General features: G+C 35.0%; 6 protein-coding genes and 1 long non-coding RNA gene across 12 annotated transcripts; 3 read left to right on the top strand and 4 right to left on the bottom strand.

Moving 5' to 3' along the window:
• Nucleotides 1-10,345: 10,345 nt before the first annotated feature.
• LOC136990026 (uncharacterized) lies at nt 10,346-53,878 on the bottom strand. Of its 5 annotated transcripts, none has more exons than XM_067288352.1 (5): nt 53,860-53,878; nt 17,827-18,775; nt 12,913-13,460; nt 10,876-11,323; nt 10,346-10,790 (listed from the first exon to the last, which is right to left on the bottom strand). In XM_067288352.1, the coding sequence occupies exons 2-5, from the start codon at nt 18,496-18,498 to the stop codon at nt 10,551-10,553; spliced, it is 1,908 nt and encodes a 635-aa protein (XP_067144453.1). In that variant the 5' UTR covers nt 18,499-18,775; nt 53,860-53,878; the 3' UTR covers nt 10,346-10,550. The 5 variants fall into 5 exon arrangements, with proteins under 5 accessions (XP_067144453.1, XP_067144452.1, XP_067144451.1 ...); XM_067288351.1 differs by lacking the exon at nt 53,860-53,878 and adding an exon at nt 52,092-52,112; XM_067288350.1 differs by lacking the exon at nt 53,860-53,878 and adding an exon at nt 48,604-48,701.
• An 11,854-nt stretch (nt 53,879-65,732) lies between these two features.
• On the top strand, nt 65,733-67,045 carry LOC136990001 (uncharacterized). The gene is made up of 2 exons (XR_010882991.1): nt 65,733-65,814; nt 66,034-67,045. It is a non-coding gene; the product is annotated as an uncharacterized lncRNA (long non-coding RNA).
• A 1,298-nt stretch (nt 67,046-68,343) lies between these two features.
• On the bottom strand, nt 68,344-82,357 carry Trmt112 (tRNA methyltransferase subunit 11-2). Of its 2 annotated transcripts, none has more exons than XM_067288325.1 (4): nt 82,209-82,357; nt 82,036-82,143; nt 71,722-71,814; nt 68,344-68,470 (listed from the first exon to the last, which is right to left on the bottom strand). In XM_067288325.1, the coding sequence occupies exons 1-4, from the start codon at nt 82,284-82,286 to the stop codon at nt 68,369-68,371; spliced, it is 381 nt and encodes a 126-aa protein (XP_067144426.1). In that variant the 5' UTR covers nt 82,287-82,357; the 3' UTR covers nt 68,344-68,368. The 2 variants fall into 2 exon arrangements, with proteins under 2 accessions (XP_067144426.1, XP_067144427.1); XM_067288326.1 differs by having other exon boundaries at nt 82,042-82,143; nt 82,209-82,356.
• Nucleotides 82,358-99,854: 17,497 nt separating this feature from the next.
• On the top strand, nt 99,855-115,983 carry LOC136990035 (phytanoyl-CoA dioxygenase domain-containing protein 1-like). The gene is made up of 11 exons (XM_067288369.1): nt 99,855-99,959; nt 100,795-100,935; nt 101,006-101,081; nt 101,140-101,187; nt 101,255-101,310; nt 101,580-101,642; nt 101,717-101,738; nt 101,812-101,937; nt 102,055-102,168; nt 103,722-103,848; nt 115,772-115,983. The coding sequence occupies exons 1-11, from the start codon at nt 99,933-99,935 to the stop codon at nt 115,824-115,826; spliced, it is 855 nt and encodes a 284-aa protein (XP_067144470.1). The 5' UTR covers nt 99,855-99,932; the 3' UTR covers nt 115,827-115,983.
• Nucleotides 115,920-134,419, bottom strand: Polr1H (RNA polymerase I subunit RpI12). The gene is made up of 4 exons (XM_067288375.1): nt 134,284-134,419; nt 126,338-126,441; nt 116,108-116,217; nt 115,920-116,030 (listed from the first exon to the last, which is right to left on the bottom strand). Exons 1-4 carry the CDS (start codon nt 134,405-134,407, stop codon nt 116,006-116,008), a joined length of 363 nt encoding a protein of 120 aa, XP_067144476.1. The 5' UTR covers nt 134,408-134,419; the 3' UTR covers nt 115,920-116,005.
• Nucleotides 134,420-153,911: 19,492 nt separating this feature from the next.
• LOC136990020 (phytanoyl-CoA dioxygenase domain-containing protein 1-like) lies at nt 153,912-157,949 on the bottom strand. The gene is made up of 11 exons (XM_067288342.1): nt 157,770-157,949; nt 157,218-157,355; nt 157,061-157,136; nt 156,945-156,992; nt 156,790-156,845; nt 154,969-155,031; nt 154,873-154,894; nt 154,662-154,790; nt 154,481-154,594; nt 154,268-154,394; nt 153,912-153,986 (listed from the first exon to the last, which is right to left on the bottom strand). Exons 1-11 carry the CDS (start codon nt 157,794-157,796, stop codon nt 153,929-153,931), a joined length of 858 nt encoding a protein of 285 aa, XP_067144443.1. The 5' UTR covers nt 157,797-157,949; the 3' UTR covers nt 153,912-153,928.
• Nucleotides 157,950-169,323: 11,374 nt separating this feature from the next.
• hep (hemipterous) lies at nt 169,324-243,499 on the top strand. Its single transcript, XM_067288361.1, has 10 exons — nt 169,324-169,715; nt 197,710-197,806; nt 204,321-204,390; nt 212,466-212,579; nt 212,748-212,975; nt 213,051-213,230; nt 218,878-218,958; nt 225,629-225,771; nt 241,887-241,932; nt 243,144-243,499. Exons 1-10 carry the CDS (start codon nt 169,562-169,564, stop codon nt 243,258-243,260), a joined length of 1,230 nt encoding a protein of 409 aa, XP_067144462.1. The 5' UTR covers nt 169,324-169,561; the 3' UTR covers nt 243,261-243,499.
• Nucleotides 243,500-243,793: the final 294 nt, after the last annotated feature.

Raw genomic sequence — 243,793 nt, forward strand, 5'->3', positions numbered from 1 at the left:
ATATCTAAACTATCAACAAAGAATTTTGATAAATTGAATAATATTTTGACCGATGTCAATTTTTGAATTAGGTGATCGAGTTAAGCCTAACACACGACTATATCACATTAAAAATTAAAAATAAAATTCATGTGTGAAAATCTAACAAAACTATCTGTTAAATCTTAAAGATGACATTCTAATGAGTAAAACAAAATAAAACAGTTGTCAATTAGTCGATTTTAAACCCAAAAATAAGCATTTTTTAATAGAGCCATAAAACAATTAACGTTTATTGACTCTCGCGAAAGGGGGTAACGCGAAATCTATTTAAAAAATTTTTAGCAGTAGTACTGAATTTCTACTGACTTCACACGAATGAGTGAACTTTCTTCCCCATTTGAAAAGAAACCCGATGATTATCGGTGAAACGTCAGATAACTTACAGCGAGTTGAAATTTGATATGTTTATTATTTTGTGATTTTTTCATCAAATTACGTAAAAATAAATATTGAAAAGACAATTTCGTCAATACAGAAGTAATTTATACTACTAGATAGAAAACAAAGCGTAGAATTTAACGAAAAAATTGTAGTTCCTCTACGCGATAGAAAAAATTTATTAATCTTCAAAATAAAAACGTACGTTGATGGGCCTAGTTATTTGGCTGTAATTTTGGAAAATTACAATGAATAATTGCTGGTTTTGTATTAAATTTGTCCCGGCATCGATGCGTTTGGACACATTTAATTTGTATGAAAAAAGATCGCTTATACCCTAGTTCCCGTTTGAATTATTATTTTTATTGTTATTTTAAGCAAACTATTATTACTGTACTAATTGCTCATTGAAGCATTTGTCTTTTTATATAAACGTTAGTAAAATATTAAAAGACGCAAGAATAACAAGGCCTAAGTACAATACGTGCGTTACAATGGCGTGCCGTGACATTCGATGATAGGGAAGCTGTGTAGGGAAGTAGGGAAGAAGCCGACTTCCGGGCAATCAGTCGGTGATGGTCTAAGGTCCATTCTTATTCGTTTGTTCGATTATCTAGTAAAAACCGTAGACTTCTCTAAATGAACTTTTAATTAATAGATTATCTAACGCACTTAATAAATAAGCGAGTTCGATATAATTACCTCTGTTATATTAGATTTAATAGATTCCCTACGCCCTCTAAATGCCAATTCTTGCTTCGATAACATCTACTAATTTAGATACAATATGTCGATTAGCCGTAACTTTGTTATGATTTTCAATATTTATTTTATATTGTTTACTAATGTTAAATTCTATTCAATTTTGGGGATACTATAGATTACCACCTATGGAATTTCGGGTCTTTGAGTATATATCTACGATACCCTACTTTTGGACCGGAGACGAAAAATAATAAAGTTATCATACTTTTTCCAGCGATCGCGCGATGATAGAGAGTCGCGTCGCTCTCTCCGCTAAGTCGGCCTCGCTATCGCGATCGGGAGTCGCGTCGCTTGCCGTTAAAATTGCCTTTAGTAGACGTTTTTCCCTTTTTTTACTTTGTTCAAGAACTACCGTGAATCAATAACTAGTGACGTTTAGCACGTGGCGGCCTGCCGGCGGCTCCCCTCCGGGAGGTCAGTCGGGAGCACGAACAGTGGGAACGGCCTAAGTAACGGCCATAAGTAACATTAACCGAAATGGCGATCGCGCGACGATTGGAAGTCGCGTCGCTCTCTTCGCTCTCGTATCGTGTGTTTAACCCTCCTGGAGATGACCGTAGTCCGACGTCGTGGTTTGCAGACTTTACCGCAAGATGGCAGTACTAGCAACTATAGCGCCGTCTTCGTGACAGCATTAAAAAAGTATGATAACTTTTTTTATTTTTCGTCTCCGGTCCAAAAATAGGGTACCGTTGAACTCGTCTCGGTCCCCTGAGTTCAAATATATAATCAAAGTCCTGAAATTCCATAGGTGGTAATCTATAGTACACCCCTATTTTGATGTCAAATTGCTTCAATTTTACGAAAGAATCGATGTGACATTTACAATTCGTGTCTTTTGCCAGCTTTACTCGAATTATTTAAATGGCCAAAGCCATTCTCATTCCACGCACTAATTTCTAAAACAATTTTTGCATTTTTACGAATCCACAAAGTCATTTTATGGTGAAAATGTCCAACAAATTTTTTTGTTTACGTATTTGTATTTAATTCAGGCATTGGTCTTTCTCTCTTAATAATGTTTTCTTTTTCATTATATGGTCTCGAGCCGAAACTTTTTTAAAGTAAATTTTAAATATCACAATTACATTCTAAATCGCTAGCCACGATATAAGGGCTAAAATTAAAAATAAAGTTATAAAAACTTACTTGTTAAAATAAAATGTCTGATGGAAGTTCAATTATACATACCTGGTACAAAATATTCAATTGTATGAATACACTTTTGAAGAAAATTAGAATTAAATATAGTTTTGTGAAGAAACGTGCTGTACATAAAAATAACATAAAATATTCTTTACTTTTTAAATATTAAAACAATCCACTTAGTTAAAATTGTTCCCTACCAGTGGCTCACGGATGGAACCGGAGACGATCTTGGTAGGTGTGCAGTGCGTGCATGCGTGCCAAATCCCGAGGGTGCCGATACCGGTTAATGTCAAATGCCTCTTTTGTCGTATTACTAATATACCTCAAAGGACGCGACAGGGTTGTTGTAATTTCTCACCATAGCTGTAAAAATCTAAATTTGTTAAACTTAATAGTCATTTTTTTCTAACTAATTCGTCTTAGGACCAGGTGTCCGCGGAAATTTCCAAAATTTACAACTTTTCGGTCCATCTCGTTGAACTGGAAGAATTTCTGTCTTTATTACGTCTAATATTACGTAGAAATCAGCCCCCACTGTACGCGGATAGAGATTGGTTGGGTTAAGCTTTTGTTTAAGTAAAATTCCGGCTCTTTCGGCGGGGTTTTATTTATGTCTCCAATTCCCTAATTGCTTAATTATTTAACTACTACTTAAGTATCAGATAGAAATAAGTCGAAACCTGTTACTTTGTACTCGAATATCCGTAGTTTTGGGAAAAAAGTGGAAAGACAAATTTTTATGACAACGGATACATAAATCGTAAAATTAAGGAAAATAAATTCTAGAGCTTTTTCTGTACCTCGTGCATCTCTCTTATTTATTAAATTTGGTTGTAAATGATGCTGCCAAAGTAATAGTTAATTTTTTTAACATTGTACAAGAATTGTACACGTTTTTTTCTACACCCCCTTATAGATTAGACATACAAAATCGTAATATCAACCGGTTTAACATTGAAATCCGTAAGTAATATAAGACGGGAGAGCGGAATAAAAATATCAAATATTTTAATGGATTTTTTAAACTCCCGTCAACTATAAAGAACTATCGTAAAAACATGCCAGTAAATTTCTATCCGTTGGGTTAAGTTATAAATCTACTCGTGATTCACATACTGAGGCGAGGGCGGCCAAATATCTAGCAGGCAGGCGGATAACAGCCCAGAACCGGTCCTGGATAGAATCGTTGGAAGCGTTATAGGTGTGTAGTTTCCACCAGCTAAACCGGGTGAGGTTGGTGCTCTGCAAAGCGCATGCGCGAATGAGTATTATCTGGCTGTTTGGAAGCTGATAATACTGCGCTTCCATTCCGCCATCAAGATTTGAATATACAATAGCGATCTTATCGTTTTTTTTCACACGTAGTATAGAAATTTGTAATAAGATACATAACGAGGTTATAATAAAATATTAATTTTGATTATATGAAAATAATCGCGCAATATGTATTTATTTTTTAGAAAATACAAGGGTAGTGGCGCTTCCACCGCTTCCAATGTCGGCACGCCACTGCATCGGCTATTTAAAGCCGATGCAAAGCGGCTGAAAAATTAAGGCGACATTGCACGTCGACGACGATTATCCGGGTCGAAAGAGCCTTTAGCTTTGTCAAAGAAAAAATTGACTGAGGAATAAAAAAATAACAAGACAGAAAATTTGATTCGTCATCACAGCGTAAGAAGCATCCATTTGAAATATCGATTTCGCTGCTATTACTTCTACATTGCAATTAATAATTAACTCTTTTCGTATTATTTCGCACTTTCGCATCAAAGTTGCGTTTTTTCGGGTCGAATATGCATAATTTGATCTCCGTAAAGCATTTTAGTGTTTATAATTATAATTAAACGGTATTTAACACCAAAAGAAGAGTCGTGTTATATTAAGAAGTAAATGTTGTTTATAAAAATTTGTACATTTAAGCTTACGAATTAAATAAAATTTCGTGTGTTCTTTTAAAGTTTGTTATTCAATTTTTTTTTCGTAAACTTCAATTAGAGATAATTTTTACAAAGATAATCGTGGGATAGTTTTGTCACACCGACGTAGACCAAGTTACTGTACGAGAGCACTCTATGTATGGCTTTATTTTTTAAAATACTGATTATACAGTATTTTTTAAAAAAATACAAGTTTCTTCTAAACGTATTTAAATATTCAGTACCACGTAAGTTGAACATATACAGTAGACCACCCCCTATAATACGGTAGCTACGTTCCGTGTTGTACGAGTCACTTAAATACACGAGCCAATCACAGCCCGGCACGTGTGCAGTTTAGGGGCTACGGCTGTTTGAAAGGTTTTCTACCATAAAATTAACCGATTCTAGATTAATTTTGGGATACTATAGATTACCACCTATGGAATTTCGGGAGTTTGAGTATATATCTGAACTGCGGGGACCGAGTAGAGTTTAACGATACCCTACTTTTGGACCGGAGACAAAAATAAGAACGTTATCATAGTTTTTTAATGCTTTCGTGCAGACAGCACCGTAGTTGCTAGTGCTGCCATCTTGCGGTAAATTCTGCAAACAAATTTTAAAAAAAGCACTCTGAAAGGCAAGAAATTGCACCAACAGTCGAACGCCACTTCCTTTTTTTTTCTTTTGTTCGAGAACTACCGTGAATCAATAACAGTGACGTTAAACAATCGGCGGTCGACGGCCGGATGGCCGAGCGGTAAAGGTGGCAGCCTACCGCTCTGGGGACCCGGGATCGAATCCGAACGGGTCGAATAATCCCCAGGAATTTTTCGGGGGGTGGTCCGTTCGGATATGTCGGGCCCCGTCCCTCACCACCCGGTCGCCCCATTGTGGGCCTGGCCGAACCCATAATGGGCTACTAAAAGAGGCCCTCTTAGTGCCCACAGGGCGGAAAGAGTTAAAAAAAAAAAAAAAAAAAAAAAACAATCGGCGGCCTGCCGGCGTCTCCCCTCCCGGGGTAGTCGTCAGGAGCACGAACAGTCGAACGCCAGTTTCTTTTTTTCTTTTTATTCAAGCATCGCGACTCCCGATCGCGATAGCGCGGTCGGCTCGTAGTACTAGCCGACCGCGAGCGATAGCGAGACAGAGGAGTCGTAGCCCCCCCGAGGTCGACGAGCGCGAGGGTGTGCAAAAAAGAACTAGTGGATCAACATCTGCCTTTGTTGAAGGTATATATGGCCGACTTTGCCGAACTGCCTGTTAAACACGCGATAGGCTTAGCGGAGAGAGCGACGCGACTCGCGATCATCGCGCGATCGCCGAAAAAAGTATGATAACTTTCTTATTTTTTGCTTCCGGCCCAAAAGTAGGGTACCGTTGAACTCGTCTCGGTCCTCTGAGTTCAAATATATACTCAAAGTCCCGAAATTCCATAGATGGTAATCTATAGTACTCCCATATAAATTATGCTATAAACAAAAAATTGTAGGATTACTTACCGAGTGCGCACCGTTCGACGACGCCATTGCTTAAGCTTGTTTTGTTCGCAAAGCGGCTTGTCCAATGGCGGGCGCGCGTTTCCCGATAAGTTATTTTTCTGCGAAAAATTGGCTGAACTTTGGAGACATCGTTAATAACAATATAATTTTTATGGCCGTTGAATAATAAATGTTTTTTAGTATGTCCGGTGCTCGTTTAAACTCGACGGTTTGTACAATGTCCGCCATTGGTCCAGATTCCACCAATCTTGTCGCGACACGAGTCGGCGATGACGTTTTACCGTGTTATACGAACACGATCGCAATTTTTTCGCCGTGTTATACGAATCCGTGTTATATGAACCCGTGTTATAGGGGGTCTACTGTACAATAATAAAAACATCCTACACAGCTACAAGTACCCTGGTATATGATATTTAAGCCCTGCATTAAAAACATTATCACCCCACTGGCTTACCCCATAACATCAAAATTCCACAAACGAGTCATAGTTTCCATTGCTGGAGTCTATATTGATGGCTTAGAAATCAAAAGGGATGAAATGATATCTTTAAGTGATAAGTTAGAAATCAGAAGTTAGAAGTGAATTTTTAAAAGATAAAATTGTTCCAGTGTGCGAGAAACCGAGGGGGCTAGCAGTGGGCTAAACCTCACTTATCGGCAGCTCTTGTCGAGAATGGCTGTAGGAGGGCAAGTTGTAGAGTGAGTTGCCGCAAGTAATGTGACAAGGTGTCCGTACTCAAAGGAAGAGACAGGTTTAACAACAACACGACAACACACATTTATTATCTCTAACCTAAGGTTACATGCGGCTAAATATGACCATATACGATAGAAATATACAAAGATAAAATATGCAAAAAGCGCGACGAGTAGACAGGCAGATCGTCGCGAATATTCTTGGGACGAATATTACTAAAGTAGTCTTGTAAATATTACTTATAAACTATTCGGCAGAGAGAGAGAGTTTACAATAATCGGTTCATTCTAATCGAATAGCTCTGGAAATGCATAGCTCCCAGTGCGTGGATTATGGGTGGATTATGCGGTGGATGTGTAGACACCGGCTGGTCGAGCCGAGTCGGAGGTGGCCTGTCTCAGGTATTGGCGGAGATGGGCCGAAGGTGATCGTTGAGGTGTTTGACGGGACTGGTCCTAAGTCTATGGCCGTCGACGTCTTCTGTGGACGGCTGCTGTATCGTATGGCCGCTGTCGATGTTTGCCCTTGATGTCCGTCTTCGGGTAAGGCGTTCTTTAATGTCCGCCCTCCTGTATGGCGGTAGACGTCCGTTGCGTATGTCCGCTCTGTCGATGCCCGCTCCGAGGGTCGCATTCAGCCCCTTTTTATATTCGTTCGAACGAAAGCTGATTTACACCCCAGGAGGTGTTTGTAAGTTTGACTCATCGTTATTGATATAAACTGTCCTCGATCGACTATTCTGCCTTCTAGGCGAGTTATCACTTCCAACACCGGATGGTGGAGTCGGAAGGTCAAGCTTCGTGTAAAATAATCGTTGTTCTTTCTGCGAGTCATCGATTTAGAAACAGGTGGACATATTTAGTTCGGACTTCTCTGCAAGGTGATCTCTTGTCTACCCTGTATCGAGGGACTGCTTTATGGCACGATAATTGGTTAAAGAGGACGTCCTACGAATATGGACACACGTAATTGAACCCTCGGTGGGAGGGGAGGAATTTTCCCGGACACCTGGAACGTCTTGTTGTAAGAGGAGAAGATCACCTCATTACTACGTCGTAATAAAAGGGAAAACAAAAGGGTCATCCTCGTGACCTCTCCGGAGAAGAACTCGGAGAAAGAAGGGAAAATGAATTAACATCTTAGCGTGAAAATTGACGATAGAGCGGCAAATCTCACACAGTGTTAGATCAATGAAAGTTAAATAAATAAACAAACATACAGTATATACTTTAATATCCAGTTCATTAGCAACATTCACATAAATTATCCAAAATTTTCTTATAGTTATGAATTTAATGAAAGTGGTCAACTTTCTTGCCGATTCAAGCAAATATCTTGTTCCGCACCTTGCAAGAATGTGTGGTGTAAAAATGAACAACTTTTCTGTTATCGCAACTGGGTTAGGTTAGGTTAAATTAGATTAGGGTTTGTTAGCTTTAGTCCTCTGGTTAGGTTCGTCCTAGGTTATGGTAGGTTAGCTTAGTGAGAAAGTTAATGTTTAAAATAAAATAAACTGGGGTCTCGCCCGTTCGTCTCGTCTAGTTTGTCGTCGTGTTCGTTTCCTTTTCGCGCTGTCTGTCTAACCGTTAATTAGTATTAAGATTCGCCATCGCGTCCAGTTTTATTCGTGTTAAGTAGATATAAGTCTTCCTACTAACAGCCACTCGGTACTAACTTCTACGCTTAGCTATTCGTGGCGGCACTCAAATATTGGTGTTCGCTACATTCGGGTTTTCTTTTAGACCCTTCGGGGGGACTACGGCCTTGCAGCGTAAAAACCGTAGGCCAACATCAAACATAGAGGGTACTGCAGCCATATATGCCGTTCAGAGGATCCTACCTTTCTCTACCGCTTGTCTACTCTCCCTCTTCGTTCCCCACCCCTCTCCCTTACCCTCTTTTCTGCCGGCTAAACACTTCGTGTACAGCCGATGTCTTTCTCGCGTGTATGTATGTATAGCAATTCTGTGCCTGACGGTTTCGCATCAAATTTGCTAAAAGTCCACCGATTCCAAATTCACGTGGCCTCGTCTCTAAAAACAGACGATCTAAAACCGAATCGACGATCGCATATTACTAAAAACTTAAAAAATAAAACTGAAATAACTAAAAACAATACAAAACGCTTTAAAAATACACACGTGCCAACACAACTGTCGCCGATTAGCCTCCCAAACCGTATCATCTAGTAACTACGGGTTTCTTAGGTAGCCTACCAATACAACGAGAGAGTGGCCATGTAAGTAACGCTTTTCTATTAACAATTTTATCATACGGAAGAAGCAATCGAGTTTCTTTAATATACGGTAAAACCTGTGTAAACCGGACTCGTTCGGTACCGAATATTTTTTCCGATTTGGCAGGTTTTCGTTTTCAGCGGTTTGTTTTTTTTCATAGAAAAATCGACGTGTTCCGAAGAATATATTTTCTGTTCGTGCAGGTTTCTCTTTTATTCGGGCTCCGTTTTGGACAGCTTTAACTGTATTAATTCGGGCCAATTTAGAAATTCTTTTCATTCGCTGAAAATCAAATCACTCGGATTAGTTATACGCGTGAATTGTGGCACGTTCAAAATTGAGAAATTTATGTCAAACTTTGAATTCATTACACAAAAGAAACACGAAAATCTCGTAACAGTGTTTTACTTTCTCGGCTCTGTTATATGTAACGGAGGGAAAGTATGGCAATCGACAAGATTTTTTCATTTTTGGACTCGGGGATCCCCGAAACGCCCAGAAATACAAAAAGTTCGGGAGTTTTTTCTGTATATGTGCGTGTTAGCGTGTGGAGGGGTGTGATTTTTTTCATCCTCTTTCAAGCTTAATATAATTCTGTGCTTGTCGAGAAATTCTGAAATTTTGGAAAGAGGTTTGTGTATTACGGGCACCGATGCTACCCTATATTAAATTTCGGTAGTTAAAGGTCGACGGGGTGGGGAGATAGAGAGGGTCGCGAGTCGTATCTCGAGTGGGGTCGATTTAATGATTTTACTCGTTATTAGCATTTACTGTGTTTTTTTTTTAAATAAAACTCATCTCTACCCGAAAACTAAGTTTTTTGTCATTTTATAATAATTAAAAATATAAAAAGTTATTAATAAAATATCACAACAGATGGCGCCATACACGCAGTTTTAAACATTGCCGGGAAAGTTAAGTGACCTATTGTATTAAAATATTCTAACACCCTTTGTATACCGTATTTCAATTTTAGATTATTTCGACTATTTGAGATAAACTAACACACAGCAGAAAGAATAGCTATAAAAACTGCTACGAATATACGTTGCGGTATAATCAGAATTATGGGATTGGTCGGAGTTATTTTGTCGATTTATTCGTAATGCGATTGCCATCGCGTTCGGTTTGGTTTCGTTCGAATACGGTAACGCGAATAAATGGGTGATTTGCCGAGAAAGAGATACTTCTGGGAGGACTCGCCGAGAGAAATTGGCCCCTATTTACGCGTTAAAAACGCGAAGAAAGTGCGGAAAACACGTTGGCCGGGAGCGAACAACTTCGGTAGTTGTATCCACTCGGCACTTTATTTTCAGTTTCCTCTATATTCAAAATTTACGGGGTTTAAATCGTGGTTAACTATCCGATACTGCCTCCGGAGTAATCGATCTGCGACCGAATACCGCGTTTACCGCGTTTGTACGGTGCGCGCCGACTATTCTTTTGCGTTGTTTCTAACAAATCATTTAAAAAATTTCAGTAATTTGCCGCTAGGGCATAAAAATGGGTTTCTTCTTTCTCTCTCTCTTAATATGCCACTATCAATATATATTTTCGTAGGAAATAATTTATATTGTACAGTTAATTGTAGTTATCTTATTTCAAATATATTGTAGAAAAATAAATATAATCGTAATCGTGATTAGACTATAAAAATAAAAATAAATGTATTTTTAAACATCGATAAACTTTAATTTTGACTGTCGTGTGAAATCGTAACAATATATAACAAACGCGACAATGAACAATGTGATGAGTGGATCTCGGGATGAGGAGAGGAATGTTTGTATCGGATCTATTACTTATCTAAATGGTGTCGTATAAATGCTTTATATTATATTTTTAAAATATGTCACTAGGTAAATTCACTTTTGCAATAGCAGAATTTCCTCATTTCCCTGTCTTGAATACAAGACGATTGATTTCCGTATTGGTTAAGTCTGCTGACGTCCCCCACCACTCGAAATTTCTTCGACCAGGCCGTTTTTTGCATAAGAGCTTCCACCACCGCATCGCTCGGCGCCAACGAAACTAATAGTCTCATTTTTAATTCGTATCCTTCTTTTTGAACGAGGTGTTTCCACGGTAAAATTACCTAAACATAAATAACCTCGATGAGATTATGCGCTTGAGAAAAATTCGACTGAAAGAAACGAAGGCACAACGGCATCAATACTTACGGACGCTTGTAAAGGTTTTACCAACGAAAGCTTTTCGCAAAATAATTTCAAATCGTCCAATAATTGATTTAAGTGTTCGACTAGAACGACAGACGCTTCTAAACATCTCGGGTCGTCGGCTGATATTACGGCTTCGCTTTGGCACACGCAATGATTTTCTGCGATTCCAGCCGTTTCGCAAGTCCTATTTACGGGGATCTCCATCCTCCACGCGCTGTATCCTCTGCTATTCCACACATGTGTCGGGGGGCTTTCCTCGTAGGTTGACTTAACGACGTCCATTAACATGGAGTGCACGTCCAACCACGTCGTTAGACGATCGGAATTTAATTTCAAGTATTTTCTTAAATGGGGGAATCGTTCTTCCAAAGCCGATGGAATACTTATAGAAAATAAGGGCATACGTTCTTCGATGCGACCGATCGAAGTTGTTAAAACTTTCCCGTATCTGAAACAAATAAAAAGTCTTATTACATCTCTCAAAACTCTAACAACGGTTAATGATGAGTTCGTATTGAGAAAACATTCTTAACCTGACATAACGATGGTATTTATAATAGAGCAGCGATAACTATAGTATTTTAACTACGTAGGCCACGTGCGGCTCTCGTGGCGATAAAGTTCGGCCATTCTTGCTATATTATAATAAATAAAGAAGGAGAGAAGAGGGTTGTTTATCGGTGGCGGATGCGGAAGAACCCGGAGAGGAAGCTAACACACGAATAAGTATAACACCCGCGCGACGATCCGATAAACCATATTTGTCGCGGTAAATGTTCTTAAAAACGACGTTTTGAAATTCGAACGAATAAATTTTAACATTTTTTTCTGTCCACTCCGTAATCCCCCCCGGATCCGTCCGCCTCCGCTCTTTATTATCCGGCTAAAAACGAGTATTACATTTAACAATAATAGGAAGATTTATATTAATAATTAAAATTTTCTAATAAAATGCTCGGTGAGTCTTATAAATACTAAACCCCGTTTATTACATTTAATAACAATTAGATTATTCAATGTTATCAATTAATTTGTTGCAAAAAGGACCGAGGGCGGGATTTGTCCACCCGTCGCTACGACGCGTTTTGCACGCGCCCGAAGAGACTAAATTATATTTTTGGCCGCTTTTTTGGCCATTCGGGTAGGGCCATCCCCGCTAAATATCACTACGACGAGTTTACGCACGGACCGACAGCGTTTAAAAAATGTTATCAATAGTCAGCTCTATAATAGAATTTTTGTTACAAAAATTGCACATATCTTTCTTAAACGTAACGAAGAAATATTTATTACGTATCTTCACACACCGAAGTAACACTAGACCGACTTAAAGTTCGGTTCTTGGCTTCTCTATCATCCGTGTAAATAATTTTTTCCCGAAGGCACTTTTATCGTATAAACAAATTATATTTATCGAATCGCTTTAATTTGCTGCACTTCTCCGGGCTCGAAGTGTTGGGATGGCCCGAAAAGGAAGTCTGTATTCCGAACGAGTGGGAAGCTCTTTCTGTAGATTAAATTCTGCGAAACGAATCTTCTCTTTCCGAAATTGACAATCTGATCTATTGTTAATATGCAATGTACACACGATGATTTGCATAAAACTAATTTATTGTAATATTTGTGAGAGTTAATAAATTGTTTACGAGTCATTTTGATTCTCGAAACTTCAAAGTTATAGATTCGGCGCATCGTTAATTTCTCGCAACCACCCTCGGACTAACATCGGCTCGAGTTAACGAAATATAGCATCGGGGAGAAAATTACCCGACGGCGTGGTAACTGTGTCCCCGATACTATATTTCTTCGGCGTGTTTCCGCGGTACTTTCGATAATTTTTAAGGCGTTTAAAAACCCGAAAAACTTAAACGGTTTACCTAAATGTATTGCCTATTTCGTGCCGAACGTAAAAAAATGTCGGCCCAATATTAATCAAAGTTTCCGTTCAAAATTTGCTCGAAATGACAGGATTTTAGCCAAAGTTACCCCAACTCGCGGTACCGTCGTAACGGTTTTATAAATAATTAAAGTACTTACCTATTGCCGTGGTCGCCCATAACAATTACCACCGTATTCCGAAAATGTCCGTTTTCGTTCAATTGTCTGAGCAAATTGTAGACGTCCCCATCCAAATATTGAGCGTTATTGAAATTCGTATGGGTAACGGCAATGTAAAAGGAGAAGAGAAAATACAGTTCTTGGCTATATTTTTCTATAAATTCTTTCATCCAATTGAATAAAATTGTGTACGTGGGAATATTTCCCAGACAATAGGAGGAACTTTTCTTCCGAAGAGACGATTCGGATAAAGCCAACCATAACGGTCGTGGGTAATAATCGGTGGGTTTACGAAGACAGCCTTTAGATAAATAATTTAAAATGGTATATTCTGGCTCGTCTTCGGTTAGTGCCGTTACGTACCCTTCTTTTTTGAAATTCTTCCATATAAACGGCCAGCGGTCGTAGGGTCCGGTGCTCTCGTTACCGGGCAGTTCCTGCGGTACCATTCGAACTTTCCTTCCAGTTAACAGAGCGATCATGTTTGGGAAACTGTTATCCGCCACCTTAGTCAGGCCTTTCAATATCTTAAAGCGGAAAAGAAATTAAAAGTAAATGTAAACATCGTATTTACGTTTATCGTTCTAAATATTCAAAACGCGTACGTAAAAAGATCCGTCTAATCGACTATAGAGTTTATAGCGGTTGCGGATTGGCATAAAAGAAGAACGTGTTCCTAGTCGAGTAAAAAGATATTAATTATAAAATATTTGCGGTTTGGACTATCGTAAGCAATAATGATTCGGGATTGTCGACAAATGGCGCAGCTCTAATACTCTTTTGGTGGAAAGATTGTCAAAACGGGTTCGGGTACAACCAAACAGCTGGGAATTGCTTCGTTCGCTAAGCGCGTTAAAACTTCTTAAAGCATCGCCGAATTCGATTTTCGAAATTCCGAGTCGTCCTAATAGAAGAGTTCGAACGGACTGCGAGGCGACGAGCCGTTTCGAGGATTTCTGCAAACGAGCGTGCCCAACCGAAGAGGTGACGGTCATTTTATAAATAAACTAGCAGGTAGGCCCGGCGCTGCTCGGGAAAAGATTAAGATTATTTCGTTATAGTCACAGTAGAAAAAGAGTCATTTCATCGACCAACTAAGTATTTCTAAAGAAAGGTCGAGAAAAACCCAACTAATCTGTTTAAATTTGAAAATCCAATATGCTCTAACATAGTACTCTTTTTCTTTTCTTTTCTCCAGCGCCCGTAAATCTTGCACGTCGCTCTCTCTCGTCATCCACTGTTACTTAACACTTTGGCACTTAAATTTGGTACCCTGTGTACCGAATTTCGACTTTCAACTCCTAACCGTTTGGGCTCTGCGCCGATTATTATTATTATCATCATCAACTCGTCTCGATTATATATATAGATAAATAAGATAAAGAGAATGGAGGTATATCTTTGGAAAAATGACGGTGACCAATTTCAAAATACAAATATAACACTGGTTTATTTCGAAATTATAATTACCAATGGATGAAGTTGTTTAATCACGAAACGGGCCAACAGATGGCGATGTGTCTAATCGAGTACCGAGGGCGCGCGTAGGTGACGAGCGACGACAGTCCGTTTCGTACGCGGTAAAACGAAACTTGCCACCTACGGACGTTCGTAGCGCGTGTGATAAACGTACAGCCACCAACGGAGCGAAAAAATTTAGTACAAACAACGAACGAAATCTGGCCGATTACCCGTTACGTGCCGGAAGAGTTAGGAAGGAAACAAACCGTGATTACATACAGCCGACATTCCACAAAATCAGAATCTAACCCGACCTTTGACATTCTCCGAAGAGCGTGAAAAAACTCGGCGTAGATTTACCATTCAAAAGTCAAAATAAGGGATAGTCCCACGGGTCTCTCGCACCCGACGAAGCCAGCTCGACGTAAGGGCTACTTAAAAATTACGTAATGCGGTTACGCTGCGTTACGGGGGTGGGGAATATTTACAAAATCGTTACTTAATTCTAGACAGTCTTAGTTTGTTAAATATGCAGGGGTTAAGTTGCCGGTAGTTTTTCGTTTTCGTCTCCGAGGTATTGCGTAATAATGTGTATTATTTGTATACGACACCGCTTTGTACGCGTTTATTTGTAATTAGTTAGGTCGAGGCCGAAGTTTTAAAGGCGAAAACGTGTACGTCGGACGTTCGGCGCCGCTTTCCCGTAAGCCTAGACGTTTGACAATGACGTTCGGAAAGTCGGTGAAATCGTTCTCGACATTCCAAACGCCATTGTCAAACTTCTAGGTTTACGGGAAAGCGGCGCCGAACGTCCGACGTACACGTTTTCGCCTTTAAAACTTCGACCTCCACCTCGCTATTAATTAATTAACGTAACGTTCGGTACACCGCACTGTGTATCATTACTTAGTACAATTGAAGATACGCATTACGTAATTTTGGGGACGAGTACGTACGACGGCGTTACGAGGGTGGAATGATAGTCGAAGAAGTATAAAAATACTTTTACGTAATTTACGGACGTTCCCCTAATCTCGAAAAACAAGAGTGTAGAATAGTGCTTTTTTACGAACAGCTCCAGGTCTGTAGGTAGTTCGCGGCGAAGATTTAAGGAGATACGGACCATTTCGAATAAAAAACGGCTTTTTGTTATATGTAATCAATTTAATAAACCGTTGGGTATATAACAACGATCGATCGACACGTGTGTTGTCATTTAGCAATTTAGTCGATTGTTAAATCTCGCTTTTAAAAATCGAAGGGAAAAGTGCTATCTCGTTAAAATATAATAATGTGGTACATACATCGTATTTTCACCACCAACGTCGAACGTAATCGATAACATTAGTAATAATAGGAGTAATTATAATTTTCTCACCAAAATGTATTACACTTTCACTATTGTCGGGATAATACCACAATTATCTATAAATAGATTATACAATTAGCCATAAAAATACAACTAAACTAAATGAAACGAATAAAATGTATTTATTTCACTTTTTCCATCCCGATTTTATTTTAATGCCGAGTTCTAAAATAAGCGAGGAAACAGGAAAAGTTTTTATCTTACACTTCGATAAACACGCCGGAGTACCGTCAATTACGTAATCTGCGGCATTCCAGTAAGCGGATTGCATATTATAATGCAATTTAAAAGAAATAAAAATGTAGCGTATAAACGTCTAAAGTTGTTCTCGATGTTGCGTAAAGTAAACACCAAACGGCAACTGAAAATATTAAATCAAATCATATTTATGCGCAGATATTTTCCTAATACAGTTTTCGCCAGCTTTTAAAGATTACGCAGAAAACAAGCGCCGTCACTCCGACTGAACCTATTGGGCTTTTACGATTTACCTAACGCGGTTCGATCGGACACTAAAAATGCAAGACCCGACCTCTTTTCGCACACACGGAACTAGATTTACATAACTTATCACTACTTGAAAATAGAAAAGCTGGCGCAACTTCCGTTCTCGTGATTATTTTGCGGAGCATTCGAAAATCTGAAGCGAATATCGTACCAATTGGCCAGAATACGAATTATTTTCCGTAAAAAATAGCTGGAATCTTTTCGTCGTCGATCATCGGCCAAAGTGTTAATTTGATCGAAACAAAACCGATTGGGAAAATAATCGGGAGCGATTCAATTCTTTTCGTAATCGGCATTAGTTTGCTCGGTCCGCATTGCCCAATCGATCGTAACGATGGATAGAGGCAAATAAGAATAAAAACGAAGGCTCGACCTACTTTGCCACCGGAATTTCTATATCTAGAACTCGATTAACAGAAAAGAAAACGTGTAAAGTACACAAAATGAATCGGCGATTATAAAGAAATTTTATATATTTTGTGTTAATATTTTATATTCGTACTTCACTTTAACGATGCTACTTATTACATTTTGTTCCTTCGAACGAAACGTAAACTGTAGTGGCAACATTGACGATATCGAGTGAGTTAGGGCGTCGCTATTACGGGTGCGGGGGACCTCTGACGAGTTACCGAGTTCTTCGGTGTCGAATCGACTGTCTGCCAATCCTTATATGTACTGTACCTGTACAGTACAATAGAACACACGCTTGCGTTAGACGTTCGAGTCCGTGTTTCCTTTGAAGGAACGAACGGCGGAGCCCGCAGGCTACGAAAAAGGAAGGGCGCAAGCTGTAAAATGGGCATCGTCCGTACATTAATAAAATACACAGTTTATATATATACACAATTAATTCCTCGATGCTACCGCGTGTATCAAAATCGCGTTAATCGAATACAGTGGTACCCTGGTACTCGACCGAACGAACAATCACGGCCCCGTAGAAGAAATTTTCGGTTAATAACAAATACTTAGGCTGCGAGTTGAAAAAATTGCAGACTATAAGTTCCCAGTGTCTGTCCCTCTTTCCTCGATGGCAAGAATGCAGTTGGACAGATAAAATCCGAGAACGGAGATGAAAAGCTTAGGGACGGGAGGCCCCGATTAACTATATACGAACTCGACGTTATTTCAATTTAAAATTTCCCCCCGGAAGGAGTTAGGTGACCGGTACGACTCTATCGCTAACGGGGAAAGTACGACGTACAGGGGCAAGACACTATCAATTTCGGGTAGAAAGCGTTAAATAAATTAAAAATGTGATTAAAAATTGTCGTCCGACATCGTGACGACGTTACAATGAATAACTGCGCGTTTTATTTCGATTTTGTCGTCGGTAAAAACGTTTTGTGTGATAAAAATAAAACGAAACGTCGGGAATTAAGAAAAGGGCAACCGGTCGACGGACACCCCCGAAACCGAATACGATACTGTACTATTAAGAAAAAGTTTGTTTAAATCTCAATTAAGCAGAAAATAATTACGTGTGTGTTTTAAGGACGAAAAACTATCAAAATTAGTTAATTTATATGTTTGCGATTAATAATTATACGTACCTCAACTTTCATGACATCGGTGAGGTAAGAGTAGGTCTTTGGCATATGGCGAATCATATTCAATCTGGACATGGATTCAATTACAAATATAAACACCTGCGGTTTATATTTCTTCGTATTGACTAGTTTTACCGCTGGCTTTTTGGGAATGTAAGAATGATAGTTCTGATAAATAGCTTTCTCCTTATAACTGCAACTGACGTTAATATATTCCCTTTCGTTACTAATTTTCTCGGAAACATTCAAAATCTTTTCTGGGTCGTATACGACGTGATCGTCGTCGTTAGGCTTTCTTCTTAAAGTAGAATAATTACAATACAGCAGATTCTCGTCTATGTGATGAGCGGCGACGGCCGATCGATTCAGACGAAGAACCCCTTCGTAGTCTACGTACGTCAATTCCGGTTGAGTGAATTTACATTTCAGGGGCTCTTTTTTGACGACGTATTGCATTACCGAACTGTCGAATGCGTTTGGCATGGGAATCTGGCACGAAGTGGAGGAGGCCATACTTTGAAGAGTAATGTAGTGAGTGTGAAAAAATTGCCATTCCACTATATGTATGTAGGCAGGCCACAGTAACACAGTAAAAACAATTAATACAGTTAATGTCGAAACGAATCGAAAAGGAGATTGCTTGATCATTTTCGAAATCGATTTCCACGCAAGCATTTTGTGAGGCTGTGGACATAAAATCGTCTTCTTTCTCTAGCAAAATGGTCGTCTTTCCAAAATTACTTCGACCGTTTCGATTTCGAGCAATCCGATTCTAGATGCCTGCACCTAGACCCCTGAGAAATATTGTACCATACGGATGAGAGATTCGTCAGCAATAGAAAAGTACGCCTGTCTCGCTGCTCCCGCACTCTAAGTTAATCTTCTCGCAGCGGATATTTCTAATTTCTTTATTCATACCGTTGTTAGTATTTACACCCCTTGACCGAATGTTCTGAAAAAATTAATTAAAAATATATTATTGTAATTAAATTAGTTTCCGATTTTTAATCAAACATTGGTCAAAAAAATTACAGGAGCGCGTGACTACTGTCATTGAGACGTACAAAATTCTTCAACATCCCATCGATTCCCGCAGAGATGCGCAGTTGTTTAGCCGTTGGTGGAGGTCGTCGTGCGCTACAAAGTCAGCGAAACAATCTAAAAACGCCTCTGTTCCGCTTGCTCGGCAAGTGCAATAAATGCAAATACGACAACAGTTGGGAAAAATGCGTAATTTTTCACCTATTACTCTATCTTTTATAACAATAACATCCGAAATTCAGAAACGTTCGTTCTACGTGACTTTCTGCGCAACATACCTCGCTCCCTTATAATTGTTCTGACCAGTGCAGTTAGCAATTTATAAATACCATATTCATTTTACCACAACTAAATTAAATTATACAAGAACATTTGAATTTATTACGATAAATTCAAATAGCCTGGTATAATTTTATCTTTTGACGCACATTTGATATTTCATAGTTATAATTATTAATTTTAATTTAGCCTTTTCAAAATAAGGCCTATTTGATTACAACTTTTAATACACGGGGTGTCCAAAAGTGTTGACTTAACCGTATAAAACACCGACACAAGCGGCGTTCCAATATCTCGACACTCGATACGAAAGAGGGAAAATTACTTTAAAATTAAGCTTACTATCGTTTTCTTGTAAAATGTCCACCAGTTTAGTATATCACACGTCCATCTTCTCGTTCGAAAACTTAGAATCGAATCCGAAATGGCGGGTCGTGTTGGTAACACGGCCTAACAGGTTTCGTCCTCTCCTACATTACCGTTTATCAACCGGTTTTCGTTTAATATCGGCGAGTCAAAACTTTTGCATCACCCAGTATACAGCGTTATAATATATTTATGTAAAAATTGAACCCGTAAAAATAACAATAACTTTATAAAATATCGCTATTTTAACTAATTTCTCCTGGAGTTATCCGTTTCGCCTGCGTCAAGTACGAAATACCTATTAAAGTAATAAACTTATAATTATCCTTTAAATCGAAGATCGATTAAGCAAATTTAAGAATTAGAAATGTTTAATATTGCGATCGTTGCATTCGGTTAACATTTCTAATTCTTAAATTCTCTTAATCGAACTGCTTCTTCTTCGTTAGAAACTTATTCTTGATTTTAGTGCAAAAATAAGGAAACAGTTTCACGAAAAATCGTATCGTAACAGAGTTAAAATCCTAGTAATTTACGGTATATATAGGGCCTATTGTATAAATCTTACCCGGTTGATAGTTGCCAGGTGCGTAGCGAAACTTCTGTTTAAAAGTCTATAAGAAAATTTCCAAACAGTTGTTTTAGAGTTAGTCGGTGTTTATGTTACGGCACTCGCGATAAACGAAACTTGCGTGTGGTGCTAACACGAAACGGCATAATTACATCAATAATATTAATTGTTTGTTTGTTTTGTTAAATTACGGCAACGCAACACTTGGTCCATATGTCTTCCGGGAGGACCCTATTCGGGCGTTACGGAGGTGGAGAAAACCCGAAAAACTCCACGTGGCCAGCCGGGCGCCAACCCACGAGGAACGGAACCGCTTGACCACTGGTGGGGTGATTAACACTCGAACGATCGCCATACTTGGCACGTGCTATACTGTATTACTAAGACATTACGCGACTTTATCGTATGGCAACAGAATTGAAGCGGAACCGGAAGCGAAGAAGCGATTCCTGCATTTGTTAGGCTCAGTAGAGGCGATTCTTGTACAGTAGTCCTACAGGTGAACTTTGCACTCGTCGCCACAAAGAGGCCATCCTCATACCTGCAGGCCACAGGATACACGATCCTTGCACTGGCCAGGTACGGAGAGACGATTCAAGAGCAAAGCAATTGATGGCGATTACTTTGTTCTTGGATATTTGCTTTGTTCGTTTTTCGAATCTATTTTCCGTTAGGCGCACGTAATACTATCTTTATTTTTGAACCCTAGGCGTAAATCCCGTTAGGTGCTCTGGTCGCATCGGAGACCACGGACATTCTCGTTGTAATACCTTTGTATATCGAAAACGAAATCGTGGTCTCCTATTTTTACTTTCCTGGTTCTGTTATAGACAAGAGAGGAAAAGTATGGCGATCGGTCAAAAAATGACCCTGCTCGAGATTTTTCCCAGTGGCGTGCGGTGACATTTGATGATAGGGATATCTGTATCGGCCCCGGATAGAGTCGTTGGAGCGTTATACGATACTTTGGTGCGTAGCATCTGCGCGAGGTTGGTGCCCTGTAAAGCGCACGCGCGAATGCCTGTAATCTGGCCGCTTTACACCATTCAAATATTTTGGTCGTAGAAGCTGTTCCCTATTCGACAATACGGCGCTTCCATCGGGAATATGCGTATGCGGATTTATATTTGAATACACAATAGCAATCTTATCATCGTTTTCATACGTAGTATAGAAATTTGGGAAGTTGTATAGATTACTCCCTATGGAATTTCGGGACTTTGAGTACACATCTGAACTCGGGGGACCGAGACGAGTTCGACGATACCCTACTTTTGGACCGGAGACTAAAAATAAGAAAGTTATCATATTTACGATTTCTTGCCTTTCACAATGCATTCTACGCCATTTTAGCGTTTTCCACTAGGTGGCGCTGCTTGTAGTTCAGTATAAGTTTTCTTTTTTTCTTTTGTTCAAGAACTGCCGTGAATCAATAACTAGTGATGTTAAACACTGGGCGGCTCCCCTCCGGGAGGAGTCTGTCGGGAACGCGAACAGTCGAACGCCTAGTGGAAAACTCTAAAATGGCATAGAATGCACTGTGAAAGGCAAGAAATCGTAAATATGATAACTTTCTTATTTTTCGTCTCTGGTATACTCAAAGTCCCGAAATTCCGCAGGGAGTAATCTATACAACAGCCGAAATTTGTAACAAGATATATACGATGCGGTTACAATAAAATATTAATTTTAAGTAATTGAAAGTAGGTTAAAATATGAAAATAATCGCGCGATATGTATTTATATTTTAGAAAATACGAGGGAAGCGGCGCTTCCACAGCTTCCTTGGACGGCACGCCACTGATTTTTACATTTTTGTCGTAGAAGACCTTGAAACAGCGAGAAATGCCAACCGTTCAGAGTTTTTTTTTCTGTATGTATGGATGTTAATGCGTATGCTTGTGTGTGACACGATTTTGTGTTGTAAATCTCGACAAAAGCTTGCAAGAAAATTATGAAAATCATTTCGAATATATTCATTTTGCTAAAAATTAAATTTGTGTAGTGTTAATGTTACTAAAATTTATCTTTTAATTGTCTTAAAACAATTATTTTGAATCAAATGTAATAATCTTTCATTTCAAAAACCTTTGTAAGTGTTGCGAAGTTTACCAGGTTCCTTCTAGTTTTCTACACGTCGTCTGTGTGTTTGATTAAATTCAAGCACTGCGCGTATACAGAATGCTACGAGATAATTTAGCCCACCAAATGGATAAAACTCTTAAATACGTCGGTGGCGGGTTGGCGCCCGGCCATTATGCTAGCCAGGTAGAGTTTACTGGGTTTTCTTCACGTGCATAACACAAATAGGGACCGGTTTCCCCCATATAAAACCCCCGGGAAGCATCGCCCGTGTCTCGCGTGGCCTCAAACCTAGTTCAATAATTCATAATTCAATTAAACAGTTACTTCCATCGATGGATTTTCTTTTATTAAAAATATTAATACAAGAAATAAATTTGATCTATATCTAATTGTTTATGTAGAGTAAACTATTTGTTTTGTGGAGTAAACATTCCTTGAATTACCGCTAACTTAAAATAAGTTGTTGTAGCCATGTAGCTAGCTTAAAATTTAAAAACAAAAAAAGCATTGTCCATTCCAGTTATTTACTTAGTGTAAAAACAAACAAATTAAATATTAATAAAATAACGTAAAAGATAAAAATTAATTCAAAAACAAAACCGATGGAGTCAGATAAAATCTTTCTTTTTCTTATTTGTACTATATACGTTAGTACACGGAAAATTAATCTCCACTCTTCTCTGACGTACGGAGGCTAGAAATTTTACAGCACTCTGATCTGTTTACTTAAAAACAAATCCGAATGAAATTAAAAATTAAAAATTGTAAGGCAAACAGGTAAATCTCGAGAGAGAGAAAATTTTTATTATTCATACGGTTGCCTTGCAATTTTTAATTTTTAATTTTATTCGGATTTGTTTTTAAGTAAACAGATCAGAGTACTGTAAAATTTCTAGCCTCCGTACGTCAGAAAAGAGTGGAGATTAATTTTCCGTGTACTAACGTATATAGTACAAATAAGAAAAAGAAACAAGTTAAATTCTGTTAAAAATCGATTTGGAATTATGGATTAAATAATTAGAGGAAAAACGCTTTTATTGGTCATGTTTCACGAAATTAGGAATGGAGGGTGGTTGGGTGTGTCCATCCCATAATATACATTACGATTAGACTGCGCTGTAGTGATGTGTGTACATCACTACAGTGCATTTACACACACACACATCGCGATTAAATTCTACATTTGGCTATGTTTATAGGGTTCGGAGTGGAGCGATGGGGTGGGACCATCGAAAATATAATTTTAAAATGCATTGTCATCGGATTTATGTATGTTCTCGAGTTGTGGCCTTCTATACTAGTTACAAGTGGATGAAATTTGAGTTGCAAGATTTGGGGACACGATACGAGGCAAGTTAAATTAAAGAGTTTAATGATAATTGAAAATAATAACATTTAACGAAATTAAAGCAGTCATTCGAGGGCCGGTAAACGCGCTGTTCGTGTAGAATAACTAAACATTAATTAAATCAGTTTATTAAATTATTATCCCGATATTTTTTTCAGGTACGCGTGCAGAATTCAACGTATCCAATGTTCCAACGTGTCCAAATTTATTCAAATTACTATTTAAGGCCATACGATAACGATTAATAACATTGCCTGTCTAGTTGTAACGAATTTTTAAAATTATAATCAGATTCGAATTCTTTACCAGTACGGTAAAATCATATGGAAATACAGTATATAAACACTAGTAGACAAAACTGACACTTCCCCGGCAAAAAGTAAGAACGACAAACATTAAAATGGTAACTATATTAAGCTGCGGTTACTTTAACCTCCCATTGTCTGTTTATCACCCCTAGAAAACCCTCGAGTACCTGTATGCTTGCAAAGAACGAGATACTCGGATGGTACGAAATGGCGCAATTTCATCGGTCACGTACACAGAAACTGTTTTTCGACAGATAATAGTTGTTGATTTCCACCCGACGAGGGAATAATTCGAGGCACGAAACTTTTTCTAATGTTAACTCTAACGTACAGTACCATTCGCGACTAAACATAAAACGGTAATCGGTCAACCGATCGAATTTCGCGATAGCGGACCAAATATTTAAACTCGGGGAGTTAAAGTTAATTCCAAGCAAAAGCAGTCGCCGACCTCTTCCTGGACGACAGGACAGTGCCCGAAAAGTTTCAACGCTCGAATCGTAGCGAAATACATAAATAACGAACTCGATTACTTTCTCTGTATATTAGGATGACACCCATCACCGGTATCCGTGCATTCGGGAGACAAACCAATTTTTCGACGTTTCGACGTCCCCCGACTCCAAAAATGTAAAAATTTGGGGGAGGGGGTCATTTGTCGACCGATCCGCCAAGAGCGATAAAAGTAAAAATAATAAAATAAATCCAGGTTAAATAAAACGGCTTAACTGGAATGACGTCAATTTAAAACTAAAAACAATTTGAATGCATTTTAAAAAACGCGAGTTTTTTCTGGATCTACCCACACCACATGCATCGCTGGCGTATTTATACACACATTTACAATGTTTATAGAAAACATTGTTAAAATTCGATATCGGGCAAGCGCCGAAAGTTTCGGCCTTCTATTTTAACTAAGAGTGGACGAAATTAGACGATACAGAGCGAGTTAATTAATTATTTAAAGAAATATAATAATATAACTAGCGTTCATATAAATTATAAGCGTTATTTTATGTGGTAAAACTCATTTAAAAAATAATAACGTTAATTTTCTTACCAGTTAAAATGGGTTTTGAATATCGTATCCGACAGTCGGCCTGCGGTTTCGATAGATCTACGACGGTCAGAGCACAGAAACATCGACAATGTAAAATTAATGGACGATGCGCGAAAGAAACTATTAGTTTCTACGTAGTAATTACAAAATACACTTTTGTCAAGTGTAATAACGTGTATAAATGTCAGTAGCCGCATACCGGTTTAACTAGATCTACTCGTTACATAAATAATTAATGTATATAAAAATATTGTTTATAATAATTTTGTACGATTCCGACGTATACATTACATAAACATTTTAATCTATTTTTATGATAAATACAAAAATATTGATCTTCCGCTTCACATTCATTTCAGGATTTTCGCTCTGACGCACAATTATAATTAATTTATCCGGATATATCCGGATAAATTATAACACTAGAGAATAATTTTGTTTTCGATTTGACGAATTCTAAACACAGTCTCCGTTACACAACAAAGTATTTGACCAAGTTTCGCTTCCCTCGCTGTTATAATACGGGAAAGTATTGTAATGCCTCACATTCGTCCCTCGGAGTTTTTGGAATCTCGACGTTTTCAGACCCCCGAACCCAAAAAAGTAAAATAAAATAATACCCGAGATGTGTGTGTTTTGGTGTCTATTTCGTATATTATCTCGGGATGAAATAAAGATTTTTTTCCATAATTCTACATAGTAATTTATACATAAGGGGCATTGATCGTGTATCGTATCTCGTGTGGGGTCGGACTTAATGAAAATTTTACTCGCTCTTGGCAATTTACAGTATTTTTAAATCTCGTCCGTACTCTCAAAATTAAGATGTTTTGCTTTTTATAATAATAAAGTTATTTTTTAAAAATCTTGTAACAGACGGAGCCACACTTCGTACTAATGTGTCTTAGTGTTTCTTAAATATAAGTACTTTTCTCTGGAAAAGTTACGCAACTCGTTGCTGGATTTTTTAAATATACTGCTTGACAACAAAGGTTACAGCGATAGTTTTTATGAAATACCACCCGTGGCAACACCACCACTCGAATCGGCCCGCAGCGGCACCGTTGTGCCTATACAATTAGCATAAAAGTTTTGTTCTCAAAGTCACGTGTACGATCGAGATTCGAAAACGGTAATGCCATATTTCATTGTAATATTTTCGTCTTGGTTTTGTTGGCCCGTTCCTTTCCTTAGCGAGGAATGCCTGCCATTTTACGTCAATAAAGATACCGTAGTGCCTCTACTCACGCGTGGTGTACAGTTCTTCCTCGACCAGTGTCCGCTGCTAATTATGCCACGAAATGCTACTCTTCCCCGGCAATCGTCGAGCAACGTAATATACAAAAGAACGAGTGTCATTTCTCTGTTTTTTGGATACTTTTACGCATATTTGAGCATATTTCTTTTATTGTAAGCTCGTGGTCATCATCTTTGCGACCGTTTAAATCATCTTCGAATGATTCGGTGCTTTTATTAATCCTCCTTAATACATCCCTAGGATGAAAAGAAGTAATTTTCGGGATTGTCAGGAATTCGTTATATATATAACGTAGTTAAGTACTTTATTAAAAAAAACTTGTATAAAAGTTTAATTTATTCCGGAATTACATTTATTAAATAGATTCGATTGCAAACCTGAAGATAAAGAAAAAATGAAAGTTAATGGGGTGTACTGTAGTTGCGAAACGTACCACGTGGTTTTCGACATTTGAGAAAAAAGGCCGAGCGAAAACGATGGAACGGTTAATATTGGCAAGTATCATTTAAACAATCATAAATTTGCCGGAAAAACAATTTTAATTGGTGTGGCGCCATCTGTTACGATACTTTATTTTGAAAACTTTATATTATTAATTACAGTAGACCCCCATGTAACACGGTAAAAGAACCAGACAGATTGTCACGGCCGACTCGTGTCTCGACAGGATTGGTCGAATCTGGACCAATGGCGGACATTGTACAAACCGTCGAGTTTAAACGAGCAGCGGACCTACTAAAAACAATTATTATTCAACGGCCGTAAAGTTATATTTCTATTAACGATGTCTCCGAAGTTCGGCCAATTTTTCGCAGAAAAATAACTTATCGGGAAACGCGTCCGCCGTTCGACCAGCCGCTCCGCCACGAAAACAAGCTTAAGCAATGGCCTGGTCGAACGGTGCGCACTCGGTAAGTAATCCTACAATTCTTTCTTTATAACATAGTTTATATGGATTATTCCCAAAAAATTATACGTCATTTGGAAATGTTCGAGTCAAATTAGTCTAGAGTCGATTAATTTTATGGGAGAAAACCTTTCGAACGGCCGTACCCCCTAAACTGCACGAGAGCCGGGCTGTGAACCGCTCACGTATTTGTAAAATCTGACTGACTCGTACAAGACGGAATTCGTATAACACGGAACGTATCTACCGTGTTATGGGAGTCTACTGTATTACGAAATGGCAAAAAGCTTTAAGTCCGACCCCGACCACCTGTAACCAGCAAATTTTAGCAGCGATAGCGAACCCTCCCTGCAAAATCTCAGAAATTTTCGACAAAAGTCACGGGAGTTAAGCTTCGAAGTAGGTGCTGGCATACAGAAAAACCCCGCTTTTTTGTTTTTATTTTTGGCGTCTGAAAGTGCCAAAAGCGTGAAAATCTTGACCGCCATACTCTCCCTCTGTTATATATAACGGCCGGTAAAGTAAAAATTCAATAGGCCTATTTAATAAATTCGTTAAATTATCCGAAATAATTTATAACACAATTATCGAATTCGGCTCGATCACGGCAGTGTGCATAGAGTCACATCGAAAGTATTGTCGAACTGTGTCAGCGAATAAATTAACATTTACTACGTGTAAATAAATTACGGGTTACGCTTAATTTATGCGACTTTTATGAAAAATAAATTTAGAATAAGCAGAATAAATGCCACGATTATTTTATTATTAAATCTAAAAATAAATCCAATGGCCACTTCCGACTGGGTAAACGAATTCGGAATTGTATCAAATTAAATAACTGGGTTATACATTATTAAAATGATCGCGATCTTAAGAATATAAAGCAAGTAAAATATCAAAACAGGAACTGGAAAAGGACGAAAGCGATAGTTTCGCATTAATCATCCTGTAGGAAGTAAATAGTATACTATTAGTAGTGCCATTAAAATATTAGAAAATGTACAGCGAAACCTGCGTAAACCGGACACGCGGGTTTCCGTTTGAACACCAAAAAATCGCTCCGTTCCGAAGGATTTTTTCCTTCGGACAGGTTTTTCGCTTTAATCGGGTTCCGTTTTCGACAGGTTTTTCTGTATAGACTTTATAAGCCTTGCGTGTTAAAAAGTCAGCGTATGTTAAAGCCCAAGCTGTAAAAATAATGACATATAACATGCGGATAATAATAATGACGTAAAACGGGTGGATTTTCTTGCTTTTGAATCGGAAATATGCGGAAGCCCTCTTCTCTCTCTCTTACCGAGGCTAATTATATTCCAGAAATACGAGTTTTTTGAAGCCCAAGCACCACGTTACTCGGGAGTTTCATCATTTCTCTTCGTATTCACTTATTTACATGTATTAAACGTAAAATGATTCTTTACGTAAATAGCACTATTATAAAGAGTTAAAGCCACCTCCGCATGCTTAACCTCCTTCCTTCTTACACCATTTACGTAACAGCTTTAAAATGACGAGCAAAATAGAAATAACGTCATACAAAACTTAAATGAAACAGAAACGCTCGACATTAATTATTATGCCAATTAAAATCATCAATAATCAATATTTTCTGTGCTTTTCTAACGTTTAACGTATCGTCGATGGACCGAATTGGGGTAAAATAGTAAAAACTACGAGTTGTGTGGCGCCATTCGATACGAGGTTTTATTTCAAAATTAATTTTTATTTTATCTATGACAATTAAAACACCTAATTTTTAGAGAAATAGAATAAATATAAACCTGCAGCACGGATGAAACGTTTAAAACTGCGTGTGTAGCGCCATCTTTTACGATATTTTATTTTAAAAAACTATTTTTAATTATTATAAAACGGCAAAAAGCTTAATTTTGAGTATAGGGACGAGTTTTATTTTTAAAAAGTTATAAATGCTAATAACGAATAAATTCGTCAAGTCCGACCTCCGACCCCCTTTATCTCGCACCCCTTTAACCACCAAAATCTTATAGCATCGATGCCTCTAATAAACAAACCTCCCCGCAAAATTTCAGAAATTTTCGAAAAAAAGCACAGGAGTTATTAAGCTTCAAACAGGGTGAACGTTTCGTTCTCCTTCCTTCCCTGCCACAAACACAGAAACCTACACACACACTAACATCCCTACATACAGAAAAATCCTCCGAATGTTCTTTTTCTGCATTTCTCGACGTTTGAAGGTCCCGAGCCCAAAAATCTAAAAATCTCGGAAGGTCATTTTTTGACCCACGGCCATACTTTCCCTCTGTTATATATAGCAGAGCCGGGGAAGTAATTAAGTAGATCGTAGGTTGGCCGGTTTCCTATAAAAATCCTCCCGGGAGGCACTTGTCTCGGCACACGATCCGTACGTCGCATTGCCTAATTCTATCAATCCAGTGGTTTCGGTAACGGTGTAGACCAGGGGTGGCCAACCCGTGGCACGTAAGAGAAATCATCCGGCACGTAATGTATCGTACGATTTCTGTCCTTTTCAATCGTCCTTTTTTCCATCAGAATTTTTACACTTATTCGAATTAAAGCGTATTCGTTTAATTTCTTTAAATATCATTACTCGAAGTCCAAGACTTTGGCACGCATTAACATCTTTAAAGCTAAGTATGCTTACAATAAGGCACGCGGACTCGAAAAGGTTGGCCAACGACGCCCAGAGTTGGCGAGAAGCGGGCCGAATTGCATATAAGTTGCGGGTACGGGGACCACAGACATTTCGTATATTCCATATAGACTAAAAGTAGACTTACTTCCGCATGTTTGGGCGCCACCGACGCAGATTAATTCGTCCTAAGTTGGAATTACGCAAGCGAAATTTTACTCTCGTTTCCATTCCAGTTTAGGAATAAAATATATTTATAATTTGATGCGCTAGAGCGGCTAGACGATTGAAACAAAACAACCAGCAATTTAATACAAATATAAATTTAAAATAGGCTTTAATTTAAAACGTTAGGAAAAACAGCCGAAGCGAATTTGTCATCGCAGTCGCAGTCGGGATAAACAAACAAAACGAAAACCTGCCTAAACGGGAAAATCCTCGGCAACGAAGCGATTTTCTGCTTAAAACGGAAACTGGAAAAAGAATTGGCTACCGTGAAATTCCGCTTTCGCAGGTTTTATTGTATAATAAAGGTAATCTTAATATATTTTAAAAAATTAAAAAGGGGGGATGGTTGGGTGTAGCCACTCTACCGCATCCATCACTACGCGTACGCCGCGTTACGATTAAATTCTACATTTGGCTATTTTTATCGGGTTTCGCTCCCCTACAACACCGTTAAAATCAACTTAGCTCTATGCTGAAAATTTCAGCCTTCCGTTTTAATCGGAAGTGGAGGAAATTTGATTGGCAAGATCCGACCGAGCCAGTTTAATAACGACACTTAAAACGTAGCGAAGAAGAAATAGAAGGCAATGTATATAATGCCCGGAGTTGGTAAACATCCACTCCATTTCCTACCACGATGACCCAACGCAACTTTAATCGTACGAAAGCAATTTATCGTTTAAGGCAGACTGCAACTTCTTCGCTAATGCGCACGATCGGCAGCAAATGGCGTTAAAAATTCAATGCCTTTTCTACCGGAAGGTCCTTTACGAAAACGAGAGTAGATAGAAGCCAACAGTTTTTGCATTCGAATCCTTCTATTAACGCGCGGTTCGGAATTTGGAAAATCCAATTGGTAGAAAATTAAAAATAACTTAAATCGTCGCCGTGAAGTCAGCGACAGAGATATATATTTTTATCTAACTGGCAAAATAAAAACAGGTTCTACCGGATTATTATCGTGTCGACAATAAACGAAACGCAATTAGCCAGTTGCAAGAAATAGCGTAGACGCAACTGTAATCTGCCGGCCGATTAAACATATTTTATCCCCACGGAATAATTTGTAACCATCCCCGTAATGCGCTTAAGGAATAAAATCGATCACGCGACATTTAAAAAATAACTCGACCCATTTAATTTTGTAAAATAACAATTAATAATCTCACTTTCAATAAGCGTATTGTCATAGGCGATAAAATTGAAAAATGTACATTTTTAGTACATCAATCGCTACTACACAAAAAATTGGGTTATTTTTATTTTTATCCGCTAACGTAAGCGATTCTGGATAACGCTTATCGTCCGGACGGTAGGGCCTAGATATTTTCCATCGAGTGTTTAAACCAGATTTGATATTTGGAAAAATCTCTCCGGCGTTTCCTTTTATACAACGTAAATTATCTGCTTCTTCGAACGGCCGAGGACCAAATGATTTATATCCGAGATTAGATTTTATTTTCCGAACACCCCCATCCGGCATACCTATACCCGAATTGGCAGATTGAATATCGTTAAACACCGTGTTCGCTGCGAAGCAGCAATTTACGTTACAGTAAGTTATGTATAATTAGCAGATATATATTTTTCTTCTTACTCTATACTTGCTCGGCACTTACTCGGTATATAACACTGGTCCTTCGAATTTATCGAGAAAATCTAGTTTCATTTTTACAGTATGCTAAACTCCATTATTAACGCTTTATATCGGTCGTTTTCTTTATTAAAACTCCAAGTTTTTCTCAAAAACCAGATAACTTTAATATAATGATGGCAATAGGTGCTTTCTAAGCGGGTCAACGACTGCCGCGTTCGTTAATAGTTTTCTGTTCCGTAATTGGTTAATAAGTTCATTACGTAAGCGGGATCTTGTCACGCGAAAATGAAAACCGGGCAAACCGTGGAAATACGGAACACACGGTCTATCAGTTAACTTAAAAAATCGTTTTATCGATTGCTATTATATTATTATATTTAAAAAATTATATGTTACATTATAGTCCAATACAGAAAATACAGTATAATGGTTTTACTAATCTGTTTTAATGTAATTATAATTATTCGCTTTATTTCTAATCTTAAATACTAAATGAAAAGTTTACAGAATTTTTTGGTCCCCGTTTAGCTTATTTACGTATTAAGCACTTCAGCGGCGTGCCGTCATCGGAAGCGGTGGAAGCGCCGCTTTCCTCGTATTTTCTAAAATAGAAATTCATATTGGGCGATTATTTTCATATTTGAACGTACTTTGAATTAATTAAAATTAATATTTTGTTATAGCCACATTTTGTATCTTATTACAAATTTCTATACTCGGGGTGAAAACACGATAAGATCGTTATTGTATATTCGAATATCGGTGGCGGAACGGAAGCGCCGTATTGTCCAAACTGCCAGATTATAGGCATTGGCGCATGCGCTTTACAGAGCACCGACTCGACCCGGTTTAGCCGGTGGAAGCTACACACGTATAACGCTTCCAACGACTCTATCCCTTCGCCACCGGGTAGGGAGCTAAGTGAATTGTTTAAGATTTTCAAAGTAAAGAGTATTCGATGTTATTTTTACGTACGTTTCTTTGCAAGGTTATATTTAATTATAATTTTCTCTTAATTATACCGTAATTATATTGACAGATTTTCAGACGTAAAATCTTCAGAGTTTTTATCACTTTTACATACATGTTAATCATTTTAATATTACGGAAAACAATCTTTCCGAGCGTGTTTTAATTCTTTAAATTAAGTAAATTTTATGGGAAATTTTTTGATTTATTGAAATTACGTAGCGAATCGCAATATTTATATTCGTGTCCGGACTGTGTCGACTTAGACATAAAGAGTATTATAATTAATGACGATCCCAACAAAGAGGTACCAAAAGAATTTTGTGATTTAATAGCATTAATTTTTACGGTACCATCTACCGGTGGGTCTGCCGAGCGCAGCTTTTCGACCGCGAAGCAATGTACGAATATACACTGGCCAGGAACACTCGGTCGCTAGCGTTGCTTTCGAATACGTCGATGGAGTCGACGACCGGCGACTTTTACGATAAAGTAATTAACGACTTGGCGGAAAAAATCGCCGAATAGAGTTAGTTTATAAAAAATTATAAAAACAAGTTTTTCTACCATTGTTTGTATCGTATCAATTTGTATTATGTATGTATTATTTGTATTTTACAACTAAAATACATAAATTGTTTTTATTCCAGTGAAACCGTGTTTTTATTTACGTTGTTTTATATTGACACGACGGAGTGACGTTTTTCAAAACGCTTGGCACATATTTTTGAAAAACGTCACTCCATTGTGTCAATATAAAACGACGTAAATTGCTTATTTTTGACGTTTCCAGTATTTTTTAAAACTTTTATGGAAATGTGAGGTTCCGGACGGGTCTGACCCGTCACGAAAGACGCGAAAAAACGGTTAATTTAGAGAAAAATTGATTAGTTTAAAAAACCATAGGTAAAAGTCGTTTGTAGTCGGACACCCGTTGTTTATATCAAACTGCCGGGCAGAAACCGTAAATCGCGGAAGGAAATCGTCCTACGATCGGTGGAAGATGGAATTCGTCTTCGATTTTGACTTTTCTCGCGCTCCGGGTGAGAGTCTCGTTACGCTTGGTAACCGGGGACCGACCACTCGGAGCGTGACCAGAGAATTAACCATTCGACACTTTTGGCGCTGCGAGCGAGGTAAAAGCAATTTTCTTGGCATAAGCGCGCGTACGAAAGTGGCCGTAACTGTCGAATGCTTCGGTTATTCTTTAGGAATTTCGCCGTCGTAAGAATTTACGCCGAGAACCATTGACCAGAGCCGTAACTAGGATTTTGGACGCCTACGGCCAAGAATAAAAATGGCGCCTTTTTAATTTTTGTTATTAAAAAATAATTATCTAATGACATCGAATATATTTTTCAACTATACGCGGTATATAATTTAAAATATATCTTTACAAATAACCCTTTTTTGACTATCACGGATTTCACTTTGTTACACGGGCGAATGACTCCAACGTATGTACTGCCGCTTATCAACGTCGTTACGAAGTTAATAATATCACCTCTAAATGTCAAAATGAAATAAGTATTTAACCCTTTATTAGTACGTTACTGGTAACAAAACAAAAATAATAATTACTTAGTAATAAACATAAAAAATAAGAGTTTATAATTAACGTATCAGATTGACGAACGTTGACAATATTAACTAATATCTTTCGAACAACAGTGACAGAATGAACTCGAACACCGTGAACTTTTCTCGCCTTCGGATTGGCAAATTCCTCTATAGCGTCCTCAAAATCGGTTTCTTTAATAATATCACTTTCTACAGATAATAAACTTAAACTACTCGATCTGTCTCGGGACATGGTAACAGTTCTTAATGATTTTTAATTTACCGAAGCGACAGTCGCGGGCAGAGTAAGCATTGGCCTTAACGCGATACCGGTGTCGGGATAAGACTCGACCACTCTCTCTAGTATTTGCAAATGGTGTAAACATATCGAATTTTTAAATATAGTTTTTGCTCGACTTTGAAAGCGTCCAATCGCGCTATATACAACGCGACAGTCGGCTGCAGCTTTTTAAAATCTACTGATGGCGCGGTAACCGAATCTTTTCCATTTAAAAGATCAAAAATCGATGGTATCCAAGGCGTATTTTTAAATCGATCGCCAAGTTGGGATAGAATGTAGTCGACAACTTCGTAAAACAAACGTTTTAATTCGTCCCGACTCGAAAGTACACTTCCTTCTTCCGCGTTTTCGCTTCGTCTCGGGTATCGAATCGATTCCCAACTCTTCGCATTTTTGTTCGCATTCCAACACGATAATATCGTACCGATTATTTCTAAAATGTTGAAAAAAGATACTAGTCCATTTAATAATTCGGAAGAGCGAAAAATGTCTCGCCATTTATCCCGTAACTGGTTATTCGCAACATTTATTTTGGCTAAAATATCTTCCCACATAATTAACAAAATAAAATTGTATGATTCGATACGTCCAATAATAATTCTAGCTGTAGCCACACCATCTTTAAATGAACAATATTTCTTTAAGGACTTCTATAACTGCGTTAATTTGATATTTTAAATGACTCGCGGCTGTTGTATAGAACTCCCCGTGCAATTTCCGGACTTTGAGTATACCTCTGAACTCGGGGAACCGAGGCGAGTTCGACCATACCCTACTTTAGGACCGGAGACCAAAAATAAGAATGTGTCGTATTTACGATTTCTTGCCTTTAACGATGCATTCTACCGGGGTGCCGTCGAACTCGTCTCGGCCCCGAGTTCAGATATATACTAAAAGTCCCGAAATTCCGTGGGGAGTAATCTATACAACTTCCGTCTACCGAACGTGATTTAGAGCACCGTCTCGTGTCGCTATGTCCTTCGAGTGTTGTCTTTAGTAACGTTGTACGGTAGACCCCCTACAACACGGTAGATGCGTTCGGCGTTATACGAATCCGTGTTCTACGAGTCACTTAAATACACGATCCGATCGCAGCCCGGCAGGTGGGCAGTTTAGGGGCTACGGCCGTTCGAAAGGTTTTCTTCCATAAAATTAATCGACTCTAGACTAATTTGAGTTAATATTTCCAAATCACGTATAATTTTTTGGGAATAATCCACATAAACTATGCTATAAACGAAAAATTATAGGATTACTTACCGAGTGTGCGCAGTTCGACCACGCCATTGCTTAAGCTTGATTTAGTGACGGAGCGGCTGGTCGAACGGCGAATTTTTCGCAAAAAACTAACTTAACTTTGGAGACATCGTTAATAAAAATATAATTTTTATGGCCGTTGAATAATAAATGTTTTTTAGTAGGTCCGGTGCTCGTTTAAACTCGACGGTTTGTACAATGTCCGCTATTGGTCCAGATTCCACCAATCCTGTCGCGACACGAGTCGGCGATGACGTTTTACCGTGTTATACGAACCCGATCGCAATTTTTTAGCCGTGTTATACGAATCCGTGTTATATGAACCCGTGCTATAGGGGAGTCTACTGTAATTTTTTCCCATCTTCGGGTAGAAGAAGCAAAAAATTAAACAATTTCTGGATTATTCCAAAAAATGAAACCATCTCCACGGTGGTGCTTGCTGCGCGCCCTCCAATTAAATTAAGCGAATGCGCGGCACAAGCAACAAATTCGGCAAGATCGTTTAATCGCGCTATATGCGCTGGCGTGCCATTATTTCAATATATTCCGGCCACGTTTGCTCCGTTACGGTATCCTCGTCCTCTTATGTTTTTGGAATCCAAACCATCAGTTTTTAACTTATCCAGACTTCGATTGCGAGTCCTTGTCCCGTTTTACATTTTGATAGTACAAAATCAACACCTCTCTCTTCGATAGTTACCACTTCATTTTCAATTTTGACATATCCGATAATCTGGCATACTTGTTCTTTATGAGATGTATCGGGAATACTATCAATTATTATGCTAAAATATTTTGCTCTCTTTATGTTACAATTTTGTTTCGAACTTTAGATGCTAGTGAAGAAATCGATTCGTTTCGCATTTTTGCACTTAAATACGACACTTGGCCTTTTGTTCCTTCATTAATAGTGCAATGCGCGTGCAACGTAAACGCCGAACATATCGTAACAATATAGATAAATACGTGCGGTCGTATCTACCGCAGAGATGTTCTCGGAAGTAAACTATTGTTGATAAATACCATATTCATATTTGAATATTTCAGTTTTGTTATAATTGTTAACAAGTTGAAATAATAAATGGAAAGAGGAAAATTTAAATAATAGTTTTATAGTTAATAAAAGAAGAAGACCAAAGATGCGTAGGAAAGAAGACTCGAACCAGAGGGGACTTGAGACAGATGAAGCCCTTGATAGGGAAAAATAGAAGAAACGCCGACCCCATATAAACACGGAAAAAGGCGAGGATAAAGAGAGAAAGAATTTATATATTTCAATAACAATAAAAATGGCGGTTTATTTTTGAAATATATGTTCGTAGAAATTACAGATCATAAATACTATATAAATAAATAGAAATATAAAAGTTTTTTTGTGTTATTAATTTCGAATACATATTATTCCGAAACCTTTTCGTTGGCGCCTTTATTAAATCGGCGCCTATGGCGGGGGCCACATTGGCCATACCCTAGTTACGGCTCCGATTACATAATATAGATCACTTTACGATCTATGTTATGGATTGTAAAGTGACACAAGACCAGATACGGAAAGCTTAGGCGCAGAAGGCCTCCATTAACTATATACGAACTTCCGATTTGGGCCGCGAGTCACGTTATTTCGATTCAAACATTTTCCCCGGAAAGGAGTTAGATAGACGACCGGCACGACTCCATCGCTAACGGAAAAGTACGGTGTACGGGGTCCAGACACTACAGTACTAATTTGAGGTGGGGAGCATATATTTTAAATTAAACAAATTTAAAATATGATTAAAGATTGCAGCCGCCATTGTGACCGTGTCGTAATAAATAATTGTTCGTTTGTTTAGGTGGGCAATCTGCCGAGGGTGAATGTCTGTCGGGAGGTCTTTTACGGGAAACCAGTCCCTATTCGAGTGAAGAAAACCCAAAAACTGCGCTCGGCCAGTGCTTTGGCCAGGCGCGAACCCACGAACCAACTACCGGTGTTCAACGGCCGAAGATCTTCGCGAAACGAGCTATCAGAATTTACATACAAATTCACATTATTATCGTATAAACCAAAATCGCACGAAGACGAAATGTCTCGGCTGCGGGCACTAAGAAGGTCTGTTTTTAGCAAGTCCGTTATAGGTTTGGCTGGGCCAACAATGGGACCCGAAATATCCGGACGGACCACCTTCCGAAAAATTCCCGGGTCTCCCAGAGCGTTAGGCCATCCGCCCGTCAAAACATCGCGTTATTCTCAGAAAATTGTTTTTACGAAGATTTATAACCTAGTTAAATGATTTTCATTCTTTCACATTATTACTTTGTATAATCGCCGAATTAAAATCTGCAAGTGTAATATATAGAATAAGCCCTGGATTTAACGGACCAATTGGGGGAAGAGTGTCTTCTATTGCTGAAAGTAACGTTAGATCGAATGCATTTTATATGTAATATAAACATATATTAATACTGAACTGACAACACGTAGGGAGTATTAAAATGCTGCTGTAATGTATAACTACAAGTAAAATATGATTATAATGTACTGTACGTCATTTATTCTCGTCGACTGGACTTATTTTAACGTGCTTCGTTGGCGAATCGAATAAAGAAAAGGTTCCAGTTATTTTCTTCAGGAAAATTTTTTGGTCCGTTAAATCGAGAACTCGCTGTATTTTTCATTCCGTATCTAAGAACGATTAACTTTTACATGTAAAATTTAGGAATTTTATTTAATCGCCGAATAAATCACATTTAGGCTACACACGATCAACTCGTCGAAAATAATTTTACTTAAATGATAATAAAACCGGACCCAATCTCTTTCAACCCCCTCTTAATGCTCTCGAGATTAAAAGCGTAATATTGACCTACATCTTTGTATCAGTTTTATTCGCCAAGATTAATTTTTGATTGTATCGTGTACAACACAGCCGGGCGCGCGCACAAAAAAATCAAACAATCTCTCTTTCCAAACTATTTCTCGTCGCTCCTCCCCGAGCAGAGATTTGCATATAATATTATAAGTAAGTTAATTACAGCCACGCGTAGATAATAAAATCGCTAGAACAACACAACTAATATAAAACAAATACGGGCTGCGATTTTTAATCGTCTTTTAATTTAACCATTTTTGTGACTTTCGGTCTCCACCGGAAGTTTGTATATAGTTAATCGGGCCCCGACCCCTAACTGCTCTCGATTTTCATCTATCTAGCTCTGTTGTCCAGATTAACTATAAACCCGGGAAACTGCGGGTGGCCAACACTATCCGCGTTTAGTGGTTCTATTTACTCGGTCACTAGTGTGCGCACATATATAAAATACTTACATAAATATATTAAACTAGTTAAGTAACGCTGTATCAGCGTGTAGTCGGAACGAAGCCGCTCGCACCTTTATTTTCTAGATTATGAGGGAAAAAAGAAACAAAGAATCATTCGTTCTCATCAATATATTTGATTTCTATCGGATCATTTAAAGGTACAAATATAAGGTCAGAATAAGCCATTAATTAATTGCTATGCCAACGTCTCACGAAATTCTGTCTTATCACTATGGGCCTCGGACTTACAGATTGACTCGTAGCCATCTTCGTTGTAACTCTAAAAATACTGTCAACTATTTTTTTCACTCGACTCAATGTAACAGGTAAGACCGATAGCTGTTTCTTTTTTCCCTAAATGTATTTTGATTTTTGGAAGAGTCGATCCCTGTGATTTACGTATAGTCATCGAGTACGCTAAGGTAAGGGGAAACTGTCTACGAGAGGGCAATACACTGCCATCGTTCGAAGAGCGTGTTATGGGGATTATCATAGACATGAAACATATCATGAAACATTATCATAGACGAATGGTCCCAGATAGCTATCGAATTCCTCTAAAATAAACAGAGGAAGAGCCGGAGGGCGAGCGTATATAATGTAGCGTGTAGTTCCTAGCGAACCATTGAGGAGACCTCCTCGCACCCGTAAGTCGACTCTCGGCACGATTCTGGCATTAACTGACAGATTCACGTACTTGGAGAGACCGAGAGCCGAGTCATCTTTGGACGAAGGCGGGGCAATATCTGGAGTGTTTTCGGATGATATATAAGCGAGAGGGCATCCAGTCGACTGCGTGTAGTCTTCGTTGCTTCGTTTAACTCGCTCGTTTGTCGGATATAGCTCTACTGCCGTTTGGAACCGATCGAATTCGTCTCTGGATAAATAGGCTCGATTTCTTGTCGTCGGAATGTTCAGACCTGTATCAGAGAAATCACCCGAAGCTAGATGTTGTAAGACATCCGTGAAGTAACTATCTGCGCTATTTTCTCTATGAGAATTACTAAGTTCAATGAACTTCTCGAAAGAATCAAATGCGAATGTAATGTAATGTCCCAACAAGGTCCCTATCTTGTTGGGACACATTGTAAAAATACACTCGAGTACAGAGGAGTATCTTTAACGGGAGGAAGCTGACGAAAATTACCAAACAAATAGGTAAAGAATCCACCAAACGGCTCGTCTTTCTCGGGGTTTATCTCCCTCGATCTTCTCTCGATCACGTAAAGCGTTCTTGCACCAATCATTGACATTTCATCGATGACGACGAATTTGAGCGACTTCGTCTCAATCCGGAATCTCTGCGCAGCTTCTCCATTAAAATCGATATTTCGTACTAACGATAGGAAGACGAAGGAGAAAACGAATCGTAAAGCCATGGATATTGATCGCCGCTGCTCCACGTTTTAAAAAGACTTGTTTAAATTTATTATTCTATACAGATTCTTTACATTTGTTGTTGTGTATCTCGTTAGCGATAACATTTACCTTTCAAAATGACCGTTTTGATGCTTGTCGTATTTTCCGACCACTAGATGACGCTTCTACGCGTGCCTGCAGCGAGCGACTAACACTCGACTTCGCGCATTCCTTGTCAACACTATAACTCTAGAACGAGTCGTCCGATCTCGATGAAATTTTCTAGGACGACTCGTCATCACTCAGGAATGAACCGATTAAAATTTCAACTCTCAAAAATGAGCCATACTGAAGAAAAACGCCATCTTGGTTTTGAGCCCTATTTCCAGTTCTACAAAAATGGATCATTTTTGAGAGTTGAAATTTTAATCGGTTCGTCCTTGAGCGATGTTGAGTCTTCCTAGAAAATTTCATCGAGATCGGCCGACTCGTTCTAGAGTTATAGTGTTGACAAGGAATGCGTGAAGTCGTGTATTAGTCGTCACTTCGTTCCGACAATAAGCTCTGTAGTATATAGATACTGTAATATTAAAACAAATTGTTAAATAACAACTAACGAAAATGCGCGTAATATACTTTTATAAAAATTCCCTATTTAAAATCGGAAGTTAGAGAAAACGAATCGCATTTCCGTATAAACTTGTGAAATCGAATTGCGTAACGAATTTATTAATAGCAACCGACTGTCATCGATGGTGGAATGATTTAAGTCGAAGCATTACGTAAAGTATTTTCGTCTTCCTTTTCTTTAAAGTATTACTACACGCGGTGCAATGCCTTCTTCTGTCGTATTACCCTATCAATTACCAAACACGGGCAATAAATTATTTCCGAGTATTATTACAATGTCCCTTACAACCCCTTTTAATCGAAATAAATATAAGAATTCTCAAGGTTATTCCTAGTATTGTGTCTTCGACTTCTCTAATACACGTCATCTATATTCTTTAGAATACAATACGAAACCTCGAAAGGAACTAATCATTTTAAATATTTTTTACGATTAAAAAACACGCTTTTGGACACCCGGACGGGGTCGGGTGGACTATCCTACGTCAATACCGCGCACTCGCGTGGATCTTTGGCTTATCGGGTGGTAGGATTTTGGGGGACTCGTCCCTAAAATAATAAAATGCGTTGTCGTCAAAGGTTTTTGTATACAGCGACGCAACTGGCGGGAGAAGGACTTTGCGGAAAACCGGCCCCTATTCGTAAAACCAATTTTCTACGCACTTAATTATTTTTAAACTTAGATTAAATACTTTTTAAGTTAGGAGATTTTAATACGAATTTGCAAATTTAACTCTGACGGAAATGAAATTTTCTCATTAAAAATGAATGAGGAATTAAATATTTCTACGGAATTTCTGGGAAAAACCGAGAGCGAATTATGCGGGTGGGCTGCTACAATGCGTGGAGAATAATACAGTAAAACCTGTCCCGGACGGAACCTGCCCAAACGAAGCGCGCGCCTGTATCCTTATTTCTCGTAATCGTTCTAAAATACGCTCGCGCTTAAAACTACGTCTTCGTATAAATTATGATTTTTTTAAATTTGGTGCATTACGCGCGGGACTAAATCAATTTTGCAAATTCGAATTTTTATATTACTTTTGAAATTCTTTCGTCATTTTACAAAATGAATGGCGTATAAAGCTTAAACTTTAAGTTAGGCCTAATAAAAATAGAGAATTTATTCTTTTTACTCTGTTTTATGGAAGAATCTTCCAATTGCGGACGAATCGTCGTCGATTTTAGGAATATGCGGATTTATACGTCGTACGAAAAAATATTTTAGCCTGGGATGTCCCGTAAAAAGAACGTGGTATGCGCGTCGTAGCGTCGTAGTTTTCTGTCAGAGACTACACGCGCTCGACACGTACAGTACTTACGGACGTATAATACTGCGCATCGCGATATAGTACTCGAGCTACAACGGACGTCGCGTACAATAGAGGAGAGTGCAAAGGCCACGCAACCCTTTCTTTGTTTCGCCTTTAGTTTTTAACCGCTTTTCTACTAAATAAGAAAATACTACAATATCGCTACCGTCCGTCCCGTCTGCGATTTTTTAACATACTACCATTATAAAAAAGTGATGTCTAGCAAACGTCGACCGGCTGGCGTACGGTACGTTATACGCCGGTGTACTTTTGTTTCGTTTTGTTTACGGCATCGAGGCACGCGGGCAATCTGCCGAGAGAAGATGGGATGCCTCTCGGGGGGCTTTCTACGGGAACCGGCCCCTATTTAAGTGTTACTAACGTCCAGAAAACTGCTCGCCAACCCGCAACTAACCACCGATACGGGTGATGGGCGCGGGCTGGTGTGTCTCCGGCCTTACGACGATAAGCGCGAGTGGCCGAGAGCCTTATTTACTATAGAATTTTAATCTAGTGGCTCTTTCGAAAAGCTTGCTAAATAGCATTTAACATAATTTAACGGCGATTATTGTCAGGTGTAAAGTTGTATGGTTAATAATAGCCTATAATCGGGAAGCCGGTGGCGGTATAATACAGTATTGTCATCACGCTTCTCGTATCTAGTGCTTGTGACTGGATGGCGTTGCCTCGTTCCATTTTACTCTTATAAAACCATCTTCTCACTTCCTGGCTATTCGATGTATTAAATTAATATAGCCTATATATATTTTATTTTTATTAACACGCGGAATCATTTTTCTCTGTAAGTATCGATGAACACGATTAGTCTATTTGCGAGAGCGCTCGGACAAATTCCCAGCAGTTTTGCATTAATCGCTTTTTACAGAAACATTTTCGAGACATTTGCCAAAAATTCTCGAAAACGGAAGCGTACGCGACGTTTAATTCTTTTACTAATCCGAGATAAACATATAAAAGTAAAATCGTACGATTAGTGTGAGATACATTTGATCGCATTAAGCTATTGTGCCGAGGGCGTAGACGTCGTTTCGAAAATGCCGGCGGTTATCCGGCGGTTATCCGTCGTTTTGCAATTTTACAATTCGATTTTACGAAAAATATAAGAGCCGTTGCTGTAACTCTATGGCCAGGCAAGGGGAGGATTTGTATAGAAAACTCGCCCGTTTAAACTGTATTTAAGTGTTAGGCACGTGAAGAAAACCCGGTAAACTTCACGCGCGAACCCACGTTGGGTGTTCGGTGGTTTCGGCTATAACTTTACGCAATTATTAAATTTATGTTGTATGTTTAGCGTGTATATATATAACTTCTGCCGTGTATAACTACAAAATGTATTTATTTCTATCTCGTCGATCGTAACTATTAAACACGACTTCGGCTAGTGTTGCCCTTCCAATCCGCCGACAATTTCTCTCGATCGTTCGTAAGAATTTAACAGTTTGAACTAGTAAATGGTTGATTAAAATTCTAATGTAAATTAATTTTTCTTACTTTTTTTACAATATTACAATATATTAATTAAATATCGAAAGTTTCAACCGATTGTAGCAGTACTCGGAAGTCGAGTGTTTGCTTACACAATACAGTTTTGTAGGGGTGCAGTATCTAAAATCGAATTATTCTATTAAAACATAAAATACACTTAATTCAACTAACAATAGTCAATCAAATACATTAAATATTTATATCTTTCCGGTTGATTAATCCGACTGCAATGACCTCGGATGCTTTTTTTCCCTTTCTTTGCTAGACTTTAGTTCTAGAGTAGTATCGATGACTGGATAAAAGAATCGTCGATACTACTCCACCGTTGTTAAGGTTTGTGTGGACTTAGAATTTGGCTAGGTGAAATGCAACCAACTAATGATAAACTGATCTCAAATAAATTATCGCCTCGCTTTTCCGCAACTTCCAGTGCAATTTATGTCACCGTGGCTGTAGTTTTCTTCGTTTAACTCGACAAATTCGTAGTTAGAATACTTCGAGGTTTAATGGGATAAAACAACACGGGCAGGATGCGTCGAGGGGAATGCCTACCGTAGGATTTTGTGTGAGAAATTGGCCTTTAGTTAAGTTTGACACAGTAGTGGGACTCGGATCCCTTACCTTTAAAAAGAAATGAACAAAAACAAACGAAATAAGTAGAGGGAAAAGCTTTGAATGCGACAGAGGCACCTATACAATCAATATATAATAGGCAAGAGTTTACTCTTCGTCCGCAGCGCTAGTGCTCGGGCTCGGGAAACTCCGAGTGGCTAGCTAGCCCCTACACGAGGCAACTACCGATTTTCAGAGATTTCTATCCACCGAGCCACTGGTGGACGCCATTTGTAAAAAAGAAACTTAACAGTCATTAACGGAACAGCACTGGTCTTAGAGCTTCGCGAAATACATCTCATTTATTGTTCATTCGGATAATCTAAAAGATACGCTTTAATTTAATGAAATTTAGCTCGGGATGCAAAACTTTTAGATTAAATAAATTAATTTAGACAGAGACGAATCAAATAGTTTGTTATTAATAAAAAGTTTCTTTGACCAATTTAGAACCAAATTTTACTGTATTTGATGATAAATAAATAAAGGAAAGCCTATTTAAATGAGTTACATTAAGATATTTGGAATTAACCGCCAGAGCGCTAAATTCAGTTTTAGAGAATACAGTTACCGCCATAATGAAGTACGTACTGTACTGTACGTAAGTCTCTATTACTGTACTGCGCAGCACAAACACTGCAGTGTACAGCGAATAAACAGTCGATTGTACAGTAGTGTACTTAGAAGATCGGGTATTAATTGTGGATTGTAAATGAATTTTTCAATGCTGTTAGGCGGTTATCCGTCGGATAATAAAATTTCTACCGTATGTTGACTAAAAGATGGCCTAAACAGTTATTTCGACAACTGCGTCAGACGTTCGGGGCCGATCACACGCTCGCGCCTCAGCTCCTTCTCTCGACGGCTTTACAGCATTGTAACCTACAGCCGCTACCTTTTCGTACTATTTCCTGTACTTTTAATTACAGTTTTATGTTTTATAAAGGGTTTTAATTCCAAATAAATACGTGGCGTATCCAGGAATTTGAGAAGACCAAGGCACGCGCCCTCTTTTTCGGAGAATGTCACCGTTATCTTAGAATTACCAGATCTTACGTGATTGAAGCCGCGAGATTCGAGTTATTATATTTATTTATTTATTTCGAAAACGTTTTGCACGTGCCAAACCGATTTACACTTTAACCGAATTACTAGCAACGTTCTTCCTTAAATGATATTAATACGTGTCCTTAAAACGAGTTTCTTAATCAAATAATTTCAAAATAAAATTAGAAAATCCCAATAATTCGGAAATTACGTAATGCGATTGAAAAACCGGAAGGGCGGCAACGCCGACTCGAAAAATAAATAGAGACGAGAATTACGCGCCGTCGAGGCAACTTTTTCGCTCACCGACCAGCTGCTAAATTTCATCCTTACCACGTAAATGCTGTACATATTTTATTCGGCATTAAGCGAATAATTTTACTCGGAATTCTGGACTTTCCTCGCACGCTGTTCTTCGCATACGGCTAAGCCATGGCCCGGGGAATGCCTGTCGGCGGGATATTCTACGGGAATGCGAAGAAAGCCCGTCGGCGCGAAGTTAACTCACGAGGTATAAGTGCACTCCCAGTGTTAAGTGGTTTTATCCACCGGGAAACTGGTGGGCCCCTTCGACCGAATTAAATTACCAGCGGTTGTAGGGCTTTTCTCACGCTAATTTGCCATACGAGCCCAAGATTCTCGTGTAGATTTAAATAAAGTCTAAGGTATACGTACGAAGAACTTATAAATATTAATAAATATATAAAGTGACGAGTAATTGACTTTATAAAGATATTTAAAGAAAATGTTCTTACAAAGTTTAGTTAAATACGATTGGGCCGATAATTTTGCAATCGGAATAAAGCGAGATAACCCCAAAACGACGATTGTATACGTTAAAGCTACGCCGGAACCCGTGTAAACCGGAATGGCAACGAACGTTTTTCTCGTTTAGGCAGGTTTTACTCTACGTTATAAATTTTACTGTTAAGTGCCAATTTACGTTTTATAAATTGAATTTTTAAATTCAGTTTATAAAAAGAAAAAGAAAATCCTACTTTTGAAACCAATGTCGTTTACGATATATTTTTTTAACATTAAACGGCAAAGAAAAATCACCGTACATGTAAGGAAAGTTCCTAAAATAAAAACTCAATAAAACATTTCTTTTTAAAAATATATAGAGAGAGTATTATAAACGAATATATCTCATGCTGAACGCATTTATGCTCGTGTCGTATGCACCGAATAACGCAAAGGCGTAATAAAATTAATATAAAACCTGTCCCAAACGGAACCCGAAAAAATGCAAATTCTTTGGGAACGCAACCATTTTCTGTGTTTAAAATGGAAATCTGCCAAACCGGAAAGTATATTGGTTACCGGACTGGTACTACCGTATCAGTCTGGTTTACACAGATTTCGCATTATTTATTTCTATTGTATTAATTATTTAACAAAAGCAAGTAAATGCCGCTTATACTTCTGGTTACAGTAAAACCTGTGTAAACCGCATTCGTACGGTATCGAATATATTTTCCCGGTTTGCAAGATTTCCGATTCGAACAGGTCTTTGCTTTTTACACAGAAAATCGTTTCTTTCCTAAGAATTTTTTCCGGTTTATTAAGATTCCATTTTGGACAGGTTTCGTTACTGTATATATGTTAGGTAAAGGGTTCTATACTGTTCGACGTCTCCGCATCACTCTTGGACACCCTAGAAAAAAATACTGTCGGGGTTTCCACCCCTCTTAAACTCGAGCAACGCCAGACACGCGCAGTTAGTATTTTATAAAACAATTGGTCACGTGACAATCTCGTACTTATTGTTGGAACCATTCCATAAAAATGTAGGAAATTTTAACTAAATGCTCACCCAATTTTTTTCTAATCTTCTGAACAATTTTATTATCAACTTTGTAATTTAATGTTAAGAATCATCGTATTGTATTCGCGTTACAAGCAATATTTTTGTCTCAATCATTATTTACGAATAATTTCATGCCTCCGCTCAATTATTCGGCAAAAATAAGAAAATACTGCTTATTCTACTACATTATATAAATTGTGCTGTATATACAGTAAAAACCTGTCCAAATCGAAAAAATGTTCGGTACCGTACGACTCCGGTTTACACAGGTTTCGCTGTATTTATTTATATTATATTAATTAATTAACAAAAACAAAGTACTGCTTATACTTCACGTTGTAATAAAACCTGTGTAAACCGGAACAGTACAGTATCGAATATTTTCTCCGTTTAGTCAAGATTCTGTTTTGGTTCCCGTTCCGATTCTTAATTATTAACACGTCAATAAAGCGTTTAAAAGTTTTATTTTTAACGCTAGGAACGTGATAAGTTTAATTGTAATTTCTAGATTCCGAAGACAGATTTGAATAGATTAAAATGACCCCTCTGCGGATAAAATTCGCAGTTTTTGCATCACGTGTTCCGCATTGCTTAGCCAATTAAAGTAGTTTACTACCGAGGAAAAAAAAAAAGGAATTCTACGAGTACACGGGTGGCTGTGTTTACTTATATTTTGCACACTAAAAACAACGAAAAATGAAATACTGCCAGACAATCCCAATATTTTTTTCCACTTTTTGTTTCGAACAGGTTTTTTAATACCGAAGGATTTTTTCCGGTTTTCCGTTTTAAACAGGTTACACTATACTGGGAAAAACACAATTAAAATTAAGATAAAAGGTATTTTGAGGTACGTTAAAGAGATAAACTGGATTTTTGGCACGACTTTCCTCGTTTCGTAGGACACTACCTTAAGAACGGGTACAGAATTGATACACACAATATTAGGTTTACGTGAATTATTTCACTGTCATCTTTTTTTTTTAATAAATTAAACAGGGTGCCGACTAATTAATTTTAGTCGACAACATAATAAAAATAGCAAATATTCAGAAGAAATTAGGGCAGACATCTTTTTTTACGTTAACGCCCTTATTCGGGCGAGCAATTATTCGGAATGGATGTCAAAAACACAAGTAAAAAATCCCTCGGGGTGGAATAGTTACTATTATATATTAACTAAATGGTTAACAATAAAAATTTATGCGTGTCTAACTCCGATTTAGTGTGGCCGTGACGTCGCGGGATAAAAATAACCGCTAAACAAAGTGTGTTTTGTTAGCGGATTATACAAACTTTTCGCGGATTTTTTAAACATTTTTAATAAGGCACGTGTATCGGGATCCACACAAGAAATAAAAGAAAAACACTAGCGAGCATAACAATCACGTTTAGACAGCGCAGTTAAACTGGAATAAAACTTAAACGAACTTACTGTAATTGGACACGGCATCCTACGCCTCAAACACTAATTCTTCGAGTTAAAATTACACTTTGACCTCGACAAAAGTTACAGCACTTTACAGCAGACACCCATTGACAACACTGACGTCATTAGTATCACTATCCAAATATTGTAGGCATGCGCATCGTACATCGTAATTGGTTAGATTTCACTTAGGCTTATTAACGCACCTTTGGAGTCGTCGAGTCGGAGGAGGAAGAGCGATTTAAATGTTATTTGAAAATTACGCTTTTAAAATTGATTTTTTCTTTTTTAAAATCAACTCGACGCGCAACTAAATATAGATTATTTGTAGATCAATAAATTATCGATCGGAATTACGTTCAAGATTTAGCCGTTACATAACTCGATAAAAATCGATCACACGACGTTATTTCTAGTCGTCGGCTGTTTACTTCGAGGACTACAGTAAAACCTGTCTAAAACGGCCTGCCGAAACGGGACGGTGCGACACGGGCTTCCATGTATTCTCTCGGTCTTTTCTAGCACGAATTTAAGAAAGAGGAAAAGAAAATCGAAGCGCTTTTATAAATTATAAACAAACCTTTCTTTATTATTAACGACAGTAGGCAAACTTTTCGATTCATTGTTAATTCATCGGAGTAGGTTATTTCGTTTAAGATTAAGTTTTATTCTAATTTGTTAATTGTATTCAGTTTTCTAATTCAATTTCTTTATTAAATACGGTTTTTTTTCTACGCAGGAAGCTTGTTGTAGTTGTACTGGCAATTTTCCAGCATGTTTTAGTACAAACCTTTCTTTCTCTGTGACGTAGACGAGGTTTTTCAATTTCCAGGATAAACATAGATCCAAAAACAAAGAAGGTACACCAAACAAAATTCTACGAACATAATAATTGTTTTTTTGTAATGTCTTTTAATTCACCGACAATAGAGGGGTCTTTCTATAGGTATGTGGGGGGAGCACGACTTTCTTCACCCAAGCTTAATACAACGAAACCTGCGTAAATCGGACTGGTACGGTTTAGCAGGTTTCCGTTTTGAACAGGTTTTTTTTACACAGTAAGCACTACCTTCCTATTTTCCCCTTTATGCAGGTTTTCGTGTCATTACTTTGGTCAAAAATTTCTGAAATTTTGCAGGGAAGTTTGTGGGTTAGGGGATTGACGTACCGTAGTTAAAGGTCAAGGGGTAGGAGATAGGGGTAATCGCGTAAGTGGGGTCTGAGTAAGATTTTACTCGTTATTAGCATTTACAATTTCTTGTAAGACTAATCTATCTCCAGAACACGAAGCTTTTTGCTATTTTAAAATAATAATATTAAAAGTTTTTATATAAAATATCGCAACAGATAGCGCCACACAGAATTTTAACTCTTGCCGGGAAAGTTACGCAACTCGCTGCTGGCAATTCTTTTTTCTGGTTTCAATTACATTCTCGGAGAGAATCATTAATAAAATATATCTGCCATATTTTTCATCGAATGATTTCCAACTCGTCGCTGCTAATCGATGTTTATAGTAACAAATTAAAATAATATTTACACCAATTCCTATCTTAAATTATTTCACGGTTCAAGGCAGCGAGTTTGTTTTTCCAGATAATTTCTGCATTAAAATATGCCAACTCGTTGAAAATTTTTTAAAAAATAAGTTTATTTTATATATTTCTGTCTGAATTATTGGTATAGTAAAACCTGCCAAAAGGAAAAATATTCCGTTATGTAGTTCGAGCCATTTCGGATTACGCGGGTTTCACTGTACATACGAAAGATTATAGCCGAAAAATTTGATTGCGTCAGGTCGTACAACACATTAGTAAGCGTATAAAAGAATAAATTCTGCTAGCAGATGCTTATTTTTTGGGCACTTTTGACACAAGGAGGCAATTCTCGCCTCGTAATTAATAAAACAAAAACACGATTACGCGAAAGAATCCTCTAAACCGTGGCCAAATTACATTATATAAATAAATAATTTAAATATTTCGTAATTCATAAAAATTCCGCCCATGAATATTTTCTAACGAAGCTGTCAAACCGATCGTTTCTCGCCACGAATAATGTAAAGTAATATAGTAACTGGTGCAAATTCTTATTATTAAGAACGTAATTACAGCCAAACTAAACCAGCCAAATTACGAATATTTACACACTTTTATCAATGTATAGGCCTATATGAATTTAGTCGCGAAATCTTCCGACGGCAGGCTGAAAGGAAGCTTATCTTTAGCACCACTCCGAGACCATTCGTAGCCGAACTTCAAAAATTTGCACGTTTCTCTCCAAAATATTTTTATTTTGGTATTTAAATTATAAATTAAATTTCACTGCGCTTAAATTTACAACTTTAAGGCTAGGCCATTTCTAGTCGCGCGATTTTTCACTGGCAAAAATAAAACTCGTTGTTTCCAACACAAGTGCACAACGCGAGTGGAGGACTAGCCTAATACGGATTTGGCAGGTTTCCGTTTTAAACAGGTTTTTTTTTAAACAAAAAACGCTCCGTTTTGCAGATTTTTTTTCCGTTTTGGACAGGTCTTACTTACGTATTGTTACTTACAGTACATATTATACTGTATATACGGACGTCCGCAGAAATTTTTCCAGCGGGGGGCAAAGCTTGGAAATAAATAATTACATCAATAAATTTTTATTTAATTATCCAATTTTGGGTGTCGTTTCACAAGTAGATTATGTAATACAGTGTTGCATCGAAGCGCCCCGTGGTGTAGGGTGTGAAGTTTTACGATTATTTGTGGAATTTTTTTACTCGATCGTGGGACGCTTGCCCCTCTGCAGACTCCCACCGTATTGTATAATATATCTAATTATCATTAATTTTTCGACAATTAGAAATGATGTTAAAAATCTAAATTTACTTACATAAAAAAGTGCATTTTATTCCCTTCCACGTATAAATTTTAAAAGTTTTTAAAGTTTAGATTTGGAATTTCTTAATGAACTTTTGGGAAAATCTTTAAAATTATAAGCAAAAACCTTACGATACGAGCATAAAAGCAGCTTGCGCTCTTATATAAACGCGAATTTTATGAATATTTTAAACGCACAATTCACTTCAAATTTAATTCGATGGTGTAAATAAATAGCGAGATAAAAGAATAATGTACTTAATTTAATAAACTTCCCATTACTTTTATAAACATATTTAAATAATCCGTAATTATACACACGTTATATTTTCGCCTATGTTAATTAGATATGTGTAAGTTACAATTAAATGGAATATATTATTTTTACACGGGTTTAACCTTATATAAGTGTTTGAGAACACAGAAAACTACCATTTAAATGCCATAAATTATAAATAATTTTTTAAAATTTAAAATTAAACTTAAAAAACAGCAATCTGGAAGTAACCCGTTGTGTTTAGTGTTAAACCCAAGTATTCTTGCCAATAAAAGTAATTAAACGAACCTTGTTTATTTATATTATACGTGAGGCGATTAAACGATAACACACGAACATCATTAACTCACCTTTGGTAGAAAGTAACGGTGACAGTTCATGGCATCGCCACCTATTCCCACAACGACACTTACACGCAGCGTTAGTGATTGAATACGACGCCATCTATCGTAGGATGGCCAACTTAGCCAAACAACCCATAAATAACGGACCCCCGAGCGGCCGTTACTCCCGTCGACGTTTTTAACAAATTTTAAATTGTCAAATGTTATTATTCTACATTTAAAACTTTCAACACACTACGGGGGAGGCGTATCCGCGGGCGCGCTTACGGTGATGCAGCGCCCTCGTGACACCAAAACCGTCAGTTACGTTACTCTAAAATAATAATAAATATGATAAAGTAATGTAGGGTAATTGAGTAACGTGCTGCGAACTACGGAGGCTCCCCGAATCTGCTGGAATAGCACCTATATTCTCAAAACCCTAGATACGCCATACCAACTCGACATTTAAACAGCAGTTATACTCGTATCGCGTTTGTTTCCGGGATCAAATGTTATATTTATTGTGTAATATAGTATAAATCAATATGCTCGTCCATTCAAGTTCAAATATCTAGTTTTATATTATTAAAAAAGCTTACACGTTTAATATTCGTTCTAGATTTTTATAAGTTCTAAAACTAGAATTTAATATACATCGATATCGTGTATATTTATTTCGGAATACTTAATTTAATTTCTCTGACGTCACACAACTAGCGATCACTTCTTCTGGATTTCGGGAATGGTACAGTACTTGGAGGCAGATTGGGTGAAAACTCAGGCACGTGCCCCTGGTTTTCGGAGGAGGTTACTCAATTACCTTAGAATTACTCAGTTACTCGATAATGCATTATCACGTTTATTATTGTAATAAAATGATTGCTTGGGTTTCGTGGCGGTGCTGCAACGTAGGGTCGCCAAGAGTTGTATGGGCCCTACGGACAGAGTCAGTGGCTTTTGCCTCTTAGCGGGCCCCTTTAATCTTCTGTTTTTGAACACGTGGAATACGTACTCTTAAAGATTTTCTTCTCTGTTAGTAAATAACGTTAGTTTCGTAGGAATAGGAATGACTAAATATCCCCCGGACGGGAAAAATTCCCAACTTCCCCGTCTCCGAGGCCCTAGACGTGCCGCGTGTTTAATTGTTTAATAGCAGTAGAGTATTAGAAGATGGCTTTATTAACAGTAACTGTTTGTCTGTCACCGATACGCGTGACGTACCAGCTGGCAAATTAGTTTTTCTCTTTCCTGCGAAAACCGGACTGGTACCGTACAGTTTCCCTTCAGGCAGGTTTCCGTTTTGAACAAGTTACACTGTATTATGCCATAAAGATGATCGAATGATTTTACTAGTGTAGAACAATTCCAATAAATGAAACTGGAACATTTAATTTTTTTCAAAAATTGCGTGCTGTAAATGTAAGAAACAATTCAGAACATTTACATTATTTTAGCGTGTTCCAGATTAAAGCTGTCAATGTGTTTATGGGATGTGTAAAGATCGATTGTTCTGGAATAATGTTAGCAAGGGTGTGCCCATTTCTCTAAGAAAAATTATTACGTTAGCAGATTGTAACAGGTTCGCGTAATAAAAATTCATTGGAGAATTTAGATACATATCTAAATAACTAATTAAGAACTGCAAATACCACGGGAACGGGCTATTAATAAATTTTGTAAATATTAAATAGTCTCTTGGCAAAGTTTAACGGATACATGATGTGATTAGTTACGGGCGTTTCATTTCATTCGAGGGTAATAAAAATGATAAAAAAACTTTTGTGATATTTACCTGAGTTTTACGTGTATAAATAGCAGGCCCTCGAACCGAAGTGATTTCTTATAATGATCTGGAACTCGTGGTTTATTGTTAGCTGGACACAAACCACACATAAAACATCTCTACTAAATTTAGTGTTTGTGTCGATGGCAGTAAGCCATAAAATCCACGTGATTCGAACACGTGATTATATTTCTCGTGTATCGTGTTTGACCCAAGGTGATTCTTTAGAAAGTTTGTTTCCTGTCAGCTGACAAAAAAATAAAAATCTAAACGTCCCACAATAATTTCGTTACACTAAAATAAATTCAAAGGAATAATGTATTGTTGCTTATCGGAAATAAGCTTTCAATACACAGTTCCCAGTGTAGTTCAATACAGAATTCCGTACGCACTTACATAGGGCCTATATTTAAATTAACGTAGAAATTTCCACTTAAAATTGAACGTAAAATATTTATATTAATTAAACCGATGTTTAAGGGTAATTTTATTGTATAATACACTTTCTGTTCTATAATTTTCTATCTTTTTATGTAAGATATATTCCTGTTTGCTTTAGTGAAGAGACAGTTTACATGTAACAGTGGATACAACTTGTAAACAATTGCTCTTATTATTGTTTTAAAGCCAATAAATCATCGTATATATTCTATATATTCGACTATACACTTGAATTAATTGAAAAAAATACATTTAAATATGATTAATAAATATTAATTAACATGTTATTTTTGTTTTGTTTCTTTATTTCTCGATCTCTAGCCTTACATAAATAAGTCTTTATTGTAAAATTAACAAAAAATGAATAAATTTTCCTCTTATGTAACTTAATTAAAGGGAAAAATTTACAATTCCCTCTAATACACATCAATCTCACTAGAGATAAGGAAAGTATTGTTAACTCTATTCAAGTATAGGAAAAAATATTCAAAATAATTTAAAACCTGACAGACAAAAATAAAGTTTTTACGACATTTTAATTAACACTACTTTCATTTTACAACAGACGTATCTCCGTAAAAAAACATTCGGCAAAGAGTTGCGTAACTTTCCCCGGCAATAAAAAAATTAAAAAATTGTGTATGGCGCCATCTGTTATGATATTTTAAAAACTTTTTATGTAATTAGTTATTTTAACATCACAAATTTTCAGGGTAGAAAGGAAGTTTATTTAAAAACAAACAACAAAATTGTAAATGCTAATAACAAGTAAAATCTTCATTAAATCCGACCCCATTCGAGATGCGACACTTGATTCCACCTATCTCCCCACCCCATCGACCTCTAACTACCAAAATTTAATACCATCAATCCTTCTAATATACAAATCTCCTTGCAAAATTTCAGGAACTTTCGACAAAAGACACAGGAGTTATTAAGCTTCGAACAGAGTGAACAAAATCATGCCACACACATACACGCACACTAACATCCGTGCATACAGAAACCCTCCCCCATTCTTTCGAATGTTTCGACGTTTGAAGATCTCAGTCCAAAAATGCAAAAATCTTGGAGGGGGGGTCATTTTTTGACCTATCGTCACACTTTCCCTCTGTTATAGAGTGAAACCTGTGTAAAGCGGTGCGTGCTGCATCGAATATTTTTTCCGCTTTGAACAGGTTTTTTAACACAGAAAGTCGCTGCTTTCTTAAGAAATTTCCCCGTTTTAGGCAGGTTTTACTATATATTACAGCCGGGAAATTAAAGTAGATTGCATTCAAATTGACTATTCTAACAGATTAATATCAAATCGGGACATCCTACAGATAATATATATCTATTTAAATTATATACTACAAAAGAGGAACGCACTTGTGTTATATAAATCAGTACAATGGAAGAAAATTCAATAACCCTTTAACAGATTTAAATTTTATTGTTTTAAATCCAAATTACGTTAATTGGGTTGCTCCTGTACTGTGTTATTAACTAATTCCGTAAATTACAATAATTAGGAAATAATAACAATAACTTAATGATACTAATCTGCTTTTAATGTTTGTTAAAATGAGAATAATTGCAATAAAATTTAAATTATCACGTGCTGCATATAGGCCCTACTACTTATTTAAAATGTCACCGTGTCACTTAACTCACTTAAGTTTATAAATAAACTTGATCAATATCAAATTTATATAATATTAAAACGAAAAAGCGCATGCGGTGAAACCTGTTTAAAACGGAAACCTTCCTAAACAGAAAAATTCCTCGGGATGGGGCGATTTTGTATGTTTAAAAAAAACAGTTCGGTACGGAAACTTGCCAAACAGGAAAAATACAATAAAACCTGTGTAAGCCGGGCTCGTACGGTACTTAATATTTTTCCGGTTTGGCAGGTTTCCGTTTTGAACAGATTTTTTTTAAACATAAAATGGCTTCGTTCTTAAGAATTATTCCTGTTTAGGAAGGCTTCCGTTTTGGACAGGTTTTACTGTATTTCTTTTGGTTTTTATGTAGTAAATTAAAAAATAAGGTCCTTAATAATTTTAATTGTTAATTAGTTACAGAAACACCAACAGCCTAATTTTATATAAAAATAACCTTAATAGAGCGGAAACCTGTCTAAATTCTTAGCAACGCCGCTGTTCTAAACGGAAAAAATATTCGGTTCTGGCGACTCCTGCTTCTCTGTATAGTATTTGAATTAATATAATGTAATAAATGTTTAATGTTTTTTTACTCGCTTAAAATTCTAGTTTTATTGATCAAAATGCAAAACGTTTCTAATTAATGGTCTGCAGCTTCCTTAATCTCGAGAAGGGAGTTAGATACAAGACAGTGGCTGGAGGTGCCGATTAACTATACGAACTTCCGGTCTAGACGGAAATCACGTGATTCTTTAAAATAAAAATATCATTAAAAATTGCGAAACATTTTCAGATTTTTATTGATATTGCGCCACTTTTACAAAACTGCAAATGGTCTAAAAGAGATGAATTCTTCTTACCAACTCTTTTATCACTCATACAATAAAACCTTAATAAAACGAAAACCTTCCTAAACGTGGAAAATTCTTAGGAATGAAGCGATTTTGTGTTTTAAAAAACCTGTTCAAAACGGAAATATACCAAACAGGAAGTAATATTCGGTACCGTACGTCCGGCTTACACGGGTTTTACCGTAATTGATCCCATTGCCGGTTATCCAGTCCATATTGGCCAAACGGCCAGCCGTGCAGTCCCGTCTCAAATAAAAAAATTCGCATTTAAGTTAAAACTTCAATACCGGATCCGGAAATCCAAGAGGGACTGCAGAAAGGAAACAACGTAGAGTGAAACACGTGTAAGCCGGACTCGTACGGCACCGAATATTTTTTCAGACTGGCAGGTTTCCGTTTTAAACAAGTTTTTAACGCAAAAAGTCGCCGCTTTCCTGTGAATTTTTCCCGATTAGGTAGGTTTCCGTTTGGACAGATTTTTACTGTGTTAAATAACAATAAATGAAAATGATTATTATATTAGTACTACAGCCGAATATTTAACTCAAAACAGTCACGTCTGGTCGTTCTTGGCTTACTAATGAATGTATGTGTAATTTAATTAATGATAAAGTATAATTAAATTATCTTCTATCACGAGCTTACTCGGATTGTATTAATTAGAAGTTCATTTGACAAAAAGTTAATTTACTACCTTCGTAATTTTATTAGCCAATTAATGGTTACAATTTCGAATTTTTTTACGGTATTCTATATTTTACGTGTAAACATTTACACGGGCAAATGCCTACAAAATAACTAAACCAGTTGTCATTTTCTCATAACTTTTGGCCTTAAAAAATGTTATTATTATTTTATTTTATTAAAACTACAGCTTTAAAATAAAAATATATCACACATAATGGTTACAATATTGATCTAAAAAACCAGGGGCTCCCAGAGGAGGGAAAAAGGAGCAAATTGCCCTCTGTCCCGATGAATTGAGTACTTTGTGTACTTTAATACAATTTCATTTATTGTTAATATTATTTAATTTGGTCATCCACATGTTCGGGTATAAGCCTGTTCGGGTGTATTGTGCATGCTGGGTATACAGGTACTGTACGCCATATTCTATGTTCTTCGATTAATATACTGTATTTTATTCTGTGCTATGACAGTTAATGCCATGTCCTATGTTCTTCAGTTAATGCATTTTATTCTATGTGTTACGACAATTAGACAGCAATTCTAATATATCGTTGAACTTTGGATACACCACGAAGGAACTACGGTCAGTGATATTCAGTATGCAATTGTTAATAAAACGAGGAATTCATTTACATGATTTTGCATATTTCAAGCACCAATGAACGTCAAGAAGTATCATTAGCGATGTATTTCTATAGTTTCCAACAATAGCAGTAATGTTTCGCTTGATGTGATACGCCGTTCATATTTAATTGTTTACATTGATAACACGTTTATAAACAGTAGAAATAAAACTGAAAGCAATGTTTTTTTCTTACTGTTTCTATTTTTCTGCATCAGAATATTGAAATTTATAATACAATAGAAGTCGTAGTAATAAACTATTGCAAATTGAGTTGTCATTCAGCTTCTATTAAAAAACAATAATAAATTATTCTTTAAATTTCTCTATTAAATTCTCTTCCCGGTTAACAGGAAGGCAAGAAATATTTTCTAAAAAATCTAGCAACGAGTTGCGTAACTTTCCCGACAAGAGTTAAAAATTGTGTACGGCGCCATCTGTTATCAGATTTTTCTAAAGAAACTTTTTATATTATTAATTAGTATAAAATGACAAAAGGCTTAATTTTGAGGTTAAGATGAGTTTCATAAAATATTGTAATGCTAATAACGAGTAAAATAGTCATTAAGTCCGACTCTACTCCAGATATGACACGTGCCCCCCTTTATTTCCCCACTCCTCGACCTTTCACCACTAAAATTTAATAGCACCAATCTCCTAATATTTTTCTTTCTTTCTTTTTTTGCATTATTCGACGTTTCAAGGTCCCCTCAGTCCAAAAATGTAAAAAATCTTGGGGAGGATATTTTTGACCGATAACCATACTTTCCCTCTGTTATATATAACAACCGAAAAGTAATAAAACCCGGGTGCTTGTGTGAGTGTCACGTGTCACTAACTCGTTCAGGAGATGGTCTTAATGAACGAGTTGGTGCCGTATGATAAAAGCATACCAATGTGTCCGAAGTGGAAAATCTTCGACAGTTGTACTTTGCCTGGCTGACATATTGTTTGGAGACACGGGCGATGACAAGACAATAGATTGAGGATAGCAGAGAGAAAAATCAAGAGAATTGTGTTAAGGATAATCAAAATACAGTACTCGGACTCGTTAATCGGAACCCCGGTAATCGGAACGATTTTCAGTCGGACTGTGTCGTGCCGAATCGAACGTTTTTGATACTAAATTTTCTTCTAAAGTATAATTTTTATGTTTTTATATTCTTCAATATATTTATTTTGTTTGTACAAAATGAAGAAATAATTTTTAACGATACGATAGCCTCGATTATTATTATAAAAATTTTCGTTAGGCTTAAAATCGACGAAAATTCAACACGAAGCGACACGCAACGGAGAAAAATTTGAACATCGGACAGGTTAATATATTTATTCGTACATAATCGGTAATCGGAACAAATCACTAATCTGATCAACCCCAGTCCCCAATTGATTCCGATTTTCGGTTCTCTACTGTATATCAGATGAAAACTGAAGAAGTAAGAAAACGAACTAGGATTAGAGATATCATGTAATGGGTTAGAGAAATAAAAATAAGGTTGAGCTGAGCGTACGATAAGAGTTACAAGTCGATGGACAAAGAGAATAACAGAATGGACCCCCAAGATCAGGTAGAAGAATGAGATGGAGAGACGAAATACAATAGAGGCGGGATGAACTGGATGCAAAAAATTCTGGATAGAAGTCATTGGAGAGGACTATCTCCTGTAGTGGACAATAAGGGATGATGATGATGACATTTTCAATACGTTCGTATTGCAACTCACATAACTTGAGACTAGGAACCCTTTTTTTTTTTTTTAACTCTTTCCACCCTGTGGGCACTAAGAGGGCCTCTTTTAGTAGGCCCATTATGGGTTCGGCCAGGCCCACAATGGGGCGACCGGGTGGTGAGGGATGGGGCCCGACATATCCGAACGGACCACCCCCCGAAAAATTCCTGGGGATTATTCGACCCGTTCGGATTCGATCCCGGGTCCCCCAGAGCGGTAGGCTGCCACCTTTACCGCTCGGCCATCCGGCCGTCGAGTAGGAACCCTTGTCGATAAATTCATTTAAAATTCAGACATAGAAGAAACACAAAGTCTTCGCAATCGTCCTTTGTAATTTTTAAATTGTGCCGCCACCAGAGAGAAATTTTAGACAATTTTAGCATATCGCGGCGGAGAAGAACCTCAAAATAAGGTCGGATCCACCGCGTGACAGTGTTGTTCCCGAGTTGTTGGGACGATTGTGGGGGTCCCGTGTTTCTTCTAACGTGTGAATTTTAAATGTTTCTTTTGTCTTAAAATCAATGTATTTTAAATAAATATAATCACGATTAAATAAATTGAATTAATTTGTAAACCTTAAACTCTGAATCATAAAGCTCTTTGTCTGCCCTTTTGTATTGATGCAATATTGTTTTCTATAATTTTTAAATACGTTTACTTTGTTTTAATTAAGCTGGGTCTATAGTGTTATTAAATAAATAGATATTTCTAGATTAAATGTATTTAAGATAAGAAATTTTCACGTTCGCTTACAGTTAATTATTAAATTTGAGTAGTCAAATTTAAATATCTCGACGATATTTGGTTTGATGGAATTAACTAGTGCAACACGTGAGCGATCTGTCGCAGAGGTGCCTCCGGGAAGACTTTCTATGGTAAACTGAGCCCTACTTATGTAAGAAAAGAAAGAAGTGTTATACACGTGAAGAAAGTCTGGAAAAATCCACTCGATCAGCTGGTTGACAAGGCACGAACTCGACCGACTACCAGTGTTCGGTAGTTTTATCCACTCGGCCACGACGATGAGCGTGTTCAAAATCTCAGGCAACTTCCGGTTGCTGCCAGCAAGCTGCAAGCTACCAAACAAGATGACAGCCACCACGAGGCTGATTGGGTTGGACATTTTGAACTTAATCGATTTGTTGAACCCCGAATAAATTAAAATTCGGTTAATACATTAATAGAATATTTTAATATTTAAATATATAAAATTACTTGTCCTGACTGACTGACTGAGTGACTGATTGATTCAACGTCGCCCAGAGCAAACCGCCGAACCTAGAGGTGAAATTTTGTATAAAGGTACGTCACGAAAACGCACACTAAGAAGGGACTTTTCGAAATTCCCCTCCGGGGAAGAGGGAGAGGATTAAGGCTTAACCCGAAGAACGGTTCTACTGTACTATTTTAGATGCGATTTTTTGATTTTTTAGATGCGTTTAGTCTTCATTAAGTACTTAGGTTTATTAAATTTATAACGTTTCAGACATTGTTATAAATATTTTTGGATATAATATACCAGACATGGGCAAATGCGGCTCTTTTTGAGTTACACGTGGCTCTTACCGAAAGTGTTCATTTCTGTTTTTTATTATTATTTTTACAATTTTATTTTTATAATTTTGTGAAAATATGATTGTTAAAAAAGTTCAATATTTGTTTTATATTATATAATAAAATCGCGCGCCTTACCATACTATCCGCCACGACAGTACAGAACAGCGGCTCTTACGCATTTTGCAAAACCTACATTCGGCTCCCACTGAACTCTTGCTTGCCCACCCCTGTACTATACTATAGTATACTATAGATTAGGCCGCGACTCCACTAGCCGTAAAAGGGCCGTAAAACCCCTCACCGTAAAAGCTTTTAATCACGTGACCATGATATTTTACGCCTGAGCAGGTCGTAAAACCAACGTAAAAGCGAGTTGAACAGTGCTCAACTCGCTTTTACGTTGGTTTTACGACCTGCTCAGGCGTAAAATATCATGGTCACGTGATTAAAAGCTTTTACGGTGAGGGGTTTTACGGCCCTTTTACGGTTAGTGGAGTCGCAGCCTTACTCCCTATGGAATTTCGCGATTTTGAGTATGTATCTGAACTGAGGGGACCGACACGAGTTCAATTGTACCCTACTTTTGGACCGGAGACGAAAAATAAGAAAGATCATACTTTTTAAGTTATCATACTTATTTACTGCTATTATGCAGACCAGCGCCGGATTAAGCCTCTAGCGGGCCCTAGACAAAATTTAAATTGGGGCCCCATTTAAATAAGTTGCTTCTAAACAAATCTTATATAATGTGACATTAGCGTAGCTAGCATAGGTGACACCCGGTGCGGATATCGTGGTGTCACCCCAAGTCACACCGTAGTGTCACCCTTTTTAACTCTTTTATAAAACACTATTGAATTGTAATATCTTCGCACTCGAGCAACTTGAACGCTATATCGAATATGCGATGTCGCGACGTATAAGTTTAGATTTAGAAAATAAATCATACCCATCCATACATCAGTACTACCACGAGAGGCAGCCCTAGGAATATTTCTAGATGGTGCGAGAGCTCTCTTGGCGTACATCACTTCTGACGCACGGGTGGCTGTAGACCTTTTTTTTTTTTAGGTAATGGCTACTAGTAGGAATTGTTAAACAGCCTTTTCTGTCCTGTCGAATTTCTTAAATAATTTTTAACTCGTTTTGAAACAGAGAAATCTTCTGCACTGAAGCCGGGCCCCTCCGAATTACGGGCCCTAGACATTTGTCTACTTTGCCTATTCGATAATCCGGCCCTGATGCAGACGGCACCGTAAGTTGCTAGTGCCGCCATCTTGCGGCAAAATCTGCAAACCATTAAAAAAAGCATTCTGAAAAAAAAGAAATTGCACGAACAGTCGTACGCTACTTCTTTTTCTTCTTTTGTTCAAGAACTACCGTGAATCAATAACCGGTGACGTTAAGCACTGGGTGGCCTGCCGGCGGTCCCCCTCCGGGAGGTCTGTCGATCAGTCGAACGTCACCTAGGGTGCGTTCTTTAATAGCGGTCGTTCTGCGTGGCCGCTAGTACGGGAGTGCGCTCCTGTTTCTAGGGATTTAGGAACGACGGTGAAAGAAAGATGGCGGCGCCCGCACTATCGATAGTATGGTGATGGAGGAGTCTATAATTCTAAAATAAGAGCTTTTGAAGGCAAAAGAAGGGTCCCAATTGTAAAATTTAACCATAAAATGGATTATTTGTTGAAAGAGCATTCAAAATAGCCACGAAAAAAATTAGGATGCCGGCTACCATTCGAAAAAACTTCGAAAAGACACATCACCGCGTGCACTAACTCGCGCTTTCACGACTTCTAAATTTTCATTCATAAAACCACATAATGGACCCCGAAACGAAACTATCTGGCCATGGATAACGCCATTTTGCTTTCCACCGTAAACTACTGCTACGAACGGCCGTTTTTGCCGTTTGACGGCGCGCACTCCCACCGGAATTTAGGAACGCGTTCCGCTGGAATTTTTAAACGGATGTCGCTGGCGCGGAGTTACGCGGAGGAATAAAAGAACGCACCCCTAGTGGAAAACTCTAAAATGGAGTAGAATGCATTGTGAAAGGCAAGAAATCGTAAATATGATAACTTTTTTAATTTTCGTCTCCGGTCCAAAAGTAGGGTACCGTTGAACTCGTCTCGGTCCCCTCAGTTGCGATATATACTCAAAGTCCCGAAATTCTACAGATAGTAATCTATAGTACAGCCATATTTTTATATATTTCGATTTTTTAACCAAATGTTCGAACCGTTTTAAATTGGAATTTGTTATTGCATATTGGTTCGATCATAGAACCATTGTAAACATACCAGAAAATTGATCAAATTGAAAACATTCGTTTGATTCTGGACAATTCTCATCATTCTTATCGGTAGGAGTTTTTTTTTTGTAACTCTTTCCGCCCTGTGGGCACTAAGAGGGCCTCTTTTGGTAGGCCCATTATGGGTTCGGCCAGGCCCACAATGGGGCGGCCGAGTGGTGAGGGACGGGGACCGACATATCCAGACGGACCACCCCCCGAAAAATTCCTGGGGATTTTTTCGACCCGTCCGGATTCGATCCCGGGTCCCCCAGGGCGGCAGGCTGCTAACCTTGACCGCTCGGCCATCCGGCCGCTTAGCGGTAGGAGTTATGTAACAATTACTATGGTTGTTGAAATACTGAATATAAATTGTGTTTGCTTGCAAATTCCGCGCGGGCGAAGTCGCGATTAACAGCTAGTACTAGTATATTTACGTAAGACATCATATAATTTGTTTCAGTTGTTAAAGTATAATCTTACGATTGATTTAGTTATTTAAAACTCCTACGGAAATTGAAAAAATCATCATCTCTTTCTCTTTTTTTCATTAAGTTCAAAAATAAATTTAACGTAACGTTGAAGTGCCCATCATTCGCCATTTTTCTTGTTTTTCTCTTCCGATATCTCTGGCAACAAGCGTTTTTCTCATTGGATTATGCTGAGATTTTGAATATGCCCAATATTTACATCGATAATGTTTTTGGTAGTAAGATATAAAATACGCGTTACAACAGAAGTAACAAGCGGCTTATTAATAGCGAGGTTGAGACCGAAGTTTTAAACGCGAAAACGTGTACGTCGGACGTTCGGGGCCGCTTTCCGTAAGCCTAGAAGTTTGACAATGGCGTTTGGAAAATCGGTGGAATCGCGCTGGACATTCCAAGAGCCATTGTCTAACTTCTAGGCTTGCAGGAAGGCGGCGCCGAACGTCCGACGTACACGTTTTCGCGTTTAAAACTTCGGCTCAATCTCGCTAATATTTAATGCAATTTACTGTCAATTAAAGAATACGACCGATAAATTTTAAAGTATACTAATAACTAGTTATAAGTAATAAGTGGTATACAGTACAAAGGGAAAATAATGATAAAACTTGAGAAATTGAGGTGCAAATTTTCTTTCAAAGGGATTAAAAAAGTGATGGATTTTTCTGAAAAGTGAAAAAATGCTAAAATCGTAGTCATTTTATTGCGCATGAAAGTATACATAAAACACGTAACGCTAGACAAAATGATAGAAAATTCGAATCAGTCACTTTCATAGTTTACAAACAGAAAATCATTGCACTAGCAAATACATTCGCTCTTCGTTGGCCATGATCGGACAGCGTGAGGAAAGTAAATCTTTGAAATGCAAACACGATCTCAACTTGGACAAACGTAAGAGAAGCTAAGAACTATAAAAACTTCAGCTTTTGCAACTAAACACTCACGAATTATACAGCATTTCCTTAATATCCGGAATTTTGTTAAGGGAGTATTAGTTTCTCTAAAGCAGTGGTTCGTAACCTTTTTATACTCGCGGCCCACCAAATATTTCACGATTTTTTGTCACCCCCATTTTTCTAATAATAATTTATATTTGTTAAATTATCTATAATAAATTGATTTTTTATTATTGCTTTATTTTTTATATAGTAAATGTAAATCATAACTTTTCTATTTAAATAACATTCAAACTTCACAATTAAACACGAAAACTCATTGATTTTTAAGAAAAAATAAAATAAGAAACGTCGATAAATCGATGCTAAAACTAAACTAAAACGGCCACAACTTGTGGTAAAGATTTTGCATATCTTTTCCTAATTATTTTTAAAATTCCAAGCATTAATAGTTTCTTAGAATTGCTTTGGAACAAAAGAAGTCAATACTGCGGTGTAAGTAGTATATTTGCATTTATTTCTTTTGTAGGGGAAGGGAGGGCAAGATGGAAACTACTTACCCACCCCGAACCGCGCGACGAAGCACCGGAATCTCCACGCACACAGAGACACCCGGATATCTTGTATTTACGACGGTGACTCAGACCGGTCGGTGCCACCGAGTGACGTGTGCAAGTATTTCTTATTTCGCAGCAGATTATTACGCAATCTTTGGACTTTTGCAGTGTTATTATTTATACCTACAAAGTAAGTATTACTATTTTGTTTTTATACAAAGTACCCATTAGGGATAGATTGCACGAATTGATATTTAAAGAGGAAAAAATTCAAGGATTTTTAAAGCGTTAATATTATTATTGGCAATGGGCATATGGGCAAGATGGAATAGTTTCCATGTTGCCCGCGCGCAATTATTTTGATTTGTTTTCAATTTATCTAACTAATTGAGGATGTAATTGTTTTTAGATGGTGAACGAGTATATAAGAAAGAGCAACAGAGGTTCTTGCACTGAAGAAACAATGCGGATGGCGATGGGTGAAGGTTTTGTGTATTATGTGGAGAACCATATGTGGAACCGCCCACAGAGGACTAGGTACAGTGTCCAGTGTGTTGTGGTTGGGCACACGAACTATGTACAGACACAAAAAATGGATGTTTTTTGTGTGTCAATTGTAAAATGTAGGGATATCCTATGTATTCCATCTTGCCCTCACCCCGAAGACAAGATGGAATTTTTGACGTTTTTACTTCGTGATTCCTAACAGATTTTATACTTAATATTAATTATTTTTAATTACACAGTTTTTTAACCATCTAAGATCTCTGTGGAGACTGATTAAAATAAAAGCTTTATATTATGTTGTTTTACATCATAAAGTTAAACCTTCCATCCAGCTCTCCCTTCCCCTACTTACAAAGTTGCATGTAGGAAGAAATAGAAAAAACTAAATAGGAAAACTTTATCTTTGTTATTTCACTTTTCAATACGATATTCGGTTATACATCAATTTTCTTTTTATTGTATTCCGAAGGAAATTTTGCATAATTTGGCGGCCCTCCGGCGAACTTTTTATGGACCCCCAGGGGGCCGCGGCCCCCCTGTCAAGAATCACTGCTCTAAAGCAAATCCATCTAACCGGTTTTTGGTGTTTAAAAATCTCCAACGGCTTTCAAGTTTAGGAGCTGAACTGCACAGGAACTTTTATGAGTGAACCGCACCAATATTACATATACATGTTAATTACAAATAGAAAAATAAAGAAAATACGCAATTTAATTGCAAACGGGAGAAAAGGAGAGATCTGATATGACTAAACAATCGTAAACTTAATAAAGAACTATCCTGTGATTCTTTGAAACGGTTGTCTGTGCAAATAACGAAAAGGGAGAGCGCCTCAATTTCCCAACTTAAACGATGATTAAAAATACTTGTCCTATAAAATGGCAACCATCGTGCAATTGGCGAATAAAACATAGTCCATTCGGAAGTTTTTCGTATAAAAATTTTTAATTGACAGGGCATTATATGTACAGTACTTAATTCTTTTTGTTCGTTTAAACAAATACTTCGTATAATTCTAATCGTGTTAAATTTGTTAGTTAATAACAACATAGGAGAATCTTTGTATTACGATCACAATGTTTTTGAGGCATGCTAATTCTGACAAATTCCGTTTAATGTAATCAGGGTTTCGGTTAGTTGTCGTCATCAGATAAATAGCTGGTTTTAAGGCTGAGTAGAACTTCTTTTGTAATTCACACGAGCTCTTGTAGACGGCGTTAAAAATTTAATGCTTTTACCGAGAGAAAATTCTGGAAAACGGAAATAGAACTGAACATATTTTTGCATTACAATCCTAGTTAATCCCGTTAACTTACGGTTCAAATTTTCAAAAATCGAATTCGTTCATTTTCTACAATTAAAAATTCATAGAATATTAACGAATTCGATCGTTATAAGCCCGTGATTACAATAAGATTCTATTGTATATTGTCTTTACGTGCTTTGTTTCAAGTATAAAATATCAAATTTACATAATTTGCTCTACTTAAATTTCTTCCATTTTGAAAGAATTATGTATTATTTAACTGCGTGCACGTCATCTAGTGAGAAAGAGCACCATAACACTTCACTAATTCCCGAATGAGAATGAGATTTCACTCGGACAAATTACATTTATTACCGGCGTGGAAGGCATTTCAGAATTTTCCGTCCTCTTATATTCTTTGATTTCTACAAAACAGTTACTGTATTTGGTTTAACAAATGATTTCCTTCATTTGCGTGTCAAAATTAAATTAATCCGATACTATGATTATATTACTTTAAATTCGCATGCTATTTTATGGAAATTATGGCAGAAGTTTTTTTATATGTACAGTACAGTACAGTACATTTTCCATCTTAAAGCATTATTTGTTTAAAGATGGAAAATGAAAGAACTGTTAAACACACCAATACAAACAAACGTATATACCTGTAAATTATATACAATATTCTAGATTTAAAATTACTGTAGAGTTATTACAAAACATACTTAAATGAGTTTGATCGCAAGTATTTTTGTACAGGAATAAATTTATTACATAGTAATTTATGTACAATTAATGACATTAAAATTGATGATATCCAGATATAATTTATCATTAATGAAAATAGTAACACGAACTGAAGTTTTCGGTTTTGAAAGCTACACAATATATTAAAAGATTCAATAGATTCGTGTCTGAATTAATATCTAACGTGAAAAGAATGGCAAAAAATGAGACGAAACGTTATAATTTAAAATACGTAACTTATTTAAACTTCGTCTTCGTTTAATAACATATTTGGTATTCCGTCAGTAATGGGAAACTTTCTGCCGGTTTCTGGGCACAGAAGATCGCCAGATATTACGTCAACCTAAAATAAATTACATTTTCGATATTAAATATTGCAAGTAGTTATTAATTATAGCTTCTCTAAAAGTTGTTCGTACCAGTCATAACTTAAATTTCCGACATATTTGAAAATTTAAGGCCTGACTAGTATGAATAATAATTTGGCTGCATTCCAAATATTCAACCAGCTAGAAAGCTGCAGCAAATAATTATAATTTTGAATATGAAATTTACATAAACATTTTTGAAATATTTCATTTGTAGTTTGATAAACACAAATAATTATGCCAGACACGGGCAAATGCGGCTCTTGCCAAAAGTGTTCGTTTCTGTTTTTTATTATTATTTTTACAATTTTATTTTTATAAATTTGTGAAAATATGTTTATTAAAAAAATTCAATATTTGTTTTATATTATATAATAAAATCGCGCGCCTTACCATACTGTTCGCCATGACGGTGCAGAACTGCGGCTCCCGTGCATTTTGCAAAACCTACGTTTCGGCTCCCACTGAACTCTTGCTTGCCCACCCCTGAATTATGCCATTTCAAATTGAAAGTTCAAAAAGAAAAATTTCAATATATATTTTGTATTTTCCAAGTAAAGATTGACAATTTCATTTTTTTCTTTACCGTAATCTTAAGTTACTTGTATAATTTTCATTCAAATTCCTTTTGCAAAAAGATATGTTTCCAAGATTTACATTTTTCTCTCTTAAGGATGCATTAAAATAATAATTACCAGTAGACAAACTTGAATTCCTGCTTTTGATATCTGTGGAAACAGTAGTGTGTTTCGTAAAACTATCGGTTGAAAAGCTGTTTTATATTTATTCACTAATTCGGTAGCGGCATTTTCGCGGAATGACCGGCATGCCGGTTAAACTGCGACTAAAATATAAATTTAATCGGGTCTAACAAAACTAGTTGTTAATTACATGTTAAAGAAAACATTCTTCCAAGTACAATAAAATAACAACATTGTAATTTGACTGACTTTAAATCAGAATGAGAGCTGTCGTTTACAAGACTAAAACAATTAATGTGTACCTAGGTAGTCCAAGATGGCGGCTTGTCTCGGTGGGGATGCACGTTCTAACCTAACCTATTCTAATAAATTACCATAATTATTAGAATAGGTTGGGTTAGGTTAGGTTAGAACGTGCATCCCCACTGTTCCCCGTCTTCTGATTGCTAGGATCGAAGACGAGCTGCCATCTTGGACTACCTAGGTACACATTAACCCACAAGATGCTTCCCCAAGTTGAGGACTGGCGTTCAAATGGTGACTTTGTTTATGCACGACTCTGCTCCTTGCCACAAAACTAAAAACAGTCACAAAATAACTGGCAGATAAACAAATTGAGGTTTTGAAATGGCTTGGAAACTCCCCAGACCTTAATCCTATAGAAAACCATTGGGAGCTGCAGTGAAAAAGTTTTAAATACAGTTTTCTCTACAATATTGCAATTTCTGCAACACCTAATGATGAAAATGTCCACACAGACCCCAGGTTCCCGGGAAGTGGGGTCCGAGAACGAGAAAGACAGACTCCACAGGAGATTATACAATTGGCAAGAAGTCTTTCAAAAACTGTAGTCCAAAACACAGAACATCTGTAAGCAAGCAATAACACTATCTACTGCAAAGTGGAAACATTGGACATATCACTTAGTTCTCGTATGCCATACATACGAGGGCTGTTCGGAAAGTTCGCGGCCTTGCCTATATGCGGCGCTGCGATCAATTTAATTTTTGGCAGAAATAATTTGGCCATCTTTGCTAAAGATACGATACCAATTTCCTCTTGATTTGTCGTAAAGTTTTGCCACGACAGCTTGGCAGATAGTCAGTGTGCACGTGCTTTGTCAAAAATGGAGAAAACGGAGACTCGTGCGGTCATAAAATACCTGACGAAAAAAGAGTCGACCCCATCTCAAATCAAAGCCGACATGGATGAAGTTTTGGGAGAGTCTGCTCCTTCGTACACCACTGTGAAAAAATGAACAGCCCTTTTTAAATCTGGCAGAGAGAGAAAGTGGAAGATGACCCTCGCAGCGGACGGCCGTCAACTGCCGTCACTGAAGAAAATATCGACAAAGTCCACGATTTGGTATTAGCAGATCGCCGTTTGAAAACGCGTGAGATAGCTGAGACAACAGGCATCTCTGTCGACCGAGTGCACCACATCCTAACTGAAAATTTGGGTATGACAAAGGTCTCGGCAAAATGGGTGCAGCATCTGCTGACCGCAGAGCAAAAACGTGTTTGCACTTTGATGTCAAAGGAGTGTTTGGACTTCTACCAGAAAGACCCACAGGATTTCTTGCGTCGGTTTGCGACTACTGACGGAACGTGGATCCACTACTACACTTCTGAAACAAGAGAACAGTCAATACAATGAAAACACCACAGTTCGCCGCCACCAAAGGAGTCAAAGACAGTTCCATCAGCAGGGAAAGTGGTGGCCTCGGTTATGCCTTTATGCCTTTAGCATAACCGAGGCCACCACTTTCCCCGCATCTTTATTGACTACCTAGAAACAGGAAAGACCATCAATGCTGTCTATTACTGTGAACTTTTGGAAAAACTGAAGAAAGAAATGGAAGAAAAGAGGCCACACTTGAAGAAGAAAAGGGTTCTGTTCCACCACGATAATGCACCTGCACATTCTGCCAGAATCACTGAACAAAAGAGAAACGAACTTCGCTTCCAATTAATTCCACACGTACTCACCTGATTTAGCCTCCAGTGACTTCCACCTTTTTCCAAACCAAAGACTTTCTTGGCTGGAAAGAGATTCCACTCAAATGATGAAGTCATCTCTGAAGTGAACGAGTATTTTACACACCTTGACAAATCAACCTACTGTGATGGCATAAAAAAACTAAAACATCGCTGGAATAAGTGCATTGCTAACAAAGGAGACTACATTGAAAAATAAAAAAATTTTATTATTATTTTGTTTGTTGTTCTATTTGAGGCCGCAAACTTTCCGAACAGCCCTCGTATAACATCATTACAAATTTCTCACTGCACAGGAAGTTTTTGGACATGCTTTAGATATTACTACCACTATCTCTGAATTTTTCATGCAAACAACCATTTTTTTAAAAAAACACACACATACAGTTAACACATAATCATCATAATTATTCATAAACACTATCTTTGTATAATTTTAAATTATACAAAGATAGAGTTTAATAATTATATATATATATATATCTATATATATATATATATAAAGTTGAAGTAAACTGAATCACTTACTTCTAATAAAATATGATGAACCTTCCGTAGAAAATTTTCATCTGCTTCGTAATTTGGCACCAAAACTTTTGGTAAGTCATTTAAGCAATCAATCTGTAAACAAATAATAGTTACTTTAAAATAGCAGTTCCCAACTTATTTTTATTGCAAAACCCTTTTCACCTTAGCAAAAAATGTTGAAACCTTGACAATTTTTAATCATTATAGATAAAACAGCAAATAGAAACACCAAAAACAATTTATTGGAAAAAAAAAGACAGATTAACAATGGTAAGGGTTAAACTACTTTTTTCAATATTTTAAACAGCACTAGTGCCTGGATTTGTACCTTTGTATTTGCCCTTTGTCTTTTCGTGACTAGAAACATTTGAAGTATTTGCTACATTTTTCTTCAAAAGTCTTCTTCAACCAGCATTCCATGATTTTTTATTTTGGGATATACACAATACTAAAAGTACTATAAATTTATACAATTCCCACCATATTTTTATATGAAAAATATTTCAAATATCACAAAATGATTGCAGTGCAAAACTAATAATCTTTGACTGGTATATCCACTTGTACTCCATATAATTCACTCACATCAACCTTTGAAAAACCAGTGATAATTTAATTGAAAACAAACGTTTTCGACCGTGTAACTCGGTCTTCTTCAGGTTATAACTATTGAGATTCGTTGCAATTTCTAAAATCTTTTAGAACGTTTTCAAACTTTTGTGTAAAAAAAACCATTGTGCGCGTGCGTTGCCATGGAAGCGTGCGTGTTGCTGACATACGTAGCAAGCATGGTGCAAACGAAATAATATAATGTAATTATATTATATATATAAACAAAGGGACGGAAATGTACGTTAAATAGAGCTGTGGGGATCTTCCCCTTCGTAACAAAACTTCCAAGCTTGAGAAATGTTACTCGCATCTTTAGAATTGATGCAGTTTGTGCGCAATCCGGCTTTGTATATCTCCAGAGTTTCCAGGGATCGTAAATGTTCCAATCGGTGGGAGAGTTTAATCAATTCTGCGTTTTGCAGATCAGCTCTTATGCCCGGGGTCGAGGCATACGTGGATAGGGCAGTGGTGTCTCTGTTGTGCTCAATATCGTACTTGTGTTTGCGTAGACGCTTGTCGAGAGTGCGTTTCGTGTAACCGATGTAGACAAGCTCTCTTTGAAACCTGTCATCCCATAATGGAACAGAGTATACCCCTGGTGCCATTCTTTTATCTATGTTGTCCTTGGAATTGCGCAGGAGGTCATATATAGTATTACGCCTCTTGTAAGCAATCTTTTTGTTGGTATATGTGGCAATTTCCCTGTAAATGGAGTCTAGGTGGTGGTTATATTCAACAACCGCAAGAGCCTGAGTGTTATTCTAGTTGTTAGTGCATGTGTTAGTGTTGTCAGTAGGATGCGTTTGTGTATAATAGGCAGACGCAAGGTTATGAATTAATGTTCGGCTATACCCGTGCCGTGTGGCTATGTTCTGGATGCGCTTTAATTCAGATAAGGTGTCATCGATTTTGGAGTGGTGCTTGAACGCTCTTTTCGTAACAGCCCGAAAGGCAGCTACCTTGTATGAGAAGGGGTTTTCTGAAACGGCCGGGATGAATAACGGAGTGTAGCATGGCTTTTAATGGACCTTAGTAGATATTCTGTTGCCATCTAATTGCATATGGATATCCAAGAAGTTTGCATTTGAGTTGCTTATTTGGTCCAGCTTGATGTGGAGTCCATAGGGATTATTATTCATTGCATCAATGAAAATGCTTATATTGGGCTTAGTTTTCCATAAAACTAAGCTACAAGCACGTGTGAAAAGGTTTACACAAATTCCTTTAGCCAGAGAGTTGAACATAAACAGGGCAGTGATGCCTTCCCCTGATATCCCCAGGCTATTTGTGTTTGCCAAAACTCACAAGGATACACCTTCCTTAAGACCGGTCCTTGACAAGGCAAGATCCCCACTAGAGAACTGGACACGGCTGTACACAAGCATATAATTCACACCTTGGATAATTATCCTTGGATAGTCAGGAACCCACAAGAATTATTAGATGTATTGAGACCCCTTAACGTAACTGACTGGGCATATATCACTGTTCTCGATTTTGTTTCATTCTACCAGTCTATAAAAATCCAGCCGTGCTTTTGCGAGATTAGGGACTTCTTACTAACGTCACATGGAATGCACCGTAAACTAGTCTTGAAACTAGCCTACATTCTATGCTACACTTCCTTTTTCTATTTCAACAACAAAATGTACCTTCAGAAACACGGTGTTCTGATGGGCAGCCCATTATCGGGCGATTTATGTGAGTTAGTGATTAGAAAACTTGAACATAGAATCATACCCCTCTTTCGTTCCAACATACATATATATGAGAGGTATGTTGATGATATCTTTATTTTATGGAAAACTAAGCCCAATATAAGCATTTTCATTGATGCAATGAATAATAACCCCTATGGACTCCACATCATGCTGGACCAAATAAGCAACTCAAATGCAAACTTCTTGGATATCCATATGCAATTAGATGGCAACAGAATATCTACTAAGGTCCATTAAAAGCCATGCTACACTCCGTTATTCATCCCGGCCGTTTCAGAAAACCCCTTCTCATACAAGGTAGCTGCCTTTCGGGCTGTTACGAAAAGAGCGTTCAAGCACCACTCCAAAATCGATGACACCTTATCTGAATTAAAGCGCATCCAGAACATAGCCACACGGCACGGGTATAGCCGAACATTAATTCATAACCTTGCGTCTGCCTATTATACACAAACGCATCCTACTGACAACACTAACACATGCACTAACAACTAGAATAACACTCAGGCTCTTGCGGTTGTTGAATATAACCACCACCTAGACTCCATTTACAGGGAAATTGCCACATATACCAACAAAAAGATTGCTTACAAGAGGCGTAATACTATATATGACCTCCTGCGCAATTCCAAGGACAACATAGATAAAAGAATGGCACCAGGGGTATACTCTGTTCCATTATGGGATGACAGGTTTCAAAGAGAGCTTGTCTACATCGGTTACACGAAACGCACTCTCGACAAGCGTCTACGCAAACACAAGTACGATATTGAGCACAACAGAGACACCACTGCCCTATCCACGTATGCCTCGACCCCGGGCATAAGCGCTGATCTGCAAAACGCAGAATTGATTAAACTCTCCCACCGATTGGAACATTTACGATCCCTGGAAACTCTGGAGATATACAAAGCCGGATTGCGCACAAACTGCATCAATTCTAAAGATGCGAGTAACATTTCTCAAGCTTGGAAGTTTTGTTACGAAGGGGAAGATCCCCACAGCTCTATTTAACGTGCATTTCCGTCCCTTTGTTTATATATATAATATAATTACATTATATTATTTCGTTTGCACCATGCTTGCTACGTATGTCAGCAACACGCACGCTTCCATGGCAACGCACGCGCACAATGGTTTTTTTTACACAAAAGTTTGAAAACGTTCTAAAAGATTTTAGAAATTGCAACGAATCTCAATAGTTATAACCTGAAGAAGACCGAGTTACACGGTCGAAAACGTTTGTTTTCAATTAAATTATCACTGGTTTTTCAAAGGTTGATGTGAGTGAATTGTATACTTCACCAGTATTTATACAAGTGGATGATTAATTTGCCACACATAGTTGTGCTACAACACACTGTAGATGATGGAACATTAATTAACAATTGTATTATTATTTATATGTTGAATATGTTTTAAGTTTATTTTTTTAATGATTTTATAGCTTTAGGTTAAGTTTTACCATATTTATGGTTTTCATTGTCTTGTCAAACAGTATATTGTAATTTCAATTTGTTCCATTACCAATAAATCTGTTGCCACCATTTATATAGTCATAAATCACTAACATGTGTATAGGATGTCATAGTGTTGCCACCCGTCCGGTTTTTAATTAATTGTCCGGGTTAACAATTAATTTTTTCTGGGATTTCGTAGAAATTGTGAAATTATGATGAAACAAAGTACTAGCAAATATTTTTATAAATTTACTTTATTTTAACAGTGAAAGACTTCACACACGCACCAAAAGTCAAATCGCCATCTTATGTCGACGTACACTTGCAACCTGTTGACCTTTATTTTTTCTGCTTCTCAGCTCTTTAAAGCTAAGTTATTTCATTTCTTAATTTAATTTGCTCCTACACAAGTCCCTAACTGGTTTAGTACTGGCGTGCACGTTATTCTTCGCATGGTAAAATAACATCGTGCATGCGTCGGGGACTTCTGTTCTAACAAACCTGACCTGCCGTCCGGGTCAGCAATTTTGAAAACGTGGCAACACTAGGATGTCATAAGAGGACCGATCATAGACTATAACAATTACACCTCACATCCCAAATCTGCATTTGGTACACTCGTATACATCACTAGACTCGACGAATTTTATTGCGGAACCTCAAACTTTATTGACAAGTTGGAAACCCTGCCTTAAAGTATTGTATATAAGTTTTAGAACTTATATCATTTGAATTATCAAATTATAGAAATGTTTATGCTTGATAATTACAACTTAATTATTAAAATTAATATCCATTTGAATTTATTCAAAGAAATAAAAAATATCTTGTAATGTCTTTTATCAATACATCTATTTTTTGAATGATAATATGTATTAATAGTAGATCTATTATTACAAGGAGAAATTCTGAAAGAATACAGCAATACAGATGCTAAATGAATGAGCAAAAGAAAAAGAATTTGTTAAACTAAACTGTAAATCATCTTTACAACCCCTATTTCCAATAATGGTTGCTCTACATTCTATTTGACAAACAATAAAGTGTTACTGTATTAAACATTCTATTTTTTGAATGATACACATGCAATATATTATAATATAATATATAATATATTATTATCTATATCTATATTCTATATTTATATATATATTAAAAGCAAAATGTTCTATCACTGTCAACAGAAATTGAAACTAACACTATATACAGACTCAAATCTGCCTGGATGAAATATAATCAAATCAATAAAGACAGACAACAAGTACTTTGCCCACACTTTCAGAAATATTCTTTCAATTGATTTGATTTCAATTTTAACTTAAATTAATTTTTTAATTTTGATTTTATTTTCAGTTTAAAGATCAGGGTTTTAATTATTATTTTATTATTCTTAGTTATAATTAACTGGCCAACTCAGGCGTGGCCAACAGTTTTTGTCCCCGGGCCGAATTGGAAAGAGAACATTTTTCACAAGCCGAACGAAATATTAAAATTAAAAAATGTTAAATACAAAAACGATTTATTTAAGTAAATAAATGTTTAAATATATCAGTACAGTGGACCCTCGTTATAGCGCTGCTCACTATGCCGTGCACTCGGTTATAGCACGGGCGATGTTCGCAACGCGATTAACTCAAACACATTTATACAGGCCGTGCGGCGTTAGTGAGTAGTGCATTTTATTGTTACTGCGTATTGAGTAATTGTGTATGTATTGAGTTCCTGCATGTATTTTGAATAGTGTTTAATTATTGTATGCATGATGAGTAAAAGAAAAACTTACAGTGTGAAAGAAAAGCTTGACATTATGCTAAAGTAAAGAGCAGAGTTTCGAAAGCAAACATAAGAGAATACGACATACCTGAAGGAACTGTAAGGGGTTGGATGGCAGAGGAGACAAAACTGAAATCATTTGTTGATAAGCTTGACCAAGATGCCGGGCTTACTCGAAAAAAGACAAGACTTGGAAAAGATCAAAATGTTGACGATTGCCTCTATGCATGGTTTGTACAAAAAAAGAAGAGAAGGTATTCCTGTATCTAGAACTGCTTTAAAGTTCAGGCTGAAAAATTCCATGTAAGCTTAAAAGCAGACGAAGATTTTAAGGCTTCTGATGGTTGGTTGTGGCATTGGCAAAAACGACATGGCATCTTCCAAATTTCCATTTATGGTGAAGCAAAGTCTAGTGATATTGAAGGCGCTACAGAATTTTCCAAACAGTTCACAATTTCCATTAAGAAAGAAGGGTATACTGATGCACAAGTTTATAACTGTGATGAGACTGCATTATATAACAATGTTGCCAAGTAAAACCTTAGATCTAAAAAGTAACCCACAAAAGGCAGGATTAAAACTAAGCAAGGAAATGATAACAGCTTTATTGTGTGTAAATAAAGCTGGTAATCAGATGTTGATGCCACTCATAGATAAAAGTCAAAACCCACAATGTTTCAAGTCAGTCAATATAAACTCTCTGCCAGTTGTTTATAAAAACAGCATAAATGCTTTGATGACTCCTAACATATTTCATGACTGGTTTCACAATTCCTTTGTTCCATCTGTGTGAAAATTTCTGAGAGGATTGAATGTAGATCCAAAAGCTTTGCTTCTCTTAGATAATTGCCCAGCTCATCCACCAGCTGATAACCTCGTGTCCGACGATGGTAAAATAAAAGTAATGTATCTTCCAAAAAATACTACTGCTCTTATACAACCCTTAGACCAAGGCATTATTAGTGCTTTCAAAACAAATTACCGAAGAGAAATGATGAAGTCATTATTAGCATCAGACATTGACGTCAACATATTTTTTTAAAAAAATGGATCTCAAAGACGTGTCCTACAGTATTGGACTTGCCTGGCAGGCAATCACATCAGAGATAATTAGAAACTGTTGGAAAAAATTAAATGAATCTAATAATCAAGTTGATCTCAACCAAACCACAACACATTCAGATTCAGCTTCAGATAATATCTTCACCGAGGCTGAAACTTCTCGTATCCGGGAAATATTGAATGAGCCAGAAATAACTAAAGATTCTTTGACTGATTAGTTAGATGTGGACACTAGAGAAGATATTTGTCAGAATATAACTGATAAAATGATTATCGAATCCATTTGCGGTGACGAAGATGTCAAGAAGAAACAGAAGACGATGAAAGTGCCAGTGAACTAGCTGATATACCACCACCAACCAAAGAAGCAATAACAGCCATGGAAACTGTTATAAAATGGGCTGAATCACAAGAAAATATTAACAGTGTCAGATTGTTGCAATTAGCATCTTTCAAAAGGGAAATGATACAGAAGTTATCAAAACGCAAACAAAACTTACTCACTTTTTTAAGTGATGTTTTGTAATTGAATTGATGTCGAATACATAGATTTTAGTCAAGTTATAGATAGTGTTTGTTTTTACATACAGTACTGTATTTTCAAGCGTACTTTATGTACGTAAATAAAATAATACATATACAGTATGTACTGTACTTAGTTATACATCTTAATATGTTGTGTGAATTTTAATAAAGCACTTGATAAATAAATTGGTTTTTTTATTAAAATACATAATATGTATGTAGTTGATGGGATGTTTCAGTATATAGCTCAAATCGTTTTGAGTAAATTTAGTGTGTCGCCACCACGTCGCTCAGTATAACGCGATTCATCTTATAATGCGGGTGTTGTTTCCCGCCCAACATGCGCATTATATTGGGGGTCCACTGTATTATATTTCTGTCAAAGTACATGAATTACTAAGTTAAAGTGAATATTACCTGTATATCTTGAATTACTGTCTAACACATTATTTTATGATAAATATTAATATTTTAAATTTATCTTTTTTTTTTTAAATTTTATTTTGGCACTATCACACAGATGAGTACAAAAGTTGTAAATCCACAATGGAATTTTTTTTAAAAATAAAGAAGTATCGCAAATCCATTCGACCAATTATTGGAAGTTAATATTGAAAGATAATATTGCTAATATTGAAAGATTAATCGTGGGCCGCATAAATTCATTAAGCGGGCCGTATGTTGGCCATGCCTGGGCTAACTAGTATTAATATAATAATATATATTATGTTATATTAATAAATTTTTGTTATTTAATTTGAGTTAAGTACCTTTATATCACACGAATGTCAATTAATGTAATTTTTATTAATTTCATTTAAATTCAATTGTGATATGTACCAGAAAAACAATAGATCTTACTCCCATGAGTATTGAAATATAACTTGAATAACTATGTCATTGATAATTTATGTTGAGATTCTAACGACGCAAGGTGATCTCTGCACCACTACCTTCCGAATCGGCAGTCCCGTCGTCGACCGGTTGGGCCGGCAACTTTCGTTAACAAATGAAGTACAGAAAGTTGAACATCGGTGTCCAGCTCTGCCAAGTAGCTTGTGCAGAAATCAAGTTATCAAATGGCATTCAAAATTTTATTTGTAAACCAAATTATTTGTAAGCTGAGGTTTGACTGTACTGATATGATCACCCTGCAAACAACCATTGATATGTGAAGCATCAGCAACATAACAGAAATATTATGATTTTAGGATGGTCACTTCAATGGGAAATATCAAAATTTGGTCTTCCAATTCAGTTATTACATTGTCATCCCTGTCTGCTTTGATGTCATTTTAGGAATTAAGAATTTAGGAATGTCCTGACTACTATCGTCTGGTTCAAACTCACCTTCTTTCCAAAAGAGATGGTCAATTTTCCTAATTAAGCTCTCTACTCCCACATGTAATATTCAACAATATAATTTTAGTTCATAAAATGTTCCTATATAAACTTTTGATTAGAAAAAGCTGTCCAACTTTAGATAATTTGAGAATGTAGTATTTTAGTTAAACTCCTTACTCTCACTCTAAATTATATTACTCTCTACAGTGCAGTACTTCAAAATGTTTCCCCAAGTGTTTCAATCTGGAATTTATTTTTAACAGCACCTTTATTACCTGGGGTTTATTCAAAGACTGGGTTTTAATGGAGAAAATATAATGTACATTACTTTTTACAAATTTTTATTTTGTTTTTACAATGATGAAAAAAATTTTCAAGAATTACCAAGAAATGAATATTAGCGAGGTCGAGGCCGAAGTTTTAAACACGAAAACCGCGGACGTTCCGCGCCGCTTTCACGTAAGCCTAGAAGTTTGACAACGGTGTTTGGAAAGTCGGTGGAATCACGCTCGACATTCCAAAGGCCATTGTCAAACTTCTAGGCTTACGGGAAAGCGGCGCCGAACGTCCGCGGTTGCATTTAAAACTTCGGCCTCGACCATACTATTGATTAGTAAAACACTTCCAAAAACCTTAAAAATTGCATTAATCACTTTAATCTCAAATGTTAAGTTTATTCTGAAGTAGTTCAATTAAATACAGCCAAAAACATTACATGTTAGTGATTAATATAAATTTTAAGGTATTTTTGGAGTGTTTTACTTTCAAGAATTTTTAAATAATTGAATTTACTAAATAATTAAACAACAGTAAAATTTTCTCTATATGCATGCAGATTAATTTGATTATAGACTTTTTCGGGAAGCCTCGGCCAGTATCATACAGCTCAATTGCATTTTAACACAGACAACAACTTATAAATAAAAATACGTCGAATATAAAGACATCCCAAATTCAAATAATCCAACTTTATCACAAATCGATAGCGGCATTAAACGGTACGAACGGTCCGAACGATCCGTCGGGACCTTAACAAAGCCATAGACCACATCCACGGGAGCTAAAAAGTCAAAGAAACCATACCTCCGCACGCAATCCTTTACAAGAAATAGTCCCCCCAAAATCAGCCTACTTCCAAAGAGCAATCGGGAGTCACAATGCAAGCTCTGCCAAGATTACCGCTTTTAACAATTTAGCCCAGGCGACCGCGACGGCTTCGAGTAGTCCACTCCACCGTTCGCCGAGCACGGTTTTAGGAGGAGGCCGGGTTCTTCCCGTCCACGTGCCGAGGCGAGTAATAACCGGCCCCAAAGCGCGCGAATTTAGGCAGAGCACCGGTCGAGGCAAGCGAATCGGTTCGAGGTAAAAACTATTTTCGGTCGGTAGAAATTAACGTGCCCGTTATTTACGTTACGGGCGCCGGTCACGCCCGCGACGAAACTCGCTCGAAAAGACGGCAACCGGAACCGCCGCCGTCGGGGTTCGACGTTCGGAGACAAATATCTCGCAAAGGGTAACACGCAGACATACGACACCTTCGACTTTTCCTCCCACGGATACGGTCTACGACTCCATTAAGGTCCGAACGGAGTCATTCGGATCTGCAATTTTACGTACGTAGGATTTAAAACAAAGATTTTTTAACAGTTAATTTACAATAAAGTAAACGACTTTTAACACAAAATGATTTCATCAAAAATAAGGTAAAAGCTTATTCAATTTGACTACAATTGAACGGCGAAAATATATCTAAAATGCAGGTTTATTTTCGCGAGATTTAAAATAATGAGTATAGCAGAAATTTACAGCATAATTACCCTTACGTTTTCTGCTGCTTGACACAGAGAATCCCAATCCAATTTCGGAATCATTCGACATACAAATTCCGGATTAAAATCTACTTTTGTTTTACTTATTTTGTGAGCCTGAAATAAACAAAAGAAAACTCATTACGTACACATCAGTTATATATTTTTCTACTCTTACTCACCACAATTCCCAGTGGATATCCGACATTAACGCCCTTAATGCATTTTGAAGTCATAAAATTATGAGTTAACAATTTCATTCTTCTTATTTCGGCAAATCTTTTCGAAAGAGCACGTTCTCCCGCAGCAAAAATACAAAGGACAGTACGCCGCCCGGTGTTGCCAATCGAAACGGAAGAATAACGCAAACGGTACTTTAAATTTTCTGTTTTGATAAATCCTGTAGTTTAACACATTTTTATTATACTAATTTTTAATTTTTGCATAATTTTATAAGCTGAGTTCTTCGACGGGCGCGGTTAAGACGTCAGACTTACCGCTCTGTAACGCCCGAATAGGGGCCAGTTACCCTTAAAGCCCTGGTCACACTATGCGATTTCCAGCCGCGCGGGCGACTGCAACCGCGACGGCTGTTCCCGTTAACTAGTAATCCCCCTCGAAAACCGGCGCGACTGCAACCACAGCTAGAAACAAGAAGTTTGTTCTACTCGCGACGGTTGCAAACGCGCATCCAATCAGAAAACGTCTTTGTGCCACGTCATACTTTGTGTTGTATATTTGTCAACATATCTTGATTATAACATTTGTATTAACTGAGTTTCAGTACATTTAAATGCTATATTTGATGTAAATCAAATCCGAATTCATAAAAGTTATTGTTAGATTTATTTTAAAAAGTTTGATTACTTTTAATAATATACAATTGAATAAAATAAATGCTGATATAAAAGAAAAAAATATATCGATTATAAATGAATTAAATCATTCAAGCTTTCTTCTAAACAACACTTATTCTCAAGTATTCACTTTTATAAGATTGATAAATAGCATCCAAAACTTCTGGGATAATGACTGATATCGAATTATGGCCCACTCTAAATTGATATGCCAAACTACGAAATGTTTCGCCTAAATTATATATAAGTATAAATTATATTCATATGGATATATCCCCTATAACCTTCGGCATCCGAAAACCTTAATTTATTCATCAGCTGGTGAAAGCACGATTGTTTAGCCCGTTGATTTTCATTTCGCCAAGTTTTAACCCAGCACGAACGTTTTTTCTTATTTTTCTTTTCGTATATTCTCGCCAGCTCTAACAAAATTATCGCCTTTTTTCTTTTATTCATTCCAGAAAAGGAACTGCTTGCTATTTTAATAAGAAAAGTAGCTAAAATTCCGTAAATACTCTGAAGTAGAACGTAAAATGTCGGTGAACTCACGAAAGTAGACAAAAACAAGCTACAGTAATTTTATTGGTTTATTATAGGGTCACGTGTTCCGAGTTGCAACGTCAACGAATAATGTGGGACCACGAGAAGACGCGCGCGACTCGCGCTTGTTGCAGTCGCGGTCGCCTGCGCGGCTGGAAATCGCATAGTGTGACCAGGGCTTAAAAGACCTCCCGGAAGACATTATTCCTCGCGTAACGACCATCACAAACGCTTACGACTACTATATCACGTGACAATTTCGTCACCCTTTACTACGGGCGATGTAGCCTAGAAGCAGATACAATACAACACAATACCGCTCTGGGAGAACCGGGATCGAATACGAGCCAGCAACTCCAGGAATTCATCGAGGGCTGTGTGTCCCGTACCATCCAGCCGTCCCCACTGTGGACCCGGCCGAACTACGATAAATATTTTTTTCGAAAAAAAAGGTCCTCTCGGTGTCCACAGAGAACGTTTTTTTGGAAACCGAGGATTCTTTGTACCTATTCGGTTCCTGTTTAGGCACTCACGTAAACGTGACTGACGAGTTCGTGCCGCCGTCTTACCGGAGGTGGTTCCGCACTGGCGCGATATGAAAATATAAGCATTTTGGTTTAATGAAGACAGTTGGCGGTGATATAAAATGAATTTTAACTGAAATTTATTTACGTCAGAAAAAAATATATCTTTTAAAAATTATCAATGAGAATAATAACCTTTACTATTTGCACAAAGATTCTACGTTGAACTGCTTAATTACTGTCATCACTGCTCATTATCAATCTCCCGGTGATACTCGATCATTCGTCGTCTTCATCTTCTTATTTCCACTTATATAGAGATTTTATTTCTGTTTCATTAATCTCCGCTTATTTACTAAACGACATTTTCCACTTACAAGGACAAAAATTTTATATCCATTAGTTACGTGATTGGTTTAATTCACTCTTCAATTGGAAATTGTAACCAGTGAAAAATGGCGTTGACGGGTGTCGACTTTTTCTTTCTCTTAGTTGTCTTGTCTGTCAAGCGAACTTCCTTAGATAGAAGAGCAGCGGCGTGCCGTCATCGGAAGCGGTGGAAGCGCCGCTTTCCTCGTATTTTCTAAAATAGAAATTCATATTGGGCGATTATTTTCATATTTGAACGTACTTTGAATTAATTAAAATTAATATTTTGTTATAGCCACATTTTGTATCTTATTACAAATTTCTATACTCGGGGTGAAAACACGATAAGATCGTTATTGTATATTCGAATATCGGTGGCGGAACGGAAGCGCCGTATTGTCCAAACTGCCAGATTATAGGCATTGGCGCATGCGCTTTACAGAGCACCGACTCGACCCGGTTTAGCCGGTGGAAGCTACACACGTATAACGCTTCCAACGACTCTATCCCTTCGCCACCGGGTAGGGAGCTAAGTGAATTGTTTAAGATTTTCAAAGTAAAGAGTATTCGATGTTATTTTTACGTACGTTTCTTTGCAAGGTTATATTTAATTATAATTTTCTCTTAATTATACCGTAATTATATTGACAGATTTTCAGACGTAAAATCTTCAGAGTTTTTATCACTTTTACATACATGTTAATCATTTTAATATTACGGAAAACAATCTTTCCGAGCGTGTTTTAATTCTTTAAATTAAGTAAATTTTATGGGAAATTTTTTGATTTATTGAAATTACGTAGCGAATCGCAATATTTATATTCGTGTCCGGACTGTGTCGACTTAGACATAAAGAGTATTATAATTAATGACGATCCCAACAAAGAGGTACCAAAAGAATTTTGTGATTTAATAGCATTAATTTTTACGGTACCATCTACCGGTGGGTCTGCCGAGCGCAGCTTTTCGACCGCGAAGCAATGTACGAATATACACTGGCCAGGAACACTCGGTCGCTAGCGTTGCTTTCGAATACGTCGATGGAGTCGACGACCGGCGACTTTTACGATAAAGTAATTAACGACTTGGCGGAAAAAATCGCCGAATAGAGTTAGTTTATAAAAAATTATAAAAACAAGTTTTTCTACCATTGTTTGTATCGTATCAATTTGTATTATGTATGTATTATTTGTATTTTACAACTAAAATACATAAATTGTTTTTATTCCAGTGAAACCGTGTTTTTATTTACGTTGTTTTATATTGACACGACGGAGTGACGTTTTTCAAAACGCTTGGCACATATTTTTGAAAAACGTCACTCCATTGTGTCAATATAAAACGACGTAAATTGCTTATTTTTGACGTTTCCAGTATTTTTTAAAACTTTTATGGAAATGTGAGGTTCCGGACGGGTCTGACCCGTCACGAAAGACGCGAAAAAACGGTTAATTTAGAGAAAAATTGATTAGTTTAAAAAGCCATAGGTAAAAGTCGTTTGTAGTCGGACACCCGTTGTTTATATCAAACTGCCGGGCAGAAACCGTAAATCGCGGAAGGAAATCGTCCTACGATCGGTGGAAGATGGAATTCGTCTTCGATTTTGACTTTTCTCGCGCTCCGGGTGAGAGTCTCGTTACGCTTGGTAACCGGGGACCGACCACTCGGGAAGCGTGATCGAGGGAGAAGGACCAATCAAATGGACGAAAGAAAGAACGGAGATCGATATAATCTCCGACAATCGGGGACACCCGGCACTCGGTTAACGTTCCGAATAACCAAAACGCCGCGTGTCGACGTGCAAAAAAAGCAGTTTCTCGTCTATTGTGTCAACCCGTAACCCGCGCCACTTCGGACTTAGACCGTGTCCCCGACGCCAACGGACGAAGTCTCCCCGCGCCTTACAGACTCGTCGACGTCGATGTCCCGGGGCCACCTTCGATCGACCATCGAAGTACCGCATCCACGCCCGGGACGTCCGAACGGTTGATTGTCCTAAAGCAAACTATTTTGTACATAGTGCGTTTATTTTATGTTAAAATAAACGGTTTTGGTCAGATACTTGTCGTCTTTCTCTTCCGCCACCACGCACGTACGAATGGACCCTAGAGCCTAGACCATCACTGACGCGCAATTAACTGATTGCCCCTGGAAGTCGGCTTCTTACAGAAACACGGCTTCCTTTCATCAAATGTCACGGCACGCCACTGTAGAAGAGTATAAAGTATTAAAATCACTCGAGTTTGATTACCATGATTTTATTGAAAAAATTACTGTACTGTATAAATTTTTAGACGACCCGAAATGTCTCTCTATTCACTTCATAATAAAGTAGTGTACTGTACAGTATAATATATTAATTTTGCGTCGTTTATGTCGATTCCTCTGGGAACGCAGTCCTGTCGTAAAATTAGGCCAGCCAGTACAATGAATATTGATATCATTGACGTATGGCCAGGAACACACATGCGTAAAATTCAGCGTAAAAGCTAGCATAAAACAGAAAACGTTAAAAATTTTCTGAAATTTTGGCTGAGACAGAACTGAAAATAGAGTAGAGCCCGTCTCTACTTTTTACGCCAAAATGCCTCCAATAAACAGAAGTCTTTTTTGTGACGTCAAAGTAAACACGTGCTTTTTATTCTAACAATGTCGGCAATGAGGGTTAACCCTACAATTGTGACGGTCTCGAAAAAACGAAAAATAAATGAAATAGAGGAATTTATCAAATCTGTTCGCCCACGTCAGTGTCATGTATAAAGACACTGTATTTAAACAACGTTTATGGATGCAAAATTTCAAATAACAGTAGGTCTAGTAGAATCGATATTTAGGTCTAGTATTTAGATAACACGTTCTTTATTTGAATTCGGAACACAAGTGTATCAATTTAAATTTTCTATATTATAGCAGAGGAAGCGGAGAAAAAATGGAAGGTACAAAGAGATAGATATATGAGAGGAAAAAATTAATAAAATTAGCACCGTTGATGGCAATGGTGTTTCCTATTCGGCCAGAATTTTTACGTGTGTGTTCTGGCATAAAAGCGTAAAACAGAAACTGAACCGAAAGCTGATTTCTGATTCAGTTTTCTACCGCACAATTTTACGCATGTGTGTTCTTGGCCTATTTTATTGTTACAGTACAGTATTTAACTGAGAAAGAAATCATACTTGTGATGAGTCATACGTAGTTTTGCTACGTTAAGTTGAAAGGACTTTCCTAAATTTGTCTGTCAGAGTTGTCAGAAACATTAGAAAGTGAAAGTTAAAATAAGATTTTCAGCCTTATTTTAACATTATCAAACATTAGAGAGGTTGAGGCGCAAGTACGTACAAACGTTAAACTTGTACGGCAAGCACAGTGGCGTAGCGAACATAACTGGCGCCCGACACTTTATTGGCGCCCCCTCCCCCTCCAGAAACACGTACAGTTTCTCTTGGACACCATCTCGGCGCCCCTCTGCGAGTGGCGCCCGGTGCATGATACACCCCCTTGCACTCCCCTCGCTACGCCACTGGGCAAACAGAAGTACACGTTTGACGTTTTAAGTCCAAGTAAAAGACCTCGCGGCGCTCACGTGACTCAGTGAACGTCGGGAATGACTCACGGGAAATTTGTTGAAAAATGGCGGATATATTTAACATGGAGGGTTACCAGCGAAGGTAAATACACAAATTAAACTGTTTAAAAGTATTTATAGGATGTTTAATAACACTAAATAATTATTTTTAACACTCCTACCGTACCATCGGACGATAGGGCTACCTCGTACTTTTGTCGAGGGAAATAGTGGCTCATGTAAATTCGGAAAATAATTTTTAAAAAATTTACAAACGTATTACGCTTTGATGGTAGAAGATGCCGTGGAAGAACAAACCTACCTTAAGATAAGCTATTACGAAGACAAATATATGCGATATCTATAGGCACTTGGCATCACTCGCTAAAAGATTGAATAATTAAATAATTTCTGGATTAAAATCGTCTGTTTCTTTACATTATTATTCGTAAATGCTTAAATAACCATTATTTTAACCACAAAGACAAAAAAATGAAGTTTAGGCCGATCGGCTACTCTCCATTCTAGACGTAGCCATCGCCATTATCGACCTACAGAATTGCCAGATGGCGGCACTCGTCCGTCCGCCGTTCACGTTTTGGGCCGAATACGTACGCCTCTAGCTCTCTATTAACAAATATGTAATGCATTATAAATCGTACTCGTTTCGTACGCTTAAATCTTAGTTTTTCCAAATTTTTGCCACTCTAGAATTTTTAGTCCACCTCTCGAATGGTTAAAGCGTGCCACCAGCGATTAAAAATGATTAACAGAGTGCGCCGCTGATCATTTTTAATCGGCGCACATCTCCGCAACCACAGATTAGTGTGTCTTCAACCATGTTGCTAGGCTAAAACCATTAATATGAAAACGTACCTAAAGTTTTTAATTTAAAAATATGTGAGGTTAGCCGACTGGGTGTCTTACGACTATCGTGTGGGAGTGGGAAAAACTCTCAGAAACAGGCTTTCCATCTTTTAACCCGTTTATATTACAAAAAATTTCGACGTAACCAGTGCCATCTTTAGATGGCACTGGTTACGTCGAAATTTTTTGTAGGCGGCCCAGTCGGCTAACCTCACATATTTTTAAATTAAAAACTTTAGGTACGTTTTCATATATTCCCCTAAATTTCGGCATAACCAGTGCCATCTAAAGATGGCACTGGTTATGCCGAAATTTAGGGGAGGTCCTACGGGGTCGTAGGAGCCCCTGAATCCGAAAGTCATAAAGTAACAAAGAAAACAATTAGGTTACTTGAAATGAAGAAATTATTAATAACTAGCAGGTAGGCCCGGCGTTGCTCGGGCAAAAGTAACGGTAGCGAAGATTAAGATTATTACGTTATAGTTAACCTTACCCGTTTTCACAGAATGCAAGAATTGGGTCCCCCTGTTTCTAGACTAATTAGAGAATTGTTAGATGGGTCTAAAAATATGTTCGATTTCCCACAAAAATGAAAAAAAACCGCATCTGCGTCTTGCGCGTCGCTTTCTCTTAACAATTTTATTGTTACATAACACTGCCATTGTTGATGGAAGTGTTAAGATTTAATCCTGTCCCACTCCCCCGTGGGAAGGAATTTCGAAAAATCCCTTCTTAGTGTGCATCCTCGTGACGTACCCTAACTGTGTACCAAATTCCAACTTTCAACTCCTAACCGCTTGGAATCTACACTGATTATTATAATTATTATGTTGGGTTAAGTGAGATATACTCGGTTAACACCGGTGGCTGTGTACTATGCCGGACCAAGATCAAGGCATAGTAACCAAAACAGAAATTAAAGAAGGTATCAATGTGTGTGTCTGTATTCAGGAATTTTCTCACAATATGACATGTATTCAATATAGTGGCCTTCTGTAGTGTGATGTATGTGTTTCTATTCAATGCCCAGGCTTTTGTGTAGTGTGTGTGATATGACACCTGTAGTGGAGAGAACAACAGGTACAATAAGCACCCTATCCATCCTCCACAGATGCCTTATTTTCTGGGCGAGTTCTGTGTACTTGCTAATTTTTTCAGTGCATGCGTTTTGTATATTGTGAGTGTTTGGAATGGATATGTCTATAATGTATGTGATTTTATTGTGTTTGTCAATGAGTGTGATGTCTGGTCTGTTGTGGTAAATTGTTTTATCTGTGATTATGGCTCTGTCGTAGTACATTTTGTGCGTGTCGTTTTCCAATACTGTCTGTGGAACAGTGGCGTGCCGTCATTGGAAGCGATGGAAGCGCCGATTCCACCTTCCAATGACCTTCCCTTGTATTTTATAAAATATACATTTTCATATTTTAACGTACTTTGCATTAATTAAAATTAACATTTTATTATAACTGCATTATGTATCTTTTACAAATTTCTATACTATTGATACATGTGAAAAAAACGATAAGATTGCTATTGTATACTCGAATAATTCGGTGGCGGAAGGAATGTCGAAACCGGGTCAGTCTCCAATCAGCCAGATTATATAGGCATTAGCACATGCGGTTTACAGTGCACCAACCTCACCCGGTTTAGCTCACCCGGCTAAACCGGGTAAGCGACACACTCGTAAAGAGTACAGCTTTATATCCCGGAGCGGTTGTGGGCTGTTAGCCACCTGCCTGTCAACTTCCAAGCAGCCAGATTATAGGCATTGGCGCATGCGCTTTACAGAGCACCAACGTCACCCGGTTTAGCTGGTGGATGCTTCACACATAAAGCTTCTAACTTTATATCCCGGACCGGTTGTGGGCTGTTTAGCCGCCTGCCTACTAGATATTCGGCCGCTCTCGCCCGATTACGTGAATCACGAGTAGACTAGATCAACGGCGGGCAACCCCGGCCCGCGGGCCAGCTACGGCTCGCGAAAAGTTTCTATCCGGCCCGCGAGATCTTTAATAGATTATTAAATTGGAAAAATAACTAATTAATAGTTAATTTTCCAATTCTTTGTAATTTTCGAAAACGATAAGAGAAATAAATGTAGTATAAACTTTTTATTTATTTATTTCATATTTGCAGACTAAAAAAATTACGAGTCACAAAAAGGCGTCAATTAACTACTACGGCCCGCGGAAAAACGTAAAATTTATTCTGGCCCGTGTTATAAAAAAGGTTGCCCACCCTAGACTAGATTTATAACTTAACCCAACCGATAGGAGTTTACTGGCACGTTTTTACGATAGTTCTGTATAGTTGACGGGAGTTTAAAAAATTCATTAAAATAGATGGGACATACTATAATCGTAATATCACCGGTTAACATCGAAACCCGTAAGTAATATAAGATGGGAGAGCGGAATAAATATATCAAATATTTTAATGAATTTTTTTATTCGCCCGATTATGTGAATCATAAGTACATTTATAACTTAACCCAACCGATAGGAGTTTACTGGCACGTTTTTACGATAGTTCTGTATAGTTGACGGGAGTTTAAAAAAATTCATTAAAATATTTGATATATTTATTCCGCTCTCCCATCTTATATTACTTACGGGTTTCGATGTTAACCGGTGATATTACGATTATAGTATGTCCCATCTGTAAGGGAATGCAGAAAAAACGTGTACAATTCTTGTATAATGTTAAAAAATTAACTGTTACTTTGGCATCATTATTTACAACCAAATTTAATGAATGAGACGTACAATGGTACAAAAAAAGCTCTAGAATTTATTTTCCTTAAATGTACGATCTAAGTATCGGTTGTCATAAAAATTTCTTTCCACTTTTTTCCCGAGACTACAGATATTCGAGTACAAAGTAACTGGTTTCGAGTTATTTCTACTAAGAAGTAGTTAAATAATTAAGAGATTAGGGAATGGTGACATAAGTAAAACCCTGCTGACTTAAACAAAAGCTTAACCGAAGCAATTACTAGCTCAGTACAGTGGGGAACTGATTTCCGTGTACACCTGGTACTAAAAACGAATGACTATTAAGTTTAACATATTTACATCTATGGTGAGAAACGTTTAAAATTTACAACGGCCCTGTCGCGTCCTTTGAGATATACTAGTGATGCGACAAAAGAGGCATTTGACATTGACCGGTATCGGCACCCTCGGGATTTGTCACGCATGCATTCACTGTACACTTACCAAAATCGTCTCCGTTTCCATTCGTGAGCCACTCGCAGGGAGCAATTTTAACTCAGTGGATTGTTTAAATATTTAAAAATAAACAATATTTTATGTTATTTTTATATACGTTTCTTCGCAAAAGTATATTCATACAATTGAATATTTTGTACCAGGTATGTATAATTGTATATCCATCACAAATTTTATTTTACTAAGTAAGTTTTAATAATTTTATTTTTAATTTTAGCCCTTATATCATGGCTAGCGATTTAAACTCTAATTGTGATATTGAAAATTGACTTAAAAACAGTTTTGGCTCAAGACAATATAATGAAAAAGAAGCCATTATTAAAAGAGAAAGACCAACGCCTAAATTAAATATAAGTACTTCGACAAAAAAATTTGTTCGACATTTTCACGATAAAATTTATCAAGACGTAAAATGGCTTTGTGGATGCATAAAAATGCAAAAATTGTTTTGTTGGCCTCGCCTATTATTTTCAAATGAAATTAGTGTGTGGAATAAGAATGGCTTTGACGATTTAAATAATTTGAGTAAAGCTAGAAAAAGACACGAAAATCGTAAATGTCACATCGATTCTTTCGTAAAATTGAAGCAATTTGGAAATCAAAATAGAATAGAATTTAACATTAGTAAACAATATAAAATTAATATTGAAAATTATAACAAGATAGTTACGGCTAATAGATATATTGTATCTAAATTAATAGATATTACATGCTTTTTAGCAAAGCAAGAATTGGCATTTAGAGGGCATAGGGAATGTATTGAATCTAATAACAGAGGTAATTATATCGAACTCGTTTCTTTATTAAGTACGTCAGATAATCAATTAAAAATGCATTTAGAGAACTCTACAGTTTTTACTGGCTTATCGAACAAAATTCAAAATGAGCTCGTTAATTCGTTAGGAAACGTTTTATTGCAAGAAATTAAAAAAGAAATTGAAAACGCAAAATTTGTTGCTATAATTGTAGACGAAACAACGGACATTAGCCACAGAGCCCAGATGTCGACTGTATTTCGTTACGTGAAAGAAAACGGTAACGTCGAAGAAAGATTTGTGGGCTTTACTGATGGGAGTGAGAACAGAGACGCAAATTCGTTATTCACTCACATTAAGAGTTACTTAGACGAATTTCGATGCACTAAAAAATTAGTGGCACAAACATACGACGGTGCTGCCGTAATGGCCGGACAACGTAATGGTGTCCGAGCTAAAATTAAATAAATATCCAAACACGCTATTTTCGTACAGTGTTACGCTCACAGATTGAACCTAGTTTTCTCTCAATCTGTTGGATATATAAAAGAATGTAAAATATTTTTTCAAACTATGACAGGATTTTCTTCATTTTTTTCTAAATCTTCTAAAAGATCTCACGCCTTAGATCTAGAAGTCAATAAGCGTTTTCCTTCAGCCACACCTATTAGATGGAATTACAATAGCAGGATTGTAAACTGCGTTATGGAGTATAAAGAAGAATTAAAACTTTTGTTGTTGAATATGGTTGAAAGTCCAGAACAATGGGATTCTGATACTACAATTGCCGCAAGAGGATTATACCATTATTTAATAGATTTTGATTTTCACTTTTTATTACTAGTTTTTCATCAAATATTTGCACATTCAGATATCCTTTTTGATATATTACAAAAAAAAATTTTAATATAGCATATTGTATTACTAGAATAAATCACTTTATTGATTTTTTACGACAGAAAAGAAATGATTTTGATTTGATTTGGGACGCTTTGAAAAAAGATGAAACTTTTTTAGAAATTCAACCAAAAAGAGGAATGAGACGTACTGATACTGAGTCTAAAAAGGATTTATATAGACGTCTGTTTTATGAAATAATGGATACATTGATACAAAATTGTATTGACAGATTTGCCGACATAAAATCTCTAGAATTTTTATCACTTTTAGATTTTAATAATTTTAAATATTATGAAAAACAATTTCCCGAAGAGAGTTTTAATGCTTTACGTAAATTTTATGGAGAATTTTTTAATTTATGTAAATTACGTAGTGAATTGCAATATTTATATTCGTGTCCGGACTATATTGGCAAGTCACTCTTAGACATAAAAAATATTATAATTAATGATGACCTAAACGAAGACGTACTAATAGAATTATATGGTTTAATATCATTAATTTTTACAATACCATCTACCAGTGCGTCTGTTGAGCGTAGTTTTTCAACAATGAAGCGAATTCATACATTCGCCAGGAACACTCGGTCGGAGGAAAGATTGTCGTCGCTAGCGTTGCTTTCTATAGAAAAAGAACTTTTAAATACGTTGATGGAATCGACGACGAGTGACTTTTATGATAAAGTAATTAACGACTTTGCGGGAAAACATCGCCGAATAGAGTTAATTTATAGAAAATGAAAAAAAGAAACAAGTTTTTCTATAATTGTATTATGTATGTATTATTTGTATTTTAGAATTAAAGTACATAAATTGTTTATTTTTGTCATTCGCACGTACGAATGGACCCTAGACCATCACTGACGCGCAAGTAACTGATTGCCCCTGAAAGTCGGCTTCTTACAGAAACACAGCTTCCCTATCATCAAATGTCACGGCACGCCACTGCTGTGGAATGTATTTGTAGTATGGTTCGTGGATGTCTACTAATTTGTGTTTCTTTGCAAGCTCTTGGTGTATTATATTTGCTACTTGATTATGTCTGTGTAAATAATCTGCCTGTGTCAAGAGCTTGCAACCAATGTTGTATGGTGATGTGTTGTATAGTTTCTGGCATGATGTGACATTTTCTGCATGTGTCATTTGTGAGTGTTGCATCTTTGAGTATGTGTTTTCTGTAGTTTTTAGTATTTGTGACCTGTATGGCGATCATGAATCCTTCCGTCTCCCCAAAGAGGCATCCCCGAGCTAACCAGCTGTTTGACGCAGTTTTGTCAACAAAATCCTGGGCCAGATCGTAAGGATGCCTGCCATGGAGTGTTTTTCGAGCCCACGATTACTTAATGGTGTCTATGCTTTGTGTTGTGTTGTGTTGTGTCCATATGATGTGAGTGTAAGTTTAATGGTGTGTTATTCGAGTCTGCTAGAGTTATTGCTGTATGTAATTGTGATGTTTCTTGTTTTTTGTAGAAAAACTCTCGCAGTGACTGTATTTGTTTGTAGTGAAGGTTAACTATGTCATTATTATTATTATTATTATTATTATCAACTCGTCTCGATTATATATATAGATACTATTGAAATTACTCCTCCAACACGTAGTGTGAAGTGTTGAGTACAGGGTAAAAAATCCCACTGGCTAAAAAAAAAAGAAAAAAAAGGGTCAACAGATTTTCTGGGATATGTTAAAAGGGTGATAGCACGATATCCGTAACCGGTTTCGCCCGTGCTAGCTACACCAGCGACCGCTAGGTCTGTATTCTAGTATTGATTCTGTTTCTTCATGGAGGCCCCCAACATTCTTCTGGCCCGGGGCCCCTTACGTTCTAAAGACGGCACTGGATGTAACACAGCTCGGGGACCGAGTTAAAAGTTCACACGAAAGTCCGACGTTCGGCGGGAAAATGTTCTTTATGTCCCTCGTTGACGCACCGTACGTTGCGATCGACAGCCCCGGGGCGTGCGGCACAGATTCGGGAGAAAAGGTGAACCTCGGCGAGTACGGATGAAAGAAACCACAGGGCGAAAGTTAGGGTGTACTATAGATTACTACCTATGGAATTTCAGGACTTTGATTATATATTTGAACTCAGGGGACCGAGACGAGTTCAACGGTACCCTATTTTTGGACCGGAAACAAAAAATGAAAAAGTTATCATACTTTTTAAGTTACCATACTTTTTTGATGCTCTCATGCAGACGGCACCGTAGTTGCTAGTACTTCCATCTTGCGGTAAAGTCTGCAAACCGTGACGTCGGACTACGGTCATCTCCCGGCGGGTTAAACACACGATACGAGAGCGGAGAGAGCGACGCGACTTCCGATCATCGCGCAATCGCCGGAAAAAAGTGTGATAACTTTTTTATTTTTCGTCTCCGGTCCAAAAGTAGAGTATTGTTAAACTCGTCTCGGTCCCCTCAGTTCAGATCCCCTTACTTTTGGATCGGAGACGAAAAATAAGAAAGTTTTCATATTTACCATTTCGGTTAATGTTACTTATGGCAGCGAACGTGGCGGCCGTTCCGACTGTTCGTGCTCTCGACTGACCTCCCGGAAGGGAGCCGCCGGCAGGCCGCCGTGTGCTAAACGTCACTAGTTATTGATTCACGGTAGTTCTTGAACAAAAGAAAAAACAGGAGGTAGCGTTTGACTGTTCGTGCAATTTCTTACTTTTCACGGAACTTTTTTTAATGGTTTGCAGACTTTACAGCAAGATCGCCATCTTGCTGTAAGGTCTGCAAACTAACAACTACGGTGTCGTCTGCTTAATTTTCTGTTTTCTACGCAGCAATTTTCAAAATGAATTTCCTTAGGCTAGCATTAGAAGTAGTCAAAGATAAGGAAACATGTAGGCCTATCGAGTGGTTACAAGATCAAAGTCTCCTTCGTAAAGCAAAAAAGTGTAATAGATGCAGAGAGTGGATGAAATTAGAAGTGTTGATAATGGAGATAATGGCATAAAATGCATTTTAACGACAAGCGACGCGACTCCCAATCGCGACAGCGAGGCCAACTTAGCGGAGAGAGCGACGCGACTCCCGATCATCGCGCGATCGCCGAAAAAAAATATGATAACTTTCTTATTTTTCGTCTCCGGTCCAAAAGTAGGGTATCGTTGAACTCGTCTCGGTCCCCTGAGTTCAGATATATACCCAAACACCCGAAATTCCATAGGTGGTAATCTATAGTATCCCCGAAAGTTATTTATTCCCGGGTTGACGGAAAACCTGCCGATGATCTCTCCGTAAAGCACCAATTTACGGAACGACCCAAGAACGTTACGTTTTTGATCCGCGCGGTTTTATAAGATTAACCATTCCGATAGGTCGATGCCGACTCGCCTCCGTTCTCCAATTGGTCCCCTCGTTACGAAACGTAACGAGACCGGAATGAGTCGACACCGACCGACAATTTTCTACAGGCGTGTCCTTTTATGGACATGGAATTTTCTATTTTGCCCTTTCTTTTCTCTCGGTTTCTTACAACATAGAATTGTAATTTTTTTCTTTTACACAAAACCAAACTTCTGTATGTGTGATCCCGGCCACTTCGGGAGCCGTACAAATAAATAAATTAGAGAACAATTAAAATGTACTTAATTAAAAATAAAACTTTAAAAAAAAATTCGTGTTCGTTCTGTGATAATTATGAAATATATCGTCGAATCCGAAATACAATACTTATTACATAATCAGGCTATTAATAATGTATAATTGGTGTTTGGCACTAAAGGCATCGGCCTACCACGCCGAGTTTATTTGCCTAGCATTAAACACAAATTTCTTTCCGTTAAAATTTAATTAATTAAGTTATAAAATACATAATAAGTTTTCGTCGGATAGATTCTAAACAACGAATAATACGTGTTGTTTTATAATTACTGTATTGTTGAATACATCTATTAACGATGAATTTGAGAAACCTCGGAAGACTGAAGCGTAAAGGTAATTTGAAATTATATTTGGAATATTTTTATCAAACTAATAAATGAATTAAAATCTTTAGTTAGCTTTGTCGAATTCGAAGAAGCGCAGTGAAATTTCGGTTCTAAGTTATCGAAGATGAATCGTACACCGCAATCGAACTAAGAAGATTCTGACCGTGGTGGAAGAAGGCGACGCTTTCCTTGTATATTAACTCGTAGTCCAGTATTCGTCTCCGCGTGTTGGCATAATATTTAAATGAATGCGGGCGATTTGTTGATCGATTATTCAAATGTATTTGAAAAGCGCCGCTCGCACCGAAAAACATTCGGAGCCGCTACTGCCCCTCAACCCTCAAAGATTAGTACGAGGGCTGTATCGAAAGTAATGCAAAAGTAGGCATAACCTTTTTAATAACCGAGAGAGGGTCGTTTAAATTACACGTGTTTTGTAGAGTAATCCTTCTTCCTTGCAAGTAGATGATGGATTCCGGGCAGAAACAACCTGCCGCTATCGAGTTCTGCCCCTATTTTCGTCGAAATTTCAAATAATTTTCACATTATAACAATCCGTAGTATTTGTCATCGGCAAAAAATGTTGCCGCGATTGAATCGCTAACCGTAACTTACCTGATGTAAACAATTCACCGTAACGTAGAGGTCGCGGAAAATTACCTCGGGGTCGCACTGTTAAAATGTTCGAATACCATTGTCCTAAACGATTTCACATTGGTGCAAAATGAGTGCGCCAGAAAGAAGCAAAACACGATTTCCACCACGAATGCAATTAAAGTATTATTATTATAGCAAAATATACTTCTTTTAATTAACGCCTAAGTGTCTGTACAAAAAAGTATCACGCAGTATCTTGTAACAGAATAGATAAATATGACTGTTCTTGCAGCATAATTTTATAAGAATGGATTAGTAGACTTCTATAAATGAGTAAGATTGCGGTAATAGATTTTCGGTACCTTTGACTCAAGATATCACCCTACCATAAATTAGCTAGTCCTATCGATAGTGTTACCACCCGTCCGGTTTTCACCCGGACAGTCCCGGTGAACTATTCATTTTGTCCGGGAATTTCGTAGAAATTGTGAAATTACGACGAAACAAAGTTCTTGTAAATATTGTTATAAATTTACACCATTTGAACAACGAAAGACCTCACACTCACCGAAACTCATCTGCCATTCCGCCATGTTACTCTGTTTATGCCGACGTGTGACGCGCAACCTGCCTCTCGACCTTTTTTTTTTAAATTCCTACTATTAGTTCACACTCTCCCTATATATATTTATATATCTTGTTCAAATTTTCAATCGTTAATAAAATACTTTTTATTCATCCACTCGAGTTCAAATACATTTTTTTAAACTTGTAGTGGATGACACTCGATGTTAACACAGTTTTTTCAAATATTAATTCATTAATTAATTTGATTTAAACTGTGGCGCCCGTCGGCAATATGCCGATTCCGACCGATAGAGGGCGCGAGGAGAAAAAAGCGAACTTGGTAATTATTTAATAAAAAGTAACTAAAATAAAATTTTTCTTTGTTCACCTAAGTAGGAATTGACTTTAAAAAATTGTTTTTTATATTATCATCTCGTTTTGCTCGTATGTTACTCCTACGCGAGTCCCTAGTCCCTAACTGTAACCGATTAGAACCAGCACGATCGTTATTCTTCGCATTGTAAAATGACACTGCGCATGCGCTTGTTCCAACAAACCCGACCTGCCGTCCGGGTCGGCGATTTTGACATTACCTATCGATGAAAATGAGATTGCAATTTGAGTTTTGTATTTTATAATAGTAATAAACATTATAAATGTATGAGTTAGGGTGAGTGAAACTCTACCACGTGTCATTCGTACGCAGAGTTATACTCGTTCCAACTCTAGGCGGAATTCTCCGAGTGGTGAGTTCTGGGTTGTCATTCGTCGACAAAAGACGAAAGGCTAGCGAATTTAACAACGGAAAGCGCGTGTTGTACAGAAAAGAAATATCGTACAATCCTTTACATTCCCCCCTCGATATACAGTAAATTCTGGATTTAACGGACATCTCGGAAGAAAGGATCGGTCCTCTATTGCCGAAAGTCCGTTGAATAGGAATGTACTGTATCTTAAACGCGTATATTTATAAATCGAGGACTCGCTGTAATTGTATATTGTTATAGTAAATAAAGTGGACAGTATTTCCCACTTACTTCGGATTCGATCGATCGAATCAGACGTTAAAGCTGTTGTCGCGAGTCGTCTTACTTTATTCATTCTATCAATCAATTAGCCGATCGGCTTAGAACGACGACGAGTTCAAGGTCTCGTTCGGGTCAAAGATTAAAATGCTGACGAAACGTCGGGCAAGATGGCGACTTCCGAACAAATCGAAAAGGTTGGTGAAGCATTCAGTTATTTCTCTAACGCGAATTAATTCGTCAATATTAATACACGAATGTGTTTATTTCGTAAAATAAAAATATACGTACAGTACGTACGTTCAGTATGTTTGTCTGACCGTCTTCTACGATCCTACCGATTTTTCTCGTTTCGTAACTGTAAAATTAAGTTTTGTTACAAAACTTAATAGGAGTACTTGCAGAATTTTAAATAAATAGCAGTTTTAATAAATTGGAGAAAACACGGTGTATTTATATTTACATTAAAAAAAGCAGTTTAGAACTCGAAGACGGACATAAATAAATAAATTTTAACATATTAAAACAAAATGCTTTTATCGGTCGTTTTCCGAGATTGGGGTGGGGCGTTTCATCCCACCATATAAATTACTACGGTGCATTTACTCGAACACTCGGTTAGGTTTATCCGCTTTCGAGAAGTGGGGGATTGCCAGAGATCTAAAATATCATCAAAATGCATTGTCTCGGGATTTAGTTTCATCCTTCTGCCTTAATTACGAGCGAACGAAATTCGAGTGGCTAGATTCGAGGTCGCGATACGTAGCGAGTTAAATAAAAGCGTTTAAAATAAAAACTGCTTCGTCCTCCATCTTTGTCCCGGCATCCGGCTCGGCTTCCTTCCCCTCGTCGGCAAATTCCGCCGAATCCACCGAAAGAAACATACGGTATTCTCGCGCAAATAAGAGCGTGCTCCTATACGCGAACAACATTTGTTTTGGCGTTTCTGAAACTTTGCAGTTTCAAAACTACGAGCAGCCCAAGATTGTGGCAACGTGGCAATAAATAATTGCTGGTTAATTTTTCTTTCAGTTTAATGAAAATGGTTACTTAGTTATTCCCGAATTTTTAAATTCCGAGGAAATTCAGTTATTGAAATCGGAATGTTCGAAACTTATAAACGAAATGAATCCGTCGGAAGACAAATCTGTATTTATCTCTGGAAGAAATCAGGTTTGCAAAATAGTTTCGGTGGGTCTATATAATTTTGAAAAACTGTATAAAATACTAATTTTTATTATAGAAAGGCGAGGAATATTTTTTAACCTCCGGAGATAAAATTAGATATTTCTTCGAAGAAGATGCTATAAACGAAAAAGGTGATTAAATTTTCTCTGTTGTAAATAAATAATGTTGCTAAATAAATCAATTTTTCAGGAGAATTTACTGTATCCAAAGAAGATTCTCTAAATAAAATTGGGCACGGTACGAAATTTAAGATATTCGAGTAATAAAAATATTTCCAGCGATTAACTATAAAATATATTTTCAGCGTTACACTGGTGGAATGATGTTTTCAAAAAAATTACTTTCGGCCAAAAAGTAAAAGTAAATATTTCGAAATATATTTCGTGTAAATAATAAAAATGTTTATTTTATACTAAAGAAAGGCTTGCGAAGTTGAAACGAATAATTCACGCGTGTCCGAAACTCGGGGACGACCGCGTTCGTCTACAAATGTCGTTCCTTTTTAAGTTTGGACGTATCGTGTGTGTAAAATAGTTCCTACGTAAACCTTTTAAATACAATTAAGGATTGAAGAGAATCTTATCTAAACTATGACCATGTTAATTTAACAATTATTACTACTTTTTTAGAACTTAATTAGGAATTTTGGATTTATCGATCCTTTAGTAGTACAGAGCATGTATATATTCAAGGTATATTTTCTTAATTTTACTAACTTTGCAAAATTGAATTTATAATACAATGCAATAATACTTTATATTTGAAGAATCCTAAAGTAGGAGGCAAAGGTAAACAGAATTGTAATTTATTCGATTTTAATACTATATGCTACTATATTATATATCTTTGAATTTCTTTTAGTTGAATGTCATCAGGACGCTACCTATTTATATACCGACCCAGTTAAATTATTAGGTCTTTGGTTTCCATTAGAAGATACTACTTTAGAAAATGGATGTCTTTGGTTCCTACCCGGATCTCATAAAGGTTTGCTAAATTTATAAATTAATGGGATTTCGGCAAAACCGGAATAAAATTACGACCGTTTTAGATCCCGGCATTAGTTTTACCGTCGAGATATTAAAAAAGGCGATTCTTTAATAGGTGAAGTGTATCAGAGATATATTTGCAATTCTACGACCGGTGCTTCTTTAATTTCCGCTTCGACGGCACCCATTTACACTGAAGACGAATTTGTTCCGGCCGTAGTCTCGAAAGGTTTATATTTTTAAATTATGTATTAAAAATATACATTAATAATTGAAAAACTTTTATAAATTTTTAATTAACCGAAGTTTAATCTTGTTCAAAAAGTTAATTTTTCCGTATGGCATTGTATAGATTCTAAATATTTTTCGAGGTGGAAAATAACGACGCAAAGATATAGTACTATTTTTTAAAACTTTTTGCCCCGTCGATACTAAGAGGACGTTTCGGCAAGTCCCTTATGGGTTTGGCCGGCCCGCAATGAGGCGACGGGACTTGACGTATCTGGACCAAAAATCCCCGGAGTGTTTTGACCTGTCCAATTCGATCCCGATTCCCTAGAGCAGTAGGCAGCTACCTTAACCACTTAGCTACCTGACTGAAAATATAGTACTATTTAAGTTGTTTTCTTCTTGTATTATAGTAAATATTTTCTCAAAATTTCATATATATGTATATATAAACAATATCGGAAAGTACTCGGCAAAACGCCAAACGTAACGTACAAATAACACCTTATCCTTGCCGAAAAAATATTTATTTCGAAAACAAACGTTTTCGGCCCGATTTACGGGCCGTCGTCGGGTTCCGGGCGAAATTGGAACTAAAGCATTCGAAAATTAAATTCAACAAAAAATTAAAAATAATCACGGGAACAAGATAGAAATAAGTATATAAGAATTAATATAACATCTCTAATAAAATTAGATATATTATATTGATAATGAATAACGAATAATACGAATAACGTTACGAAGTTGCGGACAAGAAATGTTCCGGAATGCTTATAAAAAGGGCCCCGAATTTATATAAAATCCTCGGAAACGACAGAGATAGCGTAAGGTCGGAAGAAAGAGCGGGAGTTTATAGAATTCCACACGAGAATACCCAATCGGATATTAAAAAAGATTATATCGGAATAACCACCAGAACTTTCGGACTTAGACTCAAACATAAATATAATATCAGAAAAGGATCCAATGCAACAATTCTGTCCCAAATGGCACAAACACAAGACTCGTAGTCAAATGGAACGATGCAGCCGTGGTAAAACCTACATATTCCCCATCTTTGGCGACGACGGCGGAAAAAATTCAGATTTATAGGAGTAAACTACACGAAGGATGTTTGAATGCGAGGGACGAAGAAAGTCTTCCCTCTGCATGCAAGTTTATGATTAAAAAATCTACTAAGAACTCTGACCAATTAAATTAGTAATTTTACTAGAGATGTTATATTAATTCTTATATACTTATCATCGTCTTCTTCCCGTGATTATTTTTAATTTTTGTTGAATTTTATTTTATATTTTATATTATTCCGTTAATTATTTAATTTTTGAATTTTGTATTCTTTTTGGAATGCTTTAGTTCCAATTTCGCCCAGAACCCGACGACGGCCCGTAAATCGGGCCGAAAAGTTCGAAACGTTTGTTTTCGAAATAAATATTTTTTCGGCAAGGATAAGGTGTTATTTGTATGTTATGTTTATATATTATATATATATATATAAACTTAAAATACGGTATATGTAGTTTAACTGGAAGATTTAATAATTATTTATAGGATCCTGTGTTTTAATACACGGAAAAGTTATTCATAAAAGTGAAAAAAATTTGTCGTCGAAACCTCGACCGGCCTATACTTTCCATATAATTGAAAATCATAACACAATTTATAGCAAAGATAATTGGTATGTATTACATCTTAAATTTATAATTATTTCTAAAACATGCTGTAATAAATGTTTCAGTTTTATTCATTATTTTGCAAATTATTAGAATGTTTCAGACAATCAAATATTCCTAAGGCAGGGTTTAATCCCTCCCACTTGGAAACGATTTAAAAAAATTACATTGTATATAATTTATATTTATTTAGTATCCATTCAGTTCCTGCTTAGTCTACTGTATTGTGTTACCCTATATACCTATATTATAAAATTTAAAAAACCACATTATAATTTTTAAGCTTCTCTTAAAAATCTGGTGCACAATCCTGCCTCCAGGTCAACTGGCAATTAATATAACATAAGTAACTGACTGAATAGCTTTTACTCCAGATTAATAAACATACTAACACCAGACTATCCTCTTTAAAAAATTATTCTTTGCAAACAATTATTGTATAGAAAAGTGATATCCAGATAAAAATGCATTGAACATGCACACTCAATTAGTTGATATAGCAAGTTGACTCAATCATTAGTTGACTCAATATATATATATATATATATTAATATAATTTTGTCACATAATTTTGACTCACCCTGTATTATATCCTTGAAAAATGATAAGTATTATATTAGTAGAAAGGTTAGTATCGTTAGATCACAAAACAAATTCCATAAAGTAAACAAACCTAATAACCTAATCTGACTAGCAATGTTATAATTTAGTTGTCAATGCTATTATTCATTTGCATTTATATATATCTATATATATAATCGAGACGAATTGATAATAATAATAATAATAATAATAATAATAATAACTCTCCCGTGGTCACCACCTGGTCGTGGTGGGAGAGCCCAGTAATTTTACTGATCCATAGGGCAATGCAGGCTGGAGCACAAGCTCCTGGTAGGGACACCCATGCCAGTAAGGTCTATGGGGAGAAATGAAGCTAAGAGTGACCACACACCCACATTCTGTGGAGATACGTATTATGGTAGTAACCAGATCCAAATGTGATACCGGCTCGGACGTCGCCCGGGTTAACGAGGTCCGCGTTCGTGGGTTAGGCAGAGGCTCACGTTCGAAAAATAGGCCACGGTCTCCCCTGGTTACCGGTGGCGAAAGCAGCACCGGCCCAAGCATGGCTACTGCAATGCCCTCGACAGATGTGAGGAACCAACCCAGCCTTGGTGTTTCTGTGGCAATGCATCCACAGACCACAAAGGCTGGAAAACCACGCCAACGGATGAAATGGACGGTAGAAATGAACGAGTTTATCATCCGTACTTACTACACGATCACAAAACTCGAAACAAACATGACAGCATACAGACAACAACTACACCATAGATTCACACAACAGTATCCTCATCTCACTGTCACCGAACAAAGGGTTGTTGATCAAAAAAGAACAATTATACACAACAACCTTATTCCACAAACAACACTTGAACTTATCAACAACAGGTTGCTGATCAAATACATCGACAGACAGAAACATCTAACATTAATGAAGATCATGTAACCTGTCAGGATAATCCAGTAACAAGCATTGATAATAGCACATACAACAATTAGCACTAATGATACTACAGACACTTCCTCATCCATCACTGATAACATAGACATGGATTTAGTTAATACGCTCTCACTTATATTTCAGGAAACACTCACTAAATATACAGGCACGGATCCCACACAAAGACCACGAATACCAAAAATCAACACGTTGAAGGAAGTAGGAAAAACACTAAATTATGTAAACACTCGCTTACTACCACACTACATTCATTCAATTTCTACACTCGCAGACATTCATACATTAGTTTATGCTGGGGCAGTCACAGTAGTGACACACCATGGACTGAAAGTACAATCACAGACAAATACACAGAAAACACAATTCTATCACAAGCCTGCCTGGCAGAGAAGAATAGAAACACAAATAAATGACATTAGACAGCAATTAGACATTAGACAGCAATTGACAAAGCAGCAATATAGCCCAATATAACTGGGCAATCATTTGACTTTAATATATAACTATCGAGTTTTAGATGTTGACATTTGGAAATAAACTAACAATGACAGTTTTCTAGGTAAACTGTTGTTCAAGAAAATATAATTAAGATGTAAATTGATTATAACCTATTTACATCACTTTTGTACAGTCTGATAATGGCTGAAACATACTATAATTTAAAGTTACAAAATTCTATGACTAGTTTTAATATAGTTTTGCATACATATTACAAAACAATGCATTTGGGTTTTCAAATTTGTAAATATACTATAAGAAACTTTCATATATGAAAACTAGTGATATGAAGTTTATAATCAGATTAACTTTAGAGTATTGATTGTTTATATATATTGATCAACCAATACATATACTGTATATATACTGGTTGATGAAACTAATTTTTTTAAGAACATCTTTTAAATATTATATCAATTAATTATTACGTTTTATTACTAGAATGGATCAAGTAAAATATTTCAGAGATAAATGTCAAAAATAGAAGCTGGAAAAAGAAAAGCAACTGCATATGCATAGTATAAACAATGACTGTGTCCAGCAGATTCAACAGTTCTGGAACCATTGAATACTTTTCTGCTGAACGTCCTCTACGGTAGTGCTGTTTCGGAACATGTTTGGTGTTTTGATTTCACATTTAGTAGCATCTTTCACTTACGCTACCTATCATTAGCTGCAACTGACTAACAATGACTGCTTCCTATTCCAATGCATACATCACTCATTGTTCAGCAGATCAACTATGTAACAGCTACTGATTGAAATACCTTTGCTCAGTTACAACTGTTGACTCTGCTGAACACAGTCAATGTAAACTGCAAAGTATAGGCTGACACAATACACTAAAAACAACATAACACCCAAATTAAGGAAACAGCTCAAAAACATTTTCAAGAAAATAAAAACACACACAAAACATGAACATCACAACACACGCATTACAGAATACATTGATACACTAAAACAAAAACTTGCTGCCAAAGCACGTAGACTCAAACGATACAAAACATGTACACTACGAAAACAACAAAATAAATTATTTACAAACAATGAAAAACTCTTTTACAGACAAATTAATAACAAAGCAAACACTGATACACAGCACAGTGGCACACCAACAGAAGAAGAACTCGCAACATATTGGTCTTCTCTTTGGTCCAGTGCTGTCACGCACAATGCTGAAGCAGGCTGGATTGAGGAGGAGAACAAAAACTTACACAACATACCAACTATGCCCTGTGTTGAAATAAGCATACGTGATTTCCAATACACTGTTAACAGAACACACAACTGGAAGATACCTGGTGTAGACAACATTCACAATTTCTGGTACAAAAAGTTCACATCACTGCACCAGGAACTAGCTAAACACCTAACACACATCATCATCAATCCACAAGACATGCCAAATTTTCTTACTCAGGGCATCACCTACATGAAACCTAAAAACAACAATACCACAGACCCCACACAATACAGACCAATTACATGTCTTCCAACACTCTACAAATTATTGACATCCTGTATTGCAAACAAAATATACAAACATGTTGAAGAACACGACATTCTAACAGAACAACAAAAAGGTTGCCGTAGAAATCACAAGGGATGCAAAGAACAGTTACTCATAGATTCAGTCATTCTACGGCAAGCACACAAACAACACAGAAACATACACATGGCATATATAGACTACAGAAAAGCATTCGACAGTGTTCCACACAGTTGGCTGCTACATATTCTACACATGTACAAAATACATCCATCACTCATTGCATTCTTTCAAAACACTATGCAGCACTGGAGAACAACACTACATCTCAGGGTTAGTAACACTTCCATACAAACAAACCAAATTTTTATTAGGCGAGGAATTTTTCAAGGAGATTCCTTGAGTCCTCTCTGGTTCTGCCTAGCCTTGAACCCATTATCCAACATGTTAAACAACACGCAATATGGTTACAATATCAGGCATGAAAAAACAACACAGTATACACTGTCACATCTCATGTACATGGATGACATAAAACTTTATGCATCCACACAAAAACAACTTCATCAACTCCTACAAATCACACATTCATACACCAAGGACATACAAATGGAATTTGGCCTAGATAAATGCAAAACACTTCACATAGAAAAAGGAATCCTGAAGAAAGAAGATTTTGCACTTGGAAATGGAGACGTTATTGAATCCATGGAAGAGGGCGAGTTCTATAAGTATTTAGGATTCCAACAAGCCAAACTAACAGAACATACACAAATAAAGCAAAGATTAATTAAAGAATACCAAAGTAGGTTAAATGCTATTCTCAGAACACAGTTAAATGCAAAACACACAGTTAAAGCAATAAACACATATGTCATTCCAGTACTCCCTTATTCTTTTGGAGTTATACATTGGACTCACACAGATCTTGAGCAACTCAAAAGGAAAACAAGAACAACACTTACTAAGCATAAACAACATCATCCTAAATCTGCCACAGAAAGATTAACCCTTCCACGTAAAGATGGCGGACGTGGCCTGATTGACATAGTTAACCTTCACTACAAACAAATACAGTCACTGCGAGAGTTTTTCTATAAAAAACAAGAAACATCACAATTACATAAAGCAGTAACTCTAGCAGACTCGAATAACACACCAGTAAACTTACACTCACATCATATGGACACAACACAACATATAAAAAGCATAGACACCATTAAGCAATCGTGGGCTCGAAAGGCACTCCATGGCAAGCATCCTTATGATCTGGCCCAGGATTTTGTTGACAAAACTGCGTCAAACAGCTGGTTAGCTCGGGGATTCCTCTTTGGGGAGACGGAAGGATTCATGATCGCCATACAGGATCAGGTCATAAATACTAAAAACTACAGAAAACACATACTCAAAGATACAACACTCACAAATGACACATGCAGAAAAATGTCACATCATGCCAGAAACTATACAACACATCACCTCTGGTTGCAAGCTCTTGGCACAGACAGATTATTTACACAGACATAATCAAGTAGCAAATATAATACACCAAGAGCTTGCAAAGAAACACAAATTAGTAGACATCCACGAACCATACTACGAATACATTCCACAGACAGTATTGGAAAACAACACGCACAAAATGTACTACGACAGAGCCATAATCACAGATAAAACAATTTACCACAACAGACCAGACATCACACTCATTGACAAACACAATAAAATCACATACATTATAGACATATCCATTCCAAACACTCACTTTTTCAAAACGCATGCACTGAAAATATTAGCAAGTACACAGAACTTGCCCAGGAAATAAGGCATCTGTGGAGGATGGATAGAGTGCTTATTGTACCTGTTGTTCTCTCCTCTACAGGTGTCATACCACACACACTACACAAAAGCCTGGGCACATTACAATTGAATAGAAACACATACATCACACTACAGAAGGCCACTATATTGAATACATGTCATATTGTGAGAAAGTTCCTAAATACAGACGCACACACTGATACACTTCTTTAATTTTTGTTTTGGTTACTATGCCTTGACTTTGGTCCGGCATAGTACACAGCCACCGGTGTTAACCGAGTATATCTCACTTAACCCAACATAATAATAATCAGCGCAGAGCCAAAACGGTCAGGGGTTGAAAGTTGAAATTTGGTACACAGTTAGGGTACGTCACGAGAATGCACACTAAGAAGGGATTTTTCGAAATACCTCCCCACGGGGAGAGGGACAGGATTAAGTCTTAACACTTCCATCGAGAATGGAAGTGTTACGTAACAATAAAATTGTTAAGAGAAAGCGACGCGCAAGACGCAGATGCGGTTTTTTTTCATTTTTGTGGGAAATCGAACATGTTTTTAGACCCATCTAAAAATTCTCTAATTAGTTTGGAAACGGGGATCCAATTCTTGCATTCTGTGAAAACGGGTAAGGTTGACTATAACGTAATAATCTTAATCTTCGCTATCGTTACTTTTGCCCGAGCAACGCCGGGCCTACCTGCTAGTATATATATAAAAATGCAAATGAATAATGTACTGTATATAATGTAGCATTGCACTATAGCATTGACAACTAAAATATAACATTGCTAGTCAGATTAGGTTATTAGGTTTATTTACTTTATGGAATTTGTTTTGTGATCTAATGATACTAACCTTTCTACTAATATAATACAGGGTGAGTCAAAATTATGTAAACAATCTTAATTTTTAATTAAATATTATTAATGAAACATCTTAATTTTGTTTCGTTTTATCTTGATCGAACGTTCCCAAAGCGTTGGATTGGTCACGATGGACCATTGTTATGGCCTCCCCAATCTCCGGATCTCACACCCTGTGACTGGTTATGGGGTATGATAAAGGAGCGCATGTATGGTACAAAAGTGAAAGACGTCAAAGACCTCGAAGACAGAATAATAGGTGCAATATCCAACATTTCCCCAGAAATGTGTGCTCTGGCACTAAATTGTACTGTTGAACGTTGGTTTGAGTGCATTAATCGTGCTGGTGGTCAGGTTGAGACTCTGTATAATGCAAACTTTGAGTAAATGCTTTCCCTTAAATAGTGTTCACATAATTTTGACTCACCCTATATTATAATTTAAGCTTTTCATTTAAAATGTTTAAGAAATTAGATACTATGCATAGGCCACACTATTGGCATTCAAAAGCCATTTAACAACTCACAAATTATACTTTACCCACTGATGGTATATAACAGTAATCCCAATTAAGGGAAAAAGAATGCTTCAACTAACAATCGTTCTTAATAAGTGATAGTTACTAATAACAATTATTATTGTGAAACAATGAAGGGTGTTTTTTCTAATAATTAATATAAACACTAAAATAGTGTAGTTGAGATTACAGGATGATCTCAATTTATTTGTTAACCACTTACTATTGAGACCTTAGTGGACAATTATTGCTTTTAAAAAGATGTTTTATTCAATAACATACTTATTTTTACATTATGCATTTTGGCCTTTTTCAGTTGTACTATAAATTAAAATGCATAAAAGTTACAATTATATTTATAAATTATTCTAAGGGATATTTTTTACAAAATTTTGATATTACTTACAGTTACATGGTTTACATAAGAAAAACTTATGACAACAAATTTTTCATTAATAATGTCTACAGTTCTATTATTTATTAGGCTACTTCAAAATAAACATTTATTTTAGCTTTTTACATAAATATTTTTAAAAAATATTTATATCTTTTTGGAGCTGGAATCACAGATTGCAATACTGCTTTTATTTCAAACAATACTGTCACCATTTGTATGGCAATAGATTGAAACTATCTCCTTTTCAAATTATTGGAGTTAATCCAACCAAAATCAAAACCTTTAAATACCAGTAACATAACTTTAACGAAAACTTTAAGGTTTTGTTTATGGTTGTATGGCAATAGTATCTTTCCAAAACTCAAACAGGCCAGATTTGCATGCATATGCATTTTTATTCCTTAAATGTTGTGATATTGAAATCTCGATATAAACGTGAATTTGGGCCAAGTAAATCAAATTAATTTTGTCCAATAATGCATATAAAATAAGTGTTTATCATCTTTACTGCAGAATTTGCAGATTTAATCATTTTCATGACCAAATAAGTGCTTTATAAACTTTATAGCTCATCTGCATTATTTCAAGTCCTATTTTTTTTTTATTATGATCTATAGTCTGCTTCTGCTAACTGTGCAGTAAACCTTTTGTGAGTGTACAATACATACACAATCAAAAACCTTTAAACTCAAGTAGCACAAAATTTTTATGAAAACAAATGTTTTCGACCTTACCCAAGATCAGCTTCAGGTTTTTAACCAATGAAATTCCAAAACAGAATGTGTAGAACATATTTGAAAAATTATTTTAAAAATATGGAACACCAAACATATATTAAAAATTTGAATGGTAGACACTACAAAAAATAATAAAAAATATAACTGAGAGATTCCGGGGAGGTAAGAGGGAGTCGTACCTTTCTTTCTGGCAACTCACTTGTCAAGGATGGCTGTTACGTTGACGGCACGTTACGCATTACGCGAGTGGAGGAGGAGGAAGGATGGGGTCGACGATAAGGCGAAGCCGACAGTCAAGAATGACACCATTTTATAACAAAACAAGATTTATTAAAATCAAAACGAACAAAACTACACTTCTACCCTCATATACAAAAGGGGGTCCGCAGAGAGAAAGTTTACAAATATTTGTTCATACCTCTATAAATTCCGTAATAGACGGAGTCCGGTGAATGGAGTCGGAGTCTGGACACTGGCACTTAAAAACTTAGAAACTTTTTGAGTTCGGTCGACGGCGCAGTGCACGTCGTACTGGAGAGACGATCGAAGAGCCCTTTAGGGGGGAAAGGAAGCGTCTTTTATAGGTTTTTGATGAGAAAACCGGTCACGTGATCGACAACGGATTGCAATTAGGGCCATAGGTGTTCCCGGGATTCAAAACAAACGACGAGCTCGGACGCTAACCGTAAATTATCGTGCAAGTCGATCTACCGGCTGCGAGGGAATAATGTCTTATTGACAGATAGGGGACGATAGTTGCCAGTCTAGGGTCAACATTTTTTTGGTTATGGAATTTTGTTGATTGAGCAGTTGTATATCAGGAGTGAAATAATTTAGAAATGTAGGGGTTTAACTTCCAGATTTCACATAACTATCCATATACAATAACTTTTTATGATGTAAATAATGGCTCCGATAAACTAATATATGCTAGCGTTGCCCAGTTTTCATAAACGTACCTCCACGCATAGGATACGGTGTTGCTTTCTTTAGAGTTAATACATTTGCCAGTCAGGCTGGCCTTGTAAATTTCCAAGGCTTCCAGGTTCTGAATATGGGCAATCTGAAAGGATCAAAAATGTTTTTCACAAAAATTTTGTTACTGGAGTTTGAAGGTTCTTGATTGTATGTGATTCATTCCAGTTATTTGGTAAGAAGATAGTTTAACATACAGTACGTGTGAGAAATTTCATTCTTCCATCCAATTACAGTTCATATGGTTTAAATTTAAAACATTTGAATTTCATCCAACATGCATTCTTTTAAAGTCTCATAAATGAAGATGGAAATCTCTCATTTTTCAAATTTTCAAATTAATTGGATTAAAATTATTGTAAATGTTATACTTATTAATTTATAAATCTTTCAATAAATTATGTAAATAATTTTTGTTGAGTAAAGTAGTCAAATTTCCACAAATGGAGCAGGCATAGAAAAGATTCCTTCATATCAAGTTCAGTTCAACCAACAATATGGATAAAACAGCAAAACCTAATGCTGAAATTACAGGAGTTTGGATGCTAGAAATTAAAACAGATTGAAAATTCTTTATCATAATGTATGTAACAAATCATTTTCTGCTAAAAAAGCAGTTTCGAGTGTCTCAGCACCATTGATATGTCCTTATATCAGTGAAACATGAAGTCTCAAAACTGGCCAAAACAGTAATTGATCGCTGGTAAATCCTAGTTACACTAAAACTAACTTTAGTAGAAATTATATCATCAGTTGAAAATGAAACATTACCACTAACTTCAATACTAAATCTGTAATTAATGTAGTTAATAACCTAATAAGAACACTTATTCATCGCTCATCATTTGTACAGGGAAATAAACAAAATCCAGTAGAGTTGCCTAACTTTTCCCGCAACATCTGTTGTGATATTTTATTTAAAAACTTTTTTAATTATTATAAAATGGCAAAAAGCTCAATTTTGAGGGTAGGGACAGGTTTAAAAACAATCGTAAGTGCTAATAAGTAAAATCCATTAAGTCTGACGTCTATTGGATATCACAACCCCCTCTATCTCCCCACCCCAACCTTTACTTACCAAACTTTAATAGCGTCGATTCCCACAATACACAACATCCTTGCAAAATTTCAGAAATTTTCGACAAAAAGCACAGCAGTTATTAAGTTTCAAAGACGGTAAACAAAATTGTGCCCCCCACACTAATATCCATACATACAAAAAACTCCCAATTTTTTTTTTTTTTTTTTTTGGTTTTGCATTTCTCAACATTTCAAGGTCCTGAGTCCAAAAATTTAAAAATCTTGGGGTGGTCATTTTTTTGACTGATCACTATACTTTTCCTCTGTTATATATAACAGAGCCAGGAAAGTAAACATGTATGACTACTTTAGACCAGTGACATAACTATAGGACAAGGGAAACTATGTTAACCCAGTCATCCCCAAGTATCTTGTAAATAGTTTCATACGTAGAAATCAATAATGATTGCTTAGTTATCATACAAAATTATAAAATTTTATTGGACTTGTAATTTTATTTGTAATTGACATGATAGAATAATATTTCATTTAGGAAGTGAGCTAATATATTTTGTGATAAGGAATTTGAAAATTATAATGTCTTCTACCATCATGTTTATTCCCTCTCACTTAAAATGTGTGACATAATAAATATTAGTAAGAGTTGATCACAGACAGAAGTAAAGTATGTATTTCAACTTACAAATTTTAGTTTATATTACTGCCTTTTTATAATACATAATGAATATTTCATGTAATTTAATTTGCATATAGCAGTGCATATATCTGACATTTTTACATGCATATATTGCAATTTTAAATGCATATAAATCTTAAGTCATTTTGCCTAGAGGTGCCATCTCTTGATAAATTTAATAATTAGCATTTAATTTAAAAAGTTATTTATAATCTAAATATATAAAATTACTTGTCCTGACTGACTGACTCATTCATCATCACCAAGAGCAAACCGCTGAACCTAGAGGTGAAATTTGGTACACAGTTAGGGTACGTCACGGAATGCACACTAAGAAGGGATTTTTCGAAATTCCCCTGCGGGGGGAGAGGGAGAGCATTAACCCGAAGAACAGCTTCTACTGTACTATTTTAGATGCGATTTTTTGTTTTCAACTACATTTAGTCTTCATTGAGTACTTAGGTGTATTAAATTGATAACATTTCAGACGTTGTTATAAAAATTTATATATATTTCAAATTTTTAGTGAAATGTTTGAACCATTTTAAATTCGAATATGTTATTGCATATTGGTTCAATTATAGAATGATTGTAAACATTCCAGAAAATTGATCAAACTGAAAGTAGTTCGTTTGATTCTCAGCGGTAGGTGTTATACAGGGTGGGCCAACAAAAACGAAACGGTAGAGTTAACAGATAACACATTATGGCCTTAATTTTATGATAAATTTTCTTTTTCCTTGCACGATTTCCGAAATGTCCCCCTCGAGAATAAAATCGACCCGTCCGAGCGATTTGCTTAAATACAAATCAGACTATCCAAAAACTCTGCCGTTTTGTTTTCGTTGGCCCACCCTGTATAACAATTACTATGGTTGTTGAAATACTGAATATAAATGGAATTTTCTTGCAAAATCCACGCAGGCGAAGTCGCGGGTAACAGCTACTTTATTTATGTTTATTAAATTTATCAAGCGATAGTGCCCAATGCCTACCTTTCGGCAAAATTACTTAAGATTCAATTAATAATAGTAGCCATATTATAGCCCAATATAATCCAGCAGGTTGTTTGGCTTTAATCAAAAATCAGGTTATTTGGATGTTTATATTTGTAATTTATTTTCTTTTTATTTTATAAAAAAGTAATTCAAATTAAACAGATACTAAATATCAGTAATATAAAGCAACAATACCTAAATATTTTTTATTTGGTTAAAAATAATCATAATTCCTCCAGTATTTCCAATTTTTTTTATAAGTATCAGGTTTCCATTAATCCATCAATTATATTATATTTGAAACATAATTTATTAATAAATTATTATATTGTAATTTATGTAAGCTTTCAAAGTATTATAATAATGTTTTTTAATTTTTTCAGGTTACAACCTACAAACAATTTAGCATTTCCATCACTATACAAAACAAATGTTTAAATTGATTAAGATGTTCCTGTTTAATCAGAATGTTACATCATTTATTTACAAATATTAATGTAAAAGTTTGCATTATATAAAATTTCTAAAAAATCAAATTTGAAACTGTTTTATTAAAAAACATATAAATTACAATAAATAAATTTTGTTTGCAAAATCAACAGATTGTATTAGTTTGATCATGAATTTTCTGTCTCTTGAAATCTGAAAAAATTTTAACAACAGCTTATGTATAGAATTAATTTAAACTAATAATAAATTCATAAACATTAAAAACTTACTTGCAATTTGGACAAGAATAAAATACAGTTTGTCCTTCGTCTGCAGATCTCGTTTGTAAAGTTGCATAAGTCATTCCTTCGTGCCCACATTTTGAACATTTCCGATCAACCTATATAAAATTCACATTAATAATAGGAAATTTGTGATAATTTTTAGCAACTAGATAACTCAAAATCTTAAAATTTTTAAACTAGAATTTACATAACAAAATTGAAAAATAATATTGACATTTTTATTTTTTTAGTGAAAATTAAAATTGTGTAGCCTCCAGTCTTCATAATTTAATTCTAATCTTTCCAATGCTGGAAATCAATCTTCAATTTAATTGTTTAATAACACAGACAAATCTAGACATATTGCACTTGTAAAGCATCAATGAATAATTGTGGGTATATCTATCCCATAAATATTATATATTTTTCGGTGTCTGCGAATTATCGACATTATTCGCAATGCAAACATTTTTATTATTACAAAGTCACAATTTTCAAACTCAAATTGAAAGTTGTCTGTAGAACTCATTACTATATATAATTCTTCTTGTTTGAACTAATTCAATTTAGCATCACATTCAATTTTGTGTCAACTTCAGACGTGATCAAATGGATGTTAGACCAAGCTTGACTGTAGTATTTAGTAATATTCAGTTTATTGGCTTTTAGCTTTCATTTTAACCTTAGGATAAATATAATGTTGGGAGAAATTAATTAGAACAAGTAAAACGGCAAGGCCATTTTTGAGACGAGACTATGTCTCGGAGACTCGCTACTAAGCGGGATCGTTTCGATGCTCGTGGCGGGTCTCGTTCTCGTTCTCCAATTTTCTTTGGTATTGCTGGTTTTGAGGCTGATCGTTCAAACTTCGCCGGCCACGACCACGAGGTCGTCCACGAGGCATTTCCAATAAAATTAACCTATCCGATGTCAAAATTGCGTGTTGCAACGGAGAGAAATTTTTTTGTCCGTGCCTAACAAAATCTTCCCATTTTTGAAAATAATAATCGTGGTTATTGTATCGTCCAAAATTGTTTTTTTTTTTTTATTTTGCACAAACAAAATAAATATATTAATAAATGTAAAAACAGAAAAAAAATTATATTTTGGAAGTTAGTTTTAATACAGGTTATGGGTTACAGTTGGGCAGAAGCTACACGGCTATATCACCCCGACAGTTTAGCAGATGGAACAGCGGCGCTCCCTAATGATGACGGACTGAAGTATACACGATAGTGATGACTATAGACTTGTTGTTGACGCTGTTTATTAGATGATAGATGGAATGGTGATGCTCCCTAATAACGATAGTGTTTTGAGTACGGTAGAGCATCGTTTATCCGAATCAATTGGGGACTGGGGTTGTTCGGATAACCGATTATGTACGAAAAAATATTTTAATCTATCCGATGTTGAAATTTTTCTCCGCTGCATGTCGCTTCGCATTGAATTTTCATCGATGTTAAGCCTAACATAAATTTTTTAAAATAATAATTGTGGCTATTGTATCGTTAAAAATTATTTCTTTATTTTGTACAAACAAAATATATTGAAAAACAAAAAATATTTTGGAAGTTAATCTAATATTAAAAACGCTTGAATGTAGAAATGAGTTACATACAAAGTAGGCCTACAGTTTAAGAAAAAAAAGTCCAAAATTGTCTTTTGCTTAGCAGCTGAGAGTCGCTTTTTTGCCACTAAATCATGTACACGTCTTAAAGACAGCAATTGGATAGCATTACATTCTTCTTGCTGTTCTAACCATTTCAAAGCTGTCTCAAGGCAATGAAAAGCTTCCTCACTGGATGGTCCTTTTTCAGCACGGTCAGCGTTGTTAGGCTCTTCCTAATCATTGCAAGAGTCTTGGTTGTCAATGACACTGGAAATGATTTCATCGTCTGACAATATTTGATAGCCAGGGTCATTGACATCACACTTGAGCCAGTCTTGAATGATTTCCTTGTCTCATTCTTCAAATCCAGAGCATTCTTTAATCAGGTCAAACAGTTATGATACAAATTGGCTCTTCAGGTACAGTGATAGACTCATCTGATGGTAGGAGCTTATTCCAAGCTGTTGCTAATGTAGTGTCCTTGACAGTAGCCCAAGCTTCTGCTGCCATGTACAGTACAGTACATAGCATCCTTTAAGTTAATTTCAGCGTACACTTACTGAAATGTTTTTTTACATTTTTCCCCGATTATAACCATACCCAGCAATGCCTTCCTGTAATATCGTTTGAAGCTTTCAACGACCCCTTGGTCCATTGGTTGGAGGATTCAAGTAACATTGGGAGCAAGTAAACAACTTTAAACTTTCCATTTTCTCTTTCCAGTGAAATGTTTGATAACGCCCCAAGTCATTCCTCAATCAACAACAAAACATTTCCAGAATTTCCAGTTTTAAGCTGATGCCTTTTGACTTCAGGGATAAATACAGTGTCATACCATTCTATAAAAATGCTTGTATCCATCCATGAATTCTTTTGATTTTTGTAGGTCACCAGCAATTTTTTTATTCCTTTAAAGCACTGCGGATTTTTAGATTTTTCTACGATTAGCAAAGGCAGCCTGTGCATTCCGGTAACATTTCCACATACCATAACAGTGATGCGTAATTTGCTTACCTTAAAACCAGGTGCTGACATTTCATTCTTAGAAACTAGGGTTTTTGTTGGCATCTTTTCCAATACAAGCCAGTTTCGTCTGCATTGTAGACATTGGTTTTTTGTAGTCCTCCTTATCAACCATGTTCTTAAAAGACTCTTTCAAACGTTCAGCACACAGTTTTTTTGCCCTGGATGTCCAATTCCCTAATTCCATGCCTAGATTTGAAATGCTTAAGCCAGCTGGTAGTTGCTTTAAAATCAACATTACCCCCTAGTTTCTTGTTCATTTCAAGAGCTTTTTTGCAAATCAAAGGCCCAGTTATTGGTTGTCCTAGGCTATATACCTGCAAGAAACATGTGTAAACCGCAGTGTCCAAATCCTGGTTGTCTGCCATTCTCATCGTTTTTCTGTGCAAGCTTCCGCCTTCACTGTCAAGTACACTTGCAAATTTTTCAATGGCGTTGCTGTTCTTTTTAATGTCCGATATTGTGGCATTTCCAACTCCATATTTCCGAGCTAAGCTTGATCCACTAGCACCACACTTCAACTAATCTATTATTTATTGGAAACGCTGAGAACAACGTGTTTGCATTTAGTCGCCATTGTGAACATTAAAACAACTACAGAACGATCTGTTACAAGTAAAAAATTCACGGATCCAAAATTAACGTCCCCAACGAAAATGGATTTCAATTAAGCACGACACACGTCCCGACACACAATCCTCAGAAAAACACTACATAAAAATGCCAGTGCTGCCAGCTAAAACATACATACCAACAAAAAAAATATAGCAGCTCAAGCTATAGCCAAATGGAGTAGCCGAAGACGTAGTCAAAGATTGCAGCGCCACAGCACTAGCGAAAATTTAAATTTGCTGACTGGAACACTTTTGGTTAACCGACATTTCGGTTGACTGGTTTTCGGATAAACGATGCTCTACTGTATTTGTTGAAGAAGGATTTTAATACACCTAAACTTGTTTTATTTTTAATGTTCACAAGGCAGTCACACTAATCTTATTGATGCCGTTGTCTTGAGAGTTCGAAGTTGTCAAAAAGTAGATTTCTGATCCCCTGAAAGATGACACATTCATCCACTCTGTGTAGGGAGGTATCAGATTTGGAGGAGCAGTGGGGACATTTGTCTTGACTGGAAAGATTCTGTTTGTGCAGGAAATGGTTGGTGAAAAGACAGTTGGTGCGAGCTTTGTTAATGAGAATGGAGGTATACTTGTTCTGATCTTTGTAACTGGGGTTGGATACATTTTCCAGCCATGGATAGGCTTCCCTTTTGGGATATGCTATCCAGAGCTGGTTCATTTTTTCTTTTATTTCATATTTGCTGATGGAGAGGAAGTCTTCTGGGGAGCTGACATCTGTATTGATGGTGGAGATGGGATTGCTCTTGGTAAGTTTGTCTGCTTTTTTGTTGATGGAGATACCTGCATGCCTGGAAGTCCAAGTGTAGAAGATACTGAGGGTATGGCTTTGATTAGAGGAGAAGGCGGCGAGGATGTTAGTAATGATAGTATGAGGGGGTTTTGTTCAGAGAGTTTGTGCTTTCCAAGATAGACTTGCCATCTGCACAGATGATGGTCAGTTTATTAAGATTAACCACATGGGAGGTAACTTGAAGGATAGCATAGCCCTCGACCATGAAGACGCTCATATCAGGGTGGAGGGTGTAATGAGCAGAGATGTTATTCGTTATATTGATGTAAGCCGAGAAGATAGACTCATTATTCTTGGAGCCATCAGTAGGTATAAGCACTTCACATTTCTGTTGTTGAATCCAATTGTTGAAATTGGCCTGTAGAATCTCAGGGCTGTTGGAAAGATAGACTGTACAGATGAGAGGATTCTTGATGTCTTGGAGTGGATGTTGTACTAGATGCAGCTATCTTGAGTAATATTGTGATGAATCCAGGCATGAGCTGTTTGGATTAGAGGGATTTTTATGAGAGATGCCTGCGTCAGAGTGGATGAAGTGTAATATCCCACTAAAAAGTGGGTCAAAGTTATTTTTCTTAGAGTATGTGCTGAACTGTTTGATGATGTGATGGTGGAACCTGACATTGATGTAGGGTTTGTTAGCAGTGTGAAGGATGGTGATTTTGTTGGTGGAGTAGGGTAGGCCAAGACAAAGCTTGAGATATTGGTTCTGAATGGTTTGTAGAGTTTTGATTTGATGCTTCATCAGATGAATGATGCCAGGAATTATTCAGCAAGACTACCAATGGAGCTTTCAGCTATGGTGATGAGGTCATTATCTTTTGGCCAGAAAAATATTTCGTAATTGAAACATGTAATAATATCATTTGTCTTATTTGTCATAGTAAAATTGCCATGTAAAATTGTGAATTTTCAGAATTTATTAAAAAGAAAAGAAGAATTTCTTGTGAAATTTGAAAAACATAGTAAATTATGTGAAGTTTGAAGTTTTGTTAAAAAATTTAAAAACAAGATTTTCTGACTTCAGAAAATAAAAACTGAATTAAAATTGTTTAGTGATCCATTTTCATTTAATTATATGGAAACAGCAACTGAATACCAGCTAGAATTCATTGGTTTTCAAAGCAGAAAATCTTCGAAAACTTATTGTGGAGAACATTCCATTCCTGAATTTTATAAAAAAGTTCACTCTTTCAATGAATTTGATAAAATTGTCAATTTGTCCAGAAAACTGTAATGCTTGTGGGGTAGTACATACTGCTGTGCACGAAAAAAAATTGTTTGTAAACAATTTTTTTTTCATGCATGAAGAACATCAAACCTGCTGAAAGATATAGGTTGAGTGATTCCCATTTAATTAACATTCTTAGAATTAAGACTAGTACCACAAAATCCACGGCCAGATGGGTCAAGGTTGCAGCCTACCGTTCTGGGGACCTGGGATCAAATCCAGATGGCTCAAAAAATCCGCAGGAATTTTTTTGTGGGGTGGTTCATTCAGATCTGTCCCACACCACCTGGCTGCCCCATTGTGGGCCTGTCCAAACCCATAATGGGCTTGCTGTAAGAGGTTCTCTTAGTGCCCACAGGACAGAAAGAATTAAAAAAAAAAAAAAAGATATTAACAATATTATAAAATAAATACAGTAGAGACTCGTAAATCGGAACCCCGGTAATCGGCACGATTTTCAGTCGGACTGTGTCGTGCTAAATCAAACATTTTTGATACTAAATTAACTTCTAAAGTATAATTTTCATGTTTTTATATTCTTCAATATATTTATTTTGTTTGTACAAAATGCAGAAATAATTTTTAACAATACGATAGCCTCGATTATTATTATAAAAATTTTCATTAGGCTTAAAATCGGCGAAAATTCAACACGAAGCGACACGCAACGGAGAAAAATTTGAACATCAAACAGGTTAATATATTTTTTCGTACATAATCCGTAATCGGAACAAATCCCTAATCTGAACAACCCCAGTCCCCAACTGATTCAGATTTTCGGTTCACTACTGTAATGTCAAAAATAGCATCAAATTTATTTTTGTTTTGTGCGAATATAATTTCTTTTTTTACTGTCAACAATACAGTATTTTTGGTAATTATATATATCTGTTATCAAAATTAGATATTCATATTTTGAACTTTTTAAAAGGATATATTTATATTAATTACCCTGTGGCCCACTAAATTTGGCCCATAAAGAAAAAAAATTGGACAACCCTAGTGTAGTGAATATCGACTGACTGCTGTAACTACTGTAGACTAAGATTAAGAAAACAAATTCCCTGCTCCAAAGAGCTGATAAGTACAAGCCATTAAGCAAGAAGTGACTGTACAAATTTCTCACTGTACAGCAACTTTTTGGACTTCCTGTATTAGCCATCATTTTCAATTAACTGATTTATTTATTTTTTATCTTATCACAATGAAAAAACAAAATTACATTAAATTAAAAGGAATGCAGAATGCAGACATTCAATATATTTCATAATAAAAACTGTACAAAAAACCATTCCAATAAAATCCATCTTCAGAAACGAAGCAGTAACAAATATGTCAACTCTAATAACCTTAAATAGCTTCACAAAGTATAGTTATCCACAAACGTTTTCGGTCCCTTGGGACCTTCTTCAGGTGGGATCCGAGTAGAGAGTGACCCTAAGTTCTAAACTCCCGTTACGGATGCATTCCAACCCCCCCACACCAGATGTGTACTATAAACAAACAGTTCCTCCCCGAGTTCCTCGATAACATCAACCTATATAAAAGGTACATTGATGACATCTGCATCATCTGGAAGACGAAACCGGACATCGACAAGTTCGTGCGTTGTATGAATGACAACCCATACGGTCTTTTGATCGAGTTAGAGCAAATGAGCAACGAAGCAGCTCATTTTTTGGACATTAATATTACCTTTAACAGTGGGGGTTACGACACTAATGTATACTGGAAACCGAATGCTATCCCAATATACATCCCGGCCGACTCCAATGATCTGTATAGCTACAAACTGGCGGCCTTCAGAGCACTTACTAGAAGAGCCCACACGCACTGTAATAAGGAGAGGGACAAGCGGAAGGAGATAAGGAGAATAGCGGAAATAGCTGAAAACCATGGCTATAACAAGAAGCTTATACTTAGAATAGATGACAAACAGCAACGCAACCCCGTAAACCGGTTTGATGCAGTTCCGGAGAATAATCGGCGGCAAGGTGCGTCTCCCCGTCCTATTAGTATTACATACGAACGGCATCTGCACTCCTTATACCGTGAGATTGGCGCATGTACTAATACAAAAATAGCCTATAAGTGTAAGCTGGACGTTTTCACCTTGCTTAGGAACGGGAAAGATCCAGTGGATGTTGATAAAGTGCCGGGTGTATATAGAATTCCACTCCAAGACGATAGATTCGATAGGGATCTGGTGTATATCGGTTCCACAAAAAGATCCCTCGGGCAATGCATCCGAGAGCATAATACGGATATCGAGAAGAAAAAGACCAATACTGCCTTAGCCGTATGTGCCAGTGAAAACGGCATTACGCCCGGGCTGCAGCACGCGACCTTGATACGGAGAACCAAGCAGGTACACCACATTAAGTATTTGGAAGCACTAGAGATCTTTAAAGCGGATTGCCTAGGCCTTTCTATCAACTTTAAGGATGAAAAGCAACTTTCGAAGGCGTGGCAAGCAATGTACGACCCGGCGTTGTAGCCGCCGACGCATGCGCAACGATGTTTGTTTATAGTACACATCTGGTGTGGGGGTTGGAATACATCCGTAATGGGAGTTTAGAACGTAGGGTCTCTCTACTCGGATCCCACCTGAAGAAGGTCCTAAAGGACCGAAAACGTTTGTGGATAACTATACTTTGCAAAGCTATTTAAGGTTATTAGAGTTGACCTATATGTACAAAAAACAATTGAACTAAACTATAGCAATGTAATAAAAATAAAGAATACAATAAATTGCTAAATCGATAAATTCAGACATTGTAAATGAATACCGACACTGTCATAAATAATCGGGCTATAATTTGAAAATAATAATTATGAATTATAAGTGAATTTGGCACTAGAGGGAGATGTTAGGCACCATCTGGTATTAAAATTAATAATTATAATATTTAATTAATTAATTTAGACTAAACTGGAAGAAAAGAATCGGCCCAAAGCGGGATTCGAACCCGCAACAACCTTATTTCTGGCAGTCTGGGTGTTCATTTGCTATGCATCAGATTTCAGTTGCTGTTTATATTCATAAATCAAGACATTTTTATTGTTTTCATTTTTAAAACAAAAAGAAATTATGAAGAATAATAAATAAATATTGAAGTTTACTCATTTTAAAATCTTATTGGAAACATTTCAAATTTTAAAAGCTTTTGGAATGGATGCTACAGTTTATGTTTAAATTTATCAATTTCATCAATACCAATTTGTTGAATATAAAGTGATTATAAAATTTAAATTCTGGAATAATGTTTATTTTATTTTTACAGCATAGTTTTTATATTAAATCATTTCTAATGCTACTAAATTTTTTTTTGTACAAAATGACACATTGAAAATGTGTTAAACATTACTCCAAATTATTCTTAAATTCCATAAATGCTAGTCACATTTTTTTCACTCTTAACTCTTTCAATCCTGCAGACATTGCAAGTATTTTTCCATTATCCCCATGGGTTCTGCCAGCCCACAGTGGAATGGCAGGGTGGTGACAAACAAGTTCCAACATAATCAGAACAGATCACCCTTCCGAATTGCTGACCAGATTCAATTTTTGGTTCTAAAGAGCATTAAGCTGATGTCTTAACTGCCTCTGCCATTTGGCCATTCCTGGCTACATATTGTAAATTATAAGAAATGAAATTGCTTCTTCTGAAAACCAAAGTTTATTTTTCATAAACATTTTCAGTCTATCTTAGTCTAGTATCAGCTTGTACAGTAGACAGAAATATTCATGTTTTTCATGAACTATAGAGGGTGCTGTATTTTTACAAAATGGCTACTTTATCTGGGTCAAGATCATATCTGGGACACCTGTAACTAGTCGACATAAAATTAATCATATATTACAGTCCGACATAAGGATATATGCTACTTGTAGCTGTTTATCAAGAAATTTATAGAACAATTATTGCTAGCGGGACATGTCATTACATACAATATTATAGAAACAAATGAGCGAGATTGTTCTATACAATTGTGCTCTTTGTGTTAAAAAGTATTAGCTTTGGCATCTGTCCAATTAGGGCCATATTTACAAGCAAGCTTTGTTACCTTTTTGCTTAGGGCCTCAAGTTTCAAGGGGCCTCAAAAATTTTTACAAAAAAAAATTGAAGTTAAATTTTCTAATAAAATTTCTTTTACAAACCAACAAAATATGCTTTAAATCTACACAAAATAAAAAGTAGTTAATATGTTTATGTTAATTCTCTTCTTTTTATGATTGACTTCTAAAAATGTGATGGGTTGGTAAGGGTGCAGCATTCAGCTTAGGGCCTCAAAATGCTTAAATCCAACCCTGTATCCCACACAAAATTACTGCATTTTAAACATTAAGGAAAAAAATTTTTTAAATTGACAGCGTAACTTGTTCATATAAAGCCGAACAATCGGGAAACATTTTGCCAATTCTTAATAGTCTTTCCGTCGGTTATATTTATGAGCTCTGCATTCGGATTTCCAAATAATCATGTTTTTTATGTGGGAATAGATGAAAATTTATATTGGGCTCCTGTATGGCTTTGAAATTACAAATTGGAATGTAAAAGAAAACTTTATTTTTTCTATTGCTATTCATCTTTACCGTTGACAATACACAAGAATGATTCAAATGACCTAGATAAAATAGTTCTGTTTTTAAACACCAGAGGGTGAGCATCTGGTGAAAAATGCGAATAATACTAAACTCCATCTCAACACCGGAAAATAATAATAACTACCTCTTAATGTGAATAATGTACAAACATTTGAAATGTAGATCATCAATTCTGAACATATGAATCAAACAATGTATAAACTTTCAATAAAATTTACAAATGTCTATGAAGCTTAAATTCCACAAATACAAAGAAATTTACAAATGAAAATTAGATTAATTTTGATCAATTATAGATATATTTTACATAAAATTTTTGAATTCTAAACATACCAATGGGCCACATGCTTTATCTTCAACAATTTTCCTGCTGTTTTTCAAAGCTTTCTCACGATCATTAAATATAACCTCAGATGTCATTGTGAGACCATCAAATTCTATATAAATACAGAATTATTAAATTCAAATTCTTAATTACTGATAAGAAAGATTAAAATATTCTAATTTAAATCAGTCTATAATTATTACTAATGGTATGAATAAAATTAAATTAAAAATGGAAGTAGGCTTCCTGCTTTACAACTTATAAACAAATTTTATATCCTTTGTAAAAATCAAAGGATATAAAATTTTCTATTATTGTTTATGAAGTGATAATACTAGATATCACTTTGAGTTGTTCACTATTATCAAATATTTAGGTCAACGGACATATATGACCTATTGCAAAAATAGAACCCAATTCAAGCTCTGAACGAGACAGTTGGGATTTTATCAGAGCTGTAGAGCATATCCATAGGAGCAAAAATGTCAAAGGAATCCATACAGGTATACCTTGACTTACATCGTTTTGAGTTACGTCGTTTGTCAAAAAAGTATACAGAAAAATAAAAATCAAGTTTAAGTCATTTTATTCGACTTTACATCCGTCCGCCACAAATATTGAAGTCGTAATATCACTAGAAAAGCATTAAAAGCACATATAATCATATTAAAATATGTACATTTACAGTAAATGTTAATATAAGCATCATAAATCCTAGAGAATGAAACAAGAAAACATCTGTGTTTCTGTGTAGTCTTCTTATTTAGCGGTCTTTAAGTGCTCATTATTGGCGTTTTCCACGATAGTTCCAATATCCATCATTTGGCGTCGTTGTCAGCGCCACTCGATATTGGTAAAACCTTAACCTTAAAAAAATCATCTTATTTTATAATGTCTTAGAGAAACTACATTCACAAATAAAGAGTCCGCGATATATTGTAAAATATATCGCAGACTCTTTATTTGTGAATGTAGTTTCTCTAAGACATCACCAAATTGTAAACATGTACAGTACGTGTATTCGTAAATTTAGATTACTTTTTTCTGTACTATATTAAAAACTAAAATTTATTTGTTCGTAAGCTTAAAATGGATTCTTATTAATCATATATTATTAAAAATGCATTTATAAATAAAATGCAGAACTGGGAATGATAATTTGTGGTTTAGCCTAGTGGCAAGTAAATTTGACTTACGTCGCATCTTCTGGAACCAATTACCGACGTAAGGTGAGATATACCTGTACTTCTACATGCAACTCTTTGCAAGTTACAGCCCCCCAAAATTGGGTGGTACGAGATCCCAAGTCACGTTGCTCCGCTAGACCATTGCATTTAACTATTCAGCCCATGCCACTATGCCAGCTTTGAGTAGGCCACTCGACCGTCGGTGGAGTACTTGACGTTATATAGCTTTAGGGGAAGCGGGGGCCTGCCCCACCTAGGTGCCAAGGCGCAAGCAATAGCAAGCACTGAAGCATACAACTACACGCAAAGCATTGGGCAAACCTTGACGACGTAAAGCATGGAGAATAGGCGGTATACTGATGCTCATGAAAAACCTCTGGAGGCAAATATCTCACAAAGGGTCACACGGTTCCTTTCTAGTATTTTACTCATACAGAGAGGGTTCACAATTCTGGGTGGAAACTCCTCATTCAGAGTTCACATCTTACCATCACACACTCTTAGTGAGAATACTCTCATTCACACAGGTTACCTTCTTTTTACTGGTGCTTACGAGATAAAAAAGGCTATTGCATTCTGAACTTTTCGCTTCGAAAAGAGGATCGTTTAGTGTTGCTAAATTTTGTCTCTAGGTGGCATCTTAACACTCCTATTCAGAGAGACGGATGCATACCAGCTAAGACAGTATTCCCTGGCTAAAGTGTTGTCAAATCCATTGAAATTTAAAATAACGATTATATATTTTGTTTATAAATGTTAATTGACAAAACAGTAGCATTCATAGTTATTTTTTATACCACATTATTTCTTTTATTGTAAAAGAAACTTCGATCCTTTTCACAACATGGTTTATTGCTGTGTGCCATTGTGTAAAAGCAGCGGATGTACAAAAGGTGTTGCTTTCCATGAGTTCCCCTCTGAAGCACAGTTGAAAACACAATGGCTCTTAAGTATAAAAACAGAGGGTGAGAAAAAAGGCAGTTCTTCGATTCCTTCTGAAAGATCTAGAGTTTGTAGTCGACATTTTTGCCCCACAAATTATAGTGTTAGCACAACACTAAAAAGGCTTTTATCTGGCTCTGTGCCATCAGTTTTTGAGGAGTATCCAGTAAGATTGAAAAAAAAAGAAGCCTGAACCCAGAAAATTGCCCAAAAAGAGATGTACACAGTCTACAACTGGATATTTAACTAGTGTGGAAAATAGTATTGATCAGGAAGCGGATGATACAAATAAAAACAGAACAGCCAACATTGTTGTTCGAGTTCACATTCCTGTTTGCTCATTCCCAAGTAAAGGAGGATGCACATATGCGGCGCGGCAAAGAAAAGCGGTGTTGCAAACGCATCTTCGCCGCGCGGCAGTACAACCACAGAAGCGGCAATCCGTTTACATTTCAGCGCATTCGTTCAGTATTCAAGATGGCGAACGATACCGAAACTGCCGCTATCCACGTGTTTACAAATTTTGTTTCGTACGGCTTGTTTTATTTAGCTAGAAGATTTTGTCGAAGATTCGAATGAAGATTTTGGATTAGAGATATCATATTGGCAAGAATCTTGCCGAGATATTTTGTTGGATCGATAAAGAACTGATGTACAAAATAGGCTTATTCTTTGATTAAGATCTCTTGAAAAAGAATACTATTTCGAGTAAGATTCGGTTGTTTTGTTCTTTGAATTAAATAATATATGATTACTGTATCTGTGTAGAATTTGTGTTAAATTTATTATTCTTTCCTCTTTATTCTGATGTTAGTTATCTCGGTTAACCACGTCGAACTTTCTACCATTAAAACACCACATGATTGTATTTTCTTACGTGACTGCCAGACGAATTGTTATTGGCTAATAGAAACGCATCTTGGCGGCTGCTGCCGCAAAAGGTAGAATTTGACCAACTTTTGCAGAACGAGAAAAGCAGCATGAAAGAGACCTCTGTGGTGAAAAAAATTGACGTTATTCCATCGCTTTTCCTTGCAGTGCCGCATATGTGCATCCGACTTAAGAGAATAAGAACTACACTGAGAAATTTAAAAAGGAAATGTTCAAGGCTTACAAAACAAATTTCAAAGCTCAAATCAACTGTAGAAGCACAAAAACATTTATTAAAAGAAAGATTAAGGAAAACTCCTCTGGAAAAGAAATTTCAGGAAATTGTATCTGAAGCTACATTTAAGCATTCATTAAAAGTAAATTTTTTAATTGAACAAGTTAACAGTTATGGTAAGAAAAAGGGACACTATGAAAAGACCACTGTAAAGATTTGTGCATTACTGCAAAGGAAATCCTCCAAGGCCTACAAGTATTTGAGACAAATTGGTATTTTGCATGTCCCTCATCCAGCAACCTTGAAAAGATACATTGGTTATGCCAGTAGAGAAACTGGTGTTACTTCACTGATTAAATGTCGACTTGCAGCAGAGTTCAAAGGATTAAAGACTGATGCTGAGAAGTTGGGGTCCCTTATCATTGATCAGATGGCTATAAAACCTAAATTAATTTATGATAGAAAATGGGATGTATTTTTAGGCCAACCAAATATGGACATGAATCTGATAGGACTTAAAAACAAATTAGCAAATAAATTGCTGTGCTTCCTTTTCCTTGGCCTAACAACACCTTATCGGATACCTGTAGCCTTCTACTTTGCTTCAAACATAACTGCATTTGACTTTAAAAATTTAACTCTTGAAAGTTATCACAGCAGTAGAAGAGGAAGGGTTTATAGTCAAGCGTGTGGTCACTGACAACTATTCTGTTAACACTTTGATGTTCCAACTTTTGAGTGGTGATGAATGCGGGCCATGTATCAGCCATTCGAATAACAAAACCCGTAAACTCTTCCTGGCATTTGATCAGTGTCATGTAATAAAGAACGTGAGGTCACAATTTCTGACCAAGACCTTCAGTGTAAATGACAACAAAATATCAGCAAACCACCTGAAACGTTTGTATGACAACTAGAAGACATTACCAGGATTAGTTAAACCTGTTTGATTCTTAACCAGAAAGCATTTATTTCCAACCAGCTTTGAAAAAATGAACGTTTTACAAGCAGTTCAAATTTTTTCAATTGAATTGGTTGCTGCCCTGCTTTATTGGTCCACTTTCTCAGGAAGCAATTGAATTGGTTCCTGAGAAAGTGGACCATAAAGCAGGATTACAGGAAACAATAACTTCATGAAGATCATGAGGAAGTGGTTTGAACTTCATGATATTTGTAATCAAACTCAGTACATCTATTCCAGAAATCAAAACAAGTGTCCTTTTTATTCCTTAGACGACGAAAGACTGCAGTGGCTCCAAAACGATTTTCTTCACTATATTGAACAAATTCAGTCCTCACTGGAGAAAGAGAAAAAATTTAGTGATGAAACATACCACACTCTGTGGTTCACAACCATGTGTCCACTGTGTGTGACACCTTCTTCAGGAAGGTTTCCATTATGTCCTTTCCAGGAATTTTTCAAGTGATGATGTGGAATCACTATTCAGCCATGTACTCCAGTTAGGTGGTTACAATGATATGATGGATGTAAGATCCAGTATGTTTGCTATAGAAACAATGCTTAAAATGGGTTTAATTAAAGCTTCCATTAGTGCTAATGTGGAACAAGAGAACCACCATTGTCAACTGGATCATCTCTAATTTCATTGCCAGCAAAAGAAACTGCTTATAGTTCTTCTTGCTCAGAAAACGACTTTGCATTGCCTGACCAAATAATGGAAATTCTGTCCAGGTTTTATAACCCACAAGGTTAGTATCATTCCTTTTTTTTATTTTACCTTGTTTTAACTATAAACATTTGGAAGCTACTGTTTATTTTTTATCTTTTAATTACATGAAATCTGCTTGTATAAATGACACATCTTTAGAACTAAGTGAAAAGTACACTTCAGTTTCCTACAGAAGTCTTCAATTTTATAGAATTTTGTTTTTATTTTTTCCTTCAGCTGTTCAACCCACAATGAAAAAAGCAGCAGTGGCTATGATTGCAGGATACATTGTGAAAGTGGCAGAGGAATCAACAAGCTGCTTTGACTGTCTGCAAAAACTTTCAAGACCAAAAAGCTGTTCTCCAGTTTTGAGACTAATTTTTCATCAAGACCATAGTAGTTTAAAATACCAGTTTTGGACATTATTTCCAATTTTGTTTTTGAAGCATTAAAGTATGTATGTTTAAAACAAAAAGGTATCGAAAAAGAAATTGTGAGGATATTAATTCCGCATTTTCAAAATTTACTTTGAAGTAAGGATTGTGACTCGTCGACCTTTGTTAGAATTCTTTTAGAGAAGTATATAAATCCACTACTTGATAATTTTGGGAAAGCTATGAGCGAGAAACTCCAGCCAGTAAAGATATTACCTAATAAGCCACTGAGCAGAAAGGTTTTGTGAGTGTAGAAACTACCCAGTTGTTTTATTGGCTTTAAAACTTTGTGTAAACTTTTTAATCACATTATATTTATTAACCCAGACTGCATCTAATGAATATATATATGATATAGTCCACATGTTTATCTTTTATGCACTTACACGGTATGTTATGAGAGTTTAGTAAAAGTCTATTAATATATTTGTGTGAAAATCTCTTTCCATAAATATTTATAAAATTATTGTTTATTAGTAATTATTCTTTTTTTCATGCATTCTAAATCCCAGATATGATTTCTTAAATTATTGATTTTTAATTAATGAGATAAATTTTTTTAGATTATTTCACTACCCAAGAAATGCATAGTTACTCTTATTTTTCTACAAATCATAAGCTTTTATGTGATATAACATGTAACTGAAACCAAGTATTACATCACATAATAAGATTTTTTTCTATTAAAAATCAAATGTAAGACACTTGAAAATTTATATAAATTTATAAAAAATATAAATATAAAACAAGAATATGATAAATACAATTAAAGAAATTTACAAATTTTGTTTTTTGAAAGATTAGATGATAAGATCACAGGCAATGCTTCTTTCAAGTCAATACAGAAAAACGTGTTTAAAATACCCCTCTTTTCTATCTTTATGTCAGCAATATAAAAAAAAATACAAAATATGATTTTATCAATCGATCATTTATAAGAAAGCATCTGTCATTTAAAACTAATTAGCACTATGCCTTCTGCTTTTTCAATTTAATCATGTCATAATATTATGATAATATATCACACGATTCTTAAAATAATATTTTAAAAATGTAAATAAATAATTAGTATACAGAACAAATAAACCGGGCGAAAGAAGGAAAGAAGGATATATCCCGCTTATCCGTATCCTCTTAAGTCGTTCAGAGTACGAGAAATCGCTTCTTTAACAAAATGATTTAAACAAGCCGCTTTACGTGGGAAGGAACGAGGGAATAATCTTTAAAATTTATATCCCAAACTTATTAACGAAGAAAGAATGTCGAGGATAAGTCGATATACGCGATACCATCCATTTGTTCGTAATAAATTAACTCCGTGCCTTTCGTTTCGCTTATATTTTTTTAATTCGACAATAATAAAAACAAAAAGACGACAAAGTCCACGCCCCCATTCGCTTTCCGGCCGCGGTATATTTACGCCGATTGCGTTCGGCCACGTGATTCGAAACACGCTCCCGGCAACCGAGGATTATATACTACATAATTAATTAATATAGTCCTCGTAGACGCGACGTTTCGCTTTACGGAGATTAAGTATAAAAAACGGGAGCACCGGACGACGGGTACGATATCGTTTCGTAAAGTAACTTTCTCGAGGGAGTAATATTTCCCTTTGCCCGCGTTCTCCGTAAACGAGCGGATTGCGAATGCATTTAGTAAACTCCATCCGACGAACAAAGCGATAATACAAATACGTCTCGCTAACCTCGTACGGCTTTGCGGGTAAAAACTCGTAACGTATCGCTAACGTTTTCGATCCACTTCGTAGGATCTTCTTCGGGCGTCCCATAAATATTTTCCGATTTTATTCTAACGGAACGCCCGAAGAAGATCCCGCGGAGCGGGTCGAAAACGATAGCGACGCGTCACGAGTTTTTACCCGCAAAGCCGTACGAGGTCGGCGCGACGTATTTGCATCCGGTACGTAATCCCGTCGCACATTTTCTCTCGTATAAATCGGAACAAACGCACGCGAGAGTTACTCGTAAGCAACAATACATACGAGGCACCAAGCTTTTTCCACCCGTCGCAACGCTCGGGCTCCGGGGCACCCCCGCCGGCCACCGCGAGAAACCGTTTCGTCCTCCCACGCATTCTGGAAACGCAACGGCCTCTCTCGTCTCGCAAGCAACGTTTTTACCTAGGTCTCGTACGTAGACCGGACGCGGCCGGCGACGCAGGAGAGGTCGTAGCGTCGTAAAATATAACCTCAAACGGTAATTTTTCGTTATAAATCGAGATCAACAACGAAAACTTTTTATCCTCCGTTTAATGTTATTAGCTAATTATTGTTATTGAAAATTGCAAGTCCCAACGCGATCATAATAAGCATATTCCACTGTATTTATCTACAGCAAGATTCTAGCTTCGAATGTACTGTACAATGCAATGGGAAGTCTTATGTAATAAATAATAATAATAATTAATAACTACATTGGAAACGAAACAGAAAATAGCAAAGCAGGAGGGAGAAATACCATATATAATTAGCAGGTATTAGTGTCTCGCTCAGATAATCACGTTATTCTCATAAAATGTGAGTAATTAGACATTTTAAAACTTGGGATTAAATTTCGGTAATAAGCAGGATAGCATCAGAAATGACTAACTTACCTTTTACATCAATACTAAATCGACAGACGTAACAAGTTACAGTATTTTCTGTGCCAGGAAGTGGCAGGATAGTGCCACATTCGGGACAAAAATCAATGTTACCGGTAAAACTACTCGAAGTCATCCTTCTTTTTCGTTCGATTGCTTGCTTGCCGCCCTCTGGCGGTGAAGTTAGGCGCTCCGTGTAGATAATTTTCCAGGTGAGTCGAGTTGGTTCGAGAAACAGATGGCTATCTCGAGTCGAATAACTCGGAAGGTCTAGGAGAAACGTTTGCCAAAATCAGTACGCATGTCGGGGATTGTGGGCACGAGGGGGTGTGGAGCCGTCGGTGGTTCGGGATACCGCGAACGAGCAACGTCGAAAGAGGTGGACGAATAAACTGTTCGTCGACCGTTGGCAGACAAAAAGAGATTTTATAGCAAACTTATTACGGATTCGGCCAGGCATGCAATGAGACGGCCGGGGACCAAAATACCCGAGAGGCCTGCCCCGAAGAATTCCCGGAGTTTTTCGATCCCGAGTCCCTCGGAGTGGCAGCTGCCTCCGTAGCCACTCGAATCCTTAGCCTAAGCACTAAGGATCGGTGAAGTCGAAAGTTTGTATCCTACTCGAGCCAGTGAGCCACAAACATCTCATTCGGCTGGTGAAACGGATGTTTTCTTTCTTTATTTTATTCTTTCTCGCCGCAGACACTAAAAAGACAACGCCCGTCGCGAGTTCGGCTCGGCCGAGTTAAATACTGTGTAAAAGAAGAATCAACGGAGAAAATAATAAAGGATACGTGTTAATTTTTAAAATATTTATAAAATTGAAAGTTTTGGTAATTTTCGAAGGTAAGATATCGGGCCGCGACCACCTTTGCGGAGACCTCGTATTATTGTATCGTGTTTTTGTATTTTACATTTTATTGTTTTTATAATATAATTTAATATTGCGGTTATTTGATATTATTTAGATTTGTCTACTCTGCTTATTTTACCGAGAATTGTTTTATGTCGCTATTGTCCAAAAGACCTCGCCATTCTATTTAATAAAGAATAAGGAGTGAATAAATAAAACCAGTAAGTATCGAAACTTCGTGTATTACGTATTAAATATTATTTTACTGTTACAGTTAAATTTTCTCTTCATTAGTATTACAAACAGAATTTTGTAAATTATATATAAATTATTTATTTATGCCTTATTATGCACAGTGAGTTATATATATTTCGAAATAGAAATAAGAAACTTTCCCAGAATTTGGGACAAAGGTGACTACTACAAATCAGAAGTTTACCGGCTGTCTATTACTGTATTCTTATCCTTCAAAACTTTTGCAACTTTTAATTGTTTTGTTTAAATTTAAAAATTATTTTTATTAGATTAGTAAAATGAATGAATTTGTAAACGACAATCGCCTCGATTTAAGATTTTATTACAAACTTCGTAGTTTTATATATATACAGGCCGTCATTCTACAGAACCTGCCATCGAAATTGTGTCGTATCGGTCAAAAAACGATCCCCGGATTTTTACATCGTTGGACGAGGGGATTTTGAATCATTGAGAAACGCAAAAAAGCCGGGGAGATTTTCTGCGCGTGTGAATGTCAAATGTCCGTGTGTGAGGAAACACGATTTTTACCTCTCACTTTTAATTACTTCTATGCCTTTTGTCGAAAATTTCTGAAATACTGCAGGGAGATTTGTGCGTTAACGGGTAATTTTTAAAGAAATTTTCAGGCAAACGGACCAGTCGTTTGGAAAGCATTAAGGGAGCGAGGGTCGTATCTCAAAAAGTATCCGTCTTATTAAATTTTTTTACTCGTACAAAGTTTTAATTTACCAAATAATAAATGCATTTTTTCAAAATTTTTTATTAAAATTAATAATGAAAAAGTTATTTTTTAAAATACAATCTAATAACAGATAGCAAAATTTAAAATTGTGTGTCGCGCCGGGTGTTTTTTAACCAAAATATTTGTCAAGGAATTATTCCAGCATTTTGTAATTTAGAAAACGAATCGTTGAAATCAAATTAGAACAATTATTAATGAGACGTCGACGAAGATAAATCGGATTCCACGATTTTCTATTCGGTCGAAGCATTTCTGGAAAATATAAAAATGATTTTAACTTTTACATTGGCGAGAAGCTAGGAAAAATACACCGGTATTCCCAGCTCGTACCGAGGCAAATGGCTGCTGGCAACCGGGTTTGGGAATCGCTAATTGCTACGGTGAAGGGACCGTCAAAAGTTGCCGTTCCGAGTTGGATTGCGGACATCGTCCGCATCACGCATTTATAATGTACGTATCCGTATTTCCATTTAATAAGGTACATTTCTTTAAAATTGTTGAAATTAGAGCGATTTCTAAATGCCTACTTACTTGGTAGAATGGAACTAATATACTTAATTTAAATTTTGTAGAATCCACCGATACTCGCATTGACAATAGGATAAATTCTCGGGCTGTATATTTTTCCGGGCCGAGAAACCCGATAAACTGCCCAAATTGTAAATCTACTATATACAGCCGAAAAAATGGGCATTTTCTTTTCTTCCGTCGCGGTATGCCAAAAATGGCCACTAGGGGTGCCCCTAACTATTATTTAAATTAACAAGATAACTTATTTTATATTTTTACAGTATAATACTCTGTATGTTATTATTTTTATATGTAATCTAGTGTGTCCCGATGCCCGCATCGGGCCTTTCCACTCGTACCAGTATAAATACAATTAATTTATCGAGTAAATAATTTCCTCGAAAATTTATAGATTTGAATTTTGTCATTCGATCCTACTGATCTTTAGAACTAAGCAGACAAACATGAACAGTAACAAAAAAACTTTATTAAAAAGGTGAGAACTGTCACCGACATCCTCGGCCAACATCCAGGCAAAAACCCGCCAACTTTCGCGCCTCTTTTTCACGTTGCCAGCCAACATCTCGTTGGCAATGTTGCCAGGCAGTGTTCGGGATCTCTGGCGCTGGCGGCCACAGCTACTCCCCCACCAGTGTCTGCGACACGAAACGAGCGGGAAAGGTTACATGTCGGCCAGAGCGTGTGGTAGTTTGTCGCGTTGGGGCTGGATTGTCTGTGGTACGTTTAGTTGGCACTGGTCTTGGCATTGGAGACGTTGGGGGTAACTGGTCCGACTCACTCGCTGCGAGAATAAAAGCCGGTTTCAGTCGATCAATAGAAACTACAGTTTCTTTTCCCTTTATGCATAGAGTGAATGTCTTGCTACCACGTGACACGACTTCGTAGGGTCCATCGTATGGAGGCTGCAAGGGCTTCCGTACAGCATCATTGCGAAGAAATACGTGGGAACATGACTGCAGTTCTTTGTGGATAAATGGGTTGCGGTAGGAGTGGTGCACCACAGGCACTGGTTTTAAGTTTGCCATCATCGTCCTGAGTTTTTCGACGAAAGAACATGGATTGACGTCCTGAGAACCTGGGACGAAAAACTCTCCAGGCAGTCGGAGGCTGGTGCCATAGAGCATCTCAGCCGCGGTAGTATTGGTGTCTTCACGAAACGCAGTTCGCAATCCTAACAAGACTGTAGGTAGCACTTCCGTCCATCTTTCAGTAGAGTGACACTTGATGGCAGTTTTAAGTGAACGATGAAAGCGTTCAACAATGCCATTTGCAATTGGATGGTATGCTGTTGTTCTAACTCTTTGGGTACCAAAAAGTTGAGTGAGGGATTTAAATAAGCCAGATTCGAATTGCCGTCCTTGATCAGATGTTATTTGGGCAGGCACTCCAAAGCGAGATATCCAGCCTGAGTACAGGGCTGAAGCTACTGTTTCAGCTGCTATATCTGGCAACGGGATTGCTTCAGGCCAACGAGAAAATCTATCGATGATTGTGAGGCAATATGTTGAGCCGTTGGAAGGTGGCAATGGACCAACAATGTCAATATGAATATTTAAAAATCTAGCGTCTGGAACAGGAAAGGTTCCCAAAGGGCTAGCGACATGTCTCTGGATCTTCGACCGTTGACAAGAAATGCAGGTGCGAGACCATGTCTGGCAGTCTTTACTGATGGATGGCCAAACAAATTTTGCTTTTACCAATCTTGTTGAGCTCCTTACACCTGGATGGGACAGGTTATGGACAGTGTTGAAAGCAGTGCGACGATAACTAGGCGGAATGTATGGACGAATGCGACCTGTCGATACATCACAGTAAATTTCGACATCACTATCAGGAAGTTTAAACTTCTTAAGTACAAGTGATGAGTCACTTGAAGTCAGGAGAGACTGGAGCTCAGGATCTTGCTGTTGGTCTTTTGCAATTTTGCTATAATCTATAGATGGGCTACTAATTGATTCAATACGGAAAGAGCATCAGCTAAAACGTTATCGATCCCTTTTATGTGTCTGATGTCTGTTGAGAATTGTCCTATAAAATCAAGATGTCTCAACTGACGGGGTGTTCACTTATCGTGTCGTTGCTGGAAGGCAAACGTTAATGGTTTATGGTCTGTGTAAATGGTGAACTGTCGTGCTTCCAGCATAAACCGGAAATGTTTCACAGCCAAATACACAGCCAGAAGTTCTCGGTCATATGCAGAATACTGACGCTGAGAAAAGAAAGGGGAAAAGAACGCCAGTGGCTGGAGACCTTGTGCTGTAACTTGATGAAGGGCAGCGCCCACAGCAGAATCGGATGCATCGACGTGAAGTGCAAGGGTAGCACTTGGTGAAGGATGATGTAGTAAGGTGGCATCTGCTAATTGTGACTTACATGACTCAAATGCCTGAATCGAATTGTCAGTCCATTTAATCTCGCGCTGGTCATTTTTCTTTGCTCCTTTAAGTAGGTCGTGTAAAGGAGCTTGGTGATGGGCCGCATGGGGTAGGAACCTACGATAGAAGTTCAAGATGCCTAAGAACCTTCTCAGTTGTTTGAGAGTCTGTGGTCGCTTCTGTTGAGTTATGGCAGATACACGTTCTGGAAGTGGCATAACGCCGTGGGAAGACACCATATATCCTAAGAATGATACATGTGGGGCAGCAAAAGTACACTTGGATGCATTGATTTGCAGACCGTACTTGTCAAGGCGTTGAAACACTTGCTGCATGTGCATCTTATGTTCCTCCCACGAAGTGCTAGCAATGAGGATGTCATCTAGGTATGAAAAACAAAAGTTTAAGCCTTTCAGAACTTCGTGCATGAATCGTTGGAATGATTGGGCTGCGTTGCAGAGACCAAAAGGGAGGAAAACGAATTCAAATAGCCCAAATGGCGTTGTAATGGCTGTCTTTGGCACATCATCTGGGTTAACTGGTATATGATGGAAGGCTCTAACCAAATCGATCTTGGAAAATATTCGGGCTCCGTGTAGACTTTGACCAAAATCGTGGATGTGTGGCACTGGATAGTGATCGGGAACAGTTATCCTATTCAGGGCACGATAGTCTCCAGTAGGTCTCCAATCGTTACGGCCCTTCGGCACCATATGGAGGGGAGAAGCCCAGTTGGACTTTGATGGTCTGCATATACCTAACTCCATCATGTGCTGGAATTTTTGCTTTGCTACTTGCAGCTGAGCCGGATGCAATCTACGGGGTTTGGCAAATACGGGTGGACCGTGTGTCTCGATATAATGCATTGTGTTGTGCCTGACTTTATCTGAAAACGGTCGAGGACGAGTGAGATGTGGAAAGTCCTTGAGGATATCCTGCATTGGGGAATTGCTGATTATAGTTTTGACCGAAGTAGGTGGTCCTGTATAATATCTTCCTCGTGTAGTAAGGGAAGTCAGGGGGTCGACCAATAATCTGTTTCTGATGTCGAGAATGAGTCCAAAGTTGGCCAAAAAGTCTGCACCGATTATAGGCTTCTGCACATCAGCTATGGTAAATTCCCATCTGAAAGAACGTCTTAAGTTGAGGTCAAGTTCTAGCACCTTTGTTCCATACGTCGAGATTTTAGAGTCGTTGGCAGCATACAATTCAACCTTTGTAGGCTGATTCTTAGTGCGATTGGGAATGATCGATAAATCTGCTCCAGAATCAATTAAGAAATTTAGGCCAGTTTTGTTGTCATACACAAACAGACGGCTATATTTAGGAGCCAGGCTGGACCCACAGGCCGTTACTGCGGCTGGCTGCGCTCGTTTCCCTGATCAGCAGTTCGGTCGAAGGAACACGGCGAACGACATTTCCTAGCAGCTGATCCAAACTTATCATGGTAGTAACAATATCCCTGACGATTGAGGCTTCTTCCTCGAGGGCATGAACTAATGCGATACCTCGAATTCGGGTCAAGTCGGTTTCTCTCTCTACTACGATAACAGGGACGAGTAGTACGCGATACATTAAGTTCTGCAACCTTCGTTGTAAGTTCTAAAATCTGCATTTCAAGATTTTTGATTATGGGATTGTCGGCTTCTAAGTTGATGCTGGCCAGTTGGGTTGGTTCTGTAAGTTCAGCAACCTTGTCAGCAAGGATGGCTAGCTTGTCTAGTTCATCACCGCTAACAGCCAGAACTGTCTGAATATTTTTGGGGAGACGTTGGAGCCACAAGTTTCTAAGAAATTCTTCGGTAATCTTGCCCGCTGAAAGCTCCCTCATTTTACGGAGTAAAACGCTGGGTTTCTGATCCCCTAACGCCAGATCTTCAAGCAGAATTTTAGCCTCTTTAGCAGCGGAGTTCTGAAAAATTTCGAGGAGTCGATCTTTGAGTTTAGTAAACGGAGCCTCGGCTGGACGGTCAAATACTAAGTCACTGACGTTAGATAGAATCTCCGCGTCCAGGGAATTGATTAAATAGTTGTACTTAGTGTTCTCACTTGTAATCCGATTAATGGCAAAAGCTGCGTCTAGCTGCACAAAAAATAATTTGATGTTGGTTTTAGTGAAGATAGGCATTTTTGCCTGTACACGTCCGATTTCCAACTCGTTCTGTTCCGCCATTTCGGGCGCCTAACTATGCGGGTACAAGGAAAGCGGGATAGTCTTTGATTAGGCTTAGCCCGAGTCACGTACTCTTAGTCGTCTTATTGAATTTACGATTCAGAAACTGATCATACCTGCATGTCCTGTTAAAAATGTTCCTTCATAGACACAGAGTTGTTCGCTATCCAATTCAGTCGAAAGTCCAGGTAGTTCGTTAATCGCATCACGTTCGGGTCACCACTTTGTCATTCGATCCTACTGATCTTTAGAACTAAGCAGACAAACACGAACAGTAACAAAAAAACTTTATTAAAAAGGTGAGAACTGTCACCGACATCCTCGGCCAACATCCAGGCAAAAACCCGCCAACTTTCGCGCCTCTTTTTTCACGTTGCCAGCCAACATCTCGTTGGCAAGTGTTGCCAGGCAGTGTTCGGGATCTCTGGCGCTGGCGGCCACAGAATATACCGTATTACTTGCGGAGATGTTTGTTTGATTTTACATACCGAGTCATTTATTTCTTCAATTGTTTGGAAAAATTCCACTCGTTGCGCGCAATTTTTATACATATCCAATACTTAATAAATATTAAATGATGATAAATTAATATTAAGAAAATACATTTTAAAAAGTTTGCGCTTAAGAGAACTTGCGAGCTGTGCTTTGTTTCAACCGAGCAAAAACGAGCGTTGTTTTTATCTTCCTGGTTGAAAATTAATTAAAATGTGACGTAAACTATTTGTTTTGAGTTAATCGTATACTATCTTATATTTTAATTAATATAATAATAGTATTAAATATAATATTATTTAGAAACACGGTCGTTGGCAGAGAGGGGCAAACTGGGTATTTGCCGTCCCCGGGATCGAGTAAAAGCGACTTAAATATGTAAGCTACGCCCTCGACCGTAGATGCTTAGATGCGATACTGTATTCAATACTTGGGGAAACTCACAAAAAATTAAATAAAAATTTATTGAGATAATTATCTATCTCTAAGCTTTGCTCCCCTGGACCGCTCGGCCATCCGGCCGACGTCCACGCTTAGAGAGAAGGTAAAGTATTAATCGGGTGTTATCGAAACATCGCCGAAAGTCCCGTAAAAGATGGCTGTAAGGATCGGTAGGTCTAACGGAAGTGTCTTGCCAACAAATAATTAGTGGAAAAGCGAAAACAGATACGAATAACACCGGCATAAGCTTCGTGTTCTTCGATGGTTTCCTTTCGTCTATTGTGTTTGCGCAATGTCGACTCATTTATATATTCTCTGTAATACGTGTATGATTTTAGAAAGTTGTGATTTATTATCGGAAAATTTAAAATTTTCTGCCATTCGGAAGGAAATGCTAAATATTCGGGTCTGCAAACTAATTTATTATTAATCGATAAAAAATATCGATAGCGATGTATCGAATCAAACGATCCATTTCGAATTAATAACGCCATATTTTCCCTTTGTTATATAACGGGAAAAATATGGCGTGGGAAAAAATAAACTATAAAAACTAATTTATTTCAAAATTGAATCCTGCAAGCTGATTCCGACTAATGACATAGTCGTGTTAATAAATTTTCCAAAGTTTAATTACATTTTGAACTCGGAGAAACTCGAAACGTCGAGAAATAAAAAACCTGGTTTTTTCCCCCTTATGTATGGATGTTAATGTATTTGGAAAGAGAAGACGTTCACCCACTTAACTCCCGTGTCTTTTGTCGAAAATTGTTGAAATTTTTTAGGAAGGTTTGGATATTAGGGGCATTGATGCTATTAAAATTTGACTGTTAAAGGTCGAGTGGGTGGGAAGATAGAGGAGGGGGTCATGCGTCATATATATATCTCGAATGGAGTCGGACGATTCGATTTAGTCGTTACTAGCATTTACAAATTTTTATAACACTACCCTCAAAATTAAGCATTTTGCCATTTTATAATAAATAGTGTAAAAAGTATTTTTAAATGAAATCTCTTAACAGATGGCAATTTTAAATGTTTTCATGGAAAAGTTAGTTACTGGTTACTGGAATTTTCTCTTAAACGATGCTCGAATTTTTTTTTATACTTTAAGGAAATTTTCGGGAGAAGACGGCAAATCATCGAAACAAAGAATGGAATCCGAATTTTCTACATAAATTTACAATATGTAAGATGATAACGATCAAACAAGATAGATATTTTCGTGAAATACGAAAACAAACTTTTCCATCATTTAATACATTTATTTATTGTTAAGATTAATCATATTCGTTATTGTAAACCGCGCTCAAGTTAGGCGCCATCCGTTCATTTTCTTTGTATGTCCGACCATCAAAAGACCGCTCGGGACCGAGTCTCTTTTATAATTTGAAAAATAACCTTGTCAGTTGTATATACAAAAGATAAATTGTTTACAAACCGAGTTTGTTTATCTATATATATAATCGAGACGAGTTGATAATAATAATAATAATAATAATCAGCGCAGAGCCCAAACGGTTAGGAGTTGAAAGTTGAAATTTGGTACACAGTTAGGGTACATCACGAAAACGCACACTAAGAAGGGATTTTTCGAAATTCCTCCCTACGGGGGAAAGAGACAGGATTAAGTCTTAACATTTCCATCGACAATGGAAGTGTTAAGTAACAATGGAAGTGTGAAGCAACAATGGAAGTATGAAGTAATAATGGAAGTGTCAACAATGAAAGTGTTAACAATGGAAGTGTTACGTAACAATGGAAAAGTTAAGAGCCCAAACGGTTAAGAGTAGAAAGTTGAAATTTGGTACATAGTTACTGTACGTCACAAAAACGCACACTAAGAAGGGATTTTTCGAAATTTCTCCCCACGGGGAGAGGGACAGGATTAAGGCTTAACACTTCCATCAACAATGGAAGTGTTAAGAGAAAGCGACGTGCAAGACGCAGATGCAGTTTTTCGTTTTTGCGGGAAATCGAACATATTTTTAGACCCATGTAAAAATTCTCTAATTAGTCTGGAAACTGGGGTCCCAATTCTTGCATTCTGTGAAAACGGGTAAGGTTGACTATAACGTAATAATTTTAATTTTTGCTAAAACGGTTAGGAGTTGAGAGTTGAAATTCGGTACACAGGATACCAAATTTAAGTACCAAAGTGTTATGTAACAATGGAAGTGTTAAATAACAATGGAGAACAAGAGAAAGCGACGGGCAAGATTTACGGGCGCCGGAGGAAAAAAAAGAAAAAGAGTAATATGTTAGAACATATTCGATTTTCAAATTTAAACAGATTAGTTCGGTTTTTCTCGACTTTTCTTCTTTAGAACATTCGATGAAAATCGAACGATATAATCAGAACACGTCGTAAAAATCGAACAATATTAGAACATTCGATTTTCAAATTCGAGCTTTAGAAATATTTAGTTTGTTGATGAAATTACTCTTTTTCTTTTGTGACTATAACGTAATAATCTTAATCTTCGCTATCGTTACTTTTGCCCGAGCAACGCCGGGCCTACCTGCTAGTTATCTGATAAATGTACGCTTTATTTCGTCAATTGTTCGCGATTTAGATGGCTTTTGTGTAAAATCCAAGTCGGATGTACAGTACGTAAGCTAATAAATGTTCTCGTTAATCTTATTTCGCCTTTTGATTCGTTCGCAGTTACGAGATCACCACATTTATTATTCTACTTAACGGTAATAAATTAAATATTACACATCTTAAACTATATTTCGTGACTGAAATGCTAACGAATAATAGAGTATTGAACCGGTTTTTTCCTTTCCTAATACGATCAGAAATTGTAGTAACGGATGAATTTACAGAACAAATAGAAGATTCGCAGGAAAAATAAAAAAATAGATGAAAAAAGAACTACAAAACTATCTAAAGAGCAAAAAATTACACCAGGTAATTACAAAAGGTAATTTAAAATTACATTAGGCGAGAAGAAACAAATTATTAACTTTAATGGCATTGGAGATTCACACCTTAAAATTAGACTTAAGACTCATAAAATTGGGGAAATACGTAGACCATTGGCAGACTTTAAATATACAGTTTCATCTCATTTATAACTATTTATTAAAAACAAACTAAAAATTGTTCCAGGTTCACTTTATTCAATAAAAACCGATGAATTTGTTAGTTAAGGAAAATAGTGCGGGTCAAGATAAAATCAACGTATAAGTTATTAAGTTTAGACATAATATCTATGTCCGCACCAGTAAAATGAGAACAAATTGTAAATGTTGTTAAAAATTTAGAGTTCGAGAACCTGACGCTGCGATTAGAGTAAAAATAATCAATCACCAGTGGCCGAGCGGTCTTCGTACCCCGAACATTACCAGTTCGGTCGTGGCTTCGCGCCTCGCTGGGACGGACTGGCCACGTGGAGTTTTCCGGGTTTTCTCCACGTCTGTAAGGCCAGGAACACGCGTGCGTAAAATTCGGCATAAAACAGAAAGCGTAAAAATCTTCCTGAAATTTTGGCTGAAACAGAAAAAAGAATAGATCGTCCTCTACTTTTTATGCCAAAATTCCTCCAATAAAGAGAAGTCTTTTCTGTGACGTCAAAGTAGAGACGTGCTTTTTATTCTAACAATGGTGGCAATGAGGGTTAACCCTATAATTGTGACGGTCTCGAAAAATAAGTAAAATAGAGGGGTTTATCGATTCCGTCCGACCACATCGGTGTCGCGTACAAAGACACCGTATTTAAACAACGTTTATGGATGGCTATAGGTGCAAAATTTCAAATAACAGGTAGGTCTAGTAGAATCGATATATAGGCCGAGTATTTAGATCACACGTTCTTTATTCGAATTCGGAATACGAGTGTATTAATTTAAATTTTTTATATTATAGCGGAGGAAGCGGAGAAAAATTGGAAGGTACGAAGGGATATACGAGAGGAAAAATTAATAAAATTAGCACCGTCGGTGGCGGCGGTGTTTCTTATTCGGCCAGAATTTTTACGTACGCGTGTTCCGGCATAAAAGCGTAAAACAGAAACCGAACCGAAAGCCGATTTCTGATTCGGTTTTCTGCTACACAATTTTACGCACGTGTGTTCCTGGTCTAACGCCTAAATAGGGGCCAGTATCCCTTAAAAGACCTCCCGGAAGGCGTTATTTTCCCCGCGCGCGTACGGCCGTTCTATCTAAAGGTCGGCTAATCGGACGCATGCGTCCATATTCTCCTCTCTCGGAGTAAATTGTAATCAGTTTGGATGTGTAATTGATAAAAAGAATGTTAAAATAATTTATAAAGAAAAAGATTTGCGCTTGCATAGATTTAAAGAACACGTAGCAATTGTAAGGGTACATAATACTATTAATTTAAATAATGGGATGGAAATAGAGGGCGTGTGGATGGATGTAGTAGGATTTGAAAAGCGCACAAATAGATCGATGTCGGTGAAACCGCGACTTGTGGATTATGGTAAATGTATAAACGAGCTTCTTTTGTTGTTTTTTTGCAAAAAAGGTCAGTTTGTATGTTATGAATTGTTTAAATGTATTTTTTACAATTGTTATGGTTTTTCTTCTTTTCTTTAGTTTTGCTTTACCCGAAGAGGACGGTGTAAAAAAAGATAAAAATACACCCGAAATGCACAGTAGTAATAAATGCTAACGTTTGAACACCTTTGTATTGACTTTCTCTGATTAAATGCGGTTATAGATGTAAAAAACAACGGTTATTTATTTCTTTTTAGCATTAAAGTTTTAATATTTTTCAAAAACTTTTTAAAAAGATAAACCGCGCCATTGATATATTTAACTATATAATTAAAGTATACAAGAGTCTTATTTTTAAAACTTAAATAGAAGAATGATGACATGCAATAACTCTAAAATATTTTGGGAAATAAATTTTTAAACGTAAAAGTTCATTGGGTAATTCAAGAATTCCTTTGGAAAGATGCTTCAATTCTCTAAAGAACATTCTTTACTTATTAATGACGAACAATTGTCGATGGCTGTCTATAAAGTGTTTCCAATAGAAACGGAATGTTTTACAGATTTTACACTAGAGGAGCTAAAAGCAGCTATTAACCGCTTTAAATCTGGTACCTTACCCCGAATTGATTTTATTAGAACAGAACATTTAACGTGTTTTTCAGAAAATTTTCTTCCTGCCACATTGGAAGTTTTTAACTCTATTAAAAGAAATTTTTCAATCCATTTTTCCGGAAAAGTGTCTTTGATTATTCCAATATATAAATAAGGCGATGTGTATGACCCCCAACATTATCGGCCTATATCTTTGGTTCCCGTAATTGGAGAACTGTTTACGTCTTTATTTAAAAACAAAGTTGGATTATTAAATATAATATTTTCTGTCAGCAGCAAGCAGGTTTTCGACCCGGCAGATCGCTTCGGGATCAAATATTTGTATTAAATGCATTGGTACAATTAAAATTGCAGAAAAAGAAAGGAAAACTTTACGCTGTTCTTGTAGACTTTTGATACTGTTAAACATAGTTTTATGGTCTCTATTAGGAAGAATGGGTACGAATAAACAGTTTCTTGGCCTTATAATTGACATATACAGTACTGTATTCCAAAGCTACTGCGAGAGTAAAGATTTTAGCCGAAACGACTGATTCATTTGGTATTGACATTGGAATTTTGCAGGGTGAGATTCTGAGCTCACTGCTTTTTAATTTATACGTTAATGGTTTGATAGTGCGACTCGCTAAATCTGACCTACCTGGGATTTCTCTCCGATCAAGTTGAGTCAGTGGCGTAGCTAGGGGTGCGGTAGTGCGGTCCGCACCGGCCCCCTGGAAAGCGATAGATAGGCCCACGGGGGGCCCCAAAATCGCGAGAAAAAATGACCGGAAAAATTTTTCACGGCAATCAGAAAAAGCAAAATTTGTCATTTGGACGCTCGAGCTGGCGCCCCTGTTACACGGGAAAACCAGCAACCCGACTGTAATCTAGTTATACGCTATATAAACCACTACACAAAAATATTTTAGTCCGTTTACGTAAACAAAACAAAAAAAAATACCTAACGCATCATTCATCGAACGAAAGAAATCGAACGTCTAAACGCAATGTTTTTAACGGAATAAATAAATTCAAAAGCCGAAATTTATAGAAAAAATTACTCGTTTTCGTTTGGACGTTCCCGATTACCATTACGGAAAAAGGACACCCCGCCGAAGAATTTTTTTCGGGGCCCATAAATCTGGTTCCGCACCGGGCCCGGAGAACCGTAGCTACGCCACTGAGTTGAGTTACGTGTACTAATGTATGCTGACGACACTGTAATCCTTGCTGATATTCCACAAATGCTACAAAAAAAAAAAAAAAAAAAAAAACAATTTTAGAGGAATTCTGTTATGACTATAGATTAACTATAAATGTTTCAAAAACAAAAGTGGTGGTGTTCGAGAAGGATGGCAAACTATCACCCAGAGAAAGATGATATTTTGATTATCAGCTTATACAAGTCGTTTCGAATTACGTATACCTGGGAGTATTATTTTCGTCTTCTGGATGGTTTTTACAGGCTAAAAATTATAATATTCGTAAGTCTAAGATGGCACTGGGTTCTATGTGGCCTATTCTTTCAAAAGCTAAAGTTAATTCTGCTCATATTTATATAAAATTATTTCATCCGATGATTTCACCCGTACCACTTTTTGCTGCTCCCGTATGTGCAATTACTTATCACGATTAAATAGAAATTATTCTTGCCTTATATCGTCGAAGAATTTTTGTTATACCATAAAAGTCCAGCTTATATGTTGCGATTGGAGTTTGGTGTTTCTAGAATATCAATATTAATAATAAAAGTACTGTAGTAGTTTCTTTTTGGATTAGACTGTTGAAACTACAAGATAACAGTTACGTTAAAATAGCGTATAACAAACTGTATGCATTTTGTTTAATGACGGATAATTAAACGTATAACTGGACATTGGCATCGAAAAACCTGTTAGATCGACACGGTTTCTCATTGCTGCGGTGGTCTCGAGGTCCTTGTTTGATCGAAAGTTATCAAATATTACCTAGTTGTTGCGAACAGAGCGTACGAGAGGATTGGTCTTTGTTGGAAAAGAACAAACATTTTCAATTATATCGTATTTTTAAAACAACTTATATATGAGGATTATTTGTCTACGGACATAAATTATCACGTAAAACGATTAATTCTACAGCTGTGGTAAAAAACTATATTATGACACATAATACTAAACCAGTGGTTCTTAACCGGCGTTTCGCAAACTTACCTCGAGTGTTCTACGAAAGAAAAAAAAATTTAAGGTTTTTATTCCAATTTACTCCCATCGCTTTATTCGTAGATAATTCCGTGACTCAATATATTAAAGTTCTATTTTATTCAATATATTAAAGATTATTAGTTTATTGCTTCATTGTTTCCCGAGGATAGTAAACACGGAATTGCTTTTAAAAAACTAATAAAAAGTACACGGCCGGCGTTATTTACATTTAATAAATATATAAAAATATAAATACGACTATACAAACACTTTGATAAGACTTTGCTTTTGTCTTTCCTTCTCGCCGTTCACACCATTAGCAATTTTTGTGAATCGTCTAAGGATTGCTAATGGTGTGAACGGCGAGAAGGAAAGACAAAAGCAAAGTCTTATCTTTGTATAGTCGTATTTATATAAACAAAATCTAACACCTTATCTTTGCCGAGAAAGTTTAATTTAAAACAAACGTTTTCGACCTATTCCATAGGCCATCATCAGGCTAAATAAATCGAACAGTTCCGTTCCATAAGAACGAATACAAATATTTAAATTTAAAAATTAACAACGGATTAAAAGATGATACATAATAAACTAATATCGTATAAAATTAAAAAACAAAATAAAAATTAAAAATAAACTCAGAAAAAACTTCTAAATACAAGCATCGACTAAAGCTAATGTAGAACCATAAAATAAACACGTAAATTTAGAGTTCCTTGCAGAGTTTTTAACCATATACTTCCAGGCCGATGGAAGGCCCTCGGCGTCCCTCGCATTTATACACGCCCCTTCCAGTTTGCTCTTGTAAATCTCTATCTTCTCAGCGGTCCTTGCCAACGTTGGGGAGCTCACGGGTTTTATAATGTCCGCTTCATCCCATTTAACTACCGAGCCATTTGGGATAGTACCGTGGCGTTGGAGCTTTTTCTGATGTTATACTTGCGCTCCTCGAGTCTTACACTCAAACTCCTCGTCGTAACGCCGATATAATCTTTCTTAATTCCCAGCTGTGCGTTCTCGTACGGTATCCTATACACACCTGCTTTTTCTTCCTTCCTAATGCTATCCTCGTCATTCCTTAAAATCTTATAAAGGTTCGGATAACACAAAATAAAATACACTAAAAATGATTATTTTAGTGTATTTTATTTTGTGTTATCCTGTACTAAGCTATTTAATTAATTTGTTAAACTTTACTAATTTCAAATTTACATAATACGTATAAAAATTATTATTACTCTGTTTTATTGCGTAATACTAAGCTATTATATTGATTTGTTAAATTGTAGTAACTTTAATTTTTATGCAGTACTTTAACCTCCTTGTAACGAACTAAGGTTCGTACAATAAACAATTGAATTGAAATAGTGCAAATTTTGACCCTCCGGGTATTTTACAAATCTCGACGTTTTAAGACCTTCCGAACAAAAAAAAACCAAAAATCCGGAGAAAAATTCCGTGGACCTGTATGTGAGCGTGTGTGTGTTGGGGTCAATTTCGTTCAATAGGATGGGGTAACAATTAAAACACAAAATTTGGCATGGTAATTTGTTTATAAGAGACATTGGTGCTATTACATAATGGTGGTTAAAGGTCCAGGGGATGGGAGATTGAGGAAGTCGTGTATCGTATCTCGAGTGGAATCGGATTTACTCGTTATTAGCATTTACCATTTTTTTTAAATAAAATTCGTCACTACTTTCAAATTTAGGCTTTTTGACATTTTATAATAATTAATGATATAAAAGTTATTTTTAAACAAAATCTCATAATAGATGGTAGTGTACATCAGACAATTTCAATTTTGTGCTAATAGCCTAATACGGAATAGGCCTATCCTCGTTAGTTCGAAATTCGAGAAACGAAGTAATCGCCACTTCGAATTAATCGAGATTTAAATATATGTATCTGTTTAATTTATTATGCCAAATGCCACGTAACTGATGTAATTAATTAAGCGAACGGAATACGGCTATGTATACAGAACGCTATTTTCGTTAATTAATAATAATATAAATACGAAGGTAAACAGCACGTGTCCAATGAGAACCTCGCAGGTTGCCAGATGGGTTTTCGGTCTAAGCGAACCAGTTAACTTACAAATATCGCAGTTCAGACACAATTTTCACCTGGAATTTCCGAGTAGCCGTATTTCGGACTAACCGAATTCCTTAACACGTAAATCCTTATATCTCCGGCAGAACAAAAGTACAGTTACGAACTATCCGAGTTCGGATTAACGAGGATTTCCCGTATATCGTAGCGTTTTCGCCAGGAAGGTTACCTAACTCGTTGCTGGAATTTTTAACTGCCGTTTGATAATAGAATGATTAATTAATAAGTAAAAATTTCGTTGTTCTGTACTTTCGTTTTAGATTATGCTATTTAATAATTACGATACTTCAATTATTAGTATAAATAATAATATCAGTTACTGAACGTACAACGTTAAAAAATTTCAGAATTAGAGATAATACTCACCATTTAAAATTTAAATTAATAGACCAGTGATTCTCGACCTTTTCTCGTCACGGTACGCTTTTAATAATTTAAAATTTTGGCAGCGCGCACCGTTACTTCGGTAAGTACCCCGGGACAACCGGTGACGTCATAATAGTGAATTTTAAACGTAGTTGGTTATTTAAGTTACATTTTCTAAACGTCTCGGTAACTACCGGCAGTTAGGCCGAGACTCCACTAGCGTAAAAACGGGCGTAAAACCCCTGGCCGGAAAAGCCTTTAATCGCGTGATCGTGATATTTTACGCCCGAGCGAGTCGTAAAACCAGCGTAAAAGCCAGTCGACAGTGTTCGACTTTCGACGCGAATACGGCCGTAAAACGGTACCATCCACCAATCGGAAGTCGGTGAAATCTAGGTCATCGCGACACGGCGCGAAAATGGCGGAAAACGAACTTTTGTGTATGTTCTCCGGTGGTTACTCTAGAATAGATATGGAAAGATTTATCGAAAACATCCGAAAGTATTCGTGTATCTACGACGAGAGGTATCTCGATTATAATAATGGATGCCTAAAACACGCGACACGGACGGCCAAAGGAAAATCCTTCAATTTCGAGGAGTATATAATAAAAAAGCTAAGCTTCTAAGTACTGTATATTATCTTAATAATGTAAGGCTAGCCGAAAGGGGTGAAAAACCGTCGTGACGATCTCGCGGTCGGCCCCCGTCGTGTGGGTATGGCAGGACTGGCAGAGACGGGTTTCCCGTATTAACCGGTTTAATGACATCAAAAAGTTTCTTACAAAATTTGGAGCGGGAGGTGTCCCGATGGAACAATACTAAAAGTTCAATAAGGGAAGATCCGCCGGGTTCTTGTTTTCCGGTCCCGGCGTCCCTTACGGACGGACGGTCCCTCGTCGACCCCGGGGCGTGCTCCCGGGTCTCAATCAGAACTTCGACGAACGTCGTTCTGGGTGGTCTATGGAAGTCCGTTAGTCCGGCACTTTCGTCGTTAAGTCCTTTTCTATCTCCTATCGTAGCACTCGCGACCAAGGTGGCGTAGTCACTCGCAGCAAGAACAAGAACTCCAAACCGTCCTTTTTTTGGACTCGCGATTTTTGTTTTTTTCCCTCTCGATTCGTTCTACCATTGGTCCCTTCTAGTCACAAGATGGCAATTGGAAATCGATCGAAGGGCGCGCGACAGATCAGACGCACGCCCGAACCCGATTCCTCTCTCGCTACATCTCCCTCGACTTTGGTCCGTTTTTCGACATTATCTTTCTTAACTTACCTTCAACAAAAACAACCTTTATCGTCTACTCGCGGTTTGTTTTTCTTTCGCCATTCGTAACCGGAACTCTAACGACTTCCTCGGTTCTTTGTCCCTTTATTTAGGTTGCGATTCGGTCCTCGGCCGGGTACTCGCAATAATACGATAATAAAAGTTAATATATGAAAGTAAAGATACTAGTTTTACTACATTTGTGATTATAGTACAGAAAAAACTGGTAGAATATAACCATTGTCTTTATATCGATATATCACGAATACAACCGTACAGACGTAAAGACCGTCGAACTTTAATTTAGAACTTTAAAACGTCCGCTAGCCGGACCTCCACCAAAATCCGAGCGCAAACGCAAATGGGTCACGCGATTAAAAGTTTTTACGGCCAGGGTTTTTCGCCCGTTTTTACGCTAGTGGAATCTCCCGTTACAATTTTCAAACGCGCCCTAAGAAGGTAGAACTGATTAAACTCCGACGACGTCGCTTACGTACGGATATTTGCAATGGCGGCACAGCGGTCGAGAATCAGCGCTACAGACAGTATAACGATAATGATAATTTTAATAAATTTTTTATTCGTTTTTAATTTTACAACAAGTTATGCTCCGACAAGCGAGAAATTACTACCCCGAACAATAGCCGTGATTAAGACACGTTTATTTCTTTTTTCCATCAAATGCTATATTTTAACATTTATTTAAATATATATAATTCGTAAAAGTGCAAAAATGTCAAAATTCATAAATTTCTTGCATCGAGTTTTGTCGGCTTTCGCAGTTGATCGTTGTAATTTTTCTTTATTCGACTTCGGTGTCGTATACGGACACGAAAGAAGAATCTGGAGGTGGCTGCACCCTAAAAAATAGGTTTTAGTTTTTATTAACTATTTGACATTTATATTTTCTATAATATAATAATATTAAAATACGAGTAAGGGGTAGCCCTCGCGGCATCGCGCGGTAGATTTTCTCGGTACGATGCGAGTCTTCGGAATGTTTTTTATGCCGCCTCTCTGCATCGTAGCGCGGCGCGGCCGAGAGCCCTCGGGCCACCGAGTTTTTGGCCATTATTATTTGAATCGGTCGAAATAAAAATCCAAACTCGTGGATAATAATCTTATACTGTATTATATTTACCAATTTTCTTTGCTGTAAACCGTATTGTAATTTTCTACAATGTGAAATGTATAAGCGGGACGAGGTTTAGTAGACAAATTCTTTTCGCTTTTATGGAAAACCTTGCCGTGTATCAAAACGCACGATCCTAAATTAAATTCCAATACGTTATTTATAATATCGATTAACTTTAATACCGAATTTTCCATAAATCTGACCGAGAGAGAAATATACCTTTGGGAGCTATTGCGGGAACCCAGTCTTCGTCGGTATAATTTGGAGGCGTTAACACGGTTTTCATCGAATTCGTCCCATCGAAATTTCTAACGTATCTTTTGTATACTTCGCCTGTTATTTTTATTAAAAAGTTACTTTATTTATTTATTTCTATAGATAATCTTTAGATTTAAATTACCTTTGTGCGAGCCCGGTACAAAATGAAGGCAGCCATTTTGTAAAGTGGCATCTTCGATGGGAAACCACAAACCGACTAAATTAGAATCGGGTACGGTATGTAGAAAGGTAGCGTCTTGATGAGGGATAACTACAAATAGGCAGAATTATAAGAATTCGTTTAACTAATTCGATTTAAATTACTAACTTAAATATCGATTATTTTAATTTACCTTCGGCACCGATTCGAGGATGCTGATAAAAAAATAATCGAACAATTTTAGAAAATGTTTCGCAATTTTTTGTTAAATAAAACAACCAAAGTTTACCTTAAATATGTACATGCTCTGAGTAACAACAGGATCGACAAATCCCAATTTTTTAAGAAGGTCCTATAGAACGATATAAACATTTTTTAAAATTTTTTAGGTTACTCTTCAATACAACCAATCGGAATTGCGATGCAAAGTCTCATTTTTATACAGTTTTGCTAATAAAATTTAAATAAAGAAACTGTTCGTATTAATTAAACAGAATTTTGAAAATAAAGCGTATAATCTATATTTTCCAAGCCGAAAAACCAAATGGCCTTCCGCTCTGGGAGACCCGGATCAAATCCGAGCGAGCGACTCTCCGGGAATTTTTCACCGGTAGTCTGTCCCGAATATGCCCGGTCTCGTCCTTACCTGGGCCGCCTAGAGCGGACCAAAAGGTGCAAATTATTCCGGGCCCCGAGGGACGAGAGACCTCTACTTCGTTATCGCTATAGAGCCCCCGAGACGTATTTCGTTTGACCCGGACTCCCGTTACCCTCTGGACGGTCCGTCGCGGACGTGGCCGAATCCCCAATGGTCCCGAAAGAGAAAACTCTTTAGTGCCCGCAAGACAGAAAGTAAAAAACGAAAATACTAAAAGATTGTTTTAAGAATCGACAGTCTAAAAGGAATAACCAGCGAAATAAATAATTACGTTTAACAGAGGCGGCCCCGGGATCTGCGAGGCTTTAGGCAAAATTTACTATCGAGGGCCACGAAAAGAACAATAACGTCAGAGAGTGGATTTATTTAAATATTAAATAATACGAACATTCGCAATATAGAAGCAGACAGTAAACACCCGACGAAGCAATAAAAATACGTATAATAGTTTTATAATAAATGGGAAAGTTCGATAGGCGTACTACAAAAATTCACCCGTAAAACTGTTCTTCCGACTTAGAAGAAAAAGTTCGGTTCTCTCAGCAATATCTCTTTCGACGGACGATCGAAAGCGAAAAAAGTGTCGATCGTTCCGAAGACGCGAGATACCGGCACAATTATATTTTCAGTAATTACAAATTTGACGATTTAAATACTAAAATATATTACTACATTACCAAATTTGCCGGGCCTCCGAAAGCACCGGGCCCTAGATGTCGCTTTTTTCGCCTTTAAGTACGGCCACCGGCGACGTTTAAAGACGAAGCCAAAAACCGCAGATATAGTTTAAAAATTAAAAAAGTTATTATAAAATACAGCAAAAAATTAAAATAAATCGTAGAATCTCCGGTATTGTCGAAAGAAAATCAAATACTACAATTATCGATTGGCGTATTGGAGTACAAAATCAAACTCGTATCCGAAACACAATATTTTATAAATAATACGTTAATAATACTAGAAGTTACATAAACTCGAGCGTACATTTGAGATAGTGGCTTAAGTAAGATTTCGAGGGGTGATCTGGGAGAATGATGTAAAGAGGGCGATCGGAACGAAGAAAAGTTAAGCGTCCCTTAGATGACCTCCGGACAAATTTTCTAGAATGTCGCCGATACATCTGTCGAACGGAAGGAAACACGGAGGACGGACCCGAATTAAAATCTTTCTTCTAGAACAACCCGCAGTCGCGTAGTTTACGCGATTGACATTTGTTTTATTATAATAAAGAATGAAATAATTGATCGATATCGAATTATTTATCAATAAATCTTAGATTTGTCGTTTACGAGCGAGGCTTTTTGGTTTCCTCCGGGATCAAACACCCACATCACCGCGGATTTGAGACGATCTATCGATAATAATTGTGGTCGTCGTACGAATAAATGAAAAAAGCGGTAGAGCGCGGCAATTACGTACTTTAGACAAAAAATCTTTTAATAGAGTTCTTACCTTTACTTTTCGACTAAATGTAAATTTTTTGAAAACGTCATTGCACAAATGCAATGCTGAAAATATAATCATCGAATTACTGCGTATAACGGTTTTTGTTAAAATGTTTCGTTTACGCATTAAGAATTTCGTCGAAATTAATAAAGTTTATTTACCGTGAGCCACTTTTTCTACGGCATCTTCCTTCGGAATAATTAATTCACCTAAATAAATATAATTTTTGTTAAAACGAGATTAAAGTATTCCAAGTGTCGAGCGTATAACGACGTGCCTTCGTCGTCGACGGAATCCGCTTCGAAGAAGAAATGAATTTTACTGGCAGACTCCATGTAGTATTCGTCCCCTCTCTGAAATACGTTTCGTGTAACTCGTAATTCCGAAACTATTACGCAATTTAATATCGTACGAACGAAAATTGCGAATCAAACCTCGTAACTCCCGACGTGGATCACCGACGTATCCGAAGGATTCATCTTCTCGATTACTTTCGTACATTCCGACTTTAATAAGTCGACTTCTTGCAAAGTTAAGAAATTTGGTATTACTAGAAATCCTTCGTCGTAATACTGTAAAAGTTAATACGCAGCTGTTAAATATTTCTAATAAAGTATTATTCCTTACGTTAGAAGTACTTTATTACGGTAGTTTCGACCCGAGTGCCACGAAATTTAGTGTCGAGCGGCGCCCCGGCACTTTTACGCGTATTACTAAAAACGCGATTAAATCTACATTTTAATTAAAGTAAGAGTGCTACGAGAGAAAATTACCGAGTTAGGGATGTCGCTATTAGAAGAAGGTTTTGGCTCTCGGCAGAACTTATCGCATCCTACCGATACGGTAGGACAAATCGCGCAGAATATTCCCGAGAGCGTTCGCAGATTCGGTTTTAGAAATATAAGGACAAAAAGAGCGTCGCCCACTGCGTTATTCGGTTATCGTTTACGCTTATCGCTTCTAAATTCAAATTCTCGAGCACAAACCTTTTTAACGTCTTCGGGATTAACCATTTCTGCGAATGTTCGGTAGAAAATTCTTTCGAGCTCGACTTTTCCGGCAATACGCGCGTATCTTACAATATACAATGCTTAAATGCCGTTTTTATAGACTAGCTCGTAAGACTTATCTGTTTGGACTCGGCAGATAAAAATACTCGAAGATCGTTAGCTGTGTCACGAGTCATTTTATAAATATTAGACTATTTATTCTTTAATCTAGTAAAATTAAAATGCAATTAGTGCTTACGTAATTAATCGTTTTAAAAATGTATAAAAGAAAAACAAACATTAATATAATAGAAAATATTACATTTTATTAATTGAAAATTAAAGCAGTATTTCCCAACTCGTTCGCTATCTGATAATTTAAACTATTTACCGATTAAGATATATAATACGAAATTATCGCTTCGATGCGGTTCGATCCGGTTAGCTAAAATTCGGGACTGTCGGTTCTGATAAAGCGACGAAGATAATTAACAATTAAAGGTCACGCGTTAAGGTTACTCTACCGATGGAAAAACGAAAAGATTTATATCCGATGTATATTCGCTTTTTAAATTTACGTACGGCGAAATCTGTTTAAACCGGACTCGTAGGTACACAATATTTTTTCCGATTTTGGCAGGTCTCCGTTTCCTATATAAAGATAATTTATTCGATATTTCGTCTTTATGTTGTTACATTTAGAAATTTATTCGTGTTTGTTAATAAAATACTACTAAAATTTTACTTTCCCCGCTGTTTGAGAATATAATATAGGGAAACTATTGAAATCGGCCGCATTTTGACGCTCCCGTTCTTGACGTTTAGACACTCGAGAAGCCCAAAAATGTAAAAAAAAACAAAAAATCCTCGCAAAAGTGCGCACGGGTGCGTATTGGCATCAATTTTGCATTAAATCTCAAGACTGTTAAACAAAGATGAAACTCGGTTGGTTTATTTCTATAAATGGAGCATCGACGCTATTAAATTTTGATGTTTAAAGGTCGAGGGGTGGAGAGATATCGGGATGGCGTGCGTCATACCTCGAGTGGAATCGGAGTTAATAAATGTTTATCAAAAGTTTTTAAAAAATTTGCTCCTATCTTCAAAAATAAGGTTTTTACATTTTTATAATAATTAGTAATACGAAAATTACTTTTTAATAAAATGTCACGACGGACGATGAACGCATACTTCTAACTTAGAGCCTCGTTGATAGTGTTTTTTCTCCAGTATTCTTACTTTAAAAAATAGAGACGTTCGTCTTAATTAAAAAAAACATTCCTTTTAGAAAATCGTCGGACTTCTCTCCCGCTCACCTTAACCTCCTGTCCGAGAGCCCTTATCGGGTTTTTAAACATTATTTAGATAATGAGATTATCGCCCCTAAAATTCTTTTTTCTAACACCAAGTTTTCCTTCGAATATGTTATCGTTTTTTAATTTATTTTCCTTATAAAATAAGCGTGACCTAATCACGATTGCGACTGTTTTGCCCATCGCGCGTTCAATAAACAACTGACAATCGACAGCGTACGGCGCGTGTATGCTGTCGATTGTCTCCGTCACGTACGTGGATAAAGACAACGCGAAAATTTCACGCGCTCTGTCCTGTCGGATTATCGTCGGACGTATCGGACTGGCGAGTGACCACTATATAGAGACTCTACCGGGGCTTCTCGTTTCCCGGTCTTTCGCTTGCCCCGGGATTTCGGGGAGAAAGTGAACTGTTTCCCGGGATCCCGGGATATAATTAGTTATTTTTAAAATATAAAAGAATTACTCGAAATCGAATGATATAATCTTTTTCATTTCTAAAAGTAATTCAATACGTTCCGCAACCTCCAAAATCACAATATTATTAATGCTGCGTAAAATATATATTAAAATTACTTTTGAATTCCGTAGAAATTTTCACAAATAGAAAAAATAATTAAAGTTTGTTGGAAACTGCTTACAAAAAAAAATGCCTTTGAATCGAGTCGAAAATTTAAAGAAAAAAAATGAAACTTAGATCAAACTTCTTAGAAGGTAATTTTCGTTTTTTAAATAAAATGTAATGCAAATTATTATAACGAGACTTTGAAAACCAAAGACAGACAATACTCCGATCACGATCTGGTTATTATTTTAATAATGAAAAGTGCCGCTACCGATTCGATGGTGTGGGTGGAATCGTCTTTAATGCATTTAAGAGAAGACAAACGTTACGTGTTTTTTCACCCGTAGCCTGGAAGATTTCTTGTTCGTTTTCCAGATTGCGGTACTTCTTTCGCTCTCTAGTATTCTCGATTTGTCTACCTCGGCTGTTTTAATAGCGGTATCGAGCTCGTAGGCCGATAATTCGGCAGTCGGTTTGGCTTTAATGATCGGGTTTACGAAGAAAAACTTGGTATTCGCGGACTTCGTACTCGTTTGTATCCTTGCCCGATTTGCTCAACCCGGCATAACGCAGTTATCGAAGCTACTGGGCATAGTTAAAAATGAAGACGGCGTAAGCGCAGTTATTCCAGATATTACGGGTTCTGATTAGTAAAGAATTTTCCGAGTCCTGCCACAAATACGTATCGATTATCGACCGTCCGTGGGATGTCGTAACGAGAAAAAATTTAAAAAACTAATAAGCGGGCTTAAAATTAATAAATACAAATGTACTCTGACAGTTTATGAATTAATTATACTTTTTATTTGCAAAATTTCCTCAACTTTAACGTAAAAAAGTGAACTTTTAAGGAATTTGCGGGATTTTCCGGGATGAGCAGAATTTCCCGAGTTAAGAAAACCGCCGGGGTCCCGAGGTCCCGTTTGAGAAACCCTAGACTGTACAGTAATTCTGACATTTATAATCGTATTTTTTAATTATTTCTATAGAAATTAAATTTCCCTTACAATGTCCACCCGACTATGTTTTAGAACAGCTAATGGTTTTGTATTTTTTATGCATTTTTTACTCTATAAATAAATGGTTTGCTAATTTATAATTGGTAGTTATAAAACCAAAGTTTTCGTATTAATTTTGCAATAAATATTTATGTAATTTAAAGCAATTCTATTTATAACAAGCCGAGGACTTTTGTTTTTGTTTTGTAAAGTACACATAAATAAAATTTCCGAGTAAATATAATTTTTAAATAAATAAATAAAAGATTTTCAAAATCAATATTTTTAGCGGTTTGTAAGGTTACAGCAAATGTGAGAACAACTAATTGTGATTCAAAAACAGTTATCATTACGAGTGTCGTTTAATAATTTATCGGTAGTGATTTTTCATTTTCCAGTTTTCGTTTACTGTTTACCGCTACTGTATTTTTTAGAAAAGATAAATATAAATTATAATTTTACCAAAACTGATTTCGCAAGATTATAATCTATGCTTTTTATTTTGTTTTTTCGGCCTACCACTAGCCGAGCGGATAAAACCACCGAACAATGGTACTTGGCCGTGAGTTCGCACCTCGCCGACGAGCCGGTCTCGTGAAATTTTCCGGGCTTTCTAGTAATACGTAAATAGGGGCCAGTGTCACCTTCGACAGATCTCCCGCGTGACGCGTTGCCGTATACAATAAACCAAACCTAATCTCTGTTTTTTTATCGGTAATTTAAAAAATAAATTACAAAAACACGTCGAGTATAGATGAATATCTTAACTTTATCACTTCAATATTTATGTGATAACAATGACGTTAAAGGATGAGAATTGATACAACCGTCCTTGGTATTTCGTAATGTTTTAAACGGAATTTACATCTTTTCAAATATTATTATGTAAGTAAAATTGTAATCAATGAGTACAGCTGGAATATGAAAGACAAATTCGACATTCTCCAAAATTTAAACAAATTTTCTAACTTTAAAAATTCGTAGAAGATTAACGAATTCGATTTTCAAAATTCTGAATGGTACGCAAATAGAAGAATTAAATAGGATTCTAGTGCAAAAGATTGTTCGGTTCTATCTACTTCCGTTTTTGAGAATTTTTGGAAAAAGATTTTCCTACAAAAATTACATTAAATTTTTAAATCCATCATCTGGATAATACTTACGTAACCAAACGGGCTGACGGTCGGATGGCCGAGCGGTTAAGGTGGCAGCCTGCCGCGATGGGGGATCCCGGATTGATTCGGACGGATGGAAAAACCCGGGGAAGATAGGTCCGGATAAGTTTCCCCGTTTCTCATCGTCCGGCCGCCCCATTGCGGGCCTCGCCGAATAAAAAAGCTCTCTTAGTGCCCACAGGGCGAAAATAGTTAAAAGCAAAGAAGTTGCAATCGGCCTTAAGAAAAATTACATTTAAAATAATCATTTAGCAGTCTGTCACCTTGAAGATTCCGATAAAATTGCATTTATCTGTATAAAAAGATAAAATACTAAAAACTTCCTCCCTTCTATCCTATAAAGTCAATGATAAAAACAATTCTTAATAAACATTGTTTCGTCGTGGAAAATTTTTGTTACTGAAAAAAGCCTATATTTAAATTTCTTTTATTACGAAAATATATTTTATATAATTAATTATTGATTATGACGTCACAATGCCGGGCTACAATTTTTAATCATATTTTTAATTTATTTAACTTAAAATAAATGCTCTCCACTTCAAATTAAAACTGTAGTGTCTTGCCCCCGTACAGTACATCATAGTTTTCCTTTTACAATAGAGTCGGCCGATCATCTATTAACTGCTTTCGTGGGAAACTTTTGAATCGAATAACGCAATTTTCGGTTCGCATCGGACATTCGTATATAGATAACCGGGGCTTCCTGCCCCTAAGATTTCGATATCTGATCTCGGATTTCATCTATCTAATTCCATTCTCGAGATTAAGAAATGACAGACGGACGACAGCGGGAATTACATTTTTTAAAAATTGCAGCCCAACAATTATTACGATACTATTATTTTATAATCAATGTGATTTTCCTAGTAAATATGTACATTCCAAAAATACGAGTAGCTAAATAATTTTAGACCAGAACTGTATCGATGTTTTCATTAAAAACAGTTGATCCTAATGAAATTTTACATCAATGTTAACGATTCCTCGCACCACAATAAACAGTAATAATAATAATAATACGCATTGCATAAATGTTTCCAATATTTTCTTAGTTTTAGATAGCGATATAATCTATTATATTATACTGTATTATATATAATTATATGATAACTTATTCGTGGAAATAATATCTTACGAACAGTATAAAAATGTTATAACTTTAAAAAATCAATTTGACTTTAAATGAATACAGCGCAGACCCAGGAGAACCCAAAGGAGGTAATTCAAAAATTTTAAATATTTCAATAATATAGTACCTTAATAGTAATAGTATCTCTTCTTCGCACCTGCAATATTGTATTGCGGATGGCCCGATAAGACACATTTTCTACAGTAAATGTTTCTAAAAACAACGTGTTGAAAACGTTGTTTTCGGAAACATTTCGAACAAACACAGTCATTTTTTTGTGTGTAAATTTGGAGAGCTTTTTTTGTGCCAACTAAAACCCTCCGTACGTCTTCCCTCGACGTTGGGCTGGCAACAAATTTCGGCCTGGAAATATATATCGAATATAGGTCCTTACACGTATACGTTAGGCTCAATGTTCGGTCTTTGAGCCGAACATATACAATAAAGTGTAGCGGAAAATAATTGGGACGAAAAATCGATTAGAACTGACTTCAGATGTACTAATCCTAGAAGTTACCGAGTTTCCGTAGGTCCTCTATTGAGCTATCTCGTTATAAACACTAGTATTACATCTTATTTATTACATTACATTATAGATAGAAGTTCGATTAATGTGTCACAAGCGTGTTCTAATGTATCAAATTATTTTATGCGCTAGAAATAACGTTGAAATGACTAAAAATGACCAGAAGCAATTTTTCAATTCTTGTGATGGTTAAGCGAGCCGAGGAAGTTAGCGGCAAGAAAAAACTATGTAAAACAAAACTAAAATGAACAACTTCTTTCAAAAAATGAACTGTAGTAAATAATTTTTACATTATTTACTACAGTTTTTACTTACATTTTTACATTATTTACATTAAAGCACTGTACTTTATTAAAAATTAATTTTACTATTATGTATTTCTTAATTTGGATTCAAAGTTTCGTCAGTGCGTTGTAAATTGCTGCTTAATGAAGGACTACTACTTGTTTTACTTACGTTATTTCTTATTCGTACGTAAAGACGTGTAATCGGAGTACGCAAGATGCCCCGAATTTCCCATAAACTTTTTAAAATTAAATTTTTATTGCAGAAATGCGAGGCGAATTTACCTCGACTTCTGCGCTAATATACGTGCGTTCTGCATTTTCCCGTCTGGTGCGAGTTTAAAAAGCTTTAGATTTTTACGGCTCCTGCACGCAGGGATAGAATTAGGCACTGCCTTCCTCTCCCGTGACGGTGATATACGCGACACTATCGGTCGGGGAAATAAAATGAGAAGTGAGACCCGTCAGTCTTGTCTCAGCCGATAGGTGGAGGAAGCGTATCTCGGTCACGGACAACGGCGCCTCGGGTCAATTTGAAATTGTACTAAAACTTGACAGAATTTACTGCAGAAAATGTATTGAAAAGTAAAATATTTAAATTAAAACTTTTGAAAACAAATTTATATTCCTTTAGTACTGTTTTAAAAAACAAATAAAGTGATATAAATAAATGAAAATAGCTGTTAGTGGCACGCAAAATGTTAACGTGAAAATGCATATTTTATTCTAAATTTAATTTTATTTGTCTATTCAATGGGTAACAAAATTAAATCTTAAAAATCTGCGTTATAGAACTTAAACAGATAATTTTGCTGCAAACAGCCAACTAGCCATTCACTAAAAGTACAAAAATAAGCGGACTACTTTGGCGCAGATTTGAGGTGTGACTTTTCATTTGATTTTGGCAAGATTGTCTTTGATTGAAAATGTCTCGCACCATACAAATAAGTAAGTGTGAGATTTTACGTACTGGCATATAGCGTATATGCTACCATATTGCAATTTTTTTTTCTGCTCCGAGTCAAAAATTTTTCTTCATACCTACTCTCAATCTTATCGCCAGTCACTACTTGTATGTATTAAATTTTTATGCCTCGATCATTTTTACTGTAATTTTTTTAACTAAGAGGGGCCTTTTTTAGCAACTCCATTATGAGCTTGGCCGGGTCCACATTGGGACGGCCGATTGTCGGGAGACGGAGCCCGACATATCCGCATGGACTCCCCTCCGAAAAATTCCTGGAGTTTTTCGACTCTCCCGGATTTGATTTCGGGTCCACAGACCGAGAAGCTATCATCCTAGTCTCTCGGCCATCCGGCCGTCTTATTACTAAGAATTAAAATGAAAATTTATAGTTCATTTAAAGCATTCGTCATTTTACAATGATAAAAAATGATTCCTACTAAGTGTCATTGGTTAACTAAAATTTGGGTTATCCGAAATTGTTCCATCCCAATTGTTTCGGATAATTTGCGCCCTTTATATTTCCAGACGCTAGTTGTGGGCTCAGCGATGTTCCGGGCCCACAACTAAAAGAAATTTTTAAATTTCATTTGTAATATTTATATATAAACCTATTATAAATATATATACAGTATTTATAATATTAATAAAACATTTGTAAGATTTATCGATGGCTATTAGGCTATACTGTACGTTATCACTTCTTGTTTAAACTGTTTCTGGAGAAACATTCTGTTTATCTGTTAGCAAATGGTGTTATCGACAGCCTATTAGTTTATTTGATCCAGACGCTAAATGACTGGACAAGTTGGAAAGTTGACAAAACCTAAAGACGCGAGTACAGGAAAATGCTATAACAGAAATAATTTTGGTTAAACGATATCTGGTTAACACGCGGAAACAAGCGTATAGAGTAATTAATACAAATGATTTTCTTTCGTCTTCGCAATAACTAAGCCCAGGAGGTATGTATTCCTCAAAAATCTAAAAAAAAACCCACGTGTTTGTCCGCGATGGTTTTGGCTTTCCGCCAAAACCATACGCAGACAAAACATTCCTTAATGGTTTTTATAGACACCATTTTGTTTTATCGTATTTCGTTTTTGTATCTAAAATTTATCTGAAAATTAGGATGAGTATTCTTAGTTAATATAAATGTTAATGATGAGATTTACCAACGATATATAACTACTAGACCCCGAACCGGGCCGCCATCTTCGAAGGGAATTGAACATGACTATCGTGGCAGACGCATGTTCAATTCGCTTCAAAGATGAAGGCTCGATTCGGTGTCTAGTAGTTATATCATGATTACTAGATAAACTGGCTGGGGAGCTGCGATTGTTCTCGCCCTTCGTTTTCGTTCTAGGGACAGTTGCTCCCGATAGAGAGGCGTTCCGGTTGTGCCATACGTCTTTTCCTGTCCCCCCCTTCGCCACGTGGTGGGTCCGTCTCGGTGGAGAGGAGTTGTGTAATTCTGGGTGTGTACCCAGGGTGGGAGTTTTATTGGAGGGTGTGTCTTGGAGCGAAGTTAGAACGGAAGTGTAGAGAGGATGGGAAAGAAGCAAAGTAGTGGTGGTGTGTGAAAGTGCGCGGGAAAATAGACGGAAAGTGGAAAATAAGACTATGCAACCAGTGTGGAAATTTTGAATTTTGAACTGTTTTCTTCCCAGTGTGAAGAAAAGGAAGAGGTACACTTCAAACTCATTTGTCGGTATGTTATGTCCTCTCGTTACGGGAATTTTGAGCAGTATATTGTCGGGAGATTTGATGTTAACGATATTCGGTATATTGGATTGTCGGGCTCCGTAAGTTCCTGTGATAATTTTTCCTAAAAGTATTGTACGTTCTCAGGAAAATTAAAGGGTTATCTTGTTGTTAATTTGGATAGTTGTCTTTGTCTAGTCGCTATTGAGATCAGTGGATTCCCCCTGCTAAGCGTCTGCTCTATCAAGCACGCTTGTTCTAAATTTGTCCCTTCGAAAAAATCACTGAAGTTCTACGTGTCGACTCGTTCTCACGTTTTATACTCTCACACGGTCATCTGTTAGGCTAAATTAACGAGAGTCGCGTTAGCACGCGTGTACAGTGGTACTACCTCGTATAACGTACTTAATCCGTTCCAGGTGCACGTCCGTTAAGTGAAACGTCCATTATACGAAACGCATTTTCTCATAGAAATATACGTCAAAACATTTAATTCGTTCCGCAGCATAAAATAACCGTACTGTATCATAAAAAAATGAACATGGGATGCGTTCCTTTATTCCTCCGCGTAACTCTGCGCGAGCGACATCCGTTTAAAAATTCCTGCGGAACGCGTTCCTAAATTCCGGTGGGAGTGCGCGCCGTCGAACGGCAAAAACGGCCGCTCGTAGCAGTAGTTTACGGTGGAAAGCAACGTGGCGTCCTCCGTGGCTCAGATAGTTTCGATTCCGAGCCCATTACGTGGTTTTATGAATGAGAATTTAGACATTGTGAAAGCGCGAGTTAGCGCACGCGGTGATGTGTGTCTTTACGAATTTTTTTTTTCGAGGCTATTTCGAATGCTCTTTCAACAAATAATCCATTTTATGGCTAAATTTTACAATTGGGACCCTTCTTTTGCCTTTTAAAGCTCATATTTTAGAATTATAGATTCCTCCATCACCATACTATCGATAGTGCGGGCGCCGCCATCTTTCTTTCTTTCACCGTCGTTCCTAAATGCCTACAAACAGCAGCGCACTCCCGTAGTAGCGGAGACGCGGAGCGACCGCTATTAAAGAACGCACCCATGGAGCAGTCACCAATTATGCCGGAAAGTCCGTTGCTCGAGTCACGTAACGGCCAAACAGAAAGTCCGTTGTTCGCAGTGTCCGTTATTCGAGGCGTACGTTATACGAGGTACCACTGTATTTTTAAAGGGGTTTTTATATTATTTTAGCTATTTCAGTTTTTATTTTTTGAGTTTTTTGTAACACACGATTGCCAATTCGGACTCAGATCGTCGGTTTTTACCAAGAGGCAATCGGTGGATTTCTATCAAGTGGGATGTGTTAATGTCAGGCACAGAGTTTCTATAACCGCAAAGTTGTACATTTTTACATCACTCGCAGACTGCACTTTTTTGCAGTGTGCAAGTGATATAAAAATGTACAACAGCAAGATGGAAAAACAAGATATTTGGTAAGAAAGGTGGAGAAATCGGCAAGAAAGTTGTTCCCCTTACACTAAATTCGTAACCGTAATAAAATTTTGGATAATTTTATGTAAATATTGCCAATAAACTGGATATTGAAGTATATGCCATATTTATTCATTCATTCAACTTTCATTGATCTAACACTGCAACAGTTTTATTCGAAAAATCATTTCTGATTTTTGCTTTCTTATCCGTTTCTATTAGTTAAAGATATCCTTTTTCTCTTTAACGTATTTTACTCGAATTTACCGACAAAATATATTTTGCAAGAGATTCTCAATTTTTACTTAGAAAATCTTTTTTTTTTTTTTTTTAACTCTTTCCGCCCTGTGGGCACTAAGAGGGCCTCTTTTAGTAGGCCCATTATGGGTTCGGCCAGGCCCACAATGGGGCGACCGGGTGGTGAGGGACGGGGCCCGACATATCCGAACGGACCACCCCCCGAAAAATTCCTGGGGATTAATCGACCCGTTCGGATTCGATCCCGGGTCCCCCAGAGCGGTAGGCTGCCACCTTTACCGCTCGGCCATCCGGCCGTCTCAATTTTTACTTAGAAAATCATTAATCAACTTTTTTAATACTAAAAAAAATATGTATAAAAACAATTATTCTCCGGGAAGGGTAAAATGAGCGCATTTTTACAGCGATGAAAACTTTAAAAGACAGATAAATAATTTTAACGCTTTTATTTTAAAAAATGAAAAGTAACCGTGCAATTTTAAATCGTATTAAACATAACTTTTTGACATTTATTCGGAAGCGCAAATTCGAAAAAAGACTTTAATTATATTCGGAAAGGTCTTAATTTATATTTAGAAGTCGAGTTACGTCATCAATTTGATATACGTTTTGTATGTACTCGACCCACCTTTTGTCTCAATCCTAACCGCAGCGCTTATAGCCAGCAAAAGTGGCTGTAGGCAGAAAATTCTGCTCTGCTTTCCAACCAGTTTATCTAGTAACCATGATTATATGTCATTGGCTGATGTAGACGTATAAACGACTCCGGGTCCCTAGACTGGCAGGCCGCAAAGGCTATAATCTCCATATTAAAAGAATAAGAAGAAGAAGAAAAGAAGAAGAAGACTGGCAGGCTCGATATTAACCATCAGACAAGACAGGAACTGGTAAAAAAACCTCAGGAATTTTTCGGGGGTGGTCCGTCCGAATACGTGGGGACCCCGTCCTTACCCTTACAGCCTTCTTGTAGGTTTGGCGTACCTCATAATAGGCTCTCTTCGTGCCCATAAGGAGGAGAAAGTTTTAAAATGCATTATAGTATAAAAAATTTGAATTAATCAGTAAGCAAATCAAAAAATTTGCATTAAAAAGGTATAAAGACTGTAATAAATTTGATTTATTCATTTCTTTAAGTAAAACGTAACAGAACTTTTGTATGTTCTTTAAAAATTAAAACTCGCACCAGGTGTCGCAAGCGAATGGAACCACTGCACGGTGGAATTTGTGTGGAAGACGTTAGTGTTATTATCAATAAAATGTCTACCAATTTCATATTTGTTTATTGTAACGTATTAATAAGTCATTGGCGATAGTTAACGTAGTGTTGGAGAATTTAATTTTGCTAAATTATATTAAGATTTTGTAAGTTGAATCAATCTTACGTTAGGCTTACGTTGAAAGACTTAAAATGGCGACCATGACTTCTTTTCATAACAAACTTGTTAGTTTAGAAGCTCGTTTAAGAGCTGAAAATGATTCCAGAAATAGAGATAGGATGCCCAGAGATTTAAATTCAGATTTTACTAGTCCACGATTGTCTCCAAGACCCAGGCCTAAACCATGTAAGTATTTTAATCAGATTTTAATTGAATTTCATTTGTAATTGACAAATTTAACAGTTTAAATATGTAGATTTCTCTGGACACATTAATTTAGCACAAGTTCAGCACGTGCTGAGTTTACAAAGTTAAAATAAATGTAAAGTTTTTCTCATAATATACACACAAGTGATTATTTTTTTAAATTAATTTTGTCTAAATCACATTTTTGCTTTGTAAAGTGGCTATAATGTGTAAGAACAATGGTTTTTTTAAACAGATAAACACACAAATGATTTTTTTAATGTGTAAATTACATTTTTGCTATTTAAAATTGTTCTAGTATTCTAGAACAATTAATGTAAGTGAACTCGTGCAAACGATTATTTCGATAATGTATAAATTACGTTTTTGATACGTAAAATGCTCGAGGACATTTATTTTTTAACGTAATATCGAAGTGTACTAAATTGTGATTATACTCGAAATAGTCGACGTAAGATGGAGGGTAAATCGACGGAGCGAAACTATAAATTTATAAGTTTTCTCTTCGCGATGAAAACGAATGGCATTAACGTTAGTATTTTCTATAGAAACGGTAACTTTTATATACTCTAGTTGTCGACAAATGTTGTAAATACTCCAAAATATTAATTATAAATAGGAAATTTACGATTAGAATCTTGGGTACCGAATCTTGTATTCGACGGAACAAAAAAATGATTTTAATTAAAATGCATTTATATATCGGAGAAGCATTATTATAGTGCTTAATTGCTGCTATTTATGTATATTTATTTTACGCAAATAATTTTTAACTGAAAATTAATTAATGTTAAATTGAAAAATTGTATAATATGCAATCATTTTTAATGCTTTTATTGTACAACAGTTTAAGAAAATTATTGTTTAAATCAATTTAAGATTATCTTAATTAATCTTGTTTTGATTTATTTTTATGGGATTGTTGATATTTTTCAAGCAGCTAGTTTTGCAAATTTAAATAGCAAATAAAAAAATATAAAATTTATTTTTTTAAACTAAGGTAAATTAAAACTTTTCAAACTAAATAGAAAATAATAAAGAAATAAATTAAAAATTAAAGATTTATTTCTTAAAGTGCTGTTTAATTATTAAGTCCAAGGTTTGAAACTTAAATTCCAATTAATTAAAGTTCAAAATAGGGATACATTGATTATTAGAATTGCTAATTATCAACTAAATTTACTGTAATTACATCAATTAATGTTAGTTTATTTCCAGTGTTAAAAAACAACTCTGAAAAAATTAAATATTTAGTACTAAATTCATAATGAGTCTGACATTTTTATTATTGTTATAACATTGAAATAATTTTAGAGAATTAAATGTAAATGAAACTTCAAAATTTCTGATTTTAAATTTTTAATTAGTCAATGATGATTATAACTTTAAGAGTACAGTGGGTGATCGGTTAACGAATATAATCCGTTCCAAGACTTTGTTCGCTATCCGAATTGTTCGTTAACTGATTATCGATTTACCATAGATTTTTATGGGAATTTGATTAATTCGTTCTGGAGGCTCCAAAAAAATAAAAAATATAAACAAACATAGTGAGAAAGTATATATGTAATAATAATAGTACATATATACGCAATCTTGCATTTTTATTAGATGTTTTGGTACTTATGGGTTAAGAGGACGCCAGTCAGAAATTGCGATCAAAATTGCGTTTTTGAATGAAATTATCTAAATAACAATAGACTAATAAATTTAACTCTAAAAAGAAGAAAAATTACTGTTTACGTAAAAATGAAGACAGCAAGAAGGATGATTATGGATATCACATATCTGATTCCAGCAAACAGAAGAAACAGTTAAGTCCACTCTAATAACCTTAAATAGCTTCACAAATATATTTATCCACAAACGGTTCGGTCCCTTAGGACCTTCTTCAGGTGGGATTTAAGTAGAGAGTGACCCTATGAACTAAACTCCCGTAACGAACTAAACTTATTTGCTGTTGCTTTGTTTTCTTGCGATGGATTTAGAAGAAACAGTGGGGACGCATGTTCTAACCTAACCTAACCTATTCTAATAATTTGGCTGGTAATAATTATGGTAATTTATTAGAATAGGTTAGGTTAGGTTAGAACGCGCGTCCCCACTGTTTCTTCTGTTTGCTGGAATCGGAGACGAGCCGCTATTTTGGCACCATAGGTAACATTAACCCTTTATCTGTAATCGTAAGAAGTGAGCAGTTTTTGAAATTTGTTAAATATTAAAACTAACCATTTTGTAAATCGTTAATTCATTGTTTGATTTAACAATTGTTTTAAATTTGAAAAATAAAAACTTGCATTATTCGGAAAAATTGCAATTTCCGACTGGCGTCCTCTTAACCTATAAGTACCAATGTTTTTTCCATTTGTGGGGGGTTAAAGAATTTGTTTAATGTCGACTGCTTTTCTCTCTTCTTTGGGATTTTTCGGAAGTAATTAATTTGTAATTGTGTAATTGATAGAGATCTCCAAGCCTATTAACCTTATTCTGATTTGGATGCCTGTTGTTCTGACATTCTCCCATTTTCTCAAAAGATCTTTAATTGCTTGAGACTTCTTGATATATCTTTCGTAGCTAAGATTGTGTTTACTGTAGACCTGTTCAAGCCATACTGCCTAGCAACATCAGACACCTTCTGCCCACTCTCTACCTTGGCTATTATATCTTGCTTGGTTTCTACGGTGAGCATAGTTCTTGACACTCCATTCTTTTTATGCGCCATATTATCAGTTTTTTTTAAATAATAAGTTCAGAAAAACACTTCCAAAAATTCAGAGAACAGAAATCAACTAGCACACAAAAAATTATTTAAATGCAAGGCCTGGATGAAATTTGGTATTAAAACGTTAACGAATATCCGATGGGACAGTTAAACTCTCGCCTTTTATAAATAAAAACTGACGCAAAACTTAATGAGTATCCACCCGACAGTCTTGCGAAAACTAAAAAAAATTATTTATCAGAAAGGTAAACAAAAAGCTGGAATTACAAGGGAGAGTTTCAAAATTTGGAGGAATACTATCTGATCGGTATTGGGTTGAGCATCGATCTCGACGTCTTCAGAGCTCCAAAAAGTTTCAAATTGTTACCTGGAGACAAGGGAAGACCAATTGGTATTCACTATCTTATGTCGCTTCTTTTTCTGTATGTTCTGTGAAGTGTTCGTTGTCGTATGTGAAAATCTTTTGCGAAAGTGTTCTTTATCTGAACTGTTTGTTAACTGATCACCCATTGTATATGTAAATTTTGAATAGTTGTTGATTACAAGTTACTGAATATTTACAGAAAATGATTAATAATTTTGTCTTCAAACTAAATTACCATAAGCTTTTCATTGATAATATTTAATTGTTAATACTCATCAAGGTATAGAGAAGAATTTGGATGCAAGTACTGTATATAACATAAAAAATATATCCTGCAAATATATTAAAATCTACTACAGAAGTGTATGTTTTCGACCATATTCAATGATCTGAGTTTGTCATTTTTAAATTTTGTATATTATGTTATATGTTCATATGTTCCATTCTACAACCTGATGATGACCATTGAATATGGTGTGAAATGTTTGTTTGGGTAATAAATTTTAATAATTTTTGCTGGATTACTAGTTTTTCTTACATTATACAGTATATGGTATTTAATTGTGTAATTTGTAAAGAAACTGTACCTTCATGTGTGAATATTATGTCTTATTCAAAAATAGTTAGTTACTTATTTCGGACTGATTTGAATAGATTATTTTAATTCAAAGTTATAAAAACTGCAAATATAAACAATAAGATGATAGGATATTTTAACTGTTTTATCTATATATGTAAATGAGGATGTTTGTTTGTTTGCTCGCTATACACATCTAGGCCATTCAACCAATTGCTACAAAATTTGGCATTTATGTCCTCATACTTCTAACTTAGATAATGTCATACATCCCACCCTAAAATATCAATTGAATTTCTATAAATTAATTTATTTCTATTTACATTTGATTTGCTGGCTTTACACATAGTGCCATCTATTGGCAAAAAATTTAAGAAAATAATAAAGTAAATATATTTCTTACAAAAATGGATATTATTTTTTAAAATATATATATATTATATTCACTTAATTACTGCAACAATGATATAGTGCAAAATAGATGTACAGTACTATATCATTGCAGGTAGTATTATATTATGCAGGCAGCATATTGCACTTGTCTACATGGAATCAAAAGCATTACCCTGTGAAAAGCCTATAAGTATTTAATTTTCCATATCCAACAACTCAGGTTCTTTCATTTCTGAATGGTACTTTCTTAATTCTAACAAGCGTCCTTCATTAGCCAAGTGGATGAAACCACTGAACACTGGTGGTCGGTCATCGGTTCAGGCATAGCCAACAGGCTAGCCACGTGGAGTTTTTTGGGTTTTCTTTGCATTAGTAACCTAAGTGTGGTCCAGCTTGCCTTAAAAGACTTCCTGGGATGCATTCCCTCAGCAAATCACTCGCGTCTCACATTGCCATAACTAAATAAACCGAACTAATTCTAATAAGCAAATATTTATTGTGACATCGTCACAATGCTGGGCTGCAATTTTTTGTCACAATGTTCTCAATTTTTTAGTGTTGGCTTGCCCCTGTACGTCATACTTTCCTTGTTAGCAATAGAGTTGTGCTGGTAACTATCTAACTATGTTCAGGAAAAAATTTTGAATCAAAGTGATGAGACATCCATTCCAAACTTGAAGTTCATATATAGTTAATCTGGGCCTCTTGCCCTAAGCTTTTCATACCTGGTTCTAACTTTCATCTATCTCACTCCTTTCTTAAGATTAAGGAAAGACAGACAGTTGATAATCGGAATTTATAGGTCTACAGTTTCTTCACATTGCAGCCCAATAATTTTTTTTATATATGCAATATTTATGAGAACATACTTTTTATGTAGTTTATACAATCTGTTGCAAAAATATAAACACTATTTTCACATAAAAGCAATTATTAGCACATTTTTACAAGAGTTTTCTATTTAAACAAGTCATATGAAGTCTTTTGACATTAATGTTAGCAACTTTGATCATGTCTGGGACCATCGCAACTTATCCAACATGAATCACTTTTCAAACATTAATAGTATTAATTAGTAGTCATTGAATATCCTCTCTTCTGGGAGGAGGTCAATGACTACTTTGGTTGAATTACTTCAACCTCCTTCCATAACAATCCTTTCTTTCTACCAGACCAGCAGTATGGTGGCATTCAAATAGGAAAATTACATAATACAATGTTACCAGTGAGCACAAAATATGTTTTAGGTGGTTTGCGAGGTTGCTGAGTTTAAATATTTGGTCTGTTTACAAAATTTTATTTATTGGCAGATTACTGTTTGATATTCAGCTGTGAATGGCACAATTTCTTAGACTTAACATTAGGAAAAAATATGATATCTTAAGAAATTTAAAATATCATATTTTCAATTGGTGTCTACTTGACCAATGAAATTGTGCCATTTCATACCATCTGAGTATTGTGATAAACATGACAATTGTAGGCTGAAATAACTAAACTCTTCATATGGTTTTTGCTTTAATGTTTGTTATATTATTTTTTAAATATGTTAGATTGTTCACTTGGTGTGATAAACACTTAAGTAAGATAATGTTTGTAGTTATATAAATCAAGTACTATAATATAATGTAATAGAAGGGCTAGAAGTACAAAATAATCTAAATTATCTTTTTGTCTGGGCAATGCCAGGATCATCTGCTAGTAAATAATTAAATCATGGCTGTATGTATAAATCTATAAATGGATAATCATTTAAAAAATAAATTAAAATGATGATGTAAATTTAATAGAGAAATGGGCTAGTATCAAAAGACTTTCTTTTGAAAATTTAATTGGATTGATTACATATTTATTAAAAATTAATAATAATTGTAGAAAATATGGTTTTCTCTCTTATTGTGCTTGAATTAACAGATAATATTGATATTAACATTAGTAAATATTAAGAGACTTGGTTCATTATGTTTATTAACTAGTGAAATACAAACATCTGGAGTTTCATAACATATTGTGCAGCATGTTAAGAGATTTGTGAATTTTTCTATATTTTTAACCTGTCAATTAACCAATATAAACTACATTAATATTTATGTATACTTTTTCTCTTATTTACGCAATTTTTAAGTAACAGCAATTGCAACAAATTTAAGCAGAAATTAATTATAACTATTTAAATAAAAAATAAATAATCAGATGATTAAATTTGTAAATTAATTATAAGCTAAAAATTTAAATAATTATTTTCTGTTATTTGAATCTCAATCTCTGTAGTGGCAAAAATGAAAATCAGCATTTTAAAATAAAATTATATGCTTAAATACAAATTTATTTTCTCTATCAGAGAATAATTAGTTTATAATTTTAATTACATTTATAAATAATTAAATTACTGAATTATATTACATGACAAAACTGTTATTTTACAACTATATTATTTATTTAAAAAGTATTTTGGTGATTTATAAGAATGTTACATTGAAAATAAATATTTAATACAATAATAATATAAAATCTTTTAATAATTAATAATAATAATAAATTTTAAATCTCCTATTTTTTATGATTCTGTATATATAAGGAATGATCAAAAAGTTTTTGTTTGGATTAAAAAAGGTCTGATAAGTTCATTCTATGTAGAAGAAATCACTACTGGTATCAAGAAAATTGCCCCATTGATGAATCAGATTAATAATGTCAGTTGGCTGCTGCATAAAGAAATCCGATGCAGCTGCCTTTATGTCGTCATCCAATTGGAACCATCACCGTTTCACAGACTTATCCAGAGGACCAAAGATACAAAACTCAGACAACTGAAGATCTGGACTTTATAACAGGTGTTTCAGTGGGCTTCCATGTAAGGGTGTATTGACTCAAGATGTCACACACCATTTCACAGTGATGGTTTTGGACAGGCACTCATCCCCATACATCTTTACCATTCTACAATGAATGTGTACCAATTTGTCCTTCTACAACCAAAAACAGGACAACAACATGTTGATCTGGATTTGGAGATTTGGATGTACAGTAGAGTATCGATTATCCGAATGCCAATCAACTGAAACATTGGTTAACCGAAAGCGTTCCAGTTGGCAAATTCAAATTTCTGCTAGTACTGTGGTGCTGCAACACTCTCACTCTCCCTACCAAAGTAAACTGTAGGACTACTTTAATGTAGTACTTTATGTAAGGTATGTATTTGTAAGACGTGTGATACAAAATATATACAGTACAGTTTTGTGTTTAATATATTTTTTCATAAATGATCGGTTATCTGAACAATCCCAGTCCCGAATTATTTTAGGTAATCAATGCTCTACTGTATTTGGTAGCAATGGCATCAATATATGTGCTGATGGTACCATTACTGGTTTCCATTTGTGAAGCCACATCAGAGGTATGGACCTCTGACAAACGTGGTGCACCACTGCATGGGCGATTACACAAACTTCCCCTTTCTTCAAAACGTCGTACTAGGGAAACCAATCCGGCAGGAGTGATTGGACCTGAACCTTTCTTCATTCTCTTCTATGTCCTAAACCTTCGTAAAGTTTCAGCCGGAGATTCGTAGCTGAGATAAAACAACTTCACCAATAGTGCTTTATCTATCAACGTCAACGTCATAATGAAAACTGTATGTCAATGCCTGTAATGGGAAAATTCAGAAATGAGCTGTTAATTGTACACCCTGCGTTTTATAAGATTCAGATTTGCACAATTTCAGTGATTTTTTTTGCGTTCAGTGCCCTCTATCGACAAAAAATTAAACTATTTTCTTTTTCTCTACCCAAAAAATCTCCCTTTGTGAGAATAACTTTTACACAAACCGCATTCAAATATACCAATTCTTTCAACTTTTATGAATTTTTAAACTACAGTAGAGCGTCGTTTATCCGAATCAATTGGGACTGGGGTTGTTTGGATAACCGATTATGTACAAAAAAAATATATTAACCTACCTAATGTTGAAATTTTTCTCCGTTGCATGTCGTTTCGTGTTGAATTTTCATCGATTTTAAGCCTAACGAAAATTTTTATAATAATAATCGAGGCTATTGTATCGTTAAAAAATATTTCTTATTTTGTACAAACAAAATAAATATATTGAAAAATATAAAAACAAAAAAATTATACTTTAGAAGTGAATCTAGTATCAAAAATGTTCGATTCAGCACGACGCAGTCCGACTGGAAAGCTTTCGGATAAACGATGCTCTATCGTATTTACAAACTTATGGGACACCCTGTATTTTTAGTTCTAATAAAAGCAGAAAGATTGCTGAATTTATCATCATTTTCATTTACAGTGAAATAACATTTTAACATTCTTGATTTAATGTTTATCCCAATTGTTTACGAATGATTGCTTACTTGCAATTAAAAAAAAGTTTAATGGCACTTATCTAAAAATGCTTAAATAGACTTTAGTAAATATGAAGATTAATCTATAAAAAGAAAGCACAATGACAGTCTTAAGGACTAAAGTTTATAAGAAGAATTTAAAAAGCAAAGATGATCAATACTCCGATCACTCGATCTGGTTCTTATTTAACTAATGAAAAGCCTGCTACCAAGAATGCCCTTTCCAATTCAATTCGTGTGATTGGAATCGTGTTTAATGCATTTAAGAGAAAACAGATGTTATATGTTTTTTCACCTGTAGCATGGGGGATTTCTAGTTCGTTTTCGAGATTGTAGTACTTCTTTTGCTCTCTAGTATTCTTGATTTGTCTACCTTGGCTGCTTTAATAGCGGTATTAAGCTTGTAGCCCGATAATTAGACAGTTCGTTTGTCTTTAATAATTAGGTTTATGAAGAAAAACTGGTACTTATGGGTTAAGAGGACGCCAGTCGGAAATTGTGATTTTTCTGAATAATGCAAGTTTTTATTTTTCAAATTTAAAACAATTGTTAAATCAAACAACAAATTAACGATTTACAAATGCTTAGTTTTAATATTTAACAAATTTCAAAAACTGCTCACTTCTTACGATAAAGGGTTAATGTTACCTACGGTGCCAAAATAGCGGCTCGTCTCCGATTCCAGCAAACAGAAGAAACAGTGGGGACGCGCGTTCTAACCTAACCTAACCTATTCTAACAAACTATCATAATTATTATCAACTAAATTATTAGAATAGGTTAGGTTGGGTTAGGTTAGAACGTGCGTCCCCACTGTTTCTTCTCTTTGCTGGAACCAGAGACGTGATATCAATAATCATTCTTCTTGCTGTTTTTTCATTTTTACAACTTAAACAGTAATTTTTGAGTTAAATTTACTATTCTATTGTTATTTAGATAATTTCGTTCAAAAATGCGATTTTGATCACAATTTCTGACTGGCGTCCTCTTAACCCATAAGTACCGAAAAACTTCATACTTGCAGACTTTGTAGTCGTTTGTATCCTTGCCCAATTTGCACAACCTGGCGTTATGCAGTTATTGAAGCTACTGGGCATGGTTAAAACTAAAACTAAAACAGCGTAAGCACAATTATTCCAGATATTACAAGTAAAGAATTCTCAGAGTCCTGCCACAAATAAGCTACGCATTGATTATTGACCATTTGTAACATGCCATAACGAGCAAAAATTTAAAAAATTAATAAGTAGGTTTAAAATTAATAAATACAAATTTATTTTGACAGTTTATGAGTTAATTTACTTTATATTTGCAAAATTTCCTCAACTTTAACCCAAAATAAGAAAAAAGTGAATTTTTAAGAAATTTGCGGGATTTCCCGGGATAAGAAAAATTTCCTGGGTTAAAAAAACAACCGGGATCTCGGGATCCCGTTTGAGAAACCCTAGTTACTTTTATAGTTTGGCTTATTTACAAATCATAATAATGTCTTAAATTTTTATTAACTTATTTTTTATTGTATTTGCATATGCAATTATGATAGAAATATGTGAAATAATATGAGTTGCCATTGTTTAATTTTTTCCATATTTATTTATTTACTTACTTACGTAAGTACAGTAGAATATTGATTATTAGTGATGTAACGAATAGTATATTCGGCTCAGATAGAATACCGAATATTCGGCCAGGAGCCATGGCCGAATATTCAGCCAAACTATTCGGCTTGATTAACGCATGTACGAAAATTAGCACGCAAACTGTATTATGGCAAGGATCGCTCACTCTGCTCTCTATTGGCCCGCTGTCACTACGATTTTTTCTTCCAGTAGGTCTAAATTATTTAAATTAATTAATTAAATTATAATTATTAAAGTTAATATGAGATGGAGCCTAACGTCTACCTCTAGTGCCAAATTGGTTTATAATTTATGTAATAGCCGTAAATAGCCCAATATGATTCGGCAGTTGTTGGTATTTAGATGTAACTTATAAGTTATTTTATTTGCAATCGATCTTTTTAACTCTTTAAAATTTTGTTTTTTACTACGTAGGGTAGATGTACCAGTTTTGGCCGGTGTACCAGTTCTGGCCAGAAAACAAATTTACCTTAAAAATATAATCACCACATATTCAAATCTGTCCAATGAAACAAACTTTTATTGTTAACTGTTCACACAGTTAACAATAAAAGTTTGTTTCATTTGTGATTATATTTCTAAGTTAAATTTGTTTTCTGGCCAGAACTGGTACTACACTGGCCAAAACTGGTACATCTACCCTATTTGTAGACTGAATAGTACCCTAAGGATATACTTTAGTGGGGACATACGGTCTAGTTTCTCCCCAGTTGTGGAACAGTTCAAATATATTATTGGGGGTTTCTATTTGTGAAGTTTTGTGATATTTTGTTGCTATTGTTTTTGTCAATATGTTTAAAATTAACATGATTTCAAATGTCATCTTTTGCATATAATGAGAAATGCTCATTCTTTGCTTTATTTGTAAAATAAATTATATATTAGTTACTTATCTTCTAGAAATAGATAAATAATTCTTTCATTAAATACGATAAGTTTCAATAAAACGTTTTGTAAATCATTTTAAAATATTGTAAAAATATAAAAATATACGCAAATATGAAGATAACATAATTAACTAAACCAGGGCTTCCGAAACTGTGCGTCGCGGTGCTATTCTAGGGGAGTTGCGAGACGATACCCACAGGTCGCCTGCACGCAACGTAATGAGTGAGTGCGCAGCGCATGCGTCTCATCACCTCGCCCCTCCATTTTCCTGTTCTGTTGTTCAGTCTTTTGTTTTCGTCGATTATAAGCGTTGATAAATCAGTGTTTTGATTTCAAGTGTGTTGTATTTAATTTATGCGTCATAAAATGGATGACTTTATTCAAATAAATAGAAAACCTGTCGAAGACTCAGGGAAGAGTACAAAGAAAACTGTAAAAATACGAAAAAAGTACAGAAAATATGATGACCAATATTTAGTTTTTGGATTTACCTATGTTAGCAAAGGAAATGTGGAACTATTCCAATGTGTTGTTTGTCATAAGGTGCTGGCTGCTGAAATTATGCTTCCTAATAAATTGAAACGTCATTTAGAAACAACTCACAGTAATTTACAAGGAAAACCACAAGATTTTTTTCTAAGAAAATTGCGAGAACTGAAAAATCGGTTGACGTCCTTGTTTTCCAGAGCTTCTATTCCCTCCAAAGCACTGCTCGTCTCTTACAAGGTCGCTCACCGTATTGCCAAATGCAAAAAACCACACATGATTGCTGAATATCTTATTTTACCTGCAGTGATTGATATGGTATCAGCGATAATTGGAGAATCGACGGCTAAAGAAATTAAAAATACTGTATTCCTCTTTCTAACAATACGACTAGTCATCACATTCGTGATATAGCTGAATACATTAATGAGCAAATCCTGGGAAAACTTTCCTGGGATGAAGTGACAGACAGTAATAAAATCCTGGGATGAAGTGACAGACAGTAATAATGACGCTCAATTAATATGTTACGTGTGGTACATGGAAGAAACAAATGTATGTGAGGATTGTTATTTTTCAAAGAAATGACTGATACTGGGAAGGCTAGTGATTTGTTTGCGATCATAGATTCATACACGGAAGAAAATAACATTCAATGGGATAACTGTGTTGGTGTGTTTTCAGATCGAGGTCGTGCAATGTCAGGGCAGTATGGAGGACTTCAAGCTCTCATTAAAACCAAGGTTCCAAATGCAAAATGGACACATTGCATCATACATAGGGAGGCCCTGGCTACAAAAAATATTTCACCCGAATTAAATCTTGCGATGGATATAATTGTTAACATGGTAAACTTTATAAAAACAAGACCCGTGAAGGCAAGATTTTTCCGAAAGCTTTGTAAAGATTTGGGTGCCGAGCATACATCTTTACTTTATTACTGTAACTCTCGTTGGTTGTCGAGAAATAACATACTCTCTCGTGTATACAAATTAAAAAATGAGTTGTACATGTATTTATTGATCGAATCTCGTCGTGACGCAGAAAAGTTTAAATATACTGACTTCTTAATAAAACTGGCGTATCTTTGCGACATATTTGAGAAATTAAATGTCCTTAATAAATCGTTGCAGGGAAACAAAATGCATATACTGCAACTGGCTGATACAATTGCAGCGTTTAAAAAGTTGCTGTTGTGGAAAAGAAAAATAGAAGAGGAGCAATGAAATACTGTCTGTTTTCCTGTTTTAAATGGGCTTTCTGCAAGAAAAATTTATTCAAAATCTGGAGCCAAGTTTTCAATTGATATTTATCCAACACTTATCAACATTAAGCACCCATTTCGATACATATTTTTCAAAGAATCTAGATCAATATGATTGGATTAAAGACCCATTCCAATCGACCCCACCCCCATCTACACTTTCAACAGTCGATGAAGAACAGCTGTTAGAACTATCTTGTGATACGAGCCTAAAACTACGATTCAATAAAGAAAAACTATTTGAATTTTGGAGCAATATATCCCAAGAATATCCTACTATCAGTACTACAGCCTTGAAGGTTCTTTTACCGTTTGCTACGTCGTACTTGTGTGAAACTTGCTTTTCTGCAGTTGCAGTAATCAAGTCGAAATACAGGTCACAAATAAATTTAGAAAAAGAAATGAGAGTAGTCATTTCAAAACTTCAGCTCCAATTTGAGAAGTTATGCTCAGAAAAGCAAGCTCATCCTTCTCATTAATTGTACTGTTATGTTTTCTAATAAATAATAATTATTAAGATTCTATATTCTTTGGAGTTTTCTTTGAATAATAAAGTAATTTTAATGTCTGCTAGAGCTACACGCAGGTATCTTTTTTAGAAGGGCCTCGCAAAAAAATTACAGCCCGTAAAGGGAGTCTCAGTATAAAAAAGATTGGGAACCCCTGAACTAAACAATAACATTAATGCCCGATACATTCTAACCTACACACCATCAATGCCATAAGATATCGGGCTAGATAAAGGCTATAATATTATTTAATTACGAAATAATTTAATACTAGAGTTAGACGCTATTTCTTATTAACTTTAATAATTATAGTTTAATGTTCAGCATTAATAAAAGTTACCAAAATGATTAATTTACTGTGTTTTTGTTATTTCTTACTCCTGTTTTTAGGTATTCGGTATTCGGCTGAATACCGGGTAGTAATCGAATATTCGTTACATCACTATTGATTATCCAAAATAGTTGGGCAGGGCAATTTCAGAAAACTGATCACACTTGGGAAGAGAATAAAAAGAATCATTACATGAAGTAAAATATTATCATAATTTCAGTTTGATAACCTACGATGGCATACATCTTGTAGAAAATTGCAAGAACAAAAATAAAACCTTTTTATAACTTTTTTTACTGTATACCCTGTACCTCCAGGGCAGCCATTGGAAGCAAGATAATTATTAGGGTGTAGTTAAGAAGTTGCTGTCTCGAGCATTAAAATTCTACTTTTATTTATTTCATTTCAGTTAACAAATTGTAGATAGATGTAAAAATAGTCAAGCCCAAATATTCTGTAATAATCATATTAATTTATGGATTATTCATACTACAGTTTGGCTTACTATTAATAATTAATAGAAAACAATCCTCATACCGGTACTCCAATATCCAATATCACTTCCTAAGCCTTTTAAATTTCCGGTACTCCATACGAAAAAACCGTCGATAAAACCTGACGAAGATCGCGGAGGCGATCGAAAACGTTAGTTAATTAGTTGTTAATTTTCGTATGGAGTACCGGAAATTTAAAAGGCTTAGGAAGTGATATTGGATAATAATTAATATAAAATAATTTTTATAAAGGTAGATGATTAGATTGATATCTTGTATATCATTAACTAATAATTACAATAATTTTATTTAATTTTTATTTAAAAATTTCTAGATTAAAACAAAATAATAATTAACAAAATTGAAAGTAAAGATGATATTACCTTTTTGCTTTATTTTTTAAACTCTGTAACATAGAAATATATTTTACATTAATTAAACTAACATTTGTTTAAATATTAAATAATTCAATGTAAGCACACATTAATAATAGCAAAGACAATAGCCTAGTACAGGGATGGCGAACCTATGGCATGCGTGCCCAAAGTGGCGCGTAACAGAAATCATCTGGCATGCAATGTATCATATGATTTCTGTCTTTTTCAATCATCCTTTCTGTTTATTACCTGATCATTTATTTTTTCAATCAGATTTTTTACATTTATTCGAATTAAAGCGTATTCGTTTCATTTCTTTAAATATCATTATTTGAAGTCTAAGATATTGGCACGCATTAACATCTTTAAAGCTAAGTATGCTTACAATATGGCACGCGGACTCAAAAAGGTTTGCCATCCCTGGCCTAGTAGGGTGCTTAGTAGTGCACAGGCTTTGCTAATGCATGTGATATGTATGGTATGGTACTTAGCCTTAACTGGGAAGCAGCTACTAAAAAATTCACCCCTGTAATTTGCTTGCAGGTGTTTAAGAACTGTCCCAATTGTGTAAATTAAGTAAAAATAAATAAATATGATTTGTTTTTATTTTATGACAAATTTCTTTTGTTCAATAATAATACTGTTACAAAATACAAGAAGTTTATTTTATATTAGACTGAAGATTAAAGAAACATTTTTAAGATGTGCATCTGCTCTATTTCACAATACGAAAAATAAAGATGACATTATTAAAAGAATTTCTGAGTTACCACTAAGTAGAAATACTATCAAAGACCGAATAATGGATCTTAACAAAAACGTACATCATCAATTGAAAAAAGACATAAATAGTTGTAAATATTTTTCAATTTCTCTTGATGAAACTACTGATGTCACATCAAATGCTCAGTTGGCTATTATTGCTAGATATTCTGATGGTCTAAGAATAAGAGAAGAGTTGATAAAGTTAAAATCAGTGCCAATAAGTATATCAGGAAATGAAATATGTAAAGTTGTTATAAAAACATTTAATGACTTAAATATTGATATCTCTAAAATTGTGTCGGTTACGACTGATGGGGCAGCAAATATGGTGGGAAAAAATGTAGGATTCATGAAATTGTTTATGGAAGCTATTAGACATCCACTTATACCTTTTCATTGCATTATGCATCAGGAGGTGTTGTGTGTCAAATCAGGATTTTCAAAATTGAATGATTTAATGTCAATTGTAATAAAAATTGTGAATTTTCTTAAATGCTAGACCCCTTCACAAGTGAGAATTTTCTGCACTTTTACAGGAAGTTGATTCATCCTACAGTGGACTACTGATGTTCAATAATGTGAGATGGCTGAGTCGAGGTAAAGTACTTGAGCGATTTGAGGAGTGCTTTGAAGAAATTAAAGTATTTATTGAGAATAAGGATCTGGCAAACTTTTCTTCAGATCAATGATCATAAGTGGGTCAGCAATTTCATGTTTTTTTACAGATCTCTCCATTCATATGAATGAACTGAACTTAAAATTACAAGGTTTTGGCAAAAGTATTGAAGTTATGTTTGGATACATCAAATCTTTTGAAAGTAAACTTAAAATTTTTAAGTGATATTGAAACTAAAACTTATAAGTATGTTCCTCGAATAAAAAAGTATTTTGAAAAGGCCAAATAAAATGAGTGTAATGGAGTCCATACTTATGTACCAGAATATAGAAAACTCGTTAATTGAAGAGTTTGGCAAAAGATTCAACCAATTTAGGAGCCTAGAACAGACCATTAATATAATTAAGTATCCGGATGTAGTTGTTTACAGTTCTTTGGAATTAAAAGATTTCCAATGGATGCAAATTGATAATTTAGAGATGCAACCTTCAGATTTTCAAGATAGCATTTGGACTCGTGTGTTTCTTGACTTAAGATCGAAACTTGAAAATCTGGAATGAAATTGTTTGAATAATGAAGAAGAGTGCAACTATAAACAAGAAATTTTGAGTGCATGGAACAGAATACCTGAGACTTTTAGCGATATAAAAAATCTAGCAATGGCTTTGCTAACCATTTTTTCAACATATTTTCATGAGACTTTGTTCTCAGCATTAAATAATAATAAAATGAACAAAAGAAACCAGTTAACAGATGAAGTTGGTGGTGCTTGCTTAGCCTTGAAGTGCACCAAGTATAAACCTGCAATCGAAGAATTAGCAGACAAACTTCAGTACCAAAATATTCACTAATTTCTATTTTTCTACAATTTCTAGTTTTTGTACCATTTATTTATCATTATTATTTTTTCCTAAGTGTTGTATTGTTTCTTGTTTTTGTTTATTTTATACATATTATTTAGTTGATTTTTCTTTGTTAAGTTTCATTTAAATATATAAAATATCAAAAACATAAATCTTTTTTTTTACTATGGTTGCAAATATCAAAAAATTATGAATATTTTTAGGTGACATGGCACCAGAGTTAAGTTAGGATTTTTCAAAATTTTGACACGCCGAGCACAAAAGGTTTGCCATCACTGCCATAAGCTAATCATTTCTCCAAACAGCCTTCAACAGGCTACAGCTAACCTCTACCTACCTCAATTCTTGAATAAAAATGTTATTTAATTAAAACATATTAGTGAAGATGTCCAATGACAATACTCCTGTGGACTATTGCGTCAGTGAAGATCTTTACGATAATCTGTCTCGAGTTGGTTCCTACGACTCGAGAATGTTCTTACGTTGGTTTGTAGAAAAGTACACCTCCACACTCAATTCAGAGAATATTTACAGTTTATTTACATAAGAGGATACGTAATATATACAAGTTTAACAACATAACATACGCAGGACAACAAAGTGTGGTGTCTCACGCCTCAGCTTGTCCTTTGTAAACTATTAGACTCTGGGGAAGCCTCAGTCAGTTTGTAGAGTTGGCTTAACTATACGGCCCGTACAGTCTCCGCACTTACCCGTCCCTGAGATCGTTGTCAGAGGAGAACGCTCTCTCTATGCTCAGTGGGCTGCCCAAGTGCCTGAGACTACCGTATTCCAGTCTCTTGCCCTTCTCCCCTTTCCTCTCGCCCGTCTTACTATTTAAAGAGTTTTCGGACGACAACTTCCAGCCAATCGGGGTTCTGCCTTTCGTCGGAAGTTTTCCAAAACGTCGGCTCTTCTCTCGACGAAACAGTTCACCGCAACGTCCGTCACTTGTTTACATTTTTTTTTAGTAAGCTAACATGTGGCGAACACATTGCCTGCCCACACAAAAGTCCCATAAACAGAGACAATACTCCCTTTGTTTCCCCGACTGTTTACAAATACAACATCAGGTGGGACCAATTTACAAGGTCATGTCACTTTTGTCCTTACTCTGTTAAAAGTGATCCTTTACAATATTACTATTATTATTACTATTATAATTTTTTGCTATAGATAAGCAGATTTTGCATGAATTTATGTAGAATATTTTAATGTAAATTTTAATTTTAAGTGACCTCGTTTAAACTACTCCTTTTTCCAGATAAATAAAAATGTTTATAAACATATAAACACCAACGAAACCCGATAATATAAGTAACAACACACCCAACAAATTTAGTTATTTTAATTGTTAGTTTGTGCGAGATGGCGCTACTAAAATTAACCCGTTTACTTACGGCTGTTGGGTGTGTTATTAAAAATGTTTATTTATTAATTTTACTTTTTTTAAAGAGAATACAGTAAAAAATTCTGGAACTGAATATCAAAGGCACAATATGGATTCAATACACACAATACTTTTTCTCTAAATATCCTGTGCTGAAATGAAGGTGCATCTAATATGCATAACATATGATACTTATTTGAATTTTACTCTTATCATTTTTAAATTTATATACAATATGGAAAAAGATCAATTTCAGAAAAAAAATTTCATTTCTGAATGAAACGTATAATTTTCTTATCAGAAATTTATCATAATGTAATTACAGAAATTTTTCTATGTTCACAGATGAAAGACCCTCAGGTTTTTATTTTGCTTTTCTTGATGCTTTCACACTTGAGGAGGGAGGGAAAACTCTTACAAAAGTGTGTATATTGGCATTTATTTTGCATTATATCTCAGGACTGAATAAACTAAAAATTTTGAAACTTCACAGGGTTATTTCTATATAAGACATTGATGTTACTAAATTTTGGTGGTTAAAAGTCAAGAGAGAGAAGACACAGAGGGTTCACGTGTCATATCTTGAATGGGGTCATTTTTAATAAAAATTTTAATGTTGTAATTAAGTCTTTTGTCTTTTTATATTAATTAATAATATATAAATTTCTTTTTAGCAAAATCTCATGCCAGATGGCAACATATACAATTTTAATTTTATGCTAATGTCTCTTAGTGTTTTTAAAAACATATTTATGTTTTCAAATAGAGAAATTTATCATAATTCAACAAAATTACTCCTCTTAAACTTTGTTGTTTATTTAAATTTTATACTGTAGTGTAAGTGAAAGTTATCAGACTACATTCCTCGTCCCGTAACCTCCTGTATGAGTACTGATAAATTGAGCAAGTGCATTTATCAGTTTTTTATTGTTTAAAAAAAATTACCTAATGTTTTTAGACTTGCCTCTCCTTCTGTATAAAGCTCCTGCTGGTACTGAATTACTTGTTATAATAAACTTTTGCATAAATGCTGTATTCTTCACAGAGAGTGTTGTTCAAAATCAAGCCGAAAGCAAAACTTTAAAATATGTCACAAAAAAATAAAGTAAAAAATAATAATAAAAACAAACAAAGTCTATATTATTTCTAAGAAATACAGTATAATCTACTTATAATCAGCTTGGGACTTATCTATGTTGATGGTAATGACATAACATTAAATGGGGTAAGTAAATAAGATTACAATTAATAGAAATTCTACTTATATTTCATTCTGACATTAAAATGAGATGTTAAAATACATCACTTGAATAAATAATAATTCATTTAGTGTTGTTTGTAGTTCTGTTTTAATATACTCAACTAGCAAATACGGTAGAGCATCGATTATCCGACCCCCGATTAACCGACCGCGTTCTGCTTGGCAAATTCAAGTGTCCGCTAGTGATGTGGCGCTACAATATTTGGTTACGTCTTGGCTACTTTAATATTATTTTTGTTAAATTTTTGCATGTTTTAGCTGGCAGCACTGGCTTGACCATGAAAGGGAGGCTAGTATTTAAACCAGGCCTAATACACTATACTAATAATGTATTTTTTCATACTTTTCAGTTATCCGACCAACCCCAGTCCCCAATTAAGTCGGATAATCGATGCTCTACTGTAATTAAAATATTAAATGCCGGGAATTTATACTACTGTACTTTAAGCAATTGAAGGTTATTCTTAACCAATGCTTTAAACAATCAGCTGACTGCTTATGATCAGTTACATATTGAGCTCAAAAGGGTTTACTTACCTGAAGACAATGCTAACTTATTGTAATTGAATTGAAAACACTTAATGAATCTTTATTTCTGGTAATGTTTCAATTCAAGAACAAGTGTTTTTGGCCTCACTCGAGGTCTGCTTCAGGTTAAATTAAAATTATAAATGAGATTCCAAACTTAGAATGCCTTTCTTTGTGTGAGTTCCCAGATGAGGTCCGAAATTGTGTAAATCGCAAAATTCTTGTGTTTAAATTATAACAATAGGTTATATAGAAGAGAGAGAGAAAAAAACTCTTGATCTAAACAATGCAACATAAAATGTAAACAAAGAGTGTCAGAACAGACTCCAACATGTGGAAAAAAAAAAGATCTTTCAATGTCAAACCGAAGGGTAGAATTCTGACACAAGTGCTCATAAATAGATAGAATTCTGACTTGAGTGCCCGTAAATAGTCAATCTAGGAAAACAATTTCGGAAAGGAGAGAAAGATTTAATGGATAGAAAAACATCACGAATGATCACAAAAGTTCCTAGACAACAGAAATCACAAATAACGGACTAAATTATGAGCTCGAGTCTGTGGTTCTATTGATGATCTCCAAGCACAATAGACAAAAGGGTGCCGGATGGACACCCCGAATCGGACCTTTCCTGTGACCCGAGTCGGTCCCGGTTTTTGCCTGAAAACAAAGGAGAGACCAATCGGAAAGCGGGGAAGGGAATGAGGGGCCAATCGAAAATAGGAATAGTGAGAGAAAAACTATAAAAATCGGAATTTCAAGGTTGGAAGGAGAGTTTCCTCTGGATGAAACCAAAAGACGTGCTCTGTATATTGTGTTCTGCTAATGCCAATCACCTAGAACGCTGCAGCACCACCTCACCAATCAGCAGCATCCCATCTCATTTGCCCTGGGGCTACAACCAAGTTTGAAGTTCTCTCTTCACGGAAGGACTATAAAGAAGCGGAACAGTCAATTGTCGATGTAAGCATAAATGTTACCAAATAAACGGTTTTCATTTTATAAAACACTTGTCATCAATTGCCTTTTCTGCCACACCCACATGCAAACTTCCCTTAGGTCCATCCTGATGTGGGATTAACTGATACCCACCTAAAAGACAGCAACCTTATATTGGTGCCGAGGAATGGGCTTTCAAGTTCCTTATCTCCACTAGTCGGCGTCCTTACACTTTGGAACGAAATAAAGGTTCGTTAAGTGTTTTCATTAATACCGGTAATCAACTTAGAAGATATTGCTACATAATTGAATTTCAGTTAATTAAATGAAATTCAATCAGTATATTATAGCTGGCAAAAGATCAGTGTTTAATAAATTACAACTTTTTAGTTATTTCTTATCGTTCATATATATTAATTTGTTATGCCTTAATTTTTTACTATTATAGTAGAATTAAAATTGCTGTAATTCTGGACAGATAGCTATGAGATATACCATACTTACTTGCACATAAGATGAGGTTTTTATTCATTTTTTACTGCTTCGAAAACTTAGGTCGTCCTATATGCGCAAGCAAAGGATTCTTTGCATTTTTGCAATAATTTCTGTGAACCGTGTATACTTCATGTTGTCATTACAGGTTTACAGACTATTTAGCATAAGATGGCACCTACTGTAAACAAATTAAGACACACTTTCCTTTGTTTATTGGTTTAATCCTACGTCCATTAATTAAAAACCGCATTGCATCTCATTCGTTTGCAGAAAATAGTTTCTAGTTACTTATAAAAACATTAATGAAATACAGGTCACTTAGCAATAGTTATAAATGTAAATATTTTATATCAGTTAAATTGTTATTTTTAATGAATATTAGCATATTCTGAATCATTAATAATAAACTTTTTCCAGTCATGCGCATTATAATGTTTTGGTTTTGTTTTCCATTCATCACGTATTAAGGCAAACATGCTGTTTGCCTTAATATGTGCATTTGATAATATTTTATTTGTGATTAAATGAAATAAAATTAGAATTGTATTAATAAATCTAATTTTCTTTATTTTGATCTCTCCTCACCCTCACCTCTTCCCCATCCTATCACCCCTCACCAAGTCACACCTCATCCTATGTACTAGATAGTCTTATATCTGAGTAAATACGATGTGTGTTTTAAAAGAATATTTGAAAAGAGGTGTAGATTATGTGCTGATTTTAAATTCCAATCATGAGTTAAAGTTGATTCACACTATACAACTGGCTGATGGCAGGCAATGGACTCACTGGACTGATAATTATCTATTCCTACATTCATAAGAAATGACACCAAATCTTTAACTTTACTTTCCACTATTTTACAGCTCTGACCTATTTTGATGGATTAAGATTTAATTTTTAATAGATACTTGCAATTAAGATGGAGAATTTATTAATTAATCTATATCACTGAGGGCTTTTCCATGCTGAGCTATGGAGTGAGCAATACAGTAACTTGCTGATGGAATTTGATTGACTTCTATAGAGGTGTAGTTGCCTAGAAATGTATTCCTTCCTTTCATCGATACTTCTTTTCAAGAGCTGACTATGATTTGTTTCAAAATGTCTCTTACATTCCACGTTCTGCTTACTACCGTTTCATTACACAGTATGCACAATGATCTATTGTTTCTGTCGATAATTCCGTACAGCTTGGTCCATATGTCTTGAAAGGGCCGGCTACTGCTATTTCCACTTCCTTTATCATTCAATCTTGCTTTTTCATTTTTTTGATTCTCCATTACAAGGCTGCAAAAATAAATAAATATAAATCATGATGTTTTTATAAAAGGTCGGTAGGTTTCTTACCTATTAACTTTTTGCAGTGTTATTGCACTGACTCCTGATACAAAATAATTTAAAGATGTTTGTAGAAACAACAAATATATATTTTATGTGACATGCAAAATGAGCAGTGTTGCACTGTATATCTGGCATGGACATATGGCAGACGTGGTGCAGACAGATGGCGGTAGCATGGCGCCGTCGTGGCGAAAATATATCTGCGACCAACGATTATAAAATTTTATCTGATTCTGACTAAGATATTTTAGCTCATATCCATTTAAATAATAATCAAGAAAAAATTTTTAGGTTTATAGTTGAAAAAGAGAAAATAATATGACAAATATTTGAATTATCCAATCTACTAGTCTGACTACCGGTTTATTTAATTCCTAAACTCTTCTCTAACCTTTGTATTCAGTACTTCCTTTACTGTCCAAAAACAAACATTTTCGACCTCACTCGAGGTCTGCTTCAGGTTAATCGAACAAAAGAACGAACGAGAACTGGCTTCCAAATTATTTGAATTAATCCTCGAGGAACTTTTAGTTTCAAAATATATTCGAACCTAATTTTGAATATACGCGTGCGCTATGAAGCGTTGCCGTTTTCGTATTCTTCGCATACGTAACGCCATGCGTATGAAAGGGTGTTGCCGTCCTTAAAGTTTATGCATTTCCCTACTCGGCCGGCCCTGTATATTTCCAGGGCTTCGAGGGCCCTGATGTCATCTGTCTGAAAGGCTCTATTTATCAAGCTGGCGTTGGATAGGTCCGCATGAACTTCTGGATCGGTGGCCTAGGTGGATAAGGCGGTGGTGCAACGAGCATGGTTTATATCGTATCTGTGCTCCTTGACCCTCTGTTGGATGGAACGTTTAGTGGAGCCAATGTATACCAATTCACACCCAAATCTGTCATCTCTCATCTATGCGAAGAATACGAAAACGGCAACGTTTCATAGCGCACGCATATATTCAAAATTAGGTTCGAATATATTTTGAAACTAAAAGTTCCTCGAGGATTAATTCAAATAATTTGGAAGCCAGTTCTCGTTTGTTCTTTTGTTCGATTAACCTGAAGCAGACCTCAAGTGAGGCCAAAAACGTTTGTTTTTGGACAATAAAGGAAGTACCAGATACAAAGGTTAGAGAAGAGTTTAGGTATTTGAATTATTCAATTTTTTGTCTCTGTCAATGCATGTCACCCAAAATGAGCTTGCGCGTCACCTGCGTGATGGCCTATGGAACACTGTAACTTCAAATATAAGATATAGGGCAATTTATTTTGTTTTTAAGATAAATGTTGTACCTTATATGCCATAAAATGTAATTATTACATTTTATGGCATCAATTTCCATCAACAGTTATACAGATTTATTAATAATGTATTAATTATTTAACAGATATATTTAATTATTTTTAGTATCACTTAATTTTTGAAAATATGAATACTATCTAGTTAAAAGAAATATGTTATTGGAGACTCTTAGTATATAAGAGGAATATATTTTTAATGCTGTTTATCACCAACTGCTTCTATAAGCTGGATTGTTTAATCAACTCACAAAGTCTTATTTTAACACCAGCAGGAGGTTAATCTTTCATTTGGATACGGACAAACATTTTCAATCTAATTATAGGTTTGTTTCAAGTCTTAAACTTCTCGTTTTATTTTGCAATTTGAAGAAGAACAATATAGAATTTTAAACTTTGAAACTTTAAATATGTAAATAGTTATACTAAGAACATCAAATGTAATTTTGAACTTTATCTTCATTTGTTCCAAAGTTTGAAATTTTATGTAGTTCTTCAAATTCTAAAACAGAATGAAAAGTTTAAGACCCAAAGCAGATCTGTAATTAGATCAAGAATGTTTGTCCACACCCACATGAAAGATTAAACTCCTGCTGGTGTTAAATAAGGTTTTTGTTGAGTTAATGCTATTTGTCATTTTGCAATGAACTTAAAGCTACCTATTTCAGGAAAATAAAGAACTATCTCTGAAAATTATGTAGAATATAAAGTCAAATTATAGAATATATGTAGCAATAATAATAGCTAAAATGGCTTACAATTAAAAGTATCTAATTAATCACAGAAGGATTGAGCTTCTTGCAGTTCACATAAATGCAGTAATAAATGCTGAACATATGATATAATAATTGGGCTGCAATTGAAAAAATTGTAGACTTATAAATTCTCACTCTAGTACTCTAATAAATAAAGGGGCTGTCTGCTTTTGCAAACTTACCCCACTAGGAAGAAAAAGGAATGAAGAAAAGGTTGAAGGAAAGGTTCTGAAGGGAAAAGTATAAAGGAAAAGGGGGAAAAGTAAAGGTGAAGAAGTTCTTAGGACATCAGAGCGCTGCATCAGAAATTATTAATAACCAAAATTACAACAGTTGACAAAACCGTTACACAATATTATCAATTACAAGAAATGGTCCAGTTACAGTAGTATGCAAAACCCATCACTTATGGCTAGGTAGTTAATAACCTTGATCACTGCAGGTTACAATAATATTAAAAACTGATTACGATTTTAATATGCAGACAGTGTAAATATTAGCTTACTATGATATAATAATACTAATTACAATTTCTTTTTGTGGAGAAGGTAAGTGATTTAACTTATTTACAAGTTCCCTTACAATTTATAAGTTAACATGCCAAACATATATTGGGTTGTTCGGAAAGTAATTTCGTTTTTTCCATAGAAAAATAAATGCAATATTCTTATAATAAATGAATATTTTATTGAATTATTGACCATTTTGATCAAATACCTGTTGCATTGTTTCTGGTAGTAGCACGATTTCACATTCATAAAAATTTTGATTGTTGTTTACAAAAAACTGATCCAAGTGATTTTTGACATTGTCATTTCAAGTAAATGTCTTACAGTTAAAAAAAATTTGTATAGACCGGAACAAGTAATAATCCGAGCGTGCCCGATCTGGCGAATACGGTCGGTGCGATAACACATCCCATCTAAGCTATAACAGTTTCTGACCAGTTACCAAACTTGTGTGAAATTTGGCATTATCGTGGTAAAACGCTACACTTTGTTTGTCGATCAATTCTGGCCTTTTCTGTTTGACGATATTACTCAATTTGTTTACTCGATGGTGGTACACTTTTGAATCAATTGTTAAATTGTCTGGTAAAAAGCTCAAAAACAATTTCTTTAAAATCCAACCATAGAGAGCATCTCTCGTTAATAACGTGTGGAACCCATATATCGAGCTTTGAAACGAAACCAATTCATTTTAAGTAATAATAAACGGTTCAGTTTAACAGATTTAATCTCTTAGTGATTTCGTGCGTTGTTATACGGCAGATTGCTTCGATCGGTACCTTTATTTTGTTTTTGTTGGCTTCGAATGGCCATCTGGAATGTGGTGTATCTTCGATATGAAAATTGCCAGAACGCAATTCTGTAAACCAGTTTTGGCACCGTCTTTCTCTCAACGCATCTTCTCCAAACATGTACCACAATTTTTTTCTTGTTTGAACGGCATTTTGATTTTTTAGTTGTAAAAAAGCAAAATATGCCAAAAACGATGCTTTCGATTTTCCGTATTTGATGGGTCACAGAAAAAAACAATTGTACAGAATCAAACAAAATTTTTTACAAATAAGCCTTAAAATGTCAGCTGTCGAAGTATATAATGAAATTGTGATTTAAAATAAAATTGGCTGGTAAAAATACATCTAATTCCTATAGTAATAAAAAAGCGAAATTACTTTCCGAATGACCCAATATAACTGATATGAGGATGAATATGCCTTTCTAATAAATGTTGATTAATGTTTTTAGCAGGTTCACTGGCATATGACACGTTAACATATCAAACATTGCCGACATTAGACTGTAATTCGTCAAACCATTTACAGTATAATACATAGAATAACATTTGTGAATAAAAAAAAAACATAATAATGGTACGTGAGGTCCTGATATATATTAATGGAAATACTTTTTTAATTTTTTATTTTTATGTTATTATTATTTTTTAAAATGTAGAATCTGAAACTAAACTATGTGCAGACGAATTCTACACAGCCGATCAATTGCTGATAATGTCACTTTTCTGTTGTTTCACTGTCTTCCTGGTCATCTTGTCTGTTCTCGTTTTCATTCTCAAGAATTTTTTCTTTCCTGTAGAAGTCTGGCAGAAGGGCCCTGGTGCTTTCAATAAACCTTTCAAAACACTTTCAGAGATTTTTCTTATCCAAAAAGGTTTTATAGTGTTGGTGACCGATTAAGTCATTCTCACTGTCTGTTCATCAGTCTTTCCTTAATCTCAAGAACAGAGTTAGATAGATGAAAGACGAGATCAGATATGGAAACCTTATACTACGTTCGCACACAATCCACGACTCACTTTGATCTCGATTTACCTACAATCTGGATTGTGACTGTCGCCAGTCAAATGTTGTGCTGTTCGCACAGGCAGTTCGCTTGAGAACAACCCGGCTATTACACACGATGATAAAATTGGCATAACTACTCGGTAAGTCATGAACACCAACACACAAAATGGAAGTTTTGATTAGAAATAAATACTGCTTATTTGCAAGAAAAAGTATGGCCATATATCTATGCCATAATAGACAGATGTCATCGTCTCTCCAAACATCGTTTTTATTTCTCTGTCGATAGCCCGACACGTGTTCCACAGCCATCTTGTATTTTCTCGCGTGCGTGGGATTGCGGATCTTTCTTGTGACTAGATCTAGTTTCAAGAACTCTTGAGTCGATCGCGATTGAACCTCGTTTCGGTCGAGATTGAAACAGTCGAGGGTGGTCGCACCAAAGCATAGTCGCCGACCTTGGTCACAATCTAGATTGAAATGTTCGGTGCGAACGGGGTATTAGGGGCAGGAGGACCCAATTAACTATATACAAACGTCTGGTGCAAACTGGAAGTCACATTATTTCAATTCAAAAATTTTCTCCTGAGAGGAGTTAGATAGATGACTAACATAACTCTATTGTTAAAATCTATTGTTAATGGAAAAGTATGATGTACAGAGGCAACACCCTATTAATTTGAGGTGGAGAGCATATATTTTAAATTAAAAAATTATTAAAAATATGATTAAAAATTTAGCCTGGGATTGACAATGTCACAATACATAATTGCTTGTTATATATATATATGTGTGTGTGTGTTGTGTAGTTTTTACACTATGGAGAGAAAAGTAAGTACTTTGTATTTGGATTGAAATTTACTTCTTGCTTTCAGATAAATTAAGAAACTAACACATAATTATGATAAACTACAGTATATAAAACTTGGTTAAATTATTAATAAATTACATTTTATTAATATTATCAAATTTATTTGGTATTAATTTGTTTTAAATATTTTTAGTACCATTATTTGGAGCACCAGGAAGGCCAGATGGTAGTTCACGTAGTCGGAGAACTATAGCTCTTTCTGGTGCCTCACATTACAGACAATTTGAAAGGTAAGTAAAAAAAATTCTAATATATTCTACATACAAAGATCATTTATAAGAATTCTATATAATTTGTCATACAATATTTTAAATGTTTTATTCATCTGACTATTATTAAATTGAAACCTCAAAATAAAATATAAGCAATTGAGCTATTATATTTTTTTCCCCTAGTTTTTCTTTAAATTTACTTAATAAGTTAGAATATATTTTTTTGCTCAAAATAAATTATTATTATGGAACTGTTCAAAAAATATGGATATTCAAATCTTTAAATTAAGTTTTGAATGTAGAAAGAACATTGAAGTTTTGTACAAGGAACATGACTTTATGGGTTCTTTGTATTATTATAAATTATATAGGTAGGATTTATAGGATAAATTTGATGTATAATTTTCTTAATCAAATATTAATGTACAGTTTATATAAACTGTAGATAGATATGAATTTTGTTCATATAGTAATCTCTATATTATATTAAGCATTAGTGAAGTTAGATCATAGCAATACATGATGTGGTAAATAATTTGCTTTAAAAATTGTTTATTTATGAAAGGATAAATGCATATTTCAAAAAAGTGTAACACTGATGAAATTAAAATAACATCTCTTAAAGAAGTGAATACAAATATCTACCCTATAATCTATACTTTATTATTAAACCTGTTGCTGCCGAACAGTCTGTTTTTCATTATATTTAGCAATATTGATTCACATTGTCGCAGATAGTAAAATATCTTATAAATATTTATTTTTGGTTGATTTAAGGGAATTGATAATTGAGAAGTATAATTTTATTATATTTCTCAATTATCAATTTGCAGTTAATGAATGTTTGAATCATTGTAAAGTGGTTAATCATTAAATTCAGTATTGCATAAAGGTGATATATATTAATTAGGAATAACTTCTAGTAGAAATTAAAGCACATTAATAAAGGATTATGGTGTTTATTCAATAATTTAAAAGTAAATAAAAGATTTATTCTCTCTTTACTTTTAAAATAATATTGAACATAGAACTGAATTGACAAGAAAATCAATAATGCAAAAAGACAATTCAATCAGTTCTATTTGTCTTTCTGTGGTAAAATATATAAAAAATGGCAGTTGGTTTGGCAAAAGTTATAATATTTATTCTATTGAATAAACATTATACCAGATAAATTCTAGGTTTCAAATCTCAGTGACAGATTGTAACCAACAAATAATCATAATAACTAACTTAAGCAACCTGATTAACTGATCTGCTGACTAAGTAAATCAATGAAATAACCAATTTCTAGATAATGTGAAGGTAGGGAATGGTTAAATGCAAATAGTATAGTAAAAGTGATGTTTATATAGGATTTGATAAATTTTTAGCTATATATTAAATTGTGAAGCAAATTTACTATGTTTGAAATTTGAATGTGTCAAAGCCATATGCATTCCAAATTAGAACACTACTAGCACCGGAAAGAGCAATTTTAGAGGAAGGTCCTAGAAGTGGATTAAAAATGTTAGTAACGTAATAGTTTTCAAACCACGTACAAAGTGCAATAAAGTTCATAAGTTCTATTTATAACAGTACAAATTGAAAAAAAATTTTTGGAACGGAAACATCAATAACTGAATTTTATTCTTTTTTGTTAGCTGAATCTGAAAATCAAGCCAGTTTTTATCCATCACCCACCACATTTTTATTATATACCATTAAAAAATGATGAAAAATGCAAATTTCTCACAGTGACTAAGTTTATTGGTATATTAAATTTCATGCAATGCTAAATAAATTTTTAATACTCATATTTTATTTTGCTGATTACATAAAAAACTGTTGTATAACATAACTAAAATAGGCATAAAAAGTACCTGAAATCTTTTTATAACTGGAGTCGGATAATCACTTCTTCCTTCGGTGTAGGGTAGGGTCTTCTCTTTGCAGAAACCAGCAGTAGTCATTCATCATTGATTTGAATCATTTCCCTTGGTAACGCTGCTCAATTTGCAATATGTCCTGTTCATCCTGCTCATCACTCACAGCACCCAAATTTGGTGGAAAAAAGTCCAGATGAGAATACAAGAAATGAATTTTTAAGGACATCTGGCAGCCTAAATTTTTATAGTTTAGCAAATTTTTTACTAAAATATTGCTATTTTGTGCTTTGTTATTTCCAAGAAAACCATGGACTACATCCTTAAATGATTTTCATGCCTTTAGCTCTGTGTTATTCAACTTTGTGTCAAAATTTTCATCATTAAGTAATTTTCTAATCTGAGGTCTAACGAATATTCCTTCCTTTAATTATTACTGGCTGAGGGTTGACTAATGGAACATACTTAATATTGTTTTGCCCAGGAGTGAAAGTGTCTCTTTTTGGCCAATCTTTAACCACATAATGTTTACTCGTCGCACGACTGTCCCACAGACATAAAAAGCAGCAGCATTTTGTAAAGCCACCTTGCAGTCTGAGAAGACCAATCACTTTTAAGTCTCCACAGATATGCTATAAGTGAGCATTATAATTGACTGCTTTTAAAATTAATGCCATATTTTCATATGTTTCTTTCAAACCAACAGCATGCGCTGCTGGTATAGAAGGATTTTTGTTTGAATTATGCAGTAGCACTGCTTTTAAGCTTGTTTTTGATGAGTCTATAAATAACCACCAATCATCAGCTTTATAAGGAATATTCAACTCAGACATCAAACCATTTATATCACAACAGGAACATAACTGATCTGCCATAGTGAAATATTTCATTAAATCCTTATTTCTGTGTCTGAAAAATGAAACTTTGGTATCTTTATGCAATAAATTCCACTGATTTAAGCGTGAACCTAACACTTCTGCTTGCTGTTTTGATACTACTCACAGCCCTGAAATTCCATAGGGAGTAATCTATACAACTTCCTAAAAAAATAAAGTATATATCTAATGTCGAATTTACAAAAAAAAACTGTTTAAAAGCCCGATGCAGGCATCGGGGCATTGCAAAAAAAGTAGTTTTTAACCATTCTCCCCTCCCCTTTCCAAACGACACCACTTAGTGACCCACAAACTAGTACTAAAAAAATTAATGAATATAATTTGACCCACTTCTCAAAAAGGTTTGCCATCACTGCTATAGAAGAAGTTTGTTCAGAAAAGAAAACTGCATCATAATAATTCAGTTATAGGATATAAATTTTTTGTGTGCTCAAATTCGTATATGTTGTTGGACTATTTTATATCATATTCAATAATAAATTCCTTAGCTAATACAATTATAATTTTATTTAAGCAGATGCTTTTGTTATAGCCTTGTCTTATTGATTGTCTGCAATAAAATATGTTGCTATTAATAATTTATATATTTATGAAATTTCTAATTTTTATTATATATTTTAATCAAAATTAGATAGGCATTATCATCTAAGGAACTTGACTCTGAAAATAAGTATTCGAAGTGATCAAAAGTAATCTGATGCAGTCAAAACTGACTGCAGTACCCTCGATAAACATGGCTAATTGGTTCCCCAAGTATACTGCATTCATCAAACTGCTCATATTGAAGTCAATAATCAATAGGAAATAAATTGATTTGATTTGTTGTGAAACCGTGTTGTATTGTCTTAGAAGTGTTGAACACAAAATCGTGTTAATAACAATCACATGGCTTTTTCCACCTTTATTTAGTTGATACGGTACACATTTCGGGCCTTGTGTCCCTCGTCGGTCAACAGTCTTCCACCAGTATGGCACTTGCACACGGTAAGTTTGCACATTACTAATAATGTACACATATAACGTTACACGTAACTAATAATGTACAGGAATTTTATAACCTTCTAATTCTCGGGTTTGTAATGTGCGAACATACCGCATGCAAGTGCCATACCGGGAGAAGACTGTCGACCGACGAGGGGCACAAGGCCCGAAACGTGTACCGTATCAACTAAATAAAGGTGGAAAAAGCCATGTGATTGTTATTAACACTTCTAGGAAATAAATTATTTCATGAATTAGGTCATTAAGAATTCATCTAAAATTGTAATTTTTACATTTATATTTGCTTTGGTGAAGTAAAAGCATTAAAAATTAAGAAATGGCCAAAAACATTTATCTCAACTAGTAAACTACATGCTAGAAAGAATAAAAAAGCAAAACATACTAATTTTAATTAAAGATTTTTAGACAAAGTATGATGTAGTTGCACACAAAAATGAAAACAAATCACAGAAAATAACATTAAAAATTTATTATAGAAAGTTTAAACTAACAACTAAAGTAGCCCAAAAATAGCAAAACAAAGTAAAAAGTTGTAAAAATATTTAAAATTTAAGCAAAATATGAACTATTGCCTGCGTAGTAGTTTTTTTTGTCGAAGAATTAAAATAAGCATTTAGAGAAATTACAATAAATGTGAAAGTATTGTAACTAACACAGAAGAATTTTTTCAATATCTGTGATATTTAAAGAATATATGATGCATATTGATCAGTTCGGGTATTTAGAAGGATGAATCAAGCAACATATTCTAACACTAAACTCTTAATTTTTTTATGTTTAAGAAAAAACAATTGCATTAAAATAAATAAAATATAACATTGTGATTGCTCACATCAACAAAGAAAAGAAAGAATAGAATATAGTTCAGAAACTATTTTCGAGATGTGCACTGATTTATATATTTTAAAGATTTTATCATTGCACAAGTCTTTTAAATGTTGAGGTAAGATCTATTGTCATGATTATTAATTATTATATTGTAATAGTTTCTACATTATGCATTCTAATTTCTTATCAATAAATTTTTATAAAGACTTTACAGGTATACATATATTAATAATGGAATTATTTCTTAATTCTTTACCAAAGCTGTAAATTATGCCTATACAAACAAACAAATCTGGGAAAGCCATTCATCCTGATAAAAACTTATGAAATATGGACAAACCTATTTACATGACCAGAAAATGATTAGAATTAATCAAGTAGATGCATTTTACAAGCTTTGAATTTATTAAATATCAACACTAATGTTACATCATGAATATTATTTTTGGAAAGCAAAGTTTCTTATAATAATCAATTACATTCTATTCTATTTTCAATTTCTCCTGATGTCTTTTTTCAGTATAACACATTATATAGCAGCATTTTCTGCACATCCATATTCAAGTTCTACTAACAAAATGTCTAATAAGTTCAAAAGACTTGCTTGTACTATGCAATAGATGCCTTAAATTTGTTTTTCCTGGGTATGCCAGGATATTTCAATGCAATAGTTAATTGTGTATTGGATGAAGCAAAATAATGCATCCATGTCCTTATTACCACTGATATACAAAGCATAAAAATGTGCCAAAACATAGAATATGCCAAATATTTTGTTGCATAAAATTTGCTGAAACATTTAAGTCAGTGTATGATACATCACTAAGCATAAGAATGCTTTATACTATTGTGGTGGATGTGTTACAGATTCACCACAATAATATTGCTTACAAAAATATGGTGCGCATTGCTATTCTGCAAAATGCCAAGATCATAAGTCATACATTGTAAAAATCAGCATCTCAGATAATAATTTTACCTTATTTAAGGATACGGTATTGTAATTGGGTTGTAATTTGAAAAAATTGTAGACCTATAAATTCCCACTGTCGATCATCGTCTGTCTGTCTTTCCTTAATCTCGAGAACGGAGCTCGATAGACGAAAGACGAGACAAGATACGGAAACCGTAGAGGAAGGAAGTCCCGATTAACTATATACAAACTCCCGATGCAAATTGGAAGGCACGTTATTTCAATTAAAAAATTTTCCCCGAAAGGTGTTAGATAGATGGCACGACTCTATTGGTAGCAGGAAAGTATGATGTACAGGGGCAAGTCACTATTAATTTGAGGTGGAGAGAATATATTTTAAATTAAATAAATTTAAAATATGAATAAATATTGCAACCAGGCATTGTGACAGTCATTTGATCTACATTTTGTTGAGCATAATAGAAAGTTGAATATGGCAATTTTTTTACACATAGTTTGTAATTTTGATCTCACAGTTTTATTTTAACTGCTTCAAAATAGATATTTATCGTTTATAACAAATTTATTTAATAATGTCAAATACATCTACATGAGTTTGTATGGTGATTTTCTTGCTATAGAAAATAACCATCACACCAGGAATTGACATGTTCATATTACTATAATCTAGACGGGCCCGATTTAACGAATGCACTATATTCTGCAATCCAAAATTTTTTACGAAAAGAATCTCACTGATATATTTATTCAACTTAATTTAATGGAATGTGTTTTGATAGGATATGTTACTTATTTAATTGTTTATGGAAGTAATAAAATGTATATTTTAAAATCTGATTCTTGGAAACAGTTTCAAAAATTAAATAATAATAGAAAGCTGTATTTTGAATTTTTTTTTTCTTATTTTAGTCTTATTAATATGTTAAGTTTTATAGAAGGTTACAGTTTAATAATTGAATTTAAGTAATAAAATTTTAAAATATTTATCTCAAATGGTTCTTTTATAGTATAAATGAAAATGATACAAAGTTACAAGAAATTATGAAACAGGCAAATATTCTTACAATTGATCAGACGGTAAGATTATATATAAAAGTTTTTTTATATTTTTTATTTAAAATAATTGGTTCTTTATGTCATATCATGTGATACCCTCTATTAGTTTCACCCTATCCTTGTGTTTTATTATTGATTGAAGTAAACTTGTTGTTGTTGATAATGCCATGTTATAATTATAAATCCAGATATTAAGTTATTTAATGCATATTGGAAATAAATATTTCTAAGCTAAGTAATATACACAAAATTTATATATATTCAGTTTATTCACTTTTAGCATTCAGAATATTAAATATCTATATACTGGATGGTCAAATAAAAACAGGACTTGAGAAATAGCATTGAAGAGTTTGGCTATTCTTTGAAATTGTTGGCACCTGACTGACTTGTCATATATTACCAACTCCTGAGTGTGAACTCATTGTTAATCAAAATAAATGCTGCAATAATTGGAAATATCTTACACTATAGAACAGAAAATTTTTAAGTGGAAAGTTATCAAAAAATTAAAGTGCAAATTTATACAAAAATGTTTCAAATCTTTTATTTCTACAAAGATTTATGCTTATAGACTTTTTATAAGCTGTAGTTCGTGGATTTTGTTTATAACAAAAAAAAACATTGTCATAAAAAAAGTTATCCGAGGAAAATCTTTGAAACATTTGACACACTTAGCGAGTTCAACAAAATCTTTAAGGTATTTAGCTTAATGGGTTGAATTATTTATGGTTTTGTTTAGAATAAAATTTTAGTCTTATAATGGTGAATATTTTTCTATATTTATTTATTTATTTTGAATTTTAAATGTTCCTTCTCATTAGTAGTAAATAAATGTTCAAGATTTAAGTGCTACTTGCAGTGCACTGAGTCAGATTTGGCAATGTAGTAAACTGAACATGCTTATTACAACATGTTCAGCTCACTACATTGCCAAACTTCTTGCTTTCTTCACTTAAGCCTTATTTTCATTTGACCACTCAGTAAAATTATCATCACAAACTGAAAATTACTAATTATATTCTTTGCAATAAACATGCAGGAAGTTCCTTGAAATAATTTTGTTGTGAAATTTTGTGTATGCTTTGTAATAAATGAATATACGATTAAAAGCATTAAAATATTCTCGTGACTTTGCAATTGCAATTATATAGTTACGAATTTTTATATCTGGTATAACTATAATTTCTGTTAATTAACAGAATTTTAGTTATAATGAATTTTTGAAGAATTCAATATAATTATAAAAAAATTGTATTACACCCTTAACATATCTTGATGGGGCCTAAATTTGGCTAATTTTTCCAGACTTATCACACCATGTGTAGGTCAACTGATGAAAACAGAGTCCATTTTCATCACTTGACCTACATGGTGTGATAAGTCTGGAAAAATTGGCCAAATTTAGGCTACATCAAGTTATATTAATTGCAGACAAGAAGCAAAATATTTAGAAGGGATGGGCACCCTTAACAATTATTGATTGCAGCGAAGCTCTCTTAGCAATGACTCTGATGTTAATATGATGGTTAACTTCTCCAAAATTGCTTAACTGATTTAAATCATTGTTTGCATACAAATAGAATCCACTTCAGTCTAGGTCATGACACAAATGAAATTTTAAAATTTGACCTGTGACTGGAGATATACAAGGTTAAAGTTCACAATATTAAGTCTGTGGGTAAAGTTGATTCCAAAACAAGTGTTTGTCAAACTTCAACGGATTTTTTTTTTTATTTTTAATTTAGAAAATTTCTAGGAATGTTTAAATATATTACAAAATATAAATTAGCAAAATTGTAGATAATTTGTTTATTGTAAATCAAAAAAAAAAAAAAAGAAAAACCTGAGAGAAATCAATGTATTTTAATGTAATCAAAAAACTACATTAAAGTTTAATGAGAGGAGCAAGGTGTTTGGCTCACATGGACAAACTTAGTTAAAATAATGTTACATTTGTTATCTAAAATAATTGGTTCTTAAATTTTAGTAATAGTAATATTATTTTAATAATAATTTGTAATATGGTATTTTAATTTGGATTCTGTTTCTCATGTAAAAGAATTTTTGATATGGAATACAAGATAATATTATTAAACATTCATTTATTACATAATAATCTAGCTAATATTCATAAGGTTTATTAAAAATTATTCTGTGCAGGTTCACAGATTGTATATTTTATGCAAACTTTGAATATCCCAAATAATATTTTAAAAACTATATAGTTAAGAAATAAAACAATTTATGACTATTATACATTTTATATTTCTACCACTATATTAAATATTTGAAACTTTTTATTGAATGTACTAGTAGTAGTAGTAGTAAAATGTTCATATCTGAGAAAAACAAAATATAAAATAAAACATAAAATAAAGTACAATAGATGTAATCTCATTGCAAATACTGTGAGCACAAATCAGCTACCTGAGACAAAAGACTCTAGCATGAAAAACATTAATTTTTCATACTAGTTATTTGGAGGTATTGACTAAGGAAACTAATTAAGTATGATGCTAAGTGCACAACTTGATTTTCAATTTTTTGAAGGTAGATCTTTTGCCTTAGGGCAGTAGAAATGCTGCTAATTATATTATGAAAGAAAAAGTAATGATGATATATTGTTGGATATCAATGTGCTTGCAACAGTAGCAGTTGCCTGAAGTGTAAAACATTCCAAATGATGATTATTTAGCCCCTGCCCTTGCAACACTTATTTACTAAAATCACCTACCAAATATTTTGAATTTGACATATTAGCTATGGTAGTATGCTTTTTATTATAATTATCAGTTACATTGGGTTGTACTATTATAACCAATACACTATTATCTGTTTCAGCTGATGATGATAGATTTAATTGATTAGTCTAGCAGTTTCCAACTTATTTTTGTCACAGAACCCTTTTGAAACCCTGACAATTATAGATAAAACAGCAAATAGAAATATCAAAAGCAATTTATTGAAAATGAAAAAAAAGAAAAAAAATAATGGAAAGCAAATATTATTCCTTAATTCAAAGTGGTCATTGATATGAAGGATTAAACTTTTTTCTTTCAATATTTTAAATAGCACTAGTGCCTGGATTTGTACCTTTGTTTGTATCCATCTCTCCAGTCTCCTTGTCACTAAAAACATTTGAAGTACTTGCTGCATTTTTCTTCAAAAGTTTTCTCTCAGCCAACACTCCATGATTTTTATTTTGGGTATACACAATATCAATAGCACTAAATTTATACTACTACCACTGTATTTTTATATGAAAAATACTTAAAATATCACTGCAATCATTTTGTGATTGCTCTGCAAAACTCTAATAATCTTTGATATGCCCACTTGTACACTGTACTGTTGCACTACAACACTACAGGTGATGGGACATTACTTAAATTAAGAAAAAAATATTGTAGTTTGTACTGTACAATACCTGACAGGCCACTCCTGTCATTAGATTCAGTAGGCTTGCGCTGTAGATATCACCGAATTAAAGCATATTTAACAATTGTATTATTATTATTTATATGTTGGATATTTTTTAAGATTATTTTTTTAATAATTTTCTAGATTTAGGTTGTTTTACAGTTCTTATGGTTTTCATTATCTTGTCAAACATTATTTCTTGATTTTGGTTCATTTTGTTATCAATAAATCAGTCCCCACTATTTATAAAACTATAAATAACCCTAGTGTGTGTATAGGATGTCATAAGAGGACTCAATCCAAGACTAGAACAATTACACCCCATGTCCCAAATCTGTATTACATCAGTAGACTCAGTGGATTTTATTGTGGAACTCTAGGGTTCTGCGAAACACAAAGTTGGGAACCCTTGAACTAGTCAGTTTTTTTGCAAGCATTGTTTGTTGAATAATTAAATTTATTCTGTTACTGTAAAATCTAATTTTTTTAACTAGATTTGTTTTTAATAGATTCATCCATTGTTATTTAGACATTAAAAAGTTGTTCAGTAATTCAAATCTTTAATACTAGAATACGAATATTCTAGCAGCAGTAATTTGAAATGAAATAAAAAAATATATTATAACTCGATACATTGTAATAAAATGATAATTTTGATTTGCTTGATTTTTCTTAAAATCACAAAATATCTTCCTAAGCCTTTACGTTTCCGGTACCCAAGACAAAAATTAATAACGAACTAACGTTTTCGAATCTCCGATATATATCCGAGGTGCACCCGCAGTCGTAGCCGTGTAGTATTCCTATACGGATAGACGGCGTCATTTTTACGATAATCTCATATATATTAAATGCATGTTGGAATCGTTCTCAGTTATTGCACGCAGGAAATGTTCTATCATTTGAATCTCAAAAGCATTCGATTGTCATCGCATTCCATTTTCAAAACCATCAAAGAACCTGACGAAGATCTCGGAGGAGATTTGAAAACGTTAGTTCGTTATTAATTTTCGTCTTGGGTACCGGAAACGTAAAGGCTTAGGAAGATATTTTGTGATGTTACATGTACCGGTATGAGGATTGTTTTCTTAAAATATCTTTGTCAATAATTATACATTCTAAATACATTACAGTATTTATTAATGCAGTTATTTATTAGCAGTTTAATGAAGTGTATTTGCTTTGTTTGATTGAGCAGCAAATTCCAAGAGAATGTTGTTGTTGAAGTAAATAATGATCTTTTAAATGTATTTATATTTTTGATTTGGATACATTAAATATTATATGAAATAGTCAAATTAAAATTTTATTTCTTCAAAACGAAATGTATTGAATGTTAAATATCAGTATCTCGAATGAGCAAAATTATTTGAAACAGCCAAATTGTACTGGCTTATTGAAAATCATTCTCTAGTCATTTTACGATAAACGACATTGTGCTTTAATGCAGTTTTATCTTAAAATTCTTTTAATAGTTGTGAATTATTTCTCTAAAATGAAAATTTTTGTGTTAAAACTATTTTTAATATTCATATTTCACCAATTTCATTGTGAAACAATTTTCATTAGGCACTTTATTAGTAGAATGTATGGAGCCATTACATTCCCAGAACCGAAACATTTATTTAAAAACAGTTTTTCTTTTAATGCTGAAAATAGCTTTAATATTTCAGCTGTTGAAATTTAATCATTTCTACAGTTATAAGTTTGTAGAAAAATTTTATTTTTTAATATAAAAAATGAATTTTTTTCTATAAACTTGTAATTCAAGAAATATTACTTCAAAAACACTCTATCAACCTTAAAACATAGCAAAACTTTAATAACCATGTTTTTGATCATTTTTAACGATTTTCCTTAAGTAGAATATAGAAGAAATATTAATTAATTTATTTATTTCATTTTAATATAATATTTAACTTTGACAATATTTAGATTATTTAAAATATCATATACTTTAAATAGATTTCTGAAGTTTTTATATATTGATATAATACATCTGCTTTATAATCTATGTACAAGGGTTGGACAAAATAATTTGAACACCTCATTTTGCACAGTTACACTTTGTGAAACACATTACACTACAGTTACCATACCACCCCTTTTTTCTCATTTGTGTAGCTTTTATCATTCTTGACTTCATTACTTTTGCTATTGAAAAGTATTTGCCTATTTTTGGGGTGTGATTATGTCAAATCTAACAGACTTTCAAAACAGGAATGATTGTTGATGCATGCCTAGTATGGATTTCTATGAGCCTAGTTGATGGGTTTCAGCAAATACAGGCAAAATATCTTCCAACAGAAGCAGCTGTTGAAAGTCAAAAGCATACATAAACATCTCAAAACCCAATATTTTAATAATATTCCAAATGACTGCTGGATTAAATTGGGCTACTTTACTTCTACTTTATTGTTTATGTCACTGCTGGATGTGAGGGACAGAAGAGCACTTTATCAAATTGCAACAAGAAAACCTAAAATTACAACAGTTCAAATTACTGCAGAATTGACTGCATGTGCAAGGTACCAATATCAGTTAAAACTATCTAATGTGCATGACATAAAGATAATATCAATGGCAGGACTACAGTAGCCAAACCGTCGTTGACACCACAAAACATCAAACATACTTGTGGTACAAAACATGGACACCAGAGATGTGGAAACATGATATGTCAAATTAGTCAACTTTCACTGTTTCCCACTTCCAGTGATGTTTGATCACCAAGTAAAGTTTATAATGTTGACTGCCTTAAACTCACTGTCAAGTATGGTGGAGGTTCCTGTATGATTTGGAATGTGATATCATTCAACTCGTTAGGTCCAATAGTCATCTTTGAAGATAAAATAACAGCCCAGAGGTATCTGCATATTCTGGAGTGACGAACTCCATTCCATCCCATGATCCAAACTTTCTTCCAGATGATGATGCAATCTCACAATGACATTACTCCTATCCATACTGCTGGTTGTGTTAGATATTGGTTCAAGAAGCACAAAACTAAAGTTAAGCATTTATCCTGGTCATACCAATCATTAGACTTGAATATTATTGGGCCTGTGTGAAGCAGTCTTGAAAAAAATGTTAAGAGCAGATTTCCACCATCTACTTCTATCAAGTAATTAGCATCAGTATTGGTTGAAGAATGGTACAGTGTTGACGTTAATGTTCTTCTTAGTTTATATTTGTCTATTCCTTGACTTATTTCAGCTGTATTATCTGCAAAAGGGGTCCTACTCCTTATTAATAAACAAAATGATCTTTTATTGGTGTTTGAATTATTTTGTTCAACCCTTACATATTCTTTATATTTTTTTAAGATCTGATTAATATCTATCAATAACTTTTAGAATAATCTATACATATCATTATATATTTCCAAAAGCAGTTAGTCATAATTAAATAAAATAAAGTCATTTAAATATAATATGACTAATTAAATTTGTGTCTAAATGCTTATTGAAAATTAACTATTTAATTTTGAGTTGACTAGTAGATTTGCATTTTTTTTTTTTTTTAACAATGCAATAGAAACTTTACATTGTACATTTTTCCATAATCATAGAATGAATTAACAAAAATAATAAACAGATAAACAGGCAAGTAAATAATTTTTAATGCTTTTATCTGAAATGTGTTCTCATGTAATTTGTTGTTGACTGTTAAACCATGCTATTGTATTTCATACTTTCTCAAGTTATATTAGCATGCACACATGTATAGAGATGATAAACATTGTGTTTTATTATTGTGTGGAATGCATTGTTAATATGAGAATTATGTTTTACCAGCAAATTTTAGTTAATTTTTCTTTTATACTTACAAGTTAACAATAATCAAAACAAACAGATTCAAATGGCAAAATATCAAAAAGAAAATGAAATCGGTGTTCCTTCATGACAAAATTAAAGTATTAGATTGTTTACAGGTATAAAAATCACCAGCTATAGTTACTCAATCCTTTGTGGTAAATGAATCAACTTTATATTAATTAAGAAAAATAAGATGGAAATTACAAATGAAGGAATATATTGTTTTTTACATGAAACAAAAATTACAAAGCTTGCCAAAGATCCCATTATTGGAAAAAGTCTTAGGGATTGGACTTTGAAGATCAATATGAGTAAAATATTGGTTAGCTATGAAAAAGTAAAATGCCTGTTTGATCAAGAAGTGCAAGAAATAGCAAAGAAAACCTGAGTTTTAAATTCATACAATGTTTCTGAAAGATGGTTTTTGAAAATTTAAGAAAAAGAATGCTCTGTGTAATGTGACAATTATAGGTAAGAAGTGTAAGATTTGAGAGAGAGAGGAATTGAAGAATGCATATTATATTATTGGAAACTGTTGCATTACTTTTAAAGAAAGGCAAGATATGAAAATTATGCATCTTTTAAAAGAACAAAAAGAATAAATATGTGCAAGCTATATATATTATTTTAAATTTTTACTATGAAGTAAAATAAATGAAAAATGTCTTTATTTTTGAATCGTGAATATATTCAATTCCGTAACCTCATTATTTTAATGTATTTTTCTTTTGTGTAAATTTTTCAGAACATAACTCCCACAAATATGGAGTTTATTGTACTGTACATATAAAATAAAATGTTGTTTCAGTAAATTTTCAAAATACATTATTTAAAATTTTAAATTATTTTTCTCAGAAATATCATGCAAGTATCCATGACTTAGAGCATTTAGGAGACTTAGGAACTGGTACTTGTGGTCATGTAGTCAAAATGAATCATATACCATCTGGAAAAATTATAGCTGTCAAAGTAGGTTCTTAATTATTTTTTTAATTTATAAACTTTATATTTTGTTAAAGAAATCTTGAATTATTTAAATTTTGTGTGTTTATAAAATTTTATAAAGCTTTCTAACAATAAATTTTATTATCAATTTTATAAAAATTCAAAATACTATTTAAATTTTTTTTTTTTTAGCAAATGAGAAGGTCTGGAAATAAAGAAGAAAACAAAAGAATAACCATGGATTTAGATGTAGTTTTAAGATGTCACGATTGTGCTCACATTGTTCAGTGTTATGGTTATTTTATTACGGAGTCTGACGTTTGGATATGTATGGAATTAATGGCAACATGTCTGGATAAGTTAATGAGACGTTTAAAATCTCCTCTACCAGAAGAAATTCTAGGGAAAATGGCTGTGGCTGTAAGATAGTTTTTCACTACAAAATGTATTTAATGAAATTCAATGCATTAAAAAATATTTGAATGTAAATTTTAGATAGTGAAAGCGCTCCATTATTTAAAAGAAGAACACGGTGTTATTCATCGTGATGTTAAACCATCTAATATTCTTCTAGATGAGAAAGGAACTGTTAAATTATGTGATTTTGGAATTAGTGGTCGTTTAGTGGATTCAAAAGCAAAAACACGATCGGCTGGATGTGCAGCATATATGGCAGTAAGTTTTGGCTATTTTTTTTTTAGTTATTAATGTATAGTTTTTTTTATTAGTACTAAATTTAATATATACATGCATGTCCAAAATTTAAGAACAGATGATGTTTGTACTGTACATGAGTAGAGATAACTGTAGGATGAATGCAGATAAATTTGACAAGAACTGTATTACTCAATATCTAACACAGAGTAATATACAACAACTTGTAGGATTTTACAAATCAAAGCACTAAAAGTAAAAAGGTACATATAGCAGTTGGACATAGGTGGAGAATGGATGGAAAGTGTTTACCAATACTCAGGCAGAGAGATCTGTCAGTATGGAATAGGTCCACCTCAAACTGCAAAGTAGCATTCACAACATCATGGCAGGCTCATCACCAACTGGCTTGGTGACTTTTTCTAGCTATCATTGCTAGAAATTGCATTCATCTTTAATTTTTTGACACGTATAGTTTCTTATTATGTAAGTTTCAGTTATCATGATCATGGCTATAGTTTATTTATCCTAATTTGGCACCTACTGTAAACAAACTAAGACACACCTGTTTATTGGCTTAAACTCACGTCCATCAATTAGAAACCGCGTTGCATTTCATTCGTCCGCAGAAAATAGTTCTTCATTATTTATAAAATCATTAATGAAATAATAGTCACTTAGCAATGATTATAAATGTAATTATTTCATATTTGTTAAATTGTTATTTTAATGAATATTTGCACATTCCGATATCACTAAAAATAAACTTTTTCCGGTCATGCGCACTATAATGTCTTGGCTTCCTTTTCCATTCATTACAATAACTATCATTATTTCAAACTGTGTGTTGTCGAATTACAAAAATGGAAAACTCGAATGTAAATACCATTAAACGTCGACAAGGAAAATCACCGAGGAGCTCGGATAAACGAACGGTATTAAATTTGTTTAATTCTCTAACTGAAACGAATCCAGAAGTCCGTGTGAAGGATATAGTGAAAATGGTAGCAAAGACAACAGGGATATCAGAATGGAGCATTTACAGAATTCACAAAGAATATTTTACTAATGGTAAAGTAATAACACCTTCGAAAACCCATAAGCGTACTCAAGTTGACAAATACGACGAATTCATAAAATGTGCCATTAGAGGTAAAGTACACAATTTTTATTTTTTAAATGACTTACCTACAGTAGATAAGGCATTACGGGCTGTTAATGATGATTCAGGTTTACCAGACTTTACTCGATCCACAATATATAATTCGTTAAAATTACTTAATTTTAAATATACAAACAGTAATAGAAATAGTAGATTAATTGAAAGAGGCGATATCATTTTATGGCGAAGACAATATCTACGAAAGATAAGAGAAATGCGTTCTTTAGGCCGTAAGATTTACTATTTGGACGAAACGTGGATTAATGCAGGCCATACCAAGAATAAAGTATGGAATGATTGTTCAATTACATCATATCGCGAAGTTTTTATATCTGGACGATCTACTGGATTAAAAAATCCTTCTGGAAAGGGGAAAATGAATAGTTCTTGTTCATATAAGCAGCAACACAGGTTTTCTTAATGGTGGTTTATATGAATTTGAATCAAAGTCAACAAAAGATTACCACGAAGAAATGGATGGCAATAATTTCAAAAAATGGTTTGAAAAAATATTATAGAAATTACAAAGTAATGCTATTGTTGTCATGGACAATGCTCCATATCACTCGGCTAAAACTGAGAAAGTTCCTAATTCTAGTTGGAAAAAAGCTGACATAATTTCTTGGTTGAAAAAAATGGAGTCGTAACGACAAAATGTCGAAAATAGAACTTTTGGATATTGTTAAAGAAGTACAACGTAAATACGATAAATATATTATTGACGAAATGGCCAAAGAAATAGGTGTTGATGTGTTACGTTTACCTCCGTATTATTGTAATTTAAATCCTATTGAATTGATTTGGGCAGATATGAAAGGTTACATTGCACGTCACAACACAACATTCACACTGTCGGACGTGCGAATTCTAACGAATAAAGCTATCGAACAAATAACCGAAGACGGATGGAGAAAACGTATCGAACATATATAAAAAGAAGAACGAACGTGGGAACTTGATGAGATTTCGGAAACTGTTGTAGAAAAACTGATTATTCGGTCGAACTCAAGTAGTGACGAAAGCGATATAAATGATTACTTTGAGCAACTATCTTCTGATACAGATGATTAATAAGATGAGTTTACACTGTAACTATTTTTAAAAATTTTTAATTATATAAATATCACATAGATAAATTCATACATTACAGTAACATTTTCCTGTAGAGGTTTGAGTATGATTTTCAAGGATTGCCAGAGAATTTGTTTTGTTTTGTTTTATATCTATTTAATAAAACAGTTGTGTAGATAAAAATTCTGAAGTATGTTCAACTACACAATTATAAATATGTTTTGTGTAAGTCTTAATAATATATACAGTCGACTCCACATAAGTCGACATTCCAAGGGAAAGTGGAAATGTGTCGAGTTATCCGATGTGACGACTAAAGCGAAGTTGGAAAAAAAACCACAAAACTACAATTAATAAAATACAGTAGTGCATTATACAGTAGTATGGGCTTACAATACATTGTGTCCTTTATTTACAATTACTCTGCAGATGAAAAACTGAAAAATTCTTTTAGTGTTGTTTGTTTTGAGCACTTGACTGTCTCGACTTTCTTTTTCAACCATCACGAACGCCTTTAAAACATCATCTTTGCAATTGTCAGTCGTTGGCAAGTAACGTCTAAGGATTCTTAATGCCTCTAGTGTGAGAAAATGCAAAATTGGATTCTGGTGTGACGTTGATGTAGATTGTATATTTTCTTTTTGTTTATCTGTTATTATTTTATACATAAAAATACGTAAAATGTTAAGGCATTTTTATTAATATGCATTATTATATTATTAAATATATTAATTATATATTAATAAATAAATTGACTCCCCCTTTTGAAAAAAATGAGTTTGTACCACACGTGCGGAGTGAATTTATTTTTTCAGGAGGGGTGACAACTTATCGGAGTGTGGGACGGCAAAAGTATGTCGACTTATCCAGTAGTAACGAGTTAAATGGTGTCGAGTAAACCGGAGTTTTCTAACGTTAATGCCTATGTAAGTCGGCCGGGATCACAGAAAAGTGACTACTTAACCGATGGTGTCGAGTTATCCGGGTGTCGACTTATAGTGGACTTGACTGTATTTAATAATAATTTTTGACAAACTATTTAAACAATGGAAATAATTTAAATGGCTACGTAAAAATGTTAAAGTAGGCTATAATAAGTTTTCTAAGTATTATCTCGGTAATTTTTAAATTGTTGTGACCACTCTGACCTACTTTAACACATGCAGAGAAAGGGGCTTAACTAGTCAACACGTGTCTAGCCACTTCCGATTGTGATTTGACCAATGAAAATCTCCGGTGGATTAATACGATAAATAGACTATAGATAAAACTTGTATTTTCATTTCTAATTAGCTAAGAATAAATTTATAAATCTTATTGATTAAATTTGGTATTAAAATTATGATGATTTTAAGCATTTTCTTTCCTAAATATATAGAAGTTAAAATTGTAAATTTTATGTCATTAATATTAATAAATACTTCAATTAAATTATTTTATTATAATAACTGGTTTTCTCAGTTTCGTAATGTTGTAGGGAAAAGTAGGGTAATGCCATGCACATAAGAGAAAACTAAAATAATACAGTGGAACCTCGCTTAATGAGCATAATTCATTCCAGAACCTTACTCGAATGTGAAACACTTGTTAAGCAAAACAATTTATCCCATAGAAATTAATGTAAAATACGATAATGCGTTCCATGCCGAAAAAATACTCAAATACTGTATTTACTTGCATATAAGATGAGGTTTTTATTCATTTTCACTGCTTCAATAACCTGGGTAGTCCTATATGCACGAGCGAAGGATCCTTTGCATTTTTACAATAATTTTTGTGAACCGTGTATAGCTCATGCTGCCATTATAGCAGGGTGCTATCGAGGTCAAGGTGAATGTCGCTTTTAAAAAGATGATCCGAAAATAGCTGGTCACTTAGCAATGATTATAAATGTAGTTATTTCATATTTGTTAAATTGGTATTTTAATGAATATTTGCACATTCTGAATCGTTAAAAATAAACTTTTTCTGTCACGTGCATTATAATCTTTTGGTTTTGCTATATGGGTATCGGGTGTGTGAAAAAGCATTTCTCAAGAGCTGATAGCAAAGTCATTCAGGAAATACTGCATTTCAAATTCACTCGACGGATCAGAGGACGATGCTTTGTGGAATGAGAGTGAAAAAGAGAATTGTAACAAAGCTTCGGAGGATGAGTCCGAGTAGACAAAAGGTATAGTGTCAAGAAAACATGGTTGTTTGCCTTAATACATGCATTTGATGATAATTTATTAATGATTAAACGAAATAAAATTAGAATTGTATTAATAAATCTAATTTTCTTTATTTTGATTTTTAAAGTCACACCTCGTCTTATATGTGAGTAAATACGGTATTTTACATACAACGTTTATTCAAAGAAAATTATACAATATACATTGTTAAGGAGTGTGTGAATCATCATCATCTTTTCTTCTAGCATGAAATGAACCAACCTGGAATGCGAATTCGATTTGCAGAAAACAAAAAAATCACAGAAAATGTGCACGATGGAGCACGTGCGTAATCCGGGACTTCCCCTCTCCTCGTCACTCATTATGCGAAACTTCACCGGTTAAGCAAGTCATTTTAAAAAAATTTGATTTGCTCGTTAAGCGAGGTTCCACTGCACACTCAAATTTATACAAATATCAAAACTTTATTAGTAAAATATAAAGAGAAATTTACAATTTGGCTTTATTTGCTTTACATACAAGTTATTTAAAAAATTTTTATTAATCAATTTCCAATGCTACCTGTTAAGCAGTAATATCTGATGTGGTCAGGCATTGGCATGCATAGTTTCACTTGAAGATTTACATAGAACAATAGTCACAATGAGTATACCTTCAGGAATAATATATGAGTAATGTAATTTGCATAAGTAGTGTAATGTTTGCAAATATTCCTCATTAATAAGAAAATGCAATATGAACTTATTAAACTTAATGAAATTAATACAAAAAATTTGTTTTTAAAACTTCTGTTTGAGAATATTTTTTATGATATAAGCAAGTAAAATCATATTATAGGTTACTTGAATGGAATCAGAATATTGAATTTTTTTGGAATAATATAAATAATTAATTGTAATAGTTAACATTTTATAAAACAAAATTATAAATGCACAGTTCAGAAAATTGACAAGATCAAGAAAACTATTAAAGAATATAAATAAAGAAAAAATTTATAAACTTGACAAACCATGTGCAAAAGTTCCTGTTTGCATTATTTGTTAAATCATATCAACCATTTAAAAAAATCTTGTTTACATCAGTTAAAAATAAGTGCAGACTTGTAAAACTTTAAATTGTATGTTTCTGTAAATAGAAACATACAATTTAAAGTTTTTTACCATTTTATTTATATTTTTCCTATAAATTGATTTTTTATATTCAAAATATTTTTTATAAAAATAGTATATAGCTTAATTTACTGCGGTTTAAATTATTTCAGCCTGAACGAATAGATCCACCTGATCCAAGTCAGCCTGATTATGACATTAGGGCTGATGTCTGGAGTTTAGGTATCTCATTGGTAAGTAGTTTTAATGAAATCCTTAATACAGTTGATAATTTAATTGATATTTAATCAAGAACTATACAGTTTTTAATTTTTTTCTATATAATCTGTTATTGCATTCATCTGTACTCAAGCTGTCCAACAAACCTGGAAACTGGGAAATGTCAGAGAATTTATTAGATTATTAGATCAGGGAAAAGTCATGGAAATCTCAGGAAATTTGGTATTAAACCAGGAAAACATAAAAGAAAAATTATTATTGTAGAGTGTATAATGCATTATATAAAGGAAAAAGTAATGACAGAAGTGATTTTAATGCATGTGTTGTTGTTTCACTTGACAAGCATGATGATTTAAGATTGTCATGCATGCTGATTACAAATTTAAGTATTATAATTGCTAATTTTTAGTCCTATGTTGTAAGAAAGAACAAAAATTTGAATAATGTGACTTAAAATTGTTTTATGACAAAAGATTAGCTTTTTTTTTCAATCACAAATAGTTTATTTATAAGCATTGTCTTGCACAATTCATCGAAAAGCAATTGGCAACCTTAAAGAGCATCTGGGTTACCATCTGTACGATGATATCATATTTGTATGATGTACGATAATGGGATCTTGTATGATAATTTCCGAAATACTTCTTACTCCCAAAATAACTGTTAATTATTGAACAAATCCAAATCGCAATCACTATTTTTGTGTGTATCGCCTTCTCGTTGATATTTTGTGTCTTTTTTCTTCACTAGAAAGCTACTAAATTTTCAGAAGTTTTTGCTTAGATACTACTGTATATTCTCAATTATAAGGTGAACTTTTTTCATGCTTTTCAATGCTGCTGACTGCTACACTTTTAGACTGAGTGACAAAATACTCAAATTGATGTGCAAAGAAAATCTGTACAAATAAACACACTGTCAAAATGCCATTATGCTTCAACTTGTACAAAATATAGGTACTCCATTAATATATTTAATTACAGAGTAGTTTTTATCTAATGAGTTGTCTAGAACTGAGGCTTTTTTGACATAAGGTAGCTTTTCTTAAACAAGGGGGTTGCATCACTCGAGCGGTGGACTAAAAATTTTAGTCACAAAAATTTGGAAAAACTAAGGTTTATGCATATGAAATAAGTATATAAAGAAAGGAGTGTGTTACATATTTGTTAATGCTTGATATTTTGAAATTGTATGAAAAAACATAAATTTTAGATTATACCCATTTAGAGGTTTGTTTTGCACCATATATTATAAGGCAAAGTCGTAAAAATTTCATTGTAAAATGGGATCTAAAACTTTTTCGTTGAAAGAGGAGGTTGCAGATAAAAAGTTTGAGATTCTGACATAGGGGGAACCTACTTTATATTTCTACAGAGAGACTGCATAAGTGTAACAGATCAAGATGGGTGTACAATAATTTTAAGGGGCAGATAAGATAATTTCCTCCTTTAAGGAAGTTACCATATTTATTCAATTTTAATGTGCATCCTTTTTGATCTTTTGAGAGCTGAGAAATGAAGTGTGAATTAGAATTGAAGTATAAATGAGGAGCTAGAAAGTAAAATGTATTAAGTGACAGTATTGTTTCCAATATTATAGCATGTTAAACCTGTTAACTGTAATTTGAACAGATTTCACTATGATTAAATTGATTTTACGTCATTTGAGTGTCACCATGTATCAAAATTTTGTTGATTTTAATTGTGAAATCTATTTTCATTTACAAGTTTTACTTGCTATAAATTTTTAATGTAAGTTACTAGACAATAAAGATAGATTTCATAAACCCAGTGGTGGAGTGAATAAAATCACTGAATGCTGGTAGTTGCCATGAGTTTGCACCTGGCCAACAGGCTGACCAAGTGAAGTTTTCTGGGTTTTATCACATTAGTAACACCTAAATAGGGACCAATTTTCCATCAAAAGTCCTCCCCGGAGGCATCCCTCTCGGCAGATGGCCCACATGTTGCGTTGCCATAGCCAAATACACCAAACCAAGCTTAGATTTCATAAAAACAAATATTTTTCTTTTTTAAATGAAAACATAGACCCTGACTGATCACTATTTTTAAAATAGGTAACTTTTCTCAACTATTTTGGTGATCTATCACTATTTCTCACTTTTTCTGCTGCTGGGAGCAACGTGGCGTTTTTTTATGCCAATTTGCCACCTGTTAGCCTACATCTTTAATTAATGTTTGAGATCTTAAATTGCACCATGGATGACTGTTCTCTGGCTGTTACACTTTGAAAATTTCAAGTTATTTCATTTATGAGGCTTGAGTAGTGATATATGGTTATCCATACCCATGGGTACCCATTTAAAACTTGTGTGTATAAAATGAAAATTGTAAATGTGATTAGTAAATATTTTTCCTATAATTTAATCTGTTCAGTAATTTTTAGTTGAACGGTTTTTTAATGAATTATCATTTGAATTTTTCAAAGATCAATTTGCAAACAAAAACTTTTAAGTAGCTGACTGAATCTTTTTAGAATCATGGAATTATTAAAATTATTAAGATAATTAAAACATATTAAAAAGAAAATGTATTATTTTTTCATTAATAAATCCATTACAAAAGTATAAATTTATTAAATTGCTCTTTTATAAATTTTACAAATTTTATAAAGTATTAATAAACCAGAAAAATTTAATCAGAAATTATTTTGTTACACAATCAAAATTAATAAAATGATGATAGAACTGGTACCATTGTAATTTAAATGGTACCAGTTCTATCATTATTTTCCAATTTTAATTATTCCAAATTATTTTTAATTTTTTTGAAGTTTTAGAACTAGTTCATTAACAGTAAGAGGTTTGAAAAGAAAAATACCGTAGTTCGGGGAGAAAAAGTTAATCTATATTAGTTTATTGGATCTCTCAAATTTACAATTTTTCCGAAAAAGTATTTTAAAAATTTAAACGTGTCGATTGATATTACATTAGGGACACTGTAATACCTTGGTCCGATCTCTTTCTAAGTGTTCTGAGACGATCGTCTCTGCATTGAAGTTTTATAATAATTTTTCACATAAGCAAATAATATTAGTCTTAAAATTATCATTTAGAATATTTTTTAAAGTAAAAATGTAAAAATAACATGTAAAAATTTTAATAGTTAAAGTAGTCATGAAATTTTAAAATTACAACTCAGAACTCCATAAAAGTAAGTGTTTGTATTAATTATTGGAAAATGAAAATAAAAAAATACACTGTGTGATCTATGTAGAAGTTTGATACGTGCAGTTAAACGGTTGGGATTCTAAAGCATCAAAATTTCGAAATGCAAAGTGTCCCAGAGGACAGCTTTCATTTTTATTTTTAAATGCAATCTGTTTTTATCCTGAGGAAGGGCATTTAAAATGACTGAAAATGTTAGAAAAATTAAAATTTGCACTGCATTTAAAGGTATGTGTGGTTGTTTTTGTAGTTTATGATGATTGCAGTTTTACTGAATAGTTTAATTTAAAATATATGCTTTCCACCTCAAATTAGTAGTGTCTTGCCCCCATACATCATACTTTCCTGCTAGCAATAGAGTAACTCCTTTCGGGGGAAATTTTTGAATTGAAATAGTGACTTCCAGTTTACATTGGACATTCATATATAGTTAATCAGGGCCTTCTGCCCCTAAGCTATCATGTCTTGGCTTTGATTCATCTAACTTTGTTCTTCAGATTTAGGAAGGACAGACTGATACATGGATGTTAGTTACAATTTATAGGTCTACAGTTTTTTGGAAATTGCAGCTTAGTAATTGAACAGCTTAACATCAAAATCTTAACACAATAAACTGAAAACTGTTTTTAATTTCTACAGTGAGTTGTTTTCAGTCAGTCCGGGAAAAATGCATGTTTTCATCCTGGAAAATCTGGAAATCTCAGTGAAATTGAAAATTGTTGGACACGCTGGTACTTTACATTTTTACATTAATTCCATTATATACTTTGTTGTTCACTAATGTTTTATTTACTGGTCAAACTATTTTATCTATATATATAAAAACGAATGTATGTCTGTCTGTGTGTGTGTGTGTTTGTCCTTCATGCATTACCACACCATTTATCCGATTGCCATGAAACTTCGGGAAGTTGTTTAATACACTCCCTCGAAGGTTTGTGGCATATGTGAAGACCACCATTTTCCCCCTTTCAAAAATATATTTATATATGGATTAAGGCTTTCATGTCCAACAGATGGCGCTAACTTCCGACGACTTAAGTTTGCTTTTCTGTGAGGCATTATGCTTTTCTGCGAGAATGGACTAAAGCAGATCATTTTCTATCTATCTATATAAATAAAATATAACGTTTGTTTGTTCCTACCGATTCCTTTGAAATTTCGACACAACGTTGCATTCGAATACGCACGTGTTTTTATATAATATACATGTCAAAATTCCCCCTACTGGGGGAGATGGACGGGATTGAGGCTTACAATGAAGAACTCGGCTTCTATTATACTATTTTACATGCGGTTTTTTGCATTTTTGATTGCGTTTTAATAGGTTACATCAACAGAATATACACTAAAAAGAGATTTTTCGATATTTCCTTGCGGGGGAGAGGGACGGGATTAAGGCTCACTGTGAAGAACTCGGCTTCTATTTATACTATTTTAGATGCGTTTTTGATTGCGTTTTAATAGGGTACGTCAAGAGAATGTACCGTACAGTTAGTTAGTTAGTAGTTAGTTATTTATTGATTAAAATACCAAAAAGGTACATTCCCGATACCGTAGTATAACATAACCGGGTGCAAGCGCGACAAATGATAAGATACATTAGATGAGAGTGTAGATTACAATACATAGGAACGTAGATACGGCAAATTAAAATACCGTATACAGTGTAAATAAAAATAATAATAATACAATGATGCACTCAAAGTGCAAAGACATGACAAAGATAAGATTATTAAATTTATACATGAGAATTAAAATGTAAAACAAAGTTATGATAAAAAAAAAAGGTGGGATAAAATACAGTTAAATACAATACAAATACATATGATAAAATAAAGAGAAATAAACTGCAATATTTACAAATATTTACAAAATCTACAATGAATTGTGCAATACACAAGCAGAGGCTGGAAGAACATGCTGAGGAGTAGAATGAGAATCGCCGCTAACCGTTGCCAAGAATTCAGTAGGCAGGTACAGATGTTCTTTTAAAATACACAGAAATAAGGTGGAAAAAGACACTAAGAAGGGATTTTTTTGAAATTCACCCCACGGGGGAAATGTTATACATTTATAATAGATACATTTTGAGCCACAACAACGCGTGGCCGGGTCAGCTAGTTACTAATAAATATCCTTTATTGAATAAAAATAAATTATAAATACTTTTATTTAGTGAAATCTTCTTTTTCACATTTTTTACCTATAACCTGCTGTGACTATTCAAACTCTAGAAGAGTGCTTGCAATTCTCAGTAAAAAGAAAATAAAACAGTTGAAATAAAATATTATTTTCATACAACAACAATAACAAATCTCTTGCTAGTTTAGTAACTTATTGGGGTGAAACAGCTCAGTAGTTCTGATGAATCATAGAATGATACCAGAGGAAGCATAAGATTTTAGTAGGGCCATCCATGTTAGTAAGGTTTATGGAGAGAGATGAAGCAATGAGTGATTCACAAGTAGCATTTGACCCAGATGGGTGGCCCGTTTTCCATGTCAGGAGTGGCTGATGTATAAACACCTGACTTTAGGTATCTAAGCACACCCATAGAGGAAACAAAAATTGTTCATGTTCTGTGTGATACTAACTCATGGTGCCTGGATTGACAAAACTCATGTTCAAAAAAATTATTGCAGTCTTTCTAAGTTACCAGTGTCAACATACAGTACTGGCCCAAGTATGGCTACTGAATCACAAACATGTTTGATCCAAAAAATTCATTGCACAAGAGTTCTTCAATGTTTTTCAACCTTTGCTATCTCACAACACACTTGAATCTATAATTAAATTTCTGCAGAAAAATCACATTATAAACATTCTATTGCAATATTACTTGCTACTTAACCTAATTCTTTTTGTCTATATTTTTTGAAAATTAAATCTTAATTTGCATTTAAAAGTGGCACGATAATTGCCTTTAGAAACCTGCCCAATGTCTCGCTGTTTCTAAGTTAAAATAATTTGAACTAAATAAGGACAATTATAAACACTGTCGCACCACCATTTCACAAAGGTTCCCTGAAACAGGGCTCCTCGTGGGGACCCCTCTATCTTGTGTAAATTATAAATACATTTTTGATTTAAAGAAAATTTCATTTTTAATGAAATAACCTAGTGGTATTATTAAATTATTTTTCATAAAAGATTATAATAGTATAAAAGATTTCTTTTGTTATGTTAATATTAGTAAAAGTATATTTTACTATTGAAGTTTATATTAAAGAATTAAAGTTTTTGTAAATGAGAGCAACTATTAATTCTATTACAAATGTTGTTTTCTATAGTAAAGCAGCCAAATCCAAATAATATTACATTTCATATGTCTAAAATCCAATCTAAACTAAAGCTCAGATTTGTTGAAATATAGTATTCTACATGGTATGTGTTTAAATTTGATGTGTGCATATGTGGTGTGTGTACAATATACATCTAGTATGTTATATAGTGTTAAATTATTTAAGGACTTATTAAAAAGAAATATCTTATAGGTGGAGTTAGCTACTGGAAAATTTCCGTATCAAGACTGTAAAACAGATTTTGAGGTTTTGAGTAAAGTACTTCAAGAAGATCCTCCACGTTTACCTTCTGATAGTGATTTTTCTCCAGAGTTTTGTGACTTTGTACAACAATGGTAATAATTTAAATATAAATGCTTTTGATTAATTACAGTGTGATGCCCATGCATTGATATTTCATAACAATAAATTAAGTTAGGAAATTTTTTTATTACGTGATCAAATGAGAGTTTATAAAGTTAGGGAAATTTAAAAACTCACACTAAAAATTGTATAATCTCTTGATAATGATACTTGTCATATTGAAAGAACCTGTGATATAAGAAATATAGAAATATTGTATTAACGCTGAACTCAGTGCTCGTTATCAAGAGATTAAATGAGAGTTTATTTATTTATATAAAGCAAATTCTCACAGTGGCGTGCCATCCATGGAAGCTGTCGAAGCACTGCTTTCCTTGTATTTTCTAAAATATAAATACAGTAGAGCGTTGTTTATCTGAAAGCCGATCAACCGAAACGTCGGTTAACCGAAAGTTTTCCAGTCGGACTGTGTCGTGCCGGATCGAATGTTTTTGATACTAGATTAACTTCTAAAGTATAATTTTTTTTGTTTTTATATTTTTCAATATATTTATTTTGTTTGTACAAAATAAAGAAATCATTTTTAACAATTCAATAGCCACAGTTATTATTATAAAAATTTTTGTTAGGCTTAAAATCGATGAAAATTCAACACAAAGCGATACGCAACGGAGAAAAATTTCAACGTGGGATAGGTTAATATATTTTTTCATACATAATCGGTTATCCGAAAAATAAGTTATCCGAACTACCCCAGTTCCCAATTGATTCGGATAAATGACGCTCTAATGTACTTAGTAATTTGTTTGATCGTATTCTAGTTAAACAAAACACCAAATTTGATTCAAATATTCGAATTACATGAACAGAGAAATGCTACTAAATCTTACAACACCCTCAATGTTTGTGACAAAAAAATGATTAGTATAAATACCGCTCAGTTCATACATTATATTGGATGTGTTCTATGCTACACTTTACCGCAGACTGTTAGTGGATGGGCCCTTAAGCTGACAGGAAACAGTTTTGTATAGTATAGGTCTCCCACCATAGCAGTGGGTGCTGCAACAATATCTAAACATGCCATCCTATTCCTGTCTTCTCTCAGAATGTCTGTCTGTTAGGATGTCCCAGTAAAAGCCAGAGTGCCTGGAAAGGCCGAGTTCTCTGGTATGAGGGAATAGCGGATGTATATGAATGAGGGTGTTGAGAGAATAAAAGGAAGAGATGGATTGATGTGCACGATGGAATGGTTTGCACTAGATTATTGTTTTATCTTATCTAAAATCTAATCTGTGACGTCAACCCAACTGTTGAATGAATCCAGATAGCCTAATTTCCTTTCTTTTTAATTTTGTAAACTTTATCCCCTTTTTATCATATTTAACCAATATGTTTTCGTAAAAAGTTTCTTTAATATCTTATCTTTTAAATCTTTAATTCGATAAAAGTAATTGGATCAGTTTTTAACACTTCAGATATTTTAAATATTTCTTCTGTGAACAAGGGTATATATCCTTTTCTAAATGGAGTTTTGTATTTACTTATTCGTATTTTATTGCCTACTTTATATTTGGGTAGAGATATAATTTTACTTTTAAATACACTGGACGACGAAAAAAAATAATGCACCATGAAGGACTTGTTGGATTTGAATAAAAATTGGTATGTCACATCATCATAGCTAGATATGTAAATGATTAGCTTTTGGGATCAGGTTCTTTTGTTGTATCGCCACCAGAGGGTAGAAAAGTGCTTCCTCTGTCTGGTATAAAGGTGCACGCTGTGACGACTTGTGCATATGTCCTGCGCTTGTGTTGATGGTTGTGACTTCGTTGAGTGACAGACATGCCTCTATGACACATTCGACGGCCTTACACTCAGTTAAGTGAGTTTGAGAGAAGGAGAATGGTCATATCGCCGGATTGGCTGCCATCTGAACCGTTTTGATGGAACTGTTAGGATGTGTTATGAGCAGTGGGTATGTAGGGGAACTCATGAACGGCAAACAGGCTCCGGACGCTATCGACAGACCACCAAGCAGGAGGATCATCTCATTGTATGTCAAGTTTGGATAGCGCCTACAGCTTTGTCGTCTACCATTCGTGCAGCAGTGGCACCTGTGTTACAAAATCATGTATCCAGCCGCACCATTTCCAGGTGCTTAGTAGAAGGTAGATTGGTCTCCCGACGCCCAGTATGTGTTCTACCATTAACGGCCACCCACCAATGCCTCTGTCTGCAGTGGTGTCTTGCACGACAATCATGGACAGCTACCGACTGACAGCGTATTGTCTTCAGCGACGAATCCCGCTTTTGTTTGGGGGATACGATGGCTGTGTGAGGGTATGGTGGCCCGCTGCTCATGGCATCAATCCAGCCTATACTGTGGAGCGGCACACGGGCCCAACCCCCGGTGTTATGGTGTGGGGAGCCGTAACATATGACAGTAGAACACCTCTAGTTGTCATGCATACTACCCTCACAGCCCAACGATATGTGCAATACATCCTCCGGCCACATGTGTTGCCCCTCATGGCAGGGCTTCCGACAGGCGTATTTCAGCAGAATAATGCCCAGCCACACACCGCAGTGGTCTCCCAAGCATGCCTACATAACATTGCCACACTTCCTTGGCCTGCACGGTCTCCAGATTTATCGTTAATCGAACATGTGTGGGACTATCTGGGACGCCAGCTGCGACAGCCACGGGATCTGATGCATTTTGAGTCCCAGTTGCATCACGCGTGGACAGATATGCCACAGAACATTATATGGAACCTTTATGCCTCCATGCCGAGGCATATCACAGCTTATATCCGCACTAGAGGCGGCCCAACGGGATATTAGTGCCTGCACTGTATTGAACATTACTGCACAATAAAGTATGTTTTTGCTTTATGGTTGCAATCATATACCTGTCTAGCTATGACAATGTCACATACCAATTTTTATTCAAATCCAACAAGTCCTTCCTGGTGCGTTATTTTTTTGTCGTCCAGTGTAGATTATTATAAACTGTTGATTCGTTCTCTTTTTTACTTGCTTCCATAGGTGTCATTTTGATTGATCTATGATAAGAGTTATTATAATTTTTAATTAACTTATCTAAAACATCTATCCATTTTCTAGTGTTGTTAGCAGTAAAACATTTCCACATTTTGGTTTTTAGAGTTCTATTAAATCTCTCCACAACTGAGCATTTTATTTCTATATTTTCTGTAGTAAACCAATGTATATTATTATCTTTAAACAACTTGTTGTGTCGCTTTATTGATAAACTCAGTTCCTTTATCTGTTTGCAGCTTCTCTGGCTTTCTTTCCTTAAATATTTTGGCAAATGCTTTGGATATTTCTTTGCCCATTTTTCTTTTTAATTGGAATAGCCCAAGCATACTTACTAAAAATATCAATTACAGTTAAAATATAATTTGCATTATCATTGTAAGATTTCATATCAACCAAATCAGCTTGCCATTGATCATCGATGTGACTAACATAAGTTCTATGACTTTTGAATCTTTTTCTAATCAGTTTGTGCTTAGTATATTCCTCTTGTTGATGCAAAAATTCTTCTGTTTGTTTTCTATTCAGACCAGTTTTTCTTCGTAATTCTTTTATACCACAATAACCTCTTTCTGGATCATAATATATTTCTTTTAAGGTTTTTTTTTATTTAATGAGATATTTTAGTTCTACAAATTTCGCAAGTTTCTTTAGCTATCAGTTTACCATTTTTTGTTATGGTTTCTTGAATATCGTTTGTATTAGTTAATTTTTTGCACTTCAAGCAGTAGATTTCCATCCTTCTATTTATATAGGGAGAAATTCCTAAACCGAATTATTTTTTTAGCTTTAATTATTGGTTTTATTATAACTCTCGCTTCTCTCTCTCCAAGAGGATAAGAACCACGTGTTGGGTTTTCAATCGCATCTAAATCGTCGAGCAGTTGTCGATCGGCGATATGTCTCTGATCTGTATCTTTTGATTGACTATATGCAATATCGTGCTTCTTACAGGCTCTATTTATATCTATATTACATCATCTCTTTCTAATCATTTTTTAAGTTTGATAAAAGGTTCACAGTAATGAAAGCCAGGTATATGCATTTCTGGAGGATTCAGATGATCTTGAACCCATCCTACAATATCACCACCTCTTTTCTTCATTTATTTTGAAACAAGTTTATAACCATTTAATTTTACTTTCTTTGTATATTTCTCTAATAGGAAATATTTAAGGTCTTTTATAAATTCTTCTTCTGTTACATAAATTTCTTGCTCTGATAAAGTACCAGCTTTAAATAAATTTAATAATTTTTTGTAGTATTTATAAGCTTGTTTATATTCTTCTTTTCTCTCTGATAACTTAAATGATTTGTCAATGACCTTGATTACTCCAGCTACAGTAGATAAGGCTGCTAGAGGAAGTAATACAAACGCACTTAAACCAGAAGCGCTAAATACAAACTTTCCTATTGTTAACAATAAACCAATATTTCTATAGAATTTAAAACTCTTTCTGTAAACATATATTTTATTTTCCAAGTATTCTTCCATTTATAGAGGTAAAAAATTCTTTCTGTATTGCATCTTAGGATATATTGTCTTAAGATCTAGCAACAGAAAATCATATGCTTTCTCTGTCTGTTTTGTATATATTTTTTTAAATTGACATCAATTACTCGAATTATTTGTCAAATTTCTCCGTTTTGAAGTTTAAAGAGTATAAAATAATTACAGTTCTTTCTTATGTTAATTGGAGTCGAATAATAGGATTGAGGTACGTAAATAATTGAAGCATTTTTCTTCCTTCCTCTGATAAAGAAATCTACGATTTTAGATTGATCTTTTTCTGTAATACGATCATTGAAAACAATGAGATTTTTTATTGATGGATTTAAACTATCGATGTCAATCATACCCTCTATGCTCAAACGAAATAACAATTCCCTTTTAAATTTTTTTGAATAACTCTAATAACTTTTTTATTTTTAACACTCAATATATCTTTTTCTTCCAACTCATCAAATTAAGTAGTTTTCTTGAAGTTTTTCATATTTTGGTTCATTAATATCTTTAGCACATATGTATAAAGCATCAAAATTCAGTTGATCACAAATTAGATTTAATAAGAGATTTGTTTTTTCACATCCTGATGGACCAACAATTAAGAGTCTGAATGGATGCTTAGGTAATAAAGGATTCTGATTAGGATCTTCGTATTCATCTGGTTCTGTATAATCTTTTATCTTAATCATTTATTTGTTTAAAAATTTCAGCTGGAGCTAAATGATTTTTCAGCTTAGTAAATGGATGAAAGAACAAAGAAAGCGTTACTTATTTTGGCTAAGCAGAACAGAAAACTAAGAAAGAAGAATGGAGAACAATTATTAGGTAAAGCAAAATACGAGGAAAGTCTTTCAGAGTTTCAGAAGCCAGTTACACAGAAATTAGACATTCCTGTACAAGATGTTAGACAACATTTAAAAAGCTATTGAATTGAAGATGCTATTCATAATTCCTTCTACCATTGATTCGTCATTCCCTCAACTTCCTGGAGCTGAATCGACTTTAGTCGAATCCACACCAAAAAAGTAGTACAGATATACTGCAGAAAACTTAGATGAAGGATTAGATGTTTTGTATTTAAAAGAAAATAGCTTTATTTTACCATCACAATTAGTTAATAAACCTAGTGAAATAGATGAAATGCTGGAAAGAGTAGAAAGAAGAACTAAATCATTAGGTTTGTTAAAAGGAAAAGTAAACACAAAATTAAAGAAGATGAATTACTAAGAAAAGCATATGAAGAGGAGTTAAAATTGTATCAGGAGGAATTAAATTTATTTAAACTTTATAGAGAAAAATTGAAAGTTTTAAAGTCTGCTTTGCAATCACTTAAAATTAGTGGAGATGGATTAGTTAGTGAATCAGAAAAATTAACTGATAAGCTGTTAGGTGGAGATAAAAAAGTACATAATAAAATTGTTGAAGTTCTAGATCTATTACTAAATTCGGGTGAAATAACAGCTGATAAGGTGAAAGAATATTATTCAAAGTTTTTATCTAAATAAATGAGTAATTATATTAAGATCAGTGTTTATCTCAGCAAATATAAAAAAAAGTAAATTGAAATCAGCTTTAAAGAATGGTGGCGAAATAAATTTACAAATAGATAAATCTAAACCTTCTAATCAAGATATGTTTTTAACAAAAACTCAAATAAAAAATATTAATGAAGGAAAGAGAATAAAAATAAGTAGAATGCAATTAAAAAAGAATGGAGGCTTCTTACCATTTTTAATTCTTATTCTATCTGTCTTAGCTACAGGAGCTTTATCGGGCGCTGCAGGATGGGGAGTTAAAAAAGCTTTAGATAAAGTAACTGGATCGGGATGTAATAAAAAAAAAACGTGGAGGCTTTCTTCCACCAGGCCTTTTAGGTCCAATATGGCCAAATTTCAAACTAGGAAAAGGAGTGATTCAAAATTGGGAATATCCAACGAGATGATAAACAATGAAATAGCAACAATTGCCTTAAAAATCTGGCTATAAATTGGCTAATTAAATGATTCTCAATTATTTAATTAACCAATTTATAGCCCGATTTTTAAGACGATCGTTGGTATTTCATTATATGCTCGTCGAGCTTAGTGATGTTTTATTTATATTAGATGATAAACAATAATATGAAAAGCGAAAAAGGCTTTAGAGGTATTTTTATGATTTGATCTATTACCAAAAACAATTAGAAAATTTGAAAACGGTATAATTAGTTTAGCTATTTCAACCGGAGATGACTGGGTTTGTTGTTATAATAATCCCAAATATCCTTTTGTCAAATTCATTGATCCGTTTGGTGAATATAAGTTTAAAAATGTAAGATTGAAAAGAGAGATAATACCTAAAGAAAATATTAAATATTTAAAAGCATTAAAAAAGAAATAAGATATAACTCTAGTTTTCTTCAGAATCCTACATCTTTCAGATGTGGTTACTATTGCATGAAATACATAGCAGACAGAAATAAAGGTAAATCTCCCGTTGAAGTTTTATACTCATTTATGCAAGAACCGAGCGAGTTTAATGAGAATTTTGTTTTATATAAATGAAACTAATAGTCTTAGATTCAAAAAATGCTGATAAATCAGAAGACTTTACAATTGAGTTTAAAAATCCAATACCTGTAAATAATTCAAAATTAGCTCTGAAATCAATGTCTATGTGGGTTTCTTGGCATAATATCGATGAAAAATTTTATAACAATACCTTTAGATATTTTGATAAAAACAAAGTGGCCTGACGTAACGATAGAAAAAGGAAATTACACTCTTCGAGAACGAAATAACTTTTTAGTAAAATTCTTTGGAATAAACAAGCCGCCTATAAAGTTTGGAATTCATTTAGAACCTGGATATAAAATTGATCTGAGTAAAGGTAAAAACTCCACGAGATATTAGGTTTCAAACCAAAGATATACAAAGATGAAGAACAGAATGGAAAATACATAGCAAATATTTCCAAAGGAGTCGACGATATTCGTATTCATGCGATGTAATCAGCGGAGTAGGGTACAAAGATTTCACGAACAATATTCTATATTCATTTATACCGTTTCATTCACCTGGAAGTTTGATAAAAATTGAAGACTAATCCCATATTTGCAGACATCAACAGAAATTGTTATATTTATAGAATTTGAATGTGGATAACTGATCAGGATGATTTTAGATTAAATAAATGAATTACAATAAGCGTAGACTGTTAGTTCGAAGTAAAAAATATTATGGTGGAAATATATTTATCGACGCAATTAAGACAGCCAGCAAGAAGTTATTGCAGCAGGTCAAATCTGTCATTGAGGATAAGACGAAGCAGTTTGTTAAAAATAAACTTGAGAGTATTTTATCTAAAAATTCACCAACTGTGGAAAATAGAGTAATACCCCGTTCGCACCAAGCATTTCAATCTAGATTGTGACCAAGGTCGGCGACTGTGCCTTGGTGCGAACCCTCTCGACTGTTTCAATCTCGACTGAAACGAGGTTCAATCGTGATTGACTCGAGAGAGTTCTTGAAACTAGATCCAGTCATAAGAGAGATCCCACAATCCCACGCACGTGAGAAAATACAAGATGGCTACAGAACACGTGTTGGGCTATCAGCAAAGAAATAAAAACGATGTTTGGAGAGACGATGACATCTGTCTAGTATTAGATATTTGGCAAGAAAAAGTATTTATTTCTAATCAAAACTTCCATTGTGTGTATTGGTGTTTGTGACTTACCGAGTAGTTATGCCAGTTTTATCATCGCTTACAATAGCCGCGTTGTTCTCAAGCTGACTGCCTGTGCGAACGCCACGACGTTCGACTGGCGACAGTCGCAATCCAGATTGTAGGTAAATCGAGATCGAGGGAGTCGTGGATTGTGTGCGAAAGAGGTATAAGGAGCATTTTATCCAAACAAAGTTTATATGGAACAGGATTAAAGAAATTTTTATATTAATAAATGGAAAAGGTTTGGGATTTAACTCTTCCAAATTATTACAACAACGAAATTGAAAGTTTCGAGTACAAACAGCATAGAGAAGACAAAGTTACCATCGACGAAAAGGAATCGGTGAAATACAAATTTAATATTAAAGATGTACATATGATTTTATATTCTAGTGGTTATATCTGCCCAGAACTGAAAATTACAAAGCAGGATAGTTCTTCAATTGGAACTGATAACATAACCTTGGTAAATACAGGAAACTTGTTCTTAAGATCTGAATTACACATTGGTAAGACACTAATTGAAGAAATTGAATTGCCCTCATTGGTTAACACGTTAGCGGTCTTATAAACTTTACAAAAGATTATTCTACTTCCGAAGCAACCAATATGTTGTTTTTCGTCGACACCTCGGAATTGCCAGATAAGCAAATTTTGATATTTGATGGACCCGATAATCGAGCTCTTGGAACTAGAGCAAAAATGGAGACTTTTTAAATGGATTAAAGAAAAATGCAAATTATAACAAAGGATTTACTGAAAGATGGATATTAACCAAAAAGCAGTAACAAGGTCAAACTGTGGATACCAATTAAACAGATGTTTGGATTTTTCAACAACTTTAGGAAAATAATAGCAAACATCGATGTTAGATTTGTGTTCTGGAGAAATTGGAATAACGATATGATCTATACCAACGTTGACAATCCGAATTATAAAGTTATAATATCAGATTGATTAAAAGTAACGTTCGAAATGGTCTAGCGGTACAATAATTTTAAATACAACCGCAGATGAAATCAGAAATATTTTTGTAATCCCACAATATCAAGAAATGGAAAACGATCAGAATGAAAATAATATGATATTTGATAACTTAGATGTGATGAGAAGCTGGTTAAGAATTAATAACGATAAATATCCAACAGAAGATTATAATGTTAGTTTTAAACCAGGAGAAGTAGATTATTCGAAATATTCAGATTTCTTAGCAGCGGGATTAAATACTAATGGTACAGAGTCTGGTTGTTTAGTAAGTTATACAAACTACGGGAGACTGTATCCTATAATTCATTTCGATGTTTTGAATCATCCCTCTTATAATAATGTTGATAATCTGAAAGTTGAATTCTTTTGGCACCTGCTAAATCGTATAGATTTTATTTCGTTTTAGCCAAAAGAAGGAAAGGATTTATGAACGTGTACAAGACTTTTGAAACTGTTAAAACTTTAAAGTAAATAAATGGCTAGGTATCTTTTTGGTCAATAGTACGACGAAGTAAAAGAAGGTCCTCCGGGTAATGGTTTCAAATTAACATATGATGGAAATTATGATATGCAAAATAAGATCTTAAAATATTGCAAACATCCAATAGACAAAAACAATGCTGCAGCCAAGGTATATATATATATAATTTTGCTAAAGATAAACTTAAAATAATCAGTGAATTAAATAAAGATTTTCAAGCTTTTGCTAAAAATAATGATAATAAATTAAAAATATTAGATCACATAACTGACAAAACTAATTCACAAAAAAATATTAATGATTTAATTTTAAACGTTAATAATTTCATAACAGAAATTGGTGAAAAACTTCAGAAATTAAGATGTCTGAAATTACATAATGGTGCTTTCAATGCAAAAAAACAAAAGAATTGGTAATGTTGATGATTCAATGGAAGACAAAAATGTTGTGAATAAATGATATTTAGAGAATAATGCTTTAACCATAAAGGACAATGTGTTTGATGCAAAAAATAAAAAGTTAATAAACTTATCACAACCTACATCTAACTTGAAGGCTGCTACAAAATTTTATGTAGATAATTGCATCTTTAGTCTTAGCCAAGTTGACAAAAGACAGCAATATGCTTTCTAGAACTCAAAATGGATTATATGTACTGTACCTCCAGCTCTTGCTGAAAAATGATTTTTATTATTCTAATAATACAAGGTGTGACAATTAAATTCCAGGACTGGGGTAATAAAAGGTCACAAAGAACATGTAATGAAAAACCCTTTTTAATATGTTTCAAAGTAATCCCTCTGGAGAGCAAAGTCACTTCCGTTGACAGCTGTCAATTCTTTGGTCACATTGCACTGTATGTCCTCCAGGTTGTCGAATCTTCATTCCTTCAATGTGATTTTGATCCAGTAAAGAAGGGTCATCATCAACATCTCGAATGAACTGTTGACACGCTTTCAGCCGGAGACGCTTTTTGTCCTCGGTGAGATAGTGCGGAACGAAGCGGGAGCAGATTTTTCTTTTGCCTAAATCTTCGGTGATGATTAAGAGAGTTGTCTCCAGATTGATACCAGTTATCTCCACTATCATCCGAATAGATACTCGACAGTCACACCGCAGCAAGTCTCCGATTTTTTCGATGCTTTCTGATGTCCGAACTGATCGAGGTCATCCAGGGCGAGCATCGTCCTCGAAGTCTTCCCGACCATCCCCGAAACGCGCAAACCACTCGAAAACACAAGAGCGGGATAGAGCATCAATCCCGTAAACTTGCTTGATGTGGGCATATGTCCCTGTTGCACTTTTACCCAACTTGTAACAAAACTTAATGTTTGCTTTTTGTTCCACGAAAAAAACGTGACAGCACTTTCTCACAGTAATATGTGAATGGAGTACAGAAAAAGAATGAGTTACGAGACACGAACAAATCTTTGCAGACAAGTAGCCAGATGGTTGAACTATTATGACAAGTTTAGACAAGTTTCTGCATGCTGATACTGCAGCGCTACACGACCGGTCCTGGAATTAAATTGTCATACCTTGTAAAAGGATGATAAATTTAAAAAATTCAATTATAGGTTTGGATACAAAATTGTATGTCAAGAACTATTTTAAAATTGATAAAAATCCAAACAATATAATTAAAAAAAACCGTAGATGGTTTATTTGCTTCAAGTAACGTTTTGTTCATCTTAAGAGGTTTTCTGGATTTAGCTAAACCTATGATACCATCTGAAGATGTAAAATTTTATTTAACCTTAGGCAATCCTCCTATTAGTGATAGAGATAGAATAAATTACGATATAAAATACATGTTAGAATCTGATGGATTCATTAGTAAGATTTATTTTGCAAGCAATTTTGCAGTATTTAGTATATCTATAGGTATATTTATCAATGATAAATCAGTATTTATCTTTAAAAAACAGAAAGGAGAAACTTATTTAGTTGTAAATGAAACTATTCCATTCACTGTAAGAGATACAATTACAGTTAAAACTATAGAAAAATATCCATCTTATGAGGAACTGGATGTCAAGTTTTTTGATAAAATTAGATATTGTATTTCAATGTTTATAAATTTACTGTATTGAAATTTTTTCCCCTATATAAATGGAGATTCTGAATGAACTAAATGCTATTGGTAAACTTCAAAATATTCCCATAAGAAAGTTAAACAAACTGCAAACTGATAACGAATATCCAGTTCGTAATGTTAAATCGGTATCCACTCGCTACGGTGATAGAACATTAGTAGTTCTCGTGGACTATAAATGGAATGAATTTCAAGTTTATCTGCCAGATCGACTCAATAAAAAAATAGCGGATAAGTGTATTGAGGATTTAAAAAAAAACGAGCGATTTAAAATTTGTATACAGAGGTATGAAAGATTGTGGGAATTCTAATAATGCACATATTGTTGAGTTTGTTGGTAACTAGTCATAGGCATGATATCTGGTACCAAATCCTTTTATTTTTTGCTTGACAAAATTCTGTCATTCACACCTCGTGGTAGATTTTTACATATTGATAGATAATATAGCATGTTTAATTTTCCAATTGGGGCTGGTGAGCTAGAAGGAATAAAAGTATTGATAAATTTATAGGCATGTAAATGAGATGATTTTTGGGGCATTCATATTTTAGTGAGCCAGAAACGTTTTGGGCATGTAAATGAGAATGTTTTTATGTTTTGTTATTTTTGGGTGATTTTGTTTGATTTTTGGGGCATTCACATTTTGGTGGGCCAGAAGCAGTATAAGTGTACTACTTATTTAACATAAATTGAATGGTTAAATTTATTACATAAATGTCTGCTGGGACATATCCTCTTAGTAGGACTTATTATACTGGTGTCTGGGTTCTGCAAATTGAGGAAACTTATTCAGAAAAAACAATCTTTATTGTTCACCTGTTTAATCTGTAAAACAAGTAAAACAGCGTGAACAATAAAGATTGTTTTTTCTGAATAAGTTTCCTCAATTTGCAGAACCCGGACACCAGTATAATAAGTCCTACTAATACAATACGTCCCAGTAGACATTTATAGAGAGGTTTCGTGTCAACATCACGAGTGACGTCATGAGCATGCGCAATTGTCCAGTGCCATCTTTGTGACTTGTTTACGTTTTGTGTGTGTTCACGTGCACTTTAGCTGGAGTTCTTGTGTTGTTTATTCGTCCCGAATATCACTATGGTAATTTGTTGTGTAATTGGGTGTAATGTAGTTCACTCAAGAACTAAGGAACATCATTTTTTTAAAATTCCTGGCATTATTTGTCATCGAGGACCCCAAACTGAGGAGCTTTTACGACAAAGACAATCTGCATGGCTCTCGAGAATTAACCGGAAAAATTTCAATACGGATAAAGTGAATATCAATACAAGAGTTTGTCAGAAACGTTTCGTTTCAGGTAAGCAATAATTCACATTACTAGTTATCAATAAATTAGGTAAACTTTTGCACGAGTATCATAAAGTGCCTGCTTGTAATATACAGTAGAGTTAATATTAAAGTGTTAGGCAAAGATAATCGCTTAGCAGATGAAGAATTAGAAATACATTTGAGCCAATTGTTCTTCCAGTCTAATTTACATAAATAAAAGTGTGTATTTTTTTAAGATATAAACCAATAATTTCCATTGTTTATTTTACAAATAGCTAAGTTAGGTTATTTTGGTAAGCAACATTAACATTTCTTTAAGATGCTACTTTTTACAATGATTTTTTACATTAGTGACAAATAATCATTACATAGTAACCTTCAACTTGTTCCTGACAAATTCTTATTTATTATTTATATACAGTATAACATACCATAATGATAAGTTTTTTTAATATTGTTTACTGTTAGTAATTTTACATACACTATATTAATAATAATAATAATTTAATATTAAATTGCTATAATATATTATTTAAAAAGTTTTTTTACCCAAAGGAAGACCTTCCTCATTGTATGACGAATCATCTCCAGACTGGGTGCCAACATTATACATGGGGTACGAGAGTGGCCACAACCCAACTGCAAATCGGGAGCATTACGAAAGAGCACGTAATCGCAAGAGACAACTGAAGCTTGCTCCCAACCTTCTGCTGTTAAAGATGTAGAGATCTCAACAACTGCAGAAGTGGAAGAGGCAGAGACTTTAAAATCTAATACATGGATCAACAACATCTTTAGTTGAAACTGTCACTTGCCAGACCGAATTTAAGGATAAGGGTTTAGAAAGCCTGCAACACGAGCGTACAAACTTAAAAACCGAAGTTTTATTATTAAAAAAAAAAAACATGTTCTTAGCGAAGAGTTTTTTGAGGGTGACGACAATAAGGTTCGCTTTTTACTAGACTCGGCAATTTTAAATTGCTTTCATTGGTGCCGAACCTTTATTGCAAACAAATTGATCATCCAAATTCCAGAAAATTAACTCCTTTTCAAGAGATGATAGTATGTTTGATGAGACTTCGCTTAAATTTAAGTTTGGAAGATTTGGCTTACAGATTTAATATTTCAAAGGCCACAACTCTTGATCTACAACAAAGTCTGACAAGCTGGCTTAGTATGGATCACCTTGACACAATGAAATTTTCTCTTCCTGTAAAACTACATCTTGTCCCGTTAGACTGCCAGAATAGCTCGCAAGAAAAGAATCTTTTTTAACTTTATCCACGATAATAGAACTGCAGTATTTTTATAAGTTTAAACCGAAAGAAAGGCACTACCAACCCCTCGAACGGAAAGCTAAGCGAACGGAACCGGCCACAAAAATGGCGAAGGGGCGGAGCAACCGTGCGTTTTATCACGTGACGTGCGACCTCGAAACCTCTCTATATAATAAATTGTATAATAAGAACACAAAGGCATACGAACGAATAGTTAAACTTTTCCAAATTTATGTGAATACATATAATAACTTATTTAAAACTTTTGGTTTTTCTAATATCTTAATTTAATAATTAAATATTAGATGACAAAATAGTGCATTTTTTGTTAAAGAATTCATATTTTGTTAGTGTGTTAATTATAAAAATTGAAGTGTAATAGAATGTATAATACATTTGAAAATGAAACAAATTTATAATTTAAATGTTATCAAAAAAACTATTGTATTTCAGTTTTTAAATTTATTAAAAATCTCATTACATAGAATAAGGTCTGACAGAAAAATGGACAATTATACTGTTAGACTGTTATTAATTTTTGAATATTTTAAAATAATTTTTCTTTTACAAGATCATCATGCAAGTGATTTTCATTCTTGCACAAACACTCTTCACATCTTCAAAGTATGTCATGCACACAGTGGTGCAACATATCCTTGGGTGTGTTGATTGCATCGTGAGTTTTGTTGTAAGAGTTTTAATGTCCATAAATTTAGTGATTGTTATAGATGTTGTCACAGCTGATATCATAAAGACACAATCACTTAAATTGTGAAACAAAATTGTTCAAAATATACCAATAGTGACATAAATATAAAAATAAGAAATTCAGAACATCGAAGTGTCCCGACACCTATCGTCAGGACGACAAGGTGTCTAGTCACCCTAAATAATTTATTCTCACATTGTATTTTATAAAATGTTATATTGATAATTTACATCAGCAATCATCTACACATGCCTAATGTTACATGCAGAATGATTTTTAATAACAACAGCTTACTGGCCTACAGTAGAAAAATGTAATCTTTTTCATCATTCAATTTTTGTTCGGGTTTGATCTTACAGAAGGCAATATCTTATTTATGTTTTTTTTTAATTTAATAATAATAAAAGTATGTGAACATCTTCATTTTACATTAATTACTCTTTAGCTTACAATTATTTGTATATATACACGCCCTTCAACTTCTAGATTTTCTCTTTCAAATTTTATTTAGTTTTTTTTGGGGGGGTTCTTATAGTAATTTTTCTAAATTTAAACATTACGTGCAATGATTTTAATTTTTCTAATATGTGGACCGAAAATAGTTCTTGTTTTTCTTACTCGAATTCAGCCGAAGAACATTTTAAATAATTCTGTATCACTTTGTGTATTGTCTAATTAAATTATGTTAAGTGAGAAAAGTAAATTGGTTTTAAGATATTTACTACTAATCATAAATTTATCAAGACACAGAATAACAGCCTATTTCTACACCTATTCAAGTTACCTATTAGGTTGATTTTACTGGAAATAAGAGTTAGTTTTTTCTTTTATATTTTGCATATATAGATTAAAATGACTTATATATCTTATTCTATGATTTAATTACTATTTAATAATTTATTATATCTATAAATAGTAAATAACACGACTTTATTTAGTTTAATCTTATAAATTAAAATTTTAATATATGCAAATAATAATATTAACCGAATACTATGTTGCTTATTTGTTTAATTTACTTTCCAGTTTAACAAAAGATTATAGGAAAAGACCTAAATACAGAAAGTTACTGGTATGAATCTGTTTTTTCTTTCCTATTAGTAGTTAAATATATTTTTTTAAGGAATTCTTTTGTAGTCGTGCATTTGTATTATAAGTAGTAATTAATAAACTTTATAATACGGAATTCCGTCTTCGGCGTTACGGAGCTATTAAATTTACGGATTTCTATAATGTAATACGCACGTTATACTATATTTGCAAATTATTATTTAGTGTTCGGCGTGAAGGAGATCTTTCCAGTATTTTAAATTTAAAACTGCTTTGTGAAATTTTTTGAGGTTGATCTTTGCCATAATGCAGTGGTTTCCAACCTGTGGGGCGTGCCCCCCTAGGGGGGCCCGAGACTGTTGCAAGGGGGGCATGCAGCTGTTTCCAAAATATCATTTTCGAATACAAACCAAAAAAGTCGAATAGGTGTCAAAAAAATAAATCAGCAAAATAGGTATACGTAATCCACAATCCTCGCCGCGAATTTTTCGGGTACAAATGCTAAAACATCCATCCATACTCTTGCTGGAACGAGAACATCTCGCTTTCGCGTTTGGAGCCGAGCGCGCTTTGAGTATTTATGAAATTAGATTGTTAGAAAAATTAAGGGGGCGCAAGAATTTTTTTAAAGGGGGCTCAGGTACAAAAAGGTTGGAAACCACTGCCATAATGTATCGATAACATAATGGTCATGTTTTTTAAGTGAGATCAAATTTTAGATGTTTTTCTGTTTTATTTTTACAGATGCAGATTCATTCATTTTAAACTAATTACTGGCAAAACTCGAAAAGCAAATAAATTTAAAATCGGATGTTTCTATCAAACTCTTAATTACTTTTTTAATCTTTCTTTTTTCATCTATAAAAAAAGCAGATAAACAACTAAAATTTGACTTATACTTAGCCTATTGTAACAGTGGTATTTTCCATAGATACTACGTAAAAGAGAGAATGTGATTCTTGCACATTTCTGTTAGGTGATATATGGCTTCTATTTTGACAAAATTTGGCCACGTCTGCTAACGATTACTTTCGATCTGGGAAAATCCGAAAATTTCTTGCAAGATTTCGCCCGCGAGGTCGCGTTGCCGCATTTTCCCACCAGATCACATCGACACTCGTAAGATTCGGAAATATTATCGTCTTACGGAACTGCAGACGTCGCGTCGCGATTCGTATAGACAAATACGAAAAAGTAATTGGCAAATTTTATTTAAAATTTGATTTATTGCAGGAAACTGCGTTTATTAAGAAATACGAAACGCTGGACGTGGACGTGGCGGCGTGGTTCGCCGTGGTCATGGCTTCGACTCAGACGCCGAGACCGTCGAGGCACTTCAGGCATTTCTGACATTGCTCGAAATATAAACATTGTGTTTGTAGAAATGTTAAACTATATAACGATTTATCGACTTGTTGGAGGAATTCATTAATTATCGAAGAGGGAAGTTATTTCTCCGATATTCTACTAAAAGTTACGTTTAGGTTATAGAAGTTAATTTAATTAACTTATATGTATTGATCACGAATTTCTATATTGCTGCCTTGAAAATTCTGATCTCTACAAATAAAATTAACTTCATTTTAAAATCATATATGAACTATTATAATATATTTAAAACAAAAACAAAAAAATTAGTTTTATGTAAATATAAAGACCACAAAATGTGAAATATTTATGATCGGCTGCAACTGACGGCAGCATTTTTTTTTAGTTGGATTGTTAAATTTAAAAATTATTTTTCAATTTTTTTTTATTCTAAAAGAAGTGAAATTATTGCGTGCCTTTGTTGTTGGGTTAATTACTATTTTTATATATATATATATATATATTAATGATTTAAAATAGTAAATAAATTAATCTTTTCTTTAATATTTGTTTAG

This window comes from Centruroides vittatus, unplaced genomic scaffold (genome assembly GCF_030686945.1).
Source record: "Centruroides vittatus isolate TY-2023 unplaced genomic scaffold, ASM3068694v2 scaffold_861, whole genome shotgun sequence".
Taxonomy (NCBI): domain Eukaryota; kingdom Metazoa; phylum Arthropoda; class Arachnida; order Scorpiones; family Buthidae; genus Centruroides; species Centruroides vittatus.

What these genes read in the sequence shown, in the direction of transcription:
- LOC136990035 (XM_067288369.1), top strand. Translation starts at nt 99,933, where the DNA reads ATGGCGACTTCCGAACAAATCGAAAAG. An exon ending in AGAGCATGTATATATTCAAG is followed by an intron (nt 101,643 to 101,716) that starts GTATATTTTCTT and finishes TTATATTTGAAG; the next exon opens with AATCCTAAAGTAGGAGGCAA. An exon ending in CCTACCCGGATCTCATAAAG is followed by an intron (nt 101,938 to 102,054) that starts GTTTGCTAAATT and finishes ATTCTTTAATAG; the next exon opens with GTGAAGTGTATCAGAGATAT.
- LOC136990026 (XM_067288352.1), bottom strand. Translation starts at nt 18,498, where the DNA reads ATGCTTGCGTGGAAATCGATTTCGAAAATGATCAAGCAATCTCCTTTT. An exon ending in ATGGGCGACCACGGCAATAG is followed by an intron (nt 11,324 to 12,912) that starts GTAAGTACTTTA and finishes TATTTGTTTCAG; the next exon opens with ATACGGGAAAGTTTTAACAA. An exon ending in TAAAACCTTTACAAGCGTCC is followed by an intron (nt 10,791 to 10,875) that starts GTAAGTATTGAT and finishes ATTTATGTTTAG; the next exon opens with GTAATTTTACCGTGGAAACA.
- Polr1H (XM_067288375.1), bottom strand. Translation starts at nt 134,407, where the DNA reads ATGACTTCGAGTAGTTTTACCGGTAACATTGATTTTTGTCCCGAATGT. An exon ending in ATAAAGCATGTGGCCCATTG is followed by an intron (nt 116,218 to 126,337) that starts GTATGTTTAGAA and finishes AATTTTATATAG; the next exon opens with GTTGATCGGAAATGTTCAAA. An exon ending in TATTCTTGTCCAAATTGCAA is followed by an intron (nt 116,031 to 116,107) that starts GTAAGTTTTTAA and finishes AAATTTTTTCAG; the next exon opens with ATTTCAAGAGACAGAAAATT.
- hep (XM_067288361.1), top strand. Translation starts at nt 169,562, where the DNA reads ATGGCGACCATGACTTCTTTTCATAACAAACTTGTTAGTTTAGAAGCT. An exon ending in AAGACCCAGGCCTAAACCAT is followed by an intron (nt 169,716 to 197,709) that starts GTAAGTATTTTA and finishes AAATATTTTTAG; the next exon opens with TACCATTATTTGGAGCACCA. An exon ending in TAGGGAAAATGGCTGTGGCT is followed by an intron (nt 212,976 to 213,050) that starts GTAAGATAGTTT and finishes TGTAAATTTTAG; the next exon opens with ATAGTGAAAGCGCTCCATTA.
- Trmt112 (XM_067288325.1), bottom strand. Translation starts at nt 82,286, where the DNA reads ATGAAATTGTTAACTCATAATTTTATGACTTCAAAATGCATTAAGGGC. An exon ending in AAGCAGCAGAAAACGTAAGG is followed by an intron (nt 71,815 to 82,035) that starts GTAATTATGCTG and finishes ATTTGTTTACAG; the next exon opens with ATTGATTGCTTAAATGACTT. An exon ending in TTCATCATATTTTATTAGAA is followed by an intron (nt 68,471 to 71,721) that starts GTAAGTGATTCA and finishes AATTTATTTTAG; the next exon opens with GTTGACGTAATATCTGGCGA.
- LOC136990020 (XM_067288342.1), bottom strand. Translation starts at nt 157,796, where the DNA reads ATGGTTAATCCCGAAGACGTTAAAAAG. An exon ending in GGATTCCGTCGACGACGAAG is followed by an intron (nt 156,993 to 157,060) that starts GCACGTCGTTAT and finishes ATATTTATTTAG; the next exon opens with GTGAATTAATTATTCCGAAG. An exon ending in CATTTAGTCGAAAAGTAAAG is followed by an intron (nt 155,032 to 156,789) that starts GTAAGAACTCTA and finishes ATCGTTCTATAG; the next exon opens with GACCTTCTTAAAAAATTGGG.